At 45.0% G+C, this 288,358-nt stretch overlaps 2 protein-coding genes and 1 long non-coding RNA gene across 5 annotated transcripts in view; 2 read left to right on the top strand and 1 right to left on the bottom strand.

Annotated features, from left to right (window-relative positions):
• The window catches only part of COL22A1 (collagen type XXII alpha 1 chain), a 194,095-nt gene extending 175,508 nt beyond the window's left edge, over window positions 1-18,587 (top strand). Inside the window, exons 52-65 of the mRNA XM_081204329.1 lie at window positions 757-810; window positions 1,211-1,264; window positions 2,681-2,725; window positions 3,055-3,108; window positions 4,238-4,291; window positions 5,325-5,378; window positions 7,108-7,179; window positions 7,394-7,429; window positions 7,939-7,983; window positions 8,628-8,807; window positions 10,421-10,487; window positions 11,363-11,545; window positions 13,058-13,135; window positions 14,730-18,587. Coding sequence (XP_081060455.1) covers window positions 757-810; window positions 1,211-1,264; window positions 2,681-2,725; window positions 3,055-3,108; window positions 4,238-4,291; window positions 5,325-5,378; window positions 7,108-7,179; window positions 7,394-7,429; window positions 7,939-7,983; window positions 8,628-8,807; window positions 10,421-10,487; window positions 11,363-11,545; window positions 13,058-13,135; window positions 14,730-14,917 — 1,164 coding nt within the window. The 3' untranslated portion in view covers window positions 14,918-18,587. The remainder of the gene's footprint in view (window positions 1-756; window positions 811-1,210; window positions 1,265-2,680; window positions 2,726-3,054; window positions 3,109-4,237; window positions 4,292-5,324; window positions 5,379-7,107; window positions 7,180-7,393; window positions 7,430-7,938; window positions 7,984-8,627; window positions 8,808-10,420; window positions 10,488-11,362; window positions 11,546-13,057; window positions 13,136-14,729) is intronic.
• An 83,062-nt stretch (window positions 18,588-101,649) lies between these two features.
• Window positions 101,650-241,627, top strand: FAM135B (family with sequence similarity 135 member B). The gene is made up of 20 exons (XM_081204349.1): window positions 101,650-101,692; window positions 152,324-152,419; window positions 166,447-166,526; window positions 182,748-182,887; window positions 183,890-183,960; window positions 188,265-188,438; window positions 190,520-190,646; window positions 214,466-214,619; window positions 216,054-216,103; window positions 223,302-223,457; window positions 224,675-224,748; window positions 227,283-227,437; window positions 228,512-230,537; window positions 231,134-231,300; window positions 232,628-232,719; window positions 234,734-234,831; window positions 235,008-235,159; window positions 236,069-236,179; window positions 237,165-237,278; window positions 240,787-241,627. Exons 2-20 carry the CDS (start codon window positions 152,343-152,345, stop codon window positions 240,990-240,992), a joined length of 4,224 nt encoding a protein of 1,407 aa, XP_081060475.1. The 5' UTR covers window positions 101,650-101,692; window positions 152,324-152,342; the 3' UTR covers window positions 240,993-241,627.
• On the bottom strand, window positions 117,244-157,595 carry LOC308593106. 3 transcript variants are annotated; one of them, XR_014010718.1, is made up of 6 exons: window positions 157,128-157,595; window positions 156,722-156,783; window positions 156,205-156,328; window positions 155,848-155,948; window positions 152,313-152,435; window positions 117,244-117,337 (listed from the first exon to the last, which is right to left on the bottom strand). It is a non-coding gene; the product is annotated as an uncharacterized lncRNA (long non-coding RNA). The 3 variants fall into 3 exon arrangements; XR_014010719.1 differs by lacking the exon at window positions 117,244-117,337 and adding an exon at window positions 145,146-145,224 and having other exon boundaries at window positions 156,722-156,786; window positions 157,128-157,594; XR_014010720.1 differs by lacking the exon at window positions 117,244-117,337 and adding an exon at window positions 145,146-145,224 and having other exon boundaries at window positions 157,128-157,592.
• Window positions 241,628-288,358: the final 46,731 nt, after the last annotated feature.

The following is a 288,358-nucleotide window of genomic DNA, read 5'->3' as shown; positions in this document are numbered from 1 at the left end:
CATTTATCAATGTGTTAGGAAACTGACTTGCAGTATTTGGGACGCTTATCCACAATAATGAATCTACAATATTTGCTCCTAAAGAAACAAACATTGTATACATTCATAGAATCATAGAATCATAGAGTTGGAATAGACCACAAGGGCCATCGAGTCTAACCCCCTGCCAAGCAGGAAACACCATCAGAGCACTCCTGACATATGGTTGTCAAGCCTCTGCTTAAAGACCTCCAAAAAAGGAGACTCCACCACACTCCTTGGCAGCAAATTCCACTGTCAAACAGCTCTTACTGTCAGGAAGTTCTTCCTAATGTTTAGGTGGAATCTTCTTTCTTGTAGTTTGGATCCATTGCTCTGTGTCCGCTTCTCTGGAGCAGCAGAAAACAACCTTTCTCCCTCCTCTATGTGACATCCTTTTATATATTTGAACATGGCTATCATATCACCCCTTAACCTCCTCTTCTCCAGGCTAAACATGCCCAGCTCCCTTAGCCGTTCCTCATAAGGCATCGTTTCCAGGCCTTTGACCATTTTGGTTGCCCTCCTCTGGACACGTTCCAGTTTGTCAGTGTCCTTCTTGAACTGTGGTGCCCAGAACTGGACACAGTACTCCAGGTGAGGTCTGACCAGAGCAGAATACAGTGGCACTATTACTTCCCTTGATCTAGATGCTATACTCCTATTGATGCAGCCCAGAATTGCATTGGCTTTTTTTGTATCTCTAATCTTGACTACTTACTGTTGCTTCACTCTTAGGGTATTTCTGGAAAGGATGGCAAAGATGGAAAGCCAGGAGCTCCTGGAGAACCAGTAAGGAGATGAACTTTACATATTTTCCAATTTGTTATTATCTTTCCAAGACAACAAGTGTGGTGTAGTGGTCAGAGTGTTGGGTTAGGACCTGGGAGCCATGAGGCCACTATTGGCTGAGATGCTGTGATGTCATAGAATGTGTTGCTTACTTCTGAGTGAAGAAAGATTCTTATATAAAATGAAGTCAAACTGCATTTTAGGAAATATATGGGTGGGGGGTGGATATTGAAGATCCTCTGCTCCCCCCACCCAGGGTCTAACTTTAAATAGCATTTACTTTTAAATGACCATTCACATAGATTTGTGAATTTTATCACATCGAGCTTGATCCTGAGGCACCCACATGTTAGAGATCATTCTCTCTTGCCAGGCTATAAGTCTGCTTTGTTTCTTATAGGGCAAACAAGGGGAGCCAGGGCTACCAGGACCAGAGGGAGCAAGAGGATTGCCGGTAAGTCCAGCTGAAGGCAACCATGGTCCATTAAATATGTCCTTTTCCACCAGGAATCTTTGGAGGAGGGGGCAGGTGCATATTTCTCCATTAGCTAGCATGAAATATACTAGCTGAGAAGCTTGGTTTTCCCTCAGCAAGAATGATGCAAATGCTCATTGAAGGCTAAATTCTATTTATGGAGAAAACAAAGGTATTTTCTTATAGAGGAGGGGTCTGTGCACATCCTCATCATGCCTCAAAAGTAATTTATTAAGATCAGCGTGTTTCAGATAGTACACGGGTAAAAGGTAAAGGTAAAGGGACCCCTGACCATTAGGTCCAGTCGTGGCCGACTCTGGGGTTGCGGCGCTCATCTTGGTTTATTGCCCAAGGGAGCCAGCGTACAGCTTCCGGGTCATGTGGCCAGCATGACTAAGCCGCTTCTGGCGAAACCAGAGCAGCACACAGAAATGCCGTTTACCTTCCCGCCAGAGCAGTACCTATTTATCTACTTGCACTTTGACATGCTTTCAAACTGCTAGGTTGGCAGGAGCAGGGACTGAGCAACGGGAGCTCACCCTCTCACTAGTGGCTATGGTGGCTCATTTCCCAGAAGTAATGTACCATATTGAGCATTAACTCTGGAGGCATATACAACCGTATCTCTGAAGTCGCACGCCTTGTGAGTTGAATGTTTTGGCTCCCAAATGCCACAAACCTAGAAGTGAATGTTGTGGTTTGCAAATGTTCTTTGGAACCCGAACGTCCACCGTGACTTCCATGGCTTTCAATTGGCTGTAGGAGCTTCCTGCAGCCAATCAGAATCCATGCCTTGGTTCCTGAACATTTTGGAAGTCAAACAGCCTTCTGGAATGAAACAATGTTGGTTCAGTATACCTGAAGGAGCATCTCCACCCCATCGTTCTGCCCAAACACTGAGGTCCAGTGCCGAGGGCCTTCTGGTGGTTCCCTCGCTGCGAGAAGCCAAGTTATAGAGAACCAGGCAGAGGGCCTTCTCAGTAGTGGCACCTGCCCTGTGGAACACCCTCCCACCAGATGTCAAAGAGAAAAACAACTACCAAACTTTTAGGGAAGCTTTTAATGTTTAATAGGCTATTGTATTTTAATATTCTGTTGGAAGCCGCCCAGAGTGGCTGGAGAAACCCAGCCAGATGGGCGGGGTATAAATAAATTATTATTATTATTATTATTATTATTATTATTATTATTGGCCATGAAAATTTGTGGCCAAGGCTTTTAAAGACTCTGTCTGAAAAGAAAGAGGCATATTGGTTGCCAGATGTGAAATATTATTTCCAGCTCTCCTACCCCATTGCCTTGAGCTCCATGGTGGAAGAAAGCTGTAACTTAGAAGGCCCTTTAAAACGCATATAAGGAATAACCTTTTATGTATCTCTCCATTTCACCTTTCAGGGTTTTAAGGGACCGAGAGGAGACGCAGGACCACCTGGCTCAAGGGTGAGCAATGCACTGGACCTTCAGTTTGACTCAAACAGTGGTTGGGATGGGCAGAGTCGCCCACAAGAAGATCTCTTCTATCACCAGTGTTGAGTACTTCAGGGGTAATGGCTTCATAGTTAACATAGATGGCTGAAGCTTCATTGTTACCAGGACTGGAGTCAAGTCCTGTCAATGACCCTATCAATACCTGCTCATAAATTGAGTCCAGTTTTGGGACAGCCATCTGTGGAAGTTCAATTCACATATTTGAGTCATTAGGAATCTTTATGGAACTTCCATATTGTTCTAAACTCTAATTTTCTCCCTCCCACCCTTGTCTGTTGTAGGGAGAACCCGGTCCATCGGGGCCCCCTGGCCGCGAAGGGCAACCTGGAAAAGATGTAAGTGTGCCACCAAGGCTTCAATAAGAGCTCTTATGGTTCTGTACATGATGGGGGGGGGTTATTAGGGTCTGAGCTGAAATGAAATACTGCCACAACTCCGAAACGTTGACTTTACATCATTCCAAGTCCACGTTTCAAAACCTGAAATTTCAAGAAGTACATGGAAGTGGTAAATGAGAATGGGTTGGCCCCATACCATTTTACAGGGGCATTCACAGAAGGTATGTGTGCTCTCTGCTAGGGAGAGGCTGAAGTTTTTCTTTTTTGGCATCTCTGGAACAAAACATAGCAGACAATGCTGCCATGAGAACATGCTTGATATAATAGGGATGAATTTCCTCTCAGAATTAGGCCATCCCTGTTTTGTGTTTGATTCGCTTTCCTCTTTGGTTCTATTACCATCTTGCCCCTTGATTTTAATAAGATTCTAGCTTTTTGTTATTATCTTGGTTACCTTTCAGGGTGAAATGAGTCAGTCCTCGCTCACAAGTTGGACAGTATATCCAGCTTGCAACTGACTTCCTTTCTCATCTGTAAACATGTTAAAGTACACCTCATCCAGACAGGCGAGCCACTCGTTGACTATGATGATTATAGGGGCACTGGTGGTGCTGTGGTCTAAACCACTGAGCCTCTTGGGCTTGCTGATCGGAAGGTCGGCGGTTCGAATCCCTGTGACGGGGTGAGCTCCCGTTGCTCTGTCCCAGCTCCTGCCAACCTAGCAATTGAAAGCACGCCAGTGCAAGCAGATAACTAGGTACCGCTGTGGCGGGAAGGTAAACGGCGTTTCCGTGCACTCTGGTTTCCATCACGGAGTTCCATTGCACCAGAAGCTGTGTAGTTCTGCTGGCTACATGACCTGGAAAGCTGTTTGTGCTCAAATGCCGGCTCCCTTGGCCTGAAAGCTAGATGAGTGCTACACCCCATAGTCACATTTGACTGGACTTAACCGTCCAGGGGTCCTTTACCTTTATTCTGATTATAGTGTTTTGATGATCATAATGAAGCAGTGTTTTCTTTCCTTTTATTGGTTTTTTTTACTTGCACATTGCTTTGATATTCCATGTGATTAGCAATTTAGAAATGACTCTTTCTCATCCCAGCCTCTTTTACTCTTGTGCTGCAGGGGGATCCGGGCCCTGCAGGACCCCAGGGCCCACGTGGGCTCAGAGGAATCGCGGTGAGTTGTTTCTCCCTATGGCTTTTGGGTAATATGTGCGAAACATCCCACTGGGTCCCAGCGGAGTTGTCTAAGTGGTACAAGGGACTCTGGAGGGATGAGGGGAGAGGGAGGAAATGAATCTGGCATTTCTGAACATGAAAAGTGAAATTTACTGTTTGAGCCTCTTAGGGAAAACAATCCAATGTACGCATGACTTTGTGCACAAACCAGAATTGCACTCATTGTGCAAATGTATGCATAACCCAGTGTGGAAATGTTTCCAATTGTAGGTCTTTTGTCTCTTCTTCCCAAGTTCCATTTCATTTTCTTTTCTTTTCTTCCATTTCACTTTTAATTCGTATACTGCCTTCCTATATTACTATACACAAGGAAGTTTAAAGCAACAAAATAAACAAGAACACTAATAATAATAATAATAATAATAATAATAATAATAATAATAATAATAATAATATATTTATACCCCACCCATCTGGCTGGGTTTCCCCAGCCACTCTTGGCGGCTTCCAACAAAACACTAAAATACAATAATCTATTAAACATTAAAAGCTTCCCTAAACAGGGCTGCCTTTAGATGTCTTCTAAAAGTTTGGTAGTTATTTTTCTCTTTGACATCTGGTGGGAGGGCGTTCCACAGGGCGGGTGGACTCAGAATGGACTCTTAGAGCAATCTGGCCCAGTACAGAAAGTCGTAATAAAACATAACTTAAAAATGGCACAACTTATATCAAATAAAGTAACATTCAATAATCTAGTAGAATATAATAGCACACAATAAAATCAACTCTCAAAACATCAGCAAATAATAATTAAACAGAGATTCACTCTAAACAATTACAATGAATAATTACTAAACTACGATCAATAAAAATAACTGCAAGTCACAATGCATAAAATGCCACAATGCTTACAAAACCATGTAATTGAGAAACAAATTGAGAAACGAAGACACAAAACTTATAAAATTATTTTTTAAAGTTCTTAAAATGTTCTTAAAAAGACTACTAACTGTTTTTTCCCCTTCCGCCAGGGCAAGAGTGGACCCCCAGGCCCCCCAGGAGAAGCAGGCTCTCCCGGTAACCCAGTAAGTACAACATTTGTTGTCCCTTACTCATTACAGGGACGCAGGTGGCGCTGTGGGTAAAACCTCAGTGCCTAGGGCTTGCCGATCGCATGGTCGGCGGTTCGAATCCCCGCGGTGGGGTGAGCTCCCGTCATTCGGTCCCAGCTCCTGCCCACCTAGCAGTTCGAAAGCACCCTTAAGGGCAAGTAGATAAATAGGTACCGCTTTATAGCGGGAAGGTAAACGGCGTTTCCGTGTGCTGCGCTGGTGCTGGCTTGCCAGAGCAGCTTCGTCACACTGGCCACGTGACCCGGAAGTGTCTCCGGACAGCGCTGGCCCCTGGCCTCTTAAGTGAGATGGGCGCACAACCCTAGAGTCGGACACGACTGGCCCATACGGGCAGGGGTACCTTTACCTTTTTACTCATTACAAGCAGTGTGGTGTAGTGGTTAGAGTATTGGACTAGGAGCTGGGAGACCAAGGTTCACTTGGCCATCTTACTGCCTCTCAGCCCAACTGACATCATGGGGTTGTCATGGGGATTATATGAGGATGGGGAGAACTATGTATGACATCTTAGAGAAAAAAGGTGAGATACAAATGAAATAAATGAATGAATGAAGCAGGATGAGTGGTTGTTACATGCTGTGATTTATTGCCAAATGGAGAAGAAAGAATGGTGTGCTTTCTCCATGGGATATATTGAAATCAGACCAAGCTGGCAGCCTTCTAGAGAAGAAATGTGCAACTGGCTGAGAACATCAAATGCTTGGAAAGTGTCCAGTATGGATCTGGCAGGCTTCCATTTCAGGAAGTTGGAGGGCAAGCATTAGCTCAGCTGAAATGTGGGGTTCTGGGAAATGACAGGTCATATCCAGGTGACTGAATCCAACAAGCCCCTTTTGGAATCAAGTAGTCCTTTGACAAGGCTTCAAGAAAGGTGAACCGTATGAAGGCATGCAGAGAATCCTGTTTGTCATTCTCTCATCACTTTATTTGAGCCATATCTGCAGACCCATCAATTTCTTATCAGCAAAAGGGGCTGCATCTGAATGACCAATAAACAGGATCATCTTCTTTGGCGATCACTCATAGCCGAGTAAGATTGTCTTCCATAAACACAGTTTTAACAATGAGTCTGTAAGTGACTGTGGAGGCCAATTCTAGATCCACACATCCTTCCACAGTGGGGACATTGGTTTCTGGGCGGGAGTAGATCACGGTGTGGATTTGCCAAGCGTGTCTTCTTCTTAGAATGATTCTCCCTTGCATCCTGAGTTTGAATATCTTCAAAGCCCATGACACCTTTGGTAAAGGCTGTTCTCCAATTGGAGCGCTCACAGGCAAGTGTTGGTGTTTATACTACATTTTTTAAGATTTGCCTTGAGACAGCCTATAAACCTCTTTTGTTGACCACCAGTATTAGGCTTTCCATTTTTAAGTTGGGAATAGAGTAGTTGCTTTGGAAGACAATAATCAGGCATCCGCACAACATGAACAGTCCAACGAAGTTAATGTTGAAGAATCATTGCTTCAACACTGGGGATCTTTGCTTCTTCCATTACAGTAGTATTAGTTCGCCTGTCTTCCCAAGTGATAGAGTGGAATAGTCATCCCTTGCTTGTGACTAGCCATCATGCAATCTGTGATTTGTCTGTAGGTCCTCCCACATCTTTAATGATACTGATCAGAATATCAACCAGCATTTGTTTCTTTCTTTATTCTTTTTTCTTCTTCTTCGTATTCCCAGGGTCCCAAAGGAAGCAAAGGAGAAACCGGCAGTGCAGGACTCCCTGGATTCATCGGGCCGCGAGGACCTCCTGTAAGCAGCAAACCAATTTTGGTCACACACTGTAGACAGAACTAATAATAGGATCTCATTTTGTCTGTAATTGCTCAGTGTCACCCGCTAGAACTCTGTGAAGGAGGCTGCAGGAGCCCAAAGCCCAAAGGGAATTTCACCAAGTGGCGCTGGGTTATCAGAAGTAGCTTCTGACTGTGTGGCTCTTATCCTTTTTGTGCTTTCTATTTCACAGGGAGAACCAGGTGAAAAGGGCATCCCAGGGAAAGAGGTGTGTGTTTTGACGTCTTTGTTAGATGACATGAAACAAGAGCACAACTCCCTTTTGTTGTTCTTCCTTAATTCTCTGCGTGCACTTTCCCCAGGTGCAAAACTTCTTTAAATCTCTCCAAATTGCTTTTCCTCTTGGTTTTGGATGGGTGGGAGGTTCTATTACAACAGGGGAAGGGTCTTGGGGTTCAAATTTGGCCCTGTGGGCATCTCTATGTGGCCTTGTGACTCTCCCCTTCCCCAACCACACCTTTACAAACCCTACTTCTCCCCATAAAAATGCTAGTCCATATGACACACACACTCTCCAATTTAATCTGAATTTGTTTTTGGAGGGTGGGAAGAAATTTGATAAGTTAAAAAAAAATTACCAGTGATCTGTTTGCAGTATCTCAATGATCCACTTGCAAATTAAGCCCCTTCTGGAAGCACCAAAAGTAGCAACATTATATTTTCTTCATTTTTTTTAAATTGGCTCTTCACATTTCAGACCTCTTTATTTCCTTGCAGGGCACTCCAGGGAAGCCAGGTGGTGTTGGAGACAAAGGTGACAGGGTAAGCTGGAGAGCTTCACGAATGTCGATGTTGAGCAATGTTGGGGAAGTGCCCAGGGCAGTCTGGGTGATGCTGCCAGAAATCATTTCCTTAATGCACGAGAGATGGGCAAGACACCTGTGGCTTACATCAGGCTTGCTCAGAAATAAGTGGAGCAATATCCCCTATAACTGAAGGTTAAGATTTGGCATATCTCCAAGCCAACCCAGAGTCAACCAGCTTGACAGCTTGCAAATATCTCAGGTCCCTGGCCACCCAAATGTCTGTTTCTTTCTTGGTCCTGGGAAGCTTTTGAGATATGCTAGCTGCCTGGACAAAAAACATACTTATGGAGAAAAGCCTACTGGGACAAGATGGACCTCTGAAGGGTAGTCTTCCCTCCCATGAGCATTTCTTTTTTCAGGCATAGCCTGTTTCAATCTCCCCCTTTCAGTCTAATGGAGCAATATCACAACCTTGTCCACAGCCCATCCATCTGGCACACTTTGCAAAGCTCTTCACTTAAGGCTCTGTTCTTTTCTTCCAACTCTGCAGTTCTCTGATTCTATTGTAGTTGAGATTCCTGCATTTCCAGGGGTTGGGCGATCCTGTCGATCACTTCCAACTCTACCATTCTTTGATTCTATGCTGTTTTTATCTGACAGGGGGATCCTGGCACTAAAGGTGAAAAAGGCACAGCTGGAGAGAAAGGTCCACCTGGTGATCCTGGGATTCCTGGGCGCAAGGGACACACTGGATTAATGGGTCAACCGGGACCACCAGGGGACACAGGGCAGTCTGGACCCCCTGGTCCTCCAGGACAACCTGGATTTCCTGGGCCTAGGGTGAGTCGTGTTAAAACTGGATTTTAGGAGAAGGTATAAGACAACATTTTAGTTTTCTGTCAGTTATGTCAATCGTGTTTTTTAAAAAGAGAAAGAGGCATTTACACACACATTCAAAGAAGAAGAAGAGGGGCCACAGCTTCGCATATGTTAATGCATATTGATGCAACTTTAGAAATGCATACTATAATTTAAATAGGAAGTATACGGCAACAGTGGGGGGACTACCTTTGAAGGTGAATCGGGGGCTACAACTAATCCAGAATGTGTCGGCTAGACTGGTGACTGGAAGAGGCTGCTGGGACCATATAACACCAGTCCTGAAAGACCTGCATTGGATCCCAGTACGCTTCCAAGCACAATTCAAAGTGTTGGTGCTGACCTTTAAAGCCCTAAATGGCATTGGCCTGATATACCCAAAGGAGCGTCTCCACCTCCATTGCTCAGCCATTGCTCTGAAGTCCAGCTCCAAGGGCCTTCTGGCAGTTCCCTCACTGCAGGAAGTGTGGTTACAGGGAACCAGGCAGGGGGCCTTCTTGGCAGTGGCACCCCTCCCATGGAATCCCCTCCCACTATATGTCAAGGAGATAAGTAACTATGCAACCTTTCATAGAAATCTGAAGACAGCCCTGTATATGGAAGTTTTCAATGTTGGATGTTTTATTATGCTTTTATATTTGTAGGAAGCCACCCACGGTGGCTAGGGCAACCCAGTCAGATGGGTGGGGTACAAATAATAAAATTGTTGTTATTATTATAAGTACAGTGCATCTCAACATAGTGGGGAAAACTGGGGCCAGGGGACCCATGTGCTTGCCTAGCCTATTCCCATGGTGTTTCTAATTGTTCACTGGCAACTTTGAGATCCCTATTGCTCTCTTGCAACTGGATTGAAACTGGGCAGCCCTTAAGCTAAATGAATGTGCTCTATAAAGAAGGACACATGAGCATCCTAAAAGGGACTTGCATCCATGTACTGTCAAGAGTCCCTCTACCCTTAACAGATTGCTGGTAACAGTGATGGTGACCTTAACAATAAGAAAAGATCATTTTCTGTTGACATTGACTCATGATTATTGGCCTCAAGCTCCCCTACAAACAAAAACAAAAAACCCTTCTAGAATTAATTTTTCATGAGCATACACTGGGGAAAAATATTAAGTTGCACCAATGATTATGAGGTTGTTTTTTATTTAAAAATATAACAGAGTATTTTTGGAGATCCGTGCAATTGCCATTTTTCTGCTAATTGGAAAATAAGGACATCTATTACCTTGAAAGGTTCCCGAGGCTTTCTTCAAGTTGAAAATGCAATATATGGAGATAATTTCCACACTTGTTCAGTCCTAGTCCTAATATAACAGGACTTGCATTAAGCACTGTTCAGCTAGTAAGGGCAGTAGAAGAATGAAAAACTCATCTATCCAAATCTGCACAGAAAAGATTACAGGCAATTAGCATGTTATTACTTGAGCTGCAATTTCAAGAGGAAAATGGAGGTGTGTTCCAGGTCAGCTTCACACTGGAATTTGCAGAAAAGAAATTCCTCAAGTCTCCCTATCACATAAGCCACAAATATTGTTGGAACATTGAACTCTTCCTTCCTTCCTTAGGGGGACACTCCATCAGTGGAAACTCTGCGAAGGCTCATCCAAGAAGAGCTAGGAAAACAACTTGATGGTGAGAATGATTACAAAGTGACTGAGATACCCCCTACATGTATAATATGGTTGCAAGAGACCTAGATGTGGACGTGGGAATCCAGACAGTTAAGGAGAAACTAAAATAGTATATATATATATAGAGAGAGAGAGAGAGCGCAACTAGACCTGGACTGAGATGGTTCAGCCAAGATTGAGGATGATTTTCAGCATATGGGTTTATGAAATGGACCAAAAACGTCTTGCTTAAAAAAAAGAATTCATCTCACTACCACTTGTGCTCCAAGACTTCCCTTTCCTTCCCTGTCCTCCACCATACCCCATTCACCCTCAAAATCTTCTTAAGGGAATTGGGGCAGCCTCCAGGGAAGGCTATAGGGCAGGAAGAGAGAAAGTCAAATTCCTGTTCCCTGAAGCTGCATGTTCACTTTGATTCAATACAGAGTTCAACATCCTGAGAATTATAACTTTTGTTGTTGTTAAAAGAATAAAGTTTCTAGTACTACATTTGGACAGGTTTTCCAGTAGTTTTAGGTGAGGCTTTAGTACCTTTTATATTACTAACCTCTTGACATGACCCTGAAAATCAAACTAAATAGTGAAAAAAGGGGAACTATTGCAAATATCTACAGGTCACTGAATTAAGCTTTCCTGGTGCACAGTTTTGAAAATGAAACACAGTATTAAACTGAGTATCAAGAGCCCAATTTATAGTGCATCCTAAAAGGACTAAGGACAAGAATGTAGAATGTGGTTTTGTCCAGGAGCCCCAAGGATTTCTTAGCTCAGCATTCGTGGAACAGGGAAGTTATTTCTCTGGTCATTGGCTCCAACATTCCCTCTTCTTTTTTCCAGACCCCCCAGGCAAAATAACTTTCTCTTTTTTTTCTGCAGCCAGACTGCCCTACCTCATAAGCCAGATGCAGCCAGCCCACGTCAAAGCACCTCAAGGTAGACCAGGGCCTCCAGGAGAACCTGGTAAGGAAGGTCCTCCAGGCAGAGGAGGTCCTCCAGGAGAACCTGGCAGGCCTGGACAGCCTGGTTCAGAAGGACCAGCAGGACCGATGGGCCCCAAAGGTGAGCGAGACTTAAGTACGGTGAGCAGAGACTGAGCTGAGATGGAGAACTCAGAATTAATATTTGCAAACAGCTGGAACAAGAAGAGAGTTTCTGCAACAGGAAATGATGCATAATGACATTCTAAAGCTAGGTCAGTCTTGGAAAAACAAGGTGTTGTTGGCACCTGTCTGTCTTGAGAGACTCCAGGAGTGAAGTCAAACCACTGGAGAATCACAGCGCCTGCTGTGGCTGCAGAGACCAGTAACACCAAAGTGACCTCCCTGGGGCACAAGCCTAGGCAGTGTGTATGGAGGTTCTGGGCTGCCCACACTCCAAAACCCCCTCTCAGCCTTGCTGATGTGGTCAAGAGGAAAGCAGAGCAATATGTTGGGCACCAGCTTGGTTGCAGGTGTTGTCATCATCATCATCGTCATTTTATTTGTATACTGCCTTTCCACAGTTAGAACAGAGCTAAAGGCAGCTTACAATATGAAAAGATTTATAGTTACAAACATAGCAAAGTATTCATAAAAATAAATAAAACACATCAAAAACTACATAACCAAACTGAACCATTTCCACATAAAAATAAAGATACAAAAATGAGAGTTTTAGAGTTTGGATTTGATATCCCGCTTTATCACTACCCAAAGGAGTCTCAAAGCTGCTAACATTCTCTTTTCCCTTCCTCCCCCTCAACAAACACTCTGTGAGGCGAGTGGGGCGGAGAGACTTCAAAGAAGTGTGACTAGCCCAAGGTCATCCAGCAGCTGCATGTGGAGGAGCGGAGATGCAAACCCAGTTCACCAGATTACGAGTCCACCGCTCTTAACCACTACACCACGCTGTCTATCAACAACAGCAAAAACTCCTGACAAAACTTCCCCCAAAATACCCCAGTCCTTGCTGGGCAGCAGCAGTTCTTATAAAGCCCTGGGCCAGGTGGAGAGAGGCAGGATAGATAGATAAACTTTATTCACATTAGCCAACGGCCATAGCAACATAAAACAAGCATTATATACAATTAAAAAGACAACAATGGGTAAAAAGGGCAATTAAAAAGACAACAATGGGTAAAAAGGGCAGGAATGGGGCCCTCTGGTTCCCAGCAGGTCAGATTTCCAGAAGGAGGCATGGAGGATGCCATCCAACTGTCTTAGGGACCTCAGTCTAGATTTGTGTAGAGTTTACTCCCTAGCCTTTTCTTCTCCAGAAGATGTCCGGCAGGGCATTATTTCCATGGCATTTTCACACCCTAAAATGTATGCAGTAAATGGACGTAAGTGCAATCAAGCTCAATGGGGCTTACTGTATAGGATTACTCTCTTACTGTCCATTTTTAACAACAGGAAAGTATAAACCTCATAAAGACAAGTATTTGTTTCTTTTTAAGTCCAAAAGCTTTTAGCTCATTATAACAGAGTAGTGAGTGTTAACATGCTGGAGAGTAGAATGGGTCCTAGTCAGGTTCCTCTTCCTTTTAATCTTCTGAACTCTGCTGCTCAAATTTTGTTTTGTTCTCCCCACCAGGTGAGAGAGGAGACAAAGGAGAGAAAGGAGATGCTGGTGTTGGCCAGAGGGGAGAAATTGGTCCCCCAGGAATTCCAGGTGAGTGAAGGGATGAGCAGATTTGACTTGGCATGATAGAATGCAGCATTGTCAGGGACTGGCAGGACTCCAGAGAGTGTGGGGCAGAGGCAGGCAACCAGGAGAGGAGACTAGTAATTTATACCTGAAAATGCGTCTCCACCCCCATCGTTCTGCCCGGACACTGAGGTCCAGTGCTGAGGGCCGTCTGGCAGTTCCCTCGCTGAGAGAAGCGAGGTTACAGGGAACCAGGCAGAGGGCCTTCTTGGTAGTGGCACCCGCTCTGTGGAACGCCCTCCCACCAGATGTCAAAGAGAACAACAACTACCAGACTTTTAGAAGACAGCTGAAGGCAGCCCTGTTTAGGGAAGCGTTTACTGTTTATTAAATTATTGTAGTTAAATATTCTGTTGGAAGCCACCCAGAGTGGCTGGGGAAATCCAGCCAGATGGGTGGGGTATGTATGTATGTATGTATGTATGTATGTATGTATGAATAAATGAATGAATGAATGAATGAATGAATGGGGCTTGATGCTGCCCACAACACAAGAGCCAGGGCAAGGGAACAGAGTTAGGGCAGTCTGAGACAGAGGAAGGCACAGTCAACAGATGGGTCAGTAGACTCCACATCTTCCCTTGCCCCTGCTGTCTCCTAGAATCAGGAGAGACTTATAGTGGGAAGAGCAGCAGTGACTGCCAAGCAGGAGAAGTCTCATGTTGCAGGAGCGCGACCTGTCAAGGGAGGGTATATAAGCCAGCAGAAGGATGGGGTTGTCCCTGTTGCTGCAGTTGCTCTGCAAGGCTTAGACTTGTTGACAGCTGCCTAGAGGCTAGAAGTGTGTCTCTGTGTTTGTCCAGAGCACTGTAGAAGCTGTTAGAATTCCTGCTCCATGATTGCAGTCATGGGATTTTTGCCTATCACATGACGGTGTATGTTTTGACTCCACAAAGTGGGAAGTGACGGAGACAGGATGTTTGTGTTATTGTGTTCCGTGAAGTGGGACTATTGTCCTTTGTTCTTTCTCTTTGCTGTCTGATGCTAGAGAGACAGGGAGCCATGTTGCAGTGCTCCGTGTGTGTTTATATGTAAATAGATTAGCCAAAATGCTGAGTTGCTGAGGTCTGTTACGCAAGCTGCACAAACTCTGCAGATCCCTAAGTGTGCTGATGTCTGTTGGCATCAGTTGCTGTGATATTTGGGCTGAAGAAAGCTTTTGAAGTTCCCGAATGATCGACCAGAAGGGAAAGAACATTCCAGTTGGGTATGTGTCTCTGCCAGGGTCCTACTCGAGTGTAGGACAAGCTCCTGACAGAAGCTGCAGTGGGTGTTTCTCTTGTTGGTGAAAAAGTTTACTATCACACATGTGCCTTCCTTATCTTGGATGGGTCATGAGATGCACATGCCAATCTGGTACCCATCAGACTTTTCATTATGAAGATGCTGCCATGGCTGGCTTTGGCCCAGCTTTGTTTTCAACCACCTTTAGATAACAGCTCATTTTGCAGGTGAAGCTGTCTTTTTTTCTTAGCCTGACCATCCAAACACCGGCGCTATTTGGTCAGGCTGGCAGCAACGTGGCAGTGATGCTTACCCACAATGCTTTGTTCCCTAGGTGTGCCGGGTGAACCTGGCTATGGCAAAGATGGGATGCCAGGATCGCCAGGCCCCCAGGGCGAAGCGGGCGTTCCTGGACTGATGGGTCCCCAGGGGCCACCAGGAGCCAATGGACAATGTGACCCCTCTCAGTGTGCTTACTATGCAAGCCTGGCTGCCAGGCCCAGCAACGTCAAGGGGCCTTAGAAGGCAAGGCCCCAAAGCCCATGGACCTCCTATGGACCTACGTCTGAAACTTGAAGCAAGCAAGGAAGTTGCGAGGTCTCACCTGTTTTCCCTGCTTCTGTTTCTTTTCGAGAGGCCTTGTAGACTATTAAAACCATCCAATGCTGCCGGTCGGTCAAGTTTATGATAAATAAGAAGTTATAAATTGCTATTCTTTTATGAGGTGAAAAGTGTTCTTTGTTTTGCTTTTGTTTTCTCTAATATCAGGGCAAATTCAAAGTTGTTTTTAAAAGAAGGTTTTTTAAAATATATATATATAAATATTGTCAATGAAGTATAGAAAGAATCCCTGTTAGAGCTGAAAAAGAAGACATTTTGGCTGTTGATTTTTTTAAAAATTCTTATTATTATCATCTCTGAAGGCTAAGCTAGGGGCACAGTAGAGACCTGGAAGTGAACAATGTGACAGAAAGAGGTCGCATACTGGCTGGATAAGTCATAAGTGGCAGCGGGAGATTAGGAGCAACGATGTAAATTTGTACACCCATTACAATCAGTTTCTGGAACAGGATATTTACTTAGCTGGAGGTACCACCTGTCTGTCTAAAGATCATAGATGTAATTATTCAGGGCTTTGTTTAGCCCAAGTTGTAAGGCAGAGGGACTTGCTAATATTAAACGGTATGATAGAGAGAGGGAATATACCCACTTTATAAAGCATGGAGGCAGTGTGATAGATTATATTGCGATCTTACAATTTGCATATAAGTTTGTCATTAGGAGCCTCAGATTCTCCTTGGTCCATCTAGACAGCATTTCTTGCTCTGTCAGGGAGCAGCTGCCAAGCATTTCCATCAAGCGTCTGTCCCAGCACAATCTGGGACTGACCCTGCTTCCTGCATGCAAAACAGTAGCTCTATCACTGAGCCCTTCCTCTAAGAATAAAATAAGACTCTAGTCTTCATGGATTTGAATATGGGATCTAATTAAATGTGGACGTAGGAATCTGCCTTCTGTCAAGTCTCGTCGTTGGTCCATCTTGCTTAGAATTGTCTATGGTGGCTGGTAGCAGGTCACCATTTCAGACAGGGAGCCTGTCCCAGGAGATGTCATCACCTCAGACCTTCTACATGCAGCGCAAATGTTCTACCACCTGATCTACAGCTCTCCCCTTACAGGCCTTGTCAACTGCCCATTCACCTTCCTATACATTTCTCCCTGGCCACCTGCTTTTCTCACCCACGTCTGAAGGTTTCAGCTGCGGGGGGATGTCTAGGGTGAAGGGAAAGTGGCTGGCAGGAGAAGGGGGAGTAAAGTACCACTTTTCCCTGTGCGTTTCTTCTGTACCTCTTCCGTTTTCCAGTGGTTAAGCAATGGCCCATGAATCAAAGAATCAGGTCTGTAACTGAAAATCTGTCTTTGCCCTCATCCTCTCCTAAATATTTCTTGCTTTATTTTCATCCGAGTCTCCCCAGCACACCTGCATCCAGTCATTATTAAACAAAATGACAGAGGAAAAGCCTTTTTTTTTTAAACCGCCCTGAGACCTCCGGGTATATAAATTCAATAAATAACAAAATAAATAATACATAAAAGTGAGGGGATATATGTAACAAGTATTTGCTTCTTCAGCAAAATGTATCAGTCCAAACCTAATGTTTTGCCTTGATTTGGCTCAATTCCCCAAGGCTCAGGGTGAGTGGGTAACACTGTAAATTGGTTATTTTGTGAGCTGAAAAAACACACATTTTAATAGTGCAATCCTTGACTTGTTTGCTCAGAAGTCAGTCCCACTGCAGTCCTACCTGTGATCCTCGAAGAATGAACTTGGGATATTAGGACTGCATCTTTAATATCACATACCACAGCATATTGGAAGATTTTCCTGAAGCAGTGAGATTGTTGGCACCCATCTGTCTTGGGAGACAATGGAGGAGTCAAGCTGTTGGAAGGTTGCAGAGCCTGCTGTGGCTGTTGAGACCGATACAGGAGAGACATGTTTTGTTGCAGCTGGGGAAGATGAAGGTGTTGGGTTGTGCTGCTGTAGATACACCATGGCTTCTTCTCTCCGCACCCCTCCCAGTGGTCATTCCTCCTCTGGTCACTGCTATGGATGCACAACCTGTCTGTCTCCAGGCACTGTGGTCTTCTGTGAGGGATTCCCACATGGTGGGGTTGAAGTTGCCAGCCTTCATGTTATGTTTGCAGACGTCTTTGTAATGCAGAGTTGGTCTGCCAAAGGGCCTGGTATCTGAATCCAGGTCCTTGTAGAGCAGGCATAGGCAAACATGGCCCTCCTGATGTTTTGGGACTACAACTCCCATCATCCCTAGCTAACAGGACCAGTGGTCAAGGATGATGGGAATTGTAGTCTCAAAACATCTGGAGGGCCAAGTTTGCTAATGCCTGTTGTAGAGCACGTAAAGCAGAGAAATAGCTGGCATTAATTTTGCTGGCTGGGTGGTTGTGGTTGGTAGAGGAAACCATTCCAGCCGAAGTTGAATTCCAATGCTGGAATTAACCTCAGAACTGCCTGGGTGGGATCAGAGCATCCCTGCGCTGGGGCGCTGCAATCAGGATTGCATCCGGGATGCTGAGAGAAGATATAGTCAATGGGAAATCTGCCAGGTCAATTCCACAGCTCTAGGAAGATGCAATGCTGCTTGATTCTTGATCCATTAAATTCTGACTGTCAGCTCACCAGACCCCCACTGCAGGCAGATAATCATTCCCAGTTTGGGTACCTAAGATCCTTTTGGAAAAATATATAAACTGGAAATACTGAATCTGAAACCTCATGCATGCAAAGCCATTGTTCTATAATGGAGCTTTGAGCTCACATGGCTATGCCATGGCACAAATCTCTCAAATACCGTTTGGCACCCATTGCCTTCTTGTTTACAAATGTTTTCTTTGCCAAGATTAGCCAAGGGGCAGCCATATGGTTGGGCTTTTGTATTCCCCTTTGTTAAGTGAGCTGGCTTTTTCAACCTGCGGATTCTGAAGCAGGCAAGTACAATAGAGACAATAGTAGTGGTGGAGGAGCAGGCAACAAGTCCATGCAATAAGTTCATCATTTCAACGGAAGAAGCTCTTAGACTGTGCTGTTGATTTAGTGTTAAAGACAAATGTTATTTATATATTTTTAAAGGTGCTATTTTTATGTGGGTTTTATGGCATCAGTGCTTTCCTTTTTTTGAAGAAATGCAACAGTATAATCTGTGGAGTGTCTAAATTATTGTGATTGTAGCAAGCGGGCTCTATTCCAGATAATTATGATGCCTGTGTTGTCTCTGAAGGAGAAATCTCAGAAGCATTTTGCTGGCAAATAAATATCTTAGCCAAAATGTTTTAAGGGAGTTTGATTTGCAGCTTTGTCTCTTTCTTGTTGGACTAAATATTGGGGAGGGGGGCATTTTGCTGGTGATGAGTTTTTGTTTCCTGTCCTTTGTAAGTGGTCCCTTTTGCAACACTGCCTCATGGTCCTATTTGACTAAGGCGGTGGCTGCTGTTTTCAGTGGGATTATTAAACCCTTCCCCACCCACGTGACCACTGCTTTTGTGTGCTGTGCTGAATTTCTGGCACAAAAGATTGCAGGCATCTGAAACCCTTCCGTCTCAGAATAATTTCAGGCTATAATGTATATACATGTTATTTTGCATTATTTAATAAAATTAAATATTCAAAAAGCACCATTTATCTTTATGGGTAGGCTACCAGAGGCATGCATACAAAAATGCTTATTTATTTTCATGCACACTTTTTTTAAAGGAAAAAAAAATCACAAATGGATATGTCACTGGGCCCAATGGAACTTAAGGTTTGAAAAAGCAGAAGCCGATATGGACGTATTTGTCCATTCTCGCTAATAAAATACCAGCCTTTGTAACTTGCTAAATGAAATATTTCATATATTGTTAAATACACATTTGCTGACACAGACATTATCTCTCCACCTAAGTCCCAAGTTTTAATTGCTATGTTTTCAAGGAATGCCTTTTATTGCATTTTTTTATTATTATGAATGCTTCTATTTTAATGTATTGAGAGGATTATATTGTACAGTGGTACCTCGGGTTACATATGCTTCAGGTTACATACGCTTCAGGTTACAGACTCCACTAACCCAGAAATAGTACCTCAGGTTAAGAACTTTGCTTCAGGATGAGAACAGAAATCATGCAGCGGCGGTGCGGCAGCAGCCGGAGGCCCCATTAGCTAAAGTGGTGCTTCAGGTTAAGAACAATTTCAGGTTAAGAACTGACCTCCGGAACGAATTAAGTCCGTAACCAGAGGTACCACTGTAGAGGTTTATATTCTAATGGTTGTGTAACTGTCCTTTGTCCTTGCAAACTTCTTAGAAGCCTATTTTGACATTTAGCATTATATGGTAAGCATATTATTGCAATGCGCTCAGCATGGGGCTTCCCTTGAAGATGATTCGAAAACCTCAATTGTTTCAAAATGCAGTGGCCAGATTATGTTCCACTCTCACATAAACCCTGTTTCAAAACAGCTTTATTGGTTACCAGTTCATTTCTGGGCTCATTTCAAGAAGCTCACACCTCCTTCACTACAGACACCCCCCCCCCGCTTTGGTGTTAAAATAGGCAGAGGCAAGTCCTCTTAGTTGTTCCACCACCCTCAGAAGCTCTGGAGGTGGCAACCTAGGAAAGGACATCTTCATCATGCAGCTTTTGAAAATGCTGAAAACACACCTCTTTTCCAGTGTGGTGTAGTGGTTAAGAGAAGTAGACTCGTAATCTGGTGGATCGGGTTCACTTCCCCGCTCCTCCACTTGCAGCTGCTGGGTGACCTTGGGCTAGTCACGCTTCTCTGAAGTCTCTCAACCTCCCTTACCTCACAGAGTGTTTGTTGTGGGGAAGGAAGGTGAAATATACTCAGAGTCGCCAAGTGATTTCATGCTCTTTATTCAGCTCATAGTGGTGAGGAGGAATGAATGAAAGTCCCCTCAAAGTATCTGCTTTATATACATTATTTACACAATGGGCTGCACATGATTGGTTAATTCTGGAATTCTACTGTAAGCCAATCAGGTTGTGGATTCACTTCTATCTGGAGCATGATTGGGTGGTTCCTGCCAACCAATCATACTGCGGCATTGTTCTAGGACCAATCAGACTGCTGCATTCTGAATCCTATTGTTCTAGGACCAATCAGACTGCTGCAGTTTGGATCCTATTCAACCCAGTACATAACAGAAGGGAAAGGAGAATGTTAGCCACTTTGGTGTAGTGGTTAAGAGCGGTAGTCTCATAATCTGGGAAACCGGGTTCGCGTCTCCGCTCCTCCACATGCAGCTGCTGGGTGGCCTTGGGCCAGTCACACTTCTTTGAAGTCTCTCAGCCCCACTCACCTTACAGAGTGTTTGTTGTGGGGGAGGAAGGGAAAGGAGAATGTTAGCCGCTTTGAGACTCCTTAAAGGGAGTGAAAGGCGGGATATCAAATCCAAACTCTTCTTCTTCTTCTTCTTCTTCTTCTTTGAGACTCCTTGGGGTAGTGATAAAGCGGGATATCAAATCCAAGCTCTTCATCTTCTTCTTCCCTGGCATTTGAGATGTATACTTTTAAGTCCCACCTTTAAAATATGTGCTTCTGTGATTCAAAGTCATTCCAAACTGTTTTTAACGTTTTGATTATCACAATCCACCGTAGGAACTTAGGGTTAAAGGAACATGGGGTTAAATAACAACAGCAGCAACAAAAAAGGATGATGTCATATCCTCCAACATTTCTCTGATGAAAATAGGGATGTCCTAAGGAAAAGCGGGACAATCCCGAATCAAATAAAAAACTGGGACGGCTTCTGCAAATCCAGAACCATCCCTGGAAAATAGGAATACCTGGTGGGTCTGTGGTGTAGAGACCACTGGAGGAAAAAGACAGCCATCTTGCATCACCGGCATTCCCAGTGATATCAATGCCTTTTGAATTGGGCGAAAGCGACTGCAATACGTCAGACTGCAAAAGAAAAGAAAAACAGGTTGTAACAGGTGAGGACTGACAGATGGTGAAGGTAATCAATAGCACAGAACTGTAGTTTCAGTTTACATTGAAATGGAAGTTGGCTTTGCTTAAGTAAAGAAAACAGTGTGGGCTGGGCTGTGTACTTTCTGTCAGGAGCCGCACAAAAGATGAGGAAGTTTTTGCTCTCCAGAGACACAAGTGTTTACCTACCAGATGTAGCTGAGCAACCTGAAAGCTCTCTGTATTTACAACGAGGAAGAATTCAGGTCGACTGAGAGCCAGGCTGAGGGAAGTCTCAAAAGCAGCTGACAGTGGACCATGACCCCTTTTCTCCTGTTTCACCAAGAAGGAGGATGAAACTAGCCGGCAACTTCCCTCTGCCCCTACTCTATGCTGACCAGCAATGGAAATTCCAACAGAACACGATCCCCAGTACAAAGGTGGGAAAAAGCTCAAACTGGAAGGCAAAGAGTTGATGTCAGTGCCTCGCCAGATCTTTGCACTGCAAGGATTGAGAGTTCTGGAGATGACTCCGGAACGAGAGAGCTGCCTGAGGTACAGGATGGATCTTGTCCCTCGTGAGATTGGCCACTTGCAAAACCTGGCCTTCCTCTACCTGGATTCCAACAACTTGAAAGAGGTCCCTGCTGAGATAGGCTCCTTAGGCAAGCTGGAGAGACTCACCCTCAGCAACAACAGCATAACCTCTCTGCCTGAGGAAATAGGAGGCCTCCAGAAACTTCATAGTCTCCATTTGGCAAACAACAGCCTGGCAGAGCTCCCTGCACCTATTTGTCAGCTGAGGAACCTGGTCTTCTTAGATGCTACCGATAACCACATCAGCACTATCCCTGACGCCATTCAGCAGCTGCAGAAACTGGAAACATTGCTGCTGCTTTTCAATTCTCTCAGGCATCTGCCACGGGGAGTCTGTTCCTTAAAGGCCTTGAAGACTCTCTGGCTAGGACAGAACAACCTCAAGGCTCTCCCATCAAACTTTGGTCAGCTGGTAAACTTGGACTGGGGTTCAAATTACTGTTCCTGCAGCTTTGAAGGGAATCCATTGGTGCAACCACCTCCTGAAGTGTGCAGTGGAGGGCCTGTTGTGATCAGGGAGTATTTTGCCTCTTTTAGGGGATAGATATCTATGTGTAGGGTAAGTAGAGCTGAGAGAGAAGTTAACACTTACAGGGGAAGCATATCTGATTTGCATTTCCTCTAACAACACTTGGCAGCCATCATTCGGAATTCACACTTCTTCAGATAATGCATATGCAATCTATCTATCTATCTATCTATCTATCTATCTATCTATCTATATCTATCTATCTATCTATCTATCTATCTATCATCTATCATCTATCTATCTACAGCTATCTATCATCTATCTATCTATCTATCTATCTATCTATCTATCTATCTATCTATCTATCATCTATCTATCTATCTATCATCTATCTATCTATCATCTATCTATCTATCTATCATGGATTTGAGTATGCATAGAAATGCACGCATTCATGAAAATGACATCCAAAAATGCATTATACGAGGAAATGCATTATACTGGGCGAAATTGCTTTGCAAAAAAATGTGCATATTGGGGAAAATTGCATACAAATGTGTACTTTAGAAGAAATGAATATTAAAATGCTGATGTGTTTTCATGTTGAATTGAAGTTCCTAAATCCACCTTTTGACGATCTCATATCATCCAGATTGTGGAGGGTAGGATCTATGCTAGGCAATCATGCTCTGATGCCACCAGGATCCTATCTCCGCTGGATAGATGTTTCTCATTTTCATGTGGTTCATTGCAATGTGTCCTATGCATTGGCTCTGAATTTGCATTGCATATGTTCTAATTATGGATGTATTTTTTAATATTTTAATTAGATTGTTTTATTGTGTGTTTTAATATAGATGTTTATATCTTGAGGCTTGTATAATTGGTTTTTATTGTTGCAAACAACATAAGGAGCAAGCCCTTAGCAAGATCCACCAGGAGGAGCTGGTTAGGATCCAGATGATCTCTTGCTGAGCTGAGAGGTCCATGGTGCAGCTGGGCTATGCTGGCTTAAATCCTGTATCCTTGCACAGCATGCAGCTTGCTGAGCCAAACCTGGCTGATCTGAAACTGGTGTAAGCCCTGAGAAGAGGGTATTCTGGTACGGTTGCCATGTGCCCTCTTTTTCCAGGACACACCCTCTTTTTCAGGGGTAAAATTTCTGTTTGGGTGGATTTTTAAAATTTGACAAAATGTCTCTGGCTATACTTTCTGTATGAAGACATAGACATAACTGCTGGCTGAAGACTTGCTTTCCTCTTATCTTATCTTCTCCTACCCCCTTCAGCAACATATCACAGCCTCTACAGCCTACATATAGTAAAGGTAAAGGGATCCCTGACCAAGTGGTTGCGGCAGTCATCTCGCTTTATTGGCCGAGGGAGCCAGCATACAGCTTCCGGGTCATGTGGCCAGCATGACTAAGCCACTTCTGGTGAACCAGAGCAGTGCATGGAAATGCCGTTTACCTTCCCACCGGAGTGGTACCTATTTATCTACTTGCACTTTGACATGTTTTCGAACTGTTAAGTTGGCAGGAGCAGGGACTGAGCAATGGGAGCTCACCCTGTTGTGGGGATTCGAACCCCCAACCTTCTGATCAGCAAGTCCTAGGCTCAGTGGTTTAACCCACAGTGCCACTACTACATATAGTAGGGGTATTTAAAATGAGAGTCGTCATAGCGTCTTCTTTTTTGCTCTTCAAAATATGGCAACACAATTCTGAGGACATAGGACTTGGGGGGGGGCAGGACTTAGGCTGAGCATGTGACCTGGCACCCCAGTGTAAACTAACCCAACAAAATGGATGGTGTAACTCTAGTACTATTTTAAAGGGTTGTTTTCCTTTTGCCAGGCTTCTCTTTGCCTCCATCAGCAGTAGTGCCTCTACTCTGATGCAACTTTACACCAGATTGATTTACTCTGGCTTCTTGTGAAAAGGATTGCTCTCTTAGCAGTAAGCCATGCATTTTTATTTTTATGTAGATTATAATTCTGGATACCTATATCCTAATGCTTCTTGTAATTGGTTTTACACTTAGAATTCTGATCGGCATTAAGTGGCATTTAAGTTAAAATGTTGATGATGATGATGATGATGATGAAGAAGAAGATGTATTTGTTTATTACACATTGTAAGTATAAATGTTTATATTTTTAATGCTTGTTTAATTGATTTTCATTCTTGTAAATCACATAGAAATCAATTTTGCCATTCAGCGGTAAATATATAATATTAAATAACAATAACAACAACTGTGCAATACTGCCATGTTTGGGAAAAGAAGCTCTGCAGAGGGTGATAGAGACTTTCTAACTGCAACATGCTTAACCCTTACTATTAGGAAGCAGGAAGCAAGTAGCCTGTGTCTGGACCTGTGGGGCAAAACGAGGTTGCAGCATCTCTATTTAGGTCACCCACGTAGGCAATGTCAGCAACTGTCCTCTGTCCCAGCAGGTTACGGCTCATGAATTTTAAAACCAAGTTTTGATCCAGCATGCTGAGCAGTGCCCAGGCAGATAGGTCTGCCTGCTATTTTAATTCCCCACCATGATCGAGACGGATGCTATAGGGGACAAATTGTAAGCAGTTAAAATGTTGGCTGGGCACAGCCATTCCATTCCCTTTGCACCGCTGGTGTTGCCTGCTGCCATGTAAGCTTAGAGGGGACCACCAGTGAAGAATGGGGGAGAGGGTGAAATGAGACCTTTTTGTCTACATTCAGGAGCTAGTGTTGCTTTGTACTGAAGTAGAACTCTCTAGGCAATCAAGGACACTGATAAAGTAGGCTTCCAGGTCGCCTAAAGTGTCCTACTTGCACTCAAGTAAGTTGTCAGTAGAAGCCCCCTGTAGGCCTTCCCTGTAGAGCATTGGGAAGAGTAGCGGGTAGGGGGGCACAGGATGGAGCGTGTGACAAATGTCCGGGATGGAAATTGCTTGCACAATCCTGCCCCTCTCCACAGAAACAGAATTTGAGTGTTCAGGCAGAAACCCAAATGTGCCCAATATCTAGATCAGTGCTTCCCAATTGGGGGCTCTGTGGACCCCACCCAAGGGTTCCATGACACGTACCTGCCAGCTGTCTTCGACACTCCACTTTGGGGGCCCATACCTTTGCAGGGTATGGTGGCATCATTCACATAATAAAGACTACCACAGAGATGCCAACATTTACAAAAGTAGGGGATCAGTGGCTTGGAATTTGAGAAACAAGGGGGTCCACAGTATTGAGTTAATTGGGAGCCACTGACATAGATACACAGATGGACAGGTAGGGAATAGGGGCTGCCATCCCTGCTTGCGTTGCTCCCCTCATAGCTCCTTCAACTCCCCCATCCCAGACTACCAGCCAAACTCTGCACCTTGTGGCCAATCCACCCTTCTCACTGTTCACCCCAAAGTCCCCTCTTCTCCACAGTTCATCTCCAACTCCCTCCTCCCCTCACAGCTCACCCTAATCCTAAGAGCTGCCTGTTGCTGCTGCCACTGGTGATGGGGAGGGGAATGAAGTCTCCTCCCCCCACTTCACACTCATCCCCACACCACCGCTGCCAGAAGGAAGCATGAGGTACAGGCCTAGCACCAGTGAAATATTTGGCTGTCCTTCCCAGGCTGCCCATTAAGCATGCTTCTTTCCACTGTTCTCCCTCCCTCCTTCCATCCTGAATGTTTGCAGAGTCCTTTTGCCTCAGGCCTACAAGACCTGGATGTTGAAAGATGAGAACATAACCATGCCTTATATATCTTAGTGGCACCATTACGCAGAGCGAACATTAACTTGAGGTGCTGCCACAACATTAAAATCTAATCTTCTCTCGGTTATCTTGTGCTTAAACTGCGGTGTTTGTTCCCTCTTGTTTATTTCAACTTTTGGTCCACGCTGGTGAAAAGTCTCAACCTGCAGCTGCTGACAATTTGAGTGAGTTGCACAGAGCTTCCTTTAACTACTCTGGAGCAATTTATGCTGCGGGTTGCCACTTAAAGTGTCAGGCTCCCAAATCACAGAGCAGGGGTTTTAGCTCACTCCTTCGTTTATTTATTCACTCGTTCTTTCTGGCAGGGCTAATGGGCCTTTTAATGGTTATATGACCGCAAAATATCAAGGAACACACAGGCCTTCCGTTATTGAGCCACTGCCTATTTCAGGAAGTGGCGGACTTTGGGCTTTAAAATTTCAGTGGCATCCTATACAATGCCAAAATTTGGCACCACCACCTCCTGTGGCTTGGCAAACCGAGTTGTGCTCCCGAACCGGTGGTGCTCCCCTAAATCCATCTCTGTTACTGGACTCTTAAAGGCATGGGGACATGAAGAGGAATGGGGGCACCTGCTGAAAGGATTCTTCTTGATAAAGCTTTGGACAATATGTTTGTGTATCCAAAACAAGAAGTTGTGTGATGAGACTACATTGATTATTTGGCATTCATCTCACATCCAGTGAGGTTTGCTTTGATGCCTCAGCCAACATATGGGAAGATGGCCAGGAAAAACCCTTTTTTCTTTGCCCTCCGATGTCCCAAATTTCACTGGCAGTGATTGTTTCTGAGTCCAGATGTGCTGATTGGCTTAGAAACCCACAAAAGCTGCTTCCTGTGTCTAGGTGGCTTCATCATTCATGTTGTGATGGTAGACCAATGTATTTTGATCTAAGATATCAAACCAAATAGCTATAGGAGTAAGGAAGGAAAGAAACGTCAGGCTTAGTGTTTCGCTAAAGGTGCTTTCATAGCTGCAAGGCTTTCAGACTGTTGCTATTTTGGAGGGTGGGATTCAGTCGCATGCTGACAAATAAGGTCGCACACCTATAGTGGATCAGAAGGTCTTGCACAGCAAGTCCACTTTCCCCAAGGATCATATGAATTGCAGTAACGAAGCTGGTGAGAAAACACACTGGAACGTGTGTGTCAGAGCTGCTTGAAGATCCTAGCTCACAGAGGATCACGCTAGCCAGCGATCATTAAGTAAAAGTCTTTATTGAATTACAGTTTCCATTCTCACGCTGCTGCGCGCAAACTCTACGTCTAGTAGCTAGATCGGCGAAGCTCCGTCTGAGTCTCCGCCCCGTGAGCACCAGCTTAATATCCTAGCCTTGCTCCACCTTTTCCGCCTGACTGTCCTCCTCTGGGTCCCTCTACCCCCCGGGGCCTCCTCCTTCCGGGATTCTTCTGACGCTGACCCGGACCCTCCTGCCTCCTTGCGCCGGGCTTTAGGACCTGGTTCCCTTTCGGGGCTGCTTACTGCGCCGCCTTCCTCTGCATTTGAACTTGGCGCGCGCGCCCAACCTTCCACCTTCCTCTTAACCGTTTCTTCGCTCCCCGATGGAGGTGTGGCCACTCCTGACTCATGCCCTCCCTCCTGTGGTGAGCTGCCAGCGCTTCCCCCCTGGCTCCCTTCCTCTTCCCTGCTTCCTGGCGGTGACGCTGGTCCCGATTTCCAGCTGCTCTCCCCTGAGTCCCTTCTGGCTCTATCTTCCTGGGGTGCCCCCCTTGACTCCCCCCTTGCCCTGGCCACTGGTGCTCCTTTCTGTGAATCCTCTGATTCACTGGAAAGACTAGGAGATCTCGGGTCGTCGTCATCACTCATCTTTTCTTCTGCCTCCTCCCCTTCGCTCTCTGTTTCCTCCCTTGCCCGTGCCTCTGCTCCTAAACCCCTGACATCCATCCCCCCCTCGAAGCCCCCCATTCCCCCCTCCCCTCCTTCCGGTGCTGGAGCTGGGGGCTGCTGTTGCAAAGAGACGAACGTCGGATATCGGTCGCTTCCCGTGGCGGGCCTCCATCTGAAGTCTTCCGGTTCTTCCTCCCTGCTCTCGTCGACGACGGTCACCTCCGCTTCCATCTCTGTGCCGCCGTGCTCGAAACCAGGGTCGTCCCCGAAAATGTCCATGTCCGTCTCTCCCTCACTTCCTCCTGGCGGCGTTGCTCGTCCTGAGCATTCCAGCCACTTTCTGCGGAACTGCTCCTCTGGCCTATCGTCCCACCAATACGAGGGTTCCGAGGCGGATCCCGAGGGTGACCCCTCCGGGGAACGGACGTCTCGTGTCGGTTCCTCGTCCGAGTCGAACCCCCGGAACGTGCTGGCCGAAAGCGTGGGCGTGAAAAGCCAGTCGTCGAAAAAGTCTGCTGGCATAGGTCTATGTGGGAAGAGGGCATGAAACTCGTCTTTGAGCAGAGGTTCGTCTAAGGCGTAGCCCGGCACCCAGCTGTTCGCACTGGCCGGGGTGCCCTCCTTGGCGAGAAAGTATTCTACCCCCTCTTCCCCCCATCTGGAGTCCAAAATCTCCGTGACTTCGTTGATGCGCTCCTTCTGTGCCACTCCCGCGTGCCCTGTTCTGTCTCTGGCCGGACTCGGCGCCGTTCCGGGTTCCTGGAACCTGTGCGGTGCCTTGTAGGGAGTGAGCACCGATATGTGGAATACCGGATGCATCCTGGAACCCTCCGGAAGTGCCAGTCTGAAAGCTACCGGGTTGACCTGCTCTTCGACTTGGTAGGGCCCCAGTTGCTTATGCCCTAGTTTCTTCTTGGCCAACGACCTGGCCGGCACTGCGTGGGCTGCTAACCAAACCCAGTCTCCCACGTGGAGCTCTTCTCCAACCCTTCTGTGCTTGTCTGCTTGTACCTTGTATGCGTGCTTGGCCAGCTCCAGGTGGCGCCTCAGCTGATCGTGGACTTCCTGCAGCTCCGACGCGAACGCATCTGCTGTCTGCGGCTCCCCCTCCCCCATTCTTTCCAGTCCCGGGAAGGTTCTGGGGTGTCTCCCATTGTTGGCGAAGAACGGCGTGACCCCCGTGGACACGTGCTTCGTGTTGTTGTAGGTGAATTCGGCAAGCGGCAGGTAATCCACCCACGTCGCAGGCTGTTGATTTGCATAACATCTCAGGTACTGCTGCATGATGGCATTGACCCGCTCCGCTTGCCCGTTGGTCTGCGGGTGTCTCGCCGACGCCAGGTTGATCTTGACGTTCAGGAAGCCCATCAGCTTCTGCCAGAAATTCGAGATGAACTGCCGCCCCCGGTCGGACAGAATAGACCGTGGCAGACCGTGAACCTTGAACACGTGGTCTATGAACAGTTTGGCGGTTTGCTCCGCCGTGGCCACCTTAGCACACGGAATGAAATGGGCCATCTTGGAAAACAGGTCCACCACCACCAGCACTGCCGTCTTGCCCCTTGAGCTGGGCAGATCCGTGACAAAGTCCAGGGCCACCCTTTCCCAAGGTTCGACCGGAGTTTGCAGCGGTTCCAACAGTCCGGCCGGCGGTTTGTGCACCGGTTTGGCCCTCTGGCAGGTGTCACACCTCGCCACGTAGTCTGCGACCTCCCCTCTCATTCCAGGCCACCAGAAATCCCTGGCTACTAATTCCACCGTCTTCTCCTTGCCAAAGTGCCCGGCCGTGGGCGCGTCGTGCAGCTGCTGCAGCACCTTGGCTCGAAGTTCGTCTCCCGGCACGTAGATGGCCCCTTTACGGATGAGCAATCCATCTCTTAGCTGGAAACCGTCGGCCGCTGCCTTGCCCCTTTGCACCTCTGCCATCTTTGCTCGTGCGAAGGAGTCCCCCTGCAACGCTCGTCGCACCGCCTCTAGGTCCACGGTCGCCGCGGCGCACGCCCACACTGTCGGTGCGAAGATGTGCATGGCGGCCGCTGGTGTTGCGTCCTCCAGATACTGTGGCTTACGGGAGAGAGCGTCTGCCATGATGTTGGTGTCCCCCGGGACATACTCTATTCGGAAGTCGAAGTTCGCAAAGAACTCAGCCCAACGTATCTGCCTCTGATTCAGGAACTGTGCCGTGCGCCAGTGCTCTAGATTCTTGTGGTCCGTGCAAACCTGCACCGTGTGCTTGGCGCCGATCAGAAAGTGCCTCCACGCCTTGAACGCTGCGTGAATGGCCAGCAACTCCCTGTCCCATATGGTGTAGTTCTGCTCGGACTTGCTGAGCTTCCTGGAGTAAAACGCTCCCGGTCGCCACACCCCCTGCGGGTCTTTCTGCAGCAGGACCGCCCCCACGGCTCTGTCCGAAGCGTCTGTCTCCACCCTCATCGGCTTGCTGGGGTTGACATGAAGCAGCTGCTCTTCCGACGCGAAGAGACGCTTGAGTGCCTGAAAGGACTGCTCCGCCTGCTCTGTCCAAATGAACTTCTTTTTCTTGGAGCTAAGCGTGTCAGTGATGGCCGCCGTCTGCATCGCGAAGCCCTTGATAAACTTGCGATAGAAGTTCGCAAAGCCGACAAACCGTTGGACCTCCTTCCGGTTGCGCGGGCTCTTCCAATCCAACACCGCTCGAACCTTGGCGCTGTCCATGGCGAGCCCCTTGTCAGACAGCTTGTAGCCCAGAAAATCCACCTCCGTCACGTCGAATTGGCACTTCTCCAGCTTGGCGTAGAGCCTATGTTGCTTTAGCCTGCTCAGCACTTCCTTGACGTGTTTGTCATGCTCCTGCTGCGACTCCGAAAAGATCAGGATGTCATCTAAGAAACAGACGCACGTCTTGTAGAGAAGTCCCGCCAACACGTGATGCATAAATGCTTGAAAAACGTGGGAGCCATTTTGCAATCCAAAAGGCATAACTCTATATTCGTAGGTCCCCAGTGGCGTGAACATGGCTGTCTTCCACTCATCACCCTCCCGCATGCGAATGAGGTTGTACGCCCCCCACAGGTCCAACTTGGTGAACACTCTGCCCTTCCGTACCTTTGCGAGGAGGTCGTCAATTCGGGGCATGGGGAAGTCCGATGGTCTAGTCACACTGTTCAAAATCCTGTAATCCACTACGAGTCTCTTTTGGGGCGTGTCCCGCTTCTTAACAAAGAATACGGGACTGCCCCCCACTGCCTTGGACTCCCGGATGAAGCCGCGCTGCAAATTATGATCAATGAACTCCTTGAGTTCTTGCAGTTCGTCCTCTGACATGGAATACAGTCTCCCTTTAGGCAGCGCCGCCCCCGGCAGCAGGTCAATTTTGCAGTCATATGGTCTGTGAGGGGGTAGCCTGTCTGCCTCCTTCTCGCAGAAAACTTCCAAAAATTCAGCGTACTTGTGGGGAATCGCTTGCAGCGTGCCGAGCAGCAGCTGTGACTCCTCTTCCTCTCCTTCCTGCCTGGGCACGATGCAGTGTTCCGCACAAAAGGAAGAGCCGAAGGTCAGCTGCCTCTGGTACCAAGCCATCGTTGGGCTGTGCTTGTCCAGCCAACTCATGCCCAATACAACGGGCGTGTCAGAGAGTTGAGTGACGTTGAAGCTGATGATTTCTCTGTGATTCCCAAGTCGCATCACCATTGGTGGCGTCTGCTTCACCACTTGCCCCCCGAGCAGCTCCCTGCCATCCACCGTGACAACCTGCAGGGGCAGTGTGGCCGGCAGCAACTGCACAGCGTGCCTGTCGACAAAGTCCTGCCCTATAAAGTCCGCATTGCTGCCTGAGTCAATGGTGATTGGCACGTCTATGGTGATTCCATTGGGCAGCTGGAGAGATGCTGTGAGCCTCACTACTGGTTTGGGCGGGAGGGGGTTCACGGGCTGTAAAATCTCTGGGGACTGCGTCACTAACACGTCTGGCTGGGCCCCAGTGCCTCTTCCTCCAGCCAGACTGCGTCGTTTCCCTGCTGTGGTCCTCCTTGCTGCGTTGCTGCAGTCACCATTGCTGAGGCTGCAGTGAGCTTGTGGGGCCTCTGGGGACACTCTTTTGCCATATGCCCTGGTTCCTCACAGACGTAACACTTCCTGTTCCCTCTAGGAGGCTTCGCTTTCACTGCTGCCGGTGCTAGGGCTCTGGTTGCTGACTGAGCCCTTGCACCTCCAACCTCCATAGGTTCGGCTCCTCCTCCTGGCGGAGGCGTGGATTGCGCCCGCGCTGCTTCTCTGGGAAGGAAGGAGGGGCCCCCGGCTGGTTCGCGCCCTCCACGCCCTTCGTCCTTGCTCCACGGACGTCCTTCCAGCCTCACCCCCACTGCCAGTGCCCTCTGGACGACCTCCTGGGTGGTTCGGGGTCTCTCCCCCCTCGCGATCTCGTCTTTAATCGAGTTGTGCAGCCCCTCCCAAAAGAGGTCTCTTACAGGAGCCGAATCTCTGTCCCATTCCAGGGCACTGACCAAGGCGAAAAAGCGGGCATGATACTGCCTGACGCTGGCCCTCCCTTGTCTCAGCCCATGCACCTCCTTCCGTGCAAGATCCACGTCAATACTTGATAAAAAGCACCCATCCATCGCTTTAATAAAGGCATCCGCATTCTGGAGCGCCGGATCCTTATCTCTCCATAAATTGCGTAGCCATGCTTTCGCATCCCCATGCAGATGGGACATGATGAACCCCACTCTCTCTTGTTCATCTCTAAAGTCTTTATGCAGCAGTTGCAGTGCGCACAGTACGTCGGCTCTAAAGTTGGGATACTGTTGCAGGTTCCCATCGAAGTGAGAGACCAGCCCGCCTGTCCGTCTCGCCAACCCAATTCCCTCCTGCCGGGGTGTCTGCTTTGTCAGCACGTCTAACCTGACCTGGAGATCCCTGCAGGCGGCAGCTGCCTCCTCCTCTCTCTTCCTGGATGCGAGAACCTCGGCGTTCAGTTGTGCCACTGCTTTTCTGAGGTCCTCTATCTGCTGCTCAGCCGTCATGTCGTCTGCCGTTCGTGAGCTCGCTAGTAGGCACCTGTTTCTCTCCCCTCCTCGAGGCTGTAGATGCCCACAATGTGAGACGGAGCTTACTGTCAGAGCTGCTTGAAGATCCTAGCTCACAGAGGATCACGCTAGCCAGCGATCATTAAGTAAAAGTCTTTATTGAATTACAGTTTCCATTCTCACGCTGCTGCGCGCAAACTCTACGTCTAGTAGCTAGATCGGCGAAGCTCCGTCTGAGTCTCCGCCCCGTGAGCACCAGCTTAATATCCTAGCCTTGCTCCACCTTTTCCGCCTGACTGTCCTCCTCTGGGTCCCTCTACCCCCCGGGGCCTCCTCCTTCCGGGATTCTTCTGACGCTGACCCGGACCCTCCTGCCTCCTTGCGCCGGGCTTTAGGACCTGGTTCCCTTTCGGGGCTGCTTACTGCGCCGCCTTCCTCTGCATTTGAACTTGGCGCGCGCGCCCAACCTTCCACCTTCCTCTTAACCGTTTCTTCGCTCCCCGATGGAGGTGTGGCCACTCCTGACTCATGCCCTCCCTCCTGTGGTGAGCTGCCAGCGCTTCCCCCCTGGCTCCCTTCCTCTTCCCTGCTTCCTGGCGGTGACGCTGGTCCCGATTTCCAGCTGCTCTCCCCTGAGTCCCTTCTGGCTCTATCTTCCTGGGGTGCCCCCCTTGACTCCCCCCTTGCCCTGGCCACTGGTGCTCCTTTCTGTGAATCCTCTGATTCACTGGAAAGACTAGGAGATCTCGGGTCGTCGTCATCACTCATCTTTTCTTCTGCCTCCTCCCCTTCGCTCTCTGTTTCCTCCCTTGCCCGTGCCTCTGCTCCTAAACCCCTGACAGTGTGCAACAGGACTCACTTGATGCAACCTCATAAAACGTCCCTGCAAATATATATTGGTGAATGCTCAATTAGCAGGACATCTGGAAATAGGGTTGCCAGATCCTATAGGGCTGACCTGAAGTCTCCAGCTTTGTTTGACCCACTCCAGGTGGCTGGGGGGGAAGGGGAGGGAGGAGGGACTTGCATCTCCAGGCGAGTGAGAGCACACACAAAAAACAAGCTTGCAAGCTTCAGCCCAGCAGGAGCCAGCTGCAAATTATTATTGCATTGACTCTCTGGGATGCATATGACCACATCCCCTTCCTCTTTCTCCCCCCCAATTAACCTTTGTCTGTGCAAATTATTGCACAACCTCTTTGGGGCCCATGACATCACCAGGGACTGACCCTAGGTCTTAGGTTTGGGCCCCAACATCTCAGAGTCTGGCATGTTACTGACCTTGCAACCCTATCTGGAAATGACCTCAGTAGTAATGCTTGGATTCCTTACACCTCTCACCACTGGCCAAACTTCTTGACTGGCCTCTACTTGATAGGACTGGAACTGACCTGGTTTTTGTTGAGTTATTCCCCCTACCCCACCCCAGTGTCCCAGATTTACTCTCTTTTCTCTCAGTTCCCTTCCAAACTTAGCCTCAAAGAGCCATCATGCCATTTCCGCTGTTCCTTTTCACACAAGAATTATAGATATAAAAAATCTCATCAGCATTTCATTCTTTTCCTTTCCTTTTCAGGTTCAACATACATTGCATTCCAGAAGTCCCCCCCCCACTGCCACTCAGCTCCTTCCATCATCTCTTTGACACCCTTTTCTTCCTCCCTTGCTATTTTAATACGTCAATGGCTCCCTTTCCTCCCCTTGAAGTGAGCCAGGAGCAAAACGATGAGACGCTCAGAAACTATCAGCGTGATGAAACGAGAGCGCCTTCTGCACAAAGAGCACTTAAGAGTAGGAGCTCTTCAGCTCATCCTGTTCCACAATGGGGGGATACTTTGAATACCATCAGGAAAGATGAATAACCTAACAGCGTCACATTCATGGAGATGCATGCTATATTACCATCATTTGCAGGCCAAAGGAAGAGAAATGTTCATTAGGATCTCATCCCATAGACCAGCCTTTCTCAACCTGTGGGTCCCCAGATGTTGTTGGACCTCAACTCCCACCACCCCTAGCTAGCAAGGGCAGAGCTCATGGATGATCGGAGTTGTAGTCCAACAACATCTGGGGACCCACAGGTTGAGAACCACTGTCATAGACCAACAGCACACTCATTTTCCAAGTATGGACCAAAATGGCACCATCCCACATGAAAGGAGAGATATCCAGCCAATCACCTCCTCCAATGATTGACTCATTGCAGAGGAAAGATAGGAGGCAAAGGGATAAAAAGATACTTTCACTCCTGTCTTCCCTCTGCAGTTCCGTGTGCAGATTGGATTGCTTATTAACACTGCCCCAGATATTAAATTTACATAGCTCACCTAGTACAAAGTCAGGGTATCACACAGCCAACTGCTGCTATGGGTCATGGACCTATCAAATGAGCATCATGTTCCCCACAGTGGCCAATGAGAGTTCAGTCTGGGACTTCAATATGCAGGGCATTGAGCTCCAAGAAGCTGGTATTCAGAGGAATGCTGTCTTTTGTAACAGGAGAGTCATATAGTCATTGTGATGAACAGATCTTCATAGGTGTCAGGGGTTCAGGAGCAGAGACGAGGGCAAGGGAGGAAACAGAGAGCGAGGGGGAGGAGTCCGAAGGAAAGATGAGCGATGACGACGACCCGAGATCTCCGAGTCTTTCCAGTGAATCGGAAGATTCACAGAAAGGAGCGCCAGTGGCCAGAGCGAGGGGGGAGATCAAGGGGACACCCCAGGAAAAAGGGACAAAAGGGGGTCCAGAGAGCAGCAGTGGGAAATCGGGGCCAACGTCCCCAACAGAGCGCAGTGGGGAGGAAGGGCGCCAGGTATCGGGATCCGGCGGCTCGCCGCAGGGAGGAGAGCATAAGTCAGGAGTGGCCACACCTCCATCGGGGAGTGAAGGAACGGTCAAGCGGAAAGTGGGAGGTTGGGCGCGCGCGCCAAGTTCAAATGTACAGGAAGGCGGCAGAGTAAGCAGCCCGGAAAGGGAGCCAGGTCCTAAAGCCCGGCGCAAGGAGACAGGAGGGTCCGGGGGGTCAGCGTCAGAAGAGTCCAGGAAGGAAGAGACCCCGGGGGGCAGAGGGACCCAGAGAAGGAGGGGAAGGCGGAAAAGGTGGAGTAAGGCGAGGTTATTAAGTTGGTGTACAGGAGGCGGGGACTCAGACGGAGCTTCGCCGGTCTAGCTGATAAGACGTAGGGCTGCCTGCGGCAGTTTGAAATTGGAAACTGTAACTCAATAAAGACTTCTATAAAGTGAACGCTGGCTAACGTGATCCTCTGTGAGCTAGGATCTGGAAGCGGCCCTGACAATAGGCTTGTCCTCTTAGAAGACCATAAGCTTAACATGAGTCAACAGTGTGATGCAGTAGCAAAAAAAGCCAATGCATCTAGGGATGAACTCTGCTGAACTCACAAATGTGAGGACGTTAGAGTAATCTCTAATAAATATATCCTGTCCTAGCATCTATGCACATCCCTACACCTTTAATAATGGAGAGATTTGGGAACACATTTCAGCATTTCATTTGTGCCTTGTTCAGAGTTCAGCTTTCCTTATTTTTCTATTATCCTTGTATCTCCAGTGGATACTTATTTGCTGAAGGAGGATGTTCCACTGTTTCCTTAATTAAGAACTTTTCAGCTTTCATAAAAGTTCACATTATTAATAAGGCTTGTTTAATCCCAGCACGGCTTGTTTACTCTGGAGGTTAATTCCCTCTGCCATGCTTCCTTAATCAATTCTCTGCAGCTTTACATTGTCTGCGGTTCCTCTCTGCTCCACTTGGTTGTTGTTCTCATCCTCAGTTAAAGTAAATGAAATCAACATTGGTTTGCATCTCAGCGCAGCCCCCATTGTGTCAGGGGTAGCCTGCAATGTTTTTCTCCGATAATAGTGGCATTTGCGTTGGGACTGCACTGCTACAAAAGTCCTCACGTGAGCTGTTTTTCAACATCACTTTGCCAGCACACCAGGGAAGAAGACTCAGAAAGCAGAGTCATGGTGGAAAGGCCTTATTTATTCAACTATAATATTAGAGACCTCCCAAGCAATCATCAAATTATGTAAAGATAGGAAGGTGAGCTTGCACTGACATACATGGCTGTCTAGCATTAACTAAGCAACACATGTCAGGCCTACAGGGCACCCCCCAAGTACCCACCCAAGCCAAAAGACTATCTAAGCTGACTCAAGAATGTCCTTAAACCATCACAATGTCTCAGGGTTCCTGTCAATTAAGTTATTACCTTTCTGAACTGAGTGCCAAACAAATATATATATCAAGAGAAAATCAAATAACCTTTCAGTGTGGAGTAGTGAAAAAAGAGGAAGGGGAAGGGGAAGAGGAAGACGGAAGAAGAAGGAGGAGGAGGAGGAGGAGGTCCCAAGAGCCAATCAAGGGCTTCCCCAAAAATTCCTAATCAGCCCCCAGAAAGGGTGACTAGCAAAAAAGAGGGAGGGGATGTTCATCCAATTTGCAGATGGCACCAAACTGGGAGGGGTGGCCAATTCTGCAGAAACCAGAATCAGAATTGAAGATGACCTTAATAGATTGGAGAACTGGGCCAAAACTAAGAAAATGAATTTCAGTAAGGTTAAATGTAATGTTTTGCACTTACAGTAGGCAGGGATGACCAGCTCCACTAATATAAGATGGGGGCCATATCTCACATGGTTGTTGGAGCAAGATTGTTTTCTTTCCTGCTCTGAAAGGTAGGACCCAAACCAATGGATTCAAGTTAGAAGAAATGAGATTCCAATTAAACCTCAGGAGGAACTTTCTGAAGGTAAGAGCTGTTTGACAGTGGAGCAGACTCCCATGGGAGGTGGTGGACTCTCCTTCCTTGGGGCTTTTAAAGCAGAGGTTGGGTGATCATCTGTCAAGGGTGCTTTAGTGGAGATTCTTGAATTGCAGGGGGTTGAACTAGATGACCCTTGAGCACAGACTTACCTACATTCACTTGCATCAGTATCCCTGAAAGGGGAGAGGAGGAGCAGCCCAGGGGACATGTGGACAGGCATAAGGTCTCCTAGCCACTTCAAGCCAGAGTGGAGAGGCACTGTTTTTCTGCCCCCCCTCCGGGCTTGCTCCCTTGCATCCCTTCCAACATTTCTCTGATGCTAATAGGGGTGTCCTATCCCATACCCTCCACCATTTCTCCAATGAAAATAGGGACATTCTACGGAAAAGCGGGAAATTCCAGGATCAAATCAAATTTGCTTTGTTAAAAAAAAAAAAAGCATGTTAAGATAGTGCAAAGACACAAATAATGCCATGTCTAGTTTGGTCCTCAATTATTCAACAGCAGCAAGAGAAACAATAGTCAAGAAGTGTTCAACACCACACTGAGACATTAGGGGGTGCTAAAGAATTCTAGTCCTTCCTAAGGCAGAGGATGATCATGTTCTGTTTTTAATTACATGGTTGCAACTTCTCCCTTTCCTAAGGGGAAAGGAATTTGTATGAAGTTTGAGATTTGTTCCATAGGATAAATGTGTTGGAGGGATTCGTAAATGACACCTTTAATCCAACCCATGCAATGATGCAATGAGCCACTTCCCCCACCAGCACCTCAGTTGACTTCTTCTCAGGGGACTCCTTGACAAGAGGGCAGGAAGGGCAAGGGACCTGGAATGCATGTGCATATTTAGCCCCGAGTTGTTTTATTTTATTTTTTTAAGTGGTTGGGTGATTAGGAACATAGGAAGCTACCCCTCACTTCCTTCTATAGCATGTGCAGAAATCACCTTCTTGGCTGTTGGACCCACTACTGGTCTCTTCTGCTCAATCCACCAGAAGCAGAGTCTTCACTTGCAAAGGAAGTCCCAACTCACTGAGGGCTTGAGACCCATCTAGTTCAGCCGGCCAGTCAAAGGTGTTCCCAGAAATAATAGGGGCTAGGTGCAGTGTGGAGCAGGAAGATGCCATTTGTCCGTTACCTCAGACGTCATTGGTGGTGGAAGGGCTTTTCTGCCCACTCCCACATTAACAAAGGTACAGCCTTTTGTCCCTAGGGGAGAGAACTGTCTTGAATAAGGGAAGGGGTGGTGGAAATATAGCATAAATCTCTAGAAAAGACTGGGGTGAGGAAAATGCCACCCAACAGCATGGACCATGGACCATGTTACCCCAGTGAATGTCTGCTTGTTTATCCTATGATGATGTACATAAATAAATTCCATGGTGGAGCTATAAAACACCCGAAACTCATGTAGTTAGGCATTTATTTATTTATTCATGAAAATTTATATACCACATGATTGTAATAAAACCTCAAAGCAGTTGTTAATCGTGGTCTTGTAAAGAGTAGCAATTTTTTTTTAATTCTTTAGGTTATTCCCTCTCCTCATCCTTGTTCTAGAATAAAAACTAGTTTCCAACCAGTCATCCCAATGTCCATTTCCGTGTTTATGTGACCCATTTCTGAACATGTTTTAGTATTGCTTACTTTCTACAATATCCTTCAGTGTTCAAATTGAAGCCCTTCTTTCTACCGCTACCCAGTCCCACTCTACATAAGAGCATCTTCTCCCAATTGCTCTCCAAGGTGCTGAAAGCTCTTTGATCATCTCTGCACAAGCACCTTCGAAGCTCCTTTGTGCAGCCACAAATTCCTTTTTGCTGATAATTGCATCCCATGGAATATGTGATGTGGGGAAACTGGATAGGGGAATTGGATGGAAAGGAGCTTTTTCGCCCTCTCACAAAATACCAGAGTCTGACCCTTTAAATAAGCTGAGTGATACTGAATAGTTTTATTTGTTATAAAATGTCCAATAGATTTTAATGGCAACACTAAGTTGCCAAAGTAAAGTCAACTCCCCCAAATCACAGCAACCAGAGTGTCTTCTCTTAGTTCCCTCCCTCCTGCTGCCACGACTTAATCCCTTCCCACTTCTCCCCTCCTACCATGAAAAAATAAGCCTTTTATCCTCCTCCTCCCTCCTCTTCCCCTTCACTGCCTTAGACGAGAACACAAAGGAGTCTGATAAGTTTCTGTTGTTGTCTGGAAACGATCCTTCTCCATTCAGTCCCTCAAAATTTGCCCTAAATTCTAGCTGATGTAAGGATGACTCAATCTCATCCCCTGCTAAAGCTGTTTACTGCACACGACACTTGCTCTCAGTTATGGATTCCAGCCTTCCCCAACCTAGTGACTTGTTCTGAGTTCCAATTCCCATCAGCCCCACCCAGGATGGCCAGTGGTCAAGGGTGATGGGAACTGTAGTGCAGCAAAATCTGGAGAGTGGCAGGTTTGTGGGTAGACAGAGATGGCTTAAAACTTGGGGCTGATGTAGAAGGTGGTTCATCTTACCACCACCACCACTGGCAGCTTAAGCTAGGCTGCCATTTTTATATGATGTAGACTGGATCTACTGACCTGTTTAATGTTATTAGGATGATATTAGATATATTGTTCTAAAACGTCACAGGGCATAGTTGCAAATTAACCTGTGTGTGTGTGTGTGTGTGTGTGTGTGTGTGTGTGTGTGTGCTCTTTTACCTTGGTTTCTTTCTGTCTTCCTGCTTCCGGTTGCTGGTTCATCTGCAGCGCCCTCTGATGTCATATTTTAATAATGCATTAAGAACATTTAAAGCAGAACCAATCCATAAGCCTTCTTTAACGTTATAAACCATGAGTGTAGATCTGCCCATAGTTGAGACTTCATTCCGTTGAAATCCACAGCAGGACTGTGCATGGTTTCTGCTACCTAGGCTGGGCGACTGTTCAGTCTTACCTTCACTCAGACTGGCCCAGGAGACACCTGGACAGGATCTAACCCTGAATCAATTTGAGGATGGGTGAGACTAGTGTCTAATAAGGGTTTTTTAAACATGTGGCTCAACCATAATGGTTGAGAGGGAGTGGAGGCATGAGTTGTTGTGTCTCTCGCCTCCTTCTGACTGCACTGTGAGCAGGGGGGGGGGTTCCAATCCTGCTGGTACTGCTTCACAAGGGGCTGCCTACCTCTCTTCTCCACTAGACACCCTTGACAGCCTGCGGTTACTCCATAAGCCCAAGATCCTGAGATGTCGACTTGGGCAAACTCTGGATCCACCCTGAATCGGGCTGATTTCACTTATGTTTCAGTTGGATCTGGTCCACAGCCCTCCTCAGCAGCATTTACTCCTGAGCAAACATACAATGGATTGTGCTGTCAATCAGTGCTTGGTACAATAATGGCCTCCTAATTTAGGGCTGGTGAGATAACAGTCATTTTGTGTCATGTCTTTTAATACATATACGCCTATAGGCTGGGACTATCCTGTCAATTCTATTTGCAAGCTGCTCCTGCAGCCTTTTTCAGGTGGGCTGATGAGTGGAATACAAATTATTTAAATACATGGAATAAATAAATGGCATTTACAGCCCAGCTGTGCCCAGTCCAGATGGACCATTCACATGCTCCTTAAAGCCCAAGGTCCTAGCTTGGTGCAAGGTCCTGTTCTTGATGCAACATCCCTTTCTCTTGATGTTCTATCATCTCCAAGATAGCCTGCTTTCCTTCCTTCCTTTTTCATTCTTTAAAGCAGAGCTGCAATTCTCCCTGCAGACAAGCACAGTAGGGGTGGGGGATGGGGGGAGTGCCAGTTTTGAGAGCAGATTTGGTCCTTGTTGCCATCTGCCTCTGGGTTGTTGGCTGGGAAACTTGGGGCTGGCACAGTATGACTCCTTGTATAATGCGGTGCAGCCTGCTGAGTTGAAGATGGGCATCAAAGCTGCCAGTGTCAGCAGTTCCTTTGCCATCCTGCATATTGGAGATGCGGGAACAAAAGCACAACAAAGCCAAGAGAGAAAGTAGGGGGAAGGGACATTAGCAGACGCTCCACTTGAGTTTCAGCATTTCTGCACTGAGTTCATCTTTACCTCCTCCACCTTTGCCCTTTCCAAAATGTAATTGCCCCTTCTCCCCCATTATTGCATTATTGGGCGAGGCATTCATAATGAACTCATTTGGGAATCCTTAATGTGTCGATTAGAAGCTCTGTCCATTTAGATTCAACTTAATTGCATTTTCAATCTCGGCACTTTATTGCAAAGCGCTTTCCTAGTTAGCTTTCCCCGTAGGGCATGTTCAGTGTCTGTTTAAGGATGACAAGAATCCCTGGGGCAATATCTCCTCCCACGGATCCCTTTAGGACCACTTCTGGAGTGCAATGTCCAGAATGCCAGGAGGTGGCCTAACACTGCAAGGCTGGAGGCAATGGGCCCAATAACTGGGCACCCATGACTTAACATCCTATTGCCTTGTGCCATTTTTAGCCCTGGTTACCTCCCAAATCTCTCTTTGCTGCATACAGCACAGTATTATCTTTGTGTCCTTTTCTTACATGCATGGGCAAAATCACCAACCTAGAAAGCAGGAAAAGGTGGTGTTCTTTGCATTGTTCTCAATCATCAGCTCCCAGTGTGGTTTAACAGTAAAAAATCATCTTCCCATGGAACTCTGGGAAATGTAGCTCAGTGAAGGGAATAGGGGTCTTCTAACAACACTCAGGATGTGGGTGGCGCTGTGGTGTAAACCACTGAGCCTTGGGCTTGCCGATCAGAAGGTTGGTGGTTCGAATCCCCATGACAGGGTGAGCTCCCATTGCTCGGTCCCAGCTCCTGCCAACCTAGCAGTTCAAAGGGTAAAAGGTAAAGGTAAAGGGACCCCTGACCATTAGGTCCAGTCGTGACCGACTCTGGGGTTGCGGAGCTCATCTCGCTTTACTGGCCAAGGGAGCCGGCGTACAGCTTCTGGGTCATGTGGCCAGCATGACTAAGCCGCTTCTGGCCAGAGCAGTACCTATTTTTCTACTGGCACTTTGATGTGCTTTCGAACTGCTAGGTTGGCAGGAGCAGGGACCGAGCAACAGGAGCTCACCCCGTCGCGGGGATTCGAACCGCCGACCTTCTGATCAGCACGCCAAAAATGCAAGTAGATAAGTAAGTACCACTCCAGCAGGAAGGTAAGCGTTGTTTCCATGCACTACTCTGGTTTTGCAAGAAGTGGCTTAGTCATGCTGGTCACATGACCCAGAAAAACTATCTGCGGACAAATGTTGGCTCCCTTGGCCAGTAAAGCGAGATGAGCACCACAACCCCAAAGTCATTCACTACTGGACTTAACTATCAGGGGTCCTTTACCTTTACCTTTTTAACAACTCTTAGCAAACTACAGCTCCCAGAATTATTTGGTGGAAGCCATGACTGTTTAATGGGGTATCATAGTGATTTATATGAATGTGTGAATGTGGTCTGTGTGATAGCTTAGTGGGCTACTACAGACTGTGTGAGCAAGAGTGGATATCCAGGCCACAAAAGGGACAAGTGATACAATTTAGGTTTCTTAAATACGAATGGGGAGTGCCCAGAGCTGCCCAGGAATTTTCAGAAACCGGAAAACATTGTGATATTACCTTTTAGTCCACCATCTTGATTCAAAATGGCAACTGGCATCGAAATGCCACTCCCCATCTCAGGAACCCTCCCACTGAGTCTGGCGACCAATATCTCAAGAGGCAGCCAAACCTTTAGAGAACAAGGAGCGGATGTACAGACAGGCAAAGCACTTTCCATGCAGCAGTTCAGAACAAATGCTCACAAAGCTACCAATGCAGAAAGATTGTGTGTATTCGTAAACTAATATCTGTTAATCATTGCCAGCTTTCTGTATCTGACGAACAACCATTCAAGAAATGAAGCATAATAAAATAATGACAGCATGCTCAATTTTAATATATCAAAGAGGAACCGTAGTTTCTTCAAAGCACCTGACAACCCTAGAAGGTGCACAGGGGTAATAATAATAATAATAATAATAATAATAATAATAATAATAATAATATACCGCTCTATACTCACAGGTCTCAGGGGTAGGCCTAATGTAGCACAGAGAGGCACTGTGATATAGTGGTTAGACTGCTGGGCCCATGAGAGCTGGGTTCAAATTCTCACTTGGTCATAAAGTGCATTGGGTGACTTTGGGCCAGTCACCGCCTCTCAACCCAACCTACCTCACAGAGTTGTTTTGAGGACAAAGCTTGAGAAGAGGGGGAGCAATGCATGCCGATTTGAGTTCCTTGGAGGAAAACTGGGATAAAAACGGAATAGTAGGATTTAAAAATAAAATAAATAAGTAAAACCCAGTACACGCTTACTCAGAAATAAGTTCCACATTCTTCAGTGGGGCTTACACCCAGGTAATGTCTGCACAGGATTTTAGCCTCAGGCCAAGCAGTGGCTGGAGGCCACGTCTGGCTCCCAAGTTTAGTTTATCAGATTTTTTAGTGAAAACTTTTTAGAGCGGAGCATCGCCATTCTCCTTTCCCTCCTTGCTTGGATGGTTTTCAATAGTACTGAAAACAAACACAACCATATTTTACTTACCTAGTCTGTTTGGGTATGAAACTGATGGATTTTACCATCAGTGATGCCACAGACACAAATTTGAACAGGCCAGAGGCACAACTTGAGTACTTGGTCTCAGCATGACGATGGCTGCAGCGAGAGCTGTGATTTATGAGCCCAGAGAACAATACAGCCTGTGGGCTACGCTTGTGCTGCCTTCTGGACTCTTAATCACAGCAGCAGCCATGCATAGCTGTCTCTACTAACACAGATTTCTCATCCCCTCTCCTTGACCTTGGAATGGAACAGCAACAAAATAACCAGCAAAAGGAAGGATTCATATACCGTAAATGGACCAGTTACAGTAACCAAAATTACCAGAATTTTGTTTGTTTGTTTGTTTAGTCATTTAGTCATGTCTGACTCTTCATGACCCCATGGACCAGAGCACGCCAGGCATTCCTGTCTTCCACTGCCTCCCACAGTTTGGTCAGACTCATGTTGGTAGCTTCAAGAGCACTGTCCAACCATCTTATCCAGCATCATATCTTTTATATGCCTGTTGTCTTTCTCCATGGAGTTTTCTTGGCAGGGATACTGGAGTGGCTTGCCATTTCCTGCTGCAGGTGGATCACGTTTAGTCAAAACTCTCCACTATGACCTGTCCATCCTGGGTGGCCCTGCACAGCATAGCTCATAGCTTCTCTGAGCTATTCAAGCCCCTTCACCACGACAAGGCAGTGATCCATGAAGGAGACCAGAGTTATATATAGAAAATAGCTAGTGTGGTACTTGAGCTGGGTGTTCATCAGTATGAAGATGACACCCAGCTCTACCTCTCCTTTAAATCAGAACTAGTGAAGGCGGTGAAGGTCCTGTGTGAGTGACTGGGGGCGGTTGGAAGATGGATGGCGGCTAACAGATTGAGGCTGAATCCTGACAAGACAGAAGTACTGTTTTGGGGGGACAGGGGGGCGGGTGGGTGTGGGGGATTCCCTGGTCCTGAATGGGGTAACTGTGCCCCTGAAGGACCAGGTGCGCAGCCTGGGAGTCATTTTGGACTCACGGCTGCCCATGGAGGCGCAGGTTAATTCTGTGTCCAGGGCAGCTGTCTACCAGCTCCACCTGGTATGCAGGCTGAGACCTTACCTGCCGCTTGGACTACTGCAACGCGCTCTACTTGGGGCTACCTTTGAAGGTGACCGGAAACTGCAATTAATCCAGAATGCGGCAGCTAGACTGGTGACTGGGAGTGGCCGCTGGGACCACATAACACCGGTTCTGAGAGATCTGCATTGGCTCCTGTACATTTCCGAGCACAATTCAAAGTGTTGGTGCTGACTTTTAAAGCCCTAAACAGCCTCGGTCCTGTATACCTGAAGGAGTGTCTCCACTCCCATCGATCAGCTCGGACACTGAGATCCGGCACTGAGGGCCTTCTGGTGGTTCCCTCATTGTGAGAAGTGAGGTTACAGGGAACCAGACAGAGGGCCTTCTCAGTAGTGGCACCCACCCTGTGGAACACCCTCCCTTCAGATGTGAAGGAAATAAGCAGCTATTATCCTATCTTTAAAAGACACCTGAAGTTTTTAATATTTAACGCTGTACTGTTTTTAACACTTGATTGGGAGCCGCCCAGAGTGGCTGGGGAAACTCAGCCAGATGGGTGGGGTATAAATAAATTATTATTATTATTATTATTATTATTATTATTATTATTATTATTAACCCAGGGGTGGCCATTGTGTTCCTTTCAGATGTCATTGGACAGCAATTCCCACCATAACTGGTCTTTCACCATTCTAGCGGGGGCTGATGGAAATTGTTCTCCAAAAGCAGCTGGAGGAAATTATGGTGTCCACCCTTGTGTTCACCTCTCCCTCTCTTAACCCATTGTTCTTGTCTTTATTATGCATTTTGGTGTGTTTTTCCCTCATTGTATTTTTATGCTGTGAACCACCCTGAAATCTACAGATGAAGAAATTTCTTAAATGTCACATACTGGCTGGACACAAAGGCATGGTTGGAGGAACCTGCTGGGGAAGCACCAAGGGAAGAAGTCTCAGAGCCCAGGGAGCAATGGTGGGACAACAATGTGTGATCACAGGAAGAAAAGGGAGAAGCCTGGGAAGAGGAGGTGTTGGAAGCTGAAGGGGTAATAGGGCTTAGTGAGTTGGGAGAGTCTGTGGCAAAGAGAAGTCCAAAATCAGAGGCAGAATCTGAAGCAGATGAGTGGGATGAGGAAAGCCAAGAGGCAGAGATGAGTCAGGCTGGTGAAGAGTTACTGGTGTCTCCCCCTTCTGCAACTCCTTGTCCCCCAGAACCAAGAGAGGCATGAAACAGGAGGAGCAAAGGCAGGTGGCATGCAGAAACAGTCTCTGATTTCTTGAAAGAAGATCAGGAGAAGAGGAGATATAGGCAGCTTTGGGGAGATGGGGATTTTAGTCTCGGCAACCTGGTTCATAGAGTAAGACCTATAGGGCTTGAGCAGCTGTGCTTACTAGGCCTGGAACTCAGCCAAGCTTTATTTAGCTAATAAAATGTTGACTCCAGCTTTGAACTGTGTGATTGACTGGCTTACTCTGTGAATAATAATAATAATAATAATAATAATAATAATAATAATAATAATAATAATAATAGGTAAAAGGTAAAGGACCCCTGGATGGCTAAGTCCAGTCAAAGGTGACTATGGGGTTGTGGTACTCATCTCACTTTCAGGCCGAGGGAGCTGGTGTTTGTCCACAGACAGCTTTCTGGGTCATGTGGCCAGCAGGAGTAAACCGCTTCTGGCGCAACGGAACACCATGACGAAAGCCAGAGCGCACGGAAACACCATTTACCTTGCTGCCACAGCGGTACCTATTTATCTACTTGCACTGGCGTGCTTTTGAACAGCTAGGTTAGCAGGAGCTGGGACAGAATAACGGGAGCTCAGCCCCTCACGTGGATTTGAACCGCTGACCTTCTGATTGGCAAGCCCCAAAGGCTCAGTGGTCTAGACCACAGTGCCACCTGCATCTCAAATAATAATAATAATAATAATAATAATAATAATAATAATAATAATAATTAAAATAAATAAAAACAACCCATGCACACATCCTGAAAAAAGCCCCATTGATTGCAATTTGTGGAACAAATACCTTTCATTCATTCTGCATGAGCCCACAAGTACCCAGTGAAGTGCCTTCTTTGCCTTTATTATCTCAGCTAAGTATGTAAACATCATACCCAGGGCTCATTTTGGCCTGTCTTGAAAAGCAGATGCTTCCGTAAATCACAGAAGCAGGAAATGAAGACAAACATACGTTTGAAAGCCTCAGGAGTCAGCGCCATTTCATACCACAGCCCACATATATCATGATGTTCTCACCTTTGTGTCTAATTTATAACCAGACTCCCAGACTTCCGGGAGCTGGCATTCCTCAAATGAAGCATCACTCCAAAAGTCAAGTCAAGTGTCCCATATTTGTGCATCTGATTATTCCTGCCTATGTGTAGAAAACCTTATATTTGAATGTACCCACATTCATCTTGCTCGCATGGCCCACTTCTCCATTCTGTTACAGTCATTTTGAATCCTGATTCTATATTCTGAGATATTACCTAACCCTCCCAGTTTGGTGTCATCTGAAAATTATTATTATTATTTATTTCATTTCTATATTTCTTTACATTTTTCAGAGGGACACACACCTCAAAACGGTTTACAACCTACCTTAAAACATAAAATAAAAGAATCCAGAATAAAACATTACTGAAGAATGTATATATAATATAATGTGATATATAATGTATACATTTAAAGCAACATAGTTAACAGGAAACTAAAATATTAACTAAAATATTTCAAAATAAAGCATTACTAAAGGAAGTCAAATATAAAACGGTGTAATTAGCAAGAGAACATACCCTCCAACATTTCTCTGATGAAAATAAGGACACCCCATTCCATACTGATAATTTATACCCCACATATCTTATGGGGTTGCCCCAGCCACTCTGAGCAGCTTCCAACATATATAAAAACACAATAAAACATTAAACATATTTTTTAAAAATTCTGTGTATAGGGCTGCTTTCAGACAGCTCAGGGGTCAGATAACTCCATACCCTCCAACATTTTTCCATTGAAAATAGGGACATCCTAAGGAACAGTCAGACATTCTGGGAACAAATCAGAAAATGGGATGGATTCTCTAAATCAGGGACGCTTGGAGGTTCTGAGAGAATAATATATTATCAGAAGAAGAAGAAGGAGAAGAAGAAGAAGAAGAAGAAGAAGAAGAAGAAGAAGAAGAAGAAGAGGAGGAGGAGGAGTTTGGATTTGATATCCCACTTTATCACTACCCTAAGGAGTTTCAAAGTGGCTAACATTCTCCTTTCCCTTCCTCCCCCACAACAAACACTCTGTGAGGTGAGTGAGGCTGAGAGACTTCAGAGAAGTGGGACTCGCCCAAGGTCACTCAGCAGCTGCGTGTGGAGGAGTGGAGATGCGAACCCGGTTCCCCAGATTACGAGACTACTGCTCTTAGCCACTACACCACATTGGCATAGAAAAGATGCTGAACAACACTAGGCCCAGGATGTAACCCTACAGCATCCCATTTTCCACTTTTTCCCCAGGAGGGCAAAGGAACCATTGGCGAGCATTCTGGGTTCTGTTAGTAAAAGGGCTACAAATCCACATAACGGTAGCATTCTCTAGCCTACATTTTGCCAGCTTCTCTGCCAGAATATCATGGGGGACTTTGTCGAAAGCTTCACTGAATTCAAGTTACAGCCACAGTTCCTGATTTCTACTCAAATACAGTGTCTTTTCCCAGCCCTAAGGCAAAGAGCAATTCGCACGGGTCCCCAAGATGTTTCCACCAGCACTGATGCATGTTAACCCAGTGCCCTGAAGCAACAGCTCACGGTGGGTGCCTCCGAAATGCCATCTGAGTTACACACCATGCAAAGCGACAACGCTTGGACCCTTGTTACACTGTAGAGATCTTTCGCTTTATTAGTCCAGCTGTTATCCTCACCCCCCTGCTTTGGCACCGAGTCAGTTGCTGTGGTTATTTCTCGACCCCTGACGCCGTAACATTTGACTGGGTCAAGTGCACCAGTTCTGCAGCTCGCTCCAACTGCAGTGCTCATCTGTTGACAGCTAGCAAAATGCTCAAGTCTTTGGAGCTTTTAAAAAGGAAATGGAAATGTTTGATTCTGCTGATGAAGCAGAACAACAACGCTCTTGGCTTTGCGAGAGGGAAGGCTGTTTTTTTGTTTTTTAAAGTCAGTCCTTGAAACAATTGGGGGCAAGTGAGGCTCAGAAAACTTTAGGCTGTGGTAATAGAACCTCAGGGCATCTTCAGATTGTTGCTATTTGCAGGTGGAATTCTTTTTTGTTGTTTAAATTAACAATAACAATTTCATTTAACAAGGAGGTTTGAGACACGAGTGGATAAAACTTAGGATACTTATTTCACTTCAAGGTTTTCTCAGTTGTTTCACACTTAATACTTTGGTTCTTAACTTAATGCTTTGGTTCTTAACAAGGTGGTACTTTCTGTCAGTGACACACCCCTTAGACAATCCTACTCCTGCGGTACTCCAAGTAATGGACCCAAGGTTTCACTGCTTCTCTTATTAGAAGAATCCCTTGTGGGAATGTTCAGGGATGCAGGAGAGGATATATTGTCTGATTATATCCTTATCCAACTTGTGTTAACTGTTGGGAAACTGCCAGGGAGATAACGTCCATCATGAGCCCCCAAGCCGGAGTTCTGGACATCCATCGGCCTCCCGTAGTCACGCAGATCCAACAGTTAGGGGCACAAAGCCTTAGAAATTCCTAGCCACATTCCAGGGCTTGGTGCACCCTCTTTCAGCAGAAACGCAGCCAAAAGCTTGCATCACAGAAGAGCAGAAGAGCATAATTTACAGACTTTATTAGAACATGAACAGAACAAAAGAAAACACGTCCATTCTGTCAGCGTCTCTGAGCCGACTGACAAAACCGAAAGGAATATCAGAACAATAAACATCCTGTGATCAGGACATGCGCAGACTCTTACAGAAAGCCTGCTCCCTTTTAAGGTGGAACGGAAATATCCTAACATCCTCCCCCTTTCCGTGTAACCTGTTGTACCTGTGGTTCACCCAATTGCAACTTTTGTACATAAACCTTAAGTTGTTCTCTGTTAACAACCTTAGACAACAGATCAGCAGGAATTTCATTTCCTGGCATGTAGGACACCTGAATCAGTCCTTTCTGAATACACTCTCTTGCACGATGTAGCTTAATCTGCAAGTACTTGGTTCTTTGCTTGCAACTCTCCGAGTTCAGCAAAGCCAAACAAGATCTATTGTCTTGATACACTTGTATAGGACATTTCACAGAAACCCTGATGTCCTTAAACAGTTGCATCAACCATTCACAATCCATGAGTGAAAATGACAGAGCATTGAGTTCTGCTTCACAGGAACTTAGGCTCACTGTTGTCTGCTTCTTGCACAACCAGTCAAACAGGCAGTGGTTGTACATGTAGCATACTCCAGAAGTGCTTGTACCATCCGTGGTGTCACTTCCAAAACTTGCATCTGCAAAGATTTCAAGACCTCCAGTCTTCTGACTGGTGAACCTTAGCCTGTAGTGCATAGTCCCTTTCAAATAGCGGGCTATGCGCTTCAGAGCTTTCCAATCCTGAACCGTAGGATTGTTGGCATGTCTGCTAAGCAGATTACAGCTTACAGCTATGTCAGGTCTTGAACATCTGGCAATGAAATTCAACTTGCCTAGAATGCATCTGTATAGCGTTGTGTCAGAAAACGCTTCAGCAGTACTGTCTACCTGGTAACCTGTCACCATCGGTGTGTCTGCTGGGTTTGCATCAACCAAATTCAACCTGGTTAACACATCAGCAATTTTCTGTGTTTGGTGTACCAGAAAATTACCTGCTTGGTCCTTCTCCACCTGCAGAGAAAGATAGTTGGATACCTCACCAAGATCCTTCATGTCAAAGTGCTCCTTCAGCTGAGCTAGGGTGCTTTGGTAAAAAGCCTGATTCTTCCAAAACATCAGAAGATCATCAACAAAACATAAACAATACAGTTTGTTTTGCCCCTCCTCCTTGACAAACACACATGGATCAGCTTTGCCCTGGTGAAAACCTAGAGAAAGCAATGTCTCAGTGAGTTTTGTGTTCCAACACCTGGCACTCTGCTTGAGACCATATAAGGATTTCCGCAGTTTACAGACCATTCCCTTCTGTATCTGCATCCCATCAGGTGGAAGCATGTACAGCTCCTCCCCCAAAACCCCGTACAAAAAAGCTGTATTAATGTCATGGTGGGAAACATGCAGTTTCTCCTCCGCAGCGATCTTGAGCATCAGCCGAATGCTCTCATATTTGACTGTGGGAGAGTAGGTCTCGTGGTAATCCTGTCCTGGTACCTGTGAAAAACCTCTGGCAACCAATCTGGCTTTGTGTCTGACTACCTTGCCATTCTGGTCTGTCTTGGCCTTGAAGACCCATTTGCTGCCAACCAGTCTCATTCCTGGGACTACCGGTACCAATTTCCAAGTTTGGTTCCTGTTCAAGGAATCAACTTCAGCCTTCATGGCATTAAGCCAAGGCTCAGCATCTTTAGAGGTCAACTCCTGAACCTCTTTGAAGCTTGAAGGTTCCCATACCTTCTCTGAGCTACTAAGAACAGCAGTTGCTGTCTTAGCAAACTCATCAGCATACCTCTTTGGAGGTCTGCCTTTGGTCGCCCTTTCAGATCTGCGTACTAGACGCAAGTCTTCTGGACTCATCTCCTCTTTCTTAGGAGAAAAGTGACCAATGGTGAACAGTGGTTCTTCCAGTTCATTGTCAGACGTATCAGATGGTCTGACTGAGGCCTTTGCGCTCTCATAGTCTGCTGTGTCATCACTGTCACTGACACCAGCAGCAGCAGCAGCAGCACCCACTGAACTGGAATCCGAACTCTGATCATCATCATCATCATCATCATCATCATCCTCATCCTCATCATCATCATCATCAGCAGCAGCAGCAGCTTTCTCATCCTTAGCTGCTTGCTTGACATCACCTTCATCCTCCTCTGGGTAACTCTGGAAAATTCCCACATTTTCCCCCCACTTAGGATTGTACTCAACACTCCTTGTGAACTTAATGGATTTAGAGTCAGTCATCCATACCCTGTATGCACCTTTTTCGTACCCCATGAACAAACCATGTGCTCCACGCTTCCCAAGCTTGTTGGTTTGTTGTGTGCGTACCCACATGTCCGAACCAAAAATTCTCATGTGTTTGGTGTTGGGTTTCTTGCCAAACATCTTCTCATAGGGGGTACAACCAATGGGTGATGACAATCTGCGATTATAACTGTAAACCAAATTCCCCAAAGCCTCCCCCCAAAACTTATCAGGGAGATTGGCATCATGCAACAAGGTTTTGATTCCTTGCAGCAATGTTTGATTTGCTCTCTCCGCAAGACCATTCATCCATGGCGATCTGGGTGTTGACATGTCATGCTGGATTCCCTTCTCAGTCAGGAAAGCTTCAAACTGCTGAGAAGTGAACTCCCCGCCCCGATCAGTAAAAAAACAAGAAATACGTTTACCGTGCACATTCTCCAACCAAGCACAGAATGCCTTAAACTTTGGAAACGCTTGCGATTTCTGTTCGAGCAAATACACATGAATGTACCTGGAAAAAGAATCAATCAGAATCATGAAGTACCTTGCTCCTCCTATAGAGGGCGCAAGTGGACCAACCAGGTCTGCGTGCACTAGCTGGTAGGGCTTGGAAGCCTGCCTGCTAGACTCCTTGCCTTTTGGAGCAACCTTCACCTTGTTCTCTGCACAAGATACACATTTCATGTGAAATTTACAGGGTTTGATGTTCAAACCCTCAACCACCTCTGGCATTTTGGCCAGTGCCTTCCAAGAGAGGTGACAAAACCTTCGATGCGCATCATGAATGCAACCTGCATGAAGAACTTTGTTAGTTTGTGCAACACAACAAGAATCAGCATTATTCACAACAGCAGTGTCATCATAAGTTATATGGAACAAACCATCCATAAACTTTGCATGCAAATAGTCCTCTTTGCCTTTACTGATGACACAGACGCTCCTCTTGAAGGAAATCTGAAAACCACGCCCAGTAAGCTGTGGGACACTCAACAAGTTGCTTGCAGCTCCTGGAACAAAAAGTACATTACTGATGGTAGTGTGCAGACTTGCAAGTTTCACAGTCCCTTCTCCTGCAATTTGCAACGTCCTTCCATCAGCCAGGTGGATCTCACCTTCCTGAGGCTTGAAGGAGATAAAGAGATGGCGATCCTTCGAAATGTGGCGCGTACAGCCTGAATCAATAACAAAGCTGCCTTTGGCTGTTGGAGCAGTCTTTACAGCAAGCAAACCCTTGTTCTCCACGGGTGTGGGCTTTTGCAGCTTGCCCCCCTGCTGCTCCTGGCCAGCTGACGTGCCTTTAGCCTTTGGTGAAGCTGTGCCAGCAAGCAAAACCTTGCTTTCCACTGGCGTGGGCTTTTGCAGCTTGCCCCCCTGCTTCTGGTCAGCAGACGTGCCTGTAGCCTTTGGTGAAGCAGTGCCAGCAAACATCGCTTTGTTTGGCGCGGGCTCTTCACCCTCCCTCTGCTCCTGGCCATCTGCAGACGTCTGCGTCTGGCTCTGTTTACCTTTGCCTTTCCGGCCTCTGCAAAGGCGATGGCCTTGGTTCCCATGAGAAACAGAGCTCTCAGCTGCCGACTCCTTGGCTCCCTCTGGAGGCTGGAATGCTGCCTGGGATGACGTGACGCTCAGCTCCCCCTGCAGCTTGCAACCGGTGCCCTCAGCATCCCTGCAATCACCCGCATTCTGGGAAACAGCTAGGACCTCCGATGCAGTCAAACTCTGGGCTGGGATTATTGGCTTGTGAGCTTTTTCCAAAGCAGTCCACATTGCACGTGCAGTGGTGTTGCCAGCCAGCGTCTTAATTTCCTCAAGAGATACAGATAGGACTATTACGTCTATCGCTTTCGAATTTTGCGATTTCCATCTCTCTGTCAGAGGAACTGGGGGGGGGGCTCAAATACAGTATGCCAGACCCCAAACTGACGCAGCAAAGATTCACACCATTTTGCCCAGGATTCATAATTCTGCCCATGCAACTTAGGACACTGAGCAGTTTCTGAGGTCTGTAAGAGATCCATCTCAGCTTTTTACTTGAGCCGTGAGCCCTATGCCTTCAAAGACTCCTTATCTTGGCAGCTATTAATCACGAAGTCTTTGGCTCAGCTCCCAGGCCAGTTAAGCCTTGCCGAGGTAAAACAGGAAAACGTCCCTTCCTTTCGCTTTCCCCACTTCATACCTCAAACGCAGTCTGTTGCAGCTTTACTCTCCTGTAGGTGCCGTGAATCTGGGCCCGAAACCTTGTTGTTGGGAAACTGCCAGGGAGATAACGTCCATCATGAGCCCCCAAGCCGGAGTTCTGGACATCCATCGGCCTCCCGTAGTCACGCAGATCCAACAGTTAGGGGCACAAAGCCTTAGAAATTCCTAGCCACATTCCAGGGCTTGGTGCACCCTCTTTCAGCAGAAACGCAGCCAAAAGCTTGCATCACAGAAGAGCAGAAGAGCATAATTTACAGACTTTATTAGAACATGAACAGAACAAAAGAAAACACGTCCATTCTGTCAGCGTCTCTGAGCCGACTGACAAAACCGAAAGGAATATCAGAACAATAAACATCCTGTGATCAGGACATGCGCAGACTCTTACAGAAAGCCTGCTCCCTTTTAAGGTGGAACGGAAATATCCTAACAATAACAATTTCATTTAACAAGGAGGTTTGAGACACGAGTGGATAAAACTTAGGATACTTATTTCACTTCAAGGTTTTCTCAGTTGTTTCACACTTAATACTTTGGTTCTTAACTTAATGCTTTGGTTCTTAACAAGGTGGTACTTTCTGTCAGTGACACACCCCTTAGACAATCCTACTCCTGCGGTACTCCAAGTAATGGACCCAAGGTTTCACTGCTTCTCTTATTAGAAGACTCCCTTGTGGGAATGTTCAGGGATGCAGGAGAGGATATATTGTCTGATTATATCCTTATCCAACTTGTGTTAACAAGTTCCACAATTTCAGCAGAGTAACATTCCCCTTATTTTAAACTTTGCAACGGATGCGTTTGCTCAGGCTCGCTAAAGCCTCTATAATAACTGTTCTGGTATTTTCCCCTTATTCCCTCATAAAATATAAGAGACGACACAGTCTTTTACAAAAGTATAAAAAGAGTTTACTTACATTCTGTTCACAATCAGATCCCAGAAGGCAGACTTAGCTTAATGAAGTAACATACACTTGGAATCTATCTCATAAGAAGACAGTCCCTTTGTCCTCTCTTGGCTGGAAGCCAAGAGGGCATCTTTGGCTTAGTAGATGTTTCTTCAATGCATGTGGTGAAAGAGAGAGAGATGGCTGCCCTGCCCTGCGCTTTTGTCATTACCTGCACAGGTGAGGCCACACCCACCTCTAGTCACATGCAGAGGAAGTCTGTCCCAGCCCAGAAGGGAACAGGAAGTTTACCTGCTGGCTGGACAAACATTCCTCCCCATGTGCAAACATGTTCACTCTAGGAATGTTGTACTTGACTGCTCTTGTGTTTCACATCATACATCTCTCCCCTCCTGACTGGAATGAGACCTAAGTAGACTGTCTCTTTACAGCTTCTACTTCTCCTGTCTCAACCTCAGCCTCCCAGTTAATTCCTGGCCTAATTACTCTTACAGGACACCACACACTGTCCTTCACCCTAAGCTCAGAGACTCCTTTCTCAAGCTTGTGATATTTTCCACAGTGGATGTTTCTACTCAGAACCAGCTCTCACTCCCTATCTTCCTACCTATCCTCCCAACCTCAATCCCAATCCACTCCAAAACCCTCTCCCAGCACTCCCTCCAAAACTCCAATTTTGCAGGTGGAATTCAATCACATACTGGCAAATCCATGTTGCACATTTATAGTTGATTGAGCAACAAGCCCTCTTCCTCTAATTCAGGCTTTTTGTGATCAGGTAAATAATGGAGAAATGCAGGATGGCACTTGCTTGGATGCTACATCATCTAACTTGCTTGCCAACAAATCAAAACAAATGCTAATTAAATAGCCAACGTTGTCTACTCTCCCTGAAAACAAATCAGGATGAATCCTCAACAAACAGGTTGTATGGAAATGCAGATAGATTCCAAATCACCAGAAGTAATAACTGCACAAGATTCTGCACTGGGCAGCCCTCATTCAGAGTCCTGTTGTAGATGCCAGGTATCAACAAACTGCAGTTTAATTCTGAGCTAACTACTGTGGAGTGGTAGAGGGAGGGGACAAAAAATATCAGCAAACACACAGAAGTTTTTTTCCTGTCCAATTCTGTCTACTGGTGCAGATGGCAAGCTGTGGAACAGAAATAAATATGGCGGCTGGAAAAAATGGGAGTGTGCAGACTCTTATGTGCTAATCACATCAGATCTGAGCAAATCAGATCTGAGCAACCCATTTGTGACATAATGTCCCAGTCTGAATGTCCCAGTCTCTCAATAGGAGTATAGCATCTAGATCAAGGGAAGTAATAGTGTCACTGTATTCTGCTCTGGTCAGACCTCACCTGGAGTACTGTGTCCAGTTCTGGGCACCACAGTTCAAGAAGGACACTGACAAACTGGAACGTGTCCAGAGGAGGGCAACCAAAATGGTCAAAGGCCTGGAAACGATGCCTTATGAGGAACGGCCAAGGGAGCTGGGCATGTTTAGCCTGGAGAAGAGGAGGTTAAGGGGTGATATGATAGCCATGTTCAAATATATAAAAGGATGTCACATAGAGGAGGGAGAAAGGTTGTTTTCTGCTGCTCCAGAGAAGCGGACACGGAGCAATGGATCCAAACTACAAGAAAGAAGATTCCACCTAAACATTAGGAAGAACTTCCTGACAGTAAGAGCTGTTCGACAGTGGAATTTGCTGCCAAGGAGTGTGGTGGAGTCTCCTACTTTGGAGGTCTTTAAGCAGAGGCTTGACAACCATGTGTCAGGAGTGCTCTGATGGTGTTTCCTGCTTGGCAGGGGGTTGGACTCGATGGCCCTTGTGGTCTCTTCCAACTCTATGATTCTATGATTCTATGATTCTATGATTCTATGATTCTATGAATGCAGGCAAAGAGGAAGATTGGCCCTGGATTACCAGGTGAGTTTCATGATTGTGAGTTGGAATTTGAAGCCTGGTCTCCCTGTTCCTGGTTTGATGGCTTGCATGAGACTACAGGTATATGTATGGTTTGGTGGTTAAGAAAGAAATGTGCAGACTTACTCTATTATTATCAATTTCAAACAGCAGTGATTAAAGTTTCATTTTTTAATTTTTGTTTAGTCTCTTTCTCCCGCTTCCTTTTCCACTTCAAAACTTATTTGTGTTCATTAAGGCTTCTGTCACTTTGCAAAAGTCCCCTGTGGTATAATTTCTATTTTGATGTTCCAATTCTCACCTTTCATGGATATATATATATATATATATATATATATATATATATGCTGGTGTCAAAGCCTCAAGCAGAGACATTTGTGTCCATTAATTACCTTTCCCCGTTGGGCTTTTGCCTTGCCGCATGATGAAAATATATTTCCTCTTTTCTTGGTTCATTCCAAAGGCAATTTCAAATTCACTTTTCCCCTCCTGCTCCTCACACGTTTAACCACATACACAAAATCTGAGTGATGGTTGTCCTGGCTAACTATACAGAGCCATTAGCAGAGTTGAACATATGTCCCCATACGTTGTTGAACAACAACAGGTGTGGAGAACTGGATCTAGTCAGCAGGCCATATCTTTATCTCCCTTACCTCTGATAGGCCAAATGTGACAGGTGGGCGGAGCAGCCGACTTGTCAATCATCTCAATTCATAATGGCAAAACACCTACACACCCACCTACCCAGTGAATAAAACAATGATCTGAAATTTAAGATTATTCAAGATTATTCAAGATCTGAAAATTCCTAGACGTGCGAAGTTTGATTCCAAGTGCAAATTACAAAATTACGAAAGTGGGAAGGGACCCAAAGGGTCATTCAGTCTAATGCCCTTGCAATGCAGGAATAACTTACAATATTAAACCAGACACTTTCCACGATCAAAATGTGCTACATTTGAAGGTCTTTGATAATAGGCTTCATTTCTGTTTCCTGCTGGTCTTCAGAACCATGATTTTTGTCTCAGGATGGCCTAATATATTACCCAGTGGCACATCTTTCTTTCAGAAGAGTCCAGGATTTATAGTTGCTATTTTGAGTAGAAAATTCACTCACTTCATGCTAGACATTTAGGATTAATGTTTGCACACTCTGAATTACAAAATGAAAGTAACCCTACTCTAACTAAATGTGAAATGCAAAAAATAATTCTGTAACATTAAAGTAAAGGAAATTTCCATAACTTCTACTGGTTTGGAATCATGTATTTTCTTTTGTTGTCCATGAGGAGTAGTAAGAAGATATTCAAAGCACTAAATTTCACACTAATCCCTGAAATTCTGTTGAAACCTCCTTCCCTGCAGAGTCTGACGTCTCCCCAGACACTCCCTGCATGCAGTCAAATTTCCTTGTGCATTTGTGAGGCTAAAGGCCTGTCTGACTTAAAAACAAATGAAATATGAAACACTCAGGATGCCAAATTCTTTGCAAGATCTCCTGTTCAACACTTTTGTGCTGCAATCATGGGCAGGCATAATAGATATCTGCACGTATATCTTTTAATCGCCAACTCAGTCAAGGTTTTGCATTCCTCTAAATTGCATGTGTCTGCATGTATGAATTGACCAGCTCTCATTATGACTGCTTGCATCTATAATTACCGTAATATTTTCATCAGTTATAGTTCTCATTAAGTGCAACATCAAGTTTATAATTGTGAAGCAAAGCAGAGCTTGACTGACCTCCAGGCATATGGCTGCATCAAAGCGTGGCTTTTAATTGAGTTCCATGCAGATGTATGGCCAGGGATAAGACATGGTCTTAAAGGCTTGTTAAAGTCATCCTTACCTCTTGTTGGTTTTGCCTGGAAGTTAAGTGCATTCTCATTGATCCTGCTCAGTATTGACTGCCTGTACATAATGCTTCTGGATGAAAGTTCAAATCAACATAGAAAACACAGTTCACTTAACAAGCCCTATTGGCAATTGGGGGTGAACGTTTACCTCTTTTACCTCTGGCTCCCCCTCCTGATCCTGTGGCCAGCAATTTGCATTTTCTGCTTTTGTATAGCACCTAATGCATTATACACAAGTGACGCTCATGGTGATGGAGGCTTAGTAAAAGATATAGTGCAGTCTTCCTCAACCTGATGCCCTCCAGGTGTTAAGAACGTAAGAAGAACCTGCTGGTTCATGTCAATGGTTCACCTAGTCCAGCATTCTGTTCTCACAGTGGCCAAACTGATACGTGAGGGAAACTTGCAAGCAGGACTTTCTGACAGTAGAACAGATTCCCTTGGAAGGTTGTGGACTCTCCTTCCTTAGACATTTTTAAGAAGAGTGGGGTGATCACACAGGGTCCCCAGACGTTTGACGGTCTATTGATCCCTGTGCCACCACTGTGCTCACTTCCCCGCTGCCACCAACCCGTTACTCTCAGGTAAAACTCTGAGTCCAGTTGTTAAAAGTGAACCAAATAAACAAATTTATTTTATAAACATTAACAAGTTTATTGTTTCTCAGGTAATATTCCTGTCAATATCCTAACTTTAGTTTCTTTACTGGCCTATACCTTCCTAATACCTTCTGACTGGTTATCTCAACTGTTTGACTGACTCCTCTTAACAAATTCTCTCACTCTCTCACATCAGACTAGCCCAACCCACAAACTTATCCTCTCTCTCTCTCTTCTAACTCCAGACTGTCTTTTCAACAACTCTAACTCCTAACTCCTCCCCTTGGGTTCCCATTGGCTAGTCATTTTACAATTAGTTAACCCTTTCCTTATGAACCTTGTATGATGTCACACACCTAGGAGGGCAAACTCCACACAGAGGTTGGCTGGCCATTTGTCATGGATGCCTTAGTTGAGATTCCTGCATTGCAGTGGGTTGGATGACCCTTGGGGATGACTTTTTCCTGTCTGTAGTTTCAACAAAACCTTGGTTTAACTTTAAAATGTCAGCCTTTTGGGCTCTAATTCAAAATCTCAGGTTAGTGTTACATGGCCTGAACCAGCTGCCAGCCTATTCTTATGTTCTTGATGTGAATAATTTGTGAAGCGGTTGAATTCTTTCAGTTAATCATGTGTTCTTTGAAGTACTTCCTCTTGTCTCTGTTGAATCTACCACTAATTAATTCCATTGAGTGACTCTATCCTAGTATTAGGCAAGCGGAAGAAAAAGTCATTGTCGTCCACATTCTCCATATTCTTTGTATTTTAACAAGCCTCTTATCATGTCTCTTCTTAGTCATTTCTCTTCTGAATTACAAAGCCCTGTACTGCACATTCTGCAAAGTTATCATGTGCAGACATGTTTCTAACGCTCTCCACAACACTTGAGTTTTCCTTAGAGGTTTCTCTCCCATTTCACTCATTTTCAGGCCAGTTCACAGCACAGTGAAGATTGCTGTCCCTGTATTCCTGCAAGCCCTTCACTTGTGTTCTATGCTGTTCACTTAATTTTTAATACCAAACATGAATGCCCATGATAGACTGCCAGTTTCCATTGTCTTCTTTATTATTTTACAGCCACTACATTAAATAAACTTGCATTTCAGAGCAAACCTGAGGGGGCATGTGCATTGTCATATATCCTTCATGCTTTCATTATTCAGTTAAAGAAGGAGTAGCCAACACGGTGACCTCCAGATATTTTTGGACCACAGCTCCCATCATTCTTGAGGAATGGCCATCCTGGCTGATGCTGATGAGAACTGTAATTCACAACATTTTTCAGGACATCCTATTAGTGTGGTAGGAGAGCTGGATATTTATTTATTTTTACATCCGGCAACCAATGTGCCTCTTTGGTTTTAGATAGTACATGGGTAAAATAAAAAAGGTAAAGGACCCCTGACAGTTAAGTCCAGCTGCGGACGACTCTGGGGTTGCAGCACTCATCTCACTTTACAGGCCAAGGGAGCCGGCGTTTGTTCACAGACAGTTTTTCTGAGTCATGTGGCCAGAATGACTAAGGTGCTTCTGGTGCAATGGAACACTGAACTGAAACCAGAGCAGCACACTGAAATGCCATTTACCTTCCCAGTGGAGTGGTACCTATTTATCTACTTGCACTTTTTTTGGCGCGCTTTCAAACTGCTAGTTTGGAAGGAGCTGGGATCGAGCAATGGGAGCTCATCCCGTCGCGGAGATTCGAACCGCCAACCTTCTGATCAGCAAGTCCAAGAGGCTCAGTGGTTTAGACCACAGTGCCACCCGTGTCCCAGTACATGGGTAGACAAAGCTAAAAAGCCCAGGGCACAAATTTTCACAGCCCTCTAGCAGCTATAGTGGCTCATTTACAAGAAGTAATGTGTCAAGTGTAAACCTGCAATTCTGACCAAAGTGAAGCCTCAATTCTGACCAAACTAAGCCCCCTAGAGCACAATAAACAACAGGTGCTGGGGACCAATGAGAGGGATGTCACCCTCATGCCCTGCTCATGTGATTCTCAGAAGCATCTGGTTTGCCACAGCTGGAAACAAAATACTTGACCAAGACAGTAGGAGAAGCCTTCCTTTCCTATCATAAATTCTTATTCAGATGAGGCCATGTATCTGCAATGACCCCACAAAGACAGCTCTAAAACACAGCTGCCAATGCTGGCAGGACAAAATCCTCATTGAGATTGAAAATATTGCTCCTGATGTAAACATAGCCCCATATTGCTAGCCAAGGGAGTAACTCAATTGAAATCGACCTTGAGTGTCTGCCAAGGCAATGCACAAGTCAGTTCACTGGGACTGTCCACAAGGGCCGATGCTGACTAATGATTTATCCCCCCCCCCCCCCAAAAAAAAAACACACACACACCACACAATGTCTGAAAGAGTCTCCTCTCTGTCTGGCACAAATTTGGCTTCCACAAGACCACATTTTGTACCTGTGATGCATTGAGATCTTTAACAATGAGATCACATATTCCTTCTGAGTATTATCATATTGCAAATGGGAATGGGTCAAACAATGCTCTCCCTCCCTTAATTTTTACCTGTGCACAATGCGGGGGGGGGGGTGAGATTAACTCTACTGAAAGTGAGAGTAACTATTGCACTTCTAATGCCCTTGGACATCCATAGATGAACATAATGTATGAGTAATAATAATAATAATAATAATAATAATAATAATAATAATATATGCCATGCATCTGACTGGGTTGCCCCAGCCACTCTGGGTGGCTTCCAACAAATTAAACACAGTAAAACATCAAACATTAAGAACTCCCCTATACAGGACTCCTTTCAGGTGTCTTCTAAAAGTCAGATACAGTGGTACCTCGGGTTACAGACCCTTCAGGTTACAGATGCTTCAGGTTACAGACTCCAGAAATAATACCTCGGGTTAAGAACTTTGCTGCAGGATGGGCAGATGAAGCTGATTGACTGTATGGGACTGGCAGAAATGACTGGCAGAATCCGTGACCAGGGAGAAGAGTCAGCAGAAGAAGACTGGAAAAAAATTAAGGCCTATCTACAAAAATATTGTAAAATTAAGGAATGTTGAATGATGCTGGATTGAAATTAAGTGGTTTCAAGCTGTAACTATGATAAAATGACTTTCTTTTTGTAAGTAAGAATTTAAAGCTACAATAATTTAAGATGCTGAGATAAGGATTTGCTGTATAAATAATTCAAACTGGGTATACAAGAAGGGGAGGTATGAGGAGGTCGGGGAAATAAGTCACAAGAAAATAAGTTGTGAAATTTATGTGGTTTTTAAAATATTTTTATGTTTGTTTTTTCTTTTTGTTTTGTAAAAAATTGGAAACTTTAATAAATATCTTTTTTAAAAAAAGAAAGAACTTTGCTGCAGGATGAGAACAGAAATTGTGTCGGGCGGCACAGTGGCAGTGGGGGCCCCATTAGCTAAAGTGGTACCTCAGGTTAAGAACAGTTTCAGGTTAAGAACGGACCTCCAGAACTAATTAAGTTCTTAACCCGATGTACCACTGTAGTTGTTTCTTTCCTTGACTGAGAAAACTCTCTGCCTGGTTTCCTGTAGCTTCAGGTCTTGCATTGAGACAACTACCAGCAGACCCTCAGAGCTGGATCTCAGTGTCTGCACTGAATGACGCAGGTGGAGACTCTCCTTCAGGTACATAGGGCCAAGGCCATTTGGGCTTTAAAGGTCAAGACCATTGAATTGTGCTTGGAAACATACTGGGAGCCAAAGCAGGTCTTTCAAGACCAGTGTTATATGGTCCCAGCAGCCACTCCCAGTCACTAGTCTAGCTGCAGCATTTTGGATTAGTTGTAGTCTCCGAGTCACTTTCAAAAATAGGCCCACGTAGGGTGCATTGTCACTTAGACAGCATTGCAATCAATGAGGGTGCAAGTCAGGGGGTTACCCAACTGTTTGCATTTAATTCCATGGGAATTCAGGTGCAACTAACTCAGGCTGAAATCGTATATACACTCACCTGGAAGGAAGTCCCACTGAACTTCACGGGATATGACTTTTGAATGACTGGAATGTAGCCCAGTGTACAGAGGTCTGAGTCACATCTATGTTTTCACCCATCTTAGTCTCTGGCAATGTTCACCAATTGGCATGTGGCTCCCAGAAGGTTGCCCACAAGGAAATGCATCCATTGGACTGAGAAGGGTTCCCAACTCTTGGTATACCCAGACCTTCTTGTTCCGACACAGCCTGAATTAATCCTGACCCCTAGGTCCCCACAATTTAAAATAATATCTACAGAGCGGTGGAAATGCCAGCTCCTAAGTATTTGCATTAAAAAGCATTAAGAAAAAGAAAAAGGCAAAAGCCAGCATAAATAAAAACAGTGGAGCCAGCATAAGAAGTACATACCGTAACTCAGTTAAAATCAAATACCATTAAATGTCTAGGCAAAGCAACAACAACACATTTTACCTGGCTCCTAATAAATATCAATAAAGCTGGGCCTTCTGGCTCTTAATAGCAGCTGAAGTCACATGACCTGGAAATGGCCAAATGCAAAGTGATCAGAGCTCCTGCACCTTTGGAGAACTGAGCAGGGGAGCTAACCTGGGCCCCAGGTTATGGGTGCCCAGTGTATATGATGTCATAATGTCACATGTGTCCCCCGGGCCTCAGAACCTGACTTCCAGTGGCACCTCGGAGGTCTCACGAGGCCTTGGACATGATTTCCAGTGCTTCTCGAGGCACCAGAAGTTGTGTTGGGGGGCCCTGTGGTGTGGGTGCTGGGCACCCACAATTTTTTTTGTGGGTTCTCAGGCACCCAGAGCCCCCTAGAGTTGGCACTGAGAATTAGCTTAATGGTAGAATGAATAAGTTTGATCTTCTTGCAGTCTATGGGACTCTCAAGAGTCTCCTCCAGCACCATAATTCAAAAGCATCAAATCTTTGGCGATCAGCCTTCTTTATGGTCTAGCTCTCACTTCCATACATCACTACTGGGAAAACCATAGCTTTAACTATACGCACCTTTGTTGGCAAGGTGATGTCTCTGCTTTTTAAGATGCTGTCTAGGTTTGTCATTGTTTTTCTCCCAAGAAGCAGGCGTCTTTTAATTTTGTGGCTGCTGTCACCATCTGCAGTGATCATGGAGCCCAAGAAAGTAAAATCTCTCACTGCCTCCATTTCTTCCCTTTCTATTTGCCAGAAGGTGATGGGACCAGTGGCCATGATCTTCTTTAGAAGATCAAACCTATCCATTCTTAAGGAAATCAGCCCTGAGTGCTCACTGGAAGGACAGATCCTGAAGCTGAGGCTCCAATATTTTGGCCACCTCATGAGAAGAGAAGACTCCCTGGAAAAGACCCTGATGTTGGGAAAGTTGGAGGGCACAAGGAGAAGGGGACGACAGAGGATGAGATGGTTGGACAGTGTACTGGAAGCTACCAGCATGAGTTTGACCAAACTGTGGGAGGCAGTGGAAGACAGGAGTGCCTGGCATGCTCTGGTCCACGGGGTCACGAAGAGTCGGACATGACTAAACAACTAAACAACAACAACAACAGAACAGCTTCACATGCAGAAGATCCCAAGTTCAATACCCAGAATCTCCAAGAAGGACTGAGAACATCCCATGTCTGAAGAGAGTCACTTTCAGTCCGCATAAATAATGCTGAGCTAGATGAACCAATGGGTTTCATTAAGTATAAGGCAGCTTTCTATGTACTCACCTTCAGTTGCTATAGGCCTGCCACCCCTTGTATCAAGGGATGTAACCATCCCCATTTCAAACTTCAAAAGATGGGTGTGTTTCAGTTTGCACATTCTTTCTGAAAGTGCAAATTAGGAAGGTCTGCCTTTCAAAATAATCTAAGAAGAGTCTATTGCAGTGTTTTCCAAACTTGGGTCTCCAGCTGTTTTTGGACTACAGCTCCCATCATCCCTGACCACTGGCCCTGCTAGCTAGGGTTGATGGGAATTGTAGTCCAAAAAACAGCTGGAGACCCAAGCTTGGGAAACATTGCTCTACTGCATCAAGACAATGGCCCACCTAGTCCAGCATCCTATTCTCACAGTGACCAATCATTATGGTAATATGACCTGAATCAAATTGATCCCCTATTCATATCCTAGACCACAGAGGAAGCTGACCATTCCATACCACTAACTAATCAACCAACCAACCAACCAACCAACCAACTAACCACCCATCTCTAAAAGAACAGAATTTCACTTTAAAATAAATAAATAAATAAATAAATAAATAAATAAATAAATAAATAAATGTGGTCAGCAGATTGTGATGGGCACAGTTATCAAAACAGTTAAAGGTAAAGGCCCTGGAGGCCCCTCGACTGACTTCAGGTCCAGTGTTGGACCATTTCGATCGGATACGCCCTACTGATGTGGATAGATTCCTCCAAGTTGGTAGGCCCACCACCTGCCTCCTTGATCCGTGCCCGTCTTGGCTGATTAGGGAGTGTCCAGATGTTGCGCGGACCCCCTTGGTTGAAATTATCAATTTGTCCCTTGACACAGGGAAATTCCCAGGGGAACTGAAGGAAGCAGTGGTGTGTCCACTCTTAAAGAAAACTTCATTAGATCCCTTAGACCTATCCAATTACCTCCCAATTTCAAATCTTCCATACCTGGGTAAGGTAATTGAGAGAGCGGTTGCTGAACAGCTTGGTAGGTTTCTGGAGGAAACATCAGCATTAGATCCATTTCAGTCCGGTTTCCGTCCTGGTTTTGGGATGGCGACGGCTCTGGTTGCCCTAACAGATGATCTCCGTAGACAACTGAATCGAGGCGGGTCAGGACTGCTGATCCTTTTAGATTTGTCAGCAGCCTTTGACATGGTCGATCATGATCTTCTGGACCACCGCCTCGCAGACGTGGGGATACAGGGCATAGCCCGTAACTGGTTGTGCTCTTTTATCTCTGGTCGGGGACAGAGGGTGGCACTAGGGAGGGAAATGTCGTCGCGCCGCTCCTTGGTGTGTGGAGTGCCGCAGGGCGCAATTCTCTCCCCGATGCTTTTTAACATCTTTATGCGCCCCCTTGCCCAGATTATCCGGAGCTTTGGGCTGGGCTGTCACGAATATGCTGATGACACTCAGCTCTATCTGCTGATGGATGGCCACACCAACTCGACCCCTTACACACTTACCAGATGCTTGGAAACTGTGGCTGGATGGTTTCGTGGGAGCCGATTGAGACTAAATCCTTCGAAGACAGAGGTCCTATGGCTAGGTCGGGATAGCATGGGGATGAGGGACCAACTCCCTTCTCTTGCGGGGGCCCAATTAGTGCCATTGCCTTCCGTTAAGAGTTTGGGTGTAATCCTTGATGCCTCCCTTTCCATGGAGGCGCAAGTTACAGCAACAGCCAAGGCGACATTTTTCCACCTTTGCTGCATCAAGCAGTTGGTCCCTTACCTTTCCCGCCCTGACCTGGCCACAGTGATCCATGCGACGGTCATCTCCAGGCTTGACTACTGTAATTCGTTCTACGCGGGACTGCCCTTGAAGCTGTCCCAGAAACTCCAGCGGGTACAGAATGCTGCAGCGAGGCTCCTCACAGGGTCTCTGCCACGGGAACATATTCACCCAGTGCTTTTCAAGCTGCACTGGCTCCCAGTGGAGTACAGGGTCAGATTTAAGGTGCTGCTTTTGACCTTTAAAGCCCTTCACAGCCTAGGACCCTCGTACCTACGGGACCGCCTCTCCTGATATGCCCCACGGAGAGACTCAAGGTCCATAAATAACAACACCCTAGTGGTCCCAAGCCCTAAGGAAGTTAGATTGGCTTCAACCAGAGCCAGGGCCTTTTCAACTCTGGCTCCGGCCTGGTGGAATGCTCTGCCTCATGAGACCAGGGCCCTGCAGGATCTGATTTCTTTCCACAGGGCCTGTAAGACAGAGTTGTTCTGCCTGGCCTTTGGCTTGGAGCCAATTTGATTCCCTCCCTCCCTCTCTTCCTTTTTTCTTTTCCTTCTCCTCCTGCGATGAGGCTACATTTTAATATTTTAATGTTACATTATTTTAATGTTGTATTTTATTTTTGTTTTTAAGTTGTAATCATTCATCTTGTTTTTATTATTGCTTGTAAGCCGCTCTGAGCCCGGCCTTGGCTGGGGAGGGCAGGGTATAAATGAAAAATTATTATTATTATTATTATTATTATTATTATTATTATTATTATTATTATTATTAAGGTAAAGGGACCCCTGACCCACTCTGGGGTTGCGGCGCTCATCTCGCTTTACTGGTCGAGGGAGCCAGTGTACAGCTTCTGGGTCATGTGGCCAGAATGACTAAGCTGCTTCTGGCGCACCAGAGCAGCGCATGGAAACGCCATTTACCTTCCCGTCGGAGCAGTACCTATTTGTCTACTTGCACTTTGACGTGCTTTCGAACTGCTAGGTTGGCAGGAGCAGGGACCGAGCAACGGGAGCTCACCCCGTCGCAGGGATTCCGCCACCCGCGTCTTCCAAAGTTACCACTTAATTTCCTTTGTATCCCCCACAGGCCAACGAAGTGAAAGAGAGCAGTTCATCCAGATGGACGTGTCCCTTGTACTGTCCATTCCATTTCAGGCCTTGCACAGTGGCTTGTCTTTGTGGGTGGGTGTATGTGTTTAAGTGATTGGTGGCTAAATTAAATTCTGTTTGCAGGGCTAAGTTATCCCTTTCATCAGCTCGACCTACACATGCTGTGCTGATGAGCTAGATAAGGTTGCCGCTGTCTTCAGTTCATTTATTAGAGAGATAGCACCAACAGGGTGTAAGGGGGACAAGGAGAGAGAAAGAGGTCTACTTATGTTTTCTTCCAAGCAGTTTAGCCTATCTTACGCCGAAAGCTGTTGGGTCAACAATCACAGGCCTTTCAAAATGTGAAACATTGCAAAATCCACACAGGGTTCTTTGTGCGGGGCTTTTGGGTGGGTAGTAGACAGGCAAATTAAGCATTTCAAAGCAATTCCTTTGGAGAATTGAGACTGCCATAGCTTTTACATCTTCAGTCTTCATGGAGGGCATCCAGATTAAGTTTACAGCATGGTCATCTGAAGTTTGGCTTGTCTCCCACAGCAGTGCAGTCAACCTTCAGCCAACCTGCTCAAGATGGATCCCAGTCTTCCTTCTCCCTTCTTCTTCCCAAAACACCCTGCTAAAAACTCTCTTTTCTTATCATCTCACACCCGGTTACCCTGCTAACCTTCTAGATCCCCAATCTCTGCACCTTCCTTCACATCCTAAATAATCAAAATTCTACCATTTATTAATTTATAAGGTTTAGCCGGTGTTAAATAGTGGGTTGACATAGCAGCCGGCACAGCGATTTCTTCAAGTAGCTCTTTATTAAGATAAGCTGGAATAGAACTGACTGCGAACAGCTCAGCCGGCCTGTATTTATAGGCAGCCGGCTGTCAACATTGTAACCACAACAGCTCAGAGTTCCCACCTAAACTAACTGCCGCGGACCTGAGTGAAAACTATCTACAGACCTGAGTGAAAACTATATACAGTATCCCCCTGTTGGCCCAGGGTGAAACTACACTACATAACACCCCTCCCCACCGAGATAAGGCGTTAGTTACAATCGTAATGGTTTCCTTATATACAGCACTACGCGTAATGGTTCAATTAGGCACAAAAGCATATCAGTTACATTTCCCATACTTAGACCAACAGTGATACCTGTCCAACAACGTAGTCCTTTAAATGAGTTGGGCGCTTGGAAACTCTGCCAGACCGCCGGGGACTGGTAGCCAAGTCCGGAGGGCCACACAGTTCTCGCTGAGGCTGTGGTGCGACCCTAGGTGGCGTTGGAACCAACTCCCCTGGATCCGCTGCTGTGGGTGGAGCCTCCGCAAGTGGAGTGGTCTGAGTCTGTTCTGAGACGGCTTGGTTCGGCTCCACGCTGGCAGTTTGCGAGGGAGGTGTAGGTGGGGCCTCGCCATCTGTACGTGTCTCTTCTGGAGCCGCAAGCGCAGTTGGGGGCACCTCAGTAGTGTCTAAGTCGCCAACCCTGCGCCTAAGCTGGTCTATGTGCCGTCGCCACAAACGTCCGTCTTCGAGTGCCACCTGGTACGAGCGAGGTCCAGTGACTCCCACTACTGTGGCTGGCACCCAAGGAATGTCCCCCACATAGTTCCGGGCAAAGACCTGGTTTCCTGGGACAAATGACCGTGGTGCGTTGGCACAGCCTGGGGGTTCAGCCACGGCAAAGTCTGGGTGTAGCCGGTCGAGCGGTGACCTGAGGCGGCGGCCCATAAGCAGTTCAGCAGGACTCCTCCCTGTGGCCGCATGAGGAGTGATGTGCTGCACGAACAAGTATTCGGCGACCCGCTCATGCCAGTCTCCCCGGTCCAGGCGCGCCAGTGCCTCTTTTGTCGAGCGCACCATTCTTTCCGCTTGCCCGTTGCTGGATGGATGAAAAGGTGCCGTTAGGGCATGGCGGATGCCCAGTCCCAAAAGATACCGCTCAAACATGCCTGACGTGAACTGCGGTCCGTTGTCAGAGACAAGGACATCAGGACACCCATGCGTTGCAAACAGGCCTCGCAGCACCCGGATGACAGCTTCGGTAGTGGTGGAGGGCATCAGGGCGACCTCCAGCCATTTGGAATAGGCATCCACCACTACCATAAAGGTCCGGCCGTGAAAGGGGCCAGCCAGATCGATGTGCACCCTCGACCAGGGTGTCTTTGGCGTCTCCCAGGTGTGTCCCTTAGCTGCCGGTGGTGCAGGCCTCGACTCTTGGCACGCCTGACAGGCGGATACCCAGGCAGTGATGGCATCGTCCATATTAGGCCACCAGACGTAACACCGAGCCAACGCCTTCATTTTGAAAATCCCCGGGTGGCCAGCGTGCAGAGCCTCCAGGACGCGCTGACGGAGTCCCTGGGGAATCACGACGCGGTCTCCCCACAGCAGACAGCCGCGATGAGCTGAGAGTTCATGTTGTCTGGTTGCGAAGGGCTGGAACTCCGATGCAAAAGGCCCTTGTGGCCACCCCCTCCACACCCAGTTGAGCACCCGGCTGATGGTGCGATCCTGGGCAGACGCGGAGGCCACAGTGGCAGCCGATACAGGCGCTGCCGGAAGATCCTCAATCAGAAGGAGCGATGAAGCTGGAGCCGGGTCTTCCACAAATGCTGGAAGAGGGCAACGGCTGAGGGCGTCGGCATGGCCCATCGATTTCCCCGGGCGATGGATGAGCCGGTAGTGGTAGGCAGCCAGGAAAACAGTCCATCGCAGCATGCGTGGTGAGAGGACCGGTGGAGTTGGACGATCACCAGCGAGGAGGCCCAGGAGTGGCTTGTGGTCAGTGATGAGGTCAAAAGTCCTGCCATAGAGGTATTCATGGAACCTCTTCACTCCAGCCACAAGTGCCAATGCCTCCTTGTCGAGCTGGCTGTAATTCCGTTCCGTCGGAGATAGTGTCCTGGAAAAGTAGGCGAGCGGTGCTTCTCTTCCATCTGGGAAACAGTGACTAAGGACAGCACCGATGCCAAAAGGTGAGGCGTCGCAGGCAAGGACCAGCGGCCTGGATTCACTGTACTGTACCAGCACACTGTCTGAAGAAAGGAGAGCCTTGACCGCGTTGAAGGCCGCCGTCTCTCGATGACCCCAGGCCCAAGGCGTCTTAGTGCTAAGGAGTCGGTGAAGAGGCTCAGCCACAGTGGCTTTGTGGGGCAGGAACATGTTATAAAAGTTCAGCAGCCCCAGGAATGCCTGCAACTCCATTTTGTCCTTTGGGGTGGGGGCCTGCTGGATAGCGCGGATCTTGGATGTGGTTGGATGAAGGCCGGAGGCATCGATAAGATAGCCCAGGAACTCTACCTGTGGAACGGCAATCAGGCACTTCTCCCTCTTTACCTTGAGCCCGGCCTCCTGGAACCTGGTCAGCACGGCACGGAGGCGCTCGAACAGCTGCTGGTGTGATTCTGCAGACACCAAGACGTCATCAAAATAAGGTACCACGCCCGGAAGCCCTTGCAGGAGACGCTCCATAAGGCTTTGGAAGATGCCAGGAGCCACACTCACCCCGAACTGCAACCGGCGGCAACGGAATGCCCCCCGGTGGGTGACGATCGTCTGGGCTTCAGCAGTGGCATCATTGACTGGCAGTTGTTGATAGGCTTGGGCAAGGTCCAGCTTAGCGAAGACCTTACCCTCACCCAGGGAATGCAGCAGGTGTTGGACAACAGGAACCGGATAAGCGTGCTGCTGAAGTGCCTTGTTGATTGTGCACTTGTAGTCAGCGCAGATTCTCACCGACCCATCTGGCTTGACAGGCGTGACGATGGGGGTTTCCCACTTTGCGTGGTCAACGGGCTCCAAAACTCCTTGGGCGATCAGTTTGTCCAGTTGTTCGTCCACCTTAGCCTTGAGAGCAAAAGGAACCCGGCGTGGCTTGAGCTTGATGGGGGCGACTTGTGGATCAAGGCTAAAGGAGATGGGCGTACCAGTATATTGTCCCAAGGTGGCGTCAAAAACCTCGGCAAAGTCTTTGACCAGACCCTCAGTCTCTGCGTTAGAGATGCAGTTGATGCCGGTGACTTCCAGGCCGAGGGCATCAAACCAGTCTAGCCCTAGGAGGCTTGGCCGCTGACCTTCGACCACCACCAACCGGAGCAGGCCCGAAAAATCCTTGAAGGCGATCCGGAACCGGCCAACGCCTACCACGGGAATGTCGTTTCCCTGGTAGTCTCTCAGGTGTACGCGGTGAGAGTCGAGTTGCCTTTTGGATACTCTGGGTACCAGTCTTTTGATGGTGCTCCATGACACGACGGACAGGGCAGACCCGGTGTCGATCTCCATGTCACATGGAGCTCCTTCAATGAGCACCGTGACGTTCAGCTTGCGTCGCGTAGACGAGTCGGTTTGGCCAATCGTGGTTCCAGACGGGCAGCGGCAGTTGGTGAGAGCGAAACAACTTCCCTTGGCAGACTGGAGTGAAGACTTGAACTTGCGAGTCGATGAAGGGGGGGTGTCAGACGGAGCCGATCGGCAGACCTTAGCGATGTGGCCCCTTCTGGAACACCTCCTACAGATGGCGTCTCTGAATCGACACTTGGCACGGGAATGGTCGCCTCCGCAGCCAGCACATTCCGGTTGGCCCTTGGACTTCTGTTGGAGCTTCCTGCGCTCCCGCTTTGTCTGGTGCACGTCATCGTCTTCACTGGAGGATGCCTCATCACTGCTGGCCTCTTCATGATGCACCGGAACTGGCCCCCTAGCAAGACGCGGGCTGCTGGACTTGCGGATCTCCTGGGCGGAGCGTTCAGCAGCTTCTGAGGCCACAGCCTCCTCAATGGCTTTCTGTAGCGTGAGGTCTGGCTTGGCTAGGAGACGCCGTTGCAGATGGATGTCCCGGACCCCGCAGACGATTCGATCCATCAGGGCGTCGTCTAAGTCTCGGAACTCACAGTGCATTGCAGCCTGTCGCAGGGCGGTGGCGTAGTTGTTGATTGACTCCCCCTCTGCCTGGTTCCGGTGGTAGAACGCATGGCGGGCAGCAATCTTGGACGGCTTTGGTGCGTAGTGGTTGCGGAGCTTCTCTTGGATCGTGTCCCATGGTGTTGCCTGGACTGCTTCAGGCGCAACCAATGCTCGGGCCGTCTCAAACACCTCAGGCCCACAGAGGCTGAGGAATAGGCCCCGCTTCCGATCCACTGATACTGCTGTCAGCTCGTTGGCTTGGAGGTAGCAGTCGAACCGAGCGAGGTAGGAGTCCCATGACTCAGAGGCTGGCGCAAACGGCGGTAGAGGCACAAATGAAGCCATGATTCCGATGCCGGCGTGAAGGGCGATGGATGGAACACAGTGCTCTAGCCAGAACAGTCAGCTCTGAATTGGTTCTGCCCAGTGATTTCGCTCTGTGATTCAGCTCAGTTCAGAGGCTGGCCGCATCTGGCTGTGCTCTGATGTCCATCCAATCCCACCTTCGTCGCCAGTGTTAAATAGTGGGTTGACATAGCAGCCGGCACAGCGATTTCTTCAAGTAGCTCTTTATTAAGATAAGCTGGAATAGAACTGACTGCGAACAGCTCAGCCGGCCTGTATTTATAGGCAGCCGGCTGTCAACATTGTAACCACAACAGCTCAGAGTTCCCACCTAAACTAACTGCCGCGGACCTGAGTGAAAACTATCTACAGACCTGAGTGAAAACTATATACAGTATCCCCCTGTTGGCCCAGGGTGAAACTACACTACATAACAGCCGGCCACCCCAAAATCTATAACAATATTATCTAACAGACATGGGAGGGTGGTTATTGGTTATCAGGATTATAGCACATAGGATGCAAAGGCTTAAACCTTCCATCCACAGGTGCAATCTCTGCCAAATTTGACACCCTCCATTAGCATTAGGAAGTTCTGGTCTTGACCTTCCAATTCCTTGTGTTGTTGTTGTTTAGTCGTTTAGTCGTGTCCGACTATTCGTGACCCCATGGAGCAGAGCACGCCAGGCACCCCTGTCTTCCACTGTGCCTCCCGCAGTTTGATCAAACTCATGCTGGTAGCTTCGAGAACACTATCCAACCATCTCATCCTCTGTCGTCCCCTTCTCCTTGTGCCCTCCATCTTTCCCAACATCGGGATCTTTTCCAGGGAGTCTTCACTTCTCATAAGGTGGCCAAAGTTTTGGAGCCTCAGCTTCAGTATCCGTCCTTCCAGTGGGCACTCAGGGCTGATTTCCTTCAGAATGGATAGGTTTGATCTTCTTGCAGTCTATGGGACTCTCCAGAGTCTCCTCCAGCACCAGAATTCAAAAGCATCCATTCTTCGGCGATCAGCCTTCTTTATGGTCCAGCTCTCACTTCCATACATCACTACTGGGAAAACCATAGCTTTAACTATACGGACCTTTGGTGGCAAGGTGATGTCTCTGCTTTTTAATTCCTTGTATCAACCTCATATTCAAAATGGCAAAGGTTACCATCAGCTACTAGCCATAATGGCTGCGCAGTAATGCTTCTGAATGCTTCTGGATACCAATTCCTGGAGACCACAGGAGGGAAGAGGGTTTTTGTGCTTGGAGCCTGGTTCTGAGATTATTTATTTATTTATTGGACTTATATATCGCCCGATATCCAATATATAAAATAAAAACAACCCAATGACAACCCCCTCCCCACCCCAAAAAGAGCGACATTTATAAAAGGTATAGGATGTCAATCAGGACAACCAAAGGCCTGGTTAAAAAGGAGCGTTTTTGCCTGGTGCCTAAAGGTGTATAATGAAGGCGCCAGGTGAACTTCCCTGGGAAGAGCATTCCACAGATGGGGAGCCACCACAGAGAAGGCCCCGTTCTTGTGTTGCCACCCTCCGGACCTCTAGAGGACGGGGCACACAAATGAGGTCCTCAGAAGGTGATCTCAAGGTCCGGGTAGGTTCATATGGTAGGGAGTCCTTGAGGTATAGAGGTCCTGAGCCGTTTAAGGCTTTATAGGTCAAAACCAGCACTTTGAATTGGCCCCGGAAACTAATTGGTAGCCAGTGCAGTCAGACCAGGATCAGTGTAATATGCTCAAACCGCCTTGCGCCGGTGAGCAACCTGACCGCTGAATTCTGCACCAGCTGAAGTTTCTGAACTGTCTTCCGAGGCAGCCCTACGTATAAGCTGGCTTCTGGTTGGCCACTGTGAGGGCAGGGTGCTGGACTAGATGAGCCATTGGCCAAATCCAGCAAGGCCACTTCCGACTTCAGGAGGAGGGGTCTTTGCGGTCTCACGCCCCAATCACACTCTCGCGGGGCTGGCTGCAGCCCCGCGGGAGCAAGGGAATCCCGGGGATCATTAGTATGCATCACTCATCGCGCCAGCCAATAGCGGGCGGCGGGGGGGGGGCGAGTAAGGGCATTTAAGGTCGGGGAAGCCCATGCTCGCCCCTTTCTCTCCATTTTAGCAGCTGCGGTTTTACCCTCCCTCCCTCCACTTGGGTTCTAAGACGGACTTTTGCTATGGGCCTTTGGCTGGTCGCCGCAAGGGGCCTGGTAGGAGTTTTTCCATTTGGCTAAATTGGCTATACTTTGGAAGCCACTTGGTTTTTTCGCCTACCTCGTAGCAAATCGTCACAACTCCTTGGTTTTGGCGGTTAGGCATTGGCAGGGGTATTGTTATGCAAATGAGATGGGGGGGAGGAACGCCATCACCTCCCCCAAAGTACAGAAGGGTAGTTCGTTAAAGGACTCCGGGGGGCGTCGCCTCGTCCGAAACCTATGGAGGCTAGGGCCTAAAGCGCGCCCCCGAGCGGTAACCCCTTGGGGAGCGCCCAGGGATGTGCATCTTGGGGGCTCCCCCTGTTGGTGCTTAACCCTTCCCGGTTTACCGGTTAGTCTGATAGGGCCAATGCCTAAAGCCAATACCGCTCTTACCTGTAATCAATAAAGTTGTGGCCATTTTTCGCCCATTAACCTAAATTCCGTGTCCAGTGTCTTTATTTATTTCTTTCAGTGGGAGGGGGCTGGAACAGACACGCAAGCTCTTCTTATGTTATTAGTTTGCCTCAAACCTCTGATTGTCATCTTGAGATGTTTCTCTGCATGCCACCTCGGAGGCAGGTCCAGAGGGTGGCTGCAAGAGAACAGGCCTACTCTGCCCAAGACAGACAGTGAAAGCATTTTTGGTTTTCCCGGGGATTTAGGCAGCCCAAAGATATTGTATTATATTGTTGGATCTGTCTTAAAAGTATCTTTATTATTGTGTTCTTTACAGTCATCCCCCGGGTTACAGATGCTTTGGGTTATGCAACTTCGGGTTGCACACAGCGCTGAACCCGAAAGTACCGGAATGGGTTACTTCCAGGTTTTGGCACTTGCGCATGCACAGAATTGCTAAATCGTGCTTTGTGCATGCGCAGAAGCACCAAATCATGAGCCCCGCGTGTGCAGACACGGCGCTGTGGGTTGCAAATGCTGCGGGTTCTCAACGTGCTTCCCACACGGATCACATTTGCAACCCAAGCATCCACTGTACAGTGGTACCTCGGGTTAAGTACCAGAGGTCCGTTCTTAACCTGAAACTGTTCTTAATATGAAGTACCACTTTAGCTAATGGGGCCTCTTGCTGCTGCCGCACTGCCGGAGCATGATTTCTGTTCTCATCCTGAAGCAAAGTTCTTAACCTGAGGTACTATTTCTGGGTTAGAGGAGTCTGTAACCTGAAGCGTATGTAACCCGAGGTACCACTGTACTTGTAAATCACTTTGGGACTTTGTTTTACCAATTTAATAAATTTAAACCTAACGTAAAGCATTCTGCATTCTGTTGAACTGATACAAATAGACAGATATGAAATTATGCATTGTTTAGAATTTAACCAGGCAACACTATCAATTCAATTTCAGCTAGGATGAAGAGAATCAAACACAGATAACTCCAAGCCACAGTTAATTATGCGCCTGTTAAAAAATATTAATTCTTCAATTATATATGTATAAAAAGGTTGAGGATTACAGACTGGCAATTACGGTGGATGGATGGATAAATGGATGGATGACTATAAAGCTATCTATTGTTTAGTTTTTCAGCAAGTAATAACGTCAACGAGCAAACACAAATATCACAAGCTGTTAATTGCTTGGCACAGTTAGTTACTGTTGCTAGACCAGTTACACTTGCTTCCATAGCTCCTATGTCTGCGGTTGCTGGCTTCTGTTGCTGACGTTCAGTCTTCCCCAGTGGAAGGGTATCATTCTCTCCGCCTTTGCCTCCCTCCCTCTCCACACTCGACTCTGTTTCTCCATTGCATCCACTCACCTTTCTGCTTAGCTACTTGCCTCCATGCCTTGTCCTTGTCCATTGCTCCTCTCTCCTTGGCCTGCTGTCCCCAGCTAGATCCCACCCCCGCCCTCACATAATGGAACATCTCTCCCCTTATGTAGGAAAAGGCTTTTGCATCAGGACAGAGAAAAACACAGCAGGGACCTCAGAAAAGGTAAGGGAAAAGAAAATTTTATCCCCTTTGACTTTCCTCCCTTGAAAAAGTTGCAGCATTTTTTGGGGGCTCGATCAGAATACAGTGGTACCTCAGGTTACATACGCTTCAGGTTACAGACTCTGCTAACCCAGAAATAGTACCTCGGGTTAAAAACTTTGCTTCAGGATGAGAACAGAAATCATGCTCTGGCAGCATGGCAGCAGCAGGAGGCCCCATTAGCTAAAGTGGTGCTTCAGGTTAAGAACAGTTTCAGGTTTAGAACAGACCTCCGGAACGAATTAAGTACTTAACCCGGGGTACCATTGTAATTACTTTGCAGTGCCTCTGTGTTAAACAAGCTCCGGGAAGTTCATGCAGCTGGACAAGAGGAGAAAGTTGAGAACTTTGAGAGTGTGGAGAAAGAGACATGTTGTTTTTGAGGAAAGGGAAGGAGGAGATGTGGTGTTGCAGATGACAAAGGAGAGCCAGAGTCCTGACATGATGGTTACAAAGGAAAACAAGAATTGGATGATGAAAATCTGGTCCAAATTGGAGACTGAAGAATGGAGAGATCTCTATATGTGGAGATCTGAAGACCTAAGGATTACAAATTTGATTAAGGTGAAAGCTGGAGCTTTGGGGACATTTGGACTTGAAAGGAGCAAGAAACAAGATTTGGGCTCCACTTTTAAGTATGGTGGTCTGGCTGGAGGAAACATTGTCCCCATTGGGTTAGAGCATCTCCAAGATCTGGTGTTTAATATTAAGGACTATAAAAAAAAAAAAACTGGCAGAGAGGAACTGAGAGACAATTAAGGGCCTTGGACATGAGATCTCCAGGCTGATAGCAGATTAAGACTGATGGACATTTGTTGGGGATTGAAACTGGGAAAGGGGATGGGGTGGGGTTTGGGGATCCAAAGGGTGTATAATTATAATTTGTCTTTTTCTTTTTATTCTGATTTGTTATCAGTATGAAAAGTGGGGAATTCGTGGAAGGGAATTTGGGTCGACTTTAGAAAAAAGGATTTAAGAATGAGTACTGAGGTATAAATTTTGAAGTTTATAAGGTAAAATTGGTTTTTTAAAATGAATTAAGTATAAAAAAGGTTAAAAATTGGGGATAAGAACTTGTTGAATTTACAATTTGAATTGGAATATAAGAAGGGGAGGTGTGGGGAAGTCAGGGAAATATGTTATGGAAAATAAGGATTGTAAACTGTATATGTTTTTAATTTTTCTTTTTGTTTTTTCTTTTTGTTTTTTTAAAATGGAAAATTCTTAATAAATATTTATTTTTTAAAAAAAAGAAGCTTGCGGTTGTTGCTATTTTCCTCATCTGTCAAGGAAACAGTGATGCACTGGTTAAGAGTGTTGGGCTAGGACCTGGGAGACCAGGGTTCAAATCTTCATGAACCTGGGGCCAACCTCTCAGCCTAACCTACCTCACAGGGTCGTTGTGAGTAAAAGGTATTGGGGGAGGGAACCATGCCCACCACCTAGAACTCCTTGGAAGGGTCTTCCGGGTTAGCACCTCCGGTAATGGCTGAATTCCTCTGATCGGGAGGAATTTGCTTTGTGGAAATTAGGGTCTGGCCGCCATGGCGAAGGCGGGGACCCACAAAAAATCACAGGCGGGAGAAGCCTGTGAACGTGGGATTCGGCTGGCACCTTTTGCGCCTCCCCTACTCGCAGGGAAACCCAATTTCGGGGATCCGGAGCGATGTGGGGTGAGTGGTGCGGTGCTTCGAATTGACTGCTTTTTTCACGGAGTGAAGCCGCATTGCTGTTGCCGGAGAGCGCTGACTTTTTCCTGTGGACAATTTGATCTTAAAACAACTACCCATGAGTAGAACAGAAAATTGGATTTTTAAACGTCTTAATTTGGCACTGAAACAGGGAGGTTTCAAACAGGAAGTCCGCCTTCCCCTATTGTAAATAGACTGAAGCAAAGAGGCTGCAAGCTAAAATCTTGGAAAGCTTTTTATAAAGGATTAAACTTCCATCGGCTAAAATCATCAAACCCCCCTTGGAAGCAGGAGAAGAGGGGGGAAATTTTAGACCACGTAAGCCTGCAGGAGAGAGTGAAGAAAGTCAAATTACCACCGCTCTGAACCTGGAAACGGGCTGCTAGTAAGACTGAAGTTTAGGATATGCTCATTGACTGTGAATAGATTGTTTGTTGACAGTAAGTTAAAGAAGAGAAATACATTGTTTCCATTGTCTCCTTCTGCGTTTAAAAAGGAGTAAAAGTAATTGAAAATTGAAACTAACTTTATTGCTTGAACTGTGCTTAAAAGGATTGATACAAATAGAAATTGTTTCCCCCTAGAGGAAGCCTTTGAAATTGTTACATGAGCTGAGCTGGGGGAGTTTCCAGCTGCAAGATAAGACTGTGAGAATCTGGGATTGACCTTGGACCATTAAGAATGTTGACAGAAGAAGCCTTAGTGGTTGCATTATGTAAGATTAATGACTCACTGGAACAGCTCCATAAGAAGACGGATGTGATGATTATAAAAATTGATAACTTGGAACAAAAAGTGACTAATTTGGGACAAAAAGTGAATATTAATACAGAAACTATTCAGGAATCGATACAGGGATCTACTTTGACATGGCAAATTGAGGAGAAGGCGGGGGAGAAAGTTGTTGTTGTGGAACCTAAAGTAGCACAAGTGGAGAGGGAGAGAGCCCCAGCCTCACAGATGCAATTTGATGACTATAGGTTGATGCCTTTTATGACTGAATTTAGAGAAAGTCAGACTTTGAGGATTGGAGCCCCGCTTGGACTGGAGAAGGAAAGTTGGATAGATCCCTTCACGCAGGGATTTATTGACCTTTGGGACCTGGACTTGGGTCAGGAGGAGACTGGAGTTGTGGGGACCGCCAGACTTGGAGGAAATTTGAAATACGACTGGAAATATCTTTTGAATTTTAGTTTTAACTATGGAGATTTGGCTGACTTGTCGAGAAGGAATAAAAACATTGCTAGGTGGGAATTTCCCCGAGATCTACTTTTCAGCATCAAAGGAAGGAAAATAAGAACAAGATCAGGAGAAGACAAAGTAAAGTGCATGTATAAATATGAAGAAGACCTGCAGAAGGGACTTGGAAAAGAGTTAAGAGCCTCAGACAGAAGATCACCAGGTTGATGGACTATATGGAATTGATGGAAATGACTGGCAGAATCCGAGACCAGGGAGAAGAGACGGTGGAAGAATAATGGAAAAAGTTTAAAATCTATATATGGAAATAATGTAAAATTAATGAGTGTTAGAAAAATGTTGGAAGGGAATTATACGGCTTTAGTAGAAATGTTTTAAGGAATTAAGCATAAATAAATATTATAGTATTAATGAAAAATAAGGTTAAAATATGTTAAGATACTCATATGACAGAAAATAGAGAAAGATGGAAAGGATTTGCTGAAATAATTAATAGAAATGGAATACAAAAAGGGAGGTGAGAGGAGGTCGATGAAACAAGGGAATGAAAGAGAGGATATTGAGATGGTATGATGTGTGTTTTTTGAATTGTTTTTGCTTTCGTTTTGTTTAATGTGTTAATGTTGTGTTGTGTATTGTTTATATATTGTACTGTATTGTTTTGTTCTTTTGCTTTTTATTCTTTATTCTTTTTTCTTTTCTTTTCTCCTTTTTGTAAGGTTTAAAAGTAATAAATATTATTTTTTTAAAAAAATAGAACTCCTTGGAAGAAAGGTGGAATATAAATGAAATAATAATAACCACAACAAATGTTGATGATACCTCATGATTACACCTTTTTAACTCAGAGAGTTAAAACTAACGGCTGGGGGCTGGATCCGGCCCAATCGCCTTCTAAATCCGGACCGCGAATGGTCCGGGAACCAGTGTGTTTTTACATGAGTAGAATGTGTCCTTTTATTTAAAATGCATCTCTGGGTTATTTGTGGGGCACAGGAATTCGTTCATTTTTTTCCCTTCAAAATATAGTCCGGCCCCCCACAAGGTCTGAGGGACAGTGGACCGGCCCCCTGCTGAAAAAGTTTGCTAACTCCTGATTAAAGGCTAATGACCAAGATTTCCAATAGGCTTTTCAGAGCCCAGTTCATTGTATGTTTACTGTTCCCTCTGCCCTACTCACAAATGAGGATATACCTTTGCATAAATTTGTGTAATATGCAAATTTCCAACCTCTTTTTACAGCGCTGGGGTGAGAAGAGAATCTGCAGCAGAAATTAACTATTCCCAGCTCTTGGAGAATCAAAGGAAACCTCTACTCATCCTTCCAGAGGAGCAATTATTATATAATTGCTAAATGGTACCATAATTTAGCAGCTGGGGAGAACTGTGGTCTCTGGAGACACCATTCAAACAACGTTTTCTGTTGGCATTACATCCAGATCACATGTTTCATTCAAACAGGTTTCTCCTTTCCAGTATCTCTCTCTGTCTTGTTTTCAGTTTATGCTACTTTTGAAAGAGATAAATTGTGATGGTGTTTTTTTCAATCCCATGTCTGAACAATGATGCCAAGCTGGCTTCTATTATGCATATTCATTCTTTACCATTTCCTGAGGAAGAATTAAAAATACTATGCATATATCCCCAGTTTGGGAGAAACTACATCCCTCGTGCGGAAAGACCAGAAACTATGTCCCCGCCCCCCTTTGCCAGTTGGTGTTTGACACGTGCACATCTTTTAAAGATTATGTTTAAAGGGTGTGCTATGAGGCTAGGTAGATAGATGACTATTATATGTGTGAAAATGAAAGATAACCTCCATATTCAGAGATGTTAGCTGCACTCGAACAGTTTTCCACTTTCCTGATGTTTGCTTATTGGATAGATTTTTCATTTTATGTACATTTTGTATGATGTAAAGGCCACTTCTAGAAACCTAGCAGAATCTAGTGGAAGCTTAGTGCTCATTTCTGTGTTTTTTTGCTTCGAGAAAAAAATCCATTCGCTACTCCATTAACCCAGAAAGTCATTGGATGCAGTATGCTAGCATACAGAACCCCTGTGGTGTACATTGGTACCTTGGGTTAAGAACTTGCTGCCAAGGAGTGTGGAATTTGCTGCCAAGAAGTGTGGTGGAGTCTCCTTCTTTGGAGGTCTTTAAGCAGAGGCTTGACAACCATATGTCAGGAGTGCTCTGTGTTGATTAAAGCAGAGTCCCTTGGCCAGCGGAAGGATGAGGAGTACGTGCTGCATACTCTACATTGCTTTTATTTACAGTTCAAAGCTGGTATATTACAGAAAGACATCTTGCCTCTGCCGGAGCAGAAAAATGCATCCTCTCTCCTCAACAGCTCGGAGAGAATCACAGAGAGAAAAACAGGAAACCAGTGTACGTCACATCCAGCTTCCCTTTCCCGTGAGAAACTCCAACAGTACAGACTGTGGAATGTAAACACCTGTCTCGTGACAAGCCCTTTTGCTGCACAGTGGAGGAAAGCAGAAACCAACATCCTCCCCCTTTCTGTGAACATCACTGGGCAGCGTGTTCGTACAATATCAGTACAAACCCAACTTCTGCACATAGGTACAGTGTTGATCCCTTGATATAATCTTGGACAATACATCAGCAGGAATTTCATTACCTGGCATATAGGACACCGTTACGAGTCCCTTATGAATACATTCCCTAGCATGCTGCAACTTTAATTGCAAGTGCTTTGTGCTTTGCTTACAACCTTCAGACTTCAGCAAAGCCAAACATGCTTTGTTGTCCTGGTGAACCTGGATTGGACATTTGACAGGAATTTTCATATCTTTGCACAATTGTAACAACCATTCACAATCTTTAAGTGAATAAGACAGTGCATTCAGTTCAGCTTCACAAGTACTTATGCTAACTGTTGTTTGCTTCTTGCATGACCAATCAAACAGACCCTGATTGTACATGTAGCAAACTCCAGACGTACTTTTCCTGTCTGTAGTGTCACTTCCAAAACTTGCATCTGCAAATATCTCAAGACCACCAGACTTCTGATTGTTAAGTCTCAGTCTGTAATGCATAGTGCCTTTCAAATACCGCGCTATGCGTTTCAGAGCTTTCCAATCTTTGACACTAGGATTGTTGACTTGTCTGCTTAGCAAATTACAGCTAACAGCAATGTCTGGTCTTGAACATCTGGCAATGAAGTTTAGCTTGCCTAGTACACTTCTGTACAGTGTAGTGTCAGAAAATGCTTCTTCAGTGTCATCTACCTGATAACCTGTTGTCATCGGTGTGTCTACAGGGTTAGCATCCATCAGGTTTAGTTTGCTTAACACATCAGCAATTTTCCGTGACTGGTGTACTAGAATGTTACCATCTTGATCTCTCTCTATTTCCAGAGATAGGTAGTTGTTTACCTCACCAAGATCTTTCATGTCAAAGTGCTCTTTCAGTTGAGCTAGGGCGTTATTGTACATTGCGACATCTTTCCAAAAAAATAATAAATCATCAACATAAAACAAACAGTACAGTTTCTTTTGCCCCTCCTCTTTGACAAATACACATGGATCAGCTTTCCCTTGCTGAAAACCTAGAGAAAACAATACTTCAGTGAGTTTTGTGTGCCAACACCGTGCACTTTGTTTGAGACCATAAAGGGATTTCTTCAGAGCACAAACAAATCCCTGTTTTACCTGTACGCCATCAGGTGGAAGCATATAAAGTGATTCATCCAGAGATCCGTACAGAAAAGCTGTATTAATATCATGGTGACTAATGTGTAGATTTTCCTCTGCAGCTAGCTTGAGCATAAGCCTAATGCTCTCATATCTCACTGTGGGTGAGTAGGTCTCGTGATAGTCTTCACCTGGTACCTGTGCAAAACCTCTGGCTACCAATCTAGCTTTGTGTCTGACTATCTTGCCATTTTGATCTGTCTTCACTTTGAAGACCCATTTGCTTCCAAGCAGTTTCATTCCTGGAACTACTGGAACTAGCTCCCATGTTTTGTTCCTTTCTAAGGAATCAAGCTCAGCCTTCATGGCATTTAACCATGGCTCAGCTTCCTTTGAATCCAAACCCTGGATTTCTTGGAAACTTGAAGGTTCAAATACCTTCTTGGAGCTTTTAACAGCTGTTACTGCTAATGTAGCAAACTCATCAGCAAATCTCTTTGGAGGTTTGCCTTTTGTGGCTCTCTGTGACCTACGAATTAGCCTTAAGTCTTCAACACTCTCCTCTTCCTTCTTGGGAGAAAAACGACCTATTGTGAACAATGGTTCTTCCAATTCTTGATCAGAGCTTTCAGAGGGTCGCATAGAGGCTTTCGCACTCTTGAAATCCTCTGAATCACCCGATTCAGTTTCAGATTCAGACTCAGAACCTTCATCAGTGGGTTGTTGTGGTTGCTTTTGACTATCCTCAGTCTCATCACCGTCATCAGGATAACATTGGAAAATTCCCACATTCTCCCCCCACTTTGCATTGTACTCAACACTTCTCGTGAGCTTAATTGTCTTGGAGTCAGTCATCATTATTCTGTAAGACCCTTTCTGATAACCTAGAAAGACACCATGCAATCCACGCTTGTCTAACTTGGAGTTTTGTGGTGAGCGAACCCACATGTCAGAACCAAAAATTTTCATGTGTTTGATGTATGGCTTCTTGCCAAACATCTTCTCATAGGGGGTACAACCAATCGCTGACGATAACCTGCGATTGTAACTGTAAACAAAACACGAGAGAGATTCGGCCCAATAACTCTCTGGAAGATTGGCATCATGCAGCAAGGTTTTTAACCCTTGAAGCAATGTCTGATTTGCCCGTTCCGCAAGTCCATTCTGCCATGGCGAGCGAGGACTAGACAAATCGTGTTGAATTCCTTTCTCAGTCAGAAAAGCTTCAAACTGCTGAGAAGTGAATTCTCCCCCGCGATCACTGAAAAGAGTCTTTATCTTCTTGCCATGCACATTTTCCAACCAAGCACAGAATTCCTTGAACTTAGGAAAAGCCTCTGATTTCTGCTTGAGATTGTACACAAAAATATATCTAGAAAATGCATCAATGAGAACCATGAAGTACCTATTTCCACCCAAAGAGGGCGCTAGTGGTCCAACCAAATCAGCATGAACAACCTGGTATGGTTCTGTAGCTTGCCTACTAGACACCTTACCTTTCGCAGCCATTTTCACCTTGTTTGCTGCGCATGCTTTGCACTTCATGTGGTACCTGCAGGGTTTAATAGTCATACCTTCAACCAAGGCAGGCATTTTAGATACTGCCTCAAAATGCAAATGACCAAATTTTCTATGAAAATCATGAATACATCCTGCATGCAAACTTTTGTTAGAACCTGCAATGCAACAAGTGTTATCCTTTTCAACATCATCATAATACAAAACAAACAAACGATCAACATATTCAGCATGCAATTCATAATCATTTTTCTTTGTGATGATGCACTTCTTGTTCTTGAAGGACACGTCAATGTTCCGCTCATTCAACTGTCCAACACTGAGCAGATTATGTTTGGCGTCTGGCACGTAAAGCACATTCTGTATCGATAAGTCCAAACTGTGAAGAACAACAGTTCCGTAGCCTTTACTTGGAATAGTGTGGTCATCCGCCTGGTGAATCACACCTTCCTGCGGTGTAAAAGACACAAACAGTCTCTTATCGTTGCACATGTGGTGAGTTGCTGCTGAATCAACAACGAAGAAAGATCTAGACGTCTTCTGGACCTCTGCAACCTTTGGAGTGAAGCGTGAAACCATAGCCTTGTGCTGCGTTGTCCTAGACACCGGACCTCTGCCTTTGCCTCGGCCTTTTCCACGCGATGAGCTTTCGCTGTGCTGCTCTGTCTTGGCCCTGGGATATCTGCATTCCCTCTTCATATGGCCTAGACGTCCACAAGAGTAGCATTTCACTGCCTTCAAAGCTTTGGCGCCATCTGGTGGTTCCACTGCACTAAGGGATGACGTCTGTGAAGACTCCCCCTTGCCCATGCAGCTAGCACCCCGGCGATCCGCTTCATTCAATATCACGGCAGTTACATAGTCCACTGTCAGCTGAGCGGTTGGTTGCACAGCAATCTGGGTTGCAACAGACTCCCAACCTGTACCCAAAGATTGTAGTATCATGAAAGAATACACAGCCTCTGGAAAGTTGAGTCCTCTCTGTTGCAGCTCATGTCTCAGATTTTGCATCTCCATCAGATGTAAACGCACATCTCCACCTTCAGCAAGAGCCATATTATGCAGCTTGTTAAAGTAAAACATAGTAGATCCAGCTTCTGTCCTTAAGTGAGCCTCTCTCAAAGCATCCCAAATTTGTCTGGCTGAGGTCTTATCACGCAATAGACAGAGCTCTTCTGGGGATACTATCAATGTAAGCGTTCCCCTAGCTTTCGAATCTTTAGTTTCCCATGCATCTGTAACTGGAACTGGGGGGGTTTCTGTAATCACCTCAAACAAACCTTCTTTCCGCAGAATTGCCTCTGCATATAGAACCCAGTGTGCATAATTTTTCTTGTTGAGCTTAGGAATCCCACAAGCATCCTGAAGGGCCATCATGACTCTGGCATTAGCCTTCAGCGTCATATATGCTGCTTTAAATCTTGCTGCGTCACTGCTGCAGCTGCTTTATTCCAACAGCGCACTTAAAAGTTACTTTCGATTTCCCCAGCATAGTAACTTGAGCCTGGGAGCCTTTTGCCTGTCCCGGCAAAAACGGCTTTAAAAGTCCAAAGTCCAGCCATAAAGCAATTAACTAGAAGCTGGCAGGCTGCCCGGAGCAGTAGCACATACCTCATCAATCACTTTTACGCGCAGAGCAGATTCCGTTCCGATCTGTCCCTCTGCATCCCGATCCTTTGCCGGCACTCCGATTCGACGTCTGGAGCCCATAACCACGTGTTGATTAAAGCAGAGTCCCTTGGCCAGCGGAAGGATGAGGAGTACGTGCTGCATACTCTACATTGCTTTTATTTACAGTTCAAAGCTGGTATATTACAGAAAGACATCTTGCCTCTGCCGGAGCAGAAAAATGCATCCTCTCTCCTCAACAGCTCGGAGAGAATCACAGAGTGAAAAACAGGAAACCAGTGTACGTCACATCCAGCTTCCCTTTCCCGTGAGAAACTCCAACAGTACAGACTGTGGAATGTAAACACCTGTCTCGTGACAAGCCCTTTTGCTGCACAGTGGAGGAAAGCAGAAACCAACACTCTGATGGTGTTTCCTGCTTGGCAGGGGGTTGGACTTGATGGCCCTTGTGGTCTCTTCCAACTCTATGATTCTATGATTCTATGAACTTAATTCATTCTGGAGGTCTGTTCTTAACCTGAAACTATTCTTAACCTGAAGCACCACTTTAGCTAATGGGGCCTCCTGCTGCTGCCAGAGCACAAATTCTCCTTCTCATCCTGAAGCAAAGTTCTTAACCTAAGGTACAATTTCTGGGTTAGCGGAGTCTGTAACCTGAATCGTATGTAACCTGAAGTGTATCTAACCCGAGGTACCACTGTAGTGGTTAGAGTGCTGGACTAGAACCTTGGAGACGAGGGTTCAATGCCCCACTCAGCCATGAAGCTCAACATGTGATTTTGGGTCCTGAGCATATTCAATCTGCACTGGGCTGCTATTTTTTTTTTTTAATTAAGAGTTGTTTCTTTGCACCCTCACACATTGCAAAAATGATTTTGCGTGACCAGGTGGTGACAGCCCCAGCCCCCAGGGATCATAAGGAAGGAATAAAGACTCTGACAACATTATACAGTGATACCTCGGGTTAAGAACTTAATTAGTTCTGGGGGTCTGTTCTTAACCTGAAACTGTTATTAACCTGAGGTACCACTTTAGCTAAAGGCGCCTCCTGCTGCTGCTGCACCGCCGCCCCATGATTTCTGTTCTTATCCTGAAGCAAAGTTCTTAACCTGAGGTACTATTTCTGGGTTAGCAGAATCTGTAACCTGAAGCGTCTGTAACCTGAAGCATCTGTAATCCAAGGTACCACTGTATGGAATTAAAATTAGGCCACAACTTTATTAAACTTCCAAATGTAGGAAGACCTTGCCTTAGGCCTTGGGCGTGTATCCCTCCCAGCCCCCCAGCCAGGGGGAACTGGGATGATCAGGCTAAATGGGATATGGGGGTGCTCTGCGAGACATAAGTGTAGCAGGCAGCCCACCCCATATCCCTGCAAGCAGGGTAGTTCACTGACGACCTTTCAGTGTATGGCCAGTGACACCCATATATATATAACGACTTTAAGAGGGGGACCCTGGAATTGCCGTCGCAGAGGAGTGAATCACCACTTCTCTCTCTCTCTCTCTCTCTCTCTCTCTCTCTCTCTCTCTCTCTCTCTCTCTCTCTCTCTCACACACACACACACACACACACACACACACGAAAGAAAAGACTAAAGGATTCCATTCAAGGCCATAACCATCAAAGTAGTGACAAATTGCTACGGGGAAGACAAAACCTGTCAATGCAGGAAATTTTCCCCCCACTCCTTCAACAGCAACCAGTCAAAGACCGCAGCAGCACCCGCTAAACAGGAAAGAAAAAGTTAACCTGCAAACAAGAAACATTAAACGAAAGGAGGGTAGGGAGGGTGAATCTCCAGAGCCGACTGCCTGGCTATTGTCAGATCCACTCCCTATATATAAATGGGGCTGGCCCCACCGCCCAGCAAGAAACTTGATTATGGAGGCTGGGTGTGAACCTCCAAAAATTTACACTGAGAGGCAAGCCAGCCCGTTTGCCAGCAAGCTCCCTGGAAACTGTAGAACCACGCGTGATCCCGCAAACGGCACCCACAATGTAAAGTGTGAGTGCTCATTTTTGTACTTCTGCAAACCTCAGGGTCCTTTGCATTTTATCAATACCCCCCATGCCACCATCATTTCTCAATAGTGCCCTGATAGGACCCTGAAATATACTCGGAGTCGAGAGTGGATTTCGTGCTCTTTATTCAGCTCATAGTGGTGAGGAGGAATCAAAGTTCCCCCAGAATGTCTGCTTTATATACATTATTTACACAATGGGCCCCACGTGATTGGCTAATTTTGGGATTCACCTGTAGGCCAATCAGGTTGCGGATTCACTTCCACCTGAAGCTGGATTGTGTGGCTCCTGTGGACCAATCAGACTGCTGCATTCTGAATCCTATTGTTCTCGGACCAATCAGACTGCTGCCTTTTGGATCCTATTCAACTCAGTACATAACAGACCCCAACCTGTTGAACTGCAGTCATTGTTCCTTACTATGTGATGGGTATGTAGAACCAGAGTGGTGGGAAATTAGGGATGCAAATTGCTTTGCTTTGACTGCAAACTTCCATGGGTGGGAAGAACAATATAATTATACAGCGCCAACTGGTACTTTTGCATTGTCAACTCTAAAAGCAGTTAAAAACCACCAGGGAAAACAAACCCTTAAACAAACAGCCCCATCTGTCTGCTTAGCCAATTTATATGTATATTTCCTACTGCTTGGCAAATAAATAATAATTTAGCAAAGGCATCAGAGCATGTTTCCCTGCAGGACTATAAGTCAGAAGGCTAAAGAATGCTTTTAAGTGCCCACTGTAGTTACATAAAAGAATCAGCAATACGAAACACACACACACCTCCCCCAACTAGGCTGCTGGTTCAGACCAAAGGCGTGTCTTGTGCAGCCTATGATCCAACCCACAGGAGCCAAGCAATTTATTCTGTAAAGCTCAGAAGATGGGTGATTCCATCAGTTTCAGCTTGTCTCATTTTCTCATTTCCACTCCACCCCCTGCCCCCAGGCTTAAGCTCATCTTTAAAAAAGATGCTCACAAATATGCTTAAGTTTTGAAATAATTTTTCCCTAATATAATGCATTTTTATATGTTATTTTTAGTAATGTGTTGTTGTTGTTTTTTGTACATGGCTGGCGAACTGCACTGCAAAATTAGGAGGAGTGCAAACTTCTTTTTTAAATGTATTTTTTAATTAAAGATTCCTCGGTTGACAAAAGTGTGCACAATGTCCCTTTTTTTCAAGTTACACTTTCTGCAAGTCAGTTTCATTTGTTGAGACATTAGTGTTACATTGGGAAGAGGGGGAGAGGGATGGTGAGTGGGGGTGGGTGGGGGCGAAGTTTCTATTTTACTTAGTGTATGTGTGGGGTTTTGTGTCAGCGTTGCTTGTGCAGGTTCTTGTTGCTATTTGCTTGTGTTCCTTTGGTGGTGAGAGAAGTTGGGGTTGGCCTAGGGTGTGGATGATAGTTTGTGATTGGCTGTGGTGAACTTTGTTTTCGTGTGTGAGTGGGGTGGGTGTTTGTGAATCAGGATAGCCATATTGATTTGTATGTTGCTGGTGGATTCTTGTCGTTGTTTTGTTGGGCTGTGTATGTGATAAAGGGGAGCCATACCAGGGTGAAGGCATCAAGAAATCCATCTTCAAAGGATGGACATGCTTAGGTTCGTGTTTTAGAGAGTGCAGTTTAGGAAAGCTCACTTTTAAATGCAAACTTTCTTTCGCATCCATATTTCCAAGTGACCAGTTTTTAGGAGGACACTAACTCAAACTCTGGGATGCGGGTGGTGCTGTGGGTTAAACCACAGAGCCTAGGACTTGCTGATCAGAAGGTTGGTGGTTCGAATCCCCACAACGGGGTGAGCCCCTGTTGCTCAGTCCCTGCTCCTGCCAACCTAGCAGTTCGAAAGCATGTCAAAGTGCAAGTAGATAAATAGGTACTGCTCAAGCGGGAAGGTAAATGGCGTATCTGTGCGCTGCTCTGGTTTGCCAGAAGCGGCTTAGTCATGCTGGTCACATGACCTGGAAGCTGTATGCCGGCTCCCTCGGCCAATAAAGCGAGATGAGTGCCGCAACCCCAGAGTCGTCTGTGACTGGACCTAATGGTCAGGGGTCCTTTTACCTAACTCTGTCTCTGCAGGAAGAATGCAGCCATCATAAGTAGTAGTTATTCCACCAATCCCTTTCTGGATTTAGCTCTGCAAAATTAAATCTGATTCCACTGAACCCTTGCTTTCCTGTTTAAACCATTTGTAGCTTCATCTACAAGCAGCACTGTGATATTCCATGCTAATCCAAAATCTTTCTCATTTTCAAAATTTCAGCGGAAAGCCTGTGTTGAAAAAAAGAAATGGTTTCATTGTAGCCTAATCATTCCACTTATTTTTCCTGTGTAGGTATTAGACTCCAATGTGCTTTTTGAATGGCACATTTTTTAAAAGTACATTTCTATAGGCAAAGATTTGCGGAATGGGACAGAATTTACCCAGCTGAATCCTTGGGAAAGCTATCAATTTCTTATTTTCTGGGACCAGCTCAGCAACAACTGTCTATACCAAACTTCTTTTTTCCACTATGGTCATCACAATGTTCTATGAAATCCAGCCAAAGTACTTTCCTGCTGAGATAAATGGTTAGAAAAGTAATAAAGGAGTAAAGCTTTTGCACTTTGTGAATAATAATATCCCACAATTATGGGCTTTTTGGCAGATCTTCAGGTTCATATTTGGCATGTTGAGACCTACAGTTCTTCCACTCTTATCCCCTTAATTAGTTTCCAGAACGAATTATCAGGAGAACCTGTGGACACTCCATCATAGGAGAATATAAGAAACTGTCTGCCATGACACCAAATCAAATTAAGAGGGTTTTTGTTTTGTCCAAACAGCTCGTGCCTACTGTAACTGGCAGCAGCTAATCAGTCTCGCGCAGAAACATTTCCCAGCTTATTTCATTATTTTTAATTAAAAGGCTCAGGTGCCAAACCCAGACGCTTCATACAGACAAAACACTGGTTGTCCACTGAGCCATGACTGTTTGAAACTAGGAGGGAAAACAAACAATTCCAGAGATACGTTACAGAGTTTTCTTAGGTGACGGACCAGTTTTCACATGCATTTGCATTGTCATTACTGGAAGACTGTCTACAGCAATGAATTGCATGTGATAACTGTCATGGACTGGCTAGAGGCAGAGGTGTGATGGATGGCACCAACTGGGAAACCCCCAAGGAATGAAGGCCCAGAACCTGGAGATTGGTGGTAGGGTGACAATCAGCGGTTAGTGGGAGAAGTGGGAGAAGGTTGGGAGGAGGAGATGTTGGAAGCCCAGATGTTGGAGGCCCAGAGCATTGTCAGGAGCTCATCCTATACTCGAGAAGGACCCTGGCAGAGACACATGCCTGACCAGCATGTTCTCTCCTTCCTGGTCGTTCATTCAGGAGCTTCCAAAGCTTTCTTTTGCCCAAACATCACAGCGACCGATGCCAACAGACACTGGCACACTTAGGGATCCGCAGAGTTCACACAACTTGCGTAACAGACCTCAGCAACTCAGCATTTTGGCTATCTATTTTATTTACATATAAACACACACGGAGCATTGCAACATGGTGCTCTCTCTCTAGCATCAGAGAGCATAGAGAAAAAAGGACAAAGGACAATATTCCCACTTCAGGGAACACAGTAACACAAAATCCTGTTTCCATCACTTCCCACTCTGTGGAGTCAAAACATATACTGTCTAACAGTTTTCACATGCATTTGCATTGTCATTACTGGAAGACTGTCTACAGCAATGAATTGCACGTGATAACTGTCATGGACTGGCTAGAGGCAGAGGAGTGGTGGATGGCACCAACTGGGAAACCCCCCAAGGAATGAAGGCCCAGAACCCAGAGATTGGTGGTAGGGTGACAATCAGTGGTTAGAGAGAGAAGTGGGAGAAGATTGGGAGGAGGAGATGTTGGAAGCTGAAGAGGTAACAGGTTTTAGTGAGCAGGGGGAGTCTGTGACAGAGAGAAGTCCATAAACAGAAGTGGAAGCTGAAGCAGGAGAGGATGGAGGCCAAGAGGCACAGATGAGTCAGGTTGGTGAAGAAGCCAGGGTTTCTCCCACCCTTGTGACCAGCTCCTTTCCCCACTCCTCCAGTCTCCCAGAACCAGAAAAGAAGAGGAAGGAACGGAGACAGGCTTGCCAGCAGAGTCTCAGATTGCTTGGGAAGGACGCAGGACAGGAGGAGGCTTAGGCAGCTGTGGGAAGGTGGGGACTGATTCAGAAATGTAGAGAGTGGATTTTAAGATTGGAGAAAGGAGATCTATCCATCCCTAGACAACATATCTGGAACATTTGTATTGGACTGCAATGTGTTTGAGTGGAGTTGGTTCACACATTCAGCTGCCAATCAAGGGTACAATAATAAAGTGTAGATAAACTGAATAACGTGCATGCACGCGTTAAATGGCCCAGTCTGCATCCTCTAAAATCTGGAAGTACAACACCAGTGCGAGTGTGAAGAAGACTCAAGGGCTGCTATTACTGATACCACTTCTGACACCACGAAGGTGAAAACAGCATAGCAGTAGTCTTGCCTATGACACTGCTGTCAGGAAAAAGCACCAAGGCAAAAGCCAGCTCCAGATTGCTGGAATGCAAAACAGGATGTTGTGGTTTGCAGATGTACTGCTAGAGAAAAGGTGGAGCCTATTCTCTGTACTGAGCACCAGATGTTAGCTCAGAGTGTCATGTGACCTGTGCTGGAAGTACAGGGGAGGAGTAGTGACTCTTCTGATGGAGACTGAAGGGTGCAGTCGCATTTCTATGTACTGCTGAATGACAGGAATAAAACATGTAAATAGGACTCCTGTCTGTCTCATTTCCCCTCCCTGGGGACAATGCAGGGAGGGAGAGAAACAAAGTAGCAGAGGGTGTGTTCTTCACGTCTGATTGATGAGGAGAATCGCCGGGAGTTATGACCTTGCCTGCCGGGAGACGCAGCGGAGAGGTCATCAAGTATCCAGCTTAATTGCCTGGGGGAGGCCAGTTACCTCTGACTGTAAGCTGAGATACTAACATATGGCAGCCTTCGGATGGTTGCGATTCATCAGACATCTGCATGAGAGGCTGGTGGATTGTCCTCCTCTGCTCCAAGAAGGAGAAAAGCGTCTAAGATAAGCCAGAGGCTAAAAAGACGGCTGAACCCAGAGGAAGGTGTTTTCCAAGCAACAAAGCTCAAGGTATGCTGCTTTTCGGGCTAAAAGTGTGAACGCAGGTTGATTAATTCCCTGGTTCACAGGGGAGCTGCGTTGGAAAAATACAGCTCCGGGAGGAAAGGCCTGCAGCTTGGAAGCTTAGCCTGCATTCCACGGATTCTTGTGCTTTTGAGATAAGAAGTCCTCTATGCACTGTTGCAAAGTAACGGTCCTGGAAAGTTACTGGCTACGCAGATGGACTGTGAGGCTGGGAAAGCGAAACTAAGCCACAGAGTGTTTTGGCTACACGTTTACGTGCTCTTGGAGGGACTTTCCATAGCAGCCAGCGTTTAGCTGCCAGGTGCCAAAGAGCGTAAACAACTTGCAGTTTGCCTGCTAGAGAAGGCAGGAAACAACTGTTGGATTTTACAGCTTGCTTGATAGTGTGAGCTGGAGGCTTCGCTTCAAGATGGATGCCAAGAAAGGAGGTTTGCCTTACCCACCTCCCCTGACTAATGACAATTATTCATCTTGGTCTGTAAAGATGAAGGCCCTGCTGCAGAATCAGAGGCTTTTTGATGTAATTGAAAATCCCATCCCTGCAGCACCAACCAGAGGTTGGGAATCACGGGACATGAGGGCCAGGACTGCTATAATTCTGTGCGTCTCAGATCAGCAATTGGTGCATGTTCAAAATTTAGAACACGCGAAAGAGGTTTGGGACACGCTGCGTACAACACATCAGAGAGATGCTGGTTCTTCAGCGTTGCTGTATTTTGAGAAATTGACCAATCTGAGATTAGCGCCTGATGGAGATGTTCAAGCGCACCTGACAGAGATGAAGTTTCTGCGTCAACAGATGGTGGAACGCAATTTCAATCTACAGGAGGAAGTGTTTTGCTTCATGATGATAAACAGCCTGAATCGGACCTACAAGGTTGTTGCCAGTCAGCTTGGTTCCCTACCGGCCGCGCAGCTGACCGCGGAAAGAGTGTGTGCCGTCGTCCTGAATGAACACGATCGACTTGCTGCACTGGAAGTAAAGGACAGGGGGAGGGAAGAACAGAGTTCGAATCTTCCCACTGCTGGTGCTAATGCAGAGCATGCTACAGCATTGAGTGCTGTCCGATGCTACAATTGTGGACAGACTGGGCATCTACAATGGAACTGTAGAAAGCCACACCAGTCAAGAGGAGTGAAGAGCAGCTCTACGAAGCCTGAGGCGTCAGGCAAAAGCCGTTCCAAGTGCCAGGTGAAACCTGCAAAGGCTATGATGGCGAAAGGAACCACACCAGATGTTGGGAACGCATTCATAATCGACACGGGATGTACAAAACATTTGTGCCCGCACCGAGGACTGTTTTCGACGTTGAAGAAGCAAAGCTTCACTGTGAAACAGGCCAACGGTCAAGAGTTGGAAGCGACCGGAATTGGAACTGTGTATCTTGAGAGTCTGAACTTGACTATAAATGATGTTTACTTGGTTCCAGAGCTGAGATTTAATCTGCTGAGTGTGTCGCAGATTGCAAAGAAAGGACTGAAACTGTCCTATGATGCTAAAAGCTGCAAGATCTACAAAGATGGAGAACTGTTTCTTACTGCCAGAGAGAAAGATGGACTGTATTTGTTGACTTTTGATCAAAGTGATTACATGAAATGTAATTCTTCTGATTCTAACGAAATCTCTCTTGCAGGTGTGACCAAAACGAGCACCAGGAAGGTGACTAAGAAGGTCGACAGAGCATTTCAGCGGGTGTATGCTGATGTGACTGGTCCTCTAGAACCATCTAGAGGCAGTGCAAAATATTACCTTTTGTGTGTGGATTGTTTTACTAATTATTCTTGGGTGTATTTGATGGAGAAACCGCAAGAAACTTTAGAAAAGTTTCAGGAGTTTTGTGACAAGGTTAAAAATATGCATGATGCTAACATTGATTGTCTTTTCACAGATGACAAACAAGTTTTTCTGTCACAGAAGTTTCAGAAATTCCTGGATGGAAAAGGAATAGACCACAAAATTGCTGTTTCAACCGAAGCGTGGAACAGGGGTGTCTGTGTGAGGGTGAACAAAGAATTGCAAAAGGGGATGCATGCACAATTGCTGAGTTCACATTTGCCACATAAATATTGGGCGGAGTCTCTAGCGTCCTATCTTCATGTGTGGTTGAGAAAAGTCTCAACAGAGTTGGGATGTTCTCCTTTTGAGAAGCTGTTCCATAGAAAACCTTCTGTTGCCTATTTCAAGGTTTTCGGGTCTCATGTGAGAACAGAAGCTCCAGGTGGAGTAAAGAATGCCAAAGGCATTTTTGTGGGTTATGAAAAGGGTCTCTACAGAGTAATTTTGTCTGAATCTGGTCAGGTGATTCTCACAAAGTTTCTAGAGAGTGCTCCGGAACGAGAGCGGGTTGTTGTACACACATTTCCCACAGGTGATGATTCTGATGATGATGATGATTTTTCTGATGTCACAGATTACAGTGGTACTGACGATGACACTGATAGCTCAGAAAGTTCAGTTGTAACAGTCATTGAGAGAAAATCTCCCACAATGGATAGACCTTCACAGGTGAAGGAAGAACCACAGTTAGCCATTGCATCTGGTTCTCAACAAAGTCCAGAGGTTGAACCAGTGAGCACAGAGGATCAGAACCTCATACGTAGGTCTGAGAGAGTTACAAAGGGTGTACCACCAAAGAGGTACTCAAAAGAATTTGCTAACTTAGCTGTTGCATGTGTTGCTATTGTAAACAACTCAAAACAGGTTAAAGCAGTGTCTAAGTCAGAGACAAAGACACAGCAGAGAGTAGCTAGCCAAGGTAATGCAGAAGCACTCATTCCTTGGAAGCCAGACAACCAGAGAGGTACACTGGTGAAACCAGTGGTGGGGAGTTCCAAGGGTGGAACCAAAACAACAGGGGACTGTTATATGTATAACAACTGTTTGTTTTCTTCTCTGGATCATGTTTTGCCTATTGATGCTTTTGGGGGAGGATGTCAGGAAAAAGCACCAAGGCAAAAGCCAGCTCCAGATTGCTGGAATGCAAAACAGGATGTTGTGGTTTGCAGATGTACTGCTAGAGAAAAGGTGGAGCCTATTCTCTGTACTGAGCACCGGATGTTAGCTCAGAGTGTCATGTGACCTGTGCTGGAAGTACAGGGGAGGAGTAGTGACTCTTCTGATGGAGACTGAAGGGTGCAGTCGCATTTCTATGTACTGCTGAATGACAGGAATAAAACATGTAAATAGGACTCCTGTCTGTCTCATTTCCCCTCCCTGGGGACAATGCAGGGAGGGAGAGAAACAAAGTAGCAGAGGGTGTGTTCTTCACGTCTGATTGATGAGGAGAATCGCCGGGAGTTATGACCTTGCCTGCCGGGAGACGCAGCGGAGAGGTCATCAAGTATCCAGCTTAATTGCCTGGGGGAGGCCAGTTACCTCTGACTGTAAGCTGAGATACTAACAACTGCATGGTTAGTTGCAAAGATAGATGTTAAAATGGCCCTCCGATTTTGCATGACCTTAGATTTAAGTGATGTGTTTTACTCATAACAAAATAGAGGCATTTCCATAAGACAAAAAAGTGGATGTGCTTTTTTTAAAGTCTTGAAGGCCATAGCTCAGTGGTAGAGTATCTGCTTTGTGTGGAGAAGGTCTCAGATTCGATACCAAGTATCTACAGGTAGGCCAGGGACAGTCCTTTGTCTGAAACCCTAGAGAGTCACTCCCAGTCAGTACAAACAATACTGAGCTGGTTAGCTGGTCTGATTCAGTATATCAGGAACCTTTTTCTATATTCAGTTGAATACAGAAGGTCTCAGATTCAGTCCCCTGAATCTCCAGGCAGGGCTGAGAGAGACCCTTGTCTGAAACCCTGGAGAGCTGCAGCCACTGAATGTAGACAATACTGAGATAGATGGACCAATTCAGTGTACTGGAAGCTGCCTTGGAGTCATTCCTGTGCGTCGGTATTTTTGCATGGCATATTAAGGCGGCCCATGCTGGCAGAAGCAGAAAAGTCATGGGGAGAAAACAGTGGGGAGGTCATGTCTAATGACAAAGGGGTAAGCTCAAGGTTTGCTGGCCTGATTGAAGGTGTGAGGCTGAAGCAGTGGGAAATCTGCAGCAAGCTGTCCTGACTGCTTTTCTTTTCTTTTAAGGTAACCACTGGGGAAGGATTTATTTTGACCGTGGTGCCAGATGAGATTTAGATGTAGGGTCCTACTTGATTAACAATGTGTGCATATGCTTTGGTGCTGAGCTATGACCCCCCCCCCCCAGCACTCAAATACCAGACGTCAGGGATCTGCCATCGGCTCAGAGGTGAGATAGAGGGGCAGGTGTGTCCCAGGGAGCCTCTGAGAATCTTGCAAAGCAGTTCCTGTTCCGGCGAGGAGGGAAGCCCCACCTCCAGTGAGGAAGAGGTGCAAGGACCAGAGGATGCTAGAAAGAGCCTTAACACCACTCCTGGGCAAGCTGGACAGGAGGGAAACATGCCCTTGCCATCACCCATCCTGCGCAGTAGTTTGAGGTGCAGGGAGGGGTGGAAAAGGCTGGGGCTGATGAAACTTTTATGTTGGGGGAGGTACAAAAACAGACCACTCCCGTGTTCTGCTAGTGATTGAGCCAGACATGAACATGTGACGCTCTTCACTATAAATGTTGTTGTTGTTTAGTCGTTTAGTCGCACCTCATTGCGGGGATTTGAACTGCCGACCTCAGTGGTTTAGACAACAGTGCCACCCGCCTCCCTTGTTGTTGTTTAGTCGTTTAGTCGTGTCCGACTCTTCGTGACCCCATGGACCAGAGCACGCCAGGCACTTCTGTCTTCCACTGCCTCCCGCAGTCTGCTCAAACTCATGCTGGTAGCTTCGAGAACACCGTCCAACCATCTCATCCTCTGTCGTCCCCTTCTCCTTGTGCCCTCCATCTTTCCCAACATCAGGGTCTTTTCCAGGAAGTCTTCTCTTCTCATGAGGTGGCCAAAGTATTGGAGCCTCAGCTTCACTATCTGTTTTTCCAGTGAGCACTCAGGGCTGATTTCCTTCAGAATGGATAGGTTGGATCTTCTTGCAGTCCATGGGGCTCTCAAGAGTCTCCTCCAGCACCAGAATTCAAAAGCATCAATTCTTCGGCGATCAGCCTTCTTTATGGTCCAGCTTTCACTTCCATACATCACTACTGGGAACACCATAGCTTTTACTATACGGACCTTCACTGTAAATAGTTTGCACCAAAATAAAGCCTGTAAAAGACAGGTGGGAATCGTGCCTGGTTACTCTCGAGCAACCGCAACAGCATCTGACACCACCCACTCACCTGGGCCCCATAGCTCTTTAAGTGCTTTTAGTTAAACAATAAGGTTGAGTTACTAGTTCTTCACAGCTTATGATTACCAGCTCCATGTCTCCACCTACTTCACCACGTCTCTATTGCCACTACCATAGCCCTCCTGTCTGGGTCTGAATGTCTGCAACAGGAAGCCTGCTGTACTCATCCTCCCTGCACAATTTATAGCAGGGGTGTGGAACATCTGTCCCTCCAGATGTTGATCGCCACAACTCCCATCATCCCTGAGCATTGGCCATGCTGGTTGACAATACCTTGGTCAGGCCACACCTAGAATACTGTGGCCAGCTTTGGGCATCACGATTTAGGAAACATATTGACAAGCTGGAGTGTGTTGCAGAGGAGGGCAACCAAGATGATGTAAGGCCTGGAAACCAAGCCTTATGAGGAATGGTTGAAGGATTTAGGTATGTTTAGTGTGGAGAAGAGAAGACTGAGAGGTGTTATGACAGGAATCTTCAAATATGTAATGGGCTGCCACAGGGAAGATGGAACAAACTTGGTTTCTGCTGTTCCAGAGGACAGGACTTGAACCAGTGGATTCAACAAGAAAGGAGATTGTAACGAAACACTAGGAAGACCTGCATGACAGTAAGAGGTGTCTGAGAATGGAACAGACTCGTTCCAAAGGTGGTAGGTGCTCCTTCATTGGATGCTTTTAAGCAGAGGTTGGATGGTCATCTGCCAGAGCTGCTTTAGTTGTGATTGTTCATTGCAGGGGGCTGGACCAGAAGACCTTAAGGCCCCTTCCAACTCTACAATGCTATGATTCTATGATGGGAGTTGGACTCCGAAGATCATCTGGAGGTCCACAGGTTCTCCATCCCTGATTGATAACATTTGAAGACAAACTTTTCTTCAGTTAAAAGCAGCCATGAGGTGGTGTTTAGGTCCCATGGTAGCATGAGAAACATTCTGAGCTCTTCACTGTGCTATGCTTAGGCTTAGATCTTCTGCATCATCCAACTGCTGTTAGCTAGGACTGAAGGTGATGGGGGAAGAAACAAGCACTATATAGGTTACTGATGTTCTCTTCTCATGTGTTCTCTCCTCCTCTTTCTAATTATTTCATGCATCCCTTTTCTCCAAGGAGCTCAAAGTTCTCCTCCCACTTTTTCCTTACAACAACCCTGTGAGGTGGGTTAGGGTGAGAGCCAAGAGCTTCATGGCTGAGTAGGGATCTGAACCAGGGTTTCCCAGGTCCTAGCCCAACACCTTACCACCATACTGGCTCTTCTCTTCACCATGGCTTTCTGTGGTTTTTTGCCTCAGCTGACCATGACCCATATAAAATACTCTGGAGAATGATCTCTGCTCTTGTCCTGGGTGTTCTTCTCTAGGACAAGAGTGAGCTATAACTTGGGATTGTTCCTTCAAGACCTTTTCCCCTGAGGCTCTTTCTGTTCCAGACTGTAATGTTCTTGCTGCTGCCACATTTTTTTTACCCCTTTTGTTTCATTTCCAGCATCTTGCTGAGATATAAGAACCTAACAGCAGCTCAGACACTGGCCAATAACAGCTACATGTCATCAAGTTGTGGATGAGTGTTTGTCAAAATGAAGAATATGCCTTCTCATTACCTTACAGCTTGTGCTACAAGCCAGTCTTGGGTCCTGCCTGTGAAAGAACCAGGAGTTCTAGCAGCTGTTGCACTGTGTAGTGCTGCTGAGTTCCATCGCCATAGCAACAGCATCAGTACCATCTGCGGCATCCTCCTCCCCCTCTCCACTCATACTCCTCCTCCTCCGTAACATCATCAGTACCAGGAACAGCAGCAGCAGCCTGGGCAGAAGCCAGTGCCTGGTAGCACACTGACTGCAATTTCAACCAGCTGGCTTGGGAGACCCGCTCAGGCACCAGGACCAGTGATGAGCTGCAGCAACCGCTACTCTGTCATTTTCTGGAAGATGGACAGATAGAAAAGAAGGGAGGGAAAGAGAGTTGAGGACAGTACACTGCAGAGGAGCCGGAGAAGACCTAGGTAAGGGACATTTTCCCCCCAACCCCCTGTTTCTGCCAACTCTCTGCCCTTGATTGTCTCAATTGCATTTCCACGTCTTTCTGATTTACTAACCATTTTGAACGTATCCAAATTATCCCTCTCCCCCCCCCACAAACCAATGCCTGCTTTAAAAAAGAGATTCTCCTCCTCCTATTCTTACCATCATCACTTTAATCTTAAAAACAACAAATATATTCAGAGAGAGGAGGGGAGGGAGGGAGGGGGAGAGAGAGACTGGATTTGATTGTTGTTGATGGGGGAACATAATCAAGAGACGCAATGTGTTGGATCCAAAGGGAAAAAAAGGTTCTTGCTGAGTGCTTCAGAATAAAAAGTGGGCAGCAGCTTGGAGAAGGGGCTGGCATAGCAATTGTTCATTCTTTTTCAGAAAAAAAGAAAGAAAACCCATACAGGTCTGTGTCCAATCTGTTTATTAAATTGCTCTGAAAAATATTCTGCTGAGATTTTTTAAGACAGCGAGGTGTGTGTGTGTGTGTGTGATTAGTAAAGTCTTTCTCAAAAGCTTGAATTATATAGTGGAAAAAGTAGTGTGTGTGTGTGTGTGTGTGTGCGTGAGAGAGAGAGAGAGAGAGAGAGAGAGTAATTAGGGATGATGAGTTCATAAGCTCCCTGTTATTTACAGCTTGGGTTTGTACTGTTTGATATGAAACACATTCTGTACACTGGGTCGGAATATTGGATACTCTTGGCACAACAGGCAGATTAAGAGCATTTCCCCAATGTCTGGTGTCCAGGTATTTTCCAGCCTTCCTACCTGGGGTTCTTTGACAAGAGATAACAAGGACTGAACTTCCGATGTTCTGCATGCAAATCATGCACTCTGCCACTGAGCACTGGGCACACCGAGTCTGATGTGATGGGCGGAGAGTCCTGCACTGAGCAATGTTTTTGGCTAAGGCACTGAGTCTTCTTCTTAGATACTTCTTAGGGACCTTTTGACTCCTTCTTTGAACCCTACAATTCTAAGGTTGTAGTCCTGTACGCATTGACCTGGAAGTGAGTCCCATTCAACACTGTGGGACTTATTTCTGAGTAGACGTGCATAGGATCGTCTACGTGCAAACATTAGATTGTCTCAATGTTGTGAATGTCCTTAAGCCATCCATACGAGATTATGTCATATCAATAAATTTACTGTGTGCATCTTTTCCCACCTTGAAACTGTTTTGTGCCTCTGTTGCTATGACTCACCAACCAGTTGAGCTACAGTTCCTGTGTTTCCTTTGATTTGCTTCCTGGGTTGAATTCAGTTTCGTTGCATGACTGAGAATGTTATTCAGTTACAGCAATCATTCCAACAGCAGTTTTCATTTGACAGTGTGCTTGATCATTTGTGTTTCACCTGTCTTGAACAAACCTCTGAGTTAAGTCACCATGAATCCTCATTTGCACATGGGGAAGCAAGGCTAAGTAACTGTGATTTACTCAAGGCCATTGAAGAAATTTGGATTGGGTTCCTATATCCAGAGACGCATACTAAAGAACACAATGCAGATTTTTTAATTTGATTTTTATTTGTCCCTTCAACTCAACATCAGTTGCTTTTAACAGTTGTTGTTAATTTCACCAGTAATTCTATTGCTTTACTCATTTTGTAAACTGCTTGAAGGTTGCTGCAGTGCTTTTTATAATCAAGCAATTTATACAGTAATCTGTATGAAATAAAATTGATAATAATATTTAACCAAAATCCAGTTCTGAGGCAAAATTGATAGATCAAACCATCACTCAGCATCTGAAGGCAAAAAGAATTCTAGCAAGATTAAGAAAAAGGAAAACACTCAAACAATGATGTTTTGTACATTTCTTGATTCCTTCCTCTCTTCTCCAGAAACCTGAATTTGAAATGAATTCTAATGGGTCTGCTCAGGCCATATAACTTGGAATCCGGAGAAGAGCTAGAGAACAGAGAGATGTGTGTATTTTTGAGCAAAACACTGCAATGTTCTATAGAGCGTCCCAGGTGAAAGATGGGGTTGCCTGGTTGTTGTTCCTTAGCACTGGTGAATATCTTTAGCGAAGGTTTTGCAATGAATGCGGGTGGCACTGTGATCTAAACCACTGAGCCTCTTGGGCTTGCCAATCAAAAGGTTGGCAGTTCGAATCCACACAACGGGGTGAGCTCCTGTTGCTCTGTCCCAGCTCCTGCCTACCTAGCAGTTTGAAAGCACACCAGTGCAAGTAGATAAATAGGTACCGCTGTGGTGGTACCTATTTCAAGGATTTCAGCCCAGGATCTATCCCAGCCTTATCTAGAGATGCTGGGATTGATCCTGGGACCTTCTGCATGCAAAGCAAATGCTCCAGCACTGAGCTATGGCTCTTCTCCAATGCTTTGGAAGGTCTTGCCGATCAGAAGATCGGCGGTTTGAATCCCTGCGACGGGGTGAGCTCCCGTTGCTCGGTCCCTGCTCCTGCCAACCTAGCAGTTCGAAAGCACATCAAAGTGCAAGTAGATAAATAGGTACTGCTCTGGCGGGAAGGTAAACGGCGTTTCCGTGCACTGCTCTGGTTCACCAGAAGCGGCTTAGTCATGCTGGCCACATGACCCGGAAGCTGTACGCCGGCTCCCTCGGCCAGTAAAGCGAGATGAGCGCCGCAACCCCAGAGTCAGCCACGACTGGACCTAATGGTCAGGGGTCCCTTTACCTTTACCTTTATGACCAGAGATACCTGCTGAAATTCCCTCTTTACAATTATTAGAGGTGCAGAGGTCCAGTCCTCACTTACATCTGGCCATTGCAGATCGTCTTTGAATTTATTTTAAAATTTATTGTTAAAAAAACCTCAAGTCACTTTAAATAGTAACATTTCGATACTGATATATTTTCTGCTGCTGTTGCTGCTAATCTTAGTAATTTGACTTAGTTTGTGAAAGGTTCATTAACTAAATGTTAACTAAATGTAGATATTTTTGTGTGTGGTCATTTATGAGAGGAAAGCTTTTCATACATTATAATATTGCAATGTCTGTTAGCATGCTAATACCTGAAAACTGCTATATTGTGTGTACAGTAAATTTAGGATTGTTTCTGGTGTACGCATATATTTATGATTTGTTTACTGTTCTTGTGAGCTGCTTTAACTATGATTTGGGAAAATAATGTATTTGTTTTCTCTGGCTTATAGAAACAACAAATGCAATACCTGAGTTACTACTGCAGTCTTTATCTTTTTTAATTTTGGGATTTTCCAATATTTTGGTATGTTGGCCCTTTATATACTGTACATAGCTACATGTGTGCCTGAAGTCCAACAGTAAGAGCACAATTCAGTAAAAGGCAGTTTTGAGTATTTCTCATTAAAAGCAATGGAGTGGGACTCACGAGTCAACCTGAATTTGTTGGACTTATTTATTTGGAAATTGCCCCTCGGGGGCAGCGTTGTGGCTTAGTGGTTAGACCACACACTTTTTTGTAAAAGCTCCCAGGTTTGATCCCATGTGTCTCTGGGGAAGGCCAGGAGAGCCTGAAATCTTGGAAATCCACTGGCTGACAATATTGACAGTACTGAGGACCAATGGTTTGACTTGGTACAAGGCAGCTTATTATGTTCCTATAAATATGTTTTCTTGCACATGGCCTGCTAAAATGAAATGAAGGAATGACATATGTACAAGGCTGCAACAGTGCTCATGTTCAAGTCACCATTCATTATAACTGGGGTTGTTCAGGAGAACAGCAGATTGTGAACAGTCACAGCAGACGGTGTCCTTTAAGAATAACTTTAAAGTTTCACATGTAAATGTTAAGCTTCCCGCTTAATCTTCATTTTAACATTACTGATACTGCTGAATGCCAGTTGTGGAGTAGCAGAGATGCTCATGAAGTCCTTCTGAGCCAGGCATGGATATGAACTTAGAGGGTTTATAAAAGCCAGGCCTAGAGGAGAAGCAAGTTTCTCAAAGGCCCCTCCAAATTCTCTGTCTCAGAGGAAAATCTAAGCTGGAGAAGAATTCATGGCTTCTCCCTGCCTGCCCTTCTCTCTGTCTGTCTGTCTGTCTGTGTGTGTGTGTGTGTGTGTGTATGCGTGTGTGTGTTTGTAGTGGAACATCAGTGCAAATTTCATCAAGACTTACAGTGGGTGATAGAGTTAATTACCAGTATTTGGCTTTTTAATTTAAATTAATTTAATTATTTTATTACTATCATATCTTCCGGATGCTGAAGCTATTAAATTGTCTTCTGGCTACTTGCTGAGTTAGATGTATCTTGGTCCAGTCTAGCAAAATGGTTGTATGTGCATATTTGTCCATCAAGGCTGTCTTCACTATGACACATTACATATTACATTACAATGAACTTAAGAAAATCCCTGCTTCATCTAGTTCACCAACCAGATGCTTATGAGAAATCCACAAGCAGGGCATTAAGGCGATAAGGTTCCAGACAGCCTGTTTGTTGGCAGGAAGCATTTAGAGAGGGCCCTGGGAAGCTTTCAAGCAGGTCTGAAGGTCCTCACCCCTGTGTTTCATGGCCAGCATCTGAGACACAGAGGCATGCTGCCTCTCAGCAGTAGATGACGCACTGCATGCAGCAATCTGTCTTGAAGAAAAGGCACTCTGAGCATGCTTAGAGGCTCTCAGTTACCCCAAGTTCCCACCCCCAAGAATGCGGCAGCTAGACTGGTGACTGGGAGTGGCTGCCAAGACCACATAACACTGGTCTTGAAAGACCTACACTGGCTCCCAGTATGTTTCTGAGCACAATTCAAAGTGTTGGTGCTGACCTTGAAAACCCTAAAGTGCTTCTGTCCAGTGTACCTGAAGGAGTGTCTCCACCCCCATCGTTTTGCCCGGATACTGAGGTCCAGCTCTCAGGGCCTTCTGGTGGTTCCCTCGCTGCAAGAAGCAAAACTACAGGGAACCAGACAGAGGGCCTTCTCGGAAGTGGCACCCACCCGGTGGAACGCCCTCCCACCAGATGTCAAAGAGAAAAACAACTACCAGACTTTTAGAAGACATCTGAAGGCAGCCCTGTTTAGGGAAGATTTTAATGTTTGATGGACTATTGTATTTTAATATTTTCTTGGAAGCCGCCCAGAGTGGCTGGCGAAACCCAGCCAGATGGGTGGGGTTTAAATAATAAAATACTATTATTCCAAGCAGGGCCAACCCTTGGACAGGTGGGCAGGTAGTAGACTACCTGACAGAAGACAGAAGTTGATGGGACAGTGCCTCATTTCTGCTTAGAGGGTGTAGCAGAGGGGGACCCTCTTGGTTGTTCCCCTGCCCTCGGGGGTGGCAGCCCGGAAGAGGGCATTCTCTGTGCCAGCTCCTAAGCTGTGGAACTCCGACCCCACAGAGGTGTGTCTGTCACCTTCATTATACAACTTATGGAGAATGCTAAAGACACCCTTGCTTCTGACCCTTGAGGTGTATAGTTTTAGGACCCACCTTATTTTTAGGATTGCAAGTTGTTTGAAACTGTGTTTAATACTGCTGTAACCTGGGTGGTGCTGTGGGTTAAACCACAGAGCCTAGGACTTGCCGATCAGAAGGTCGGCGGTTTGAATCCCCGTGACGGGGTGAGCTCCCGTTCCTCGGTCCCTGCTCCTGCCAACCTAGCAGTTCGAAAGCACGTCAAAGTGCATGTAGATAAATAGGTACCGCTCCGGCGGGAAGGTAAACAGTGTTTCCATGCACTGCTCTGGTTCACCAGAAGCGGCTTAGTCATGCTGGCCACATGACCCGGAAGCTGCACACCGGCTCCCTCGGCCAATAAAGCGAGATGAGCCCCGCAACGCCAGCGTCGGTCACGACGGGACCTAATGGTCAGGGGTCCCTTTACCTTTACCTTAACCCGCCCAGGGACCTTGGGGTAAAGTAGGGTAATCAACAACAACAACAATAATGGAACAGCAGCATGGCTATCCTATCCCCCGAAAGATCAAGGTAGTTTCCCTCATTCCCTCCTGTATTAGGGTCACAGGAAAAACTGCATTATTGCCCCTTTGCAAAAATCTTGCACTGGCTGCAATGAGCTTGTGCGATCCACTTTCAGCCTGTGGTGGGTTACTCTCCACCCCCCAACCTGAAGACTGAAAGATATTTATTTTTATTATTGTTTTGGTAAGCCTGCCTTCCTCTTTCCCCTATGAAATATATCCAAAGCGATGGAGAAATGCCATGAGAACGGCTCATTCCTGACCACGATAAATCAAAGGCAGTATTTTTTTTAATCCGCTTTCTGCACATTGCCAAGAGAGCCGTACCACATAATAAAGAGGGTGCACGTGGCTGTGCGATGATGGATGGAGGCCTGCGAGCATTTCATCAGCCTAAACTAACAATGAAAGGCCACCAGCGGCCTACAGATTGCTTTGGGCTCCCTAAATATTATTCCAAATCATCACTTTGCTGTTGACTAAAAGCATACAGCAGCACCGCAGAGATAGAGTCTCTTGATTATGATGGGGCTGAGAAAACTCCCTTTAAAATGATGTCAAACCCCCAGGGATATATAAATCTTTATGTCTAGAATGTTTGTGTGCTTATATATTTATAGCCAGACCAGGTTCATGCCATCAGTGAACTATGCCATTTTAAAGCAGGTTGTTGATGTTGTGCTTTTGCATCTCTATATAAATAGAACTGGCAAGGCTATGCTGCACTCAAGGAACAAAACCAGCTAGCTGGGGTTCTTCGTTATTAGACTACGGCTGATTCCTCCATTAGTTTTACCACCTTTTCTCCATCTGCCACTTATCAGACAGCTTGTTGTCTGAGCAAATATTGTAATTTTATGTATTTAATGTATTAGTCTCATTTCATGCTTGACAGTCGCTACTATAGCTGTGTTTCTGATGTCACTGAAGTTGCCCTCCTATGCCACTATAAGGGAACAAAGTAATTTTATAGTTGGAATCTCCATTTAATTAGCAGCTTTTTTGAGGAGCTGATGCCACAGCCCTATTTACGCTGTGTTGGCAAACAGCAGAAATGAACAATCCTTAGCCCCAAATGATGTATCCATTATTGGGTTGTGCCATTTTCTTTTTCTTTTTTTAATGATATTTATTGGGGGGGGAATTAAGTTACAAAAGAAAAACAAAGTAGAAAAAGAAAAAAACAAGCCACTTTCAACCATACATATACAAATTCAAAATAAGAGGGGGGGAAACAAAAAACAAAACAAAAATACACCACAAACATTTAAAAACATTTAAAAACAAATCCATTATTCTCAACTCCTCAACTATCATTACCCTCTTTCCTTGACCTCCTCCTCCTCCCCTTCCTTGTATCCTGGTTGTTAATTGTCACAGCAAATCCTTTCCATATTTCATAATACTCTGTCATTACTTTACCTTAAACTATTTTAATCTTATCTTACTATAAAAAACCTTGAAGCTTAAAACTTAAATCTTATTTTTACCAACTTCTCATAACCATAATATTCTTGCATAATTCTTTAAACATTTTTACTAAAGCCAAGTAATTTCATTCCAACATTTTTCTAACATTCATCAATTTTGTAAAACAGTCTTAATAGTGAAAAAAGGAAATAAAAACAAATCCAATCTTCATTCAGCGTCCCTTCCTCCTGGTCCCAGGTTTTGTCAGTCCTCATTATCCCATCACTCTGGCGCATTAACCTGGTATCCTAATATCTGAGGCCCTTAAGTCTCTTCCATGTCCCTTCCGCAGCTCTTCTTCATATTTGTAATTGTATTTTCCCTTGTCTCCTGCTCGTGCCTTCACCCCGCTGTCCTGCAAAAGCTAGCAAGGCTGTTCCCAAGCCAGAACAGCGAGACAGAGGGCTCCGTCTCGCTGTTCTAGCTTGGGGATGGCTGCGCGCAAACCTCTGCAGGGCAGCGGGGCACTGCGCTCCAAAGGCTTCAGGGATCTTTGAGGCTGGCGGTGGGGGAAAGCAGCGCTTCTCCCCACCGCCAGCCCCACAAGCTCTGGTGAATGTACCTTGAACACACCTTGTTTTAGAGGGGGAGAACAAGAATTCCCCCCCCCCTGTTCTCCCCCTCCTATGGTCCGGTGTGTCCAATGGAGCGAAAAATACGGTATCTCCTTTTATCTCTCCTGAATTTCCCACTATTAAGCTTAACTGGATGACCCTTAAGCTCTAGGATAATGAGAGAGGGATGAAAGCTCCCTCTCCACTTCTCCACACCATGGATGAAGCAAAGGACAAGAGGATGCTTTCCTCATGTCATGCACAGAAGTGGGTCAGGCATTCAGCCGAATCTCACTTCAACCTGGGAGCTTTTCTATGAGCTGCTTAGCCAAGACTCATTTTCTTAGCTCTGTGTGGCTTGGTTTATAAGGGCAGGGGTAGCCACTGTGGTTCCTACCAGATGTTATGGGCTACAACCCCCATCATCACAGACAATTGGCCGTGCTGGCTGGGGCTGATGGGAACTGGGGTATGGGATGGGGGAGAAATTTGGTTTGCCTCCATCACTTGCACTTCCTGAAAAAATGCACAGCTAGCCTTCCAAATCCACACTTCTCTGAATTTTGCAATGCAGTTCTCCAGGCTGCCCCCAACCCCTGTGCATAGAAATTAATTTAATTAATTAATTAATTAATTATAAAATTAATTAATTTTATAATGAATGATTTTAGAGTGTTGTTTATGCTATACTTTTATATTGTTTTATTGTTGTTAGCTGCCCTGAGCCCGGCTTCGGCTGGGGAGGGCAGGATATAAATAAAATTTATTATTATGATGATGATTAGAAATGCATTTATTAGAGGGAAAGTAAATTAGAAATGCACATTTTGTGAGAATAAAATGCATGATAAAATGCTTGCAGAAATGTTTGCGTGAGAATAAATGCACACTAAAATGGCAAATTTCCGTGAGGATTTTCAAAGTAATGCAGAAATGTGGCAGACTGACCTTAAGACTTATGAAACTGAGAGAAACCAAAATAGACAGATTTGCCCATTCCTAATTGGAGACTGCAATAATTGGAGGGAGCCATTATGGCTGCCCCTGGTTGAGATTGATGGTGCATCATACTGAAGCTCATTTAGCCACCAGTGAACCTCTCGCTTAATCATTGCAACGCACATCGCCTGCATAAACCAGTAGTTCAGTTTCAAAACAGTGGCAGTTATTTCTAGGTAAGTAGTATTGGTTTACCCCCTAAAAAAAGAATCTGATCCAGGTTTATAAAATTATTTATTTGTTTCATTTGTTTATAATGCAACATTGGGGAAAGTTCAGTGAAAGAGTGCCCCCCCTCTAGTAGCACTAGAAATTTGATTCATCCAATGAATTTGAATGGAAGTCAATTTAGGACTGAGGAAATAAAATCTGTTCCCCCCCCCAGCAAAATTTGTGGAATTTGTTGTCACCGTATGGGCTCTAAAGAGGGGTTGTGTACAGTCATGGTGGGTAAATCCAAGGTCCAAGACATTTCTGGCATATTCAGAGGGCCTTGAATGAGTTGGGAACATGCAGCCATGGATCACTGTGAGTTGGGTTGGGCTGGCCCAGAGTGGTCCGTAGCTGTCAGGAGGCAGGACATCATGCTGGAAGGAGAGGCAGGCAGGATGCAAAGAAGGCCAAGAACTACCTGCCTGATGCCTATAGGACCAACAACTGTTGAGTGGAAGCATCGGTCCTGTGGGTTGCAGGTGCTACTTCTCAAGCAGCTTTCCGGCTTCTGAAGCAACAATACACAGGATTGAATCCTCCTACTAAAACAGCTGTCCGATCCTGCATGGGGCTGGCCACTACTTATCTTACCCTGCGCGGTGCTTGAGGCTAATCGCTGCATACAAAGTAAGTTGCTGGGAAGGACTAGCAGTGGCACTGCAAAGCAGGAGAATGTGATACTGCGGGGTGTCATTTACCTCCTGATCTTCTCAACAGGTTTTTAAATGGTTTTGTTGTTGTTTAGTCATTTAGTCATGACGCGGGTGGCGCTGTGGGTTAAAGCCTCAGCACCTAGGACTTGCCGATCAAAAGGTCAGCGGTTCGAAACCCCGCGGCGGGGTGCGCTCCCGTCGCTCGGTCCCAGCGCCTGCCAACCTAGCAGTTCGAAAGCACCCTCGGGTGCAAGTAGATAAATAGGGACCGCTTACTAGCGGGAAGGTAAACGGTGTTCCGTGTGCTGCGCTGGCTCGCCAGATGCAGGTTGTCACGCTGGCGACGTGACCTGGAAGTGTCTGCGGACAGCGCTGGCTCCCGGTTTCTAGAGTGAGATGAGCGCACAACCCTAGAGTCTGTCAAGACTGGCCCGTACGGGCAGGGGTACCTTTACCTTTACACTCTTCGTGATCTCATGAACCAGAGCATGCCAGGCACTCCTGTCTTCCACTGCCTCCCGCAGTTTGGTCAAACTCATGCTGCTAGCTTCGGAAACACTGTCCAACCATCTCGTCCTCTGTCGTCCCCTTCTCCTTGTGCCCTCCATCTTTCCCAATATCAGAGTCTTTTCCGGGGAGTCTTTCCTTCTCCTGAGATGGCCAAAGTATTGGAGCCTTAGCTTCAGGATCTGTGCTTCTAGTGAGCACTCAGGGCTGATTTCCTTTAGAATGGAGAGGTTTGATCTTCTTGCAGTCCATGGGACTCTCAACCCTTAATAATAATAAAAATTAGGCCCTCCCTCTGAATTGTTTCAGAGACACATCCAGAAAGAGGTGGTTGTGTTCCTCCCACCCAGGGTGGCATAGGGTAAATTGCCCTGCACAGCCCTAAAATATGCTACTTCCAGGATCAGAGGTACAATATCACATAGTATCATTATGTGGGTGGACCAGGAGGGACAAAGCTATTGCTTATGGGTTTCTGGGGAGGCATAAGTTTGTTCACTGCACTAGGCAAGCTGCCTGGCTGGGTGGGCTGTTTAGTTTGACTCAGCAGAGCTCCTCTTGCATTCTTATGAACCAATTACTACATGATTAGCCACTTAGTACTTACTTTGCCCTGGGCACCTATCCCATCTTATTTCATCCATGGCTGATCAAAAGGCGATGGCTTTTCTGATGGGCACAGGCCGTGCGTTGTTTATTTTTTTATTGCCGTCTGCAATGCTCAAGAGCAGACAATTGGCAATAAGTTACCAGGGAGGACCCATCTGAAACGCTGGGCTGTCTCTCGATCCAAGCAGCAGAAAAGCAGGCAGAGCTTGAACAGTGTGTAGCATAACTATTAACCAGCAGTCATTCATTGGTATATAAATAAGGACCACCTGCAATTACATTAAAGGCCTGAATGGAAATGGTTGGGGGTTTTTAGGTGCAGATGATTACACACACACACACACACACACACACACACAGAGAGAGAGAGAGAGAGAGAGAGAGAGAGAGAGAGAGAGAGAGAGAGAGAGAGAGAGAGAGAAAGCTGCCTTATATAAGTCAGACTGTTTGTCCATCCAGTTCAGTATTATTTGCACTCAAAGGGAGTCACTCTCCAGAATTTCAGGCTGGGGTCTTTTCCTGCTCTACCTAAGATGCTGGTGATTGAAGCTGGAACCTGGAACCTGGAACCTGAAGGAGTGTCTCCACCCCCATTGTTCAGCCCAGACACTGAGGTCCAGCTCCAAGGACCTTCTGGCGGTTCCCTCCCTGTGAGAAGTGAGGCTACAGAGAACCAGGCAGAGGGCCTTCTTGGTAGTGGCGCCTGTCCTGTGGAACGCCCTCCCATCTGATGTTTTATCACTTTATTATTATTATTATTTCATTAATTCTGTTGGGAGCCGCAAAGAGTGGCTGGATATAAACAATAAATTATTATTATTATTCTGCATACGAAGCAAATGTTCTACCACTGAGCTATGACCCTTCCCAAGTGGGTTTTAGGCCATGGGTGGTGAGAAGAAATGTGCTTCTCTGTGCATCTCATTTTGTGTTGTTTTCAAAGCATTGACTTGTTTATAATTCACATCCATTACATCCAGGTGCTGATCCTTAGGGCTCTCTAGATGTTTGAATGTGTTTTTTTTTTCCTGTATAGTATATCCCAAACAGAGTAGATCAACTTAACCTGGAGTGTAATTGTGTTACGAGATGTGTGAGTCTTGCAATGTGGTGGCAATTCTGGTGATAATTGCACTTTTAAAGAGTGTTACATTGGTGAGCTCCCTATTGATTTTTGACTTAGGGAGGGTTGGAATACTTTACTCTTCATAAAGCAGGCCAATACTGTGAGATTTAGGAAAGGGGGAGGGGAGATCTGCTCCAAGGACTGTTTGTGTTTTTGTTTTCATGTGAAATGCAGACAAACTCGGGGGCCTTATTCCTCTGTTGATACAACTGATAAGTAAGAGGGCTCTGTTTTCTCTTAATGTCTTTATATCTCTATTACAATTCTCAGAACAAATCTAAAAATCATGGCGATAACATATTTATTATTTAACAACATGTATAAGCAGGTATAAAGTGGGTGGCACTGTGAGTTAAACCACAGAGCCTAGGGCTTGCTGATCAGAAGGTCGGCAGTTCGAATCCCCAAGACAGGGTGAGCTCCCATTGCTCGGTCCCAGCTCCTGCCAACCTAGCAGTTCAAAAGCACATCAAAGTTCAAGTAGATAAATAGGTCTCCAGCAGCAAGGTAAACAGCATTTCCGTGCACTGCTCTGGTTCGCCAGAAGCGGCTTAGTCATGCTGGCCACATGACCCAGAAGCTGTACGCCAGCTCCCTCGGCCAATAAAGCGAGATGAGCGCCGCAACCCCAGAGTCGGTCATGACTGGACCTAATGGTCAGGGGTCCCTTTACCTTTACCTATAAGCAGCTTAAATCAAATAAAATACAGTGGTGCCTCGCAAGACGAAATTAATTCGTTCCGCAAGTTTTTTCTTCTTGCGAGTTTTTCGTCTTGCGATGCACGGTTTCCCATAGGAATGCATTGAAAATCAATTAATGCGTTCCTAGGGAAACCGACTTCAGACCACGTCCGGGGACAGTCTGTCCCCCGACCTCTTCTGAAGGCTGGGGGGGGGGGCAAGGGCTTTTCTTCCCACCCCCAGCATTTTAAAAAAACCCGGGACAGGGGAGGGCTTCTCCGCTGTCCGGGGTGATCTTAAAATGCTGGCGGGCGACATTTTAAAATCGCCCCGGGACAGCAGAGGACTTCTCCGCTGTCCGGGGCGATTTAAAAGCCCCTGGGTAGGCAGGCAGGGGGGACAAAGACTTTTGCCCCCGCCAGCCTTCAGAAGAGGTCCTGGACCTCTTCTGAAGGCTGGCGGGGGCGAAAGTCTTTGCTCCCCCCCCGCCTGCCTTCAAAAGCTGTCCGGCCAAGGCTTTGCGGACCTCTCCGCAAGCAGCGGCAGCGCTGCCGCTGCTGGCGGAGAGTTGCCGGCATGCCGAAGCCTGCGCGCGCTGACATCAGCGCGCCCAGGCTTCGCGGACCTCTCCACCAGCAGCGGCAGCGCTGCCGCTGCTGGCGGAGAGTTGCCGGCATGCCGAAGCCTGCGCGCGCTGACATCAGCGCGCCCAGGCTTCGCGGACCTCTCCGCCAGCAGCGGCAGCGCTGCCGCTGCTGGCGGACAGTTGCCGGCATGCCGAAGCCTGCGCGCGCTGATATCAGCGCGCCCAGGCTTCGCGGACCTCTCCGCCAGCAGCGGCAGCGCTGCCGCTGCTGGCAGACAGTTGCCGGCATGCCGAAGCCTGTGCGCGCTGACATCAGCGCGCCCAGGCTTCGCGGATCTCTCCTGCCTTCAAAAGCCGTCCGGGATAGCGGGAAGCGCTTCCCTGCTATCCCGGACTGCTTTTAAAATGCTGGCGCTGGGGAGCAAAGCCTTTCGGCCCCCGCCAGCCTTCCTGGACCTCTTCTGAAGGCCGGAGGGGGGGGGAAGGCTTTGCTCCCCACCGCTAGCATTTAAAAGAGGTCCCCGGAGATTTCCCTATGGGCTTTCGTCTTGCGAAGCAAGCCCATAGGGAAATTCGTTTTGCGAAGCGCCTCCAAAACGGAAAACCCTTTCGTCTAGCGGGTTTTCCGTCTTGCGAGGCGTTCGTCTTGCGGGGTACCACTGTATTGAAATGCTGATAACATTAGCAAACTTCTTTTAAAATGGTCAGTTCAATAAAATGGTCAAAATATAGTAAAATCAACAATGCAAAAACAAATATGCATAAGACAATTACATGCCTGGGTTGGCTTACCTAAAATTAAAATGTTTTTTTTTTTTTGCAGGGACAGTGCAGTGAAGGGGACTGTCCAGTATTAATACCATGATGATTCAGAGTGTGGGTGCTGCCATCAGCTTTTCATAGGCAGTAGTGTAGCATGGAGGGGCAGAGGGGTGGTTTCCGTAAGTGCAAAATTATTAGGGGTGCAAAATTTCTGTTGCTGGACTCTGTTTAAAATGGCTTCTCCATGTGAACTACTCAACATAGAATGTATCTTCTTTTCTTATCTCTGCGGCTGCAATCTGCTGGGTGACGTGGATGCCTTTAGGCAGTTGAATGTGCATGCGTGCTCCATTCGTTTCCCTCGCCATGGCTCCAGGCACTGGTAACCCCTGCTACACTACTGCTCATATGTAATATATTCAGTAGTAATGGCCACAATGTGTAAAGTAATATGCAGTTTCCCATAATGATGGGAATGTAAAAGGCCTTGGGGCCCTTTCAGAAGTCTGGGCAGCTGGGGAGGCTGCAGAATGCTGGGGGAGATGGGGAGAGGTACAGATGCTATCCTGGGCTGCCTCATAACCAAAAGGTATTCTCAAATCCTTGAGACTGAGGCCGATGAATGAAAGCCTCTTTTATTTATTTATCATTTATATTTCAACATTCACAATCTGCTCTTTCATAAAATATAACACATAGGCTTTCCACAAATAAAATGCAATAACATCAATCTATGAAAACCTAGAAAACTTAAGTAAAAACATCCTGGAGCCAGCTTTGCTTCTGGAAATTTAACAGCGTAGATTGAGAGAGAAGGAAAAGCAGGGCTTTTTTTGTAATATCAGCTTAAATAAATTTCAGTGTTCGATTTGGTAGCTATGTTATTAATGTGAGCAACCAACAGCACTCCATTTTCCCTTAAACTAGGAGCTGCATTATTTAGCACTTGCTACAACAAATAATGTGCAAGACAGGAAGGCGTTGGCATTTATAGCAATGGGTATACAAGTGGGATGTCTTGTAGGTTATGTAGCACAATTTAGTCAAATAAGCTAAACAATTTAAGGTGTGAGTCATGACCTTTAAAGCCATTAAAGGCTTGGAAATAGGTTTCGTGAAGCATGGAATACATCTGCGCCCATGCAAACCTGCCACAGATTTAAAGTCAGCGACAGAGGCTGCACTCCAGGGAGAGCCAGCATAGCTGTTTCCAGGCATAGTTGAACTCCAACTCCCATCAGCCCGAAGGAGCATGGCCAATGGTTTGGGAATATGGAAACTGTAGTCTCAATAGTATCTGGACAGCTCCACATTAGCAACTCCTGTTTCCTTTGTATGCCCTCTAAGGAGAAAGGTTAGTCTGGTGGGCGTGAACAGGGTCTTTTGGGTAGAGGTCCCATGGTGTGGAGATATGATCAGCTTCCTCCTTGCTATCATTTAGGTGGGCTCCAAAATTGTTTCAGCAAAGTGCAGAGGTAGCGCATCTGTTTCACATGTGGATGTTTCCTGAACACCTAAGACCTTCTCACAACGGTGTTGCACCAGAGAGAAAAACCACTTTTCCAAGGTAAGAACAGGTGCCTGACTTTGGCAGGCTGCTAGAAGTGAATTCATGGGCCAAATCAAGAGGCTTCATGGGCCATGGGCTCACCACCTTTCGTCTAACTCTTCCACCAGCTTCTGCCTCTATGTGAGACTGTATGCAATTGCAATCTGTTTGTGGAGTGGTGGGATCCAGATTTCATGGGTGAACTTGTTGGCGCCAACCAAGTCTATGAGGGCATGGTTTTCAAAACCCGGTAGCCACTAGAGAGAATTTAGAAAGAAATTGGTTAAATGAGCCTACTAGGTTCCTTTTGAAGTGATTAAAGACTGGCTGCTGCATATGTAAACCATTTGGAGATACGGAGGGAGAGAGGATTTTTCATAAATACAACATTGCCATTTAATAATTAATTATTAGCTTTGTAAGCTTTACAGAAAATCTAGAGGAACCATCTTCTTCAATTTTCCAAGTGGTATTTCCAAGGGAGTAATTAAATGTTGCATTCATTTATGTAGCTGTTGAGAAAGAACAATGTTTGCTCAAGGAACAGCTATGCCAAATGCAGCATATTTGTGATGGCCTGGGACTCGGGCTCCGACTCAGAACCAGAGGAGTCTCGGTCTGCACAGGATCTTCTGCCTCAGGCGGCATCTGAACCAAGTCTGGGGCCTGATCCTGAAGAGTCCCAGTCTGCACAGGTTCCCCTGCAACAAGCACCAGCTGGGCCGAGTCAGGGGCCTGAGCCTGCCCTGGCTCCAGATGCGGAGATTACCTCGTTGCCTCCAGCTGGGCCATCACTTACAGCTGCTCCACTACTGGTTGGGTCAGGAGAGGCTGAGGCAGCCTCTGGGTCTAGTAACCCACCAACGTCTCCTGAGCTGCAGAGACTAAGGTCTGCGAGAAGGAGAGACCTGAGTACTCGCAGGAAGAGTGCTTGCCTTCAGGCGAAACAGGGAGGTGAGTCGCTGGGGGATCAGGACTGGCCACTACCCCGACAAAGATAAAAGGTTGCGGGAGCAACATTGCTGTATGCTAGATCCTGCCTGAGATCCTGTACGTGTCCTTGCCTGGTATCCTGCCTTGGCCCTGTTGGACTGACTCCTAGCAGAACCTTCGGATTCTGAACTGGTCCTGGACCACATTTCACTGGTTACTCCCAGGCCCAGCACAATATTTCAGGGTCATTTCTTCCTGTGTAATACGGCATTTGAGATGAACGAAATTAAGTTCATGAGACATGATGAACTAAGTCAGGTGTCAGGGACTGTCAGGGTCTGAAAGGTCACTGATGAGTGAGTGTGCGCCTAGGGAAGGGGGGCTGGAGTCTGGCTCAGGACTGGGGGGCAGTGATTTGTGGGGACTGGCATCAGTCAGGAGGCAAGAGTCACAGGCAGGAGAAGCTTCAGAGCTGGAGGGTGGAGCACAGGATGGGTCGGAAAAAGAGGGGGGGAGGTAGGTCAGGCAACTGAATGGCCAAGTACTTCCCTGTCCTCTGCACCACTGCACCACTGTCTCCCAGTACCAGGAGGGGACTGAAGAGGAATGAGCAGGGGAAGTTTCCATGCAGGTGTAGTCTCTGTCTGCATGCATGCAGCCCATCGGGGAAGGTACATAATATGGCGGAGGGGGAGTGGCCCCCATTTGCAGCAACTGCCGCATAGAGCCCAGTTCCTGGGAACAGCTTCCTAGATGCTAGACTGGTGTGCGTGGTTATTTGGAGCTGTAGAATAACTGTGTTAGCTTTGCCAATAAAGAGTTAACTATCTCCTGTGCGCATTCCTTGGCTGGAGACTGCCCTTGACAACAAGGGTGGAGGACCTCAGGGCCAAGGACCTCTCTGTCTCAGAAGTCTCCTCAGGGCGTTTCTCCTCCCTAGACATACCATTTCTCCCCAGGTCACACACCCCATTGGACTTGTTTTGCATCTTCCTTGAGGGTTCTTTCATGGCTGGAATGTGTCTTTCAACTCTGATACAGTGGTACCTCAGGTTAAGAACTTAATTCGTTCTGGAGGTCCGTTCTTAACCTGAAACTGTTCTTAACATGAGGTACTACTTTAGCTAATGGGGCCTCCCGCTGCCACCATGCCACTGCCGCGCGATTTCTGTTCTCATCCTGAGGTAAAGTTCTTAACCCAAGGTACTATTTCTGGGTTAGAGGCGTCTGTAACCTGAAGCGTCTGTAACCCGAGGTACCACTGTAATGACTTTTGCTTCCCTGGATGCAGGACACAGTGCTGTGTGTCTGCATATGTAAACCGGTTTATTGGACAAAGGTAAATTTCACATTCCTTGTGCTGCCCATTTTCATCTTGGACTCGGCCCACCATTGCCATGTGGCCTACAGAAGTTTGCATAGAAAGTAATGTGTTGTTCGAGCTTGGGGGGGGGGGGAGTTTCTCACTGTCTGAACCAGAGAATTAGAAAGCTTCTTCAAAGGAAATTGGAGGTGATCATTTGCAGCACCATGGACCTCAACCAATGCACCAACCATTTCTGACTGAGGCTGTAGCAGTGGAAGAATTTAGCATTCCTCCTTGGAATGTTTCCAGAATTAAAATCTTTCACCCCAGCAGCTATTTGCACTGTATGTAGTTGGGGGTCTTTTTGTGCTGGCTGCTGGTGGTATATAAATTAAGTTTAATCTGGAGAAAGTGGTACACGGGAAAAGGGTAAAAACCTCCTCCTTTGGTGGCACAAAGCCTCAATCCCAACTGGGCCTTCCTGTGACTGCAGGTAGCTTCTAAAAATCTCAGCATTCCTGTGTTGAGTCTGATTTGGCCCCACAAGTCTCTTTAAGTGAGGGGCAAGCTGTTTGAAAGCTCACTCCAAGGGCAGCTGTGAAAGTAAAAACTGTAGAACAGATTTCAAAGCACTTCTTTTAGGCATAATTTTCAGAATAATCACCAGTAGCGCTAGCAGGAACGATGTACGTCCCTTAAGAGGGAGAGATCTTCCGCTGATTAACTCCAGCCATTCCCAGCAGGTGTTCTCTGCATAGAAAGTAGCAGAGCTGAAAAGTACTTTGTTTTCTGAAATTTGCAAGCAGGGCTTTACAGCAGATGGACTGAAAAAGTCCCAGCCTACCGTCTGCCCCCTCCTTGTCCTTTTTATTGTTCAATTATGGTGAATTGTGTTCATGGTGCTATTGGGGCAGTTAGACACAATCCCACTTTTAATATTATTTGTGCTTGCATGAGTTTCAGGGCAGTCATACTGCCTTGTTTCCGACCAGCACATGTCCCGTAACTTCCTGCTGAAATCCTGTAGCTCAGAGGTAGCCAACATGGTGCCTTCCATATTATGTTGGACTACACCTCCCATCATCCCTGAACATTGTCCTTGCTGGCTAGGACTGACAGAAGTTGTACAGTGGTACCTCGGGTTACATACGCTTCAGGTTACAGATGCTTCAGGTTACAGACTCCGCTAACCAAGAAATAGTACCTCGGGTTAAGAACTTTGCTTCAGGATGAGAACAGAAATCGTGCTCCGGCGGTGTGGCGGCAGTGGGAGGCCCCATTAGCTAAAGTGGTGCTTCAGGTGAAGAACAGTTTCAGGTTAATAACGGACCTCTGGAACGAATTAAGTTCTTAACCTGAGCTACCACTGTAGTTCAACAATATCTGGAGGGTACCACATTGTCTGTCCTTGATGTAACTTTTTTATACCACAAATGTTCCAGGGGTGTTGGTTTTTGTGTGCCACTTTTGTTGTGCTGTAGAGCAAGAGTGCTCTTCCATAATGGAGTAACACCGGGGATGCACCACAGAACAACTAAGAAAGCTCTCTCCAAGCATTACACTTTGCGTTAAGGAGAGGGAGCGGGAGCTTGCAAAGTTAGTACTCTCACTCTGCCATCAGCTGACACTGAAAAAATGACTGGAGGATGGCCTTCTCGTGTAAGGATTTCCATGCAATCTGGAATCTAGGAAGTGTGATCTGGAACCTGGAAACTGTGGCCGTGAACCTAGAACATGTGCATGTGAAGACCCCCCTACTTCAGACATCTGTCGTGCACACGCAGAAGACAGGAGGAGAGGTTTCTTGCTGCAGCCCCACTCACACGCTCTCCTTTAAGTATGACGCCTGAAGAGGACTAGAATTAGATCAGAAGAATGAAAGAAGTAGCAGTCAGGCAACTGTAGGAGAGGCTGTGTAGGCAGCTGATGATGCTTGAGTATAATGCGTAAAGCCATTTGTAAGGCATGATCTATCCAAAGTGTTAAACCCTCTCTATTGATTTCAGTAGGAAAGCATTTAACATGTTCTGAAGTCGTCCATATAAAAAATATGGGACTTAAATGTGCTTCTTTGAATGGAAGCCATCAAGGGGAGGGGAGGACTGTAACTCAATGGTAACTTTGTATGAAGAAGGTCCCAGGTTCAATCCTGACAGAAACTCGAGGCTGGGCTGAGACAGTACTGAGTATCACTGTAGACAGTACTGAGCTAGAAGACCCAGCAGTTTGACTCAGAAAAAAGCAGGTTCCTCCATTCCCATGAGAACGATGCTATGATAAGCTCTGTACAATCGCCTAGCACACTGCAAGAATTATACAAATATCACTAGATTGGATGGTTTTGAATTGGACAAATTCAGGGAGCAATGGAGGTTTTTAGACATGACAGATGAATGGTGTCTCCATGCTCAGAGGTCATGTACAGTAGTACCTTGGGTTACAGATGCTTCAGGTTACAGATGCTTCAGGTTACAGACTCCGCTAACCCAGAAATAGTACCTCGGGTTAAAAACTTTGCTTCAGGATGAGAACAGAAATCATGCTCCGGTGGTGCAGCAGCAGCAGGAGGCCCCATTAGCTAAAGTGGTACCTTAGGTTAAGAACAGTTTCAGGTTAAGAACGGACCTCCAGAACGAATTAAGTTCTTAACCCGAGGTACCACTGTATACTAATAGCTGCTGGAGAACAATACCAGGAAAGGGCTACTGTTTGCAAGCCCTGCTTGTGGACTTCATGGAGGCATCTGATGGACATCTGTGGAGTCTTCTGCTGCCTAACTTTCTTTGCAGGGTTGTTGTGGAGGGAGGGGAACCATGTATGCTGTCCTGAGTTTCCTGTAATATCAGTAAAATATCAGTAATGATGACTGATTTCTGGGAGAGTAGCAGCCACATAGGAATAACTTATTTGAGAATCTAGAGGATAGTTACAATCTGCTAGGTTTCCTTCCTTCCTTCCTTCCTTCCTTCCTTCCTTCCTTCCTTCCTTCCTTCCTTCCTTCCTTCCTTCCCCTGTGTCTGATATGAGGCATTCCCCTTAAAATATCCCTATCTCTTTCCCCCCATTGTTTATTCGCTTCAAAGGTTTAGGCATGTGCAGATAAAAGCAGCCAAAAGGATTTACCAGATTAATATTTCTAGATGACGCCATTGAGAGAGAGAGAACATCGGGGTGTTAAGATCACAGGATGCACTTTATGTGACTTTGAGCTACCTTTTGACCCCTCTCAGAGGCTCCAGATTAAGGATAATGCACTTACAACACTGTATGCTGGTTATTTGCTCCCCCTGCGCAGCTCATACAATGTGTGCATGCATTGCACTTTGTGCCTGGGAACATAAGTGGTGCAAGATCTGTAATAGGGTGAGCACTGCAACACTAGTACCAGAACACAGTTTCATGTCGCATTTCCTGCTCAAAAGAAGTCCCAGGCAGCTAATAATCGCAAGAAGCTATTACAACCTGCAACACGGTATACATAAAATCACTGGGAAACATGGGATGCAGTTTACCCAAAGTTAAGGACCTTAAGACTACAATCCTGTGGTTGGTTGGCATCCATCTATCTCGGGAGACAGTGGAAGAGGGAAAGAACCTTCAGGGGGAAGTCAAACCACTGGTGAATTACAGCACCGACTGTGGCTGTAGAGAGACAAACCTATATGTGTTTTTGTAGAAGTAGGTCCCATTGGGCCTTACACTTAGGGAAGTGTGTATGATGGTGTTATGCACAACCCAAGAGATTTCGGAGGTGAGATATTTCAGGGGTGCCAGCAGATGCCTTGAATTTGTTTGCCTTGAGATGAAGGTTTCTGGAGTCTGTGATGTCTTTGTGATGTGTAGCTTCAGTCACACACTTTTAGCATAAGATGGAAGCATGAACATCCCAGGAAATCTTGTTCCCTGTTGGGTTTCTAGGCGGATTGCCAAAGTTATGGCCTTTGTTTCAGAACAGAGGAGGCTAGTTCTGGCCTGTTGCTGATCCCCACTGTGACTGGTAGGGTAGAAGACGGGGATCTCAAATAGTAGTCAATAATAGGCAGAGCCAAGTAATTCTAGTTTTGCCCCAATCATTTTCCCTCTTGAGTTCTACAAGGTGCAACACTGAGACTGAAGAGGAGGAGGAATCTTGCAAGTAGTTCTTGAGCCCTGGAGTGGTTGTGAGTGGGGATGGGAATTGATTTCTTCTAGTTTCTCATTTCCCCCACCTTTTACATTCAGTTCTCCACATGTCCACATCGGGTTGCATTTTTTTAAAGCGCTCATCAAAATTTGTCTGCCTTTTAGTGCAAATTTCTCCTGATATTCACATTTTGATGCATACATGTATTATTGGCACATTATTGCAAATCAGTTTCCCCTAATGTAATGTAGTTTATATGCTATTTTCACTAATACACCCATCATTATGCAAACTTTGCCTTGGTATTTGCATTTTTTTGCCCTTTTCATGGCTGGAAAACTGCGGTGCAAAATTCAGAGCAATGTGAATTTTGCAGGATAGACGCATTTTGTTCTGGAATGTTTGACATAGGTAGATTTGCCTTTAAATGTCAGCTTAATCAGATTCCTTGCACATCCCTACCTGTTATTGAAGTCCATTAAATATAATCCAGAGAACAAGACTTTACCCTCTTGTATGAGACAACCCTTCTGGTATTATGTAACGGAAGGATAATGATAATGAATGCTTTGATGGGGGGGGGGAGCCTATATGTGGAGAACGTTCTTTTATTAGACAGCCAGATACCTTGGTTTTTATCAAGAATGAAGAATGGACTCTGTGAATAATGTTCAGAAAGGCAATTCCTCCTTCCTGCTTTAATTACGAGGAAAAAATATTTAAATAAACAATGCAATACAGTGGTACCTCGGGTTACAGATGCTTCAGTTTACAGATGCTTCAGTTTACAGACTCCGCTAGCCCAGAAATAGTACCTCAGGTTAAGAACTTTGCTTCAGGATGAGAACAGAAATCGCACGGCAGCAGCAGCGGGAGGCCCCATTAGCTAAAGTGGTACCTCAGGTTAAGAACAGTTTCAGGTTAAGAATGGACCTTCAGAACAAATTAAGTTCTTAACCCGAGGTACCACTGTATAATAATAGTTATTAAACAGTTATTAAAACAATGTAAACTAGGGAATGTTTTATTCTATTAAGTCTATTTTCAAGATGGTAGGTGAAAAGCCACTCATAATCTTGCTGAGAAGTTTAGCAAAACCAGCAGACTGAACAGGCGTACAAGCCAACAACTCTGTGAGGTAGGCTCAGCTGAGAGATAATGATTGGTTCATGTTCACTCTGTAAGCTTTATGTCTAAGGTAAGATTTGAACCCTGGCCTCCTTTGCCTAATGGTCTGAACATGACACTGGCATTTATAACGCACCAAGGATGATACAATCATGAGACAATTGCTGCTAACATGATGTTCCTGAAGAGGGGTGTGTGTGCGTGTGCATGTCTGCGTTTTTGTCTATAGCACCAAACTGGATGGACCAGCTGTTCCTTTGCTAGGAAGCTTCACGACCATCACTATAGGGAATCCAATGTGGAACTGGAAATCGAGCCTACTTAGATTAATAAAGCTGTAACCAAAGTAATGCATGGGGGACATTAAAGCTTCTAACACATTCCCTATCAACAGAGTGATCATTTTGAGCTAAAATTAGACCCAAGATTGTGCACTTTGTATCTTAATTAATACAAAGCCCTCTTTATCAATTAGCTCTGACAAGTATGTGCAGACGTCTGCTTGCCAACATAATCCCTTACTCCCGTTTTGATTAGTAAATGGAATTACATTAAAATTGATTCTTCTCCCGTGGTCCATTTGTACTCTCTGCCTCTCTTCAATTAGATTGCTGGCCCACAGCCATTCCCTGGCTCCCTGTTAGGGTGGCAAAATCACTTCTGCAATGATGCTCTTTCTGTGACTTACGACATATCAGTGATTTATCACAGTGGCTCAACACAGAGATGAAATGCTATCTTAAGACGCACAGCCTTCACCCACCATTCCTCATGGATTCTTTGCTTTACCTTGACATCCAAAGTCAAATGAGGAAATAACCTTTCCTTGTGTGGAGCTAAAGATGTTTTCTTTGGTTCAAAGATGGGTGGTTGGACTGCGTTCTCCAGGTCATGGTCCATGAGGCCACTTGGTGGAAATGGTGTTCTGCTGATTGAGGTAATTGTGTTTGATTGTACAATGACCTCAACTCATAAGAACCCAAGAAAATTTTTGCAGGGTCAGGCCAAAGGCCCAGTCCAGCAGCCAGACTTCACAGTGACCAAGCAGATATGCATGGGAACCCATCAACCATCTGAACGCAGCAACACTCTCCCAACTTGTGATTCTCAGCAACTCATATTCAAGGAAATACTGTATCTGACAATGGCTCAAATTGCTGTAAGAATGAAACTCATGAATGAACACATATGAATACAGGGGGAATGGATTCCAGCTATTTCCATTCCACATCAGTTTCACACATGTTCATCCATAAGTTTAATTCTGCATCAATCTGCAGACTTCTCTTAAGAAAGAAAAATGCATTGAAATTTGCTTTATTTTTTGAATGTGCCCCCAAACACACAAAATGCAGGGGGTTTTGCATGAATTTTATCACAAAGCACATTTTGGTACATATTTTTTGATCCACTATGTTGTCTACCTTTGGGGTTAGGCTGAGAGGGAAGGGTCCAAGTTCACTCTGTAATTGGCTTCATTTTCTCTCCACTCCCTCACTGATTTCAGCTGAGATTCACACTCTCCTCTGTTACTAGCTTCTTCTAAAGCCAGAGTCATCATGAAAATATCATTTTGAGCTGGAAAATCTCATTTTTAAAATGACGCCCATCCACATTTGTGTATTAGCTGTCCCAAAGAGGAGACTAATTGAGAATTAACAACCAGATGTGGTGTTATGTCTTTAGTTGGAAATGGCACTTGCCCCATTTAATAATGCAACCAATTATCTGGGGCAGCAGGGTGTGTGTGTGTGTGTGTGTGTGTGTGTGTGTGTGTGTGTGTGTTGAAGAAGAATTACCTCAAGACCCTCTGATGGGCACCACATTGTTCTATTCCGACTAGAAGCAGATATCTTGGGTTTCAAGCAAAAGGCGCTCTGGGCTCTACCTGGAGATACCAGGGATTGAACCCAGGAGTTTCTTGTTAAGAGGCACGAAGGCTCTAGGTAAAGGTAAAGGGACCTTTGACCATTATGTCCAGTCGTGACCAACTCTGGGGTTGCAGCGCTCATCTTGCTTTATTGGCCGAGGGAGCCGGCGTACAGATACCGGGTCATGTGGCCAGCATGACTAAGCCGCTTCTGGCGAACCAGAGCAGCACACAGAAATGCCATTTACCTTCCCACTGGAGCGGTACCTATTTATCTACCTGCACTTTGACGTGCTTTCGAACTGCTAGGATGGCAGGAGCAGGGACCGAGCAATGGGAGCTCACCCCATCACGGGGATTCGAACCGCCGACCTTCTGATCGGCAAGTCCTAGGCTCTGTGGTTTAACCCACAGCGCCACGTGCATCCCGCCATGAAGGCTCTACCACTGAGCTATTCTCCTTCCCTGAAGAAAAGGAGGACCAGGTGGAGGAAGAAAGCTATATTTATGCTCTAATGAGGCTTCCTCCCCCACTCCACATCCGCTGTTTTTGTGCCAGCCTAAAAGAGGGGGAGAAATGTCACTTTTCCTGTTTAAAGTCTGGCATTCAAAGTGTGAAATTTACATCTTCAAATAGAAAAAATGTGTTAATTGCAATACTATATAGCTCAAGCTATGAATGCTGCTGCCATAAGACAACAGGGGCCAGCATCCACCATCAGTTTGATAAATCATTTATTTTTATTTTTTTTCCTGCGGGCATCTGCCATGTGGAAGCCATATTTTGACTGAAATTTGTTGCATTGCTGAAATAGGTGTCTGCTGCAGGCTGTGAAGGCAGCTCCAGGTTTGGCTGGAAACACTGGCAGCCATTGCACCCCATTGCCTATAAAGCATGAATAATTGTTTGGTGTCTTTGTTTTTGTTCAGAGGAGAAAGATAGAGAGACAAGCAAGGAAGACAAAGGAGAGTGTTCACAATGTGGTTTTATAAGTACTGTGTGGCATTGTTCTTTATTTCTCATTATCTCTCTCTCTCTCACACACACACACACACACCCCAACAGCAACTTAGGGCATTTAGTTTACCGTTCTTGTGGGAATGTTCAGAGTGGCAGGAGAGGATATATTGTTTATTAATATCCTTCCTAACTTGTGTCAGCAAGTTCCTTTACTTAGCAGAGTTTACATTCCCCCCTTTTTACATGCACAGCAGATAGCTGGTTGCAGGCTTGTGTAAGCCTCTCACTATTATACAATTCAGTCTGTCTGAGATTGAATTGTATAGTTCCTGGTAAGTTCCCTTTAATCCCTCTTAAAAGAATGAAGACACAACAATCATATTTAAAGTCAATAAAAGAAGTTTACTCACATCAATTCACAGTTGGATCCCTGAAGGTAGACTTAGTTACAAATATGTACATGTGGATCTACCCCATATGGGGGAATAATCCGGTGCTTATGCTAGCTGGTAGCTAGAATAGCAGTCCCTAGGGGGAAAAAAAAAGCTGGTCCAACGAAGAAGGAAGTCAAAAAGAGAGAGCTGTGTGACTTGTCCTTTTTGTTACCTGGACAGGTAAGGTCACACCCACCTCTAGTCCCATGCAAGGAAGGATGCTCCAGCCCAGGAGGAAACAGGAAGTTTCGACTGGCTGGACAAACATCCCCTTGCATGTCCACTCTAGGAAAACAAGGAATGTTGTATTTGACTGCTCCCTGTGAATTATACCCCACAGTTCTAACCTTGGGCCCCTTAAAATATCACTACAGCAATATAGCTCTCAGTGCCGTAAGCACATGAGAGCATAAGAAGAGCGCCAATGGCCCTCTTAGTCCAGCATTTTGTTTTTATGGTGGTCACCTAGATGTCGATGGGAACCCTGCATGCAGTACGTAAGAGTAACACTTGCCCACTTGCTCCCTTGCCCACTTGGGATTTTCAGCAACTGGTATTCGGAGGCATATTCCTTATGATAGTGGAGGGAGAATCATAGCCATTTTTGCTAGTAGCAATAGATCTCCTCCTCCTCCTATTCTTCCTCTTCCTCCTCCTCCTCTTCTTCTTCTTCTTCTTCTTCTTCTTCTTCTTCTTCTTCTTCTTCTTCCTCTTCCTCTTCCTCTTCCTCCTCCTCCTCCTCCTCCTCCTCCTCTTCTTCTTCTTCTTCTTCTTCTTCTTCTTCTTCTTCTTCTTCTTCTTCTTCTTCCTCTTCTTCTTCTCAATATTAATACTTTATTGAAAATGACACAGAGAAGAAAAAGGGGGGAGTGAGGGGAGGAAAGAACAAAGTGTGGGTGGGGGGAGAGGTAGCTAATGCCTCAGAAGACAGAATTCAAAGTGACCTTAGCAAATTGGAGAACTGGGTGCAAGCTAACAAAATGAATTTCAACAGGGACAGATGTAATGTTCTGCACTTAGGCAGGAAGAACCAGATGCACAAATATAGGATGGGGACACCTGGCTTACTAACAACACATGTGAAAAAGATCTTGGCATCTTGGCAGATAATAATAATAATAATAATAATAATAATAATAATAATAATAATAATAATAATAATTTATTTGTACCCCGCTCATCTGGCTGGGTTTCCCTAGCCACTCTGGGCGGCTCCTGACAAAGATTAAAAATACATGAAACTGTCACACATTAAAAACTTCCCTAAACAGGGCTGCCTTCAGATGTCTTCTAAATCTCAGGTAGTTGTTCATCTCTTTGACGTCTGATGGGAGGACATTCCACAGGGTGGGCGCCACTACTGAGAAGGCCCTCTGCCTGGTTCCATGTAGCTTTGCTTCTCACAGTGAGGGAACAGCCAGAAGGCCCTCAGCACTGGACCTCAGTGTCTGGGCAGAAAGATGGAGGTGGAGACGCTCCTTCAGGTATACTGGGCTGAGGCCATTTAGGGCTTTAAAGGTCAACACCAACACTTTGAAATGTGCTCAGAAATGTATTGGGAGCCAATGTAGGTCTTTCAGGACCGGTGTTATATGGTCTTGGCGGCCACCCCCGGTCACCAGTCTAGCTGCTGCATTCTGCATTAGTTGTAGTTTCTGGGTCACCTTCAAAGGTAGCCCCACGTACAGTGCATTGCAGTAGTCCAAGAGGGAGATAACTAGACCATGCACCACTCTGGCGAGACAGTCCATGGGCAGGTAGGGTCTCAGCCTGTGTATCAGATGGAGCTGGTAGACAGCTGCCCTGGATGCAGAATTGACCTGTGCCTCTATGGGCAGCTGTGAGTCCAAAATGATTCCCAAGCTGCATTCCTGGTCCTCCAGGGGCACAGTTACCCCATTCAGGACCAGGGAGTTCCGCAAGAACAGTACAGTGTGATGCAGCTGCTAAACAAGCTAATAGTGTTCTAGGCTTTATCAACAGAAGTATAGTATCCAGATCAAGGGAAGTAATACCATCACTCTCTTCTGCCTGAGTCAGACCACACTTGGAATACTGTGCCCAATTCTGGGCACCACAATTTAAGAAGGGTATTGACAAGCTGGAACGTGTGCAGAGAAGGGCAACCAATATGATCAAGGGTCTGGAAACCAAGGAATGGTTGAGGGAGTTGGGTATGTTTAGCCTGGAAAAGAGGAGACTGAGAGGAGATATGATAAGCATCTTCAAATATCTTAAGGGCTGCAACATGGAGGAGAGAGCATGCTTGTTTTCTCCTGCTATGGAGGGTAGGACTCAAAAGGCTTCAAGTTGCAAGAAAGGAGATTTCGACTAAACATTCAGAATGTTCTGACAGTAAGAGCTGTTCAGCAGTGACTCCCTTGAGAGGTTGTGGATTCTCCTTTCTTGGAGGTTTTTAAACAGATTGTTAGAAATAAAGCAGAGGTTGGATGGCCCTCTCTCATGGATGCTGTAGCTGAGATACCTGCATTGCAGGGGGTTGGACTAGATGACCCAAGGGGTCCCTTCCAACTCTAAGAGTCTATGATTCTATGAAATGTAACGTAATATACTGCCTTTCATTCTTATTTAAATTGATATAGTGTCGTTATCCTAATACATAAGTAAATATTAATATTCTACATTCTGTATAAACTCATTCCAAATGTTGTCATATTTATTCAAACAAAGTCTACGTCTCTAAGTAGTCCATTCCCAAGTTGCGAGTGTTGTCCTATGGATGGTCTTTATCCTCCCTGAATTGTCTAATCCACTTTTAAAGCCTTCCAAGTCAGCAGTCATTAGTACAGTGGTACCTCAGGTTACATACGCTTCAGGTTACAGACTCCGCTAACCCAAAAATAGTACCTCGGGTTACGAACTTTGCTTCAGGATGAGAACAGAAATCGTGCTTCGGTGGCGCGGTGGCAGCAGGAGGCCCCATTAGCTAAAGTGGTGCTTCAGGTTAAGAACAATTTCATGTTAAGAACGGATGTCCAGAACGAATTAAGTTCTTAACCTGAATTACCACTGTACATCTTCTGGAAGCAAATTCCACAGTTCAACTGTGTGCTCCTTTAAGCAGTACTTTGTTTTGTCTGTCTTGACATTTCCATCATTCAACTTCACTGAATGGTCCCAAGTTCAAGTGTTACCCCCTGGCATTGTGTTGAGTATGGGCGCATTGGAAAGCCCATACAACTGATCCCATTCCCATGCACCTGGTTTCCAAATTTTACCCTGGCGGCATGTGAAGAAAGTCACAGAGAAGAGGTGATTGCAATATCTGCTGAAGGCTCTCCTTATGTAGCTATTTTCATAGAATTATAGAATCGTAGATCTGTAGTCCAGCTTCTGCAATGCAGGAATCTTTCACCCAACATGGGTCTCAAAACCACAACCCTGAGTCTAAGAGTCTCATGCTCTACTGACTGAGCTATCACCTTTCATTGTGTATATCATTATGCATGGGGGGAGACCTCCTGAAAAAGTTCTGAGTCTTAACCTCCCACCCCAGTTTTCTTCTTCTTCTTCTTTCCACATTTATTGGCTGCTTCTCTCTACTGGGACCCAATAAAAAATTGAAACTTTGCTTTAGGCAGTGATTCTGCACTTAACCACATTTGCTGCTCTTGGGATGCGTAAGTTCTTGGTGTCAGAGTCTAGCAGTGCGTGCATAAATTATAACCGTGTGTCTCCAACTGAGACACCGGCTGCTAAATTCTCCTCCTCTGGAGAATGCTGGTGGGTGAGAAATTCTTAACAAGATCCCTTTGCCCTGCAGTCAACATGGGCTGGCTATTGAGCTAAGATCTCATTTGCCAGCTAAGACTAAAGCTGGGTCATGAGAGATAGAAAGCCCAAAGCCATTCAAGGACCAAACTAAAAAGTATGCAGGGGGTCCGTGATTGAACTGATTTTAAACTTGAATGCACAGTGGGGGTAGAAGGCCTGTCAGTTTGACTGAACTGGAGGATGGGGTATTTAACCTTTTCCTCTGGTGCCATTTCCCCAATTAAAATCACCTCCACAAGGTGACTTCTGCATAAACAGGAGCCAGTGTGGTGTAGTGGTTAAGAGTGGTAGTCTCGTAATCTGGTGAACCGAGTTCGCGTCTCCGCTCCTCCACATGCAGCTGCTGGGTGACCTTGGGCCAGTCACACTTCTCTGAAGTCTCTCAGCCCCACTCACCTCACAGAGTGTTTGTTGTGGGGGAGGAAGGGAAAGGAGAATGTTAGCTGCTTTGAGACTCCTTCAGGTAGTGATAAAGCAGGATATCAAATCCAAACTCTTCTTCTTCTCTTCTAATAGGTATCTGCAGCTCCCTCTGTACAGCAGTGGTGGCTGGTGCCCATTTGTACCGGTAGGGTGGAGTGCAGGGAGGCTAACAGTGGGTGGCGCCAGAGCACATGACAAGCAGAGCCAACTAACTCAACTTTTGTCACCACCCTCTACTTTTGTCACCATCCTCATGCTTGCTGAGTTCTAAGGCAGGGAAGGAGTGCAGGAGAGTGGCCACCAACAGAGTAGGTGGTGTTGTGGCTCCATCTCCAATACTTCATCAGTTGCTGCCTCTATATAATAATAGAATAATGATGTTGGCAGAGGCCTTGTAGACCATGTAGCTGCTTGATGCAGGACACTCATAGCTCAAGTATTCCCAACGGATAGCTGCCCAGCCACTGCTTGAAGACTGGCAAAGAGAGAGAGCGCACCATCCATCAAAATCTATCCACCTGTAATGTATTCCTAGAACTAGCCCTGGGTCTCTGGGGAAGCTTTTCACCAATTTCTGGCACACCCCCCCCCAATAAATACTGATTGGAGGCTGTTTTTTTACAGTGGGTGAAAATACATGTGAAAAGCAAGTCCACCTGGACTTAGACCGACTGATTTATTCTTATAAAGTGGCTTCATACCAACAGCATAACTGTTTCGTGTCTCTGTTTCTGCTCTCTTCAGAAATGGCCCATAGCTTTCAGTGACAGTCCATCATTCTGCATAACAGGGTCTCATTGGCGCATGTTTCATTTTTTTTTAGAAAAACACACATTCGCTCCCGGTTCAGAATAAAATGAAATACTGTGCCAAAATTGATTATGCTGAGAAAATGGTTCTTGCATGAGTCATTCTTAAATGAAGGAAAAAATGCGGCATCTCAGGCAATTAAAGCTTCGGATGCAAATTTATATTCCCTTTCCAGTGGGATTGGTAGGATCTTGAAGCCTGCCTGCTAAATTCTAGCAATGGCCAGACCAGCTTTACCCTGAATTAAAACTGGAAGCATCTTTTATTCTGACACTGCTCAAAGTGCGCTTTAGATTGTGTAAAAGTCAGGTCTAAGCACCTTCAAAGGAACCCACTCCAGTGCGTGAATGGAGGGCTGCCCCTGTCTTTGAGATTGCCCCCATAGCTGCTCTTTTAGAAGGTTACAAGATTTGCACCCCCCTTCTTCAATATTCCACCATGTTTCTTCCCTCCAACTCAAAAAGAAAACTTTGTTTGTCTGTGTTGGGCTGTACACACTTTCCCTATACCACCAACTGGAGGCCCAGATTGTCCCCAACCCTCGCCGACCCAAAGAACATCAGACTTGGGACTCTCTGAATCGATTGGGGTGGTAGTTAAAACCCTGATTAAACATACAGTGGAGTGGGGGAAGGAGCTGCTGAGTCCGAGAGCAGGAGAGTTCAATCCTGCTGGGTGCTGCTTCAGAAGTGCCTTTCCTGATTGTCTGTACATTCATTGTCCAACACACCCACTTGGATGTGATAAACCAGCTCTGAAATCCTGGAACGGATAATCATTAGTATCTGGAGCGGACTTATCTCCATGTGTTTCACTGTCCCCTTTGATGGAGTAGATATGGAGATCATTTGTGTTGGTATGGAAAAGGAAATTAAAAAGTCTCCAGCAACAAGAAGTGTCTTCCCTGCAGCCTTGCTGCACTGACACCTGCCAATTCCAGATTACTCTGGACAGCCCAGACTGACCTGAGGCAACCTGGGTCTGTCTTGAACCATCATAGCCCAAGCCCAGATCCCACTGACTCTGTTTGGATGTGGGCTTCAGCCAAATCCAGTGCACAGCCCTAGGATGGATGGATGGATGGATGGATGTGTCCCCCTGCTCTGAATGTCTCTTGGAACAGGGCATACGGAGGAGCTATCAGCTAATTGGAAGTGTAAGGAAATTCCCATATCCCTGATACGTGGCCATCCAACTTCTGCTTAAATAATAACAATAATAATTTATTATTTATACCCCGCCCATCTGGCTGGGTTTCCCCAGCCACTCTGGGCGGCTTCCAACTGAATATTAAAAACAGTACAGCTTCAAACATTAAAAACTTCCCTAAAGAGGGCTGCCTTCAGATGACTTTTAAAAGTAAAATAGTTGTTTATTGCTTTGACATCTGCTGGGAGGGCGTTCCACAGGGCAGGCGCCACTACCGAGAAGGCCCTCTGCCTGGTTCCCTGTAAGCTTACTTCTCGCAATGAAGGAACCGCCAGAAGGCCCTCAGTGCTGGATCTCAGTGTCCGGGCTGAACGATGGGGATGGAGACGCTCCTCCAATGTTAAGTTCAGGGATATGGATCCTGTGGCCCTGCAGTTGTTGGATTCCAGTTCCCTTCATCCTTGACTATTGGCCTTGCTGGCTGGGTCTGATGAAAACTGGAGTCTGGGAAGCCATAGATTCCTCATCTCTGGTTTAGTTCAGCCTTAGCATAGAGTGATCTGGAGAGCCTGGTGATACCAGCAAGTCCTCCCATGTTCTCTGGGGCCTCCTCTCTGATAATTGCACTTTAAGCTTCAAGCCATAGTCTTGGAGTCTTTCCATTTGTAGCCATATTCCAGTTTCTACATCTTGCCTACAACACAAGCATTTAAAATTGTAAATGTTGATGCTGTTTAAAGACATTTGACAGGTTTCTCATTCTTCCCCCAGATAGTTTATCTTCTTTTTTTAGGCATGTGTTTTAGCACTGCTGAGAATTTCTGTAACAGTTAGAATGTCTGAGAATTTCCCTCTTGGTGAGCCAAATTTGAGGCCAGCACCACCAACAACTCGGGCACTGGGGAGTTACTACACCCTGAAAGTTTATAAATCTCGATTACCAATCCAGCTTGGTGGTTTACAACGGCTCAAAGCTTTACAAATCCGAGGCCTTTGTAATAACCAACCCCCAACTATGAGTCACTACAGCTTCAAGCTTTATAGCTCTGAAGCCATTTCCATAACCAATCCTGGGGGGCTACTACAGCTCAAAGCTTTGTAAATCTGAGGTCATTGTCATAATCATTTCAGGCGGGGGAATTACTACAGCTTGGATCTTTATTAGTGCTATTTTTCTAGAAAAAGGTGCCAAAGCTCACCATGAACTTCTCACTTGTTCTCTTAGAATGGCAATGGCTCCCACTTGAAAGGTGCCAGAGCTGAGCTCTGGCGGGGGAAAAAAGCAAGCCCTGATCTTTATCAATCTAAGACTGTTGCCATAATCAATCCAAGTCAGGGGTGTGGGTGTGGGTGGGTGTTACTACAGCCTGAAGTTTTGCAGGCATCTGCCCACTTCCAGCTTCTCCTTCACTCAACAGCCTCCCCCCTGGTGTTCACTATAACGGGGAGTCTAAAAACGGCTATAACTTTCCCCCTTTTGGCCAAAGTGGATGAAATTTACTGGCACAGGAGCCCCTTCAGGGTAGATTAAGCCTACCAAATTGCAGAGAAATTAGCTACTAGGTCTTTTGGCAGGAGGTAAGGAGCACTCAGATGAGCTTTATGTGATGGAAATTCCCATATGCATAGCATAGATCAGATCAAGGGTGAGGAACATTTAGCAGCCTGAAGGCCACATTCCTATCTAGGCAGCTTTCCAGGGGCCAGAGGTGGGCAAGGCTGGAGGCAAAAATGGGCATGCAAATGTTATCTCTGCAGAGTTGCTACACACTCACACAGCCCTTTTCTTTCATCTAGGCTAGCAAGAGGCCTTGACAGAGTTCAATGACGCATTCCAACCAGACAAAAACAATCCATGAGGGTGCAGAGCAAGGTCCGCAAAGGGTGTGACCTGGTACGAGTCATGAGAGCCAGATGGAAAGCTTGGAGGGTTGAAATTTGGCCCACAGGCCTGAGGTTCCCAACTTGTGGCTTAAATCGTGGCAGAGGCTTGACAACCATATGTCAGGAGTGCTCTGATGGTGTTTCCTGCTTGACAGGGGGTTGGACTCGATGGCCCTTGTGGTCTCTTCCAAATTCTATGATTCTATGATTCTATGAAATATTTACTCCCCCCCCCCCATAATTGGGCTCCAGAGGGAAGCCAAAAACAGCTCAAACACTGAAGCTATGGCAGCTTTCCCCACCCACCCACAATCCCTTTTTTATATATACATACACGTCAGAGGAGAATTGTTGACTGCAAGGATCAGAACATCCTCTTTGTATAAGCCTTCTGCTGGGCTTTGTTCCAGCCCTTTGCCGTTTCGCATGTTTTATATTCCTGCAGCAGACATTAATTCCGTTAATTACCACGGGCTAGAGGTCATCCGAGGTACCGGGAGACAAGTGTGCGCACGTGTGTTTTGCATAATGTGTGCTTCATTCTATCTGCCCTTTTATCTCACGTGCCGTTTGCACAGATCGAGGTAGGCAGGATGAAATGTTCAGAGAGAAAGCGATGCACCCTGAAATGTTAAGATGCTTCGCAATGTGAAGCTGACCTTGGGAGTTTGGTTGGAAGCGCCGGCTGGCAAAAAGAATAAAATGATCAGAATAAAATAAAATAAAGTCCTGGGGGAGGGGGTGGTGAGAGGACTGAGTCACATGGAAGACATTATACTAGGATTATACTACAGAATGGCAGCAGCTTTCGGAGCACTGGTGTCAACAAGCTCAAAGTGGATTGGGGCCAACATGTATTTACTTGTTTGCTTGTAAGTTGTTGTTGGCTTCTTCTTTTTTCCTGGCTCTTTGCCATAAGGTCCAAGGGCTGGGATACAGCAACAGAACATAGTATTATATAAAAAAGATACAACAATAGGTCACACCTGGAGTCCTGTGTCCAGTTCTGGATGCCACAATTTCACAAAGATATTGGAAGCTGTAGCATGTGCAAAGGACCAAGGTGATCAAAGGTCTGAAAACCAAGCCTTGTGAGGAACAGTTGAGGGAACTGGGTATGTGTAGCCTGGAAAAGAGACTGCGAGGAGATATGATAGCCATCTTCAAATATCACAAGGGGTAACACCTGGAAGATGGGGCAAGGTTGTTTTCTCCCGTTCTGGAGGGTAGGACTCGAACTAATAGCTACAAGTTACAAGGTGGGGGGAGGGAGAGAGGGAGATTCTGACTAAACATCAGGAAGAACTTTCTGACATTAAGTGATGTTCTACAGGGAATGGACTTCCTTGGGAGGTTGTGGGCTCTCTTTCATTGGAGGTTGTAAGCAGAGGTTGGATCGCCGTCTGTCATGGATGCTTCAAATGAGATTCCTGCATTCCAGGGATTTGGACTAGATGACCCTTAGGATCCTCTCCAAATCTACACTTCTATGATTTTATGAATAATGCAGTTGCAGCACTCATAAAGCCACTCCACGTGGAATGAAACAGTATAAAGTCAGTTACAGAAGTGGGGTCCCACAAAATGAAATACCAGTTAAGATGTGCATACTGGGAAAATTGTTCAGTGAAGATGTTAGGCACAACCCTGTGGGGAGGGAACATCACATTTTAGATGTTGCAGCATTGAAAGGCAGCAAAAGCTATCTTGAAGGACATGTGGTACTGGCCAGCCACTGGCCAACACATTTCCTGCTGTCCTCCAGAAACTCTTAACATAGAGTGTCTTAGTTCCTAGGATTAACAGACTTCTGGAGAGCCATACGTTCCCTTTGGCAGAACTCTTGCTCGCTGGCTGGGCTAACTTAGTTCCAGTGTATGATCTGTAGGAAGCACCTGAGGCCACCATCTTGCTGAAGCTAAGAAATCTGGGTCTGGTTAGTTTCTGAAGATGTGACTGCTTAGAAATCCCATGTAAATGACATGGGGTTCCATGACATAAGAAATAATAGGTTGCCTCCAACCATTCTCTGCACCTCTGAGGGTGTAGGAACTACCAAGAGGCACTCCTCCGCAGATCTTTAAACCCAAGAAGGGAAATAGGGTTCAAGATGGTCTTTCTCTCTTGAGATCTTCTGTGGGCACATCCATGCCATCCACTTAAAGCAGCACCCATTGAAAGCACACGACACGATGGTGCTGTGAACTGTAGTCCTGTGAGAGGGGTGAACTACAATTCCCAGGGGACACACCATGCGCTTGAAATTGTGCTCAAAATGTACATTGCAGATGTGACCAACATATAAATCCATATCAGCTATCTGAGGTTCTGCTCCAAAAAGGAAGTCTGCTTCATCCTGGCTGAGGAACTGCCACAAAAGAGATACCCTTGGTGCTTGTTTTGAGCACTGTGTGGTATTGAAAGAAGGCATATGTAAACATGCCAAAGCAGCTGTCAGATCTGAAAGGCAGAATCTGTCAAAACGGCTCCCATTATCTAGCTTCAAAGAGCCTACAGGATTACAGCCATACGAATTTAATGTGTGGGTCTAAGACTCTATGCTATTCAACGGCTCCCTCTATTAATTTATTTTTTGCATTCATCCATGCTACATCCTCACACCTAGTTTTTCCCATCCTCCTTTTCATAAATATCAAGTTTTTTTTTTCTTTAAAGAAAGCTAAGGATGCACAAGTTTCCATTCCTTCCTCCTCTGCAAGCTCTTATAGTAAATGATGTTAGGGTAAGTGAGAAAGATCCATTCGTTTCCAGAAACCATGAGAAGATTCTTGAAGCATCTAAGTGCAAGATTGTTTAGTCTACATCAGCAATAAATAGCTGAGGAGCACATATCTGTGGATTTGCACGATTCCTGCAGGGGAGAGACCACTGAGCTGAGTGCAGGCAGCATGTAGAACGGAAGTGTGCCTTACTATTCGTGTGGTAGTAAAGTTGTAAAAGTTGTAAAAGGGGATGCGGGTGGCACTGTGGTTTAAACCACTGTGCCACTTGGACTTGCCGATCGGAAGGTTGGCGGTTTGAATCTCCGCGATGGGGTGAGCTCCTGTTGTTCGGTCCCAGCTCCTGCCTACCTAGCAGTTTGAAAGCACACAGTGCAAGTAGATAAATAGGTACAGCTCTGGTGGGAAGGTAAATGGTGTTTCCGTGCACTGCTCTGGCTTCACCAGAAGCAGCTTAGTCATGACGGCCACATGACCCGGAAAAACTGTCTGTGGAAGCAGACAAACGCCGGCTCCCTCGGCCTGTAAAGCGAGATGAGCGCTTCAACCCCAGAGTCGTTCAGAATGGACTTAACTGTAAGGGGTCCTTTTACCTTTACCTTAAAGTTGTAAATAGTCTTCTAACATCAAGAATGATATTGCCTTTCAAGCAAACAATGCTTGATTGAGCTTTACTGCTTCCATGAGTGTTTTATTGCCATCGGCCATGTGCAACTTGATCCTTTCAATGCTTAGGCTGTGCGATCGTTCCTCTGCTATGCAAGGGAGCTAGCATACACGCAAGGAAGTGTTGCTGGACCACCCTCGATATTCACGGTTGGAGATCATAAAATCTTCTTCAAATGTTGCTGGGTATGCTTGCTTGCAGCTCTCTCCTATAAAATGTTCATTTGTTATTTGGGTCCAACCTCTCCTCCAAGCATCTCGAGGCTGCATACATGTTTGAACACTGCAAATTGCTTCATAAATGCTAAGCTGTAAGCATCTACGGAGCTTCCCATAGAGCCTTCCCCAGTGACTCAGAGCCAACGGTAGTGATCCAAATCTATTGCTGCCGCTTTTCTTCCGAGAAGGTACTGGAAACTGAAGGTAAGGTAAAGGCAAATAATCCCCGGACAATTAAGTCCAGTCAAAGGCGGCTATGGGGTGGCAGTGCTCATCTCACTTCGGGCTGAGGTAGCCGGCGTTTGTCCATAGACAGATTTCTGGGTCATGTAGCCAGCATGAATAAACTGCTTCTGGTGCACACTGTGACAGAAACCAGAGCGCATGGAAACGCCGTTTACCTTCCCACCGCAGTGGTCCCTATTTATCTACTTGCACTGGCGTGCTTTCGAACTGTTAGGTTTTCAGGAGCTGGGACAGAGCTACGGCAGCTCACCCTGTTGCACAGATTCGAACTGCCGACCTTCCGATCGGCAAGCCCAAGAGACTTAGTGATTTAGACCACAGTGCCACCCAAATCAGCCCACTGGTCTGCCTAGCCCAATGCTGAGTTCTCTGCTCCAGCGGCCACTGTGTGGTGTGGCAAAGCCACCTGCCCAAGACCAGTGCTGATATAGCCTGACTTTGCTGTTCCCCACTTCATCAGCACAGCCACTGTGCCCCTCCCCCCAGCTTCATCCAGGTAAGATGCAGTAACTCTGGTATGTGGAAAGTGACTCGGCCCCAGGATACTAGCTGCTATTGGCAAGCAACAACTTTGTCCATGCTCAGACCTGTTCCTTGAGATCCTATTACAACGGAGATGTTGTGGGTTGACTCTATGCATGCAAGCACACATTCTGCTGCTTATCTGGACCCGCCCTGTGGTGTATTGGGAAAATGTATCTATTTGTTGCATTCATTGTTGTTGTTGCTTATTAAATTTGTAGACAGCCCTTCTTCTGAAGACCACAGGGCAGTTCACAACTGGCAGACCCTCCAGACAGACTCGCAGTATTCTGGATTATTAGTCATACTGGCTGGAACTGATGGGAAATAGCTGAAGGGCCACAGGTTCCCCATGCCTATTCTACAAGATGACAACAACAAACAAACCTATGGTCACATAAAGCATCCTCAATAAGTCCAAAGAATCAACATGAAATCCTTGTCTAGACTCTGTGAAAGGATTTTGGGGAACGGTAACAACTTTTCATGTGAATTGTTTGGACTTTATGAACAGACAGGTGGAATAGACACCATTACATGGATTGACCTTGTGAATGAACTGACTAGAGAATGATCTGATCCACTGGGTCTTCTGCTTTGTTCGTTTGTTGAATTTTATGAGTTACTTCTGTTGAAATTTACAATTGGATACAATGAATAGTATACCTTCTTTATCTAAGAACACAGCCGGTTACATCTCGTGTGTTTATTGTGAATATTCTACAAGATGGTCAGACATGAGGCATGAGAGGCTGAAAGCAGTTTTCTTCCTCGATGTGTCCTCCATACTCTTGTATCTTCCTCTGAATTATGATGTCCTGTGTGAGGATGGGTGAACCTGTCAATATCTGTTTCTCTCAATCTCTCATTTGTCCAGTCCAAAGTTATATTCTCCACATTTACGTACCCATTTGTGATTATTATTATTTTGTGATTTTCTAAAAGAAAATTCACCAGCATTCTAGTGTGGATTTCTCCTAATTTCTAATTCTATTTGCCTAATATGCCCAAAATCTTTTGCAAAGTGATTTCTTCTAATATGCTATTTTCAGTAACATACAAATTTTTAATGCCTGGGATATGCATTTTTGTATACAATATTCAGCTGGAGAAGTGCACTGCAACATATGGAGAAGTGGGAATTCTGAAAGATGGTCGGGTTTCAATTTATGCATTACCTCTGATAGTGCAAGTCTAAGGCTGCGGTCCTACCTTGCCTGGGAAATTGTTCCAGGGACCACAGGATTCTCCAGATCTTTCGCATTACAGAGCGGGGAAGGCACATTCAGAGAAGGAGATCTGACCGAATGCGCCCCTTCTCTGAGGCTCCTGAATGTTCTGCAGGCAGTGCCCCACTGAAATCGGAGCTCAGATGTTCAGCGAAATGAGCAGCTACTAGCCATGATACCTCTGTTTTACTGCCAGAGGCAACAGGCTTCTATATTTAGGTGCTGAGAATCCTACTTTGATGCAACTATATGCTATTCCCTAGGAACCCCAGAGGCATCTGACTGAGCACTCTGAGAACAGTATTTTGGACTAATTGGAACGTCTCCTAGATCCAGAAGGGTTCTTCTTATGTCCATAGAGAGACAGGGTGTGCAGAGCATGTTCCTGCTCTTTTCCCTTGCTCCTCTGCCTGGCTGCTCACCTGGTTGCACAGGTAGCAGTCACAAGGAAGAGAAGAAGAAGAAGAAAAGTTTGGATTTGATACCCCGCTTTATCACTACCCGAAGGAGTCTCAAAGCAGCTAACAGTCTCCTTTCCCTTCCTCCTCCACAACAAACACTCTGCGAGGTGAGTGAGGCTGAGAGACTTCAAAGAAGTGTGACTGGCCCAAGGTCACCCAGCAGCTGCATGTGGAGGAGCGGAGACGCGAACTCGGTTCACCAGATTACGAGACTACAGCTCTTAACCACTACACCACACTGGCTCTCAGAGGAGAGGAGCAGGAGAGTAAGGAGGCTCCACGGAGATTAGACCTGGTCCCTGAGGATTCAGTCCTCAGCAGGTGCTTAATGTTGCCAGCCCTTGGTGCTGGCACTTCTTTCAAAAAGTGCACCAGAAGCAAATTCTAATCCCATTCTTTGTATTTTCATAGAATCATAGAAGGAACCCAAGGTTCATCTAGTCCAATGCAGGGGGCATCCGACTTGCCCATGTATAAGAAAATGCTGTTATCTCTAGAAGCTTGAGTCACTTCTGGCACCACAAGTGAGATGCTGTTCCTCGTGATGGGTTTTGTGCTTTGCTGCAAATAGATATTCTTGTGGAAATCCCTCCTTCCCAGGGTTGCTGGTGTCCGTGTTTGTTTCAGTCTACCGATGTGGCGCACGAAGCAAATTGATTCCTTACATGGGAAACATTTCATTTGTGCTTACAGCTGGGAGGTTGGAATGTGCTGCTGTTTGTAGCGGTCAATTCACTTTCAAGTTTGGAGCCTCCCCTGCTTTGCTAAATGGCTTAGGTTCACTTCTCCTTCGCTTCCTGTCCTTTCGTTATGTCACGGAGAGCTTCTGTCTATTTGTGCGTCAACACTTCTGGATAGAGCTCCAAAACACTTAGCATTCAAGGAGAAGTTTAGTCTGCTTTCTTTATAAATTTTTTATTTGATTTTACAATTTAATCTTCAACACATTTATCATATTTTTAAAAAACAAAACAAAACTCCCCACCACCACCCTGTGACTTCCCTCAACTTCCCCTTCTGGTTCTTTAACAATTTGTTAGGTAAAGGTAAAGGGACCCCTGACCAGGTCCAGTCATGGCCGACTCTGGGGTTGCGGCGCTCATCTCGCTTTATTGGCCGAGGGAGCCGGCGTACAGCTTCTGGGTTATGTGGACAGCATGACTAAGCCGCTTCTGGCAAACCAGAGCAGCACACGGAAATGCCATTTACTTCCTGCCGGAGGGGTACCTATTTATCTACTTGCACTTTTACATGCTTTTGAATTGCTAGGTTGGCAGGAGCAGGGACTGAGCAACAGGAGCTCACCCCATTGCAGGGATTCGAACCGCCGACCTTCTGATCGGCAAGTCCTCGGCTGTGTGGTTTAACCCACAGCACCACCCACATCCCTAACAATTTGCTAGTTCTGCTTAATTATTCTATCTTACTTTTCTTCTTTTAGCTAAATACTCTTATATTCATATCATTCTTAAACCAGATTTTCTTCAAATCACATCTTACATTTCATTAATTTCCATATTATTCTCTCATAACCTTTATACTTGTTTTCTTAGTTGTAAGTGTTTACTCGAACCCTGCTAGTAAGTCCATTTCTTTCCAGTATTTCTGTAAATACAGCATGTACGGTTCCCAGTTTTAAAAAAGTTTTTATTGTCATTGTCTCTGAGTATTCCCATGAATTTTGCCATTTCTGCGTATTCCATAAGTTTGACTTTAGTTTAGTCTTCTTTCATGACTTTCCCCCAACTATTAAATTCCACATTATATTTGAGCTTTCGTGTGATGTCAAAGCAACTTCTGGAACTTCATTGGAGAATTTTAAACAAAGGTTTAAAATCCATCTGCCAGAGATTCTTTAGCTGTGGTTGTTGCATTGCAGGAAGTTTGACTAGATTACTGTGGGGTGCCTTCCAGCTCTGTAGCGCAGGTGGCGCTGTGGTCTAAACCACTGAGCCTCTTGGGCTTGGCAATCAGAAGGTTGGTGGTTTGAATCCCCACGACAGGGTGAGCTCCCATTGCTCTGTCCCAGCTCCTGCCAACCTAGCAATTAGAAAGCACACCAGTGCAAGTAGATAACTAGATACCGCTGTGGTGGGAAGGTAAACGACATTTCCGTGCGCTCTGATTTCCGTCACGGTGTTCCATTGTGCCAAAAGTGGTCTAGTCCTGCTGGCCACATGACGCAGAAAGCTGTTTCGGACAAACGTCAGCTCTCTCGGTCTGAAGCGAGATGTGCGTAGTAACCCCATAGTCGCCTTTGATTGGCCTTAACTGCCTTTTACCTTTTTAGGTCTTTTACCTTTTACCTTTATAGCACAAGTTTAGTGCTCATTTCCATGTTATTTGCTTCCAGAAAACAGTTCTTTGCAAATAATACAGAAATGAGTGCTTAATATGCATTATGTTCCACTATAGTTTCGGAACTATAGTGGTGTCTACGTTGTGTGAGAGCTCAAATATAATGTGGAAATTAACAGTTAGGGGGATGCCAGTGGAATTGAATAAATGTCATGTGAATACAGCCCTAGAGAGCACATGATAACTCACCTCCCCTATGCCTCCTAATCACTGCACTATGGAAATGAAGAGAGACCCTGGTGTATTTAACCACAGCACATCCCAGCTCTAGAGCGTGGGACCTGCTCCAGCTAACACAATTTCATTTTCTCCATAACCAAGTCCCCAGTGTGCTTTTACCTGAAACTATTCCTAACTCCTTCCCCCCACAAACAGATGGCGCAGCAGATAAAATGAAACATGCCGAAATAATGTTTTGCTACCTGTCTTGGTGAAGCACGGGGAACTGCAAAATTTAACGAAGGGGAAAGGGAGGTTGACTGCTGTTGGGAGTGCAGCTATTATTACCAGCTCCAGGGGTGGGGGAGAAGTCAATTTTATTTTGCCCATAAAGGCGAACCTACCTGGTTTGCAATTTCCAAAACGGTATGAGAACAGGAACGCTGCCATCCTTCGAAATGAATTTTGCGATGCATTTCTGCAGACAAATAATGCATACCAAGAAATGCATATATTAGAATAAAGTGTATATAGGAATGCATATACTAATGGAAATAACATTTAAAAATGGACTGTATTAGGGGAAACGGGATAGGATATAGAAAGAAACAGCTACCCACAGCTAATGTCAGTGGGTGAAAGTTTGTCTGTCTCTGCTTCCTATGCCACCTGTAAAAGGCCTCTGTAAATATCCCCCTGGGAATTTACAATGTGCAATTGACTGTTTGCTCTTCCTGCTCTGTTCTTGTTTGGTTGTTTGTAATTTAGAGCATTTGTACCTCAACCTTCAGCCATAAAGGCTGCCAGAGTTGGACTCGATGGCCCTTGTGGTCTCTTCCAACTCTATGATTCTATGATTCTGTGATTCAGAGCAACTTGCAGATAATCAAAACAAGACACTCCCTACCCACACATGGGTTGGGGCATTGGACCATCATGACCTTAGAGACCAGGGTTCGAATCCCCACTCAGCCTTGAAGCTCATTGGGTGACCTTGCACCAGTCGCCATCTGTCAGCCCAGGCTACCTCACAGGGTTGCTGTGAGGATGAAATGGGGAGGGGTAGAACCATGTACACCACCTTGAGCTCCTTGAGAAAATAAAAGGTGGCATATAAATGTACTAAATAACTAAACAAGAGTGTGGACTGCATCCTCATTAGTAGAAGTGTTACTGTACTGAATAGATCACCTTCATCGGATATAAGATCACCAGGTTAAATGGGCTAGAATAATGGGACAAAAAGGACTGATAACCCCGGGACCGGGGGGAGGGGACGCTGGAAGAAGATTGGATTGTTTTTATTCTCTTTTTGTTTTTATATTGTTAGAAATGTTTTTATGAAAGTTGCAAAAATGCTGAAATGAAATTACTAGGCTCTTATAAGAATGTTTAAAGAATTAGGTAAAAAGGTAACGGTTATGAGAAGCTGATAAAAATAAGATTTAAATTTTAAGTTTTAAGGTTTTATATAAGATAGGTTGAAAATAGAGTAAGGTTATGTATTGATATAATATTATGAATTATGGGAAGGATTTGCTGTGACAATTATCAATCAAGATACAAGAGATGGGAGGAGGAGGTCATGGAAAGAAGGTAAAGAAAGTGGAGAATTTGAAAATGATGGTTTTATTTTTTATTTTTTATCTGTGTTTTTGTCTCTCCCCCCCCTGTAATTTTGTTCTTTTTGTTTCTTTGTGATTTTAAAAATTCTTTTCCCAATAAATATCATTTTTTTAAAAAAAAATATGAATAGATCACCTTCAGCAATATCAGAGAAGGATCTTACAAGGAGTTCCCTCTTGTGTTGATATAGAATCTTAAAGCCATTGGTTCCAGTTCTACCCTCCAGAGCAGGAGAAAACAAGTATGTTCCCTCTTCCATGTGACAGCCCTTAAGATAGCTATCATAGCTCCTCTCAGTCTCCTCTTTTCCAGGCTAAACATACACAGCTCCTTCAAGCCCACCTCTTAAGGCTTAGTTTCCAGTCCCTTGATCATCTTGGTTGCCCTGCTCTGCACACATTCCAGCTTGTCAATATCCTTCTTAAACTGAGGTTCCCAGAACTGGACACAGTATTCCAGATGTAGTCTCACCAAGGCAGAAAAGAGTGGCACCATTGCTTCCCTTGATCTGAACACTATACTTCAGTTGATGCAGCCTAGAATAGCATTAGCTTGTTTTGCTGCTGCATCACGCTGTTGACTCATGTTAAGCTTGTGGTTCACCAAGACCCCTAGATCCTTTTCACATGTACTACTAGTAAGCCAGGTGCCCCCCCCATCCTATATTTGTGCACCTGGTTCTTCCTGCCTAAGTACAGAACCTTACATTTGTCCCTGTTGAAATTCATTTTGGTAGGTTAAGGTCATTTTGAATTCTGATACTGTCTTCTGTGGCATTAGCTACCCCTCCCAGCTTGGTGTCATGACAGAAGCGCAGTATAGTTTTGGCTGGTCAGGAGCTCTGCCACTATCCACAAGAACCTAGGATCTCTTTGGTGGCAGTTCACCATCTACACTGCCAACAGTGCCCAAACTGGGGAAAGAGGAATTGTCTAAAGCCCTTAGCATCTTTGATCTCCCTATTCAAGATCTCTCAGCTGTGGAAAGCCTTGCAGTATTCTGGAACCTGGGGAAACATTAATCATAGTTCGGAGTTAAAGAAATTACTCATGTCATGCAGGCCTTGCCTTCTTCCGACAGAGAACAGAAAATGAGCAGCTCAACAATAGGGTGAAATAAATGTTTGCTAACCCCGGTGATTGCTTGGGCTAAAAATAAGCCACCGGCACAGGGATCAGCCAGGTTCCACAGCATCTTATGAGCAATAAAAGTGGTAAATTGCTTACATCCAGCTGTGGCTTTGCATTTCTTTCAATGAAAATTGGATTCTGGTCTTGGCAGGGTGAGACCCAAATCAGCGGCCAGTTAGCTTGCAAAAGGCAACATGTAAAGGTTGTTTATTGGATTTATTGTACACTTTCATGTTCCACATTTCCTCTGCCATGGAGCTGCAGGTCTGGACCAGCTCGACCATTATGCAGAATACAGTGACTTTATTGGGTGCAGATACCAGACCCTCCAGGTGTCCCCATTTCCCAGGGACAGTCCTGGATTTATAGAAGTTGTCCCAGTTTCTGAATTGATCCTGGAATGTCTTGCTTTTCCTTAAAGGTAAAGGTACCCCTGACAGTTAAGTCCAGTTGGAAATGACTCCAGGGTTGCGGCGCTCATCTCGCTTTACAGACCAAGGGAGTCGGTGTTTGTCCACTCCGCAGACAGTTTTTCTGGGTCATGTGGCCAGCATGACTAAGCCGCTTCTGGCGTGACTGAACACTGACACCAGAGCAGCACACGGAAACACAGTTTACCTTCCCGCCAGAGCAGTACCTATTTATCTACTTGCACTTTTTGGTGAGCTTCCGAACTACTAGGTTGGCAGGAGCTGGGACCAAGCAACGGGAGCGCACCTCATTGCGGGGATTTGAACTGCCGACCTCAGTGGTTTAGACAACAGTGCCACCCGCCTCCCTTGTTGTTGTTTAGTCGTTTAGTCGTGTCCGACTCTTCGTGACCCCATGGATCAGAGCACGCCAGGCACTTCTGTCTTCCACTGCCTCCCGCAGTCTGCTCAAACTCATGCTGGTAGCCTCGAGAACACTATCCAACCATCTCATCCCCTGTAGTCCCCTGCTCCTTGTGCCCTCCATCTTTCCCAACATCAGGGTCTTTTCCAGGGAGTCTTCTCTTCTCATGAGGTGGCCAAAGTATTGGAGCCTCAGCTTCAGGATCTGTCCTTCCAGTGAGCACTCATGGCTGATTTCCTTAAGAATGGATAGGTTTGATCTTCTTGCAGTCCATGGGACTCTCAAGAGTCTTCTCCAGCACCATAATTCATGGAGCCCAAGAAAGTAAAATCTCTCACTGCCTCCATTTCTTCCCCTTCTATTTGCCAGAAGGTGATGGGACCAGTTGCCATGATCTTTGTTTTTTTGATGTTGAGCTTCAGACCATATTTTGCGCTCTCCTCTTTCACCCTCATTAAAAGGTTCTTTAATTCCTCCTCACTTTCTGCCATCAAGGTTGTGTCATCTGTATATCTGAGGTTGTTGATATTTCTTCCGGCGATCTTAATTCCGGCTAGGGATTCATCCAGCCCAGCCTTTCGCATGATGAATTCTGCATAGAAGTTAAATAAGCAGGGAGACAATATACAGCCTTGTCGTACTCCTTTCCCAATTTTGAACCAATCAGTTGTTCCATATTCAGTTCTAACTGTAGCTTCTTGTCCCACATAGAGATTTCTCAGGAGACAGATGAGGTGATCAGGCACTCCCATTTCTTTAAGAGCTTGCCATAGTTTGCTGTGGTTGACACAGTCAAAGGCTTTTGCATAGTCAATGAAGCAGAAGTAGATGTCTTTCTGGAACTCTCTAGCTTTCTCCCTAATCCAGCGCATGTTTGCAATTTGGTCTCTGGTTCATCTGCCTCTTCTAAATCCAGCTTGCACTTCTGGGAGTTCTCGGTCCACATACTCCCTTAGGTCCCGCCTCCCTTAGGGTGTCCCTATTTTCATCAAAGAAATGTTGGAGGGTATGGAGTCATGTGACCCCTAAGCCAAGGAGGTAAGTAACTATGCAGCTTTTAGAAGACATCTGAAGGAAGCCCTGTATAGGGAAGCTTTTTTAATGTTTAATGTTTTATTATGTTTTAATATATGCTGGAAGCTGCCCAGAGTGGCTGGCATTATGGGTGGTGTATTATTATTATTATTATTATTATTATTATTATTATTATTATTATTGAATATGACATACCTGTTTTCATTGGAGAAGTGCTGGAGCAGTCAAAAAAACAGCAGCCCATTCCCTCCAATATTTAACATCTGATGGTATATTGCCATTGACCGTGGATATTCTACTTTGGATTTATCAGCAGCTATGAGCCACAAGGGACGTGGGTGGCGCTGTGGGTTAAACCACTGTGCCACTTGGGCTTGCCGATTGAAAGGTTGGCGGTTCGAATCCCCGTGACGGGGTGAGCTCCTGTTGTTCAGTCCCAGATCCTGCAAACCTATCAGTTCGAAAGCATGCAGTGCAAGTAGATAAATAGGTACTGCTCTGGCGGGAAGGTAAATGGCATTTCTGTGCGCTGCTCTGGTTTCGCCAGAAGGGGCTTAGTCATGCTGGCCATATGACCCAGGAAAACTGTGGAAGCCTTTAAAGCGAGATGAGCGCCGCAACCCCAGAGTCATTTGCGACTGGACTTAATTGTCAGGGGTCCCTTTACCTATGAGCCACAAATAACTTCCAGAAAGGGAAAAGCCCAAGCTGCTGGGCTGTGGAAGTTCATGCTTGAGAACTGCGTGTGTGTGTACGAAATAAATAAATAACATGCCTTATCTCTCCGCTCAGCTCACTTTTTCAAACACTTTATTGTAAGCGAGCATGTCTTTGCTCATGACTCACAGTTGCCCTTTATTTCTGAAGCAGCATATCATTATTTTGGTCCTCTCCGAATCTGACTTCATTGATTTTTTGTGCTAGTGGGAGAGCGAGGGAGAAAGAGTGAGAAATATTCCGTTCTGTGGGACAATATTTCATAAGCATAACAGAGAGGGGGACGGCTTTTCTTCTTTCTTTCTAAAGGTTCTATTATTATTTTTCCACCGGCAAACAAATCCCAGCTTCGTAGCTGGAAACCTAATGCAACGCAGTGCCTGACAAATATATTATGAAGCCTTGCAAATTTTCTAAGCAAGACAGCAAATTCTTTCTCTCGCTCTCCTGTTTTTGAGCCATGGTCTCATTCCATGGGGTGTTTTGTTTTGCTGCGGCATTGCCCCTGATGATTATTTGGGAAAGGATTTGGTAACAGAAGCAGGCAAGTGTAACCAAAATAGTGAGGCTGGGGTGTTGTTGTTTTTTTCCTGAAGAATAACACTGGGAAGATTGATCAGCAGTCAGGTCAGTAAACAGGTTTGCTCTTTGTCGCTTGTAATGTATGGTGGTGTTCTTAATGCAAACGATTCTGTGTGTTTCTCGTTTCGTTCTCTGGTTCTTGTCATGTGTCGGTGGAATTTGCAAGGCTTGCACATACCATCATTTGATCTCACTAATGCTTGGTGACTGGGACAAACCACACACACAGGGCATCTACCATGTATCTATCCCTTTTGATGTGGTTTTTAGGAGTTTAATATTTATCATTAGGTAAAGGTAAAGGGACCCCTGACCATTAGGTTCAGTCGTGGCCGACTCTGGGGTTGCGGCGCTCACCTCGCTTTATTGGCCAAGGGAGCCGGCATACAGCTTCCAGGTCATGTGTCCAGCATGACTAAGCCGCTTCTGGCGAACCAGAGCAGCACACAGAAACGCCATTTACCTTCCTGCTGGAGCGGTACCTATTAATCTACTTGCACTTTGACATGCTTTCGAACTGGTAGGTTGACAGGAGCTGGGACTGAGCAACGGGAGCTCACCCCATTGCGGGGATTCGAACCACCAACCTTCTGATCAGCAAGTCCTAGTCTCTGTGGTTTAACCCACAGCGCCACCCGCATCCCCAATACTTATCATTAGAGGCTTTCAAACAAAGGTCAGGGATTCTTGAGCTGTGGTTCTTGCATGGCAGAGGATTGGACTAGATAATCTTGGGGTCCCTTCTAACTCTACAATTCTATTGACGTTTTAAAGCATGGGTCTTCAAGCATAGGTCAGACCCACAGGGGGCCACAAGGCCACACCAGGTGAGTCGCAGATTCGCCATGTTTGATTACAGCTTAGGTTGATCAGATCAAAATCTCAGCTGAACCTCTTCGCAAGGCTGGTGTGTTTTCCATTTGCTTCCCCCATGCCCACCTTTAAATACATGAAATGCAAAGCTGCAAAATATGTGAAGGGGACGAATTCAATATTGCTTGTGCAGGTGATTTGATTCATCTTCAGCAGGCTTTTCCTGGCTGTAAGGCCCATTTTTAGGGTGCTGGTTTTAACCTTTAAAGCCCTATACGGCCTAGGACCCTCGTACCTACGGGACCACCTCTCCTTGTATGTCCCACAGAGGAACATACGGTCTTCAAACAAAAACATTTTGGAGGTCCCGGGCCACAGGGAGGTTAGGCTGGCCTCAACCAGAGCCAGGACTTTTTCGGCTGTGGCCCCGATCTGGTGGAACACTCTGTCACAAGAGACGAGGGCCCTGTGGGACTTGACATCTTTCCGCAGGGCCTGCAAGACGGAGCTGTTCCACCAGGCCTTTGGCCAGGGCACAGCCTGACCCCCTCCTTTGGCAATCTTCACAGAACTCTAGCCCAATGGTTGCCATTAATTTGATTTGAATTAGTTTTATAATGAAATGATTTTAGAATGTTGTATTATGTTATTATTGTTAGCCGCCCTGAGCCCGGCTTCGGCTGGGGAGGGCGGGATATAAATAAAAATTTATTATTATTATTATTATTATTATTATTATTATTATTATTATTATTATTAGCTTTTGATAAACTTCTGCTGTCCATCTCCATCTTTTCCCATCTGCTCAACCAGCTTCTCCCTTTCTCACCTGCTCTTTAGGTGATGACCTGAAAACATCATGTCGGAGGTTCAGGGAACTGTTGACTTTTCTGTGGAGCTGCACAAATTCCATAATGTGGATCTCTTCCAGAGAGGGTGAGTCAATAGACTTCTGTAAACGTATTTGTGCATAAGAAAGGCACAGGTGCTTTGAAGTGAATCAGATGCCCATGTTATGAGGGAAAGTCCCTCTTCTTACCAGTTGCTTCAGAGAAACAAGCCATGGGCATCATGCTCCTGCCTGAGTTGTGGACTTCTGGCTGACCATGGGAAAAGTTGAATTGGATCATCGTTTGCCAGCCTGGTGTCCTCCAGATATTTTGGACTACAACTCCCATCATCTCTGACCATTGACCATCTTGGCAGATTATGATGGGAATTGTAGTCCAAAATATCTGGAAGGCACCAGATGATGAGTGGACCTTTTCAGTATAGCACCTCACCTGTGGAATCCCCTTCCTAGGAGACTTGTCTGAATTTTGTGGTGCTAAAGTGACTGTATACAAATGCATATACTGGGGTAAAGCATGTGTTTAAATGCATATAATAGTGAAACTAACACACAAAAGGCATTATATAAGAGGAATTTTTTTTTTGCAAAAATGTGCTTATCAGAAAGAATTGCATGCAAATAGATATGTATATATTAGGAAAATGCTTCTGAATGTTCATGAGGATTTGTTAAATTAAATAAAATCACAAACTGAGGTGGAAATGTGGAGAACTGAATTTAAGACTGGGGAAAATGAGAAACTGAAAAAAACTAAAATTGACAGATTTAAGCTCATCCCTAGTGTATATGTAGCATTGCAGCCTTATGCAATTACTGCAATACAATATTTCAAAGGCTGAAATAGGAATCACCCCTTGTTTATGACCCTGTCCTGTTTGGAGGACATTCAGGGGGGGAAATGCATGGAATAATTTGCATACTCAATCAGTGTTTACAACAATCTAAAGCAGACACTGGAAAATTTGGAGTGGCATGTTCAAAATATATTGTCTTTTTGAAAGTAAGTGTGTGTGTGTGTGTGTGTGTGTGTGTGTGTGTGTGTAGATATACTGAGACCTAAAGGTCAAGCATATATAATGCAAATTTTGAAAGAAATGCACATTTGAAGGTTTCTTCTCCTCATTGAAATTCACCCCCATCACCTATGATTTAATCAGTGGAGACAGCTGAGTCTCTACCAAAATTAGTTTAAAGTTTCTGACATTCTTTAATAAACTTGGAAACTGAATTATCCAGATTCAGCAGAGATCAATTAATTGATTTGCCTGCTTGTGCCAGGTCTTCATTCCCTCCAACTTATTCTTATGCCACTCAAAATAATTGACAAATTTGGTGTGCATATTTGTAAACATAAAAAGAGGTAGCATAGTTTGGAGGGGAGAAAAATGGAAAGCAGAGGCAACTGAGAGAAAGAGTCGGAGGTTCCAGCAATCATAGAATCATAGAACTGATTTAAATTTGTTTTGAATATTGTAATTCAGAGCATAATAATATACATAAGATGAGCTGGCTGGATCAGGCAAATGGCCCATCTCATAGCGGCTGATAAGATGCCCATTAGAAGACCACAAACAGGACCAGAATTGGGTCCCTCAGAGCCTTAGGAGAGTGACCAAATAAACTATCTATAGAATGCAAAAAACACAAAGACCTGAGAGAATTGCCATTGCATTTATGAACCAAGAAAGCTGTGTTATATCAGTACATCTGAAGGAGCGTCTCCACCCCCATCGTTCTGCCCGGACACTGAGGTCCAGCTCCGAGGGCCTTCTGGCGGTTCCCTCACTGCGAGAGGCCAAGTTACAGGGAACCAGGCAGAGGGCCTTCTCGGTAGTGGCGCCCTCCCTGTGGAATGCCCTCCCATCAGATGTCAAAGCGATAAACAACTACCTGACATTCAGAAGACATCTGAAGCCAGCCCTGTTCAGGGAAGTTTTTAATATGTGACATTTTAGTGTATTTTTCATCTTTGTTGGAAGCTGCCCAGAGTGGCTGGGGAAACCCAGCCAGATGGGCGGGGTACAAGTAATAAATTATTATTATTATTATTATTAGATCGCTGGTCTGTCAAGCCCAGGGCTGGGGGAACTTTTCCAGCTTGAGGAATACCTTCCTTTCAGTGGCAGGTGGAACAACTAATCCAAATTGTACCTTTGCATGGTAGGATAGTTTCTACACAGATTCACACCTTCTCTATCCTTCATTCAGGCTAGTAAGAGTCATTATCAGAGTTCAGGGATGGATTCTAACCAGGCAAAAATACTCAAAGAGGTTCTGAACCAGGACCGGTGAGGGGCATTGTATGGGGGGAGAGGTTGTGGCATGAGAAGAGTCCAGCAGGCCAGGTAAAGAGGTTTAAATTTGGCCCACATGCCTGAGGCTCTGCATCCTTGATCTAGTCAAGCCATGCTCTCCAGATCTTTCAGACTGCAACTGCCATCAGCCAGAGAGAGAGCCTGGCCAGTGGTCATGGAGAATAGGAATTGTAGTCCAAAACAAGTGGAAAGCAACAGATCGAGGAAGGTTGTTTTGGACTTTGGTTGTCTACAGAGGCATTCCGGTGTCCTAGTCCAGGATCTCCTGAACCCTAAAGAGGATCTTGTAAATTTAAAGCAAAGCAGGATTGGGTCTTGGACATTCTGAATGCAAGGCAAAATGGCTATGGCTTTCCGCCGTATATCAGTTAAAGTGGATTTGATGGTTCCTGTTTGGCTCAAATATGGAAGAAATGCTGAAGTAAGGGAGAAAAAGATCATACTAGTAAAAAAATTCAAAAATATCCTTGACACTGAAGGGGTTTTTTTGGGGGGGGTGTCTTTTTTAATGGCTTTTTGTTCTGGAGTTGAAATGTGTAACACTTTAGAGGGGAAAACAGAGCACTTTAATTACTAAAAGAGCTCGCTGCTAAGGCACTAGGTGATTAAATGCAAGTCAATCCTTTCATCAGTCTACATCCAATTTTGGTGTTCAATATATATCCATTAATCTGCGGGCAAGATGTATGTCTTTATTCCTTGGCAGAGCAATTGCATTCCACCCCACCACCTCTGATAGCAAAAGCTCGCAAAAATGAATCATGTCTTATACTGTAGCATAATCATCTCTCTGTGCATAATGTATTTTATGATGATGTCCACAAACAAGCAGGATGTTGGCTTCTAATAGAATTGGAAATGTAACCATAGCGGAAGATAGTTGCTGTCAGGCAACAAGTACAATAGTAATAACGTTGGGGACAGGAAATTTATACTCTTGAGATTATCATGCTCAGAGCATTTTACCAGTCAGCAAAAAATATCTGCATGATATGATGCACGGTTTCTTTACCCCAAAAGGAGATGCTATGAAATGGTGTACAACTCATGGTGAGCCACCAAGCCAAGCATAGCGCCACCCCCTCCCCAGCCAAGAATAGCTACTGAGCAGGATTAAGAAAAAAAACACACAATTTGAGATAGCAGAGATCATGCATCTAGCACTAATAATGTCAACATTGTATAAGAAAGCTTACAGTATCTACACTGTAGAGGAAGGGTAGGGAAGCTGTGGTCCTCCAGATACTCTTGGTCGACTCCTACCATCATCCCTCACCATTGGCCATGGTGGCTGGGACTAGGAATGCCAGAGAAATAGAAATGGGAGCAAAAATTGATGTCTGGAACAGCAATCAATGCATCAGTTATGAATAATAATCACTGTTGATACTTTCAGTCTGAAAATGATATGTAATTGATAATCTCCACCCCCCAAAAAATTGTGGTGTGTTTCATTTGCCTTTAAATGAAATCAGTGGGGTGGGTTAACATAATAATAGTGTAATTTACATAAATTAATTTCACTGCAGCAGACAGGGAGATAAAAAACTTACTTTGGGGGTGGAATTGCAGTGGAACGGAAGCGGTGCTCCATGTGATGACTACAGGGTGGAATGGGAAATGATGTATTCTTAACATCTGCACTTAGGGATGATGGGAGTTGGATTCCAACAACATCTGGAGGGGCACAAATTCCCATTTGCTGCTTTACGGCAGTGGCGTAGCGTGGGGGGTGCAGGGGGGGCCAGCCACACCGGGCGCAACATCTGGGGGTTAGGGTTAGGGGGCGCAAATCCATGGGTTAGGGGGCACAAATTACTTGCCTTTCCCCGGGTGCTGACAACCCACGCTACGCCACTGCTTTACGGTGCTGGGGTGATACGAGAAATCTGCAGCAGAATCCAACTGTTACCAGCTCTCAGTGAATGCAAGGAATCCTCTGCTCTTTCCTCTAGAGGAACAATTATATAATAATTGCTAAATGGTACCATAATCTGGCAATTTGGGAGAACTGGAGTCCCTGGGGACACAGTCTCAACAACGCTGCTTGCCACATTATATGATACTCACCTGTTTTATTCAATCAGATTTCTCCTTTATAGCATCTCTCCTTGTCTTGTTTTCAGTTTATGCTGCTTTTGAAAAAGATAAATTGATTTTTGGAAGTGCATTTCCAATATCTGAGCATTGATATAAAGAAGGGTGTTGGAGTCCATTGCAAGAGGAAGCTGCTGTGTTTAGATTCAGTTTTGGTTTCTCTCATTTCCCCAGTCTTGAGTTCTCCACATTAGTTTGCAATTAATAAAGAAAGTTCTCATGAGAATTTGTCAGCATTTTTGTCCGCAAATTTCTCCTAGCATGCACATTCTTAGACACAATTTTGCCTATCGTACACATTTTTTGCAAAACAATTTCCCTAATAAAATGATTTTCTGTCATATTTTCACTGATACATGCATATATAGGCAAACTGTACCTTAGTATATGTATTTTTAGCTGGGGAACTGCATTGCAAAGTCCAGACACATGCCAATTTTGAAGGATGCCTTGTTTTTCAATTTGCTTGTTGTTTCAGGAAGTGTGAATTAGGTAAGTTCACCTTTAAAAGAAAAAGGGATCAAATTCTCCCCCCATCCCTATTCTGTGCACCACAAGGACTAATTTAGAACCCATCTTGGGGCATCCCAGTGCAAGGAGCATCCATTGAAGTTTGCTGTGCAGTTTGGAATAGGAGCAGAGTTCTTGAAGCAAACCTCACAGAGGGCCATCTCCCTCCATCCGTCACAGAAAGGCTTTCTGTAAATCACAATTGAGTCATGTTGGCAAAAGAATGTTGGGACGCCTCTCTCAGAGAGGCGTCTATCACATGGTGCAGCAGACGTCGTCATTCTCCTCGGCTGTCAGTCTGGCATTTCTTGTCGGCACTAAATGTACTTTTGAAGTGTTTACTCTGCTTGCGTGGAAGGGAGAAAAATAGCCTTGGCTTGCACAATTGCCAGCATTCTGGTCAGAACAACAGGTAAACTTGGGTGAATTCCAACAATACCCTTAAGGAGATTTCAAATAGCAATTGGGCTTTTAATAAGAAATATAAAGGCTGATTTCCGAAGAATTGATGCTTTTGAATTATGGTGCTGGAGGAGACTCTTGAGAGTCCCATGGACTGCAAGAAGATCAAACCTATCCATTCTGAAGGAAATCAGCCCTGAGTGCTCACTGGAAGGAAAGATCCTGAAGCTGAGGCTACAAGACTTTGGCCACCTCATGAGAAGAGAAGACTCCCTGGAAAAGACCCTGATGCTGGGAAAGATTGAAGGCATAAGGAGAAGGGGACGACAGAGGATGAGATGGTTGGATAGTGTTCTCGAAGCTACCAACATGATTTTGACCAAACTGCGGGAGGCAGTGGCAGACAGGAGTGCCTGGCACGCTCTGGTCCATGGGGTCACAAAGAGTTGGACACGACTAAATGACTAAACGACAACAACAACATCATAACTGAGCTCTAGATCTCACCTATATTGCTGAATTCTTATGTTGAGAACAGAATTTCCTATATTCCCCAAAACTAACTGAATCTTTTGCTCAGAGCTTCTAGCTTCTAACTGGTTTGAGAGTTATTTATTATTATTTGTTCAATTTATATAAACCCCTTCATCCAAAGATCACAGGCTGGTCCACAACATAAAAACACAAACTGAGAAGACAAAATATACAATCAAACAGAAACGAACCAATAAACCCCCCTTCTGCAAACACATTAAAAGGCCGTAGACTATTTAATCAGTTCAAGGCCTGGTTATAGAGAATGTTTTTTGCCTGGGTAGGTAATGAAAGGACCCGCCACCCGCTTGGGGATAAGAAAGACACATGGACACAGTATATTAGGTTAAGTGGCTAAAAAAGGCCACAACTTTATTGATTACAGCATCTGAGAGGTATTGGCTTAGGTATTGGATAAAACAACAGAGTGTGACTCCATCCGCTTAGGGAGGTGTGAATCTAACAAGGGTTAACCACCAGTGGGAGGAGCCTGTTGATGCAAATACAACTGAAAGCTCCCCCTGATGTCACCGGGGGTCGTGCCATGGCCCTAGCCACCAGCAAGGGCGTCGGACGGGATCCATGACCTCCGGATTCCTTTAGCGGAATACCCATAAAGTGGAGGGGTAGGCGATGGTCACACCCTGCCCTCCAATACACAAACATATTCCAATGCCTAACCACCAATTCCTAAAAGTTGTGACGATTTGCTACGAGGTAGATGAAAAACCAAGTGGCCGATGCCAATTTGCCAGTTGGATAAAAATTCCTACCAGGCCCCTTGGACAACCAAGGTGACCAACCACAATGTCAAGAACCAAGCAATGAACTAAAGGGAGGGTGGGTGGGTGATCCGATGAAAACCAGCAGCGGAATGAAAGGGAAGTGCTGCCGCGGCCACGTTTGAGTGGCAAAACCCCGCCCCCAAGCTTCCACCTGATTGGTTGGCTACCTGGGGGCGTGGCCCGGCAGCCAGGCCAGCTGGGCAGGGGCTGGAACGCCTCCTTCCAATGCAGGAAACAGCTCCTGCTCACAACTCCTCCCCTCTGTAAGGAGGAGAGGCTTTCTCACAGTGACCAACTGGATTTATTAAATTCCTACCCAGCCCTTCTTCCCAAAGGAGCCCAGAGGTCAATGAGACCTGAGTACTATAGCACTCTCCTTTTGGGATTTCTCAGAGACTGGTATTCAGAGGCACCTCACTGCCTCTTCCCACCCCTCTGCATCTGCCGCCTGAGGCAGCCACCTCCGTTTGCCTATTATTAGGGCTGGCCCTGAAGATATTTGGGAACACAAGGAAGCTTTGTTTGGAGAAAACAAAAGGAGCCTGTCTTCCTGCTCAACCCATCCCCTGCAACCAAGGCATTCACGTCTGGCTCTTGTCCGTTCCCTGGTGACAATGCCCTTTCTTCTTTGTTTTACATCCCTGCTGGGCTGGAATTGAATGTTGCTTGCTCCCTTTCCTATTACGTTTCCATTCAATCTCCAATTATATTTAATTTAAAAAAAAAAACAAAAAAACACACACACACACAAATCCGCCTCTCCTCTCTTTGTCCAGCATCCCATAGGGGAAGCAAAGGGCAGGTTACTGTAAAAATGCCAACGCAGGAGCAAATAAAAGGCAAGTCTCGCTACTGTGTTGTGCCAAGAAGGGCAGCAGATCCTGAGGTGAGCATGAAAGGCACTTTCAAAAGAGCCTGTTCGTGTGGCTGTCAGAGAACTGCGGGGTATAAAAGGGTTCGGGCTTTCATTTTTCTTCTTCTTCTCCCCTGATGCCTGCGAGTCCACGCTCCTAAAAGCAAACTACCATTTGATCTCGAAGCTAAAAATAACCGTATACAGTGTAGGAGAAGATCCAATCTGTGGTTTACCCACATCCAATTTTTAGAAGCTTAGCCTCCTATTTTAAAGCTTATTTGGACCAGGCAGGGGCTTAGAGGTTAAGCTGGTGGATTGTGCATTTTATTCCCCAAAAGCATTTTCCAGAAGGCTCAGGCTGATGCTGCGGGATGGAGCCCTGTGCAAGGAGCCTAAGGCCTAGAGCAGCTTCTGAAGTACACACTACCTATCTTTGCTGTAGTAAAAATGGGTATTTGGCCAAAGATTGTGCCCCAAACTGAAGATCTTGCAAAGAAAATAAAATTCAGTGTGTTGAGAGGCGCAAGATTCCATTCATTTCTTCAAAGAGTACCAAACTCTGGCTTGGATTTGCCATGGCCAGCAGCATTATCTAGTCATAATAATAATAATATTAATAATAATAATTTATTATTTATACCTCGCCCATCTGGCTGGGCTTCCCCAGCCACTCTGGGTGGCTTCCCAAAAAAATATTAAAATACTGTAATCCATCAAACATTAAAAGCTTCCCTAAACAGGGCTGCCTTCAGATGTCTTCTAAAAATCTGGTAGGTGTTGTTCTCTTTGGCATCTGGAGGGAGGGCATTCCACAGGGAGGGCGCCACTACCGAAAAGGCCCTCTGCCTGGTTCCCTGTAACTTGGCTTCTCGCAGTGAGGGAGCCGCCAGAAGGCCCTCAGTGCTGGACCTCAGTGTCCGGGCAGAATGATGGGGGTGGAGACACTCCTTCAGATATACTGGACCGAGGCCGTTTAGGGCTTTAAAGGTCAACACTAACACTATGAATTGTGCTCTGCCCCACCAGCCTCTGCCACTGGCCAGCTCTCTCCTTCCTGCTTTCTTGCATCTACCAGTCCAGGGGAGGGCACTGCCTGATAGCTTCTTCCTCCTCTTCAATCCCAAGAGTTGCCTTTTTAGAACTCAGCAGGGAGAGGGGGGGCAAAATTAGAATTAGCTTGCCTGTCATTGACTCTGGCACCTACTGTTGGCCTCCCACCCTACCAATCCCAATGGGCAACAGCCCAACACTGACCAGAGCAAACCAGAGGGAGGGCTTAGGAGTGTCATTTGGCCTAGGTCTTAAGTTTAAATGGGACCTCATTGCATTTAAACACGTGGCAGAGGAGAGGCAAGATTCACACTGACACAGTCTCCGATTTCTTGGAAAAAAACACTGGACAGGAGGGAATCCATGTAGAGGTGGGGACAGTCCCAGCAACTGAGCCATTGGGTAAGACCTATCGAGGATGAGCTGCTATGCTCACCAGGCCTGACACTCCACCAAGTCTGTGCAAATCATATTCTTGCTAATAAAGGGTTAACCTCCTGGTTGCACAGTGTAGTTTTCTGATGGTTTACTCCTGACATGTACAAAGCTAAAAATTACACTTGTTGTCCTGCCCATATTTATCTCTGCCAGCCCCCATCAGTGGCACATGGCCCTCAAAAGGTTGCCCAGAATGGAATGTGGCCCTTAGTCCAAAAAACATTCCCCACACCTATTTTCAGTTAACACTATCTGATCGCCATATGCACTTGTCTGTATTTTTTTATTGTATTTTGTCTGTTTTGGGAATCGTATTTTGTTTTCGGAATCATTTCTTTTAATCGCCATTAGTTGACTTGAGTAACACCTATGCCAGCGGTTCTCCACCTGTGGGTCCCCAGATGTTGTTGGACTACAACTACCATCATCCCTGAGCTCTGGCCTTGCTTGCTAGGGGTGATGGGAGTTGTAGTTCAGCAACATCTGGGGACCCACAGGTTGAGAAAGGCTGACCTATGAATTATAAGGGAGGAGGTATGCATTGTGATACAAATGAATGCAAAAAAATTATGCATGTATCCTCAGCTCCAAACGTGGTACCCCATCACCCCGACACTTGGCCCCTCTCTGAGCAAGCTGCTCTCCTGCACGCTTGGGAATTAGGGATCTGCGCTGGAGTAATCTGTCACTGGCAAGTGGCAACGCTTGCTGTCACAGTAGTAGAGTAGCAATCTGTCCGGGTGATGACACACTGTGATCACAACTGTGTTTCTCAAGGCGTCCCGCTGGATGATAAATTCTTCTGTGTCAAGGCAAAGTGCTGCTTTTGCTTTTCTGTTTCTAATGCCAGACTATTTAACACTGGGAGCCACAGATATGACAGCATCGCGAAGTGTCCTAGCTCTTCATTCAGTAAATACTATGTCGGCCAGCTGCTTAGATGTCTGCCAGCTGCTTGGTTTCCATTTGCCTATTGGCTGTCTGATCTTAACATGGAACAGATCTCTGGGTGTGAGATCCTCAAAGGTTGCTGAGTTTCTGAAGTGTGTGAAGTATGAGGTTCCTGAGGTGTGTGAAGTATGAGGTTGCTGAGTTCCTGAAGTGCTCTAGAGAGCCAGTGTAGTGTAGTGGTTAAGAGCGGTAGACTCGTAATCTGGGGAACCGGGTTCGCATCTCCGCTCCTCCACATGCAGCTGCTGGGTGACCTTGGGCTAGTCACGCTTCTCTGAAGTCTCTCAGCCTCACTCACCTCACAGAGTGTTTGTTGTGGGGGAGGAAGGGAAAGGAGAATGTTAACCACTATGAGACTCCTTAGGGTAGTGATAAAGTGGGATATCAAATCCAATCTCCTCCTCCTCCTCCTCCTCCTCCTCCTCCTCCTCCTCCTCCTCCTCCTCCTCCTCCTCTTCTTCTTCTTCTTCTTCTTCTTCTTCTTCTTCTTCTTCTAGGAACTTGGCATATATAGTATTTATTTTATCATTTCAACAACCCTGTAAGATGGGATGAGAACATTCTTTAGAACTATATACCTATTGTCTGGAAGTTAACAGCAGGACAATGAAAATGGATTCCACATGCTCTAATGGTAGCCAAGAGACTCATATTGAGGAACTGGAAGAATCAAGATAAGATCCCCTTTAATAAGTGGATCGACAATATGTCAACACTCCCAACCTATGAATAGACTGCTTACAAACATATACTTTGTTTGGATAAATATGACAATATTTGGAATGAGTTTATGCAAAATGGAGTAGGCTATTAATATTTACATAAGCATTTGGATAATAATATCAAAATAATGTATGTTAGGATATTTTTCGTATATATTCATATTTTTTCTCTACACATTTTTGTGCCTTTTTATTTTTATTTTCTTCTTTTGTTTTTCTTTGTACCACTTTATTTCTTTATAATTGAAACTTCTCAATGAAATATTAACACAAAAAAGAAAGAAAAAACCCTTCTGTAACTTAGGCTTGTACAGTGGTGCCCCGCAAGACGAAAAACTCGCTAGACGAAAGGGTTTTGCGGTTTTTGAGCTTCTTCACAAGACAAATTTCCCTATGGGCTTGCTTCGCAAGACGAAAACGTCTTGAGTTTTTTGCAAGTTTGTTTCCTTTTTCTTAACACTGTTAATACAGTTGCGACTTGACTTCGAGGAGCAACTCATAGAATGCGGTGTGGTAGCCTTTTTTGAGGTTTTTGGTGATTTTTGAAGCCTTTCCAAAACTTTTCCGACACCGTTCTTCGCAAGACGGAAAAATTCGCTAGACGAATAAACTCGCGGAACGAATTAATTTCGTCTTGCGAGGCACCACTGCATTATCATTCCTGAGATCTGCTGTGACTCAGATATGTCTTTAACCACTTTGCTACAACGTATGTCTGTGACTGGTGATTTTCTTCCATGTTTATTTGGTGTCCCTCTCAAGTTAACCCCCTCCCTACAAAGCTGTCCCAGTTCTAGTGCTTTTTTTCTGTGAGGGGGGGACACAGGGGGGACACATACCTCTAAACATTTTGTGAATCTAAGTTTGGCCTTGTTGAGGGGCAGTATTTCAATATGAGTAGCAAAATGAGAGTACCCCTAAACTTTTTTTGAAAAAAGGACTGTCCAGTTCTATCCTTTCTTGATGTAAGGAAGGGATGTGAAACCTATGGTCCTCATGAAGTCAAACTCCACCTCCTGTCATTCCCAGCATGGCCAATAACAATGGAAAGGCATGAATGTCCCCATCACTGCGGTAGGCCATTAGGGACTGATGTCACAGGATACAGAATGAGATGCTAGATGAACAACAATGGCATCTTAAGTACATTTTCTCTTGAGGAAATAGGGCGGGTGGCTTTTACATCATACTCTGGGACTAGCCAATCACTGTTGCAAATAGAAATCTTGTTGGTTATCATAAATGTATCTGCAATTAAAATTGTTGGTCATCCTGGGAGTTTCATCTGCAGAGCTTTGAGTTCTAGATGGTTTCAGCCAATGAGCCAAACCGCAGCCTACAGTGTTTAACAGATCTTCACAACTGGTTTTGGAAACTGAAATCTGATTGGCTGGCAATACTGGAGCTTGTGATTGGCTCACTTGTGGGAGTGAAACTAGAGCTCAAAGTCTCACAGTCTGTTCTTACAAAATGCAATCTTGTTCACTCTTGCTTTGTTCAAGGTTGGAAATGATGACTCTTAGGACGACAGCAGCAAAGTGATGCCCTGACCCTGTAGATAAGTCTATAATTGGGAGGCTGTCTGCTTCTGAATGCCAGCTGATAGAAATGACAAGTAGGGAGAAAGAAGGTTGTTGTGCTAATGTCCTCTTTGTGAACTTCACATAGGCATGTAGTTGGCCTCTGTTAGAACAGGATACTGAACTAGAATGAGTCTTTGGCTTGATCCACCTGGACTCTTACGTTCTTATTTATCTTATTTTTAATTTTAAAATAAGCTGCTGGATGCAAATCTGTACCTTTAAACACTGGGCATAAAAGGGAATGTTGGCACTGTGGCTTCTAACCCAACAGAATGGAAAGAATGATGCATCAAAGGTAGCCAATGTGGTTCCTGTGTCAGGTATGCTGGAGTACATTTTCCATCATGCTCCACCACTGGCCCTATTGGCACCACTGGCCCTATGGGCTGGACCTGATGGGAGTCCAGCAATATAAGTCACCCCAATTCTCCACAGTCATCAAAAACATGAGAGAACTTTGCTGTTTGCATCTTTTCAGTAACATGAATCCCTTGTTTGTACTGGAGAAATCTGTTAGGGCTGTGAATATACCCAGTGACACTGGTATTGATATTCTCTGTGTACATTTCTACCATATAAAGGGAAGACTTCTGACCTCCTGGAATGAAAAAAAAAAAAAAAAGATTGGAAATCATTGGGAGTGGAATAGTTGCGCCATCCTCTCTGACCTTTAAATTCTTGGATAAAACGTGTATAGTTGACTTGACAATGTGAGCAGGCAATGCAGTCTATTCTATTTCACAGAAATGTTCTCTTTCATATTATTACGGTCTTAGCCTTGCTAAGAAGAAGAAGCATCAGTATTACCAAGAAATATGATGGCTCTGTAAAAGCACTCCAGAGAAATTTTGCTAATCCTATCCAAACTCTTCCCTTGGATATTAGGGAAGGGTCACAACTCAGTAGGAGAACACTTGCTTTGCATGCAGAAGTTCCAGGTTCAAAGCGCAGCATCTCTAGGTAGGGCTAGGGAGGTCTGCAGCTTGGAGAGCCACTGCCAGCCAGTGTAGATGACATTGCACTAGATGGGCCAGTGTTCTTACTCTTGGGCTTGCTGATCAAATCCCCACGACGGGTTGAGCTCCCATTGCTCTGTCCCAGCTCCTGCCAACCTAGCAGTTCGAAAGCACATAAGTGCAAGTAGATAAATAGGTACCACTGTGGCGGGGAGGTAAACAGCTTTTCTGTGTGCTCTGGTTTCCGTCACAGTGTTCCGTTGCGCCAGAAGCAGTTTAGTCAGTGCTGGCCACATGACCTGGAAAGCTCTCTGTGGACAAATATCGGCATCCCTCGGCAAGATGAGCGCCGTAACCCCATAGTCACCTTTGACTGGACTTAACCATCCAGGGGTCCTTTACCTTTACCTTTTACCAATGTCCGTTCCCTACGAGCTGTGCTTTGTATCATCACTTTATGCTTTTCGACAACTGGTCCAGATGCACCTCTTTCCCCTGGCCTTTGGTTGAGTGGACATTATCTGTCCACCTGGATTCCATGCATGCACAGCTATCCTGTGTTGCTATTTTGTGATTCTGGAAAGGTTTCTTGTGGTTTTGTTTTATGGTTTTAATTGTACGGTGTACTTATTCTGTGATATTTTTGCAACCCACCCTGAAACCATTTGGTGATGAGTGGGCCACATTAAAACAAGTCCAATCTACAATAACAAACAAATAAAGCATTATAGATTTTAGCTATTGTTCTGCTTTATGGTTTTCACCTTTGTTGTAAAATTTGGTTATTGGGCAGTATAGCAGTAAGTAAATACATAAATAAGCAAGCAAAATATTTGCTTTTTCGAAGGAAGGTTGCAATTCCCTCTATAATAGTTTTCTTTTTTCCCCTCCAAAAAAATCTCTCTCTATAGGTATTACTTGGTGCACGCAAGTCTGAAAGTCCCACCCAGGATCCCACATAGATTGCTGGCGACCATTGTTGAACAAACAGGTGAGATAAGAAAGGAGAGAGAAATGGCTTTGAATGAGGTAAGCTCAACCTGGCTTGAGGGATGGAGCCAGAAACTCAGGAGGGTGAACTGAAAGAGCCACACTGTAATGGACAAATCTGAAGTTGAGTCTGGAATAGTTCTGCAAAACCTCAAAGTGTATAGAGTCTACACAGCTGGGATGGCAGTGTGGTTACCTATTCATTTCCATGCCCAGTTAAAAATTCTGGTAATGACTTTTAAAGAGCTAAATGGTCTAGGACAAGCTCACACCTATAGAAACCGTTTGTCTGAATCTTGAGATCAGAATCAAAGGCTGTGCCTATCAACCTACCATCTAGAGCTATTAGATCACATCTTCACCATACATTTAAAGCACTATTATACCTCATTTAGGGATGCGGGTGGCGCTGTGGGTTAAACCACAGAGCCGAGGACTTGCCGATCAGAAGGTCGGCGGTTCAAATCCCCGTGACGGGGTGAGCTCCCATCGCTCGATCCCTGTTCCGGCCAACCTAGCAGTTCGAAAGCACGTCAAAGTGCAAGTAGATAAATAGGTACCGCTCCGGTAGGAAGGTAAACAGCATTTTCGTGTGCTGCTCTGGTTCGCCAGAAGCGGCTTAGTCATGCTGGACACATGACCCGGAAGCTGTACGCCGGCTCCCTCGGCCAATAAAGCAAGATGAGTGCCGCAACCCCAGAGTCAGCCACGACTGAACCTAATGGTCAGGGATCCCTTTACCTTTATACCTCCTTTAAATAGTCATGGCTTTTCCCAAAGAAACCCGAGAACTGCAGTTTGTTAAGGGTGCTAAGAGCTGTTAGGAGACCCCATTCCCTTCACAGAGCTACAATTCTCAGAGTGGCTTAACGGCCCCACTTCCCAGGAAACTCTTTGTTTTTTTAAACAAATAAACAATTCAACAATATTTCAAATTTAGCAATCAGTCATTCCACCTATGATTTCCCGCTCCCTCCCTCCATGGTTCCCTCAAAAATTCAATTTATGCTGCATATCATAGTTACTCTACACCTTCACCTTACCTCACAAGAAAAACAAAAAGTTCACCCCCACTGTTGTTCTTACTCAAATCCTATTTGCGTTTTAACATTTTTACACTGAATTTTTTAAGTATTCTGAAAATATTTTCCAGTTTTCTTTAAAACCAGTCTCCCCCTGATCTCTGATTTTACACTCCAAACTTGCCATTTCTACATATTCTATCAATTTCAGCTGCCATTCTTATTTGTTGTCATGCCATTTTTGTGTCCCGCTGATTTCAATGGCATTTACTTCCAAAAAGTGAAATTATTGTGGCAGTCTTACGCATACCGTCGTGGAAATTTGTCTGGATTGCTCCCACCCACAAAAGAAAAATACCATGGGAATGACAAATTCAGTTTCATTTGAGTCAGTTTCGCTGCTGTTTTAAATATGACTTACTGAAGGAGGACCATTTTTCTTCATTCTGCGGAAGACGTGTTTGATGACCCTTTTGATGCTGTCCCAACAAGTTTGCGCTGCTCATTGCTCAGTGGAGCAGGAAAGAATCAAGACTCGGGATTGTATCAAATTGCTGTCATTAGTTCCAATAACGCTTGAGGAAGCAATTTCTGCCTCCATCAACTGGAAGCAAATTTACTGCCTTTTGGAGTACAAGAGAGAGGACAAACCTTTTTATTTTCCATTGAATGCCATATGATTATTATTTTTTAATGCTGTAATGAACCTGCGTGAATAATATCCAGGATTTTACAGGTTAATGTTTTATAAGGCACAAATACCAATGTATTACGTGAATCTGGCAGGTCCCATTTTGGAAATGGATTGCTGTAGTTCTGCTGGCACCAACAGTTATCCCAAACAGACCTTCTATCTGATTCGGGCTCTCCAATTCGCTTTCTGTCAAGAAAAGAATGAATAGCTGCTGGGTGTACAAACTCGTTAATGCAGCCTAGCTAGGGGCTTAAGAATGAGGAAATGTATCCACAGGCACATCCCATTGGGATATGATAGCATATCCACTTGAGTGTAGAACAGGGGTCAGCAAATTTTTCAGCAGGGGGACGGTGCACTGTCCCTCAGACCTTGTGGGGGGCCAGACTATATTTGGAAAAAAAATATATGAATGAATTCCTAAGCCCCACAAATTCGCCTTCTCAATCCGGCCCACAGATGAATCAGCGTGTTTTTACATGAGTAGAATGTGTCCTTTTATTTAAAATGTATCTCTGGGTTATTTGTGGGGCCTGCCTGGTGTTTTTACACGAGTAGAATGTGTGCTTTTATTTAAAATGCATCTCTGGGTTATTTATGGAGCATAGGAATTTGTTCATATTTTTTTTCAAAATATAGTCCGGCCCACCACATGGTCTGAGGGACAGTGGACCGACCCACAGCTGAAAAAGGTTGCTGACTCCTGGAATAGAGTGTTGCTATTACTTCCCTTGATTTGGATGGTACACTTCTGTCAATGCAGCCTAGACGAGCATAACGTTTCTGTTTCTTTTTCTTTTTCTGCTGCTGCATGATACTTTTGATTCATGTTAAACTTGTGGTCCACCAAGACATCAAGATCCTTTTCACATGTACTGCTAAACAGCCGGAACTTGAAGAACACAGACATACCCTTAGCTCACAGGAAGGGAGAATTCCAATTATACATAACAGCCTCCTTCTTCTTCTTCTTCTTCTTCTTCTTCTTCTTCTTCTTCTTCTTCTTATTATTATTATTATTATTATTATTATTATTATTATTATTATTATTATTATTTTGATCACTTTAGTTTAGAAGAGTAGCCTCCATAGCTTACTATTCTGGTGCCGGATAGAGTTGCAGATTGGGCTTCCTATCCATTTATATCTGACTGCATCCCATTCCAGTAACCTTGAAAAATGAACTTGGGTTTATGAAAATAACAGCGATAAGTGGCTACATTTATATTACTGACTTCCATGTGAGGAAATTAATAGGGATATCTTACTTTCCCATCATCCGTAATGGAATAGTGTTAGAGAAGCAGTTAGCTATCGCTCTTTCGAATGGGCTAATTGGAAATGTCAAAAGGCGAGGCTGAGTTGAAGGATTGATTATAGAGCCATGCAACTTTTCGGCAGGAGTTATACTTTGAGAAGAAAGGGATGAAGAACAGAGTCTCTAATCACAATGACAGGAAGCAGCAGACATGCCTTAACATGCCAATCTTAAAGCTCAGAGTAAGTTTAGCGTAAAATACAGCCCAGGAAACTGAGTGAAGTCCATTGGCATAAATATTAGGAGCTAACTCCTAGGGGCGGAAGTCCCTTTGCCTCCCCCAATAAAATATTGAAGTGGGCCGGGGGTCCCCAAAACTGATGGGCATTGCCATTCAAATGGTATGTGTGCGGTTACCTATTCATTTCCGTGCCCAGTTAAAAATTCTGGTAATGACTTTTAAAGAGCTAAATGGTTTAGGACAAGCTCACACCTATAGAAACCGTTTGTCTGGCAAAAAGGGGTGTTGCAATAGTGTAGCACCCTGCTTGTGGTTAGCGCTTAGCTGGAATGAAATATTCAACGCAGCAATAGAGAAATTAAAATAATAATTTATTTGTCAGACAAATAAATGAGAGACACAGTGGTATAAGGTTACCAAAGCTCTGCCCACTCCAGCCCTGATGGCCAGCACTTATATTTCCTCAGCCCAGCCCCCTTGCTCCTCCTTTGGCTGCCTCTGTCCAATCAGCCTGGCTGAAATTCCTTTTGGCTGTTTGCTAGAACCAATCATAAAAGATACACCCATTTCCTATTACCTTTTATGGGAGACAAAGAGCTATATTTCCTTCTATCCATAAATGGCAGACAAGTAGCCATATATCTTACATATACCTCGATCAGGCACCTTAATTACCAGATAACCTTTGGCCCCTGTTGCCCTATTCACTGCAAAACAGATGGCTAAAGTAGATGGTTCATGGTTTTTAATTTTTATCTTAAAGAGATCTTGGGTTCACCTTCTCACACACCATCTATGAAATAAGAATCTAACATAAGAATCTAACATTTCTTACTTTCTAAATCCTTTGCATAATTACATTTAAGCCAATATATTTCATACATTAACATAGATTTTTAGAAGGAAAGGAAAGGCCTTTTCAAAGTAAAAAGGAACTTAGTAAAAGCTAAGTTCTCTAAGTTCTCTGAAGCTTCAAAGCAGCTTCAGAGAAAAGCCTCTTTCCTTAGCCAGCTGCTGTTTCTATTAGCTCTTGCCCTTTTAACCTTATGAAAATGTGGCTCAAGTTTAATGGGAGGCACAATAATTCTTACTATTTACCAACTCTTAATTGTGTTTTTGCAGCTTGTATTCTGTAATTTGTATGGTCAGTGTGACCTTTTGCTCCCAGCCTGTAATTTCCTTTTACAACCCTGAAGCGCTGCTTATAGATCAGTGGGGCCCTTAAACAGGAAGATAAACAGCTGCCAGAGTATTCAGCTGGTTTCTGCCTGGCATGAGAGATACAAACATTTACAAATATATATTTTTTAAGCTCATTTTAAAATGCAGGTCTTCATCAGATGCCTCAATAGAAGTGACTTTTACCTCTGTACAGTAGGCCACGTCCCAGCCCTGCAACAACTGGAGGTCACTGCAGACATTGTCCTCCACCCAACACAAGCAAGCAAGAGGTTTTCCAAGGCACTTAGGGAGGATGCAGAACGGGGCAGTGGGGTGTGGCCTCAGGAAAGAGGGTGTGGTCTGGGAATGAGGTGTAGGGGAAGTCCCATATAAGTCAGCCTGGAGGGTCATATTTGGCCTGGGGTTCTCCACCCCTGCTGCACATGGTAGCTCACCAGTGTGTGTGTGTGTGTGTGTGTGTGTGTGTGTGTGTGAATAAACCTCCTGGATTTTATGACTTCAGAAACCCTTGGCAGCTATCTGGCAATGCACACTACTGTTATGCATTTTGTATTATAGGTCAATTCACACAGGTGCTCTTACAAGGTGCTCTTACAAGCTTCATTTCCCAGCCCTGGTAACTGCAGAAGACAATAGAGTGGGGAATAACTGCTTGCTTCAAGCTCTCCCATGTTGTGTGTTCAGACCCTGAAACCTCTCCCCCCCCCCTAAATAAATTCACACATGACTCAAATTTTTGGTTTGTTTTTTTGGCAGAATTTAGGCCACAACTTTATTGATTACAGAAAGTGACTGGTTGCATAGACTCTGGTTCGACTAGCTCCCTGCACCGTTGCAGGTAGTGCTGACCCAGGGCACCAGAATAGGTCAAGCCTAGGGTGAACACCTGAAGAAGCAGCAAGCCAGGAGCAGGCTATCTCCGCCACCCAAATGCCCCCCTGGACTCAGGCATGGGCACAACCCCCTCACAGGGGTTGACCAAACCATCGAGGCCCTGGATTCCTTTAACGGAATACCCTTCACATAGGGATGGTGAAAGCGTTCTCCCATCCCTATCACCTGAACCCGAGCCTTTCCACAACCTTACAAGTTGTGACAAATTGCTACGCAGCAGGCAAAACCCAAATGGCAACAGCCAGTCAGCCAAGTGGGGAAGATTCCTGCCATGCCCCTGTCCCAATGACAGATGACACATGACGGAATAGCAAGGTCAAGCGAAAAGCCCTAAAAGTAGGGACAGGTGGTTGGGTGTTCCGAATGCATTCACTGAAAGAGGAAGCTCTGGGTCATGTGCATTGGTATAAATTCGTCCCTCGAACCGTTTGGACTGCATCCCATTGGCCTGATTGCACCCAGCTTCGAGGGACCTACCAATCGGGTGTTGTGGCTGACCAATCGTACCCACCCACAACACAGGGTGTCGGTTTTCTAGGTCTCACCGCAATACATGCCCTCTTTAAGTTAGGTCCCGATTTATCGTTGTTGTTTGAAGTTTGTGTGATTAAGCAAAGTAACTGTGAAATTGCTTTCTTTAAAATAGTAGCATCCTGTGGGTGAATGCCCATTGGGAGGAAAGGATGGTTTCAATTCATGCAGGCCCTGGTAGCATGGAATGTTTGTTTTTAGCTCAAACAGATTAGACTTTGTTAAAGGTCAGGAACTGACAGGGCTCATGAATTACAAGACAAGCTATGATCCTTCGTTATATGGTCCATTTGCTACATCCTTGCAGAGCTTCAAATAAGCAGAGCGGCATGACTTAGGCCACCTTCACATCACACAGTTCAAGAACCCTTTAAACAATCATGGCTTCCCCCAAAGAATTCTGGGAGCTATAGCTTTTTATGGGTGCTGAGAGTTGTTAGGAGTGAGACTGCAAGCTTCCCCAGAGGGCTGTGGGAAGGCAGAGGCACTGGACAGGAGCTGCCTGCCAAGCAGTGAGTAACAACGGGAACTGAAATTCATGAGGTTCCCTGTCTGCCAAAGCTATGAATGAAATCCTTAACACAAATCTCCCTGGAGTCAGAGCTGGATTTAGGGGAGTGTGACCAGTTTGATGGGTCATGGATCACCGCCTTGTCGTGGCGAAGGGGCTTGAATAAGAAGCTATGAGCTATGCTGTGCAGGGCCACCCAAGACGGACAGGTCATAGCCGAGAGTTTAGACTAAATGTGATCCACCTGGAGAAGGAACTGGCAAACCACTCCAGTATTTTGCCAAGAAAACTCCATGGACATAAAAAAGGAGAAGCTTTGAGAAGAAAGTGAGAGTTTTCAAGGCATGCTCTGCTTCATGGGATCACGGAGAGTCGAACACGACTAAACAACAACAGTGGCCATTTTGATTCCACTGGCTGCAGAGCTTAGGAGTGCCGCAACTATGTTATGGTTGCCATATTTCTGGAAGTAAAATTCGAGACAGTTGTTTAGCTTTTTTCTTTTTCTTTTAGGAAAAACAAAAGTTGTTAAAGCAATCAGCCACAAAATCCTGGACATTTTCTGAAATCCCCCCGGCCGCTATTTTCGCTATTTTTGCTGGTTAAATTCTGTATGGCAACCCTAAACTATGTTGTAGAATGGAAGGCAAGTGGCGGGAGGCACCAAATTTTGGTGTCACACAGGACCCCAAGCTCTGCTACTGTGGATGATATTGTCAAGTTATCTGAATGCACATTCATGTTTGTTTTCCTTCTTTGCAAGATATCATACCCTGCTTTAGCCCAGATGTGCATAGCGAATCATGTACTTCGCTAGGTTATGATCTGAAATAATTATGTGCACTGATAGCGTGTGAGCATTAATAGCCCTAGCGTGAACCTTTGGTGTTAACACTTGCCATTGGGTGAGTGTGTAGTCACGCTTTTAAAGTTGCCACAGGATGCAATGTGATAAAGCTCCCCATTTTCAAATGTGGAAAGGCTTTCTCCATCACATGGGTTAAATGCCACATAGGCAGATTTTACTAGCTAGCTTTCTGAGTAAGTATTTTCATGAAGGTTAAAGACTGCCTGCATTTACATTCTCAGTCCCATGGGGAAGGCACCAGGGCTATACTGAAATGTAATTAGAAGTAACTGAAAAAGAACAATGGCTGTGTGTGTGTGTGTGTGTGTGTGTGTGTGTGTGTACAGTAGCATATGTTCTTACCTGTTCCTGCTATAAAGAGGAGCTTAGGTGGGAAAGTTGTCATTTCATCACTTGCCTTTAATTAGGTTTTATTTAAGGAAAGCATACTGGCCCGAAATATGTACAGAAGCTAGGTAAACATCACCATCTGCTTGTGACCTCCTGTCTCCCTCAGCAACACACACACACACCACTTTGCAGGCAGTTACTGGTGACATTGCAGTGGGAGCTCAAGCTTGCAGCTCAGAAGGAGATCACTTTCTTTGCATGCATAACAGGCCATGGCAGAGTCCTAGCATGACTAGGTAAGGGCTTTTAGCCAGGGCTGAGTTGAACACTGAGCATTCTTTTTGCACATCCGTCAGTATGTGCAAATCTGACCCTTCTCACACTACCCTGGAAGCAGAGGACGGAGCAACAGTTCAATTACATGTTGTGCTGAGCTTAAGATTCAAATGTTAAAACTTCTGGGTATATTCCCCCCTTCAAAAAAGGCTGTCAGGAGATATCAGGGCCTTCTTGGTAGTGGCGCCCTCCCTGTAGAACCCCTTCCTTCCAGATGTAAGGAGATAAAGAAATACACAACTTTTAGAAGACATCTGAAGACAGGCCTGTATAGCGAAGTTTTTAATGTCTGATGTTTTATTATGTTTTTATATATGCAGTAAGCCACCCAGACTGGCTCGGAAAATCTAGCCAGATGGGTGGCATATAAATAAGATGATGGTGATGATGAAGATGATGATCTTAGGAAGAGCTACTGCTTGTTCTCCTCCAAAAAGGACTTGTAATCACAGTTGCCACCCAGATGCCTGTGGGAAACCCACAAACGGAACCTGAGCGCAGGAATACTGTCCCCTTTTGTGGTTTCCAGAAACTCATATTTGAAAGCAGTAGAGAACCTGTCCAAGTGACACTGACACCAAAACCCCACACATACACTAAAGCAAAATAATTCAAGTTTTACCACCCCACCCCCTTTCCCCTCCTTCTTCCACAAACTTATACTGTAGGCAACACCAGTGGGTTTTTTTTTCCCCTGGGGGTACGCATACCCCTAAACATTTTTTGAATCTAAGTTTGGCGTTATTGAGGGGCAGTATTTCAATATGAGTAGGAAAATGAGAGTACCCCTAAACATTTTTTTAGGGGGGAAAACCCCACTGGGCAACACTCATGTCTCACATCGAATGTAACTGAGCTATAGAAAAGACTGTGACCTGAAAAAGAGACAATGCATGTACTTTTGTAACCAAAGAGAAACTTTAATATATATATTTTTTAAAAAAAAAAACATTACTGCCCTTGACTGTGGAGGCAACAAGGCTAGTCAACAAGGCTAGTAGCTGTTGAACTTGTCCCATCATCATTTAAAACCATCTGATCAATGTAATAAAAAGCAACAGCAATATTATTTAATAATAACTGGAGGTTCACAAAAGCCCAGGCTTTTGCGTGTTGAGACCCAGAAACCTCCCCCCTAAATAAATTCACACAACTCAAATTTTCGGTTTTGGTTTTTGGCAGAATTTAGGCCACAACTTTATTGATTACAGAAAGTGACTGGTTGCATAGGCTCTGGTTCGACTAGCTTCCTGCCATGCAGCTAGCGCTGACCCAGGGTTCCAGCATAGGTCAGCCAAGGGTGAACACCTGGATAAGCGGAAAGCCAGGACGGGCTAACTCTGCCACCCAAATGTCCCCCTGGACTCAGGCACGGGCATAACCCCCTCTCAGGGGTTGACCAAACCATCGAGTCCTGGATTCCTTTATCAGAATACCCTTCACATAGGGATAGTGAGAGCATTCTCCCATCCCTATCACCTGAACCAGAGCCTACCCACAATCTTACAAGTTGTGACGATTTGCTACGTGGCAGGCGAAACCCAAATGGCAACAGCCAGACAGCCAAGTGGGGAAAATTCCTGCCGTGCCCCTGTCCCAACGACAGACGACACATTACGGCATAGCAAGGTCAATCGCAAAGCCCTAAAAGTAGGGAGAGGTGGGCGGGTGTTCAGAATGCACAAGCCAAAAGAGGAAGCTCTGGGTCACATGCATGGGCATAAATAGGTCCCTCAAACTGTTTGGACCGCAACCCATTGGCCAGATTGCACCCAGCTTCGAGGGAGCTACCAATCAGGCAGTGGCGTAGCGTGGGGGGTGCCAGGGGTGCCGGCTGCACCGGGCGCAACATTTTGTGGGGCGCGTTTGGCCGGCCCCCCTCGAGGAAGCGGGAACCTCTCCAAGGCGCAGCGCGCCGTCGGTGGAGGAAAAGAGCCGCGCAGCAGCAAAGCCGGGAGGAGGAGGAGGTGGAGCGAGCCTGCTAATTGCTTGCTGGGAATTACCGTAATTTTCGCTCCAAAACACACACTTTTTTGCTCCTAGAAAGGAAGGGAAAATGCCTGTGCGTGTTACAGAGCGAATGCACTCATGCTTGCTTTACACCCAGGAGGAGGGGGTGGAGCTGAGGAGGAGGGAGGGAAGGAGAGCCATGCCAGCAAAGCGGGCAGCAGCCGCTTACACGCGAGGAGGGACAGACGGGAGCCATAGCGAGCCGGAAAAAGCGCTGCGTAGCCAGCAACAGCTGCTGCAGCCTCAGCTAGCAAAGGTCCGTGCGCTCTCTAAACGGAGCAATGAGGCTGCAGAGGGACGGCAGGGCACAGGAGGGCTCTGAGCCACGAGCGCAGTGAAAACCAGTAAAAAGGTTTTTTAAAAGGCTGCTGGGGACAGGAGGGCACGGGATGAGGGAGAGGGGGAAATTACAATTCTCCCAGCGTCTCAGCTGATCCGCTGAGCAGGACTTGGGTTGCAGGGGATTCACCATTAGCTGTGTAAAGCAGCAAAGAGGGAGAGAAGGAGCAAAGCGAGAGTGGAAAGGAGCTGCTTACACTGCTGTAAGTGGCTGCTGTCCGGTTGGCTCCTTTAAAGCAACAGTGCTCTTTCCCTCCCCCCTCCCCGCTCAGCTCTCCGAAAAGCTCCTTCTCCACCCACCCCATGCGAGCTCCTTTTCCCCTTAGATCCCCCTCCTACATTATTAGCCACATCCTTCTCCACCCACCCCACGCATGTTCCTTGTCCCCTTAGCAGTGGCGTAGCGTGGGGGGTGCAGGGGGGGCGGCTGTACTGGGCGCAACATCTGGGGGTTAGGGTTAGGGGGCGCAAATCCACGGGTTAGGGGGCGCAAATTACTTGCCTTGCCCCGGGTGCTGACAACCCACGCTACGCCACTGCAATCAGGTGTTGTGGCTGACCAGTAGTACCCACCCACAACACAGGGTGTCAGTTTTCCAGGTCTCACCGCAATACGTGCCCTCTTTAAGGTAGGACCCGATTTAGGGGCATGTGTGTCAACTTCTGGGGTGCTATTCCATGGCAACGCCTAACTGCATCATTTCTGATCCCACCAGGTCACATTTGAGCAAAAGCCACTGCCAGACCCTCTCTCTCTTCTAGTAACATTTTGTACAGCAGGATTAGAAACAGAAAAGCACACACCTGCCGAAAGTGAAGGCAACGCTCACAGGGGCCCCATTGCAATGCTAGCCACGTCTATCAATCTGAGCATTGCTTTCTTCCTGCCTTCTCAGGCAGGAGGTTTTTAATTAAGGGAAAGCTCTGCAGGGTCTAGTATCTCAATCTGCTTGCATATGACTGGCATTGTCTTGCGGTTGTTTTTAATCGTTGGGGGGTGTGGAGGTTCAGGAAGGCCCCCATGTTTTCGAGTCACCATCGCTGCTGTGAAAAAAAGGAAGAGCCAGGGGACCGAAGTGTGTGATGGTGTGTGTATGTGTGTGCTTGCTGTTTTTCTTCTGTTGCTGTGTTTTTCCATTAGTGGTAAATGGCTTGCCACTTTCTTCATTCACAGACCATCTGAAGCTTGGGAGGGAAGGGGGCTGTTGCTGCTGCTTATGGGTGCAGCAAAAGCAAGTGGGGAGGGCAAAGACAGAGAATCCCACTCTTCCTGCTTGGTTTCTGGAAAGATGGGTTATACGGAGATGTCAGAGGGCTGCTGATAGGATTCCTGTTTCTTGAACTGAAACCATGTGGCATCAGTGAAGGTTCAGGAGGAATCTGGAAGGGTCTAGTGCAGTGGTGGCGAACCTATGGCACATGTGCCAGAGTGATCGCTCAGAGACCTCTCCCCCCCATGCCAGTGCAGGCATGAAATGCTCCCTAGATTGTGCTCCACCCGCAGTGGCTTGGGGGGGGGGAGTTGCGTGCCCCTTCATGCCTCTGTGAGCAGGAAAGGTTTCATAGAGCGCGCATTGGAGGGAGTTGCTGTTGGTGAGCTGGAGACTCATGTTTGCTGTGCTGACGTGAGTGAGTGCAACTGTTTTTAGCTAAGTTAGTTATTTTCTGCAAGAAGCTCCAGATCCCTGCGCAATCTGACCCCAAAAAGCTCGACAACTTTGTGCAATCCTCCCCCCAAAAAGCTCAACAATGCAGATAGAAACAGTAAATTGCCATGTTGGCACTTTGCAATAAATAAGTGGGTTTTGGATTGCAGTTTGGGCACTCGGTCTCTAAAAGTTTTGCCACCAGTGGTCTGGTGGATGGGGGTCTGAGCAGGCCCAGGAGCAGAGCTAAAGCAGGTTTCGATTGACCTGAGGGCCTAGCCTAGCCAAAGACATGTTTTGGTGTTAGCTTAATGAACCATACTTAGACCGTTACCTCACCAGGAAGCTAGCCTGGCTATTCCAGGAATTTGAAAGCTTGCTTGGATTTTTACACTTGTTGAATCCAGAAATTAGAAGGATCTAGCAATTAGAAGCCTTACTCCCCAGCAAGAAAAACCTCATAGCAGTATTTACTCCTTGATGAGATCAAGGAACATTCCATGGGGAAGTTGTGCTCAAGCCTCGAGACACACAAGAGTATACCAAAGTGAGCATTTAAGCCTTTGTTGGTGTATTTATCGACTTTCCTCACTTAGGTTGCAGGAGGTGGAGGAGGAAGGCTCTTAAAACTTGTGTACAAGTTTTTGCATCTGATCAGCTCAGGTTGAGCAAAGTTTGTCTAAATTAACTAGTATGCACCCACTGACTTGCAAGATCATTGAAATACATGGGTACATGTTGTTGTTGAGTCGTTTAGTCCTGTTCGACTCTTCGTGACCCCGTGGACCAGAGCACGCCAGGCACTTCTGTCTTCCACTGCCTCCCGCAGTTTGGTCAAACTCATGCTGGTAGCTTCGAGAACACTGTCCCACCATCTTGTCCTCTGTCATCCCCTTCTCCTTGTGCCCTCCATCTTTCCCAATATCAGGGTCTTTTCCAGGGAGTCTTCTCTTCTCATGAGGTGGCCAAAGGATTGGAGCCTCAGCTTCAGGATCAGTCATATTTAGGAGTTTGCTATGTCTGCCATTTGATGAAAAGAATGAAAGGCATCTAAACTTTTAATGTATCAATCAAATCAAATGTTTAAAGGCTTTTTTAAAAATAATAATAGAGAAACATAATCTTGAACTATTACAATGCTGTTCCGCCTTAGAAGAGGTGGTCCTTCCTGTACAACGGAGAAGATGAGATGTCTGTTCTAAAACAGCAGCAGTCTGTTATTTTTATTACAGGGTCGGATATTATTATTATTATTATTATTATTATTATTATTATTATTATTATTATTATTTTGCAGGGCAGGGAGATTATTCCTAATTATTTTAACTAAACAAAGAGTGCTGCCCAGATTTATTGGGGTTGAGTTTTAATCAATCAAAAGTTTTAAAATTAATTAAGCTGATTTATCAACGCAAAGTTGCAGGCCTAGAATTAATGTAGCAATTAACTTACATGCGGAGTGCTCTGCAAGGCATTCAGTCTGACCTCTGTGGAAGTCCAGGCTTGAGAATTAATTCTGCAATTAATTAATTGGCAACAAGCATCACTTTGATCTTGCAGCCCATGTTTTTGGAAGGTTCATCGGAATTAGCATGCAGAGAAAGCATCCCACACAATGCCAGTATTCTCACCGAGCAAGCTGGGGTCAAGGTCGGCTTACTTCAATGACGTACATTGCTTTAAAAGCCTTGATGAAAGGGACCGGCAAAGAAGTAAAAACACCATAGCAGGGATCCCTCCCATTAAACATGGCTGGAAGCATCTCTCTGACAGCTGTATGCTAGCTCTGTTCTGGTTTGCAACAATCTCTCCTACACTGATTTAAAGCATAGAGAGCCTTTGTCATAAAGGTTTGCCAGAAGCTTTAACTAAGAAAAAGGGTTTTGTGGCAGTATAAGGGTGGCGCTGTGGGTTAAACCACAGAGCCTAGGACTTGCCAATCAGAAGGTCGGTGGTTTGAATCCCCGCGACGGGGTGAGCTCCCGTTGCTCAGTCCCTGCTCCTGCCAACCTAGCAGTTCGAAAGCATGTCAAAAGTCCAAGTAGATAAATAGGTACCTCTCCGGCAGGAAGGTAAAGGGCATTTCCGTGCGCTGCTCTGGTTCTCCAGAAGCGGCTTAGTCATGCTGGCCACATGACCCGGAAGCTGTACGCCAGCTCCCTCGGCCAGTAAAGCGAGATGAGCGCTGCAACCCCAGAGTCGGTCACGACTGGACCTAATGGTCAGGGGTCCCTTTACCTTTACCTTTAAGGAACAACAAAGTTATGGTGACATATTTTGTGGGCTAGAGTTCACCTCATCAAGTGCACTGGGGGCTGATGACGCACTTTAGTCCATGAGCACATACACCTTCGTAAGAGTCCTCAGGTCAAAGGCCTATCTAGTCCAGCATCTTCTCACAGTGACCAGCCAAAGCCCATAGGAAGCTGTAGACAGCACTTGACTGCAAACATGCTTCTCCCCTCCTGTACTTTCTAGCATCTGGTATTCAGAGACAGCCGAGGAAGAACATAGACTTCATGACTAGTAGCCATTGATGTCCTTGTCTGCCATACATTTAATTAACCTTATTCCAAAGTCATCCAAGTTGGTGGCTATCTTCTGAGTGTCATAAATGTTTCCACCAACTATAAATGCGTTGGTCTTGGAATGTGCCACAAGACTCTTTTGTGCTGCAAAATAGTACAACCCCAGAGTCGGTCACGACTGGACCTAATGGTCAGGGGTCCCTTTACCTTTACCTTTAAGGAACAACAGAGTTATGGTGACATATTTTGTGGGCTAGAGTTCACCTCATCAAGTGCACTGGGGGCTGATGACGCACTTTAGTCCATGAGCACATACACCTTCGTAAGAGTCCTCAGGTCAAAGGCCTATCTAGTCCAGCATCTTCTCACAGTGACCAGCCAAAGCCCATAGGAAGCTGTAGACAGCACTTGACTGCAAACATGCTTCTCCCCTCCTGTACTTTCTAGCATCTGGTATTCAGAGACAGCCGAGGAAGAACATAGACTTCATGACTAGTAGCCATTGATGTCCTTGTCTGCCATACATTTAATTAACCTTATTCCAAAGTCATCCAAGTTGGTGGCTATCTTCTGAGTGTCATAAATGTTTCCACCAACTATAAATGCGTTGGTCTTGGAATGTGCCACAAGACTCTTTTGTGCTGCAAAATAGTACCAAAGGTACGGAAATGAAGTGGTGGTGAAACCAGCACATCCTGGTCCTACAATATTGGTATCTTTCCACCTCTGCCTGGAGATGTTGAAGACTGAAGCTGTGACATTTGAACTATGGCCTTCTGGAAAATAGAGACTCTTGGAGGACATGCATTATCTTGGCTGCCCCCCGTATAAATAATGTCTCTAATATGCTACCAAATTATGCACCACTGGGGATCCTAGCAAAGGTATATTTGGAAGAGAAAATTACATTAGGTTCTGCGTCTCTGAAGGGAGTTAGTGTATCAAATATACACAAACACACTTATATATATATGTATAATAATAAAAATACAATCAAATTGCTTTTCTTTCTTTTTTGTCCTGTTAGATTAAGAGAAGAATAGATTTGGCCAGTAATGCAGTTTTACCAATGGCTCTAGAATGATGAGTTTTCAATGAAAATAAATCAGGCTGCATTGCCTGCCTTTCGAAGAGCTTATCTGCTTCATGCTTTTTATTGTCGTCACTGCGGTAGAGCAAATAAATGAGTTTTCTTTTTCTTTTTCTACTGTCCACGCTTCCATTATGATGCTTGGCTGAAGTGCTGGGGCTGAATGAGGCAGGGGCTCAGTGTCTCGTGGAATGTTCTCGAAGGAAAATATGTTTTAGTTTTCCAGACCCACCACAAACTGGAAGCCAAAGATAGATAGAGAAAACACCGTGCAATGTGTTTCTCACTGATATCTTCCACTTCAGTGTTTAGATGGGGGAAATGGAGGTTCTGATGCTCCCACATATACTGTTTCCTGTACTATAGATAGATAGATAGATAGATAGATAGATAGATAGATAGATAGATAGATAGATGATAGATAGATAGATAGATAGATAGATAGATAGAGATAGATTATGGAACTTACACCAAAAAAAGTGGTAGGTCTAAGTCAAAATCTATTTTAAAGTCTTGTTTTCACTCTGCCATCTTGCTCCCAAAGAGGTTTCGAATCTGGCATAACTTTATGCCAGTTTATCTCAAGGTGTCGTAAATTACACTGGCTCCCATAGTTTGGATTGCTGCCCCCCAAGTGTTCGATGCATTCCAAATGCATAGAAGTGCAGGGCCTGATTAAGTCTGGATGCCCAGGCTGTAAATCTATCCCATAGTTATTCTGTTTTTGGATTCTGTTTTGCAGGTGATTCAATTCTTTGTGCAGCCTGTGTCCATGAGAACACCGTCTACAGCAGAGTGTTTCAGATTTTGTACAGGAATGAAGAGATTGTCATCAATGAATCCATGAACTTCAGGGCCCACCTCCTTGTGGATGGTGAAAAGGTTTGTTTCTCTCAGTTTGGACTCTTGTTTCTGCCTCTTTTACACACATGTATATACACACAAAGAGTGAATCTGGTTCCACTGGTAAGGTATATTGCAGTTATTAATATTGCAGAATCTGAAGCAACTGGAAGCATGAAAATGGCAACTGCACCGCTTTGCCACACTAGGCCACTGCTGGGTCTCTTGACAACTTTTCTGTGCCTCTCTGAGACCTCTGTCTCTCTATGCCCGGGATAGGCAACCTAAGGCCCAGGGGCCGAATGCGGCCCAATCGCCTTCTCAACGCCGTCCCCGGACAGTCCAGGAATCAGCCTGTTTTTACATGAGTAGAATGTGTGCTTTTGTTTAAAATGCATCTCTGGGTTATTTGTGGGCCATAGGAATTTGTTCATTTTTCTCTCCAAAATATAGTCCGGCCCACCACATGGTCTGAGGGACGGTGGAGTGGCCCATGGCTGAAAAAGGTTGCTGCCCCCTGCTCTATGCCATTCTTCAAGTTGCCAGTCAGTTGGCTCTCTGGTACAGTCAAACCTCGGTTCCCAAACGCCTCAATTTTGGAATGTTTTGGCTCCCAAACACCGAAAACCCAGAAGTCAATGTTCCTGTTTTCGAACATTTTTTGAAGCCAAACATCCAACATGACTTCCCCTTGAGTGCAGGAAGCTCCTGCAGCCAACTGGAAGCTGCGCCTCGGTTGTCAAACATTTTGGAAGCCAAACGGACTGCCGAAATGAATTGTTTTCGACAACCAAGATTTGACTGTACTTGTGTTTCCTGAGTCGCACTTCAGCAGGAATGCTGATAGATACTTGCTGATGGGAGCTGAGCATCTTACGCGTCTGAGGTAAATTCATGCTGATTTAGCAGAGCCCCTTGATAGAACTGTCACACTCATGCTGCATTTCATCACATTGGTTCTCAGAACACACACACGCAATTTCCTATGTGTTATGAGGCCTTGCTTGTAATGACAGTTCTCTTTTTCAATAACCTCTACAGGTGGAAGAGGCACTAAGAGAAGCAGACTTTCAACTCAAGCTGGACTTGCATTTTACGGACAGTGAGCAACAGTGAGCACTTTTTGCTTTCCTAAGGCAAACTGATCATTGTGGATTCTGATGCAAACTGGCCCAAATCGGGGCTAACCCGCAGGTAGAAATGTAGCTGTCCTTTGAATTCCCTCCGAAGGTTGCCACTCTGTCATTAGCTAAAAACAAACCAATAAACAAAAAACATGCATACGGTGGCCTTGGGTGGCCACGGCACCCACTCTGTGTGATCTGCTTTGTGGCTGCAGTCAGTGATTTCAGCTCAGCTGTGGCAACAGTTCCCCAGCAGTGATTTCACCTTGTGGAGGCTAGCCAGGGCTACATACCTAGCCTAGCATCCCACGTTCATCACTAGTGAAGGGTAGGTGGGTTCCCACGAGGCAAGACACAGTGATAGCAGCAAGAACCTTTATTGAACCAACAGAACTGGGCAACAAGGGCAAAACAACTGCATATATATATTTCTGAAGGCCTAGGCCACTCCCATTCCCAACGTGATTGGCTATCTAAACTTCCAAGCTGCGAATCATGACTCAGAGTTCAAGGGCCAATGTAAAGGTAAAGGTAAAGGGACCCCTGACCATTTGGTCCAGTCGTGACTGACTCTGGGGTTGCGGCGCTCATCTCGCTTTATTGGCCGAGGGAGCCGGTGTACAGCTTCTGGGTCATGTGGCCAGCATGACTAAGCCGCTTCTGGCGAACCAGAGCAGCGCACGGAAACACCGTTTACCTTCCCGCCAGAGCGGTACCTATTTATCTACTTGCACTTTGATGTGCTTTCGAACTGCTAGGTTGGCAGGAGCAGGGACCGAAAGACGGGAGCTCACCCCATCGTGGGGATTCAAACCGCCGACCTTCTGATCGGCAAGTCCTAGGCTCTGTGGTTTAACCCACAGTGCCACCCCTGTCCCTCAAGGGTCAATGACAGAGGCCCAAATCCTGAAATGTTCTGTGATTGGATATCACGTATCGAATCAGAACACAGGAACTCAGAATCCTTAGTCCAGACTCAAGCTCAGGCAAACACAGACCGGTGAATACATAACAGGAAGATAGGTTTTTAAAAAATGTTTTGAGATAAAATACATTTAGACATTGATGTTTTGCAATAAAAGATATTCAGAATAGTATTTAAAAGTGAGTTTTCATGATTTTATTCATTTTTTTTAAAAAAATAATCATGTGAAAATGCCAAAGAAATAGACTACTAATTGCTAGTGTCATCTAGTATTCGGGGTCACCAACATGGCACCCATGGAGTCTTCCTTGGCACCTACTTGGCACCTATTTGCTTGGAAGAAGCAAATATAATAAATAAGAGTGTTGTGACATTTCTGAGATGCTTGTGGCAGCTTCAATGTTTTGCAAATGTACCTTCAGCTCCAAAACTTTGGCAGCTCCAGATCTCAATAGCCATTTCCTGCACCATTCATCTAAACCTCCCTCTTTTCTAGAGCAAACCTAAGCCTGAGAAGTTCCCTAGAATTCATCCCTAGTAAGTGTGTTTAGGGTTGCATTCCTAGACTTTCAAAAGTTAATCTTCCCTACAGAGGGTCTGCCTCCTTTAGCGCTGCTATGTCCATTGCCCAGATAGATTGTAGGACATGGAAACACATGAGGAAAAACATTTCCACTTCCCTGAATTGAAGGTAGATTTCTTCCCCCTTCCCACTGGAAACTGTGGGTCCCAGGAGGCTAGATTTGAAAGTGGGTGGTATTCTACCCCACTCCAATTCCTGGGCTCCCCGGTTATTGATGGTCTTACTGTTATTTCTTAATTATTGTGTTTTCTGGTTTAAAATTCCGTTTACACATTGCTCTTATATAGTCTTTTATTGTGCTGGTTTCCTATTTGAGGTTTTATGTGCTGGCTTTTTCTAACACCTTTTGTGGCTTTATTGTCATATTTTTATTTTGTTTTTGCCTGATGCCAGGAGAATTTATTTCATGAAGAATCTCATAAACACAATAAAGAGATAATATTGCTTGAAGCTGCCTTAGAAGCCAGAGTTGTTGTTTTTTTTTAATTTTTATTTTATTTCTCTTTTTAAGTCACTTTGTGTTGCTCTGGGTTAAGATAAAGAAACTAACTCGTAATGATGATGATGGTTTAATCTAAGCAATCATGTAGTTTCCCCAAGGATTACTGAATGTATCAACTATTCTATAATGGGCTATCTTGAGAAAATAGAATTTACTAAGGCTCCCTGCACCACGCATGCCGTGGCGGTCATAATCCTTGCTTCTAACATTATGTTCTACGTATGTTCCACCCATGTTCTATCTTCACTGTCAGAAGCATTCTGTCTCCAAATACCAGTTGCTGGTAATCTCAGATGGACAGAGAGTTGTTCCCTCATGTTAAGCTTTTAGGCTTCTTACAGGCATTTTTTGGGCCACTGTGAACACAGGATACTGGACTAGACAGGTCTTGGCTGGATCCAGCAAACTCATCTCATGTTAAGTCCCGTATGGCGGCAAATCTGGGCTACCCAACGGTGCCATAATTCGAACGTTTGTCAATGGACCACAGAGATTTTTAAAAAGTCCCTCAGTGAAATATCTGTAGCTGATGTTCCAGAAAATCCCAATATAGAAGCTTCAGCAGACTTTTCAAAAGTCATGTTTTGAACTTTGAACTTCACACCCCCCAATTTAACATTTCTATTCAGTTAGGAATAAGAGGGAAGATTCCAATAGTGAGAACAGGATCATAAATCTTCTTACCATTATTATTATTATTACTATTATTATTATTATTATTAAGATGAGGAAATGTGAGCTTCTGTGACATCATTGGTACCAGATGAATGGATGACTGGGGTATATTTTTTATTGCACTGGGCACTCAGATGTTTAGACACACATTCTCCTGAACAGCATGGACATGGGAATAAAATGGACTGCCCTTTTTTGTCCTAGCTCTTCCTTCACCTCTTACACAGGCTTCTCAAAAGTCTTAATGGCTTGTGTCAGCAGCTTCTCCTAAAATGACAAAAGCAGGTTTAAGCCCAATCGCTGACTTTTTCTTTTTTTAAGGATCTGTGAATGGTGCAATGCAAGTCACTTTGGGTTTTTCGCAGCAATGTCATAATATTGACACTGCTGCTACAAGTACAATTAAGAGCTAAGCACCAGCCTTGTAAATGCTCCTCGTTGCCAAGTGAATTGCTGCCAAGTGATAAAAATTCCACTCACACCATTGTCTCTGGGGCTGCATCCATGCAGCAGATTGAGCCAGCAGAAGGCTCTTCTCAATTAGCTACCAGGCTAAGTTGAAGGTGGTAGTACGAAGCCCTGTACAGTTTGCATTGGGATACCTTGAAGACCAGCTTATTCCTTATTGTTGTTGTTGTTTAGTCGTGTCCGACTCTTCATGACCCCATGGACCAGAGTACGCCAGGCACTCCTGTCTTCCACTGCCTCCCGCAGCTTGGTCAAACTCATGTTCATAGCTTTGAGAACACTATCCAACCATCTCGTCCTCTGTCGTCCCCTTCTCCTTGTGCCCTCCATCTTTCCCAACATCAGGGTCTTTTCCAGGGAGTCTTCTCATGAGGTGGCTAAAGTATCGGAGCCTCAGCTTCATGATCTGTCCTTCCAGTGAGCACTCAGGGCTGATTTCCTTCAGAATGGATAGGTTTGATCTTCTTGCAGTCCATGAGATTCTCAAGAGTCTCCTCCAGCACCAGAATTCAAAAGCATCCATTCTTTGGCAATCAGCCTTCTTTCTTTATGGTCCAGCTCTCACTTCCATACATCACTACTGGGAAAACCATAGCTTAAACTATACAGATCTCTGTCAGCAAGGTGATGTCTCTCTTATTCCTTATAGGCCCAACCAATCACTGTGCTCCGTAGGAGAGAGCCTCCTGCGGCTACCATCTCATCAGAAAGTCCATTCCACCCAATGTGAGAACAGGGCTTTTATTGTGGTGGCACCTATGCTTTGGAACAACCACCCTCTCCAGTACACATCAGGAAGCTGTCATCTCTGTTGATTTGTACTGCATTTTTTTTTAAAGTTTTGTTTTATTGCTTGTGCATTTACTGGCCGGGGCTCCATTGGGAGGAAGCGGGTTATTAAATAAATAAATAAACAAATGCAATTATTTTAACTGTCTTCTTCTTTATTTATTTGTTTCAAAGGTGTTTTATATGCAATTGTTTTAACTTTTATTGTAGATAGACAGACAGATAGATAGATGTGCAACAGTGCTTTATAGGCTTTTCTTCCCCTGAGAAGGCAATTTGAGATCCTTCATACAAAGCCGTCCATAAATGAAATTGTTATTAACAACAACGACCATTGCTTCTCCTTCCAGGCTGAGAGATGTCACGTCAATCCCTGTGATCAGCAGCCGCACTTTGGGGCTCCACTTCCACCCGGGGCGAGGGCTGCATCATCATGTGCCCGTCATGTTTGACTACTTCCACCTGTCAGCCATCTCTGTTACTCTGCATGCTTCTCTGGTGGCTCTGCACCAGCCCCTGATCAGGTGAGAGAAACAGGGTTCTTGTTGTTTTCATTTTCTGTATGTGTATTTCATGATCTTTGCTATGAGAGGTCAATTGTTCATATGTCATGTTATGTACTGAGCTTGGATCCTAGAACAATAGGCAGCTAGGAACCTAGAAGGCAGCAACCTGATTGGTCTGCAGGAACTGCCCAATCCGGCTCCAGGAGGAAGTGAATCAGCAACCTGATTGGCCTGCAGGAACATTCCAATCAGGCTCCAGGAGGGGAGTTGAATCAGCCAATCACACGGGACTCATTGTGTAAATAATGTATATATAACCAGAGGTTTTTTTGGGAAAGTACTCACTCACTGTTAACCATGAGCTGAAATAAAGAGCATGAAATCAACGCTCAACTCCGAGTATATTTCATCTCATTTGCTTTTTTTTTTTTTTAATGCTTACATAAAATAAAAACAATGCCAGCAACAGAACTACTAAAAATAGAGACTTGGCAGAATTATTATTATTATTTATTAAATTTCTATATATGTATAATGTGTTGCTGTAATCTAACCACAGTTGCTGACTAAGGTTTGCCTTTTATAATCAGCTATGTGGTGATGGCAGGGACGCGGGGTGGCATTGTGGGTTAAACCACAGAGCCTAGGATTTGCCAATCAGAAGATCGGCGGTTCGAATCCCCGTGACGGGATGAGCTCCCGTTGTTCTGTCCCTGCTCCTGCCAACCTAGCAGTTTGAAAGCACACCAGTGCAAGTAGATAAATAGGTACCGCTCCGGCGGGAAGGTAAATGGTGTTTCTGTGCAGTGCTCTGGTTTGCCAGAAGCAGCTTAGTCATGCTGGCCACATGACGCAGAAGCTGTACGCCAGCTCCCTCGGCCAGTAAAGCGAGATAAGCACTTGCAACCCCAGAGCCGGTCACGACTGGACCTAATGGTCAGGGGTCCCCTTACCTTTATGTGGTGATGGTACTATCCACACTAGGAATAGGACTCTGTCCTATTTTAGGGTTGCCATTTTTCTAGAAGTAAAAGTCAAAAGTAGTTGAGCTTTTTTTTTTTTAAAAAAAAAAAAGCAATCAAAATCCCGGACACTATTCTCCTGGTTATATCCTGACAGACATATAGCAATCCCAGACATATAGCAACCCCAGACATATAGCAACCCCATCTTATTTAAATCTAGTTGTTGGATGTGGCTTTACCAAGCATTTTGCCACCCTATGGACCTCTCATGGAGGAGGCCCACAAAGAAGGACCTTAGATGATGACTGCAGGGTCTGGGTCAGTTCACATGGGAGGTTCTTCTGAGGTCCAGCTCAATACATTTTGTAGCCTAAGGCAAAGGTGACCATGGTGTCCCCTCCCTTCCGTGCACAGAATCTTGACAGGGCTAACTCTTACTTCCACACTAATCATGTAAGAATCATCCTCCACAAAGAGGAGCAGGCTAGCTTAGGGGCCATGTAACACACTCCTGGCTGCTGGTCCCTATCCTCAGCACACAATGCTTGAGGCAGTGGCCTCACCCTGTCTATTGGTAGGGGTGGTAAAGAAATAAATAAAATTAAAGCGGATCCTGCAAGCCTCAAGTCTGCCTGCCTCTGATATAATGTTTCCTTGTTGTCTCTTGCCTGCTCACACACAGACTTGTTGTTTTTAATATTTGATCTAAATCTAGCTTCCCCCCTAATTTGTAACCACTGTCTCTTGTCTTACCCTGAGCAAAGAGGGAGAACAGTAATCTCTTTGCTTCTTTCTGAACTCCTTTAACAATTGCCATATGTTGTTGATGACAAAGAGAGAAGAAAAGCTTACCTATTCCTGGAAAACTTGTTTGCTGCTACTGATCCTGCTAGCGGAGAATTTTTAACAAGCTTTGAAAAATCCTGAAGGCTTCCCAGAGCACCACAGACTGAGATGAACCTTTGCTATGTCTCCCAGCTCCCCAAGAACTGTTGTTTTAAAATAGCAACACAGGGATATTTTTTAAAATGTATTTTTAGTGCAGAGAGGAAAGGATGGGTGAGAAAACTTTGAAATGTGTGATACTGTTGTTCCATATAGATATAGGTATTCCATTTTTTCTTTTTTGTTTAGCTTCGCCCGTCCAGGGAAGGGCTCGTGGCTTGGTAAAAACAGCTTGGAAACAGGACCAGATCTGACGGGGATGTCGCTGGAAAACCTGGTGTTTGGAGCCGGTTACTGCAAACCTGTTGCTTCTGAGGTAGGGCACGGTTATTGTTCGTGGTGACATTAGATGCACAGTTTTAAGGGGTGGAGATGGGCCTTCCTTAGGCAGGATCACCAGGCTGATAAGAGAGAGGTGAGTTTATATGATCCCTACTCCCAGCGATAAAATCTGTGGTGACTTTTGCCCACTGGGAATGGAAGTGCAGACAGCAAGGAGAATATCTGCAGGTAAAGGCAGAGCCAACTGCTTCTAGACTTGCCCTCAACCCCCTCTTCTCTGCCGAATTCTATACGGGCAACATTGAGGTTACAGAAGAGGAAACTGGCCTTCTAAGGCAGAAAACTGTTTACAAAATCCTTCCCTTGTAACCATTTTGTCAAAAAAGGACCGATAATGCCAAATGTTACTCGAGGAAACAACAGCGGTATTAATATATTCCTAGTCATGCTTCTTTAAACTCCTACTCTGTTGGGGTGGTGTTGTCGATCCCGTCTGTTATACAAAGTGCTCACCCCTTAACCCAGAAGAAGAAGAAGAAGAAGAAGAAGAAGAAGAAGAAGAAGAAGAAGAAGAAGAAGAAGAAGAAGAAGGGGAAGAGTTTGGATTTGATATCCCACTTTATCACTACCCGAAGGAGTCTCAAAGCGGCTAACATTCTCCTTTCCCTTCCTCCCCCACAACAAACACTCTGTGAGGTGAGTGGGGCTGAGAGACTTCAGAGAAGTGTGACTGGCCCAAGGTCACCCAGCAGCTGCATGTGGAGGAGCAGGGAAGCGAACCCGGTTCCCCAGATTACGAGACTACCGCTCTTAACCACTACACTACACCACACTGGCTACACTGAAACAGTCTACAGAGGAGCAGATCTGAGACGCCAGTTTCTCAAATCCCAAAAGGCTAGTAGAAGAAACAGAGCATGCAGATACTTTACTTACCTTGCCTTTGGTACTGACTAGCAAGGGAAAAGGCAGCATTTTATGAAGCAAAATACTCTTCCTGTATCATCAGAACAGTGGTGCTATTTTGAACAGTGACAGCATTCCAGGGTGGAAAATTTCCTCCAGTTATGAATGTGGAATCCCAGAATTGTAGAATTGGAAGGGACCCAAAGGTTCAACTCCCAGTTAGGTGTTCCATTATTGCCCCTTTTCCTGTCTTGGCTGCAGCTCCCTCCTTGCATTCTTTCATCCAGCCGTCGGCAACCTAAGGCCCATGGGCCACAAGTGGCCCATGCAGGTTGTTTAACTGGCCCATGGACCCCGCTGCCCACTCAGGGACCCCCACCGGCCATTCGGTCGGCTCCCATGTGCTGTGCTAAACTGGCGCAGAGCAGAGTGGGGACCGCCTTCCGTGACGCTGGCCTTCTTCGCACGCCTCCTCCGTGCCAGAAGGAGCACCAGAAATAGCATTTGCGCATGCATGCGTGTGCGCGCACTCTGGTCCACTGCGAAGTCTGCGGGACCGTGAACCGGCCCAAGCCACAAAAACTTTGCCGACCCCTGCTGTAGTCTGTTATCACCAGATTGGGCACTGCTTTCCTTTTGTGTGAAAACAGAGGCAAAGTAGGTGTTGCGTGGTTCCATCTTTTCTTCGTCGTAGCATTTCTCAGCCTTCTTCACGCAGAGGTCCTGCAACTTGCTTGGTCTTCCTGTTGCTTCAAACATAGCTGATGAACAGGTCGGCTACGCCAGATCAATTTTGATTTTCCCCAGTTTCCATTGCTTATTCATTTGATTTCCTTTCAAGCGCACGGCTGAGAGGGCTCCAGCGATGATCTTTTTTGTTTTTCAGCTTGCTGAGACAGTGTCGATTACAGAGATAATTGAGATAATGAGCTTGTTTATCAACAGTAGATAGCTTGCTTGGTTAATGTTTATTGCAGCTTTTCTTTCCCCCATTTTATGATCTTAGGAGAAAGTGGTGCTAAATGCAGTTTGCTGACTTTGGAGATAGCAATGCAGAGAGAGTCAATGTGGAAGAGAAGTCCATGCAGCCCACGATTTAAAGCAAGCTGTCCAAATTCTCAGTTCCCTGCCTTATATGTGGGTTGAAAATCGATGAACACATGGGGTTGTCGCCAACTAAGTCCTACTCAAAATAGACCCAACGAAATTAATTGACCTAATCTAATCATATTCATTAATTCCATTGGGTCTACTCTGAGTAGGACGCGCACTGGACACCACCCTCAGTTTGCACAGAGAACTGTATGATGCATACAAAATTGTATACGTATTTTTTAAACAACAACAAACAAACAAACATGGGCTTGCAAAGCCACACAACCAAGCTGAATGGGATCAGGATCCAGCCTAAGTTCCCCCTTTCTGCTCCCTCCCCTGCCACTTCCCCAGAATGCTCCTTTTGGGGGAGTTACAACCACATTCAACTGAGCTCAACTGAGCTGGTATGAGAAATTTACCCTGGCATATTCAGCTGCATTGGCGTTCGGGACTTAACGCCAGCTGAGCATGTCCGAGCTGGGAATCCGCTAGTTGAGCCAGAGAACCTGCAGCATCCATTATATTGTAAATTGCCCGGTGATCCTCAGATGAAGGTCGGTATAGAAATTTAATAAACAGATACAGTGGTACCTCGGGTTATATACGCTTCAGGTTGCATACGCTTCAGGTTACAGACTCGCTAACCCAGAAATAGTGCTTCAGGTTAAGAACTTTGCTTCAGGATGAGAACAGACATTGTGCTCTGGCGGCGCGGCAGCAGCAGGAGGCCCCATTAGCTAAAGTGGTGCTTCAGGTTAAGAACAGTTTCAGGTTAAGAACGGACCTCCGGAACTTGAGGTACCACTGTAATGAGGGATGCGGGTGGCGCTGTGGGTCAAACCACAGGACTTGCCGATCAGAAGGTCGGCGGTTCGAATCCCCGTGATGGGGTGAGTTCCCGTTGCTCGGTCCCTGCTCCTGCCAACCTAGCAGTTCGAAAGCACATCTAAGTGCAAGTAGATAAACAGGTACCACTCTGGCGGGAAGGTAAACGGCATTTCCGTGTGCTGCTCTGGTTCGCCAGAAGTGGCTTTGTCATGCTGGCCACATGACCCGGAAGCTGTACGCCGGCTCCCTCAGCCAATAAAGCGAGATGAGCGACACAACCCCAGAGTCGGTCACGACTGGACCTAATGGTCAGGGGTCCCTTTACCTTTACTTACCACTGTAATAAAACAAATAATCCTAAACTGCTCGTCTTGCCATACGATTGCCTGCAACATGTTTTTCATGATTACCACCTAAAATTCTGAAGTACATTCCCATCCTCTTTTTTTTTTAAAAAAAGATAGAATAATGGGAAATGTAGCTTATTCCTCACAGAGCCCCCCTAACAAACTACAGGTCCTTTGGAGGGGTGTACTTTAAATGTGCTTTAAATCTATGGTGTGTGGGAAGCCTAAGATGCATTACTCATTCTGCGTCACAAAACTGTTTATTTTAACACTCTCTGTTGTGTTTTGGGTCAGTTGAGCGTAATGTGCTTGAAGAAGCTTCAATTTATCTGTAGAACATTCTGGGGGCACTTTGTTGTAGACGTGTGCTCTGGCTGATGCTTAGAGGCATATTTAGGCCATCTATTTCCAATCAGAGCATATTTTTGACATGATTACTGGGCAGCATGGATGCTGGTGCATCTGCCTCATACTGTGTAGGAAGAGTCTATGGCTTACTATGAGGAAGAACATCCCCTGGCCAGGTAAGGAACAATGGCACAGTTGGAACATTTCAGACATTCTCCTTCTCCAAATTCCCTTGTAGAATTTTGAGTGCCAAATTGTTCTCATTGTGGGAATGTTCAGGGAGGCAGGAGAGGATATATTGTTTAATTATATCCTTTCCAACTTGTGTTAACAAGTTCTACAATTTAGCAGAGTAACATCCCCCTTTTTAAACGTACACAGCGGATAACGTTTTTGCCAGGCTTGTTTAAGCCTCTGAAATAAGTTTCCTGGTAATTCCCCTTTTATTCCCCCCTAAAACAATAGACACAATACAGTCTTGTATAAAAGTATAAAATAGTTTACTCACAGTTTCATTCAGTTCACAAAAGGATCCCTGAAGGCAGACTTAAGTTACAAAATATATACACCTGGAATCTATCCCATAAGGAGATAGTTCCTTTGTCCTTTCTTGGCTGGAAGCCAAGAGGACATCTCAGGCTGATGCTTCTTCGACGAAAGCAAAATGGAGAAGGGAGAGATGTGGTGGCCAGTCCTGTGCTTTTGTTACCTGCACAGGTAAAGTCACGCCCACCTCTGGTCACATGTCGAGGAAGTTTGTCCCAGCCCAGAAGGAAACAGGAAGTTTACCTGCTGGCTGGACAAACATTCCTCCCCATGTGTAAACATGTTCACTCTAGGAATGTTGGACTTGACTGCTCTTGTGTTTCACATCCCACAGAACTTGCTTGTCTTTGCTGCACAATCTCTTCCACATTTGAGAGGAAGTGCCCTTTCACACTGCACAAAACACTCTTTCACCACTGATAAATGTCCTCTGAAGTTTTCTCTCCCAGTCGTCCAGCTGATTCCCGGATGCTGGTACAAATGTCTCTAGTGATTTGACCAGCTTGATATTTGAGAAGGAGAAAGTCCTCGCTGCTGTCTTCATTTGCAAGTGGAGACGGGTTTCAATCAATCCTCCTCCTTCTTGCTTCCCCTGCTTTGATTCTGCACAAGGGAGCTTGGCATGCTGCTGTTTTTGACAAGACGTCAAAGGTTCTTTGTTCAGCGCTCCTGACTTCTCGCTGTGCAGAATAATTAAATGTCAGGCGCAGAAGGTTGTACCAGTCCAATTTCCCTAGCTTTTGCAAAGTGACAAGCCGGACACAGGTTTTATTATTTTATTTTAATTTTGAGTGTGTGCTTTCTGCTTTTCTGGCTTACTGCCCATCAGGATACTTCTAATTCACGCGGAGGCTTTTAAAAAAATGAGGAAATGGCTTTAGGTGGTCCTTCCTTCCCCTTTTCAAATGACAAAGGGGAATCTTAGGAGGGGCATTTGAACATTTTTATCCTCACAAAGTATAGGCTAGGCACTTGCACTTCAAGAGAGATGAAGCTGACTTGGCCATTTATCTTAGCAGGATTGTAATTTCAGTCAAATAATCCCACAGAGTTTGCATTTGTGAGCTTGATTTATCCCCGCAGCTTCTGAAGGTGGCAAAGTGAGTCAGACTCTTTTGCATACCATTCTGAATGGTTAACAAAAAAGGAAAGGTTAGATTGGCAAGTCACTTTCCACAGGTGGATGATGATGATGGCGGTGATTTACCAATAAATACATATTATTTGTGGGGACAGGCCTATGACAAGATTTCTAAGGAAGAACAATTTAGGATGTAGCAGATCTCTGGCTCAGATGACTGGTGCCCAGCTCAGCAGACATTAAACCCTCAACCCCAGTTTAGCCAAATATATGCTAGCATAATTTGCACATTCTGGCTCTGCCAGCTGAGACTAAAAAAAGGTAAAGGTAAAGGACCCCTGACAGTTAACTCCAGTTGCAGACGACTCTAGGGTGGTGGCGCTCATCTCACTTTACAGGCTGAGGGAGCCAGCGTTTGTGTGCAGAAAGTTTTTCCGGGTCATGTGGCCAGCACGACTAAGCCGCTTCTGGCACAATGGAACAACGAAACCAGAGCAGCGCACGGAAATGCCGTTTACCTTCCCGCCGGAGTGGTACCTATTTATCTACTTGCACTTTTGGGTGTGCTTTCAAACTGCTAGGTTGGCAGGAGCTGGGACCGAGCAATGAGAGCTCACCCCGTCGCTGGAATTCGAACCGCTGACCTTCTGATCAGCAAGCCCAAGAGGCTCAGTGGTTTAGACCACAGTGCTACCCGTGTGCCAACTGAGACTAGACTGGGGTAAATCCCCAAAAAGAGTCATTCTGGGGGCAGGGCATCAGAGATGGAGGACTTAGGCTGGATTCTAATCCCATTTAGCTCAGTCTCATGACCTGGAAACCTGACATAGAAGACTGTTTCAAAGGCTTGTTTTCCTTCTGCTAGGCTTAGGCAGAGCAGCTGCTGACTGCTGAACGGTATTTGACCCTGGTGTAAATTTACAGAGGCCTGCTTTACTTCAGCATCTTCTGCATACTGATTTATCATTTGCACCCCTTTCAGGAAAAGAGGGACCAGAATACTGCAATGCCCCATATCTCATAATGCTTAATCTGGACTTCTAAAATGTCCTATATATTGGGCCTGCACTTGAAAACTTTGGGGGAATTGTCACTGTAGGAGGGAGGAAGTAAGGCTGAACTTTAAAATGATTGCAAAAGGAAGTACTATTGTTATTGTTTGAGACAGGAATCAAACTAGCACAAAACCCCCCAACAAACTGAAAGGGGCTAATGTCTAGTTTGATGTCTAGCTTTCATTCCTAATTATTACTGCAAATGGCTGAGAAGGAAGAGTCAGTTGACATTGTGATATCTCTATTTCCACTATATATATATATATATATATATATATATATATATATATATATATGCCTCTAATAATAACCCTATGAATTCCCTTTCCTGTATCAGCATTAACCCAAGCTGATCATAGAATCGTAGAATTGTCATCTAGTCCAACCTTGTGCAGTGCAAGAACCACAGCTAAATGCTAACAGCCGCCATCCTATGTCCCGAGTCTAAGTTTGGGCACAAGACATGATAAAGAATTGTTTGTTTTAGTGACGTTATTATATAGCTTCCATGGGGGATGAAAGGGCCCCATCCTTTCTGTAAGAATTATATACGCTTAAAATTATATACCACCCCCCCTCCTGAAAGCAAAGCAATAATGTCACAAAAACAAACAGTGAGGTAGAATTTAAAATCATGTGTCTAACAAGGTTATTAACTGCCATCAACTCTACTGAGTTAAGAGCTTAGGCATATGCATTATATGTGCAATTATACATAGACCACATTCTGAATTAGAACGCTTAGAATACCAGGGATGTGTGTGTGTAGATATGAAATGCTTTTAACTCTTTCTTTGATCAGAACCAAAATGTTCAGCTTTAAAAACTTTTAGGTCTGGTAGGAATTGATCGGTTTTGTTCCTCCAAAACTCCAGAGTAGATTGTGGGTTCCTTAGTCCTCCTCAGGTACGCCCAGGGAGGTGAGGTCCGTCAGCCAAGAAGAGATGAAGATTTCTGGCTCAGAAACTAACAGCCCGATATTCTCCCTGGTGCCACTAAATGCACAGCCTTCTCATGCCTGCTCAGAAGTAAAATCTCATTAAAGAGACTTTGTTACATATCAGCATGAAACACTGAAAAATATTGGTCACAGGGTGGGCGGCTGTTGCAGCCTATCATGCCAGGCTCCCCCCTGCCCACCTGCCGGAGCAATGCCACGCCTAGCTGGCCTGTTGTCAGGGCCGTCTTAAGCATATCCGGAGCCGTGGTGCAAAGATCCCTCCAGTGCCCCACCCCCACCCCCCGTTTCCCAGAGTTGTCGACCTTTTCCCAATTCTCTGTGGGGATCACTATCTTCCAGCGGGGGCTTGGGAAGGAAGCCAGCCATATAGTTGGCGGGGCGCAGCTTCCATCCTAAGCTCCTATGGGGATAGCTCTCCTGCCGCGGAGGCTTAGGAGGCAAGCTGCACCCCCGCCCACCATATGGTTGACGGGGCGCAGCAGGCGGACGTGCAGGAGGGAAAGGGGAGGCCGCCGGCAAATATAATAATAATAATAATAATAATAATAATTTTTTATTTGTACCCCGCCCATCTGGCTGGGTTTCCCCAGCCACTCTGGGCGGCTTCCACAGAGACCAAAAATACACTAAAATGTCACACATTAAAAACTTCCCTGAACAGGGCTGCCTTAAGATGTCTTCTGAATGTCAGGTAATTGTTTATCTCTTTGACATCTGATAGGAGGGTGTTCCACAGGGTGGGCGCCACTACCGAGAAGGCCCTCTGCCTGGTTCCCTGTAGCTTTGCTTCTCACAATGAGGGAACCACCAGAAGGCCCTCGGCGCTGGACTTCGGCATCCGGGCAGAACGATGGGGATGGAGATGCTCCTTCAGGTATACTGGGCCGAGGCCGTTTAGGGTTTTAAAGGTCAACGCCAACACCTTGAATTGTGCTCGGAAACGTACTGGGAGCCAATGTAAGTCTTTCAAGACCGGTGTTATGTGGTCTCGGCGGCCGCCCCCAGTCACCAGTTTAGCTGCCGCATTCTGGATTAGTTGTAGTTTCCGGATCACCTTCAAAGGTAGCCCCATGTAAAGCGCATTGCAGTAGTCCAAGCGGGAGATAACTAGAGCATGCACCACTCTGGCGAGACAGTCTGCGGGCAGGTAGGGTCTCAGCCTGCGTACCAGGTGGAGTTGGTAGACAGCTGCCCTGGATACAGAATAGACCTGCACCTCCATGGACAGCTGTGAGTCCAAAATGCAAAGCCACACAGCTCCCCCACTCGCTGGGGCGCCCCGAGAGGCTGACTCCCTGGCTCAACAGGCCAGTAAACCCAATGCGAAAGACGGCTCTGCCTATTGTGGGGAATTCTCAGGCTGGCCACTGGAGATTGGTGGGCTTTCCCGCCATCGGGTTGATTTGAATCTTGGCCAATCTGGCTGGGCCAGGAGGGAGGGGCTTGGGAGGTACTAAAGGGAGAAGAGGTGGTGGAAGAAGACTGGAAGAAATTTAAAGACTACCTGCAGAAATACTGTAAAATTAATGAATGTTGAAGGGATGTTGGACTGAAAATAAGTGGTATTGGTAAAAAGATGAACAAGAATATCTAAATGCGGATTGACAATGGTTGGAAATATATAGTTATAATAGGTTAAGATAAAAATAAAGACAAATGATAGAGGGTAAGGATTTGCTGAACTAACTATGTGAACTGTAGTACAGAAAAGGGGGGTGTGAGGAGGTCAGGAAATAAGTAAATGAAATATAAGACATGAAAATATTGATTATTTTTTCTTTCTTTAACTTTCTTCTTTACTTTTTATGTATTTTGTCTTTGTATTTTTGTATTTTTTTGTCTTTTATTATTGTTATGTTTTTTTTATTTTCTATCTATAATTTTGTAACTTTCTATTGTCTGAAAAAGTTTAATAAATATCATTTAAAAAAAAAATAAAGGCTGGCTGCAGCCGACCCCAGAGGCCACTGTCGGCCGAAGAACAACCCTACCTACACCAGCTCCCATTCAATGACACTGTGGCTTTATGTATGCTCCCCTCCCCCCCCCACCTTCTAGCACTCTGTGCTCGTTGGCTTTAATGTGGTTCAATAATGCTTGCCGTTTTCAGAGCCAGGAAGGAATTTCTTCTCCAAACAGATTGGCCCCGTTTGGAGGTTTTGCTTTCCCCATAGCGATAGTCACAACTTTGGCAGATAAGGCATTGGGTGTAATTCTTCTTGTCTAACTGTTGGGAAAACATCCTGAGGGTGCCTGCAAGCCCCCAAAACTCTGAGCATCCTCCAGTACGCGCAGCTCTGGGAAAGGCATTTCCCCTCTACTCCAGTGCGCTTCTAGCGACATATACCAGTTGGTATATGCACACTAATCTGCTGGCAAAATACAGCAAGAAGAGCGAGACATCGTAGATCTAATCTACTACAGTGGTACCTCGGGTTACAGATGCTTCAGGTTACAGACGCTTCAGGTTACAGACTCCGCTAACCCAGAAATAGCACCTTGGGTTAAGAACTTTGCTTCAGGATGAGAACAGAAATCAGGCAGCGGCAGCGGGAGGCCCCATTAGCTAAAGTGGTCTTCAAGTTAAAAACGGACCTCCAGAATGAATTAAGTTCTTAACCTGAGGTACCACTGTATTTACAGTGGTGCCTCGCAAGACGAAATCAATTCGTTCCATGAGTTTTTTTGTCTAGTAAATTTTTCGTCTTGCGAAGCACGGTGTCGGGAAAGTTTTGGAAAAGCTTCAAAAATCACCAAAGTCTTCAAAAAAGGCTACCACACCGCGTTCTATGAGTTGCTCCTCGAAGTCAAGTCGCAACTGTATTAACGGTGTTAAGAAAAAGGAAACAAACTTGCAAGACGTTTTCGTCTTGCGAAGTAAGCCCATAGGGAAATTCATCTTGCGAAGCAGCTCAAAAAACGCAAAACCCTTTTGTCTAGCGAGTTTTTCGTCTTGCGAGGCATTCGTCTTGCGGGGCACCACTGTATTTACATATTATGTACAGACAAAGGCATAATGGCGTCCGTTCTCTCCAGCTCCAAGAGAACAAACAGAAAGAAAGAAAAGTGAAAGTGCAGTGTAATAGTACGTGCAGCGGAAGAGATAAGACATTCTTCCTTTCCCAGACAGGCATGAGATTTACAACAATCTCATCTGCAGCATCGGAGGCGTGAAATTGCTAACACTAACAACATGCAGTGGTTGAAGTGGTGCATCGTCCCCACCCTAGAATTGTGTGATGACAGGGTACCCTGTTAGAGGGGTCTAGTAGGTTTCTATCCCATAGCCAAGGTGTGTGGCAGATGGGCCATAGAGCTTCCTTCAGCGACTTGGAAGGGTAGACCTGCAGCTTACGGGTGACCCGCTAATCCTGGGCTTGACCCTGTCATGCGACAGCCCTCCACCAGGGGAGCGCTGTGTGGGATATACACCCAATGCCTAAACCACATCCAACCTACATCTGGAATCAATAAAGTTGTAGCCAATTTTTTAAAAAATCCCAGAATGTCATCTTGTGCAGTTTGTCCCCCTTCTTGACTCAGGCCTTGCTCCCTAGGGGGGAGGTGGGTCACTGCGAGTGGGTCCACAGTGTCAGTGGGGAACAGGAAAAAAATAAGAGCCAAATACTGAAAGAAATCAGGTGTTTCCAAATAGAATTGTTGAAGGGGTTGCATAAACAGTATATCTTCCAATCCCACATGCCCTACTAGATGTTGACTGCAACGTCAAACCACCCTGGAAATATGGTCTAGAGAGAGAGGAAACACAGGGAGAAAAGTGTCCTGCTGGGTTAGGTCAAAGGTCCACCTCATTCAGCATCTTATTCCCAAGCCTATAAAGGTAAAAAGACCCCTGACCATTAGGTCCAGTCATGGCCGACTCTGGGGTTGCGGCACTCATCTTGCTTTATTGGCCGAGGGAGCCAGTGTACAGCTTCCGGGTCATGTGGCCAGCATGACTAAGCCGCTTCTGGTGAACCAGAGCAGTGCACGGAAATGCAGTTTACCTTCCCGCTGGAGCGGTACCTATTTATCTACTTGCACTTCGTGCTTTGGAACTGCTAGGTTGGCAGGAGCAGGGAACGAGCAATGGGAGCTCACCCCGTCACGGGGATTTGAACCACCGACCTTCTGGTCAGCAAGTCCTAGGCTCTGTGGTTTAACCCACAGTGCTACCTGCATCCCAAGCCTATGGGAAGCCCACAAACAGGACCTGAGTGCATCAGTACTCTTCCCATTTGCGAATCCCAGGATCCAGGGGCATAGTGTCTCTGGCACAGCATAATGACCTACCAAATAATGGCAAACTGCTCCACGGTTCATAAAATTTCATTGTCCTTGCCTGTAAATTGCTTCAAGGCTGGAGGGTGAACTATGAATAATACAGGAGGTGCCTGCAGGAGCAAGGAAGCAAAAATCAGGGAGAGAATGGGATATTTATGCTAATCTCCCCCAGTGATCCAGACGTTCTTTGATGCACAGCAGTGAATTGCAGCAAATGAGAGCTGTTTGCTTTTTAAAGCAACTTGCCGAACAAAAGTTTGGAATACTTGTGATTGCTGGTTCAAAAGGCAGAAGGAGGGAGAAGAGCTTGAAGAAACATTTCCCTCTACTTGTGTTTCCCAAGCAGCATAGTGTAGATTGCAACCACTATCCCAATCCAGACCATACGTATAACCCACCTAGGATTGCCAGATGTCAGGGACTGGCTGGTGAGAAGAGGTAGAAGTTGCCGTACCAAGAACATCTCAGAGAAAGCATAGAAGGAGAAGATTTTGATCCTGGATTCTGGTGGTAGGAAGCTGGTCACACACACACACACACACACCCAGAGGAGGGAAAGAGCTGGGAAGTACTGGAGGCTGGGAGCTTGAAGGATGATGAAGAGGAGGAAGGAGGCAGCTGCCCCAGCAGAGACAGGAATCAGACTTGGCCATTCTACCACAGAGCCACTCTGACAGCTTCTCTGCTGATAGCCTGCAAGACAACCTCCCAGAACAAGGTGTAAGTTGCATATTTTTGAGCAGAGAGCCAGGCAGAAACAGAGAGGCTCCTTGAGGCCCACCGTAGACAGAGGTGTGATGGCCTGGGGCTCGGAACTGGAGGAGTCTTGGTCCGCACCGGATCCTCTGCCTCAGACGGCATCTGAACTGAGTCTGGGGCCTGATTCCGAAGAGCCCCAGTCTGCACAGGTTCCCCTGCAACAAGCACCAGCTGAGCCGAGTCAGGGGCTTGAGCCTGCCCTGGCTCCAGATGTGGGGATTACCTCGTTGCCCTCTGCTGGGCAATCACGTACAGCTGCTGTACTACCAGTTGGGTCAGGAGAGGTTCAGGTGGTGGCTGGGTCTAGTAACCCACTGACATCTCCCGAGCTGCAGAGACTCAGGTCTGAGAGAAGGAGAGACCTGAGTACTCGCAGGAGGAGTGCTCGCCTTTGGACGAGACAGGGAAGGGAGTCACTGGGGGATGGCCATTACCCTATCAGAGATAAAAGGCTGATGGACCCAGGTTGCGGGAGCAACATTGCTGCTTGCTGAAGCCTGCCTGAGACCTTGTGCCTGACCTAGCACGGTTTCCTGCCTTGGCCCTGTTGGACTGACTCCTTGCGGAATCCTTGGATTCGGGACCGGACCTGGACCGCGTGGCTCGGGTTAACCCCTGGGCCCAGCTCAAGAGGGAGTGTCTTAATACGGAGGGATAGGGAGTGAAGGAGGAGGTACAAGCCAGTCTGGGCAACTGCTTCTTTTAGACAGGAAGAACCTTTGAAGTTTCCATGTGTTCTGTGTTCTGCTTCCTTAACCAAGAAACTAAATGTAAGTTAAGCGGTATTTCTCTGACTTTCTCTGATCTGCAAACGACTTGCTTTCCTTGTCAGCTCCCTGACACCAGGCTGCACTTTGGATATCTGTATCAAAGGAGCAGGGTGAAGTAACTGTGACTGCTGCATAGGCAAATGACCATAGCTCAGTGGTAGAGCATGAGCAGAGGCAACCTCTAGTGTCAAGGAGTTCCACAGGATAGGGGCTACCACACTAAAGGCTTGGCCCCTGCTAAAGGCCAGTCTCAGTGCATGTGTGGGACCACCACCAGTGTCCCACCAGAAGACCTCAGGTTGGGCATAAGGAATCAGGAAGTCCTTAAGGTACTTTGAGCCAAAGTTGTTCCAGACTTTGTGAATTTTCACAAGAACCTTGACCCTGTTGTGACCAGAAGTAATCCCATTCAGGGCATTTTAAGGGATGGCGCATCTGACAGCAGACCAGGAGATTGGCGGAGACAATCCCTTCCCACACAATTGCTTGTGATTCATTGGAGTTGAGGCTGGAAGCCACGGCTGTCTTCTAGATTGAAAGAAACCAATAAAGGCGTCCGTGAGGAAATGTCAGATTGACTGTAAAGCAAATAAAGCTGGAAAGGTTGGAGTCATTGATCACTATCAGGTGACAGGGTGGTATTTCCTCTCTGGTGATTGCTTGACACTTTGTATAAGTTTACTCTTCTCATCCCCTGCACATTTACTCATCTTCTGCAGCCATTGTTTTCATTTCCCCTCCTTTTCCATGGAAAAACAGTGTGACTTGAAATGTTGTGCAGCTTGCTTGATTGCATAGCGCTGCTCTTCTCCAGATGTCAAGAGGGTCTCTGGAGTGGATACAGTGGGTGGACGTTGTTTCATAGCCTGACAGAATGCTCTGTCCCTCGCGGATGTTTTGCAGGGAGATATGTGAAAATGTCTTCCGAGTGTTGCAGCTCTTTGCAAAAATTGACACCTGAGCTGAATCTATGGCTCTAGGGAGGTAGCTTCAACCTCACTGTCTCACCCAACAATGGATGCTGCAGAGTGTGAATTCACAGCACAGGTTATGTGACCGAACAGCATCAATATGCTCTCTTTGGGATGAGCAAATTTGCCTCCATTTCTGTTCGTTGTTTTGCTTTCTTGAATGCTGGCATTTAAGGGAGGCACAAATATCCCAGTTCTTATTCCTAATACAGTGGTACCTTGGTTCTCAAACTTAATCCGTTCCAGAAGTCCGTTCCAAAACCAAAGCGTTCCAAAACCAAGCACGCTTTCCCATAGAAAGTGATGCAAAATGGATTAATCCGTTCCAGACTTTTAAAAACAACCCCTAAAACAGCAACTTAGCATGAATTTTACTCTCTAACGAGACCATTGATCCATAAAAAGAAGGCAGTAAACAATGTACTGCAGTCACACAATCGATCAGTGGTTGAACTGGATTCAACACAGTCACAAAAACAAAACAAAAAGATCCACAAAAATGCAAAACAAATAGCAAAAACAGACAGACCTCAGCATGACACTCAAAATGGAAGTGTGGCACTCAAAACGGAGCATGTTCAGCTTCCGAAAAAGGTTTGCAAACCAGAATACTTACTTCCGGGTTTGCAGTGTTTGGGTTCCAAGTTGTTTGAGTACCAAGGTGTTTGAGAACCAAGGTACCACTGTAGGGCTTTTTCCTTTGCAGGTCCTCTAAGTTGAGTGTGAACAAATGATTAATATTGTGTGTACACTCCATGACAGCATGTGCAAAATACTTGTGGGTACTCGGTGAACCTGCTGTGACCTTTGCCAGCACCAACCTTGCCCTGCCTCCCCATTGTCTCAACTGGGGCAAATGGGAAAAGCAGTGGCACACATGATCTAGCTTTTCATTAGCACATCCTTTCTTGCAGTTCTTCCTGAGACTATGAGTTCCAGAATTATCTTCAGGAATGTGTCCATCTTCTTGACAATCTCCATTGGGGCTATGACCTTTTCCCACCAGCCATGCCTCTAGGACAAGGTTTCCCAAACTTGGGTCTCCAGCTGTTGTTGGACTACAACACTCATCACCCCTAGCTAGCAGGACCCATGGTCAGGGATGATGGGAGCTGTAATCTAAAAACAGCTGGAGGCCCGAGTTTGGGAAACTCAGCTTTGGAACAATGCTACACTCCGACGTAGCACCATTGTGGTTGCGGCACTGTGGGAGGACTTGGAGTTGGAAAGACATCCCGTCCAGTTTGCACCTAAAGGCAAACTGACCAAATTGGTGCACTCTGAAATGATACCCGAACCAAAATACAACCATCCTTTGAAAACTCGCACTTCTCTGAATTTTTCAGGGCAGTTCTCCAGCCAGGTAATGTGTACAGAATTGTGTATACTGGGGTAAAGCCTAAAAATGCATATGTTAGTGAAAACAGAAGGCAGAGATGCATTGTATTATTTTCCCTAGCCTACATACATTTTAAGCTGCCCAGAGTGGGTATAAATAATAAAATAGTTGTTGTTGTTGTTGTTACCTTACTCTAGTACAGTAGTACCTTGTTTAGTGACCGGTATCCATTCCGGAGCCCCGGTTGCTGGCCGAAAAGGATGCTGGAGAAAGCGCCATGTCTGCACACACGCTTTGCGCTTCTGTGCATGCGCGAGCGGTGAACCCGTTCCGGTACTTCCAGGTTTTCTGCAGGCGTTCAACGGAATGGGCACTGAACGAGGTGAACGCTAGATGAGGTACCACTGTATATGCATTTTGGCTGGAGAACTGCCTTACAAAATGCAGAGAAATGTGAATGCCAAAGCATGGCTGTGTTTCAGTTCCCCTATAGCAGGGGTAGGCAACCTAAGGCCGGGGGGCTGTATCCGGCCCAATCACCTTCTAAACCCGGCCCGTGGATGGTCCGGGAATCAGCGTGTTTTTACATGAGTAGAATGTGTCCTTTTATTTAAAATGCATCTCTGGGTTATTTGTGGGGCATAGGAATTCGCTCATATTTCCCCCCTTAAAATATAGTCCGGACCCCCACATGGTCTGAGAGACGGTGGACCGGCCCACAGCTGAAAGCTTGCTGACCCCTGCCCTACAGTTTTAGGAGGTGTAAATTAAGTAGGTTCACTTTTAAATGCAAACTGCATTTCCTTCCCCACCCCTATCCAGAACTTTGGCTTCAGCACCATTGAAAACTCATTATTTTGCCTCCTTTTGCAAAGCAATACAGTGCTGGGAGCTCTGGCAAGAACCAATTATTACAGTCCTGCTTCCCTCCTTCTCTTTAATCTGCTGCTTCAGAAGCTGTCAAATAATGAAGCTGTGCCATGATGCGATGATCCCCACTTACATAGAGAAGAGACCAATTTTGTTTACTAGCTGGGGAAAGTGTTCCGAACTCCTAATTAAGCGGAAAGCACTGACGCTGCTTTGGAGATGTCCCTGCCACAATCATAATGTTCCGGGGGAACAAGTGGGAAAATTACGTGGGGTGTATGCGATGCAGTGTTACATGAAAGTACCATTTTTTTTCATGTATAACACACCCCCTTGTATAAGATGCCCCATATATAAGATTTTTGAGGACTCCAAATTGAGAAAACAGGGGGAGATTGCCCAGAGTTGCTGAACTTTTGGGGGAGGATAGCCCATAGATGTTGAGCTTTTTTGGGGGGGAGCAGAGTTGCTGAGTTTTTTTTTAGGGGGGATTGCCAAAATTTGGTCACCCGCCTGCCCTATGCTGCCAATCACGCACATCATTTGTCCCCTCGCAGGCAGAGGCCGCCAGTCACAAGCCCAATTTCAGCAGCGACAGCCAATCAACAACAGCCCTTCCCGCAGCTACCAATCCCACACCCAATAGCCGCAGACAATGTCCAGCTCGCGGCAGCAACCAATCCCATGTCCCCACTATGCACTATCCATGTATAAGACAACCCCCCATTTTTAACGTTTATTTTTAATTAAAAAAAAACCTTGTCTTATAAAGTACGGTAACTTGTTCCACTGGTGAAATGTTTTGCACCAGTGGAAAGTGGGTGCACTAGGGGATGCATAAACAGGATGCCGGTAAATTTGTTTCTGCTAGTGCAACAGTTGCATTGGATTATGTTGTTGTGCAACATTAAAACTCACCCATCCACTACTGCAAAAGCCACTATTTATTTATTTATTTTTACAGGCACCTTTGCTTTAGCGGATGGATAGAGCTCTGTGTTGTTGATCATATGTGGAGCTGTGGGAAATTTTCTTTGAAGGTCAAGTTGATTAAGGTCCTTTAAAATAGCTCCCAAAATGAGCAGCCAAGTCATGGGCTGCATGTTCAAGCCAGCATGGAAATTCAGCATGGAAATTTCCTCCCTGCCACTAGCATCTATGTCATATTTCTTATTGGATTGTCGAGGGCTGGTTATATAGGGTTGCCATATTTTTAAGAGCAAAATTTGCCGACTTCTACTTTTCACTATGGATCAATATGACAACTCTCACTTTAAATATTCCTACTATATGTAGGCTATAGAAGCTGTGATATAAGCAGGTGGCACTGTGGTCTAAACCACTGAGCCTCTTGGGCTTGCCGATTGGATTGCGGTTCGAATCCCCGCAACAGGATGAGCTCCTGTTGCTCTTTCCCAGCTCCTGCCAATCTAGCAGTTCAAAAGCACACCCAAAAGTGCAAGTAGATAAATAGGTACCACTCCGGTGGGAAGGTAAACGGTGTTTCTGTGCGCTGCTCTGGTTTCGCTGTTCATTGCCCCAGAAGCGGCTTAGTCATGCTGGCCACATGACCCAGAAAAACTGTCTGTGGACAAACGTCAGCTCCCTCGGCCTGTAAAGCGAGATGAGCGCTGCAACCCCAGAGTCGTCTGCGACTGGACTTAACTGTCAGGGGTTCTTTACCCTTTTACTATATGTAGGCTATAGAAGCTGTGATATATTGCTGGTAGCCTTGTTCTTAACATTCAGCAACAAAATAATAATAACAATAATAATACACAGGACTCAACTTCATTGGATGCCCATGAGATCTAGAATTAGGAGAGAGGGAATAAAATCCACTTTCTTCCACACAAAGCATATTTTTGCCACCTGCCCAAACCATCTGTCTTAAGAGGCATTGTGAACCTCAGGGTGTGTTCCTGCGGAGGAGGAGGTCAGCAGCATTGACGAGAGACCTTCCTCAGGAAATTACACCCAAGGAAAGCAAGAGTGCACTCTGAAATATGGCATTGTGAATAGACACTTCTTCCTAATTATTTCTTTTAATAGCTCTTTCAAAATTGCTTCTGTTGGGAGTAAGTAATTTGCCTCATTTGAACATAGCACCGCCACTTTGTTCCTCTGTTACTAGTCATTTTACAGCGTTCTGGTAATGACCTGTCACATTATAGAAAAGTAGTAGATCAATAAACGCAGGACAGGTTGGTAATTAAAATGATGCAATGCACACCTTGAAAGTTCATTTGTGATTCTATAATGGGGCTGTTCCAAGGTGCTTTGTGCATGTTTTATGATAAACAATTGGGAAAGGTATTAATTGTCTGCGTGTTCCTTGTAGTCAGCCTGTACATTTCTTAATTTGTAAGTAGGGGAGGGGGAGAGGTCTGGATATAACTCTGCTCCGAATGGCTCAGTGAAAAGCAGATTGGACAAATTCAAGGAGGAGAAAGCTATCAGCGGCTAATAGCCATTATGGCTAAGCTCTGCCTCCACAGTTATGCTCTAAATACCAGTTGCTGGAAGACATGAGAGAGAGCTTTTGTGCTTGAATCCTGCTTCCAGGTTTCACACAGGCATCTGGATGGCTGCTGTGAGACTAGATGGTCCATTGGCCTGATCTTGCAGGCTCTTTGTATGTACTTAAGAAAACTCATACAAATGTTACTGCTCCTTTCCTAGCAGATCTCTCCTTTTGTGGTTGAACCGATTCCTGAAATTCCAGTCTGGACTGTGACTCACACTATGTCAGGTTGAAATAATTTACGGTATGTCACGCTGACATTTTCTTGCTAATGTTTGAGGAGGTTTATGTATCCAGTATAGCGATAGCATGCAAATTCAGTGCCGTTCGCATTCTAATGTGAGCCTGCCCGTTTCATGCTTCCCAAAACGATAGGTGAACTGAAGGGCAACTGTCCTTCAAAATTCACACTTTTCTGAATTTTGTTATGTAGCTCTCCATCCCAAGCATATGTAGAAAATAACAACAACAACAACAACAACAACAACAACAACAACAACAACAACAACAATAATAATAATAATGGAGGAGGAGGAGGAGGAAATGTGCAGTGAAAGGCATTCATGAGTGAAAATACCACACAAAAGTGTCTTGAATTACAGGGAGCTGCTTTCAAAATTTTGTGTATTAGGAAAAACGAGCACTGGGAAATTTTGTTGGCCCAGAATGAAACAGAGTGTCCAGATGTCTGAAGTTTAAAAGTCCTTTGAAATCAAAGTGTTTGTTGGCACTTGAATTCAAAATTCAAATTTAAAAGCTTGGCTAACAAATAAAAGGTTTTCAACTACAGTGGTACCTCGGGTTAAGTACTTAATTCGTTCCGAAGGTCCGTTCTTAACCTGAAACTGTTCTTATCCTGAAGCACCCCTTTAGCTAATGGGGCCTCCTGCTGCTGCCACGCCACCGGAGCACGATTTCTGTTCTCATCCTGAAGCAAAGTTCTTAACCCGAAGGTACTATTTCTGGGTTAGCGGAGTCTGTAACCTGAAGTGTATGGAACCTGAAGCGTATGTAACCCGAGGTACCACTGTAGTGCTATGCTGAAATCACATTCACAAATTCTCAAAGGGGAGAGGAATCTCAGTGAAAGTCTCACAAAGGGGATATGTATGTTTTTATTTTATTTTTTGCTAGACTTGGCTTACTTTTGAGGTGACTGATTCTACAAATCATTGGTCCAGTGCCCTGCAGCCTTCCTGGCTTCACACACTTCAGTGAAATCCCGGGGGAGGGGAGAGAGAGAGAGAGAGAGAGAGAGAGAGAGAGAGAGAGAGAGACGCCAGGAGTCAATGCCTCTCATAATACCTTTTCAGGTCAGAAAGTGTGGGCAGTCAGGGAATCTAACGAGTGCTGGATAAATACTGGGAGAGATTCAATGTTGCACTGTTACAAATGTTCCATTACTGCAAGAATTTCTACTTGCCCAATGGAATCATCTCCCCCTTTTCCCACTCCCTATACCCCCAGAGCCCATTTTGGCAGGTGAGGGGGGACACCATGGGGGGGGGGGAGAAGGGGAAGTTCCTAAGGCACTAGTAGAAGTCCTTGTGTGTGTGTCTGCTAGCAGGAACAGTTGTTGTTGTTTAGTCGTTTAGTCATGTCCGACTCTTTGTGACCCCATGGACCAGAGCACACCAGGCACTCCTGTCTTCCACTGCCTCTCATAGTTTGGTCAAACTCATGCTGGTAGCTTCGAGAACACTGTCCAACCATCTCATCCTCTGTTGTCCCCTTCTCCTTGTACTCTCCATCTTTCCCAGCATCAGAGACTGTTCCAGGGAGTCTTCTCTTCTCATGAGGTGGCCAAAGTATTGGAGCCTCAGCTTCAGGATCTGTCCTTCCAGTGAGCACTCAGGGCTGATTTCCCTAAGAATGTATCTAAATCCAGCCCATTCACTGGAATGACCGCTCCCCGCTTAAAACGGGGGGCGCCCTTTGCGTGGACGTGCGCAGCCCTGGATCTGGAGCGGCCCCATCAGCATAGGCTTGGCTTTGCCTTCCCTCAGGTGGGATACCTGGAGGTCCCCGCCTACCTCAGTCAGTTGTCCAATCCCACCTGGGGGAAACATTGCCAAGGAGACCAGGCCAGGTAGGGGGAGGGATTACCTGCCCACACAATAGAAGGAGGATCTTACCTGGGAATCCTCACTTGGCTCCAGAGCTTCTCCCACCCTACCCACCCTCAGTTAATGTCTTCCTTTGCAGGTTAACTTTTATTCATAGGTTTTGCAGGTTAACTTTTCTTCACAGGTATGCGGGTGCAGCTACGTCAAGGTCACTGTTAAAGGGCCGGAAAGGAATTTCCCTGCATTGGCAGGTTTTGCCTTTCCCATAGCAAAACGTCACAACTTTGGCGGTATCAGGCCTTGGGTGGAATCCTTTAGTCCATCTTCCTCTTTGCGGCAGCGATACCAGGGTTCCCCGTTAAAGGGGTTTCTGAAGGGAGGCTTTAACCGTACGCCAAAAGGTCGTCATTGCTCTCCCCTGCGGCGGCGGCGTAACGGGGGCAGCTATCTCTGCTTGAACATATGTTCTCCAGAGCCGGCCCATCCCCCCCCACACACTGGATAACCCTGAAGCTCCCTAGGTCCCCGGCTGGGGACTGGGGAGGGAAAACGCCCAATGCCTGAGCCAAGGTCTACCCACATTTGAAATTTAATAAAGTTGTGGCCAATTTAACCCCATAGCACGTTGTCTTGAGTCGTTATTCCACATGACGGGGGGGGGGGACCGCTCAGGATCTGGGGACTCCGCCTGTCCACGCAAAGAAAAACAGACACTGTGCTTGACCACCTAGCAGTGATAACGCAAGATCAAAGCCCCAAACCCATTATTATTATTTTTTCAAAATTATAAAATTGTCCTGAGAATGAGTCAGAACAATGAAAATGTCTTTGACAGGTGCAGAAAGCATTCAAAAAACAGGAGGATGGATTTCAGAAAAGCACAAGTTTTCACTGCTGTAATATAACGCATCCCCCATTTCGTTCCTCTGTTGTTTATTATCTTGTTTCACAGCATTTTGAATTGAGACAGGCTGCAAACATGTCCTTTAAAACGCTGCCTTGTTTTGCAACCACACTGCATTAAGTTTGAAAATTAGGTGGTGTTGTAAATTGATGACTTTCGAAACAAAATGAAACATTTGGTTGCTCTCATGGCTTTTCTAAACAATCTGAGGGTGGAATACCACCTCTTTGCAGCGTGATAAATACAGCGAAGAGGAAGAAAAAAAATGAGATGTGGGAATTGTGTCTTTGCTGTAATTCTCTCTCTCTTTACGCATTGCTACACAAGATACACTGACACATGCATGTACACACAAGTGCATACAGCTCTGGGCTGTAGGGGAACGTCATAGTTTAGAAGGGAAGTTAGCATAGTAGTGTTTTATTAAATCACAAATGATTGAGATATAAAGAGAGGGATTGTTTCGCTCCTATTGCAATAATAATAATAATAATGATAACAACAACAACAACAACAACAACAACAATAATAATGAAGAATTTTATTTATACCGTGCCCTCCCCAGCCAGAGCCGGGCTCAGGATGGCTAACACCAGTAAAATTACAATAAAAACATAATATGACAAAAACAAAACAATTTAAAATACAGGTTAAAATACAATTTAAAATGCAGCCTCATTTAAAAGTAGACAATAGATCAAGACCATAAGGGGAGGGAAACATAAGGGTCAGACTGAGTCCAAACCAAAGACCAGGTGGAGCAGCTCTGTCTTGCAGGCCTTGCGGAAAGATGTCAAGTCCTGCAGGGCCCTAGTCTCTTGTGACAGAGCGTTCCACCAAGTCGGGGCCACAGCCGAAAAGGCCCTGGTCCTAGTTGAGACCAATTTAACCACCTTGGGGACGTCCAAGGTGTTGTAATTTGTGGACCTTAAGGTCCTTCGCGGTGCATATCAGGAGAGGCAGTCCTGTAGGTAGATCACCGTAAGATCACCAAAATGACTGTGATTAGCAGCTGGTTCAGGACGGATGAGGGACACAATGCTCCAGAAGCTATCAGAAGCGGCTCTCTGGGTGAAGTAGATCCCCTGTACTAGTATGCCAGCAGGAGGGTTATTGGGTTATTGTGGCTTACAAGGTCGGGGAGATAGTAGGGAGGTCACCACAGTCACCCTTAGTCTTGGAAACTCCTGGCATGCAAAATATTGGTCTAGCTAGATCTTGGTATTGTTCTCCAAGGGATGTCTTTTTAAGTCAACTCAGCCTGGAACTATTGTAAATTGAGCGTTGGAATACTGGTGGAATTAATTGGTGGATTAATTGTATAACCCCAGGGGAAGGTGAGCCTTTTTTATTCTCTTTCGATATACAATGGACGCTCGGGTTGCGAGCGTGATCAATGCGGAAGCACGTTCGCAATCTGCAATGTCGGGTCTGCACATGCGCAGGTTGCAATTCAGTGCTTCTGCAAAGCGTGATTTAGTGCTTCTGCGCATGCGTGACCACCAAAACCAGGTTTTGGTGCGTCCATAACCCAAAAACACGCAACCTGAAGCATCTGTAACCCGAGGTATGACTGTATATGTACTTGCAGTTATACCTGGTAAACCTCCCCCGAAAGGCAACTGTTTGAAATACACAAGCGAGCTTGAAAGAACACTCTGCTGCCTTTGTGGTTCAATTATAATAGTGACTGGGTGAGGATTCTGGCAGCTGCCCTCAGTGCAAGGATGGAAAGAATTCTGGACTGGAGTTTTGTTCTTGTGGAGGTACCAGCATGTTGGGAGATGGAGCGAGACTACAGCAGAAATTGAAAATGGAATTGCTGGAATGTGGATAATAACAGGGGGAAATATTTCACACAGAACTATGAAGGCAAAAGCTGAACAGACTAGTGGTTGCAAACATAAATGAAAATCGAGCGAAGGATCAACACCAGAATGGTTTATTGACTAATTAAGAAATGCAATGTGATACTAGATGATCAGCACTCTGTGAAATTCAGAGCATGGGAAGTCACCCAAAAATGCCAGTTTGGCATTTATATTTGTCTTTTTTATTGTATTGTAATTTGGAATGTTTTAATGTGGTAATTATTGGATTATTAAAATGGAAAACTTAATAAATATTATTTTTAAAAAATTGAGCATTGCGATAATCTGCTCCCCTTGTCCCTTTCTTTCTTCCTTTCTTATGCAGGGTAGCTTCTATGTGCCCTCTGAAAACTGCATGCAGCATGCGCACAAGTGGCACAAAGACCTTTGCCTCCTGCTCCTCAAGGCGTATCGAGGACTTCACATGTACTATGCCTTCATCATGAAGGAGATTCCAAATTTGCCGCAGCTGAAGTTAGGTAAGAGGACAGCCGTGGCCTGAGATCTGAGCATGTGGACCAGTTCTCGTGTTCAGGTGACTTGAAGCCCAACAAGCTGACTGATTCTGCCATACCAATCTCCCCTCTTTGCTGCCATAAGGAAACTGCTTACACACATCAGTCCAGGTACCTTGGCAATGGGCTCACAGTTTCCTCTCCATTTTGTGCTGTTTGGAGCACCTTCAAACAACCATAAAAAGGAAACTTTTTGCAGGGGACACCAAACCCCCAGTTTTCAGTTTATCCCCAGCTTAAAGCAGACCACACATCTTGCTGTGACAACCCTTTCACCACCTGCAATATAACGGCAATAATGCCAGCCTCCCTGACAGGTTGTTTTATAAGTTCACAGAACAATAAACCTTGGGAATTGTTGTTGTTGTTGTTTAGTCGTTTAGTCTTGTCCGACTCTTCGTGACTCCATGGACCAGAGCACGCCAGGCACTCCTGTCTTCCATTACCTCCTGCAGTTTGGTCAAACTCATGCTGGTAGCTTTGAGAACACTGTCCAACCATCTCGTTCTCTGTCATTCCCTTCTCCTTGTGCCCTCCATCTTTCCCAACATCAGGGTCTTTTCCAGGGAGTCTTCTCTTTTCATGAGGTGGCCAAAGTGTTGGAGCTTCAGCTTCAGGATCTCTCCTTTCAGGGCTGATTTCCTTCAGAATGAATAGGTTTGATCTTCTTGCAGTCCATGGGACTCTCAAGTGTCTCCTCCAGCACCATAAGCATCAATTCTTCAGCGATCAGCCTTCTTTATGGTCCAGCTCTCACTTGGGAATACAATCTATAAATAACTTATTCTGCATGCCATTATTCTGCTATCTTATCTGATTCAGTTCCATCTTTTAAAAAGCTTTCTGGAGTTTAGCTGATATGCAGCGGGAGTTTAGTGCATATAGAGTTCAATTTGTGTTCCCCACGTCTCTCTAAGATTCTACCCATTGTCCATAGGATAGGAATCTTTAAACAGGTCAATTATTTAATTCCATGATTAAATGGGTGGGTGGCATAGAAAATTAGCAGGCCTTTGAAATTTTAATTTAGGATGAATGATGTCACAATTTTATTCCAATTGGCAAGAATAACTCCTGTAATGAATTAAAGAGTGTGTGTGGGGGGGGGACTGTATGAATTATCCAACTTATCTTTGATTTGCTTTTTGCCAAAGGGTAGATTGTGGTTTTTATTTATGCTATATTGAGTTGGTGGTGAATTTTATTTTAATTTTATTTTGGCACCTTGTTGTATCTGGCAAGATATATGAGAAAAGATGGAGCAACTAAGTGTATTCCGTCATTTCAATTGAGACATTTGGCTGAGGTCTTCTGATGTTCCTATTATCATGCAAATCAACCCTGGGCACAGATGCTTCTGAAATAATGATTGTACCTTTTTCTTCTTCTTTTTCCTAGAGGATCTTTCTGTAGAAGACACCCTGTTGCAGCTGTCTGCAGAGCTACAGGTAGCTAGCACAATAGCACACACCCCTGTGTGCATTTCCCAAACAACTGCAAGAGCAATATTTCGTTTTCCCTCTTCAAAGATGCATGTCCATTGTCAAGTACATGCATTTGTTTATGGGGAAGGAAGTGTTGTGTTAGAATGCAAAAATTACTTGAGTTTTGCATTCCAGCACAATGACTTCTGCATGGGGTTGGAGCACTTTCTGTCAGAGATTTGCAAATCCATTTCATTCCAGCCCATTCCCCTTTTGCATGCTATTTCCCATAATTCAATTCTGTTCAGTTTCCTTATTCACATGTTATTCTTCTTTTCTAAAAGAAAACCCACAAACCTTCTCAAACATCTTTTTTAAAAAATATACATTCTAATGTTTAAAATATGTATATAATGTTTATCTTCTGTCAAAAATGTATCCAAATATTTTGATATGTTTAAATTGCTGAGAGGTGACACATGATCATGCCTTGTAAGTGACATGGAGCAGGGCCTTCTTGGTGGTGATGCCACATTTTCAGAACGTCCTACCCAGCTGCATCTGGTTGGCTTCCACAGTGGATATATTTAAACAAAGACTGAATACATATCTTTTATTTTGCCCAGGGTTTTGTATCTTAATGGCAATTGCTATTTCTTGGGGTAGTCCAATCGTTTGTCACTGCTTCTGGTTTGATTGTGATCTAGTTGTTCTAACTCTGACTTTTATCATGCTACGCCTTGCTTTACCTAGCTGATGCTCTTATCATCACTTGGTGCAGATTGTGGGATGTAAAAACAACTAAGAAACTAATAATAATAATAATAATAATAATAATAAGAAGAAGAAGAAGAAGAAGAAGAAGAAGTAATAATAATTTATTATTTATGCCCCGTGCTGATCCATATGCAGACCAAGTGATTTAGTATAGGAATCTGCAAAGATCAAATCTCTCAAGCTTCCTTATGAAGGAAAGCAAAAGATATTGAGGCTTTTTGAAAGAAAGAAAGAAAGAAAGAAAGAAAGAAAGAAAGAAAGAAAGAAAGACCCCTGAAAGGTTTGGAAAGAGGTTTATTTTTCTCTTCAAATTCCATAATGTAAAATCACTGAATGAAGTTGATTGGCAGTAGGCACACAACACAACATACTTTCACCCAACACAGAGTGGTTCATCTTATAAATCTTACTGCCACATGATAGCTACAATGATGGCTAAAAAGGTAAAGAAAGGTAAAGGACCCCTGACAGTTAAGTCCAGTCGCGACTCTGGGGTTGCGGCACTCATCTTGCTTTACTGGGTGAGGGAGCCGACATTTGCCTGCAGACAGTTTTTCCGGGTCATGTGGCCAGCATGACTAAGCCGCTTCTGGCAAAACCACAGCAGCGCATGGAAACGCCGTTTACTTTCCCGCTGGAGCAGTACCTATTTATCTACTTGCACTTTGACGTGCTTTCGAACTGCTAGGTTGGCAGGAGCTGGGACCGAACAACAGGAGCTCACCCCGTCGAGGGATTCAAACCTCCAACCCTCCGATCGGCAAGCCCAAGGTTCAGTGGTTTACACCACAGCGCCACCTGCGTCCCTACAATGATGGCTACAGCCACTCAAAAGAGATATCCAGCAGAGTTGTTCTTAGGCATGGGATTTTCTGTGGATGGACAAAATTGGCCTAATATCTGCTAAATGTGGGTTCTTATTGTTAGACGGTCACTGGTGATGTTCCTCGTGGCTGGCATTATGGTGCCCTGTGGTGTTCTAAGAATGGCTGGGTAGTATTATGCTCAGTTCCAAAGCAAAGAACTTGATTAAGGCAGGGGTATTAGCATTATTCATGTACGTGCCACTTAATTGCCAAGGTGTCTTCTAAATGGTTTTACAAGTATAAAAGCAATTACAAAAAGAAAATATTAAGACACCTAATTGAAATACACAAGAAAACGGCCCCCTCGAAAGATTACAATAAACCACCCACACTTAGAATATTCATTCAATACAATAAAACAGCACAACCGTTAAAAGAGCTAAAGCAGCCATTGAAACAGGAGGAAGTTCGGTTCAGGAGTTTAATGCTGACTTAAACAGGTGTATCTTCAGAAGATGGTGCAATGGCAATACCAACAGCATGACTAAGCCGCTTCTGGCGAAACCAGAGCAGCGCATGGAAACGCCGTTTACTTTCCCGCTGGAGCAGTACCTATTTATCTACAAAATACCCCATATTTCAGCAGCGAGAGCATTCCAGAATACTTGGGCTGCCAACATTATGGACAAAAAGTCCAAAGATGGGGTGACAGGTGAAAAGCATTCACACCAGTGGTGGGAAAAGGGGATTTATTCAGAGTAAAGTAAGAAGCTTCAGGGGAACCCAGTTCCAGATCCTATACATTCAGAGATTTATACATTTCAAGTACATTGGTTGGACTTTACCATGATCCTATTTGCTATCATTGTTCCCTATGAAAATGTGCTATTTCCTCCTTTTTCTTACCTCATCTTGCAGACCCAAGAGTTAGCGCTTGGTAACCAGGGTAAAAGGTAAAGGTAAAGGACCCCTAGACGGTTAAATGCAGTCAAAGGAGACCATGGGGTTGTGGTGCTCATCTTACTTTTCAGGTCGGAAAGACAGTTTTCCAGGTCATGTGACCAGCATGACTAAACCGCTTCTGGTGCAACAGGACACCGTGACAGATACCAGAGCACACGGAAATGTTGTTTACCTTCCCACCACAGCAGTACCTATTTATCTACTTGCACTGGCGTGCTTTCGAACTGCTAGGTTGGCAGGAGCTGGGACATAGCAACACCTGTCATGGGGATTCGAACCACCAACCTCCTGATCAGCAAGCCCAAGAGGCTCTGTGGTTTAGACCACAGCACCCCCTGCCCCTTTGACTGAACTTAACCGCCCAGGAGTCCTTTACCTTTACCTAACCAGGGTAAGGTGGTGATGGCATGTCTGGGGTTTTTCTAGCTTACTTTGCTGCCCAGTACATTTTTTTAGGAGAGGACAAGGTCGCAAGATATGGGAGTTGGGTGCTGGCAGTCTCATGGTAGCTTTTGCTAACCATTGCAGTACAGTGTTTATAGGTGGTTAGTCCAGAAGTTTGAAAAAACAGCAGAAAGTTTGAATGTTTATGCTCATCCCCAATTCAAGCTGGATTGAAGAGGTTGCTGGGGAGACCAAAACTATGCTTTGCTTGCTTCTAGCTAATTTCCGAGGCCAAAGCTAAAGTCCGCTGCATGTAAAAGGATGAAATCTCTTGATAATGCCTGGTGTTTGAAGCAAGGTGGAGTTTATTATTCTAGTAAGGAAGCTGTCAGGGAACTGACATCAGAGCAAGAGGCGAAGGGGAGGCTCCCAGATGATGCTGGCGAAGGACCCAGCAGCAGGGGGAGAAAAAGCTCAGTAGAGGGGGAAGCCAATCAGCGCAACACCAGGGATAAAGGGGGGCAGACGGGGGAATTGAAGAGAGGGCTCCAGGACTCTTCACTGGACATCAGTGAGGAGAGCCCAGGTCCTCCGCTACCCACGCCTTCCCTGCGCAGAAGACTCCCGCGCAGTGAGAGGAGGAGGAGACTGGGTGTCAAACAACTTTTATGTTGGAAGAGGTTCAAGAAATGCCCACTGACGGATTTTGCCAGTGACTGAGGCAGCCGCAATGAGAAGGGGCTGTGCAGTCAGAAAGGTTTAACAAGGCAAATAAACCGAGAAAGGCACCAGTTTACGCACGAGTAACTCATACCTATTACAGAAGCCAATGAGTTTCCCTTCAGATTCTTTTAGACCGTCATCCTTGCTCTCAGCTTTCTGGGGATGATAGGAGTGGAATCCTACAATGTACAGGCAGCACCATGTTGGCAAACCCTGAACTAAGACATGCATTTTATTATCTGATACTTAGGTATGTTGCATCTGAATATGGAAGCCCCATTTCGCTGCCATAGCTAAGAGCATTTGACCGATCTGTCCTCCGTGTAATTGATCAGATCTGGGGAATTTGCCACTTCCACAGTTTATGGCTGCAGAAGAGAACCCCACAAAGAACAGACCACACTGAATTATCCCCACCACCCACAGCAAAATGATAATAAGCAACTGTTGGCCACAGAACAAAGAGAGATTTATTCTGCCAGTATCTCTGTTTGAAATCTCTGATTTTTATCGTGCGGCATTTTCTAATTCTAAACTAAAAACTAGGCTGACCACCCTGCTGGGAAGTGCTTGGAGGAACAAACAAGGGAAATATTGCAGATGCATCAGAAAAAGTTTGGCATGTTAGCGGGGGTTTTAAAAAACATTATAGATGGAGCAGCACCATCTAGCGGACAATGTATAATTGACAACAAGAAATGTCTGTTGTTTCTATTTTTGCAGTCCATAGGAAAGAACACTTAGTTGTTCACAGTCAGCTTCAGCAGAATGGTAGTATTAGGTGCAACCCTGAGTTCCAGCAAGGAACCTGCTGGTGGAAGATGAGAGGCAATTCTTTGTCCATTTCCCTCTCCTACGCTCCACCATAGCACCTCGTGTTGCCTCTCATTCTGTATTGTGGGATGTGATCCATGAGAAGCAGTCAAGTACAACATTCCTTGTAATCCTAGAGAAGACATGTGAGGGAATGTTTCCACCTGGCTGGAGCATCCTTCCTTTTGCATGTGATAGAAGGTGGGCGTGACCTAACCTGCCAGGTAACAAAAGGATGAGTCACGCAGCACACCTTCTCTTTTTGACTTCCTTCTTTGTTTGACCACCTTCTAGCCAGGACTGCTCTGCTAGATCTCAGCTAGCAGAAGCACTGGGACTATTCCCCCATATGGGGTAGATCCACATGTACATATTTGTAACTAAATCTGCCTTCAGGAATCCAACTGTGAACTGATGTGAGTTAATTTCTTTTATTGCCTTTGAATAGGATTGTCACATCTTTATTCTTTTAAGACGGATTCAAGGGAACGTACAATTCAACCTGAGGCAGACTGAATTGTATAAAGTGAGAGGCTCACACGAGCCTGCAACCAGCTATCTGCTGTGCATATAAAAGGGGGGAATGTAACTCTGCTACATAAAAGAAGTTGCTAACGCAAGTTAGGAAGGATATTAATAAACAAGATATCCTCTCCTGTCATCCTGAACATTCCCACATCTATTGCATCTCATGTTGCTTTGAAGGGGTTCCCAACCTCCACCAAGCAGAATTTGGGGGAGCATAAAGATCTGGAGGGAGAAAGAGAAATGGTTGTAAATTGTCCCACAACCACCTTCATCTGGTGGGAGCATCTCATCCTGTCAACACTGCACAGAATAGCCTCTTGCCAGCAGGAGAAACTCTGGATCTCAGCCTCTGTAAAAGATATTTGCCATAAATCGCCCCATCTTTCGTTGTCAGCTGAAATCTGTTCCCTGAACTAGACTCGCAAAACAGTGTGAATATTTTACTACTCCCATTATCCTTGTCAGAAGCTCAGTCTAGATTGATGCTCATGAGTAATGTTCATTTGAAGAAGCTGGAAATGGGGAAGGAGAGGGGCAGGACACAGATGCCATCAAATCCAGAGCAAGTTTGAGTTGAACTTGGCAAGAAGCAAAATTTTCAGGAGAATTTGAAGCCCCTTCCAGGAGGAAACGACTGAGGAACTCTGAGGGAGGAAAAAGTGTTTAGCAACATTTCCAGTATAGGCTTCTGTACCTCACGTTGCCAACATTGAGTTTCACACTGAGTTGTCTTTCAAGATACACGAAATACCAAGGAAATTACCAGACGAATTAGAGAGTTGGAATAGAAGACCCTTTGTGTCCCATCCAACTCTACAATTTTATAATCAATTCTATAAGGGTGAGAAAAGAGCCTTGATAAAAGTTGCAAAATTTCAACATAGCTTTCTTAATATGCACAATACACTCAAACTGTCTTAATGTCTTCTACTAGCTGGGGATGAGGACTTAAATGCTGGCTAAGCCTACCTGAGCTGGGAATCCTGAACTCCTTATCTTGGTGCATATTGGCAAAAGATTACCCCCTAATTCAAAGGTGTTAGGGGTCATAATGTCTCTGAACACCAGCTGCTAGGAGGAGTCACAAGAGGACAGGGTACTATTGCACATTGTTAAGATGATGGTGATGATGATGATGATGATGATGATGATGATGATTTACTTGTACCCCACTCATCTGACTGGGTTGCCCCAGCCACTCTGGGTGGCTTCCAACAGAAAAAAAACATCAGGCATTAAAAGTCTCCTGATACAAGACTGCCTTCAGATGTCTGTGGAAAGTTGTTTATCTCCTTGACATCTGATGGGAGGGCATTCCACAGAGCGGTGCCACTACCAAGAAGGCCCTCTGCCTGGTTCCGTGTAACTTCACTTCTCACAATGAGGGAACTTCCAGAAGGCCTTCTGAGATGAATGTCAGTTTCTGGGCTGCACAATAAGATGGAGACACTCCTTCAGGTAAACAGGGCCAATGCCATTTAGGGCTTTAAGGGTCAACACCAACACATTGATTGCGTTTGGAAACGCACTGGGAGCCAATGTAGATATTTTAGAACCCGTGTCCTGCTTGCGTCAGCTGCTGCACAGGCAAATGGTTGATCACTGTGAAAAACTGGATGCCATATTAGATGGGTTTGTGGCCTAATCTAGCAGAACTCTTCTTGTGTTGTTTTGCCTAAGTTCATTTCCCATACAGTCATACCTCGAGTTACAGACAGTTTGGGTTGCACGATTTTGGGTTGCGCACCACACCGAACCCAGAAGTACCGGAACGGGTTACTACTGGGTTTCAGCGCTTGCGCAGAAGCGTCGAATCGCTGAATCGCAACCCGCATGTGCACAGACGCAGCGCTGCGGGTTGCGAACGTGCTTCCCGCACAGATCACGTTCACAACCCGAGCGTCCACTGTAGTTGGAACCCAATAAGGCTATACAGTGGTACCTCTAGTTACGGACTGCGTGGCATGATAGAGCACTTCTACGCATGCACAGACGGCGAAACCTGGAAGTATACACTCCCAGGTTTGCCACATTCGTATCCTGAATAAACGCAACCGGAGACTCAAGTAACAAGAGGTACGGCTGTGCTGTTCTGCTCTGAATCATTTTGGGTCTCCTCCAGGCTTATTCAGATGTTTGACTCTTTGCAAAATAAAATAAAATAAAAACCAATTCAAAGGTCATTGTCACTAGTTTGCCTTGACAATATCTACTTTTTACCCTTCCAGATGCTGAACAATCCAGAAAAGATAGCAGAGCAGATCAGCAAAGACCTCACTTGGCTCTGCTCCCACCTTTTGGCTCTCTGGACCCAGTTTCTGGAGTTTGTAACCCTGCACCCAGATGTCACAGCCTATCTCGTTCAGGAACATCACACTCTGAGGGTAACCTTGCAAGATGGTTCTGAACCCTACTTGGAGGAACAACCTGATACAATCAAAGGCTATAGGCAATCCCACTCATTTTTAAGGGCATTGCAGAATTGTTCTGTGTGTCTTTAGGGGTTCCCAAATTTCATGAATTTCCTAAAATTTAGCATAACCAAGATTGCATTGAGTTGTTTTGGATGATGTGACCAGTAATAATGACAATAAACGGAAGTGCTACCACGTTTACAATAAAATGCTGGTTTCAGTCTTATTTGTTCGTTTAGATGCAAACCTGCCCTTAAACCCCCATTTTATTTTGTTATTTGCTGTCAGGAGGGTCTCAGAAAGAAAATATCCCCAAAAATTATGGAAGGGAAAGCAGAATTTTGGTGATATCCATGTGGGTGTCTTTGAATCTTGTAAAATTATGCAGTGGTGTGGAAGTCTGTGTTCTTTCATTTTACAATTCCACTTCCCCAAATTTCCCAAAAAGGAGATGATTTAGCATTCTGGCATCTTCCCCAAGGATACTTCCAGAAAGTGTGGAAAGCCGGGACATCTGATTGTGGAGCACCCGAGAGTGGCATACTAAATTTGTTTATGTTTGGCTCCATCACAGGAATGAGTTATACCCAGTTTATGTCACCTTCACATTTGTTGTTGTTTAGTCATTTAGTCATGTCCAACTCTTTGTGACCCCATGGACCAGAGCACGCCAGGCACTTCTGTCTTCCACTTCCTCCCACAGTTTGGTCAAACTCATGCTGGTAGCTTCAAGAACAATATCCACATTCAAGAACACCTTCACATAGGTTCACCCATAAATCTGTACTGCTCTGTCCCATTTCCACATTTATTTACATCCACCCCCCCAAAAAATGTGCATTTAAATATATATTTTAAAGTACAAATTCTTCAAAATGCACACTTCCAGACATTTTCTTCCTCCCTCCTGCCAAAATGCATGCTTAACTAGATTGATCCCTACATCGGGGAGTTCCTAATATTTATTTTCTTGTAGTCAGCACAACTTCTGGACTCAATTGTCCGAACAAGCCAAGGTATATTTTCTTTGCACCCCAAACTTCTGCGGCCTTTTTAAATGCACTGCTGACTCTGATTCCAGGAATGTCAGGTGTTGTGGGCTGTTACGTAGACAATATACACATAAACATAGATTATAGACTATGTTTTGAAGGTGATACACCTTCTAACATGTTTTTCTTCTCCAGGTAAGAAGATTCTCTGAGGCTTTCTTTCATGCTGAGCATCAAAAGCCTGCCGTTGTGACTTTCCAGGAAAGCCTGTATGTAATTTTTGATGCATTTCTACCTTTTGACTGTGGTGTTATATATTTTAATGACATTTATTTTCTCACTTATTAAAAGAAAAATATGACACACTTATGTGACCATGCAATTCTGGGCATAGCTACCTAGTAGTAGGCTCCGTGGCACTAAATTGGGCATATTCCCTGGAAGGTAGGTACAGTATCACATCCTAATATACTGTAATGCTGATTTTGGGAGGTCGTCCTCTTATGGTATCTTTCAACCCACAGAAAACACAATATATGCACTTTCCTCCAGTGTCCCAGTCTTCCAGGGACAGTCCCAGATTTACAGAAGCACTTCCCAGCAGGGTGGTCAGCCTAGTTTTTAGTTTAGAATTAGAAAATGCCGCATGATAAAAACCAGAGATTTCAAAGAGAGATACTGGCAGAATCAATATCTCTTTCTTCTGTGGACAACAGTTGCTTGTTGTCATTTTGCCAGGGGATGCTTCTGTGATCAGATCAATTAGATGGGGGACGGATCGGTCTAACACGCTTTGCTCTGGCAGCTAAGCTAAATGGGGCTTCCATATTCAGATGCAACCTACCTCTGAGTATCAGATAATAAATACATATCTTTGTTCAGGGTTTGCCAACATGGTGCTGTCTACACATTGTAGGACTCGAACTCCTGTCATCCCCAGAAAGCTGACAGCAAGGATAATGGAAGCTGCAGACACTCCCAAGTGTCCCAGTTTTCTAGGGACAGTCCCGGATTTACAGAAGCTGTCCCAGTTTCTGATTTGATCCCTGAATGTCCCGCTTTTCCTTAGGATGTCACTATTTACACTGGAGAAAAGTTGGGGTTATGGAGTTATCTGACCCCCGAGCCATTTGAAGGCAGCGCTGTATAGTGAATGTTTTATTGTGCTTTTATATATGCCAGAGCAGCTGCGGTAACCCAGTCAGATGGGCAAGGTATAAAATTATTGTTATTATGGAATAGGCCATTCCAATTTTGATCGGAGAAATGTTGGAGGTGTAGTGGGCACCTCCAGTGTAGTGGGTACCTTCCAGTGTAATTGGGGGCCACCATGAAGAAGGCTGTTATCTCAAGTCATCATATAACATATCCTACCCCGAGAGGCAAGATATTTTCCTTCTTCACCCCCAGTTCTAAAGCCATGGGCTGGCACACATCTGTGTCTCATGTAGGGCATAGAATGAGTGTTTGGTGTAAGGAAAGGATCTGTCACAGAAGTAAAGCCATAAGAAGTACAAATGCTGCGGAATAAGCAGCGGGTGGCGCTGTGGGTTAAACCACAGAGCCTAGGACTTGCCGATCAGAAGGTTGGTGGTTTGAATCCCTGCGATGGGGTGAGCTCCCATTGCTTGGTCCCTGCTCCTGCCAACCTAGCAGTTCGAAAGCGCGTCAAAGTGCAAGTAGATAAATAGGTACCACTTCGGCGGGAAGGTAAACGGCGTTTCTGTGTGCTGCTCTGGTTCGCCAGAAGTGGCTTAGTCAAGCTGGCCACATGACCCGGAAGCTATACGCCAGCTCCCTCGGGCAATAAAGCGAGATGAGCGCCACAACCCCAGAATCAGCCATGACTAGACCTAATGGTCAGGGGTCCCTTTACCTTTACCTTTACATTATTACATGAGCATTGTTCCACAGCATTTGATATTTTAATTTGCATACATTCATTTGAAATAAGATTATGAAGCAATTCTATATCCTCCCACCACACTGACGAAGAATTCTACAAAACAGTAGTCAATATCTGGAATCACTGTTCAGTGTTGGACATCATATTTGCTGAATACACAAAGCTTCACAGCTTGTCTTTCATCGTACAAAGTTTGGTACCTCGCTTCATTTAAAGATTTTCAGAGACTTTGAGACTAAAGATTTCATTTTGTACTTCTTATGGTTTGAGGGAATTTTATAAAGGTTGTCTATTACATTTGTATATGGTCATCTTGTTGCCTAGACATTGCTGACGTTCTCTTTGCAACGCAGGGGTTGGTTTGTTTTGTTACAGAAGTAAAGCCAGGAGGGGTAGGGAACCTCAAGCCTAGGGGCCAAGACAACCCTCCGTTCCCCTCTAGACTGGCCCTTAGGCCATACCCCTCACTGACTGCTTCACACCCAGAATGTTTTACCCTGATGTAATGTGTCCTTCCTTCCTTCCTTCCTTCCTTCCTTCCTTCCTTCCTTCCTTCCTTCCTTCCTTCCTTCCTTCCTTTTTCTCTTTTCCTTGGGTGGAGCACAGGGGTATGGAAACTAGCCTACCATTCAGATGTAAAGTTTCCATTCGTTGATCCACCCACTTTTGATTCTGGTCCTGTCCACGTGGCCCTCAGGAGGTTGCCTGGAATGGAATGCAGCCCCCAGACTGAAAAATGCCCACCCCTGATTTAGATGGAGTTTCATGTTTGGTTCAAGTGGGTTGTTGCTGGTGATTTTGGCAAACTCTCCAGGGGGCGGGAACTCAGTCCAATGGAACTGGAAGTGGGGAAACTCTACACCAGGGAAAAGTTACCCTTCCGTTTCTTCCAAACAGCATCCAGCATCACAACCAAATCTCATCAGAAGTCCGGAACTCCGAGTACCTCACCAGCATGCCGCCCCTGCCAGTAGAGTGCCTCGACATTGATGGAGACTGGGGCACGCTGCCGATTATTTTTGAAGACAGATATGTCGATTTCCCCTACAAAGGTGGGTAATAAACTGAGCTTTGGAGCTCCTCCTTGGGAACTTTGCTTTCTTTTTTCTTTTTGAAATAATTTTTATTTGGTTTTACAAGTACAGTGGTACCCCGGTTTCCAAACAGCTTATTTTACAAACAACTTAGAACCCAAACGCTGCAAAACCAGAAGTAGGTGCTAAGGTTTTCGAACTCTTTTTCGGAAGCTGAACGTGCTCCATTTTGAGTCCTACACTGTTCCTCTTCCTTTCTCTGTGTGTTCTGTTTGTAAATTGAGTCCCCCATTGCTAATGAGAGACTTCTCTTCCATTCTGAGGTTGTCCCAGGCACCCACACAACACAGAGGTGATATTTGAAGCTTATATTTGGTGCTTTTTTGGCATTTTTGTTTGTGCAGTTTTTTGTTTTTGTGACTATGGCTTGTGACTTCATTTTTGTGACTTGTTTCTGTGATTGTGTGGAACCCAGTTCAGCTACTGATTGATTGATTGATTGATTGATTGACACTGGGCACTGCACTGCAGGAGATGCCACAAGAATGCTGTAGAATCCCAACTCTTCCCCTTTTTGTATTATTCTTTTTTGTAATTGTTATATAAAAGGAGGTAAAGGACTCCTGGGTGGTGAAGTCCAGTCAAAGGCATTTATGGGGTTGCAGCGCTCATCTCGCTTTCAGGCTGAGGTAGCTGGCGTTTGTCTACAGACAGCTTTCCAGGTCATGTGGCCAGCATGACTAAACCGCTTCTGGCACAATGGAACACTGTGACAGAAACCAGAGCGCACGGAAACGCCGTTTACCTTCCCACCACAGCAGTACCTATTTATCTACTTGCACTGGCATGCTTTCAAACTGCTAGGTTGGCAGGAGCTGGGACAGAGCAACGAGAGCTCACTCCGTTGTGAGGATTCGAACTGCCGACCCAAGAGGCTCCATGTTTAGACCACAGTGCCACCCGCGTCCTAATTACTATATATTGTAACTCAATAAAACTGTTTTTTTGAATCAAGCTGGTAATTTTACTGAAACAATTAGTTTCTAGTGTTGCTATAATAATCAGGGGGTATTTTCTCTCTCTCTCTTTCAGTTCAGAGCTTGGACAGCTTGCCGGACTATGTTGTTTCTGCTGCTGGCAAATCACAAGTGGACTTAATAGGAGAAAATGAGGATGCATCTTCAAGTGATGACACTGCTTTAGCAAAGGGAGATTTCAGGAACAATGCCCCTTTCATCATCCATACAGATAGGATAAATGGAAAATCGGTGTATGGTCGCAGCTATCCAAAAGGAGATTCCTGTATGGTTGAGAGACTCAAGAATCATCCCACAACTCAGGTACACACAATGAATGGAGATACTCAGTCCCATGGGGATGAGTCAGATCTGGCTAGCAATATGATTTCTGGTTTGCAATCAGAACTCCTGAAAGATAATACAGAAAGCCTTAAGACACCAATGGAGCTTTCAGAAAATATGAGTGATAGACTTTCACCGGAGGCCGCCTATTTGGACATAAGCCCAGTGTGTAATAATGACCACCAAGGAGAACCAATGCTAGTCATGACTGCCCAGTATGATGGTGGCACATGTGGACAACACAAACTTTTGAATGAGATTGAATTGAGCCAAGCAGCTTCAGGGGATGGTTGTGAATCTACTCTCACTTCAGACAAACTTCTAAATGCCCAAGAAAAACCAGCGGATCAGAGTTGTGAGTCAACACTGCCATCCTTGAGGACATTTGATGTAAGTGATGATTTGGGTTCACTGAACGAGATAAAAGATGCTGAGGAGATTAAGGAGCAAAGAGTGCAGGAGTGTGAAGAGTTCAGCTTGACATCAGGGGTCATTAAGAGATCATCGTCTCTAATCTCAGACTCAGGGATTGAAAGCGAGCCCAGTTCAGTAGCTTGGTCTGATGCACGGAGTAAGGCTTTGGAGTTACCCAGCGACCGGGAGATTCTTCACCAGCTCGTCAGAAGGCACGCGATTCACCGTAACTCTCTGGAGGGAGGGCACACAGAAAGCAATACCAGCTTGCCCAGTGGCATCCAAGCCTCCCTCACCTCAATCAGCTCTTTGCCCTATGAGGAGGAAGAGCGGGAAGTGGAGCCCAATAAGCTGACGAAATCTATCTCAGCTCCTCAGATCAGTAGCCCTGAGGAGCCTGCTGATGACATGGATATATCAAAACATGCAAAAACTATATTGGACACCGCAGAGGGGCAATATGTGGAAATAGGGTGCACCAGCATGGCCCTAGCAGAAAACGTTTCCATGTGTCGGAATGCCAGAGAAAATGGTGGGTTGCCGCTTCCATTTGCTACCATGGAACACCCCAAATCTGCCTTTGAAGAAAATGTTGACAGTCCTCACTTACCAGAAGCTGCCGAGGGCTTTTCAGAGGTGGACTGTGGCTTGGAAGCCACAGGAGAAGCTGTGTTTCTAATGCAAAATGAAAATCTAGATGGCACAGTTGAAAGCCAGCTGCCAAAGAGAACAGAGGAGATCTGCTTGGGAAGGGTTGGTGACTATTTGGACACCAACACCACTCCTCTTGATGTGTATGAGGAGGAGGTAAATTTGCACACAGTCCATGGTTCGTATTCCACAAACGTTGAGGTTTTTTCACACCATGAGGGCCACACGCCAGACTATACTAGCACAGCCTCATCAGAGGTGGTACCTGAACCTGTCTCTGCAAAGGGTCCCCATGGCAGTTCTCTTGCTAATGGCAAAGTAGTGATAGGTGGTGGAGAAATACCCAACTTACAAGAAATTGATCTGGATAACAGACCCGGCTGTGGATCCTACTGTGCAGAACCAGAAAACCGAGAGTTCAAAATGGTGGCAAACAGCACAAGCTTCCATTCAGTGGCTCCAGGGCCACTGGCGCTCGAGAGCAAAAAGGCTATTGAGGTGGTCAACTTATCTGTTTCTTGCACAGCCACCTGCCTTCCTTTTTCTTCGGTCCTCAAAGAGAACCCACCAGTGGCCGGCTTCTCCTCCAAGCAGGTCACTTCTCCAATTACTCACCAACCAGTGGGCTCCTTTGGGGTCATCTCCTGTGAGTCCAGTGATGTGGATGGGGAGGCCAATGAAAGGATGCTTAGGTAAGTAGGTCCAAGGGCTTTTCATTCCCCACATGTTCTATTGGCTGCAATTTCCTGGATTTGGTGGGTTGATTTGGTACTTCTGATTGCACCAGCAGCTGGGGTTCAGGAAGCCCAGAAGCTCAGCTAGGTCATTCTTTTTACAATTTGGATTGAAGGTGGTTTTGGGGAAGCACATAAAAATACAACATTTCATGAGATACATATAGGATAGCTATGGATTTTGGCTAATGCCATATTTACACTGCTTGCCAAACCAGGGGTGGGAGCACACTGGATGTCAACATGATGTCATATGATTGACAGGTAGGTGGTTCCAATCACCTGTCAAAATTGTCCTACTGGGGTGTGGGAGCTACAGATTTGTCCCAGTGGGCCGAAAAGGTGCCCCAGCCCAGGCCCACATCATTGGAGACTGTATGGTTGACATTTGGGTTGAGATTTGAAAATCTGAATTTGGTTATCCTTCCACAACTGGTCTACCAGCAGCAGTGCCAAAATCCAACTCTCACCCCAGCCCTTTGAATGCAATGGTTGAAAAGTCACATGTTGTTGAATGTCCATCTCAATCATTGATTAATTAGTGTATTCTCCAGTTTTCATCAGGCCAAAGAAAAATTTAAAAAAGAGCTGAAGATTGAAGGATTTCTGTACAGTGACTTAACTGCACTCGCTTCTGATATCCCATATTTCCCACCAGAGGAAGAGGAAGAAAATTTTGAAGATGGGATTCACCTAGTGGTCTGTGTCCATGGACTGGATGGTAAGGCCAAAGAGGCAATGTGGGGATAACTGGGCATTCTGAATATATAGTGTTCACACAATACATAATTGTGTGTGATGTGAAAGCAGACAGCTGCAGTGACACTAGTCATAGAGACCATGGTTAGGGGGTCTTCAAACTTGGGTTGGACTATAAATCCCAGCCTCCTCTGGGAAGCAACTCAGTGCTTCAGAACTTTCACAAAGTCATGGGTGTTCTGAACCACAGGCCCCAAGGAGGGCATGTATGAGTGGTTTGATGCAGGGATACCAAAGAAGGATTTCAGAAAGACCAGACATCCAGTTGTAGTGCTTTATAAGCTTAAAACACAGTGTGCAGAGCCTCACTGCCTTTAAAGACATAGGATGGACACTGCAACCGTGAGAGGTCATCATCATCATTTTATCTGCATGCCGCCTTGCCGCAGTTAAAAACAATGCTCAAGGTGGCTTACAACATGACAAGATTTACATAATTACAAAAATCATAAACAATAAATAAACCACATTAAAAAATACACAACCAAATGGGAAACAATTTCCACATAAATCAAGATCTAAAACTAAGAATACAGCATTAATATCACGGTTTAAAATGACATAGATAAAAAATAACATCAATTATTTTAATTAAAAAAAACAGAGCCCTCTTTGCATCATGACATGTCCACACCCAAGCAAACATTCATACAACCTTTATGCACAAAGCAGCATGCATGACTTTACCCAGAACCTTCTATGACACCTGGCTGGTGAGGCCATAGGTGGCAGCTACTTGAAGCTTCTCCCCTCTCTGGGTCTAGAACTCAGTATCCCAAGGTCCACAGAATCAAAGCAAACCAAATAGCATATATCAAAGCAAATAAATATACACATATGAGCTCATTCTTGCAACAACTTCCAGTTAGTTTGGAGTTACCTTGGCTACCAATATGGCACTTGAATGCCTTCCAGAACATTTCACCTTGGGTTCAACACACTGGGTCAAAGTTTGATAGGATGAAAATTGCCCTGAAAATGAATCACTGTTTTAGATGAGGCATTGCATTCACACTGGGGGCATCACAGCCATATCACTGAAAGACAAGTCACTCCCCACCTCCTCAGGATATGCCTGCAGTGAGAGCGGGAATGCAAAGTCATGCAAACTAGCCAGCCAAGATACATGGACTCATTATCAGAAGAATCCACTCATGTTTGCTCTGAAAAGAGACATACTAGACTGTCATTGTCAACCCCCCTCCCCAGTAAGCAGGATGAGAGATGGGTGGATGATGTCCTTCAGCATGGAACCTGTGTCTTAGAAAAGCAATTTCTTCCCTCTCAAGGTAACAGTGCAGATCTACGGCTGGTAAAAACTTTCATCGAACTGGGTCTCCCCGGTGGAAAGCTTGACTTCTTGATGTCAGAAAGGAACCAGGTATTTTGCTCATTTCTTACTTCTTCAAGGTTTGTACCTCAAGTTTCCATCTCATAAGGATGCATTCAACACAGTTAATCATACCACAATTTAAAAAATGGAACACAAAGCCGCAGAAAATAATTACAAATACATTGGAGCTCAAGGGACACTCCTTCTTATCGAGGAAGACCCATGTGGTGTTTTGTTTTATATATGTCCTCTGTGATTAAGCACATCCTCCCATGTCTAAATAAAATGGAAGATAGTAAGTTTCAGAGAAAACCATTAATTATCAGGGCAGGCAAAACAAACAGGCCAGAGTCTATATTTAAGTTTACGAGCATGTTTAGTGGAAGGCAATATTGCAAATTGGATGTGCTCGTGTTTTTCTTTGGAACGAGTGGCAATTAGCAAGATGGATTTTCTCTCTCACACAAAAAGAAGCATTAATTACTGGATATGTTTCCCTTGAATCTTTGTCCCAGCATTTGATGATTATTTCCCAGGCATCTCATTAGTTTTGAATCTGATGCAGAGCTGATGGGATTACAAAACAGCACAGCTCCTGAGAAAAAGGGCCATTTGCCATCCTCATCCCTCTGAATTCCGTTCCTCCATCATTCCCTTTCTGTCTATTACAAGCAACAACAGAATGCATGGCTTAGCATTTGCATAACTACACATTGCTGGCCCCCAATGGGTACTAATTATAACTGTTCAACCACAAAATATCAGAACTATGTTGCAACAATGCAACTTTGTGGTAGCTTTGCGGTCAACATTAACCATCTGATGGTTTCATAGAGCTGGTGCCAAATGCAGCTGGACTTAAAGTGGTAGTAAAAGTAGCAGTAGGAAGCTTACAGAGCATTGGAAGGGCTTCATCACCAACCCTTCAGCTCTGAGCCATGCCAGTGAAGGCCAGAAATTAAGGATGAGACTGGAATATTGACTGAGGCTGTGACCCTCTAACCCTTTTCCACCTTGAGGTCCACATTCCCTTCTGACCTACCTTCCAGAGGTTGCATGCGAGTGGTGGGTTAGGTGAGAGGCAAAAGTGGATAGAAAAATTAATGCAAATTTTAATTTTGTGCAGCAGACCAATTTTTGCACAGCTTTCTTTAGCCTCCATCCAGACTAGTAAGAGGAATTGTCAGAATGCAAGTACAATTCCCTGCTGGGCAAAAACATTCATGGAAGACACAAAGCCAAGCCAATGGAAGACATGGCCTTAGGAAAGTGAGTGGGTCTGGGGAAATTTCCAGGGGACAGACAGAGGTGCCTAGAGAGTCACATTTGATCTGCTTACTTGAGGTCCGCCATCCCTGCTATTACAGTCACATGTGAATACCTCCCGTTGAACACAGGGGTGCTTACATTTGAATAGACATGGGTAAGATTATGCCAATACAGGCTAACAGTTGTGTACCCCAATGCATACAATTATGTATGTGTGGTTGGGTTGGAGAGCTGCACTGCAACATTCAGAGAGGTTGTGTTTAGATTTGCATACTGGTTTGGGAACTGCGAATTAGGTAAAGGTAAAGGGACCCCTGACCATTAGGTCCTGTCATGGACGACTCTGGGGTTGCAGCACTCATCTCTCTTTACTGGCCGAGCGAGCCGGTGTACAGCTTCCGGGTCATGTGGCCAGCATGACTAAGCCGCTTCTGGCGAACCAGAGCAGCACATGGAAATGCCGTTTACCTTCCCGCCAGAGTGGTACCTATTGATCTACTTGCACTTTGACGTGCTTTTGAACTGCTAAGTTGGCAGGAGCAGGGACAGTGCGAATTAGGTAGTTTCTCATTAATATGAAAGCCAGATTGAATTTCTTTATCATCCCTACCACACACCCAACACCAGTTGCAGAGCCAACAGAAGTGAGCCTCTGAAATGCATGGCATGCCTTGGGCAGGTGTACTCTCCTTTTAAATATCCTCAAACTTCTTTTGTTAATCATTTCAAATATATGGTTTTCATATGAAAACTCGGAAGGGTACTACCAACTGTTCTTCTCTTGATTTAACAGACGGACACATTTGCAGATTTCGATACAATGACCGACCGCTTGCTGGATGAAATCATTCAGCACATTCAGCTGTACAACTTGTCGATATCGCGAATAAGGTAAATAGCAGTGGCAACTGTGGAGCAAGGCGACATCATTTTCATAGGCTACTGTTTGGTTGTTAATTTATTGAATGGTGGCCCTTTCTGCTTTTGTGCATCACTTTGAGGTTCCTTTGAATGCAGAGCAATGAAGGCGTTCTCTAAATAAATGGATACAAATTGTGTCCCCACAGTTTCATCGGCCACTCCCTTGGCAACGTCATCATCCGATCCGTGTTAACCCGGCCCAGATTTCGCTATTACCTCAATAAGCTGCATACTTTCCTTTCCCTCTCTGGGCCTCACCTGGGAACGCTTTACAACAACAGTACTTTAGTTAGTACAGGTAAGAGCTACTGGCTGTTTGAAGGGAAACACTGAAAGTATGAGAGTGGTTCTAACATCCTGTCTAATGTTTCTTTCCCCGTGCTATGAAATGTCATAGGAGTGTCTCCAACCAGGAATGGAATACAACTACAGAAACCAATTCACTGAAGATCATTGGTTTCTGTGGACATGCTCTAGTTTCAATGGGTATACTCTGAGTTTTATTGGAGATCTCTCTCTCTCTCACACACACACACATACACACACACACAGAGAGAGAGAGAGAGAGAGAGAGAGAGAGAGAGAGAGAGAACAACCAACCTCACAAAATGCACAAAATGAACCAAGAACATGCTTTATAAACATGTGGACTTTGCTTGTCCATTGCTAATAAACCAAGGCTAGGAAGTTGTGGCCCTCCAGATGTTGTTGGATTCCCATTAGTCCATGGCAGCATAGCCAGTTGGTTGAGGGTGATGGAAACTGTAGTCCAAGACACCTGGAGATAGGCCTAACCTACGTTTAGAGGTTATCTAAAAACCTCTCCCATCATGTTACAATTCCCAGTACACAAGCCCTGAAAAGCCCCTTTGCCTGCCAGCCAACCAGCAACTACCCAGGCCCCTTACCATCACATTACTTTCAGATAACCATTTTGGTTTTGAATAAATAAACTAAAACTTAAAAATTGCCCAGTAGCACCTTAGAGACCAACTAAGTTTGTTCTGGGTATAGGCTGTCGTGTGCATGGACACTTCTTCAGTTTTGAATGACCCAGGCCATTCAGCTTCCCCCAGTAGTTCTCAGACTCCCTTTGAAATAGCTGCTTTGAGGTTTAATGCAGAATTGATCTCCCCCAATCGGTTTGCTGGGCTTTACCCCACGCAAGTGCTCTTGGAAACCCACAGATCACCATTGCTTTTTCTAGGCTTGTGGCTCATGCAGAAGCTGAAAAAATCCGGGTCACTTTTGCAGCTGACCTTCAGGGACAACGCAGATCTGCGGAAATGTTTCCTCTACCAGCTCAGCCAAAAAACAGGTGGGTGAGTTAAAATCAAAGCCTCTATTCTAGCAAGTGGTGGTATCTTCATCTGCTTGTTTGAAATCCAGTAGACTTGGGGAAACGGCCATTTCACAGAGAGTGGTTTCCTGTTTGGCTGCTACCATAGGCGCCAACTGCTAGGGGTCAAGGTCCCTTCGCTCCCTCTCCCAAATAAAATATTTTAGGGAGCTGGGGACCCCCAAAGTTGCTGGGCATTGCCATTCAAATGGTGTGTGTGCACTGTGGCATGTGATCAATTATGTGGGCTGGAGCTTACCTGCTCCTCCATGTTTTATTCAATTTGGCATCCCTGGCTGCTATTATGCTGTAAAAAAGAGGTAAAGGACCCCTGGACAGTTAAGTCCAGTCAACGTTGACTATGGGGTTGCAGCACTCATCTCGCTTTCAGGCTGAGGGAGCTGGCATTTGTCCACAGACGGCTTTCCGGGTCATGTGGCCAGCATGACTGAACCGTTTCTTGCGCAACAGGACACTGTGATGGAAACCAGAGCTCACGGAAATGCCATTTACCTTCCCACCACAGTGGTACCTATTTATCTCCTTGCACTGGCATGCTTTCGAACTGCTAGGTTGGCAGGAGGTGCGACAGAGCAACAGGAGCTCACCCCATTGTGCAGATTCGAACCGCCAACCTTCTGATCAGCAAGCCTAAGAGGCTCAGTGGTTTAGACCAAATGCAGACCCTCTAGACCTCTCTGTCTGGCCCTTCAGATTCCACACAGTCTCCTCAACCATATCACTGCTACTCAGTGCTATTATTAAAAAAAAAGAAGGAAAGGGGGGGAAACAGAAAAAGAGGGGGGTGCCAGAACTTACCATGAAACTTACTTTTTTTTCTTTGTATGGTATGGTGCTTTCTTCATAGTGGATAGAATTTGCTCCACCACCCAGCATGCATTTCATCTAAGGAAGGCAGTTCTAATGCACAAACTTGTTTCCTTTTTCCTTTCTTTTTTTACAGGTCTCCAGTATTTCAAAAATGTTGTCCTGGTGGCCTCTCCCCAAGATCGCTACGTACCATTTCATTCTGCAAGAATAGAAATGTGCAAATCGGCCCTGAAAGACAGACAGACAGGTGAGCTTCTTTGTGGATTTAAGAGAGTAGCTGTATTTAAAACAACAACAAACTGTGCATGGATTTATTTCTACATGGGCTTATCCTAATAAGACACATAGTAGATTTATACAGTGTGAAAACAGATACAGTGGTACCTCGGGTTAAGTACTTAATTCGTTCCGGAGGTCTGTACTTAACCTGAAACTGTTCTTAACCTGAAGCACCACTTTAGCTAATGGGGTTTCCTGCTGCTGCCGTGCCGCCGGAGCACGATTTCTGTTCTCATCCTGAAGCAAAGTTCTTAACCTGAAGCACTACTTCTGGGTTAGCAGAGTCTGTAACTTGAAGCATATGTAACCCGAGGTACCACTGTACTTCCCTGTTTCCAGATGCCCATAATCTCCATTAATCAATGGACATCAGGAGACAAAAGAAAAGAAGGAATCTCCAGTTAGATCTAAGACTCCTATCTGAAATCTGGGTCATACATGGTACAGGGAAACTTTCTATGTTCCTCAGGAGGAGCCGGGGCCATCTGCCACACAGGTGATCACTTGAGGATGATTGCTACTCATCCGAGTTGAGTCAAACAATCGCGTATTGCAAGACCATGTGAATTAGACCAGGGCTAGAGGCCCTCAAGGTGTGGTTGAGCTGAAAATCCTACCATACCTGACCATTCCCTGGTGCTGGTGGGATTTTGAGTTCAATGCTCAGAAGTGCCCCATTTGTATGCAAGACTGCTATTCTTGCATGTATCCTGGCTGCTGTGTTTAGAGCTCCTTTTAGCATTGAAACCACACCACGTTCAGAAACAGGCACTTGTGGATTTAGGTAGGCAAATAATACCCCTGGGGTAAAAAGAGAGCAGATTGGAATGGGAAAAGAATTGAGCCTGTTAATCTCCCAATTCAGCAAGCAAACCAAGGAGAGGGGCACAGCAAGCTATGGATTAAGTTGGGAAACAGGAGACATTTACCCAATGGGAAAGGACTGTGGCTCCTCTAGACTGGTGGGTTTTCCATTTTGTTTTGTTGTTTTTTTGCAGATATATTCTGCAGCATGCCTTTGATACAACAATAGTTTATTAGTGATAAATTTATGCTGGACTAGCTGCATATAAATTCACTTTATTAGTTGTTCTGCTACACTTCCTGAATGATATTACATTACTGCCATCTGGTGCTCCTGCACTGCAGCACAACAAAAGCAGGACAAAAAACAACAACAACAACAACAAACCATTGGAATATTTGTGATGTGAAAAGTTACAAGATTTCAGCAGGGAGCTACAGGACATGCACTGGTTGGAAACGATGTGGTGTGTGTATAACCACTCAGATACCACAATGAGTGCAAAACATCATGAATGCACAATAGAAAGGACATATTGATGGGCAACGTGTGCTTAATTTCACCACTTGAAGCATCCGTCGTGTTGAGCTATTTCAATTGCTTTTGTTTGATCTGCTCATTTCAAACAGCTGAAAGTCTGTAAATTTTGATAATAAGCCTGATTTGCAATTGGGGGGGGGGTTGAATAATTTTGATTGCAACTGTAAATGATGATTTGATGATGATGACGATAAATAAATAAATATTTATACCCCGCCCATCTGGCTGAGTTTCCCCAGCCACTCTGGGCAGCTCCCAATAGAATATTAAAAACACGATAAAAGATCAAACATTAAAAACTTCCCTGAACAGGGCTGCCTTCAGTTGTCTTCTAAAAGTCAGATAGTTGTTTATCTCCTTGACATCTGATGGGAGGACATTCCAGAGGGAGTGTGCCACTGCCAAGAAGACCCTCTGCCTGGTTCCCTGTAGCCTCACTTCTCACAGTGAGGGAACCACCCTGAAGGTCCTCGGAGGTGGACCTCAATGTCCGGGCAACGATGGAGGTGGAGATGCTCCTTCAGGTATAGATAGACAGATAGATGATAGATAGATAGATAGATAGATAGATAGATAGATAGATAGATAGATAGAGCTATAGATAGTAACACCAACAGCATCTGAAGGGTCACAGGCTCTCCATCTTAGAGTTACACAAATGCAGTCAGCTACACAGAAAAACCTATATTGATGGGAAACACCTCTCAGAGCCCAGGAACAGATAGCAATGGGGATCACCTGCCCCTCACCTCTGCAATGCCAGCAAAAGCTCAGCTGGACTTAGGAAACGATGGTTGAACCACCGTCAAGTATCAGCCCCACTTCTTTTAATTTATGTATTCATTAGTCTTCCTTCTTAAGTATAATGACTTAAAATATGGCACAATCATTATTAGTGAAATATTGAGATAGCTACTCTTATTACCAGTTGTGATGATTTGCAAAATTGTCCATAATTACAGTTTTCCTTTTGATAAACAGTTAACTTGGCTAATCATGCTATATCCCAACTCTATATGCTTTTTCAGGTCTCTTATTAAATTTTCCTTGCCTGCAGCTATTAAATACATAATTGGCCTTTGAAGCTTAGGAGGATTAGCCTATTTTTCATACTTCAACAAACATAATTTCAGATCTACTGCTAATTTAAATTTGTGCATTTCATTTTTACTATTTATAGCTTTATCCCGGTACTTTCTTTTTCTTTCACAAATGCACCACATATGGATAAAATTCCCTATATCTGTTGTGCAATACCCACATTTCCCTTCCACCCTTTGCTTCTACTCATTTTCCATGGTGAAAGTTAATAAAAATATTATAAAAAGAGAATAGGATGCTGTGTGAGATGAGCCACTGGTCTGGTCCAGCAAGTTCATCTTGTGTTCTACATACACCATGAATATTGAAGACAATGAAGAAATAATAATAATAATAATAATAATAATAATAATAATAATAATAGTTATGTTTTTCTTTTTTCTTTTTTTTAAAAAATAATATTTATTAATAGTTTCAAAATTACAGAAAAAACAGAAAAAATTAAAAACAACACTACAATACATAAAAAGAAGGGGAAAAAAACATAAAAGCAATGCAACAATACAGCAAAAAGATAAAAAAGAAAGAAAAAAAGACACAAATCCCATATTGCAAATCTTTAACTTCCATTTGCTTGTTTCACTGACCTCCTCACAGCTCCCTTTTTGTATTCTAGTTTGATTAGTTATTTCAGCAAATTCTTTCCATCTTTCTCAATTTTTATTAAATAATTTATCTTAACAATTTAACCTATTAATTAACTCAACAAATCCTTTGCATCTTTTCCCCATATTCTGTTATTCAAATTACCTTAATTTATTTAACCTTATCTTACCGTAAAATACTTTAGAGCTTAAAGCTTAATATTCGATTGTACATAACTCCTGATATCATTTCTACTAGAGTCATATAGTTTCATTCCAACATTTTCCCTAATATTCATTAATTTTAGGCTAATTCCCTAGGGGAAAAAAATTCTTTATAAATTTTCTTCCAATCTTCATCCAACGTCTCTTCTTCCTGGTCTTGGGTCGTGTCAGTCCTTACTGTCTATTCCATACATAATAGTTATGTTTTTCAACTTTCCAAGGTCCTGTTTATGCTGAGATGATCAACAACCTCCTCCGGCCGGTCGTGGGGACAAAGGATTGCACTTTAATCCGCCACGATGTGTTCCACGCCTTGCCAAACACAGCCAACACCCTGATTGGGCGAGCAGCTCACATCGCGGTGCTGGATTCTGAACTGTTCCTGGAGAAATTTTTCCTGGTTGCAGGACTCAACTACTTCAAATAAGACTGTGAGCCTCAGGGCAGCAAAGGGAGCCTTGCATATTGAATTGCAAAGACTTTCTGGGCCAAGAGAGTGCTTCGTTTCTGGAAACAAACAGAATATGCTTACGGCACACCCTAGTGGCTTGGGGAGAGCAATCAAAGTGCTTTGGTTATAAGGTATTCAAAGGGCCAAAAATTGGTGCTTTTTGGAAGATGTAAATATATACATGTTATTCCGTCTTTTTTCTTTTTGTTCATCTAACCACCAACCTCCTAAAAAAAAAGCTTTTAAAATCCTGAGGATGTGATTATAGATCTGCCCCCTTTATAATGGTCACTGGGATGACATCTTTTTCTCCCTTCCACCATTAAGAAATCCACTTAGGCATAAACTGCCTTGGCTGAGTCAATAATTATTATTTAAGAAGAAACTTGTCTGGTTTTGTAGATTTTCCATGTTTCGTATGGTCAACAAAAGAAGAAAGAAGTAAACTCAGGTTAAATTCTCCTTTGTGGTGAATCAGAAAATAGGAATGGGAATCTGTGGATTGCAGCACTTTATTTATTTGTTTGGCAGGGGAAGAAAACTCGTAAATGTGTGGAAAACTCCAGTTCTGAAGGCCGCAAAGTGTAATAAAATTATCTCTGCAAAGTCTAGTCGCTGACTTTGAACTAATCTGTTGTGGTGTCCCAAATTTTGGTGGGCAGGGGCTTTCCTTGTGGCAAGCAATCTGATTTAAGGGACTCTAGAGGAGCTTTGAAGGCACTAGAACACAGGCTGGCAATGGTGGACGTATTGTGAAGTGAGCAAGGATTGAAGGATGTCGCCCCAAAACGACTCCTTCCACTGATCAAGACCCAGGCCTCTCCTCCAGCATGCAGAGGCTACAGTTCATCCACTCACTTCAAGACCCAAACAAGGGACCCTTGAACTCCTTCCAGTACTTGAGGAGGAACTCTCTCCAACATGAATAGCAACAGAGTTATTCCCTTGTTCATCGCAGGTTGCCCTAAGTTGCTAAAAGATGCCAACAGTGGTCAAAGATGCAGGGACAGTGGTTGAAAAAACCCATCTGCCTATAACTTGGCATGAGAAAATGTGGTTAATGTGCCTATTTAACAGGGTGACCATGGGTTCCAGACTTCTTCTTTTTTGGTGGGGAAGTAAGTTAACTAGAATTTTCTCCTGTGCCTCCTATAGTAGGAGGATTGGAAACAACAGAAGAGCCTTGTTGGATGAGGCCAGCAGTCTATCCTGGCCAATCAGATGCCTAAGGGAAATCTGCAAGGAGAGGATGAGTGCAACATCTTCATTTCCAGAAACTCGCTTTCAAAGACATGCTGCCTCCAGCAGTGGGCATCATGGCTGGTTAGTAGCCATTGGTAGAGAAGAAAGCACAGGGATTAGGTGACTGACAGGAGACCCTGAGTTTGGGAGAAAAGGTTATAGGAAATGTGCATATTTATTGGTTTGAGCTGGAGGCAAGAGAGGTGTGCCTATCGCAGTCTCCACCCCCAGCTGAAGTGCTATGTGCAATGGTGACACTGTGGGCCACTTCCTCTCTCCTCCCAGGACATCTCTAGCCCAGCCAGTCAGTCAAAATTGGTCTCCCAGGTGTGTTACCTCTAAGCAGGAAAGGAGCCTCCTGTGGGCCAATCCACAGGCCTATTTGACATCATAAGCAATGGTAGTTCAGTGGTAGAGAACTTGATTTACAGGCAGGAGATCCCAGGTTCAGATGATGGCCTGCACCTCATGCCCAAGAGTCTTCAGAGTGATTCAAAGTATACAATACCTGAATTAGATAGATAAGTAACCCAAACTGGTATGGCAGCACTCGGTGTAAGAGCTTTTGCAAATATTTCTCTGAGATTTGGGGGCACATAGAACTAAAGGTTCTATGGAAAAGGTTGAACTGGATGGAGTGGCTTGGAATGGTATGACTGCATGTTATTTTAGATCAGGCTTCCTCAACCTTGGCCCTCCAGATGTTTTTGGCTTACAACTCCCATGATCCCTAGCTAGCAGGACCAGTGGTCAGGGATGATGGGAATTGTAGTCTCAAAACATCTGGAGGGCCGAGGTTGAGGAAGCCTGTTTTAGATTCACGTTGGAATTCTTTTTAATTTTCTGGAATGTGAACTTCCAGAATCTGTGCTTGTCAGTTTTTGCAATGTGCACATAAATAATCTGTAGTTCATCAGAGTACAGATTTTGATATATTTTCCTTTCGAGAGAAGATTTAGGTTATTTCATGAAGAAGAAGAAAAGGTTGCTCATCCTGGCTCAATCAGGACTTAGCCAGCTGAATCAAGGTTGTCTGGAGTCAAGGCCAGTTTAAATTCCCCAAAAGTGGTGTTCTGGGGCCATGCGGGTGGGCATAGGTGCCAACTCTATATGTGTGTGGACAGGACTGAGCCCCCACCCCAGTCTTGGGGGGCTGGACCACAGCAGCAGTGGGCCTCGCCGGGCCTCCCTGTGGTGGCGGAAGGGCCCCCAGCAGGCCTATTGACTTCCTCCTGACATCACACACATGCAACGAGCCCTTCCAATGTCAGGCAGAACTCAGCCCCTCTGGGGTTGTGACTGGGTAGTGCAGACTTCATCCGGATCCGAACTCTGTTCAGCTCAGTCATGTGGCCAGGCAAAAAAGGTTGTGTTTTAAAGGCTTGTTTCCCCAGCTAGCAGTAGACTTTCCCCAGACCAGGGGTTTGGATCTGGTGTGGCTTTATGCCAGCTTAACCTATGCCAGCTTCTGGTGTACAGGATTACTCCCTAAATCACTTTCTTAACATCTCATAGTGTCTTTGGAGAACTCTGAGCTTCAGGTAATGCATCTTAAGCATGTGGCAAAATCAGAAGCAGTGAAACAAAGATCTCTGACTTGGGGAGCAATCTAGAAGCTGATGTAAAACACACCAGCGTAAACTAAAAGGGCATAAACTTTGACCAAATCCAAAACCCATTCAGCAGTAGGGTTGTTGATGTTGTTCTGCCTAAGCCTGGCAGAGGGGAAACAAGCCTTTAAAATAGAGTTCTGTGCCAGGTTTTCATGTTGCACAACTGCGCTCAACTGTCTTAGAATCCAGTCTGAGGTCTACGCTGTCAAGTCACAGCCCACCATGCCCCCAGAATGTCCTACCTTGCCCCCCCCAAGAAGTCCTGGCTGAGCCAAGTTACACCAGCATAACCTTGGCTAAGATGAGGTTGGGGACTTAATACCAGCTGAGCCTGGAATCAGCCATCTCAGCTAGAGATCCTGATCTTCCTAAACTCATCATTTCAATGGTTTTTGCCATAGGATCGCCCCCTTTGACTGTTGGAGAAACATTGATTTGCATATTTAATTATTAAGATATATTTTTAATTGGACAAAATTTGTAGAATGTTTTCTTTAAAAACCTCTGCAAGCGATTTATGTAAAATAGACTAGAATACTGACGAAATAAACAGACCTTAAAAACAAGCTGAAATATTAAAGGTATCAACGTGCTGATAAAATCAGCAGTGTTTGATAACAAGCATGCATAATCAAATTACATGACTGGGTAGGCTAGCCCAAACCAAAAAAAAGTTTTTAACTGGCATAAAAAACCCGTATAATGAAAGCACTTTCGCCTGACATTAATAGGCAGCGCATGTCCCAGTAATTAATTCTGCGCATGTAACACACCCAGAATTTTCTGAAACATTGAAGAGAATGGAAGAGACCTTGCTCACCCAGGACTCCAAGGGTGGATCAGAGCCCCATAAATTTAGCATCTTAGCCATTATAACTTGATCCTATTCCTTGCTAGTGTTGTTTACCAAATCCCAATATTAATCTTTTCTCCCCCAATGTGGAATGGCAGAATGTGTGTTTTATGTGTGAGCATTCATATTTGGTGATGACCCAACCTGAAATCTTAATAATGATGATGATGATGATGATGATGATGATGAAGGGACTTCTAGAGACGCAAAACGGGCTTGAGACCAACTTGTGTGAGCCTCACCCAACTTCTGCAGATGCTAACAGGCACTGCTTAGCTCTACATTGACTTTTTGATGTGTCTTACTGGAGATTTCAGGTGGCCGTCTCAGACCCATGCAGAATTGGTTGGAATCCTCCTCCTTCCACCCAGAATCCTGTGGATCATAGATGAACCATCTGAGATGTGGGTCTAGAACCATCATCCTGATCTAGTACTTGTGAAAATATTTCTGTTGATCAAATGTGGATGTTCCTTTTCTCCAACCAAGAAAATCCATGACACACAGGCTCCTGTGGATCAATTGCTGAACTCGTAATAGGGTTGTTGTTTTTTATAGAAACTGGTGTAGGTTCCATCTTCATAAATGCTGCCACAATTGTATCAAAATTATGGGCAATAATAATCTGATCTGCTGAAGATCTGCAGCTATCAGATATATATATTTTTTTATTGGGACACTGTCTTTGTAAAGGCCTTGAATATTATATAATCCTGTCTTACATAAATATATATATATATATTATATAATGTTTATGCTATTGTACTACAAACTAACCTTAGAAGTTAATTGTGTTGTGTAGAGCAACATCTAAAATGTTGGAACATCGCTAAGGTATGATTCAATTTGGCCTCCTTTGAAAAGGCTTTTAAGATGTCTCTTTCTATGGGAATATATAAATATACAGATATATTTAAAAAGACCTTGTTATTGGCTGTTCAAATCATTTGCAATTACACACACACACAAACACACACATTGCTGGGTGTCTAGCATCTTTGTCAGAGTCTGATTCTTCTGGAACTGGGTTTTTTGTTTTTGTTTTTACAGACTTTCTCTATTACTAGTTAGTAAGGTGAATAACTATTGCCAACTCCAAACCAATATTACCACTGGCAACTGGTTCAAGCTTTCCAAAATGGCCTGATTAGATGTGATGAATGTGAAACTTAAGAACAGTCATACCAGAGAACCCCCTTTAGTGGATGCTAATAAGTAACTGGTGGTTCTTCTTGAACCATTTGCTACAAGTTTCACTGTCTGCAGCTGTGCCCCACTTGCAAAGTGCATTTGTGCATTTGTGCAAATTTGACCTGCAGCCCAATGAGAGGGAGGGACTATTGCTTGCAAAGGTCTGCCCATTTCCTGGGACAATAATAACGTGTCCCCTTTTCTTTGTCTGTCTTCTTATTAATTTCATGTTTGACAAGCAACCTCACTGACAAATGCAGAGCTCTGTATGAGATCAAGGCAATGGGACATAGTGGGATAATTGGAGTTGGCTGAGAGAAAGGGCTTTTAATTTTCAAAGGGGTCTGCTTTCGAATTTTGAGCATATTTAAGGGGTGGGAGTAATCGGTCTCTTATTTAACCAAGATCGCGAATGTAAAGCTTAGAATGCCACTGTGAAATTTTAATGCTCCTTATTTATTACAGTGATGATCAACTTTGTATAATGAGAGGATGATGCTAATGATGAATGGTAATGTTAATAACGAACAGTCATCAGTGCCAATATGATTCTACTATTTTTCTACATATGCTATATGGTGATGATTTGTGTGGCTTGTTGTAAGGTGTAAAAGAAATGTTAATAAAACTGTTTGCTTCCTTTCGTTTGTCTTTGCATGGTTACTTTGGAGGAAGACACCTACTTATAATGCATTGACTAGGTTAAGGAACTAATCCAACATGAATAACCCAAGATGTTAGCTTTAGTCTGCCACGGATACTGCATAGGCTGCTGATTTGCCATACAAGAAACAGCCCACATCTTATACAATATGGTGGCACTGTCTCTGTCTCTCTGTGTGTTTGTGGGAGAGAGAGAGAGAGAGAGAGAGAGAGAGAGAGAAAGAGAGAGAGAGAGAGAGATGCACTTGTCACTCCAGTCATAAGTTATAAGTGACATGCTTTAAGCCATGCATAGGCAAACTTGGTCCTCTAGATATTTTCAGGCAAAATATTGTTTCAAAATATTCCGGTGATTAGAGGAACCACAGTATTCAAAGATTGGCAAAAAAAATTATCTAAATTTATTTGGCAGGGGAAAAGGCCAAGAATAAAATTTAAATTACTTACAGATAGAAGAGAAAGAGGAGGATTCGCGGTACCGAACCTGAAATTGTACTACGAGGCCTCATGCCTCTGTTGGATTAAAGAATGGATTGTCATAAAGAATACAGACTTGTTAGATTTAGAAGGTTTCAACATTAGATTCGGACGGCACGCATATCTATGGCACAACAAAGGAAAAGTACATAAAGGATTCTCCAATCACATCATTAGAGGACCACTGCTAGAGGTATGGGAAAGAAACAAAAATCTGCTTGAAAGAAATACTCCCTGGTGGTTGTCACCAATTGATATTTTAACAACCAAAAAAATAAATATGGAAGGTGAAAGATGGACATATGAAGATTTATTGGTTAGTACAGAAAAAGGATGGAAAATTAAAACATATGAAGAGTTAAGAGATAAATTAACAAGCTGGCTACAATTTCATCAAATCAACGCGCTGTGGACGGAAGACAAAAAGATAGGGATGAACGAAAAAAAATCTAGATTTCAGACAGAAATATTGGAAGGAAATTCCAAACTCTTATCAAAAATGTATAACCAATTGTTAGAATGGGACACTAAAGACGAGGAGATAAAAGAAGTAGATAGGTAGCCGTGTTGGTCTGCCATAGTCAAAATAAAAAAATTCCTTCCAGTAGCACCTTAAAGACCAACTAAGTTAGTTCTTGGTATGAGCTTTCGTGTGCATGCACACTTCTTCAGGTATCTGAGTATCGATCGGATACTCCCTACTGATGTGGATAGATTCCTCCAAGTTGGTAGGCCCACCACCTGCCTCCTTGATCCATGCCCGTCTTGGCTGATTAGGGAGTGTCCAGATGTTGCGCGGACCCCCCTGGTTGAAATTATCAATTTGTCCCTTGACACGGGGACATTCCCAGGGGAACTGAAGGAAGCAGTGGTGCGTCCACTCTTAAAGAAAGCTTCATTAGATCCCTTAGACCTATCCAATTACCGCCCAGTTTCAAATCTTCCATACCTGGGTAAGGTAATTGAGAGAGCGGTTGCTGAACAGCTTGGTAGGTTTCTGGAGGAAACATCGGCATTAGATCCATTTCAGTCCGGTTTCCGTCCTGGTTTTGGGACGGAGACGGCTCTGGTTGCCCTAACAGATGATATCCGTAGACAACTGGATCGAGGCGGGTCAGGACTGCTGATCCTTTTAGATTTGTCAGCAGCCTTTGACATGGTCGATCATGATCTTCTGGACCATCGCCTTGCAGACGTGGGGATACAGGGCATAGCCCGTAACTGGTTGTGCTCTTTTATCTCTGGTCGGGGACAGAGGGTGGCACTAGGGAGGGAAATGTCGTCACGCCACTCCTTGGTGTGTGGAGTGCCGCAGGGCGCAATTCTCTCCCCAATGCTTTTTAACATCTTTATGCGCCCCCTTGCCCAGATTATCCGGAGCTTTGGGCTGGGCTGTCATCAATATGCTGATGACACTCAGCTCTATCTACTGATGGATGGCCACACCAACTCGGCCCCTTACACACTGACCAGATGCTTGGAAGCTGTGGCTGGATGGTTTCGTGGGAGCCGATTGAAACTAAATCCTTCGAAGACTGAGGTCCTATGGCTAGGTCGGGATAGCATGGGGATGAGGGACCAACTCCCTTCTCTTGCGGGGGCCCAATTAGTGCCATTGCCTTCCGTTAAGAGTTTGGGTGTAATCCTTGACGCCTCCCTTTCCATGGAGGCGCAAGTCACAGCAACAGCCAAGGCGACATTTTTCCACCTTCGCCGCATCAAGCAGTTGGTCCCTTACCTTTCCCGCCCCGACCTGGCCACAGTGATCCATGCGACAGTCATCTCCAGGCTTGACTACTGTAACTCGCTCTACGCGGGGCTGCCCTTGAAGCTGTCCCAGAAACTCCAGCGGGTACAGAATGCTGCAGCGAGGCTCCTCACAGCGTCTCTGCCATGGGAGCATATTCATCCAGTGCTTTTCAAGCTGCACTGGCTCCCGGTGGAGTACAGGGTCAGATTTAAGGTGCTGCTTTTGACCTTTAAAGCCCTTCACGGCCTAGGACCCTCGTACCTACGGGACCGCCTCGCCTGGTATGCCCCACGGAGAGCCTCAAGGTCCATAAATAACAACACCCTAGTGGTCCCAGGCCCTAAGGAAGTTAGATTGGCTTCAACCAGAGCCAGGGCCTTTTCAGCACTGGCCCCAACTTGGTGGAACGCTCTGTCTCATGAGACCAGGGCCCTGCAGGATCTGATCTCTTTCCGCAGGGCCTGTAAGACAGAGTTGTTCCGCCTGGCCTTTGGATTGGAGCCAATTTGATTCCCTCCGCCCCCTTTTTCTTTTTTCTTTTCCTTCTCCTGCAATGAGGCTCCATTTTAATATTTTAATGTTCCATTATTTTAATGTTGTATTTTATTTTTGTTTTTAAGTTGTAATCACTCATCTTGTTTTTATTATTGCTTGTAAGCCGCTCTGAGCCCGGCCTTGGCTGGGGAGGGCGGGGTATAAATAAAAAATTATTATTATTATTATTATTAAAACCGAGGTGGAGGGAAGTCAATTAGTTGTATGATGTCCTTGGTTGTTGTTTTTTTCTTTTTTTGTTCTGTTGTTTGTTTTCTTTTGTTCTGTGCTTATTTGTGTTTGATTGTTTAATGGAAATTAATAAAGAGAATTCAAAAAATAAAATAAAAATAAAATAGATGTTGTCAGGCTACAACTCCCACCACCCCTCGCTAACAGGACCAGTGGGCAGGGATGATGGGAGTTGTACTGGCCACTATAAGGAAATTCTGCCCTTGGTATGTTCATTTCCCACCTTTCCATTTTGATTCTCTGGCCCCATATCTGCACAAACGTATTATCCCAAAATACAGATGTGCTTTTACACTTGCAAGACTGGATGTTTTGCCATCTGCGGTACTTGAGGGTCGATTCCTAAAGATCCCGCCTGAGAAACGTCTTTGTGGAGATGGTAGCACCAAAACAGTGGCACATGTCCTCCTGTCTTGCACTCTCTACAAAGACCTGAGGAACGAGATTATCAGCCCACTTGTACTAACTATTCCAGGGTGCTCAACCACTGCCACAATGTCCTTTCTTCTATCAGTTCAAAATGAGCAGATAACAGCAAAGGTTGCTAGGTTCATAGCAGGGGCAATCAGAATAAGAGCCACTAACTGACTGCTGATTCAGGACTCTAAATTGTGCTCTTATATCAAATTTCCCTTTCTGCGTATACTGTAATGTTTTATTGTTGCTATGGCCATTGGCTAACGCAAGTAAAGTTTTTATCTTCTTTTTTATCTTCTTCTTCCCAAAACATATGGAGGACCAAGTTTGCCTATGCCTGCTTTAAGTTTTTATCAGAGATAAATAAAAAGGAACACACAAAGCTACTTTCAGTTGCCACGAGATGTCACTGTTTCCTCAAATAAGAATACAACTGTGTGTTCACCTAGTTATCAGTGCTGAAAATGTTACCCACATGAAACCCATAGTATTAAGAAAACTGGTAGCACACATGGTTCACATGCAGAAGGACGCAGGATCAATCCCCCATCATCTCCAGGAAAAAGGGACCTAACAGTATGTGAGGGGAAGAAACCATAATTCAGTGGCAAAACTCATGGTTTGCATGCAGAAGGTTCAATCCATGGAGCCACCATTTCAAAAGATCAGTAAGTGGACTTGTGCTTCAAATCCTGGAAAGCCACTGCCAGTAAGATTAGACTAGCTTTTCTCCAAGTGTCTCTGATTTTCTTAGCATTTGTGACCGGGCCAGTGATTTGGAACCTCTGCTCATTCAGAAGGTGTTGGACAATCCCTAGTCAGTGGAGACTACTCACTGGTTTCATAACCTTGTTGAGGTGAGTGGGCTATGACCCTTGTGAGCTAAGCCGTTGGGAGTCTCATACTCCCAGCAGGGTCACCCAAGGCAGTAAGGTCAAAGGGGAGGAGCTAGACAAAGAATGATCCAAGATGTCCTCAATGGCAGAACAGGCAGAAGATAACAAGTCACATGTTACAGCCGCTGTGAAGGCGGATGAAGGCTGTAGCAGATAAGAATCTACGTCATGGTGCTATGTCATCGGAATAGAGCCTTACTGCGAAGACTGTGTGTTGGTCAATGTGCACTGGTCTACACACATAAAACAATTTCATGCACAGGCATCTTCCAAATGCCCATCCCAAACCCAAACCCAAACAAGTTCCATGGTGATTAGCAAATGGTAACGGAGGCAGGATCGTGAAATCTGTGCATCACAGTTGAATGTAGGTCAAGCTGTTGTACCTGTTATCTAATATTAAAGAGTGCTTGTAGACTGATGATTAGGCAGCATAGACTAAGGGTATGAGTCATGCCTACTGATCGATTTCATGTAATACATAATTTATTTATTTTGACCCCATTATAAAATTACTTTTTATTCATTTTTATTATTTAATAAGGTAAAGGGTAAAGGGACCCCTGACCATTCAGTCCAGTCGTGGCCGACTCTGGGGTTGTGGCGCTCATCTCCCTTTATTGGCCGAGGGAGCTGGTGTACAGCTTCCAGGTCATGTGGCCAGCATGACTTAGCCACTTCTGGCGAACCAGAGCAGCTTTGATCAACTTTGTATAATGAGAGGATGATGCTAATGATGAATGGTAATGTTAATAACGAACAGTCATCAGTGCCAATATGATTCTACTATTTTTCTACATATGCTATATGGTGATGATTTGTGTGGCTTGTTGTAAGGTGTAAAAGAAATGTTAATAAAACTGTTTGCTTCCTTTCGTTTGTCTTTGCATGGTTGCTTTGGAGGAAGACACATTGACTAGGTTAAGGAACTAATCCAACATGAATAACCCAAGATGTTAGCTTTAGTCTGCCAGGGATATTGCACAGGGCAAAACAGGTGCAAAATCCCGGCACCCTGTCTACAACTTCATTAACATCCATCTACAACTTCACTAGCATCTCTCGGTATTGTGAACAACACCGAACTTACCCACTTAGCCACTTCTGGTGAACCAGAGCAGCACACAGAAATGTTGTTTACCTTCCTGCCAGAGTGGTACCTATTTATCTACTTGTACTTTGATGTGCTTTCGAACTGCTAGCTTGGCAGGAGCAGGGACCGAGCAACGGGCGCTCACCCCGTCACGGGGATTCGAACTGCCAACCTTCTGATCGGCAAGTCCTAGGCTCTGTGGTTTAACCCACAGCGCCACCCGCGTCCCTATTATTTAGTAGGCCTATATTATTATTTACTAGTACAGTTCCCTATTACCCCCACTTGCTACTATAATACTATATATAAATATATGCTATACAGTGGTGCCCCGCAAGACGAATGCCTCGCAAGACGGAAAACCCGCTAGACGAAAGGGTTTTCCGTTTTGGAGGTGCTTCGCAAAACGAATTTCCTATGGGCTTGCTTCGCAAGATGACAATGTCTTGCGAGTTCCTGCGGGGTTTTTTCCCTCCCCCCCTTTTTCCCAAGCCGCTAAGCCGCTTATCTGCTGATCCTAAGCCGCTAAACCGCTTAACAGCTGATCCGCTAAGCCGCTTATCAGCTGATCCGCTAAGCCGCTTATCAGCTGATCCCCTAAGCTGCTTAACAGCTGATCCGCTAAGCTGCTAAGCCGCTAAGCCGCTTATCAGCTGATCCGCTAAGCCGCTAATGGGCTTGCTTCGCAAGACGAAAAAACCGCAAGACGAAGAGACTCGCGGAACGGATTCTTTTCGTCTTGCGAGGCACCACTGTATAAAGGACCCCATTACCTTCAGTAGCTTAGGGCCTCATCAAACCTGAATCTGGCCCTGGCTATCACATGGAAGGTAGAGCAAGGTTGCTTTCTGCTGCTCCAGAGGAAAGGACCAGACCCCACAGATTCAAATGACAAAGAAATTCTGAATATACATTAGGAAGAACTTTCTGATGGTAAGAACTGTTCAACAGTGGCATGCAACACCTCAGAAGGTCGTGAACTCTCCTTCATTGGGGGTTTTTGAACAGAGGTTGAATACTCATTGGACATGAATGCTTCAACTGTATTCCTGCATTTCTGACATCACTTGGGAAGACAGGTGAACTATTATCATTGTACTGGAAAAAAGCAAAGATCCCCAGTGTTGAAGCAATGATTTTTCAACATCAACTTCGTTGGACTGGTCATGTTGTGTAGATGCCTGATTATTGTCTTCCAAAGCAACTACTCTATTCTGAACTTAAAAATGGAAAGCGAAAGAAAAGAGGTTTAAATACTGTCTCAAGGCAAATCTAAAAAAATGTAGTATAAACACTGACATCTGGGAAACACTGGCCTGTGAGTGCTCCAATTGGAGAACCGCCTTTACCAAAGGAGTCATGGGCTTTGAAGACACTCAAACTCAGGACACAAGGGAGAAACGTGCTAAGAGGAAGGCACACTTGACAAATCCACACCGTGATCAACTTCCACCTGCGAACTAATGTCCCCACTGTGGAAGGACGCGTGGATCCAGAATTGGCCTCCACAGTCACTTACGGACTCATTGTTAAAACCGTGTTTATGGAAGACCATCTTACTCAGCTACGAGTGATTACCAAAGAGAAGAGACTGTTTGGGTCCATTCTATGACTTACAAAGGGACCTTCTGTTTCTTTTTAGAATTGAAAAGAGGGAGTAGCAGGGAGAGATGGCTTTTGAGAGGTTGAGAGAACAATGCCCCATTTGCTGTGATGGACCAGCCTCCGCTGACCCTAGTCCCTTATAACAGTCAGTGGCATGGACATTTATTTTAGGATCCTTGTTATGTACAGATATAGAACAGAAGGGTGATATTGTGCAAAGTGCTCCTCGCTGATTATGAAGTGAGATTGCAGGCCGACCGAACAGACTAGAGTGTGCTCTAGGTTTACACATATATATGTGGCTTAGAATCTGCAATTCTGGTTGTGAACAGCCCTGGAGCCAAAGCATAAATAGCTTGTTCCCAAGGTCCTGTAGAGCAAGCTGATAATAACTAAAAAGTGCAATTGCAGTAATTTTCCTCGGAGTGCCGCTGGGTAAAATCTCTCCCTCGTCACCCTGCACAGGCTTTTAAGCAATTTTCAATCTGTGCTTCATTAGAGAGAGAGAAAAAAAGAGAGAGAGAGAGAATAAGAACTGCCTAGCTCTACCTGCACCCAGTCACTTGAAAATACTAGCAAGCGGCGAAGGTCATATGTTTCAGTGATGTTTTGTTACGGCAGTGTTCCCCACCCCCCAAAGATTAACCCACAGGAGATGAACTGTAGGGGGTCACACACAAAGGGAGGAGGAGTGGCCCAGAGGGGTCTCAGTGATGGAGGCAAAAGACTCAAGCTCACAGGGAAGGAGAGACAGGAGAGCTCGATTTCCAAAACATTCAAAGACCAAATCATGGCTTCTGATTGGTCCCAGGAGCTTCCCCGTCAGACGTTTGGGTTCCATAGAATGTTCACAAACTGGAACAATCACTTCCGGGTCTGCAGTGTCCGGGAGCCGAAACGTATGTGTTCCAGGGCGTTTGACAACCAAGGTATGACTGTAATTATTAGGGATGTGCACTAGATTCTGCCAAGTCCCGAGCCTAATCAGGTATCAGTTAAGTCAGACTGAGATAGCCACAGAGCACTGGGGGGAGGTGGATGATGGGGAATGGACAAAAAGGTGGAGACCTACCTGATTGGCAACAGGTTAGGAAAATTCTCAACACTCCCTGGAGATTGCCAGGAATTGAACCTGCGACCTTCTGCATGTAAAGCAGATGCTATACCTCTGAGCTACAGTTGTTCCCTTGGGGGATATTATAAGTATCCCCATGTTCATTTGTGAACTGTCAGAAAGCATCTGTGGAGAATGCAGGCTGCCTCTCGTTCCAGGCCATCCTGTGAAAGGATTCATCTTGGTGCCGAAAACTTGTGATGGGAAAGGCAGAGATTACCTGAACTGCTCTTTTCTGAAGCATATGGCATCGTTGACCAGCCTGCCAAAACACCCTCTTTTTGCATTCAGTAGGAGTGAGCTTTTGTGATATGGACCTAGCCCAAAAAGACAGGTGAGAAGGTATATGGGGAGGAATGCAATCATGGTCTCTTCAGCAGAAGTCACAGGGCGAAAGAGAGCCATCAACCAAAAGAACAGCCATGGACCATAAAGAATCACATCCCTCTTCTGCCGGAGGCAGCATCCTGTATAATCCACACCTTCTGCAGACCCAGCCATCCTCCCCTTTCTCATAAAATGGTGTTTGCGAAGATTCGTAACCATATCACTGAAACGCTGTGTGTTTTTTTGTTAAGCCCGCCAGGTAGCAGAGACGTGAGGAGGCAGCGATGTTTAGCTCCCCATCTGCCGTGATGCATTCTAGGATGTAATAGCCAGGAATGTTAAAATAACTGCCCATTATATGATCACCTTGGTTCTAATGCTGAGAGGGGGTCATCGGTGAGATTGATCTTCCAGAGGCATGAAAAGATTAAACGCCACTTTCAGGAAACCAGCAGTTCCGGATTGATGGCGCAGAATAACAAAGGCTGGATGAACAGGACAAGGCTTGTTCCAAAACACAAAAGAAGGTTTATCCAAAATTTCTGGCTCGGCAGAATTTCTCAACATTTGTGTGGCTCATAGGGAGAGCAAAACCCACCCGAGGATAGAAAAAGGGAGTTCTCATGAAGTGAGAATAAGTTTGAGATTAGGGTACTAAGTATTTGATGACATTTATTTGTTCAAATTAAATCTTGGCCTTCTTTCAGAAGGATCCCAGATGGCACATCAGTACACGTCAGTGATAAAACTTATTATTTTTGTTGTTGTTGTTGTTATTAAATTATTGTTAATTTTTATTAATAATTTATTTACAACATAGTCCACAACAACTCATACATACAAACAAATCCACCACCGTTGACAATTCAGTTATCAAAATGAAACTCATATCCCCTTACATAAAGAAAACATAACATAAAAATAAAGGACTTCCTTTATCCTGTAAATAGCGTCCTTATTTACTTCTTGTATACTGTTTCTTTTATATGTGATTGTTACAATTTTTCCTAGTTATGACTTTAAAAACCACAAAGTCTCCCGTAGAAATTAATCGAAACAAGTCCAGGTATATATTTTGGGGCACTCTTTGGTAAAGTATTCTGTGCATTTCCCCCATTCTTTTTGAAATTCTTGTCTGGGTTGTCCCCTTATTGTCTCTGTTAATCTGGCCAGTTATTTTTAAGCATTATGAAAACTGTTTAAATATCTGTTGATATAGTCTCTCAGTTATCTTAGAGCATACCCTCCAACATTTCTCTGCTGAAAATAGGGATGTCCCATTCCATAATGATAATTTTACCATTTATACCTCTCACATTTTACTGGGTTTCCCCAGCCACTCCAACATATATAAAACCATTATAAAACATTAAACATTGAAAAAACGTCCCTGTACAGGATTGCCTTCAGACAGCTTGGGAGTTGAATAACTCTATACCCTCCAACATTTCTCGATTAAAAATAGGGACATCCTAAGAAAAAGTGGGACATTCCTTTTTTTAAAAAAAGATATTTATTAAAATTTTCAAAATATTACAAAATGAAAAAAGAAAAAAATACAAAATAAAAAGACAGTTAAAAACAACTCAATCTTTCCATTACTTATTTTTCATTAGCTTGTTTCCCGGACCTCCTCCTCACGCCTCCCTTTTTTGTATTCCAGTTCAGTTTGTTAGTTCAGCAAATCCTTCCCCTCTTTATTAATCCTAATCTTTAATCTTAAAATATTGTAACATTAAATTTTTACCTATTAGTAATCCATTTTTCGTATTCCCTTATAGTGTTACAGCTAAAAACTACTTAATTTCTATCCAGCATCGTTCTAACATTCATTAATTTTACAATATGTAAAAAGTGGGACATTCCGGGATCAAATCAGAAACTTGGATGGCTCTTCTAAATCTGGGACTGTCCCTGGAAAATAGGGACATTTGGAGAGTCTGTTAGAGTTGCCAGGAACAATGAATTATTGTATGTTTCCGGGCACAATTCAAAGTGTTGATGTTGACCTCGGTCCAGTATATCTGAAGGGGTGTCTCCACTCCCATCATTCTACCCGGACACTGAGGTCCAGCACTGTGGGCCTTCTGGCAGTTCCCTCACTGAGGAAGCCAAGTTACAGGGAACCAGGCAGAGGGCCTTCTCGGTAGTGGCACCTGCCCTGTGGAACGCCCTCCCACCAGATGTCAAAGAGAACAACTACCAGTCTTTTAAAAGACATCTGAAGGCAGGCCTGTTTAGGGAAGCTTTTAATGTTTGATGGACTATTGTATTTTAATATTTTGTTGGAAACCACCCAGAGTGGCTGGGGAAACTCAACCAGATGGGTGGGGTATAAATAAATAAATTGTTGTTGTTGTTGTTGTTGTTGTTGTTGTTGTTGTTATCATCATCATTATCATCATCATCATCCACTGCCACCGTGAAACCTTAATTTAGGTCCCTAGTCAGCTTCTGCCAGGAAATCAGAGTTGTATTGCCCTCTTCATTTTGGGACTTTCATATGCTTCCCTTCCTCACAGGCCTGCTCTTTCATGTCTGCTCACGACTGAAGGCGAAACAATTTTTTTGCATGAATTTAAAATTTGGCTGTATTTCAAAGTTGGGAGTTGGGGAGCTGATTGTTGGCAAGACTCTTGATGATAACAGCATTGGTTGGACAGCTTCAACAGGGCAACTGGTGCCCGGTATGAACAGGCACTTAGAAATGAGAAAAACAGGCCATCCTGATGGAGATGAATCATCTGCTTAAAAAAACATGAAAGATATGTGTGTTTGGGGGCTCTTGCCACTGGCTCGCTGCTTTTAGTGTTTTGGCGTTGTGCTATATTTCATGCACTTTGTGAAGTGTAAGCACCACTGTAGCCTCTGAAATTGCTTTCCTTAATGTGGTCTGGGGAGGTTTTGGCACGCCGGTGGAGAGCTCTCTGGCTAAACCACTGGAATGATGATGTATATCTGAAACGTTCTGCTGCTCACTTACGCTTAAACTTATTTTCTTGTTAACTTTCTATATCCTGGGAGATTCACTGCTGTTTGGAAGGTCAACACTAGGGATGGATGAATCTGTCAATTTCCATTTCTCTCAGGTTTTTTTCTTCTTCGTCCCCCCCCCCCCCAATTTTAAGCTTAGTTCTATACATTCCCAGATCAGTTTGCAACTGTAAAAAAACAAAAAAACAAAACACTATTAAAATTTTCCAACAATTTATTGTATATTTCTCCTCCCTGATATATGCATCCTTGATTGCAATTTTGCTTTAAATACTTTTTTTTCAAGCAATTTTCACTAATACAATGCATTTTTTTTTTGCTTTAGTTGAGAATCCTTAATTGCAGGGGGTTGGACTCCACAATTTTTTGATTTCCACTAATATATTATTATTCACAAGTTCAATTAATGTGTGCCTTTAGTATACATTCTTTGGTTGGAAAGCTGTATTGCAGAGATGTGCAAACTTGGAAGCATGGCTGACTCTTTGTTTGTGTATTGTTTCAGGAACTGTGGATGAGGCAGATTTGCATTAAAATGCTAACCAAACTGCATTTCTCCCTTATTCATTCCTAGTCAAAACAGTGCATCCTCTAGTAACCCTGTCCTCATGGAGCCACAAAATTGCAATGTGAATCATCTCAATAGGCTGACATTTCAGCACCTAAGACAATGTAAAAAATGTTTCTTATCATCCTCAGTACTGTTGTTGTTGTTGTTGTTGCTCCTCCTCCTCCTCCTCCTCCTCCTCCTCCTCCTCCTCCTCCTCCTCCTCCTCCTCCTCCTCTTCTTCTTCTTCTTCTTCTTCTTCTTCTTCTTCTTCTTCTTCTTCTTCCTAGGGACAGCTGAGAACATCAGAGCTTGCTAGATGTGACACAGCTGGGTGTAGATATGAGCAGGCAAGAAATGAAATGTTGTGGTTGTTGACGTGGATGCCAGCTAAGTCCCGCTCATGCTACAACCCTTTTTGTGGGTTTTGGGTTAGCTGGCTGAGCTGGACGAGCAAGTTGTGTTAGCATATTTTTTGGCTGAGCCAGAGATCCACTCTCTCCAGAACCTAAACAGCTTTTAAAAGGCTTTTAAAAACAGCAGATAAAACCTTTTTGGGAGGAACAACGCCCGAGCCTCATTATGCAACTCCCTGCCGAGCCGCCATCTTCCTCTTCCTCCATTTAACACCTGTTCATTGCATAAAATGCCTCTTTCCTAAGCTGCTCATCTCCTGGTGGGCTAGGATTGTCTCCCTAAGTCACTAAGGGACTACACATTAATTAATACACATTAATGTGAGCACCTAGAATTGAGCCTAAGATACATAGATAGATGGCAGATATTCATATCTCATTTCATTTGTAATTTGGGAGCTCCACAAGTCTCTCTTTTATTTAGTTCACATTGGGAGTCTAGGGAGTCTGTTTTCTATATTTCAGTGTTTGGCACATTTGGAAGGAACATAAAAAAAAGAAAAGAAAAAGAATTGCCACAGAAGCACCAGCCTTTCAATTTCCTGGAGTTGTTTCTTGTAATTTCCCTCTGCTCCTTTCTCCTCCTCCATTTTTACCTTACCGTCCTTATGATCAAAAGTTCTCCGTAAGCCTGGGATGCAAACAGCACACTCAGGTTTCTGAAAGCCTGGTAGGAAGTCCTGTGATGTACAGTGTTTGCAAGAGGACAAACAATAGCTCTTCCACTGTCTCCTTCTCAGCACACCTGCCCTGCTGCTAAGGTATTTCTCTTTGTTGCATCTTGTCCTCTGGTTCAAAGGAACTTCCCTCCTGCAAATTAGGTTCATTGCATCCAAACATTCATTCCATTCTACTTGGGCTTAATTGGAATCATTGTATAGTGTACAGTTTCTTGGTGTGTGTGGTTTTATACAGTACATTATCTGAGGCCCTTTTCACTGGATAAGTCTTCAACCTGGGACTTCAACCTGGGACTTTCTGAATTTCAAAGGATATGGTCAGCCACTGACATGTGGCTGGGGGTGTTTGAGAAATCTGTTCTTCATGAATACAAATACAAATTAACTTGATTTAGTCTTCATAAACAAACCTAGACAGCATCTTAAAAAGCAGAGACATCACCTTGCTGACAAAGGTCCGTATTGTTAAAGCTATGGTTTTCCCAGTAGTGATGTATGGAAGTGAGAGCTGCACCATAAAGAAGGCTGTTCGCCGAAGAATTGATGCTTTTGAATTATGGTGCTGGAAGAGACTCTTGAGAGCCCCATGGACTGCAAGAAGATCAAACCTCCCATTCTTAAGGAAATCACTGGCCTTGCAGACAACTTCATTGTCCAGAAAGTGGGAGAAGCAACAAGAGGAACAGCCATTTTAGATCTGGTCCTAACCAATGTTGATGACCTGGTTAGTGGGGTAGAAGTGGAAGGATCATTAGGCGCGAGTGATCATGCTCTTCTGAAGTTTACTATACAGCGGAAAGGAGCAGCCAAGCATACTAGGACTCAATTTCTTGACTTTAAGAAAGCCGACTTCATAAAACTTAGGGAAGTGCTGGGTGAGATCCCATGGACAGCAATACTAAAAGGAAAGGGAGTTCATGATGGCTGGGAGTTTGTTAAGAGGGAGATAGTAAAAGCACAACGTCAGGCAATACCAATGAGACGGAAACATGGAAGGTGCCTAAAGAAGCCAGGGTGGCTATCTAAAGAACTTTTAACTGAATTAAGATTAAAAAAGGATGTGTACAAAAAATGGAAAAGGGGGGAAACCACCAAAGAGGAATTCAAACAAATAGCCAGCACGTGTAGACACAAAGTCAGAAAAGCTAAAGCACAGAATGAACTCAGGCTTGCTAGAGAGGTTAAAAGCAACAAAAAAGGCTTTTATGGGTATGTTCGTAGCAAAAGGAAGAACAAAGAAACAGTGGGGTCACTCAGAGGAGAAGATGGTGAAATGCAAACAGGGGACACAGAAAGGGCTGAACTCCTCAATGCCTTCTTTGCCTCAGTCTTCTCCGATAAAGAAAACAATGCCCGACCTGAAGAATTTGGAGCAAATGATTCAGCAAAGGAAACACAGCCCAGAATAACTAAGGAGACAGTACAAGAATATTTGGCTAGTTTAGATGTATTCAAGTCTCCAGGGCCAGATGAACTGCATCCAAGAGTATTAAAAGAACTGGCAGATGTGATCTCAGAACCACTGGCAGTCATCTTCGAGAAATCCTGGAGAACAGGCGAAGTCCCGGCAGACTGGAGGAGGGCAAATGTTGTCCCTATTTTCAAAAAGGGGAAAAGAGAGGACCCAAATAATTACCGCCCAGTCAGTCTGACATCAATAGCAGGGAAGATTCTGGAGCAGATCATTAAGCAAACAGTCTGTGAGCACCTAGAAAGGAATGCTGTGATCACCAATAGTCAGCATGGATTTCTGAAAAATAAGTCATGTCAGACTAACCTGATCTCATTTTTTGACAGAATTACAAGCCTGGTAGATGAAGGGAACTCAGTGGATATAGCCTACCTTGATTTCAGTAAGGCATTTGACAAGGTGCCCCATGATATTCTTGTAAAGAAGCTGGTAAAATGCGGTCTTGACTCTGCTACCACTCAGTGGATTTGTAACTGGCTGACTGACCGAACCCAAAGGGTGCTCATCAATGGTTCCTCTTCATCCTGGAGAAGAGTGACTAGTGGGGTGCCACAGGGTTCTGTCTTGGGCCCGGTCTTATTTAACATCTTTATCAACGACTTGGATGATGGACTCAAGGGCATCCTGATCAAATTTGCAGATGACACCAAACTGGGAGGGGTGGCTAACACCCCAGAGGACAGGATCACACTTCAAAACGACCTTGACAGATTAGAGAACTGGGCAAAAACAAACAAAATGAATTTTAACAGGGAGAAATGTAAAGTATTGCACTTGGGCAAAAAAAATGAGAGGCACAAATACAAGATGGGTGACACCTGGCTTGAGAGCAGTACATGTGAAAAGGATCTAGGAGTCTTGGTTGACCACAAACTTGACATGAGCCAACAGTGTGACGCGGCAGCTAAAAAAGCCAATGCAATTCTGGGCTGCATCAATAGGAGTATAGCATCTAGATCAAGGGAAGTAATAGTGCCACTGTATTCTGCTCTGGTCAGACCACACCTGGAGTACTGTGTCCAGTTCTGGGCACCACAATTCAAGAAAGACACTGACAAACTGGAACGTGTCCAGAGGAGGGCAACCAAAATGGTCAAAGGCCTGGAAACGATGCCTTATGAGGAACGGCTAAGGGAGCTGGGCATGTTTAGCCTGGAGAAGAGGAGGTTAAGGGGTGATATGATAGCCATGTTCAAATATATAAAAGGATGTCACATAGAGGAGGGAGAAAGGTTGTTTTCTGCTGCTCCAGAGAAGCGGACACGGAGCAATGGATCCAAACTACAAGAAAGAAGATTCCACCTAAACATTAGGAAGAACTTCCTGACAGTAAGAGCTGTTCGACAGTGGAATTTGCTGCCAAGGAGTGTGGTGGAGTCTCCTACTTTGGAGGTCTTTAAGCAGAGGCTTGACAACCATATGTCAGGAGTGCTCTGATGGTGTTTCCTGCTTGGCAGGGGGTTGGACTCGATGGCCCTTGTGGTCTCTTCCAACTCTATGATTCTATGATTCTATGATTCTATGATTCTATGAAATCAGCCCTGAGTGCTCACTGGAAGGACAGATCCTGAAGCTGAGACTCCAATACTTTGGCCACCTCATGAGAAGAGAAGACTCCCTGGAAAAGACCCTGATGTTGGGAAAGATGGAGGGCACAAGGAGAAGGGGACGACAGAGGATGAGATGGTTGGACAGTGTTCTTGAAGCTACCAACATGAGTTTGACCAAACTGTGAGAGGCAGTGGAAGACAGGAGTGCCTTGCATGCTCTGGTCCATGGGGTCACGAAGAGTCGGACATGACTAAACGACTAAACAGCAACAAAGTCTTCATAAAGCAATGTTTTTTGTTGTCTTCTTCATCTCCAGCTTCCATTCTGTTGAATGAAGACAACTACCGTATTCTTCCGTGTATAAGACGCCCCCCTATTTGGGGGAAATCCAATGGGGGGAGATGGCCCAGAGTTGTTGAGCTCTTTGGGGGGGAAGGGTTTTAATGTTTAATAGACTATTGGATTTTAATATTTTGTTGGAAGCCGCCCAGAGTGGCTGGGGAAACCCAGCCAGATAGGCGGGGTATAAATAATAATTATTATTGTTATTATAACGGTTGCCCACAGTTGTCAAGCTGTTTGGGGGTTTATGGGAATGCCGAAAATCACTCACCATACTGACAAATGCTGCCTGTCACCACAAACTGTCTGCCCGATCGCCAACAGCAGCTGGCAAGCACATACACAATTGGTGTGGCGGAAGACAATCAACAGCAGCCTTTGTCGCATCCAACAATCTCCAACCCAATCGCTGCCACCGCAGCCAATCCAAAGCAACCATTGCCGCAGCCACCAATCACCTACCCAATCGCTGCAGAGAACCTCCTGTTCATGGCTGCAACCAATCGCCCATGCCTCCACTCCACTATCCATGTGTAAGACGAGCCCCAATTTTGAACACTATTTTAGAGTAAAAAAAGAGGTAGTCTTATACATGGAAAAATACAGTAAATGGTTTTGGCTGGAATCGACCCCTCCCAGCCCTTATGCTAGGCTGACAGTGCGGTGGGATCAAGCAGAGGTGTCCCTCCACACACTTCTACTGACTCAGATGACCTATCACAAGTCACTGAATGAGCAGGAGGGAGGACAGCCCACCTGTGGCATACCAGCCAATGGAACCTGTCAGAAAGTCCCTCAGTGGGACATAGCAAGGGTGCAGTTGAGGCAGCCTAGGATTCACTAGATTCCGACTTGGTTCCACAGGCAGTGCCAGCCTGTATCCAGCACAGGGATCAGGTCCAATGTGCCTTGCCCATTGCCACCATGAGTGAAGCGGTGGCCTCACGGCTCCGTACAGCCCTGTCTGTGGTGGCAGGTGTGGCATTCATATGGAGCCCCCGGTCGTCTCATGGACTATTGACCCGTACACCACTAATCCACTGCCACCAAACAGGTTCTCCCCGGTAAATCACTTAGCCTCAGTCAGGTTCTCAAGTTAATGATGAAGATTGTAGTTTATTGCAAACACACATAAACTTTAAAGGCATTTCAAAACGCTGTTACTCTTTACCCTCTTAGTCTTATTTTATCCTGTCTCTAACTTGTCTATCTCCGCTCACACAAGAACCAACTGCACTAACTGTCTCTCTGTTTCCATCTGTCTGCCAACTGCTTTCCCAACTGCTTCTTCCCAACCGACCAACGAACTAACTGTCTAAACCTCGGGCTAAGCGCTTTTCATAAACAGGTAGGGTTAAACCACAAAGCCTAGGACTTGCCGATCAGAAGGTCAGCGGTTCAAATCCCCGCAACGGGGTGAGCTCCCATTGCTCGGTCCCTGCTCCTGCCAACCTAGCAGTTCGAAAGCACGTCAAAGTGCAAGTAGATAAATAGGTACCACTCCGGCGGGAAGGTAAACGGCGTTTCCATGCGCTGCTCTGGTTTGCCAGAAGCGGCTTAATCATGCTGGCCACATGACCCAGAAGCTGTATGCCGGCTCCCTTGGCCAGTAAAGCGAGATGAGCGCCGCAACCCCAGAGTCAGCCATGACTGGACCTAATGGTCAGGAGTCCCTTGACCTTTACCTAGGCTCCGCCTCTGGCTTTTCTATTGGTCTACCTATTTATTAACTCTCCCCCCTGTACAGACATTTCCAAAAGAATGGGCAAACGCGACAGTGGGGTATTAAGATTGTTCTGTCCATGTCTCTAGCAAGAGTCTTTGGAAGCATGCAAACAACCCTTCTTGATAAATTATTTGAGAGAAAGGATTTGAGAGAGGGAGGGGGCGTGGATTGAGAAGGCCTTATCAGGTCAGGTGGAGGCAGAGAGCGGCATTCATGGACTTGAAACAGTGCGGATAATATCTTGGATAAGGAAGAAAGATCTCCTGCCACTGAACGGAGTGAAGAAATTAATCCTCAGTATTAGAGATGGTGCTTATGTCAAAGATTCTTCTTGCTTTGATGCCATATATATATATATATATATATATATATATATATATATATATGAGGAAGCTCTCCTTAATCTCACCTCTTACGATTGAATGATAAAGCTAAATCCACTCCAGTTTAAGGAGCTCCGCTGACTTGCTTGGAAAGGAAGTATTTCCTGAAAAAAAATAAGGCTTTACTGTCTCTTATCATGTCAATCCTTAGTCTGGGTTCATGGACACATGCATGAATCAGGAAGAGTACACCAGGAGAGGGCATTGCCATTCACCATTGATCTCTACCCGCCCCCCATTTACAAGCAAGGGTGGAAGATGGGGCCATCCAAAAGTCTCTATTCAGGCCTTTTGACTCTCTCCAGGCTACATTCTTCTCCCTAGGTTGCCCCTTCCTCACTGTTCTGAGCCTTCCTTGAGGTTCCCTATCTAGGGAAAGAGACACACCATTTTGAACTGAAGATAGCAAAAGGAGATAAAGAGTATTATTTGCATTTTTTTGTAAAATCAGGAGAAATTCAATGAGAATGTTTGGAATTTCATGAAAACCTTTTTAAAAAATGGGATGAAAATGTGGCGATTGAATTTCAGAGTGTGGGGGGGGGATGAGAAACTGAGAAAAAGTGAAATTGACATATTCATCCACCCCTTTCACTGTTTTAAAGAAAGGTATAAAAATAGCCTGAGACTAGTGCCACAGGGTTCTGTCTTGGGCCCGGTCTTATTCAACATCTTTATCAATGACTTGGATGATGGACTCAAGGGCATCCTGATCAAATTTGCAGATGACACCAAACTGGGAGGGGTGGCGAACACCCCAGAGGACAGGATCACACTTCAAAATGACCTTGACAGATTAGAGAACTGAGCCAAAACAAACAAGATGAACTTTAACAGGGAGAAATGTAAAGTATTGCACTTGGGCAAAAAAAATGAGAGGCACAAATACAAGATGGGTGACACCTGGTTTGAGAGCAGTACATGTGAAAAGGATCTAGGAGTCTTGGTTGACCACAAACTTGACATGAGCCAACAGTGTGACGCGGCAGCTAAAAAAGCCAATGCAATTCTGGGCTGCATCAATAGGAGTATAGCATCTAGATCAAGGGAAGTAATAGTGCCACTGTATTCTGCTCTGGTCAGACCTCACCTGGAGTACTGTGTCCAGTTCTGGGCACCACAGTTCAAGAAGGACACTGACAAACTGGAACGTGTCCAGAGGAGGGCAACCAAAATGGTCAAAGGCCTGGAAACGATGCCTTATGAGGAACGGCTAAGGGAGCTGGGCATGTTTAGCCTGGAGAAGAGGAGGTTAAGGGGTGATATGATAGCCATGTTCAAATATATAAAAGGATGTCATATAGAGGAGGGAGAAAGGTTGTTTTCTGCTGCTCCAGAGAAGCGGACACGGAGCAATGGATCCAAACTACAAGAAAGAAGATTCCACCTAAACATTAGGAAGAACTTCCTGACAGTAAGAGCTGTTCGACAGTGGAATTTGCTGCCAAGGAGTGTGGTGGAGTCTCCTACTTTGGAGGTCTTCAAGCAGAGGCTTGACAACCATATGTCAGGAGTGCTCTGATGGTGTTTCCTGCTTGGCAGGGGGTTGGACTCGATGGCCCTTGTGGTCTATTCCAACTCTTCTATGATTCTATGATTCTAGACTCCTAAATGTGTGTGTGTGTGTGTGTGTGTGTGTGTATAAGAGAGAGAGAGAGAGGGAGAGAAGGAAGGAAGGAAGGAAGGAAGGAAGGAAGGAAGGAAGGAAGGAAGGAAGGAAGGAAGGAAGGATAGCAGTACTGTACAGTAAGTTTACTCATTGTTTCTGTCCTTCTCTTTCTGCCTGTAACTCTTACTTTAAAGAATGAGAAAGATTGCTACTGGCTGGGTCAGCAGACAACTTCCTTCTGGAGCTCCACTCACCAGTGTCAAAGCAATGATTCTTCAACACCAACTGTGTTGGACTTGTCATGTTGTTCGGATGCCTGATTATCATCTTCTAAAGCAACTACTCTATTCCCAACTTAGGAATGGAAAGGGAAATACTGGTGGACAACAAAAGAGGTTTTAAGCTTCTCTCAAGGCAAATCTAAAAAAAAAATATATGTAGTATAAACACTGACAATTGGGAAACACTGTCCTGCGAGTGCTCCAATCAGAGAACAGCCTTTACCAAAGGTGTTGTGGGCTTTCAAGACGTTCAAACTCAGGACGCAAGGGAGAAACGTGCTAAGAGGAAGGCACACTTGGCAAACCCTCACCATGATCAATTCCCATCCAGAAACCTATGTCCCCACTGTGGAAGGACATGTGGATCCAGAACTGGGCTACACAGTCACTTACGGACTCACTGTTAAAACCGTGTTTATGGAAGACAATCTTACTTGGCTACGAGTGATCACCGAAGAAGAAGAAAAAGATTCCAATGAGGGTTTGCAAGTTTCTAAAGCCTTACACCCACCCCCCTCCAGCAACATAATGCCTTACAGACTTTTGTGTTTTTTGTGTTGTTGTTTTTTGCTAGGGCTGATGAGGATTGTTGTCTAGAACACCAGCAGGACATTAAGTTGGCCAAAGCTGCCTTGTTATATTCCAAAGTTATTCCCAATAATGCATCAAAAGACAAGCACGTTTTGTTTCACTGACTGGAAGGAAGCATTTGAATTCATCGCTCCCATTGACAGAATCTGGATCCCTCTCTCCCCAAATAATTTCTTTCATTGAAGTTCCACATGGAGTTACTTCAAGCAAAGCTCAGCCTGAGTTCCCACTCTGCAGAGCATAAGAGAAAAGTGTGTTTAATTAAGACAGCACATCCTTCTTTGTAGGAAAGCATGGCAAAACTGTGCTTACTGTATGGTACTTGCGTCAGAGATAAAGCACTTTATAAACAGCACAGAAGATCAGAACCACAAACATTTTATAAGACCACAGGACACAGATTACTCTGGTTTCACAAGAGTGGAGAGAGCCATAAAATATTGGAGTGTGGGACATTAGTGAACAACAATGGCTCGTTGAATCCAGAGGTGATTTCTTGGAGCGGGGAGAAAGATGGAAGAATCGACGGAGGACAACACAATTATCAGAGGTCTCTTGTTGATGGCAGCTCATTCATTTTCAATGAGAAACTTTTTTTTTCCACAGTAAAAGCTCAAGGGTGGAAGAAAGTTTATCAAATATGTCAATCAAACTAACAAGTGCCTACCTGGCAAATGGTGAATATTTGCAGTGCTAAGTGCACCGTTTTAAAACTAAGAAATGTGAATGCCTGCATGATGGTGAGGGTGAACTGAAGTCACTTGAGAAATCCAATTAATTCCTAGTTCCTTGGTGGAGAATTCATTAATTCACAGCTGATAACCCAAGAGCATGTGCTGCCAAGCTAACCTCAGCTTGAATCGAGACAGAATTTCAGGACAGACTCTAGAGAGTCAGCGCAGGCAATAACAGACTCCCAGACAGTTGGAATACACCAGGGTATATAAATGTAAAACTTCAAGTACCTTACCTAATAATGTCGATGGCCTGGTGGAAAGAGTTGTCTGGATTAGGCAGTTCCTAGAAGCCTGCGGAAATATGGAGCTGGTCCCGGGGGGAGGTTACCGTGAGGCGAGGTCAAGGACCTGGGTCGAGGGTCTGTAGACTGTCCTCCACGGGCGAAGCAGGGTCCAAAGCGAGGAGCCAGGCAAGGACAGGAACTCTTGAGGAACAGGTCTGGGTGCTGGCCGAAACAGCTCTTCAATGACGTTGCTCCCACAACCTGGGGCCGGGCTGACTGGCCTTTATCTTCTCTGAGACCAGGGCCGGCCCCGGCCCCCAGGAGACCCGCCTCTCCTGGCCTTAAGGTGAGCACTCCTCCTGGGAGAAACCAGTTCCCTCCGCCTCTCTGCCCTGAGCCTCTCCAGGGGGAGACTCACCTTCCCCTGACAGGGCTGGGAGAGGCGCACCTGTAGGCAATGCGTCCTCAATCACCTCCGGAGCCAGAGTGGATACACCTGGTGCCTGCTCCTGAGGATCCGGCAGAGGTGCAGGCGCTTCAGAATCAAGGCCCTGCCCCAGCTCAGCCGGCCCTGGGGGCGGGGACTCCTGTGCAGGCTGGGACTCCTCAGGTTCAGCCTCTGAATCGGATTCCCAGGCCATCACAAGTAGGGATGCCCTCCAAAATTCAATCTTTGCAAACTCCAGCATGAGATTAGCTGAATTTCACCTCCTATCCTAACAAGCAGATAATATAATGCAATTCAAACCTAAGTTTGACTCAGTTTGCAATAAGTGGATAATGGGCTGTCCTGGCTGAGTCAGGGCTATGCTGCCTTAACACCTGGATCAGATACACTGGCTGAACTCCCTCTGTCTGACTGAGCTTACACTGGCTTAGCCAGGGGTCATCTGGCAGGACTTCAGCCAGCAGAAATTGCATTGGCTGTAACCTTTTCTTTTTCCTTTTGGCAGAAGTGGGTGAAATTTGCAGGCATGCTTCAAATATCTGAAGCGCTGTCACATGGAAGATGGAACAAGAAAATTACAAGAAAGCAGATTCTGACTACACATTAGGAAGAACATTCTTAAAGTAAGAGCTGTTCGACAGCGGGATCGACTCCCTTGGAATGTGGCGGACTCTCCTTCAGTAGAGTTTTTGAAACAGAATTTGAATGGTTACCTATCAAGGGATTCTTTAGCATTGATTCCTGCTTGCAGGAGGTTAGACTAGATGGCCATTGGGGTCCCTTCCAACCATATAATTCTACAGTACTGGGAAATTCTCAGAAGCTTAATTGTGCTTCTCACCAGGCTGTCTTTCCCACCAGCTTCTCTATCATTCCCTTTGAGAAAGCTTGAAGAAATACTTGCTGTTTTCCTAGACAGCTGGGTTCTTTTTAGTATTAAGCATTCCATTTCAGAAGGCGCATCATGCTCACTTGCCACAACCAGCATCTAATTGATGTTTTACTCCGTCATTTGGTTTCTGTGACTGACAGTGAAAGAAATGCCAATTAAAGAACCGTTTTCCTGCTGCTATAGTTAAAAGATGTGTAAATGAAAGGGGGGTGGGGACAGAGTGATGTGACATTTGGCAGAATTATAATATCTAAACCAGAGTATTTTTGTTTTTTGTTTTTTTCTGAAGAACAATTTCTGTCACAGTAAGGTTTTTGAGGAAGTCTGTGAGTCCCTTCTAATTAGCACGTTGATAACAATTATAGCTGGATTTGGAATAACAGCTTTTTACTATATTATTATTATTATTATTATTATTATTATTAACCATCATCACGCTATGCCAGTTGTCACAAGGCAATGTAAAGTATAAAGCAGCACATATCAAAAAGAAAGCACATTCAATTCAAATTTTAAAACACAAAAAAACAGCCCATTCCTGTGAAAACATCAGTAAAACATTCTACAATTCACACACAAAAGAAACTCTCCTCTTACAATCAGTGAAATTACCAGTGGAGGTCAAATGAGGAACTGCATGTGGAGGTAGAGGCAGGCATATTTAAATACTCAAGAAGTGACATAGCCTACAGCACCCCGTATTCCCAGGTGGTCTCCCATCCAAGTACTAACCAGGCCTGACTCTGCTTAGCTTCTGAGATCAGACAAGATTGGGCGTCTCCAGGGTAGTATGGCCATAGACAATATTGCAGATCTCCTGACAGGTTTAGATTTAATCTTGAATATTAAGAATGCTAGAAACTTAAAAATTTATTTGTGATATGCAATAGGTATAACAGGAAGTGCATATAGGCTAAGAATGTGTAGAAAGCACAATAAGGTGAATCGGAAGTCAAAAGTGTGTGTGAAGTTTGAATATTTGTTGTTAGTGTATGGGTAGTTGTTATTGATGTACCGTTATTTCTTTTTGTGTGTGCTGTTTTATGTAAACTGTTTTGCAATAAAAATAAATAAAAATATAGAAAATAAATAAATACAGTGGTACCTCAGGTTACAGATGCTTCAGGTTATAGATGCTTCAGATTACAGACTCCGCTAACCCAGAAATAGTACCTCGGGTTAAGAACTTTGCTTCAGGATGAGAACAGAAATCGTGTGGCGGCAGCGAGAGGTCCCATTAGCTAAAGTGGTACCTCAGGTTAAGAACAGTTTCAGGTTAAGAATGGACCTCCGGAACAAATTAAGTTCTTTACCAGAGGTACCACTGCACTCAAGAAGTGGACCCATATGAAGCCTACTGACTCAGTTGGGCCAGCCACCTGACAAGTGCCTGTCCCTAAGTCCGCTTGCCATTGGCCAGTCTGGCAGGCAGGCAGAATTCCAACTTCCCAGTCAGTGAGGAGGCCTGCTTAGGCTCCCTGCTGGCCGATAATCCTCCACATCAGACAACTCCAAGTCAGATAGTGTAGGGTGAGGCAGTTCCGGCCCTCCACACTGCCACATTCTGCAGTGGGTAAGTGCGCTTGCATCAGAAAACACACATATGCACACTTTTTATTTCTCTTGAACATCCTCAAATATTTCCCTTGGGCAGGAACCTCACAATTTTGCTTTAGGTGACATTTAGGGGCAATGCTACTCCAAAGCATAGCTGTCAACTTTTCCCTTTTCTTGCGAGGAAACCTATTCGGAATAAGGGGATTTCCCTTTAAAAAAGGGAAACGTTGACAGCTATGCTCCAAAGCAGATCTCATTTGCTTTCTTAACCACAATGAGAAATCACCCACCAGCCTTGGACCCTAGCACTAAGTGGAAGGAGATGGTGCCCACAGCTGAGCTTTGCTAACTTTCTCATAGCCTCCAACATTTCTCCGATGAAAGTAAGGATGTCCCATTCCATAATGATTATTTTACTATTTATACCCCCCCCCCATCTTACTGGGTTGCCCCAGTCACTTTGGGCAGCTTCCAACATATATAAAACTCATAATAAAAATTAAACCTTTTTTTTTTTTATAATAATTTTTATTGCGTCTTTTTCCACATTACAGATATAACAATAACAAAAAGTAAACAAAAAAGAAAGAACACGAAAAGGCAAATAAAAAAAGAAAAGAAAAAAGAAGAAACAAGAACAATAAAACCAGACCATTTCATCAACTTATTTCAAATTTCTATCGAACTTCCCCACGTCTCCCCATAATGCATTCTTGACAATAAAGTTATCAGCAAGTTATAACCTCGTTTCGTGTGTTTTTTGTATTTTCAATTACTATTCAAGTTTAAATCTCTTATATTCCAATTGTTTTAAAAATCTTACAATGTTTCTTTTTTACCCATTTAAACTTTGATTCTTCCATAGATAATTCAACTTTCATAAATAATCTGCTTATATTGCTGGGGCTGACATTCCGAATCATGCGACATCTTAAGATTCATATAATTTATAATACTTTTGCAAATAGTCCTTAAATTTTTTCCAATCCTCCTCCATCGCTTCTTCTCCCAGGTCTCGGATCCTTGCAGTCATCTCGGCTAGTTCCATGTAGTTCATCAATTGCGTCTGCCAGTCCTCCAGTGTGGGCAAATCTTGAGTCTTCCAATGCTTAGCAATAAGAATTCTTGCTGCTGTTGTAGCATACATAAAAAAGGTTCTGTCCTTCTTTAACACCTTCTGGCCGACAATGCCCAGAAGGAAGGCCTCTGGTTTCTTAGGGAAGGTGTATTTAAACACCTTTTTTAACTCATTGTAGATCATTTCCCAGTAGGCCTTCAATCTTGGGCAGGTCCACCAAAGGTGTAAGAATGTCCCCTCAGCTTCCTTACACTTCCAACACTTGTTATCGGACAAATGGTATATCTTAGCTAGCTTGACCGGGGTCATGTACCACCTGTATACCATTTTCATAATGTTTTCTTTCAAAGCATTACATGCAGTAAACTTCATACCGGTGGTCCATAACCTCTCCCAGTCTTCTGACATGATGTTATATCCAATGTCCTGAGCCCATTTTATCATAGCTGATTTAACTGTCTCATCCTGGGTGTTCCATTTAAGCAGCAAGTTGTACATTCTCGATAATAACTTGGTCTTTGGTTCTAACAGCTCTGTCTCAAGTTTCGATTTTTCCACCTGGAATCCTATTTTTTTGTCTAGCTTAAAAACCTCATTAATTTGGGCATAATGTAGCCAACCTTGCACCATACTTTGTAATTTTTCGAAGCTCTGCAGCCTCCATTTACCTCCAATATTTTCTATTATTTCCCAATATTTCGGCCAGTAGGCCTCCATATTGGGTTTTTTCCGAGCTTTGGCCTCAATTGGTGATACCCACCTCGGAGTTTTGCTTTCTAATAAGTCTTTGTATTTTTTCCAGACCATAAATATTGCTTTTCTGACAATATGGTTTTTAAACATTCCATATGTTTTTGCCTTGTCATACCACAAATACGCATGCCAACCTAACGAGTTATTAAAGCCTTCCAGATCCAGGACATCAGTGTTTTCCAACAAAATCCAATCTTTCATCCAGCAGAAGGCTGCAGCTTCGTAATATAACCTTAAGTCCGGCAGGGCAAATCCCCCTCTCTCCTTTGCATCAGTTAGTATTTTAAACTTTATTCGGGGCTTTTTGCCCTGCCAGACAAATTTAGAGATATCCTTCTGCCACTTTCCAAAACATTCCACTCTGTCCACAATCTGCAAGGCCTGAAACAAAAACAACATCTTTGGCAAAACGTTCATTTTTATAGCTGCAATTCGGCCTAACAAGGATAACTTCAGTCTTGACCAAATTTCTAAATCTTTTTTAACTTCTAACCAACATTTCTCGTAATTATCTTTAAATAAATTCAGGTTCTTGGAAGAAAGATTAACCCCCAGGTATTTCACTTTTTTAACAATGTTTAGTTCTGTTTCCTTCTGAAACCCTTCTGTTTCAGTAGCTGTCAAATTTTTCCCTAACACCTTAGTTTTTTGTTTGTTCAACTTGAAACCCGCCACCCGACCAAATTTCTGTATCAGTTCCAGTACTTTTTTTGTACTAGATTCTGGCTCCTCTAATGTTAAAACCAAGTCATCTGCAAATGCTTTCAGTTTATATTGTTTCACTCCGACCCGTATTCCTTGTACCTGCCGATCCTTCCTTATCATGTTCAGCAAAACCTCCAGGACTGAAATAAACAATAAAGGGGACAGGGGGCACCCCTGGCGTGTTCCTTTTTCAATCTGGAGTTCTTCTGTCACCACATTGTTCACTATCAACTTAGCTTTTTGTTCGGAATAGATTGCTTCTATTCCGTTCTCAAACCCCCTTCCCACTCCCATCCCTTCCAAGTTTTTCTTCATAAATTTCCAAGAAATATTGTCAAAGGCTTTCTCCGCATCAATAAAAATTAACACTGCTTTAGTGTTAATATTTGTTTGTAAAAGTTCCAGAATATCAATAATATTCCTAGTGTTATCAAACAAATGTCTACCTGGGAGAAAGCCTGCTTGGTCCTTATGAATTACTTCATTTAAAACCTTCTTAAATCTATTTGCCAAAATGTCTGCAAATATTTTGTAATCCACGTTTAGGAGTGAGATGGGACGGTAATTCTTGAGTTGAGTCTTTTCAGTTTCCACTTTAGGTATCAGTGTGATGAATGCTTCTTTCCACGTATCTGGTGCCCTTCCTCCCTCCATAATCTGGTTGCAAACCTCCATTAATGGTTGTATCAAATAGTCTTTTAACGTCTTATAGTACTTGGAGGTAAGTCCATCAGGGCCTGGAGATTTGCCTAGCTGCATATTCTGAATGGCATCCTCAATTTCCTGTTGTGTTATTTTACAATTCAAGATTGATCTCTTCTCTTGGGATAATTCTGGTAGGCCATTGTCTTTCAAGAATTGTTCTATCTCAATTACTTCCTCGGACCCTTGTGTAAAAAGTTTTTTAAAATATTTCTGGAAGCACTTTCTAATTTCTCCCGGTTTCTGAATATTTTTCCCTTCAACTTCTAGATTGGTAACATAATTTAATTTTTGTCTCTTTTTCAACTGCCAAGCTAGCAGTTTCCCACATTTATTCGCAGATTCAAAAGATCTTTGTTTCATTTGTTTGATTTTCCATTCCACTTCTTGGTTGATCAATTTCGTATATTGTGATTGGTGGAATTTGATTTCTCTTAGAGTCTCTTTTGATTTTGGATTCAATCTTAGTTTTTTCTCTCCTTCTCTTATCTTCTCTAGTATCTTATCCTTTTTCCCATTCCAGAATTTTTTCTTAATCGTATTCTGTTGTATCAGAAACCCTCTCATAACAGCTTTACTTGCGTCCCAGATTATTCTTTTTTCCACCGAGGTGTTCAAGTTAATTTCAAAGTAGTCCTTTAAAGCTTTTTGGGCCTTCTTTACAATCTCTTGATCTCTTAGCAGGTTGTCATTCATTTTCCATCTGAAGGAATCGGCAGTAGTAAATCTCATTTCCATTTTCAGAGCGTTATGGTCGGAGCAAGTCTTTGGGCAGATTTCTACTCTTGTAGTCTTAGGTGCCAGCCCTCTGGTTGTCCAAATTTGGTCGATTCTTGTCCATGACAGGTGGGCCTCAGAAAAGAAAGTTCCTTCTTTACCTAGGGGGTTTCTCGTCCTCCATAAATCAATCAAATCCATATTGTCAGTTAGTTCAAAGAAGGTTTTTGGTAGTCTTCCATCTTTAGTCAGATTCTGGTTCTGTGACTTGTCCATAAGAGTAGAGACGACCCCATTCATATCTCCCATCATAATGATATTAGAATAGTCCAGATAGTCCAGTAATGTCTCATGTAGCTTCTTGTAGAATTCTGATTTCCCCTCGTTCGGTGCATAGATTCCTAAAATCAAAACTTTTTCTCCTTGGATTTGTATTTCAATTGCCAGGGTTCTTCCTTGTTCGTCTTTAAACAAGAATTTTGGTGATAAATTCTCCTTTGCATAGATCACCACGCCTCTCTTTTTGACTCTGTCTGATGAAATAAATTCTTGGCCTAGTCTTTTGTTTATTAACACCTTCCTGTGGAGCCTGGTCACATGTGTTTCTTGTAAACATATTATGTCCAAATTTTCTTTCTTTAAAATATGGAATATCCTTTTGCGTTTTTCCGGGGAATTTGCGCCATTAATGTTCCAGCTATACAGCTGCAGAGACATCCTGTATCAATCTGTTGTTGCTCTTATGGGGCGTCTTCTTTTTTGTCCAAATCCGAGGGTGCTGGTTCTTTTCCAGACTCTGGTGGAGGCCAAAGAGCTGCTGTTCCTTTCTGCAGGTCTTCTCCGTGGTCGTGCAGAAACTTCTGGCTGTCCTCTTTCGTTTTGATTTTAATCTTCTTTCCTTTGTAGTTGAATGATATACCTTGTGGAAACTCCCACCTGTACGGTATTCCGTTGCCTCTCAACAGTCCAGCTAGGTCAGTGTAGTTAGATCTGAGATCCAATAATTGTTTAGGAATATCCTTGTAAATTTGTGCTCTTCTGTCCTGGATCTCGAGTGCTTTGTTAAAATGTAGGTCCAGTAGCTTGTCTCTCTCCTGCTTGGCCCTTAAAATAATCAAACAGTCTCTGGGCCTGTCTTTCCTGGTAACTCTTCCCAGTCTGAATGCAGTTGTTATTTTAAAATCCGTATCTTCCTTTATACCCCAGAATTTAGAAAATTCTGCTGTCAAAAAACCAATCAGGTCCTCTTTCTCAATCTCTGGGATGGAACGTAATCTTAAATTATTTTCCCTGTTTCTCAGTTCCGCTAAAGCCAGGTGGGTTTGCTGGTCGCTAATATGTTTGTGTAGCGGCCTTACCTCTCCTTTCAATTCCTCCACTTTCTGAATTGCTTCACCTGCTTTTTCATTCGCAGCCTCGGCCAACTTCCGATTTTCAGATGTGGCGTCCTTTAAGTTTCCAATATCTTGTGAATGCTTAGCCACCTGTTCAGAAAGTTTGGTAATTGAAGATATGGCTAAATCAACTTTTGCCGATTGGTCATCAACCTTTTTATTCAAAATTGCAAATTGTTGTAACATTTCCTCTAAGAGAGTGTTGGTGCTCCCTGCTGCCATGTCCTCAGCTGTTGGCTGATCAGCTTCCTTGGATGGAGCTGCTGTTGTTGATGCAGCTCCCTGTAGAACAGCAGGGACTGAAGATCTGCGAGCCTGAGAAATCAAAGTTGTTTGTACCAGTTGGCCTTTCCCTGCTTTCGATGAAGCTCTTGTTCTTGGTGGGCCACTCATTCCACACCTGTCTTTAGATTCAAGGTCAAACTGTCAAAAGTTCCATGGGAAAGACAGGCTTCAAAGTAAACAACCAAGCCACAGAGAGTCAAAACAAAGTTGGTTCCCAGAGAGTTGTAAATCCCAAGCCCACTAGAGGGAGTATTGTTACAATTCAAGAAAGAAGGAAGAAAGTTTCAGTCGCCATTAAAGTTTCTGCAGTTAAATAAGTAAGCAATAGTCCTTAGAGAAGACTTTTTCCCCTCTAGCAGAGCCCTTTCAATATTGCCAGTAGTTTGTCTTGAGGTGCAAGATACAGTTATTAAATTGTATCCACCAGTGCTGCCTCTATATATCCAATTCAACTTTGTAATTGTATCCGCAAAGAAGCCTTTTACCCCCTGCAAGTCCGAGGCTGGGGTTTTCGAAGTTTTAAAGTCCAATAAAGAAGATAGTCCCCACTTGAAATAAACACTATGTCAAAAAAAAGTAAAAGTTACTTGCCTTTCCCTTCAATTGCTAGCTTCACCAGACGCATGTATTTCCCAATTTAAAGCCTTTTCCTGTTGCTTCCAGCTTGTCAGTTCCTTTGCCTTTGATCACTAAGCACCACCGGGAGACGGACTTCCTTTTTCTCGTCTCCCGCTTTCAGCCAAATTCATAAATTTGTAATCCAATTCCGAGTAAATCTTACTCACGAGTAGTTGATTTGTAATCCAATATTAAGGAAGAAAGGTCGGCGCTCATCAGTAACAGCCGCGCGGCTTCACTCCCGCAGAAAGAGCGATGAATCCACAGCACCGCTTCCCCTCCGCGCTTCCGGAGCCCCTTACGGGGTCCCTTCTTCGTTTTGGGGGTCGCTCTTGGTGCCCGCCGGATCCCACGGCCACGAGCTCGTTCTGCTCGTGGTTTTACTTAATGGGTCGTCGCTTTGCCGCAGCGAACGACCCTTTCCTGCGGAGCCCCTCTTCGCAGCGCAAAGAGGACCGCCATTACTTGTTTCGCGCCGCCTCCGGAAGTCAGCTTCCAACATATATAAAACTCATAATAAAAATTAAACCTTTTTTAAAAAACCTTCCTGATACATGATTGCCTTAAGATGGCTCAGGGGTTGGATAACTCCATAACCTCCCACATTTCTCCAATGAAAATAGGGACATCCTAAGGAAAATGGGATGTGGGTGGCGCTGTGGTCTAAACCACAGAGCCTAGGGCTTGCTGATCAGAAGGTCAGCGGTTCGAATCCCCGTGAGGGGGTAAGCTCCCGTTGCTCGGTCCCTGCTCCTGCCAACCTAGCAGCTCGAAAGCACGTCAAAGTGCAAGTAGATAAATAGGTACCGCTCCGGTGGGAAGGTAAATGTCATTTCCATGTGCTTCTCTGGTCTGCCAGAAGCGGCTTAGTCATGCTGGCCACATGACCTGGAAGCTGTACGCCAGCTCCCTCGGCCAGTAAAGCGAGATGAGCGCCACAACCCCAGAGTCATCCATGACTGGACCTAATGGTCGGGGTCCTTTTACCTTTACCTTTAAGGAAAGGGGGGCATTCTGGGAGCAAATCAGAAACTGGGACGTCTTCTCTAAATCAGGGACGTCCCTGGAAAATAGATATACTTGGAGAGTCTACTTTCTTAGCTGACAAAAATGTTCAGCACTCTTCAGTAGGTGCACAGAACACCTTAGGCTGAGAAGGTCTGTTTCTGAAAGACCACCAGGGTCTGAACTAAAGCCTTTTCCTTCCACTCAATTCTGGAAGCCTAGGATTTACAAAGATTTTTTTCACACCGTGCACAGCATATGCTCAGCTATGAGCTACACCCAGTGCCAGATTCCTGCTGAGTAGAGCTTAATAATACACACAGAGATATGTGTCTTTGTCACATCGACACTTTATATTTTAGGAATAAAATTTAACCTATATTTAAGGTGCAATGAGCTCAGAGACATATACTGGGCTGTGTTTGCTGTGCAATCCAATGCCTAAACTGGTTTGAATCCCAGCCTCACACATGAGAGGTCCAAGGCTGTGCATCATGCCACATTCTCAAACCAGGCTTTGATTTTCCAAGAAATGAATACAAGACTCAGGAATGGTTGTTGCTTTCATTTAGTGTTGTGCCACACTCCCCATCACAGGCATTTTCTGTTATGCCACCCCAACTAGCTATTTTGTGCCCCTGTAAAGGTAAAGTAAAGGGACCCCTGACCATTAGGTCCAGTCATGGCTGACTCTGGGGTTGTGGCGCTCATCTCTCTTTACTGGCCGAGGGAGTTGAAGTTTGTCCACAGACAGTTTTTCCGGGCAGCGGATGAAAAAGCCGTTTACCTTCCCGCCGGAGCAGTACCTATTTATCTACTTGCACTTTGACGAGCTTTTGAACTGCTAGGTTGGCAGGATTTGTGCCCCTGGCACTCTCTCAAAATTCAAAATTTTGGCCCTGCTGGTCCAAGAAGTTTAGCAACCTCAGGTGCAAACATGACTGAGCTGAATGGACCAATGGTCTGATTCTGTATAAGTCAGTTCTCTCTGTTCCCCAAAACGGGAGAAACCAAAACTGAGAGCTTCATCCATCCCTAACCCATACACTTATTCTGCTCACCATAATACAAATGCTAGGATAGCATCATTTCTAGCACTGAGTCACATATGCATACCTGTAACTTGAATTATTTACCTTTTACTTGATGACTGGCAGTTGAATCTCTGAAAGGCTCGATTGTCATGCAATGCATTTTACCCTCACATTGCATCAGATGTTAAGGAAGATCTCTTTGTCTGTGGGGTTGTATCTGTAATGCACATCCCTGCATCTGAAGCTTCAGTCACCCAGGATGGGCATGCATGTATGAAACAGCCCCTAGAGATGGCAGCTGTTGATAGTATCCACTACCGATTTATTCGGCAGGTTGAGAAGACGTTCCTGGACCACCTTTTTCACACTGCCTGAGCCAATAAATAGCACAAGCATTTCGAATCTAGCAGGCTGGAAAAATATCAGCCAGGTGCTATCAGTGTTTACAGAACGCTTTTAATTTGCAGAATGCATTCACCTTCCCTCTAAGTCTGCAGAGGCACAGGTGCGCCTCACATCTGCCATAGCAAAAACTGTAATACCCACACATAAAAAATAAAAATAAAAATCAGAGTTTCATCTTGGCATCTGCAACACTGATATCCACTTTTGTGGTACAGCTGGGCCAAAGCTCCTTAGCGGGCTTTGTTTTATTGTAAATAAATAACAGCAGTCAAAAGACACCTTCTTGTTTCATACCAAACACCTGCATTAAATCAACCATCCTTCTACAGTATAGACAAAGAGACACAATTTAGGAATGTGCTTTTGAATGGGTTTTGTCTTGCTCATAACATGCATTTTTAAAAGACATTCTGTTCAGAAAAGGGCAACCAAAAATGACCAAGAGGGTGGAGCAATTCCCCCTTTAAACATTTTCAGCCCTGTAGAGGCTGAAGGAGCATCTCCACCCCCGTTGTTCAGCCCAGACACTGAGGTCCAGCTCCAAGGGCCGTCTGGCAGTTCCCTCACTGCGAGAAGTGAAGTTGCAGGGAACCAGGCAGAGGGCCTTCTCGGCAGTGGCACCCTCCCTGTGGAACGCCCTCCCATCAGATGTCAAGGAGGCCAGCTACTAACCACATGATAAGCATGCCAGTTGGGAGGTCTTTATACATTGCAATATGTTTTTGTGATATGTTCACCAGAATGAGGTGGTTTTTTGCATTTTTTAACTGTTGAATTGTACACATTTTTGTACTTGGAGATACTTGTAAATCACATAGTATCCACATGCATATACTCTGGTTACGTACTTAATTCGTTCCGGAGGTCTGTTCTTAACCTGAAACTGTTCTTAACCTGAAGCACCACTTTAGCTAATGGGGCCTCCCGCTGCTGCTGCGCCACCACCCTGCAATTTCTGTTCTCATTCTGAAGCAAGGTTCTTAACCCGAGGTAATATTTCTGGGTTAGCGGAGTCTGTAACCCGAAGCATATGTAACCTGAAGCATATGTAACCTGAGGTACCACTGTAAGTCTATGAATAAACTGAGGGTGGAATTCAACGCCACGCTGATTGTATCATTCCAACCTGCCAGATGGAATAAGATCAACTGGTAAACCATGAGACTCTTAATCCCAGGGTAATGGATTCAAGCCCCATACTGGGCAAAAGATTTCTGCATTGCAGGGGGTTGGACTAGATGACCCTCTTGTTCCCTTGCAACTCTACTCTTCTATGATTCTATATCTCTTCTAGAGGTTTTCCTGAACTCCCTCCCCCGAGTTAATTGGGGGGCAAGGGGGGCACAGGGAGAGGAGAGGGGAAGCCCCATTGTCTTAGAGGGACTCATTGTAGCACAACTGTTTAGTTGACTCTGGCCCTGATAAATAATAATTAACAGTAAGATTTGCATGTAGAAAGTGCTTTGCAGATGCTGGTGCCAGCATCGACTAATTAGAATTCAACGATTTCATTTTTCAAATGCATTTACCTCCAGCTGTAATGACTTGCTCTTTCTAGGCTGAGTGGCATTACATGTTTGGTGAATTTCCCTCTCAAAGAGAGGCTTAGTAGAACAAATGAGCTGCCTTATCGATGTGGGGAATAGACAAAAGGCTGCATTTATTTTCCTCTTGAATTTGAGATTCGTGTGCCTTCCAAGTTCTTACAAAAAATGAAGATGAAGCCTTTGAAATATAGATGCTTGGGTTGCAAATGTGATCCGTATGGGAGGCACGTTCGCAACCCGCAGTGCCGCGTCTGCGCACGCGGCGGTTGCGATTCGGCGCTTCTGCACATGCACAAAGCACGATTTAGTGTTTCTGCGCATGCGCAAGCACCAAAACCAAGAAGTAACCTGTTTCGGTACTTCTGGGTTTCGGCACATCCGTAACCCGAAAACACGCAACCTGAAGCATCTGTAACCCGAGGTATGACTGTAGTCCTGGTGTGTGTACACATATGTGAGCTTGAGCTTGTGTTTGTGCGTTGTGGATGTTTTTTTTCCCTCCTCCAAACAGTCAATACTATCACAGGTATCATAACTGTAATGGCCCATACATTCTTAATGAGATGCAATGAAAGCTCTCGCATTTGGGGAGCTATTGTCTTTGGAATGAGGCAGAAATGTGACAAACATATTGCTAATTAGACAAGCAACATCCATCTGAAAGACTTGCAGAGATGCTCCTTTTAAAAATTATGTTGCCGTGAAACAAAACAGCCTTGCGTTATTAAGAGTCGGGGGGGGGGAACCTCCTCCAATCCAATGGGAAGCAGTTAGCAGCAATCTAAATAGCTGAGCCCCAGTGGCTGGCTTCATCCTTTGCACCTTCTTCCTCCAGAGGGGAGTCTGGCTGTTTCAGCTGCCAGTTAAGGGATCCATATGGAGAACCAAGACCCGTTTGCCACAATCCTGGAAACCAGCCCAGAAATGCTGCCGTGATCCCAGGGAGTGAAAAATAAAATAAAACAACAACAGCTGATTGCTTCCCCTCATAATTCAGCAACTGTCCTCAGGGTCCGTCTCAACAAACCTGTAAATTGGGATGACTTAGATTTAAGCAGCATTATGCAGCCTGCTCTCTCTTTTTCTCTCTCTCTCTCTTTTGCAGAGAAAGGTTGGCCAATCGGTGTCCCGGGGGCTTCACCAGCACCCACTCCTCTGCCACAAGCAATGTTATGTACACCCCGTTTCCCTGACAAATGCCTAGGGCACGGCTGGAAAACACATCAGGCTGCTGATGGTTTGGGTCTGCTCAGCGCCGGGATGGGTGAGTACTTGGGAACTGAGAAGAAACTGATAATAAAGGAGGGATCTAAACGTATTAAAATAAATAAATGTCAGGTTTTTTTCCTATTACAGTGGTGCCCCGCAAGACGAATGCCTCGCAAGACGGAAAACTCGCTAGACGAAAGAGTTTTCCGTTTTGGAGTTGCTTCGCAAAACGAATTTCCTATGGGCTTGCTTCGCAAGACGACAATGTCCTGCGAGTTCCTGCTGTTTTTTCCCCTTCCCCCCCTTTTTCTAAGCCGCTAAGCCACTTATCAGCTGATCCGATCAGCAGATAAGCCGCTAATAGCCGCTAATAGCGCTAATCCGCTAATCCCTCAATGGGCTTGCTTCGCAAGACGAAAAAACCGCTAGACGAAGAGAATCACAGAACGGATTATTTTCGTCTTGCGAGGCACCACTGTACTTTTGGAAAGTACTTAGAGGTTTCTAAGCAATGTGTTGGTTTTAAAGCATCTAAGAGGAGAGAGAGTGCAGGATCAAGCCCATGGCCCATCTAGTCCAATGTCCCGTTCTCACAGTGTCCAACTAGATGCTTATGGGAAACCTGCAAGCAGGATCCTAGCACAAGATCCCTCTCCCCTCCTGGGGTTTCCAGCAGCTAGTCTTCGGAAGCTTTGCTGCCTCCAACTGTGGATTAGAAGATTAGACAAATTCATGGAGGTGGGTGCTGAATCTTGTGGTGGAATCCTTGTTATGTATTCAGCGGTCTGTGTTTGCCTGAGCTTGAGTCTGGACTAAGGATTCTGAGCCCCTGTGTTCTGATTCGATACGTGATATCCAATCACAGAACATGTCAGGATTTGGGCCTCTGCCATTGGCCCTTAAACTCTGAGTCATGATTCGCAGCTTGGAAGTTTAGACAGCCAATCACGTTGGGAGTGGCCCAGGCCTTCAGAAATGTATATAAGCAGTTGCTTTCCCCCTGTTGTCTAGTTCTGTTAGTTCAATAAAGGTTCTTGCTGTTATCACAATTTCTCGTGGGAACCCAGCTACACTTCAGTCCTGCTCTCAGCAGCCTCCCCTTATGTTCTTACACTTATGCATTGACTTCATTGATACAACCCAATGTCTGCCTGACCCCTAAAATAAATTTTGCCCAGGGTGGTGGTATAACCTGGTGTTGTGTTTCTCCAGGAGCAGATCCACAGGTCATGAGAGTACCAAATTTGATTTCCCTTATTTGTCAAGGCCCTGGTGGGCTACTATTAATAGGCTGTGTTTAGCTGGATGGGTTAAAACTTCTGTAAGCCTATATTTTTTGCCTTCACACACATCAATTGTCTCCAGGCTAGAGAAATGGACACGTATTTTCCCCTGGCTTCCCATGCATTATTTACAATGCAGTCTGACTGATTCCATTGACCAGGGATGAGAAATGGTTCATCCATTTCATTGCTAAGTGGGTGATTTCGTTGGACCAGCCTGGAAGCAATTGCCATGACATTTTCAAAATGTTCTACACCTGACTGAGTATCATTTGCCTGCAGGTAAAGAATGCTACCATCTTCAATTAGACCCAATTATCAACTGGCTGATCTCCCTTGCTGCTCAGATGCCAGACAGAATTTGCTTAGAGAAACTGAGACGATGGAACCGTGTCTGAATGCGAACCGGGAAAGTCATCTCCAAGAAAGAGAGAAAAAGAAGTTGGAACAGGAGAAAGCTAACAAACAAGCAAACAAAAAACAACCTTTTTTTAGAGTTTTACCGGAATTGGGTTTCTTTTTTCCTTTACTTCTGGTCTCTCGTAAACATTTAAAAAAAACTTGCATTTCTTCCATCAGGGCACCGAGCAGATCCAGACCTGCTTAGCATCAACATGGAAATTCCAAACATATGGAAACCCTACTCATGTGTCATCAGAACATATCCTTGGGGGGACGGGACCTATAGAGTGCCAAAAATGGGACCCTCCAAGTACCCCATTTTTTCCAGATACATTCCAGAAATTACAACAGCCATGCCAGCTTCTGATTTGATTTTGGAATGTCCCTATTCCCCTCACCAGTGCTTCTGCTGCCAAGCTTAGGCAGGAAGATGAGTAGGTGCTTGTCCTGTAGCTGCAGCTGCAAGGAAGCATCCTGTTACCTCTGCTGTGGAGAGGCCATGGAGAGGCTATATTTTCTGAGAATCCTGCAGAAAAACAATCTCTCAAAGGACCTGTTGATGGCATTTTACCATTGTACTGTGGAGTGTGTATTAACTTATGGCCTGTGTGTGTGGTTTGGGAGCTGCACAGTCAGGGGGAAGACAATGCTGTCCAGGGTTGTGAAGACTGTGGAGAGAATAATTGGGTATGCTCATAGAGCAAATCTATGCTTCCAGGTGCCATAAGAAAGCTGCAGAGATGGCGCAGGATAGTGCACACCCCAGAAATGATCTCTTTCAGCTTCTGCCTTCTGGAAGAAGGTACAAGGTTATAAAGACTGAGAAACAGTTTCTATTCAAATGCAATTCTGGTTTTAAACACAGTGTAAGGTAGTCTTTATGTGGGTATATTGTATTCTATTATAGGGTATCAGAGTTTTTAGGGGCTGACCAGGCTGGGACAGCTGGAATAGCAGGCTTGTGGGTTTTTGAATGTCTGATGTAGATTCTCCCCCCCCCAAAAAAAAAAATTTTGTTGTTCTGTATGGGACAATGAAAATAAAGATTATTGTATCCATGGCTGCTGCTGCTGGCCTCCTATGTTGTAATAAATTATTATAAGCATAATAAATTGCTGACAGGAATTTGAAATTTGAAATTGAAATTGAAATTCATGGATTGCATATTGTTAAAAGAGAATTATATGAACATGATGTATAGGTGGTATACCACACCAGTAAAATTGGCAAAAAAAATGTATAAAACAGAAGAAAAGAACTGTTGGAGATGTAAAGATAGAGAAGGTGCATTTTACCATAACTGGTGGGACTGCAAGATTATTTAAAAAAAAAAATTGTTGTTCTTTAGTCATTTAGTCGTGTCCGACTCTTCGTGACCCCATGGACCAGAGCATGTCAGGCACTCCTGTCTTCCACTGCCTCCCGCAGTTTGGTCAAACTCATGCTGGTAGCTTCGAGAACACTGTCCAACCATCTCATCCTCTGTCATCCTCTTCTCCTTGTGCCCTCAATCTTCCCCAACATCATGGGTCTTTTCCAGGGAGTCTTCTCTTCTCATGAGGTGGCCAAAGTATTGGAGCCTCAGCTTCACAATCTGTCCTTCCAGTGAGCACTCAAGGCTGATTTCCTTCAGAATGGATAGGTTTGATCTTCTTGCAGTCCATGAGACTTGCAAGAGTCTCCTCCAGCACCAGAATTCAAAAGCATCAATTCTTCGGTGATCAGCCTTCTTTATGGTCCAGCTCTCACTTCCATACATCACTACTGGGAAAACCATAGCTTTAACTATACGGACCTTTGTTGGCAAGGTGTCATGATACAGGTGTCTAATGTTATGCACAGTGTGAAGAAAGGGGTGAAGAAAAGTTTTCCTCCCTGTCTCATAATATTAGAACGCAGGGACATCCTACTTCACAAAGGCTCTGTGGTTTTCTTCTTCTTTGGCTATCCCTCGTAGCCGAGTAAGATTGTCTTCCATAACACGGTTTTAACAATGAGTCCGTAAATGACTGTGGAGGCCAATTCTGGATCCATGCATCCTTCCACAGTGGGGACATTGGTTTCCAGGCAGGAGTTGATCACGGTGTGGATTTGCCAAGCGTGCCTTCCTCTTAGCACGTTTCTCTCTTGCACGTCTGTGGTTTAGACCACAGCCAGCCCAGAGCTATATGACACCCAATTGCCATTTGTTCCAACTCAGCACTAAATATCATGTTTTGCCTGGGCAAAGTGGTGGGGCAAACAGAGGCTTAGGTAAGCCCTTGGTCTCATAGTTGCCCTTGTAAAACACAGCAGAGAGGAGGACAGCATTGAAACACAAATTAGTTGGCCACATCTGTTGTTGCCTCTGGCTCCACCTACTGGCGGCCTCCTTCCCTTCCACCCTACCAGTCCCCAACGAGCTGTTTCTGTTCCCCAAAATGCAACTTAGTGGATGTGAAAGCAACAATCCCTCTTTCAAACCCTTTCAGCTTTCTGGGAAGAAACATCTGCAGAGTCAATTGTACTGAATTTTATTGAAATTAAGTAAAACAGAAACAAAACCTTTTCATGGCCAGGATCACTTAATGATCAGTAGGTGGAGCTGTTCATTCATAAAATCCACTCTTTCTTCCAAACAGGAAGAATTTCAAATACCCAATGCCTTTTCAAATAGGTTAGAAAAAAACAGAATTCCTCAATTCTCCCTGCACCCGCTGCCCGCCCACTGCCCTGCTCCAACATGAGCAAGTAGGTAGGACTTTTCTGCAAGACAAGTGGCGAGGAGCTGATTAGCACAGTGTCCAAAACCACCATTGACACATAAATGTTTTTCCTTGATGTTTGATTGGTTAAAAAGAATGCAAAGTGCATCATCAACTGGAGAGGAGCGGGAGAGGAGAAACCCACTCACAACAACTAATTTGGATGTTGCTCACAGGAATGGCTAATCCAGTCTTGGGAGTCCTTGGTGGAATGAATTGATTCTCTAGTAGTGTCCAAAAGCCAACTGATCGTTTGTGCCAGCAGCAAAAGGATAAACAGAGCATAAGTGGACTTGTTAAATCATTATTGCCCTTAATGCATTGCAGCCCAGAGGGATATCTGCCGGCAAGCTTCTTTCTCTAAAGCAGAAACAAAATCACACCTAATCACATCACGGTTGCAAGTGGGCTGACCTGCCGATCTCTCCTCTGGTTGTGTTCTGTGCCTGCCTGCTTTTAAACAGCAGAATACCTCCAAACTCCATTCCTCCTAGTTATTCTTCCTAATGGTTAGGGCTGCCATACATCCAGATTTTCCCCAATTCCCAGCTGTAACTTCCCAAAGGCAGTGCTTTGTCCTGGATCTTAGGCAAGTCATCGAAAAATCTCATTTTTGTGTGTGGGGGGGCAAAAAGCTCAACAACTCTCAGGTTTTTGGGGAGTCCTGGTTTTTACTTTTTGAAATATGGCACCACTACTAACTGTACTTTCAAAGTACAGTGGTACCTTGCAAGACGAAAAATGCGCAAGACGAAAGAGTTTTCCGTTTTTTTAGTCGTTCCGCAAGACGAATTTCCCTATGGGCTTGCTTCGCAAGACGAAACGTCTTGCGAGTTCTTGCGAGTTTGTTTCCTTTTTCTTAAAGCCGCTAAGCCACTAAGCTGTTCATAGCCGCTAAGCCGCTAATAGCCGTGCTTCGCAAGTCGAAAAAACCACAAGACGAAGAGACTCGCAGAATGGATTAATTTCATCTTGCGAGGCACCA

Source organism: Podarcis bocagei (assembly GCF_964188305.1).
Source record: "Podarcis bocagei genome assembly, chromosome: 8".
Lineage (NCBI taxonomy): Eukaryota > Metazoa > Chordata > Lepidosauria > Squamata > Lacertidae > Podarcis > Podarcis bocagei.
The sequence above is the reverse complement of the archived record's forward strand: the minus strand, read 5'-3'. Positions and strand labels throughout refer to the sequence as shown.

What these genes read in the sequence shown, in the direction of transcription:
- FAM135B (XM_081204349.1), top strand. Translation starts at nt 152,343, where the DNA reads ATGTCGGAGGTTCAGGGAACTGTTGACTTTTCTGTGGAGCTGCACAAA. An exon ending in CCAGCTCAGCCAAAAAACAG is followed by an intron (nt 236,180 to 237,164) that starts GTGGGTGAGTTA and finishes CTTTTTTTACAG; the next exon opens with GTCTCCAGTATTTCAAAAAT. An exon ending in CCTGAAAGACAGACAGACAG is followed by an intron (nt 237,279 to 240,786) that starts GTGAGCTTCTTT and finishes CAACTTTCCAAG; the next exon opens with GTCCTGTTTATGCTGAGATG.